The sequence below is a fragment of the Melopsittacus undulatus genome, chromosome 7, assembly GCF_012275295.1.
Source record: "Melopsittacus undulatus isolate bMelUnd1 chromosome 7, bMelUnd1.mat.Z, whole genome shotgun sequence".
NCBI classification, from domain to species: domain Eukaryota; kingdom Metazoa; phylum Chordata; class Aves; order Psittaciformes; family Psittaculidae; genus Melopsittacus; species Melopsittacus undulatus.
In genome coordinates this window covers 51030715-51319072 of record NC_047533.1, presented here as the reverse complement: position 1 = coordinate 51319072, position 288358 = coordinate 51030715, and the positions used below count along the sequence as shown (strand labels likewise).

The 288358-nt window shown below is 39.5% G+C and overlaps 4 protein-coding genes across 7 annotated transcripts in view; 2 read left to right on the top strand and 2 right to left on the bottom strand.

Annotated features, from left to right (window-relative positions):
* METAP1 (methionyl aminopeptidase 1) overlaps positions 1-15028 on the bottom strand; it is a 27031-nt gene extending 12003 nt beyond the window's left edge. The window contains 6 exon segments of the mRNA XM_034064999.1: positions 584-604; positions 606-676; positions 1168-1228; positions 2608-2720; positions 4968-5019; positions 14867-15028. Of these exon segments, the coding sequence (XP_033920890.1) occupies positions 584-604; positions 606-676; positions 1168-1228; positions 2608-2720; positions 4968-5019; positions 14867-14980 (432 nt within the window). The 5' untranslated portion in view covers positions 14981-15028.
* Positions 15029-24940: 9912 nt separating this feature from the next.
* Positions 24941-44833, top strand: EIF4E (eukaryotic translation initiation factor 4E). The gene is made up of 7 exons (XM_005148658.3): positions 24941-25084; positions 33765-33874; positions 35998-36093; positions 37015-37078; positions 39001-39114; positions 41909-42048; positions 43579-44833. Exons 1-7 carry the CDS (start codon positions 25067-25069, stop codon positions 43691-43693), a joined length of 657 nt encoding a protein of 218 aa, XP_005148715.1. The 5' UTR covers positions 24941-25066; the 3' UTR covers positions 43694-44833.
* Positions 44834-73259: 28426 nt separating this feature from the next.
* Positions 73260-161998, top strand: TSPAN5 (tetraspanin 5). The gene is made up of 8 exons (XM_005148659.3): positions 73260-73813; positions 136388-136438; positions 148468-148614; positions 150456-150626; positions 152632-152757; positions 155858-155905; positions 156015-156131; positions 156706-161998. Exons 1-8 carry the CDS (start codon positions 73733-73735, stop codon positions 156769-156771), a joined length of 807 nt encoding a protein of 268 aa, XP_005148716.1. The 5' UTR covers positions 73260-73732; the 3' UTR covers positions 156772-161998.
* A 3155-nt stretch (positions 161999-165153) lies between these two features.
* Positions 165154-260285, bottom strand: RAP1GDS1 (Rap1 GTPase-GDP dissociation stimulator 1). Of its 4 annotated transcripts, none has more exons than XM_034064560.1 (15): positions 260049-260285; positions 227327-227437; positions 212013-212135; positions 207390-207515; positions 191766-191912; positions 183459-183587; positions 180913-181038; positions 178124-178267; positions 177738-177869; positions 177167-177301; positions 175515-175640; positions 174468-174607; positions 171214-171340; positions 169370-169498; positions 165154-165814 (listed from the first exon to the last, which is right to left on the bottom strand). In XM_034064560.1, the coding sequence occupies exons 1-15, from the start codon at positions 260050-260052 to the stop codon at positions 165687-165689; spliced, it is 1827 nt and encodes a 608-aa protein (XP_033920451.1). In that variant the 5' UTR covers positions 260053-260285; the 3' UTR covers positions 165154-165686. The 4 variants fall into 4 exon arrangements, with proteins under 4 accessions (XP_033920451.1, XP_033920452.1, XP_033920453.1 ...); XM_034064561.1 differs by having other exon boundaries at positions 227327-227434; XM_034064562.1 differs by lacking the exon at positions 191766-191912 and having other exon boundaries at positions 260049-260284.
* Positions 260286-288358: the final 28073 nt, after the last annotated feature.

Here is a 288358-nt window from a genome sequence, read left to right as displayed (position 1 = left end):
GGGCACACTTGAGCTCTACAAAGACTTTCAGACATTTATGGGTTATATTACTAAGCTACCTCTGTGAGATTTGAAAATACTCTGACTAAAATTTGGACAACAATTACCTAGGATACCATATCTTAACTCAGACTACCTGAATAACATTTCAACGTTTGACTTTATGCACAAGAAAGTGATTACAATTGAACAGCTCTTCTTCAAAAATTGTTAGGGATAAGACTCTGTTTTGCCTTTTAGTTTTTACTTAGTACCAACTCTGAGGAAAAAGTTCTGTTCTCATTTATGCACGGACACAATGTATTCTTAGCAGTAACAATATTTCAGGCCGCATGTTATCTCATTAACAAAATAGCCAAAAGTTATATTTCCACTTGCAAAACAGTTTATTTTGAACTGGGAGTCACAAGGCAGAAAAAAAAAAAAAAAAGGCAAGAAAACACTTATTTTCCCCAGCTATTTTTCAGTGCTCAAAAGCGCTTTAAACATTTGTAGGGTCAAATGTGCTGTCACAAACTGGTAAAATCATATGCATTTCTGAAGAATAAAGGCACTTCACCAAGTAAACCAAAGTCCCCTTTACCCTACACACTACTCGCAATCCCTTCTATATCCTCAGATGTGAGTATTTTTATTTGAGAGGTTCCTTTTAAAGCCTGTTCTGATTCAGACATTCCTGAAAAGAAAAAAGGCGGAGGAGAAAAAGAAAAAAAATAAACCACATTATATAGAGGAGTGATTGCTACATACATCCAATCAAGGAACCTACTTGGCTTACCAATGGCATAAAAGTACATACATTTCTCACTACAGACTAAAGTAATGAACCCAGTAAGTCAGAGCATTATCATCATTATCCATATTAATTTGAATTCATAAGCCTTCCACAACATTGTAATGCCCACACGTGCTCAGGATGCAGGATGCCTGTTCACTTACTGCATAAAACCATTGTGTCTAGTTAGTCATAACCAATCTTGAAAATCAGACTTACAAGGAAATTATTTTATTCATGGAAAGGTATTTAATTTCTTAGCTACTTTGAGAAGAACAGATAAAAGGGTCCCTTTCTCCAGTGTCTACCTTCATGCGTTTAAGGCTCTTCAATTAAAAGAAAAATAGAAAGCAAACAATGATACTCCATAATTGTGATTTACTTTAAGTTACCTAGTGGGTGATCAGCATAATCCGGTCTCTGAATATAACTTGGCACAGGTCTTGTTGGCGTCTAGATAAATCATGAACAAAGCTGGTTAGGTTGCATGAATACTTCTTATAGTCACAAAACAGAGACTCAATCCAGCAAAATTAAATGCAGTGAAATACGGCTAATTACACTAAAAAAAGTTATAAAGTATGCAAAGACTCCAAAACACAGCAAATTTTCTTCTCTTAAAGATTCTCCTGTTACTCTTTACTGCTTTCATATTATACATCTTCTAATAGCCAACATCACAGCTTTGGAAAGATTAAACTTTTCTGTGTCAAGTAAATGAGAACTGGTTTTATACCATATTTACCCTGTTACACAGTGGTGGTGAATTCTGCTATTTTCCAGACAGCAAACGCACTGGTTCCAAAGGCATCATTCCTTGCTCTGGTTATTAGCGGTCTATTAGCAAAATTGCTATTCTTACTCATTGGTTCCAAAGGCATCATTCCTCTCTCTGGTTATTAGCGTCTATTAGCAAAAATTTGCTATTCCTACTCATCACCCTAGTCATTAGCACTTTATTATAGTTTCATTTCCATCAATAATCCTTACAGCAGTCAGAAGACAAAAAAGCGGGTAACACTACTAAATTACTTAGCCACCTGACAGGAGCCAAAACATCCCTTTCTTCAATGACACTAACAAACACACATGGGCTCAGGCCCTGTTAATGGCTCTCTAGAGTCTATGACAGATGGTGAAGACTAGAGAGAGGATGCCACAAGGGCAGCATTTCTACCACATGGCCAGTTAGAAAAGACAATGTAAATGAAATGCCATTATTTGGGTAAAAACTTTGGCTCATTCCATGTTAGAATGTATACCAATTTAAAAATACAGCTATACTGAGATTGTCTTCTCAGCTCAGAATGTTACTTCTCCCAGTCACTCTTCACCATTTCAGTGCTGGAGATCACCATAACCTCTGTTCCTTCAGCAAAGCTGTTCACCAGCTCACTCACATCAGATTATTTCAAATTATTTACATAAAAAATAAACCTTTTTTGATTAAAAATTAATTGATTTGAGTTTTTTCTAAAACAGACTGCTCCATTACTGGTGCAAACAGTAAAGAGCTAGGAGACATTATCTCAACTAGCAGCAGAATACATGTTGAAACATACAGCCAAAAGGCATGAGCTTAAGTCTGTTTACTGATGGAGTTACCTCACAGGCACTTCACTAATTTTAAATATACCAAGTGACAGATGAAGTTAAATCAAAATGCACCACAAAAAATATGGGCAGAGTCATAACATGTCCTTGCCATCAGGCATAGATTGTTAAGAAGTTTTCCTCTGTCATAAAAATTGTGAAGTAATAAGTCAGGACTGGTCCATTAGTCGCTACAGAACATAGCAGCAATTGGAGTACAGCGGCACCTGTTTGCTTACCAGTGGATAGTGTGGCCTGAGTTTACCAGTGTATCGATAACCAGACCAGGGATTTGTGTTAACATCACCTTCCAGTGTCCAAGAAGAAACTTCACGCTTAGCTTTTTCATCTTCTGAAAAGGACAAAAAAAAAGGCAGCAGTAAAATCAGTCCTACAAGAATAAGAACTGTGGGGTCCAGAAAGCGACTCAGAAGTACATCAGTCCAGATCTGACTCTTGCTGGTGTTTTAGATACTGATAATATAAAAGTGTAAGTAGCAGTCCTCATTTTGTATTGCCCTTAAGTTTTTTCACATTCAAAATTTACAGCCTGACAGCTCTATTCAGTAGCAAACTGGGGGAATGTCAGGACAGCAATGCTGAATGCACAAATAAAGTGTATTTATTAAAAATAATTATTTAAGGTTGCTCTTAATTTACAGTTCTAAAACCTAGTTCTGTGCATGTTTTTCATTCTTGGGGAGAAAAGTATACTTCTACAGAAAGAATAATCCCTTCAATTAACATTCTTGCACTGTAAATTTATCTTCCTTTTCTGTAATTCCTCTTAGCATTCGGTCACAAAAATGACCTGGATGAGAAGGATTAACAGTATCCAACTATTAGTTTCAGTACATGTCACCCAGTGCCCCTCCAGATCTGATGGAGAGAGTACGGGTGCTGTCACTTCTACATTTCGGGACAGGCAGTTTGTGCCCCTTCCAAAAAAGGTCCCAACCTGCTGGAAGTTCCCAGTTTTTTCAACATTGTGAAATTTATGTCTAATGTGCTTCAGTGGCTGACTTCATTCACAAATAACACCATCTAATGGTGTAGATTTCAGGATCGAAGCAAGTGGATTGTGAGCATTACCAAAAGGAAAAATATTTACTCTGAAAGAGGAGGCAAGGGTTAAGAAAGAGCACAGCAGCATTAATTGTTAACTCATCTCTGTTTATACCTCATTAAGAATGAAGAGATGGCAAAGGTCTGCCATAGCAAGCCCTAACTTGAGTTCCTTAGAGCCTCTGTGGCTGACAGCTGAGCCATCTGCTCACATGGCATTCAGTTTAGATAAACCACTGAGAAAGGATACTCTAAAAACCAAAAGTTCTAATGAAGCAGTATTTTGGATTCCCTTGAGATGCTTCAGTTTGTTGCACTGATGTCTTGCCAGCTCAGCTTGGGCTCAGCAGTTACCCAGGAAGCTAACATGATCATGGATTTAATGGAGCTGTAGAAAAAATTGCTGACAGATAAACAGCAGCAGTAGAAGACCGCACCCCAGGATTACCAGTACTAACAACAAACACTGTTTCATAGCCATGCAGGTAGGTACAAAGTAACACGATTCAGATTGCAAGTGTGAAATATGTGACCCCTTATGCTAGGAAGGCAGAAAGAAGGAAAACATTTGTAATTGTCTGTACTACTCCAACCTAATAACCATGCAACACCTAGCATGGAAAATGGAGTTTTATTGGATTTTAGGAAAGGAGGATGTAAATTACTGGAGGATTTGAATTCCTGCCATGCCACTTACTTTTTATTCCCACCTCCCTTTCAAGCAGGAATTGATGAAGATGGGCAGGGAGGAGGCAAGACTTTTTCTGTTTGATTGTTTGGTTTTAAACTTGTGAATTATTTTTACTACTCAGATAAGGGAGAGACCACCAGTTTACTAGTACTTCTGTGCCACAGCTACCAGGTGTAACTGAGGCATACAGATACTCTTACTGCCTTCAACTAAACTCAGCAAAATCCTAGCTATGATACATCCTCCCAGGAATGGCTGCATCAGTACACAAAAGCATTTTCCTTTTTTTTCCCAAAGGGGTCCATCACCCCAAATGTACCAAACAACTGCACTCTGACTGGCTTGCTTGCATCCCACCAAGTGTCTTATCACAAAGGCATCACACAAACCTTTCCCACTTTACTGCCATTTACTACATTAGATATCAAAACGCTATGATGAACAAGCCTGGCAATGCCTTATAATGGTTTATTATTCTCCTTGCCCTTTATTTCAGCATCCCTCTTTCTTTGTTCATATACCTAGCAGTGTAGCTTGAACAATACTTTACACAAAAAGAAAAGGGAACTGAAACAGAGAGATCTGTACCATTGAGTCCAAAATTTTATGTAGATCCTTCAGAGTATCAGGAACTGGACAAAATTTCAGATATGTGGAATCCAGTGCCATACATCTTGGAAACATCCATACCATTCTTAGGCATAGAATCACAGAACAGTTGAGGCTGGAAGGGACATCTGTAGGTCCTCCATGCCCCCTGCTTAGCAGGGCCATCTATAGCTGGCTGCACAGGAAAAAACAAATTCAAAGCATTATTAAAATGGATTTTAAAAATGTACTTACTTGCTTTCTTGTGTAATAACTTGTGAGTAGCCCAGCTTCCCTTAAAGCATTCCTAGAATTGCAAACCAAATATATATAGATTATGTATGCTTAAGTAGCATTACCCTAGACAGACATAACATCCCCATAAAAGAGAAGCATCTCTATTTTAAAAGAAAACTAGAAGACTGATTTTATTAACCCTTGCAGCAACATGCAGTAAATGCTACTTGTAACTGCTAGTCTCAAACAATATAAAATACTACATTCTACAGCTTATGAGCAGAACAGACAGGAAAGCAGAGCCAAAACAGATGAACGCATCATAGTAAAACACACTGATCTAATCCTATCGTACTAAATATTGTGCCTTTATCACTTTAATGAGTAACTAAACACCACAGTTTCCGTTTTGGGCTGAAACACAGAATCTATCCTCATACCAGATCTGACAACACTGCAGTGAGCAGGATGGTCCTCCTCTTGGCTCCTACAAGAAGCTATCTCCTCTTGCTAATTGCATCCTTCTGTCTTCTTCCCCAGCACAGGGAAAGCAACGGAGGCCAATCACCACAACACATAAGGGAATAAATAAAATAGACCAGGGCAGGAGGGAGGGTGGGAAGTGGTGGCTACTGAATGGAAATAGGAAATTAAACCATAATAAAGTATAAATGGAAATCAAGACACGAATGACTGTGAAGGAGGAGTTTGATTTTTTTTCTCTTCTGTCCAAGCACAAGCAGAGCAGCTTATGGGACAATCAGCAAAGGGGCAGGATGGAGATAGCTGGCAGCTTGGAGAAGACTGAAAAAAAGAGACCTAAGATGAAGACGTGAAAAAAGGAGAGATTTAAGAAGACAAGCTGCAGAATGCAGCATTAAGGTAATCCTTTAAGGTGCTAATTAGGAAATTACTTGGGTTTGTAGCAGAAAGTCTAATTCAAATGGCTACGTGCACTCAAAACAACCATTAGAAAACAGCTAATTCTAATCATTTAACAATAACAGCTGAATTTCTGAAGAAAGAAGCAGTAAGCAAACTGTTTTGCTTTATAAGGAAAGACAATACTAATGCCTGAATCATCACTGTAAACTACCATCCAGAGCCACAACTAATTCAAACTAATGTATACAACACTCAACCAGCCCAAGGACAGCAGATCTGTCAACTAAGCCTGGTGTGTAACATTCTACCCCTGCTTCTGGTTGCTACTGAGCAGTCTTGACTGTCTTACTACTGCAGACCCATCTTCCTCCCCATTTTCTTGTTAGTCTTGCAACCAGTGGCTTTCAAACTGTACCCACAAAAACATAGCGAAGTGATGCACAAGAATGCCTATATTCAGAGACAGCCTCTTGTGTGCTGTTCCACTCATTACTCAAACCAGCTGTTTGTTATCCTTTTCCTCCACCACAGAATTAGAGCCGTCACATTCTCTGGACTGGTACTCAACACGCCATGGTGCTACATAATCATCTGGGCAACAAGAGGCCTTAAAACCAACACTTTGAATTACCAGAGAGAACATCTTTTTGAACAAGCAGCGGGACATTTTACCGTCACACTTGTATAACCTGCTTCATACACAGACTTTTGTGCTGCATTATGATCTGTTTTTGTTGGAGAGCTGGGAGAAAAGGAGCAGGAGCTGAGGCCTATTTTAAGAAAAATAAAAATGCTAAAAAACCCTATTTCAAGGACATTTGAAGCACCAGGACGGTTTTAAATACCCTTTTAAACACCATGCCTCTGTTCTGAAGGAGAAGGATTATACAAACCAAGGACTTAAAGCAGCTACCAAGTTTACAAATCTAGAGTCTACTTCCTGGGATACAAAAGAGCATTTTAGGGAATGAATACATACATCAGCTGCGGCAGTTACTGGTTTTAGTTCATTCTCTCCCCTTCCCCATGCAATTTTGTTGTGTATTCTCCAAGGCCATTCTTTTCTCCGGTGCAGGCCCATAACCTGAAAACACCAGGCAAACGCTGCACCACTGGCAGTATCATAACCCAGCAGGCTCCTCTTTGGCTCTTTATTTCCTGCAGCTGTAAACAACTGAAGAGAATCCAACATAAGGCTACCATATGTCTGAGTCTTCCCAAACATGTTTCCCAGATTTTACTTGCCCTCTGTTTCCAGAGGAACAGCAGCTCTGTCAGAATTGCTACAAGCATTGCTCCAAACAAGCTGCTGTACACCAAGACATCTCAGACACGTGCACTATATGCATATCCATCAACTGCAACAAGTACACACAGCAAGTCTGAAGCATTTTTCTAAGTGCATGCAGTGTATAGCCAATGAGTATCTCTGTCTTGATCTGACACTTTTGGAAGGCACTCAAAGGATATGCTGCACATCCACCTACAACCCATATATTTTGTGTAGGATCAGTCATATGCTTCCTGTAAGCACCGGACTTACTGGGTACACACAAACTATTTATATTTAACAACTTACTGCACAAGCACTACACCGCACACGCCTGCAGAGCTCTGCCTTGGCAATTCCAGATAAAAATATGGCAGCTGTCATCTTACAGGCTCGAGAATCATAGCTCTGGCAACAAAGCACTCCCAATGTACCACTGCATATTGCATAAACCCTCACCTTCTATACAGCAGACTTCCTGACAAGCCATGGAGGAAATCCACTCTTTCTCTCCATCTGAAGCCTCTTTCTAGAGAATTTTCTGGAGAAAATTTTGCTTTTCACTGAGCCTTCTCTGCTCAGCCTTCTGCTGAGACATTTACTTTAATCTTTCCATTATCATTCCTGGCTCTAGGGATTGTTCCGTGTTCCCATGCCATATACAGATCAGGATATGAAATTTTCAATTATTAAATAAACAAAATTCAGGAAAATATATCCAGACTGATTTTAATATCAAAATGAAAATATTAAGAACTATCTTTTCTGATACGGTTTAAAAAAGGAATACATGATCTTACATGGCTGTATTTGAAAACATGAATCACCTTCAGGGGGAAAGTATACATGAATAATATGAATTTGGCTTCAAGTTTCTTGGAAGACTACATTATCCATGAGTATGTCTGATATTGACATCCCTACCCTTCTCACCTACAGCATTTTTGTTTTTATGGCAACCATTTTTTATATAGCAATCGAGACAGAAGACTTGGAAACACTGAGGAGGGCTTAACAAGAACAAAGGTCAAATGTCTGACCATAAAAAAAGGCAGGGGGAGGAGGGGTAATTTTCCATTTTTTTTAGAGCAATCTCAGGTACAACTATTCTGTCATTAAGAAAAACAACTGTGATTTTTAAACATTTAACAGTATTTCTGGCTTCAAGCCACGCTTAAGCCAACCCCACTGCTTCTGCGTTTAAAGACAAGCTTAACGCAGTAGTTCACCAGAACCTGGGCAGTTACCAAAAGGTAACCAAAGGCACAACCAGCATTATGATCTAGAAAGATTCCTCTTGGATCACCCGGTGGAATCCATGTTACTTCTGTAAATGATTTTACCTTAAGGACTTGCCCCAACACATATTTACTGGTTGAAATATTGACAGAATCCTGCAGCACAGCAGAATTTGGTTTACAGTACAGTGGATTTTCACTACCAACATACCAAATACCTTAGGCCTTTCATTTCTTTCAACCAGTCTTTGAAAGAACAAAACCAAACCCCTTAAAACAGTTATTAAGCTACTTAGCAAGGATTTTTTTTCCTATATTTACTGTCATCTCTACAGTCATAGGAGGGAGCTTCTTACTCTTTCAGTTCACATTTCTGCACAACCTGACTAAGAGACAGAAAAGCCCAGCCAACTGCAAATTCCAGAAGATAAAAGGGTGCTAAATCAACCAAGATTAAGATACAACTGCACTGCTAACCTCTGTATAGCACAGACATAGCTAGCTTTAAATAAGCTATCCAAGTACTGGAAGCTGTTCAGGCACCACAACACAGGCATACTCACTGTGCTTCTGAACTGCCTTTGCAAGATAGCAGCTCACTTTGAGATGGCTCTGCCAACTCCTCATCAGCGATTTCCAGCCTTAAGGCTGACACTCTTCTTCATGCTGCCCTTCACCTTTGGGTTGTGCTGCTTTATACAATCTGGCATTTGACACTGTAAATACAGCTATCAGCAGGTACGTAAAAAACCACCCCAAGTTACTGAGAACCCCAACTCATGTCCAGTTTCCACAAAACTACCCCTCTCCATTCATTGTGATCATCATTTAGAGCCACTGTGCTGAATTTCCAAAAGTACCCATTCTACATGGAAAAAAATATAAGAAAGGGGAAAAAAAAAGACATCTGGAATCAAGACTGTGGGACAGACTGGCTGTCCCTTTGCTTGTCATTATACCCTGAATTGTAACAGGCAAACGTCTAGGAAACAGTGCCAAGCAGTACACTGCATTTAAAATATTCTGAGCAATTATTTTAATAGAACTTTAAAATGTCCATTCTAATGTAAAATTGTCTCGAGTTTATTCTGAGATCATATAGTTTTGCTTAATGAGAACTCAATTTTAACCAAACCACCTTGAAGGTATGCAAAACAGAAGACAAAAAAAGCTGATGCTCACCATTTAGTCTAAGAAAAATATCAGGTCATCAGTGAAATATATATTTAATACAATACAGATTAACTGTACATTTTAACCATAAATACACATACGTTGAGGAATGCAATTGTTAATATATGTGATGTTTTAAATAAAAACAGTTGCCTCTTCTTCATGCTGAAACCCTATTCTTCCAGGTGTGGTACAAGCCCACAGAGACAGCCTCTAGCCTGAAAACTCAGTGCAGAATTCCCAAACCAGACAAAGTAGCACGCACGACCAGTCAGTTTTTCAGAAGAGCTAAATACACATTTTCAGATTCAAATCAAGGGAAGCACCTCCATGCAGCACCTTGGTATGAGCAAAGGTTTGCTTTCTCCTTCATCTAGTGCCTGATCTCATCCTAAGACTTCTGTGTCCCACATAACAGAGCCCTTCCTTTAAGGAATACACTGCATTTTGCAACCCTTTAGATTTATACAGATACACAAGTAATTTTTGAGACAGGCAGAGGAAAAATGGACCAGAGACATTCAAACTGGACCGTCCTTTCAGTATTCTCAACACTAGCTCAGAAAGCTGTCTGAAGTTTTACTTTCAGAAAATTACTAGAGCTCAGCATTTGTGCACCAGCAATAACCAGGCATTTACAGCAGACACAGGTATTTATGGTGATTTATAGGCAATTAAAAATGTCAGCTTCCTGGTGAAGGAAATCTGTCGAAGACCTTCTAGCAGACGGTATCTGCAGAGTGCCCAAATGAAACTCTTACGCGTTGCAGTTGGATCCAAGCAGCAGGTTTTAAGCCTATTTTAGGCACAGCAAAGAACACTGAACCAAGATGAAATATGGCACTTATGTCCTACAGTCTGACATGGGAGAGGATAAAATACAGTTTCATCTAGATCTACTGCTCCCCATTCCCCACCCCCAACACAATGAATGCAAAAGGAAACAGCAAAGTGGGGGACAGGACAACACACACTTCTCCCTCAGGTTTTTCACAAATTACTGTGACCTTGAGTATCCAAAGCTATCAAGGGCCCAGGGCTGAGTATCAGAGAAAATGTGCCTCTCGGAAAACAGTAAAACGGTATACAGACCCTCCGAGAAAACAGAGCAGCATTTCTTTGCTGTCACTGGAATTTAAAAAGCCCCACCTCAAATGGGAAGAGCCCTATTGGTGGGTAACTGTACCATTTGGAGAAATGGTTTCCCATCAAACACCTAAAACACATGTCCAACAACTGCTCACGTGCAATAGCTTCACTGTATCACAGGCCCCACTTTTGCCTCCATAACCAGATCACTTCAAACACCTAGGCCGCTCTGGAACTGACAACGCACAGGTATACAAAGCAGGAAGGGACTGACTTTATAAGAGAGTGTTTCCAGCACATGGTTAGAAATGGGTATTTCTGAATTGGGCTGGAAAAATGCCCCCACCCTAGCATACAGTCCACAGAAAACCTCAGACTACTCTGTTTCATCTGAGACACTTACACAGATACAAATAGCATGAGAGGGGAAGTTTTCACAAAAGCAACACAAAATTATTAATAAGAGATCAATTTACAAATAGAAGGCTCATATAAAATAGTAACTGGAAATCTCAAGAACAGTTAATACTTTCCCTCTGTTTATCATTCAGCAGCTTACAGAAAGCACAGAATAAACTTAAATCTTTTGTGTATTCAAACACAGTTTATGTATGCTGCATACAACTGACACAGAAGTGACACATGCATCTATAAAGGCAGATTTCACAATAGCAAATTCATCTTAGAGGAACAATACACTTGAGATGTGATGCTGCGTTTCTGTGTTATTTCCACGTTCAGAAGATAGACTGAATTACTGTACCTCAGTGTAAGATGATAAACACAAGGAACACTGTGGCAAGTTTCTACAAAACAGAAAGCAAGACAGCAAAAGAAGGTAGCTGGCAGTGACAGTACCTGATTTATTAGCCTAAGTGAAGATATTATTAAAGGTTAACAGCAGACAGAATACCTCCACAGAATATTCCCTCTTGTTACACCTTGGAGGGAAAAGAAGAAAAATAATGCTGAGGTTCAACACAAAACCTCAGCTCCTCCACTGCTAAAAGCCATTCATTACCGGTTCAAAACCTCCCTGCTCAGTCAGAACCTGGCTTCCTTGGCCCCCTTTTTACCCATAACCCACAAGCACAACCATCATTCATCAGCTATATGCAGTTTTCCAAGGTGCACAACACCCAAAGATAAACCAGTGTTGGCTCAAAGGAATTTCAGAGGATGTCAGATTACTTCAGTGTTTTTAGGGCATGCTGTTGAAGCATACTTTTTGATGCAGAAATGCAGGGGAAAATAAATGACCAGAATAATGCCCTTTCTCAAGGAAATATGATAATGATAAATTATAAACCCACTGGGGAAATCACTGTCTTGATTGTGAACCTGAAAAGTTCACTTGAATTCTCTACGTGCAGTGATGAAAAATGATGTTTAATCAAGGCCAGGTTGGATGGGGCTTTGAGCAACCTGGTCTAGTGAAAGGTGTTCCTCCTCATGGCAGGGGGGTTGGAACTAATAACCTTTAAGGTCCCTTCCAACCCAAATCACACTATGATTCTATGAATCAACTCACTACACCAAGATTCTCATTCCTATATATCCTGCATTATTTTTTCTTAGCAAACTATATGTTACTACTTATAATTCAAACACATTGCTTCATACTGGTTACCTTTCTACAGTAGTTCACACTTTTTTGCTTTATTCTTAGCATTGGAGAAAACAAACTCCTACAAATTTAGTTTTAGATCTGACTGGAGTTTTGGCTGTGTGAACAAGTCATCGTAGGCTTCTGCGTGTCCTTGGACATAACCAGGTAGCTTGTTGCTCCCATCCTGCTCTCAGCCCAGAGTCAGTGCCTACATACCCCTAGCTACCACCGCTGCAGTCAGTAAGGATGGGTTGACTTTATAGAGTGCTGGGCCACAACAGACAAGCCTGCTCTTTGGCAGCACATTCCTGGAGCACTGGTGTTTTATGACCCCACTGTGCAAAGCTTTGGGGAGCTAAACCAGCAAAATAAAAACATCAATGCAGCTGCTTTTTCTCTATTAAAAGAAAACCCTAAAGCCCACAGAAGTGGCTCACCAAGGAATCAAGGCCAGCTTAACAGGAGGGGTAGAAACATGCACCCTTGAAGTAAGGAAAAGAACCATGGCAGCTACAGCACAGGCTGTGCTGTAATGTGGAGTAACAGCTGAGGCACACTCACTGGCTTATCTAACAGTTATATCTGCAATACTACAATGGAAAGAAAACCAACAAAGAGAAAACTCTGGAAAAGTTTCACAAATGCTAAACAGTCAAATACTGTCAGCTGAAACTTGCTGGAAGTTCAGAGGAAAAATCCTGGCTTTAAAAACTCCTTAACCTGTCATGTGCTCATTTGGACAGGCAGCCAGGTTGTCAGCAGCCCCTCACCTATCCTGACCGTGTGGAGCACTGCTGTGAGTCTCCTCCATCACACATATGAGATGATGGGGAGAGCTGGAATCTTAGGGCAGCTCTGCAGGAGGTACTCAGGGAGGCTGAAGGTCCTCACTGCAGGCTGAACACGAGGACTGTTCTCTCAGTGCATGAGATTTTTTGCACATCTTAAAAACAGGCTGCTATTAATTTCTTTCTCTTCTGTAACATGTTGTTCCAAAACTTCTGAAGCACCTTTCATATCTGGGGAATCATTGTGCTTACCTACTTTACTGATGAGGACAGTGAGGCAGAGCAAGGAAAAACATTACACCCAAGGTCACTCAGGAGTAAGATGACTGGGATTCACAGTTCAGTATTTGATTTTCTAGGCAGGACAGCTTTACAAACATGCGGTTGGTTATTCAGCAGCCTATTTTAACAAGCTAATACATATTTAGGGTAATTCCCCTTACAACAGCAGCAGATATTTTAAAGTAATTAAACCAAATATATAGGTAAGAAGAATCTCTGCATCCTGTATAAGATTAGCTGAGTTAGAGGTGGGACAGAGTGGAGTGAAGATGTTAGCAGAACTCCTCACATAGAATTGTTTGGTCTGTTAACAAATGGCTTTGTCATCATCAACTAGCATTTGTATGTGCTGAAGATGCATTTATGATGAGGTTTACATCAGACATGTCAAAACGGGTAGTAAAACACAAAGTGAATCCCACAAACCAGCCATAAGCACCACACAGGAACTAGACATACAGAACTGTAAGAACACTTTGGAGTTGCAGTTGATCTAGTTAGCATTGACTACCAGCATCTGGCACCAGAGACTTCAGGAGAAAGTACCAGAAACCGTGCTGTGGGTGTGTTATGTGCACGTGGGAAGTCTTCTCCCAGCCCCATTCAAACTTAATCAGCTTACATCCTGACTCAGAAAAACCCCATCCAACTAGTAAATTAATTTTATCCTTAGCGTATGTGACTGAATGATTTTAAGTTTATCTGCAGTCAAGATTTTACCCTGAACTGTAATTCTGACAGTGAAGTTCATCATTAATGTCTGAGTTAAATACACATACCTCACCAATGTTGATAGACATTACACATACAAGTTCAAAGCACAAGATTATGCATTTTACTGTGCATTTTAATGTTGTTTAAAAAACAAACTAAAAACCCACTCAACAACCATCAGACAGTCCTTCCTATTTAAGGACCAAACTACATTACCACTGTGGTAATAAGTGAGGGTAGCTGAGGCCTACAGATTATGTTTAACAGGAGTTGATGGCTGTGTGACACCTGGCCTAACCTGAGTTTCCCTGTTCAGTACCCTTAAAGCAACATATCTAAAGGCATAAAAAGAAGGAAGAGCACGGAGTAATTTTCCCAGAAGCTCGTATTTAAAGGAAAAGGAGAATCCATTTTCAGAGCAACAAGTTTATCAAAGCCAAGCAACTCCGGAGCCAGAGCTGATGCAGACACAGAAACGCACACGCTGGAATTTGATGAGCCCGTCTCATTTTGTCCCACTAAGCCCTTATTTTCAATGGGCACACACAGCCCCACCACCCAAACCTTCAGGCCAAGGGCAAGCCGCGCACCCCTCACTACCACCCCGTCCGCTCGGCAGCAGCCAAGTCCCGCACTACCCCAGCCCCGAGGGGCAACCGCCCCACCCGTGGCCTCGGGCCCGGCACCCCCTGGGCTCCAACTTGTCTCCCACCGTGCGGAAGAACTTTCCGCAGGCACGAACGGCGGACCCAAGGCTGGCAGGGCGGTAATGCCGGGCACGCCGGGCCGCGGATCAAAACCCGGCCCGCAGCGTGAGGACAGGAAGGCACCCCCACGAGCGAGCTAGGAGCGGAGCCTAGTGGTCTTACCTGAGAACAGAAGTAGGAGCCCTGGATGCCCAGCTTGAGGCAGGTCGGGCACTGCAGCTTGGCCTCGCTGCTGCAGCCAGCCGTCTCGCAGACGCGGGTCTCCACCGCCGCCATGCTGCCGGGCTGCCACAGGCGCGGCGCGGCGAGCGGCGGGGGAGGAGCCGCCGCCCGGAGGTGCCGCCGGCTGGGGCGGGCGGGCAGCGGGAGGAGAGGAGAGGAGAGAAGGGGAGGAGCGGCCTACAGGCCGCTCAGCGCCTCTCCTCCCCTTCTCTGCCCTCCCCTCCCCGCCTGCCTGCCCTCCGCGCAGCCGCCGGGCGCGCAGGTAGCCGTCAGGGACGGGAGATTTCACATAGGGAGGGCTGTGGAGCGAGAGAATGCCGGTACGGTGACGGGAAAACCGGGCCGGCATGTGGCAGAGGTGAGAGGAGATGTTATACCCCTGATCCCCCGCTCCAAGCCATGCGGCACGGTGTTGTTCAGTTGCGTTGTAAAAGATGCCTAAGGGCTTGTTCTTCCTTCGTGTTGCCATTGTGCAGCGAGATCCTAATATGCACGTGTGGTGTGCAGGAGTTTTTGTTTGAAAGGTGCACTGGATTTAGCCGCATGGTTTTCAGTCGGCGATGAAGGGGAAAGGCCAGTGGCTTCACTTCTCATCTTTGTCATTAATGAGACCTTCTCTCAGATTTTTAAGCATGTCTATTATAGAGTTCAGTGTTGGTTTATATTGCAGTCAGTCACATAATCACAGACTGGTTTGGGTTGGAAGGGGCCTTATAGCTCATCCAGTTCCAGCTCCCTGCCACGAACAAGCACACTTTCCACTTAGAGCAGGTTGCTCAAAGCCCTGTCCAACCTGGCCTTGAACACTGCCAGGGATGGGGCAGCCACAGCTTCTTTGGGCCACCTGTCGAGTGCCTCTGTTGTAATAATTCTTCTGTAGGGCTGCCTGTGTAGTTCATAATAATTCTTTTCCTCTATTTTTAACTCTCATTTAGAGAGCGAGGAAACAAAAACCATAACAAGTTCAAAATTCAGTAAGGCAGTAACTAGAACTAGAAAGAGAGGCTGCAGAATCATGGTGGCATTGTCACAGGAAGCAAATTGATTTTCTTCCTGAAAGAGAAAAGTTAGATACCAGTGATGTGTCATAAAAACGAGTGATTAAATCATACATTATATTTCTCCCATTTACATGAGTTCATCTCAAAAAAGATACTGCCTCTGCATACAAAGCTAACTGTGCTTATGTCCTCTGAGTATCAATATCAAAGCTATTGTCAATATGTATCAGAACATCTCTAACAATATCACTGCAAGACACTTTTTGCTGGTTCATAAGTCAAGAGGAAGTTGTTTTTGAAAAGAACATGGTGAGATGCCTACTGAGTAGGAGAATAGCTGCAAAAGACTTCAGAGCACATATTTGCTAGATCCAGCCATTGGTGCTGGGATCCCACTCCTTGCTTAAATCTCAGTTGTCTTCCCACTGGCTGGCACAGTCTGTGATTTCAGTCAAAACTTTGCAGGATCAGATTCTCTCTTCCTGCTCAATGTCACTGACTTCAATAAAACTATGCCAATCTTAGTACGCAAAATATCCTCCTCATTTCCTGGCATCCAGGTAACTCCCCAGAAAGCATCATTCAAATCCAAGCTATAATCTCAGTATTTTCTGCAGTTGTGTTTTATTCCCTGTGGTCTTCTGGCCCCATTTCAATAGAAAAAAATATATATATCTCTTAGGCTTAGAGGTTAACTGAAAATTTCCACTTCCTAACTTCAGAACACGAAAGCATTGCATCCTGTTCTTTTCTCAGCACAGTGTATTCATATAAACATACTTGCTATATTATGGTAGTGCAATTGGTAAAAAGTGGTTAAGTAGCCCGACTTTTTCCTGTTTTGTTGTGTGATAAACACTTTCACCAGGATGGTAGAACAACCAAAGGTATTTGATGCCATGCTGTTACTGAAGTGTAATTGCAGGTGGACACCTGTCTTTCTGACAGCTCTTGTCTTCATTTCTCTAGTAGTCATAATACTTGCATCCACCTATTGTTTGTAGAAAGAGAATCCTGTGAGAGTGGATTAGGAAATGTTTCTCAGATGATTGTAAAATACAAAGATTCCAACTATTACTTCCTTCAGCAAGTGAAAAGAGCTACATATTGATTCATGCAATTCATGCTGTGACACCATTTAGGGCCACATTTGTCCTACCTAACAACCAATAGCTAATCAACATCATGAAATGTCTTTAAAGGATGCATTCACAGACTGTGATTTTATATACTCCAAATTCAAGTAATTAAAGGCTTGGTTTAACCTTCTTAAAGCAAAATGTTACTTAATGGGAAGAATCACTCTTAAATGATCCACATTGCTAGCAGGTCTTGTCCTTTTTCAAGCCCATGAAAAATTAGTACTTCTTTTCCAAGTAACAAACAAATCCAGATATCAAGCAATGTAGGACAGGTACCTTCATGCACTTCAGTTGCCACTGTGTGGCATTTAAAGAACCCTTTGGAGTTGTAGATATCATTTACCTAGTCAAGCAGGGTTTGCAAGTACTTGGTGTCACAGATGTAGTATAAAAACCTGAAGCATACTGGTTGATCTAGTCCAGTGTCTTCTGCTCAGATGTCATCTTCTTGATGAGATTTCAGTATAATTACCATTAACAGATTAAGATACTTTATTAAATTTTATAACTATTTAATTCACATTTGATTTACGGTGTGAATATAACTTTATAATTTATTCCTATTTGTGTCCTTCACAACAGCAGTATATGTTTGTGCTCATTCTGTAGTGGTTGACAATGATCCAGGTTAGAAAAAAAGAGGACTCCCATTCTAACTGGTAGACAGGGATCCTTCTGTTACTCAGTTTCAATTTTTGCTGCATTTCTGAAGTGCAAATAAAAACACTCTGTTTCCTTGCTTCCTTGGAGAAGCCAAGGGTTTATATATTCAACAATTTAAAAATACATGTAATTTAAAGAACAGTAAGCCCCTAATAGAAGAGTTAATAAATTTGCTTACTCCTTCTCCTCAGCGTTTGGAAAGAACACAGACTGCACTTGCAGATCAACCTAGAATAACAAACTGAAAGACTTGACCTAAGATTGTGGTGGTTGTTATTGTCATTACAAGGACAGTAAACTCCATCTTTTTACTTTTAAACAGCCCTATATTATCATTCTCATAGTAAGGATTATGTAGATTCTATTGTACTTCAGTGCTCTTGTTTTTCAGTTTGGCCTTGAATTTCTGATCTGGTAAGTGAACCCATTCAGGCCTTGTGGAGGTCCAGCCACTGCCATTTCCCATTCTCTGGTGGCACACTCATTTTCACCAGGGAAGTTCACCGACCTTTGTTGTGACCTTCCCTGAGGAGACCTCTTTTTTATCTGTCAGGCTTTTCACGTCACTTTCTAGCTGCCCGTCCCCCTGTGTCACAGACAAACACACACAGAGGAGCATGAGGCAGAAATTTTATAGCCCATTCATGATCCTTGATTTATGTCCCTGCTGTATTCCTGCTGTCCTCCCATCTACTCCGAAATGATGCAAGGCTGGGAGTGCGTGAGGTTAGCAAACAAGGGCAGAAGGAGAGGTCAGCAATGTCTCATGGGTCAGAGAGCTGCTGCAGAAAACCTAGAGCAGCTGGCAGCTCAGGCAGCTGCTGGTTGGGAAGAAAATGGCTGCCGACTTTGACATTACTTAATTAAAAGAGTGCCTTAGCTCATGTTCCCCCTCCTCACTTTGCTTCCATACATTGCAGTAGAGGGGGTTGGGTGATCACACTTTCTTGGGTATAGTAGCTGTCTTCTGTTCAGGCTCATTGAAGACACAATTAAATGCCTCTTTGTTTAGTGATAGCTGAAACAGTGCAAAAATACCACCCAGGAGCCAGACCACATGCAAATGTGTGCTATTATGGCTCAGCCAGATGGTGCAGGCTCTTACTGAGATTCTCGTACCAAATGCAACAGTTACGTAGGTTGTGTGTGTCTGTATGTGCATGTAAAAAATGCACAACTGCAAAACCATCGAAAATGCACACAAAGGCAAATGTGTCAGAGATGACCACAAAAGGAAACGTAGCATGATTGAGTGCAAAACAGCCCTTGCAGGAAACAGTACGCAGAAGAGAAGACAAATGGTGTGGTCAAAGTAAAATAGTCTTATTATAGCCAGAGAAAATAAAAAAAGATTGTATAAACATCCTTTGTAAATGAACAAAGTTGCATTAAGGAAATAACTTTCTCCATTTTTCCTCTTTAAAGAAAAACGGTATGGGCTTTCAAAGTCAGTCTAATTCTGTAAGTCAAAAGAGGTAGCAATCAATTGTAAGCCCCTGCATCACTTTTATTCCTTCCATGGGTGGAACTAAATGAAAACTACTGAAAGGCCCACTACAGCCACAGTTCAGACTGGAACAGGCTTATTCAGAGCTAATTCCAAGCGTGCTTTCTCTAGTTGTGGTGAAAAGGAAGGTCCTGCATGTTCTTTTGTTTTGCTTATCCAAGCTGCGCTGCCTCTTGAGGCATAGGTATTGATAGAGCAAATCAAAACTTCTGCTGTGCTTTAAGAATGGGTTCTCTCTGAACTCAAGAACATTCTTCCCTCACTCAAGAATCTTAACATTTTCCAATATATGAATATAAAACTGGTTTTTTCTCATGGGAGAGGAACAAAGGAAGACAAGCTGCATCTTTTTAAACAAAATGGTGGTTTATAGAAAGCGTTCCTATTTAACCAGTAAGTTGCAAACTTTAAAGAGAGAAACTCCACTGCTTGTAATATCTGAAAGAATCTATGTATGTGTCTTGAGGTGATAAAAATTTTTGTTCTTTACTATGGAAACACAATGAAAGTCATGTAGTAAAGTTCTGGGTAAATGAATTCCATGGGAAAACTACTGATACCAACAACGATTTCACCCAGGTTTTGTTAGCAAAGTCAAGGCCGTAGGAAAATAGACTTAATAACAGGTTTGGGTTTTTTGGTTTGTTTGTTTTTGGTTTTTTGTTTTTTTTTTTTTTCACTTCAGATATCGTGGACAATGCTATGAGACATTAAAATTGTTTTTAAGGTTTCAAAATCAAATGAAGTTGATCAGATTTTTCATCACATATAACAAGGTGATTCTAAAGGTGCTGTATCATGGACGAGAGTGATGTGCTCCATTTCTACTCAAATCAGTGAGATACAGGTGCGCAGATCAATTAGAGCTTTTACTTGCATACTGCTGATGACACACTTTGCAGAATGAAACAGATGTTCCTAACTACTGAAATGCACACTGAAAATTAATAGAGCCCTAAAGTGTATGAGGATTACAGAAAAAGGGATACTCAACATTCCTTTACTTCAGATCCTTCTTTTTTTCCACTATAACTTCAAAAGGTGTGATTTCTGGATGTATCTATGAAAACTCTTTGCCTTCTATCTTAATTTTCCTTTCCGTTTGAAGATGCTATCACTTGCAAGGCAGCCACATCAATCTGAGGATCGTGTTTATGTGTATTAGTGATTTAAGTAAAAGATTACAGCTGCTCATAATCCTCTTATTGCTATTATAGGTTGTTGGATAACTTCTGATGTCATTTTTGGAGGCTTTGTGCCTCAGTAACTCAACAAATTAAAGAAAAACATGTACCAAATCAAAACACCTGCTTACTTCCTATTTCTGTGGTAATAAGGTAGGCCATGTTCTGAACTCAGATGTACTATATTCATCTGTCTTATTAAACTTTGTTGGTAAACATACATGTCTTATAGGGGGTGTTATGCTGTCATCCATCTTGCATAAGAAAAATGAAATAGCCAAGTGCTATATGACATTCAGTAACACTCATTTACAGTTCTCAATAAAATGACATTCAAATCTATAAAATGTAGGTCTCTACTCTCTCTTCATTGAGAATGAAAACACAAAGATAAACTCAGAAGAAGCTGGAGATAAAATGGTCAGAGAGGAAGAGGATTCTGGATGGGTTATCTTTATTTATATTAAGGGACTTAAAGGCAGGATTAAAACAGGCAGTCAAAGAATGTGCATGATTGCCAAACAAGTAAAATGGGTTATCAGATCCATGTGGCAGCATATTAGGCAAATAAATGGGAAGTCTGGATTCACATTAAACAGTCTGTAAATAATTACTAGGAACCAAATGTTCTAAAACAGGTAAAATGAAGAGTATATCACTGGAGAAATAAAACTGCTTCTGCATGTACTGATGTACTTTCTGAATGTACACATTTAACAGATTATGTTCCCAGTACTTTTTCTGCTGGCACATTGTATCTGTGGATGTGAATATATTTGCACATCCATAAACATTCTTTCCAGTAGCAATATCACAGTACCACAGCCCACATAGGAGTTACAGCGCCAGGCAACATTTTAGTCAGTGTGACAGGAAGTTCATGTCCCCTTAAAACCATCTTAGTTTTGGAAAAACTATACTTTAAAGCAAATCCAATTAAGAAACTTATTAGAAATCATATAATAACTGCACAGGTTAAATGTTGAGCCTAAAGAGGGAGGGTTTAGAGGAATACAAATAATTACTAACTTGTTCCATAGTTAACCAACCCAATACTGGGTCTGGTTTACTAATAGCGAAATGCCAAGGAGGATAAAGTTGATCAGCAAGGGCAGAAAATACAGCAGGAACAGGAGACTTAGTTGCTTGTATGCAGATTGTACAAATGTTACACCTAGATGTAACACAGAGACTTTTTAGAGATTTTCAGTGTCTCTTCCATGGAACAGCTTGTTAGAAAGCCCACAAGGAGACAGGCAGCTTTTGACTTCACCCTGAGTTACATTTCAGGATTGAAATCCCATGTTTGAAGAGCCATTCTGTGACAACTGCCTTAACATACTTGGATGCAGTACGATGACAGGAGCACCAGCAGCCAAAACATGCAGCAAATTTGCCCTCAGTTTCAAAAAGAGGAACTACATAAAAATTTGAGAGTTTGTTAAAAAGTAACTTTAAAAGTGCAGCTAATTTGAATTCTTAGAGGCATGTAGGAAGCTATTTTAAGATGCACATTTTAGAAACTTAAAGTCTACATGCACTTTTAAGGAAGGCTTGAGAATGGGCAAAAGGGAAACAGCACCAGTAAACAACAGGCTAAAGGAGGGTATTAGAAACAAGAAGCAATACTGAAATTAAAACAAACAAGCAAACAAAAAATAGAAAAAAACACATATATTCCTGCAGATTAAATGTAAGAAAAGTTATATTGGGCTTCCCATCCCTCCCTCCCCTCAAGGGAATCAAAGATAGTAATACGTTTTTCTTCAGTCCTTAGGGACAGGAAGCCTGGGCTAATTGATAACCATGGTATTAGCAAGAATGCTCAAAGAAAACCAGACTGTTGCAGAGAAGTCTATAAACTATTTGAGTCAGTGTTCACCAGTGGCTATGCTAAAAATTGAAGAGATTTTGAAGAGAGAATGGCTGAAACTGATAAAATGAACAGTAAGAGGCCACTAGGACCAGATGGAAATTAGTAACCAGTGTGTGTAGTTACAGTTTTAAAGGTGTACTGATACCCGGTGTCTGCAGGATGGCAAATGGGATGTCAGTTTTTATAACAAGTTCCATAGGAGATGGGGTGCCTGACAGGCTGGGATGGGAATTCTGGTCTATCCACCTTGCAAGTCAGTAGAAACAATGTTAGGTGATAGAACTAGTAGACGCCTGAATAAATGTAATCTTCTTGGAAGAGTCAACATGACTTTTGTAGAGGGATATTCTGCCTTAGGAATGTATTGAATTCCCTGAAAAGTCAATCTCCATGTGGAGAAAAGTGACTTATATAGTCTTAGTCGCATTTCCAAGGGATGACTCATCTGCTTTGGGGAGATAAGGGGATGCATACCTATCGGAAGCTTCTGGAATATTTATCTCCAATCACATGTTTCTCCCCTAAAAAGCTGTTCCTCTAACCTATTCCCAAACCCTTCGTTAGATACCTGGTTCCCTTAAAACTTAGTACTGAATAAGGTACATCTCAATCACTGTCACCTCCCTTAACTTTTTCTGGTCTCAGGAATGTAACTTCTTATTGCCTTTCTGTCATGAGATGAGCAATTCTGTCCTGAGTTGGGGAAATCAGGATTTCAGGGGTGAGAGCTTTAAAGGGTAGATTTCTATGGGGGATTGAAAGCATCTTAAGCACTATAATTGCAAACAGCGTTCCTCATGCTGTGTCTCCATTTCTAGGTCACCCTGAAGAGGGGATACTACATTAATGTGCAGGAACAAACCTGATCTCAAAGCCTGAAAACCCCCTGCTTGCTAATGAAGTCTTTAGCAGGTAAAGCAGAATGGATGTGTGCAGATCTCCTACCAGACCTTCTGTGACAGGAACATTTCAGATGGAAAATGAAACGCCTCTCTCTGGAGTCTCACAGGAATTCTGTACTGCCACAGTCTTTTCTCACAGAACTAACTTCCTGTTACCCCTCTTGCACTGCTGTATCTCTACCATTCATCTGATCAGGTGTCTGCTCATGAATATGAGCTAAAAAGCTAAAATGTCAGCTCTGCTACACTGCTTAAAGATCTTATTTCTTAAAATAGCTCCATTTAAATTTTAGACCCTTTTTATGAATTAGGAGTGCTGTGGCAATTCAGATATCTTTTACAGCCTTCCAGTCTTCTGTGGAACCATCAGAAATGTCATCTGTGGTAGGTCTCATTTGTGATTGATTTCTGCGAGGCTTTACTCTGCTGGTTGCACAGTAAAATGATGTGGAGGGAATAAATTCCTCAGAACTTCTAATTAGTTAATTAATTGAGGGCCAAGGGCTGGGGGAAATGTAGCTGCTGCAACCACTGTAGTTACTGTGGTCAGAAACACAGTTCTAACTGGTGGTGGAAAGAGACTGAGTCAGCTAAAAACAGTGGACCAAAACATCAGCAGTGTCAAGTGTTAAGTTTTGGTTTCAAAATAACAGCCCTTCTATCTTTGTCTTTTCCTCTCTTTGTGAGGGCTCCACCTTTCAGGATTCTTATATTGTCCAAGTCCCTGATGTAGGTGATCAAACCAGGTGTCCAGGGCTTGGCAATTTGGTCATAACATTCAGAGCTTTAGCACCCTTTATCGTCAAACCTTTCTAATCCTTTGGCTGGAGAGCACCTCTCCCTTCCTTTCTCCCACACACCTCACATGGGCTCTACTTACACTCCCGAGAAGTCGGATGTGGTAGTGTGGGATTCTGTGTCTGCATCCTTTCACAAGAAAAAGGAGGTCTTACATGGGCTGGGTCAGCCTACCTCTGTTGACTGATGCTTTCCTGCATAGCCAGGAAAGAAAAAGATGGGAAGTGCCTCTCACTTCTTATCCTATGAACTCCTATTTCCCTGTGCAGGGGAAACATCCCACCTTTTGGCTTGATTCATTGCCATCTCACACCTCCCTGCAAGTAGTCAAACTGTACCCAGGCACAGTCAGCCTCACACTTCTGGCATACTGGCATCCTGATGCCAAACCACAGCAGCCATCATGTTGGGGAAGCAGCAGCTTTCTGTTGGCCACTTTTTTTTTGCCTGAGATGGCCAGCCATGTCGCCGTCCAACTGAGAGCCATGTCCGTTGGATGTGGAGTCTGCGAAAGATAGAGTTGAATGGAACAAATAAAGAGTGTGATGTGAAACGCAGGGCTGGTCTGCAGCAAGCATTGGCTGCCATGCCTTCACATCGGTGCCCAGCCGCACCAGCTTGCGCGGATAAACTACACAGGCGTCGGGCCCGATGCTGGGGACGGGAAACGGGCTATAAACCAGTCCTTACAGTGCCGGGTGCCTCCGGTACGGTTACACACGTACCGGCATGGCTACACACGTGTATGCCCCACACGCACCCCGGGGGGCGGTACCGCCCGCCGCAGCCGCCAGGGGTCGCCACCCCCGCGGCTCTGCCCGCCTCTTCCTCCCGTGACGGCGCCTCGCCGGGAGTCCCCTTCTCCCAGCATCCCCCGCGCTCAACGACTACAGCTCCCGGCAGACTCCTAGAGCAGCTTAGTACTCCACGGCCGATACCTCCCCTCCCCCTTCCCAAACGGCCGCCGGGCTCACGTGACTTCCGCATAGCCAATCGCGTTTGAACTTTGGTTGTTCGTCCTCCCGTTCCCCCGCCCCGCGGCGCTCCTACGATCAGACCGATCTAAGATGGCGGCGGTGGAACCGGTGAGTGTTTCATTCCCTTCTCCCGCCCGCCTTTTTTCCTCCTTCTTCCCACTCTCGCCGCCGCCGCCTCCTTCTCGAGTCGCGGCTGCCACTGGCCGCGGCGGGTACCCGGCCGGTGATGGGGCGGGAGGCGGATGGGCGGCGAGGAGCGCACGCACGCAGGGGGACGGAGCGGGGGGAGGGGGAGCGGGAGGCGCCGGCCTGCGCGGGGGAAGGGGACTCAGGGCTGTGCCGGCTCCGCCACGCGAGGCGGGGGGCGCTGGGCCGCGCCGGCAGCCACCCTGGGTGGGCAGCAGACAGGCAGAGGGAGGCCCCGCCGCGGCTTGCGGGCTGGCGGCGCCGGTTGCTGCCGCCGCGGCGCCCATTGTGCCGCACCCCGCCGCCTGGCTCGGCTGCCCTGGCGGCGCTGCGGCATTGGGGGACGCTGGGGCCGGAAGGCGCGGCGAGGGGGAACAGCCGTGGGCGGCCGCGGCCCGGGCTGGCGGCCCGGGCGGACGGCTCTGCGCCGCTCTCGGCGCATGTGGCGAGGTGGGGGTAGCCATGTTGCTTTTCCCCCGGAGGGTTCAGGTTGCCGGTCACCGAGGGGCGGCTCTTCCTCACCGGCTGGCGAGCGCCCTTCCGGCAGGCAGTGGAGCAAGGTCTCGCTGCAAGGTAGGCACGATGCCCGAGGGCTTGCGGTGAGAGAGGCATCGCGGATGTGGGGTGAGTATCTGTGAGTTGGCAGATGCGTTGCTGGGCAGTTGGGCAGCTGAAACGAGAGAACAGCGTGGGGCTTCTTAAGGATCAAGGCGTGTCACAAGCGAAATTGGGTTTTTCCGGTCACGTCGTCTGGCTGGAACAAGATACTTTTTTTTTTGTTGTGTTTTAAGATCTTGATTGTAATTAAATGCTTTTTGTTTAGGTAGTAAGCTGTGTTTATGATTTAATGCTCTGTTTTCTAAAGATTTTCCCAATCTGTACTACCATAGAAAGCTGAATTAGCTGGAAGGGCCCAAGTATAGTTGTTCCATGGTTGTTTATCACGAGTGGACAGCAGAAGACTGTATATTAGAGTTTCAAGAAAAGAAGAAACTTAAGGAAGTGTACTGCTTGCCAGTGTGTGTTTTGGGCAGGCTTTGCACCGTTTAGACAGAAAATGTTTAAATTTGAAAATAACTGGTTTAAAATAAAGTGTACAGTTTTGCATGGAGGACATTGATCCTCCTCTTATGATTTTCCTCCATGAACAAAAACAACACCCCAAAACAAAACCTAAACAAAACCAAAACAAACCAAAACCCAGCAGCATTAGTTACAAGGAAGAGACTGAAATTGGTCAGTGTTTATAAATTGCTTGATGAGCAATTCTAACCAGGAAGTGTCAGTTGTTTAAGATACTGGCCTGGATTGCCAGCAGCAGCTTTCACATGTTCTCCCATCACAGTGCTAAACACTTGTTTTGACAGCTGTAGCCCAGGTACCTGAAAAAGAGAGCTTTCTGTTAGCTCAGTGCTTTGTGTTGGCTGTGGGGCTTAGCAGGGGCTGTGATAAATAGTTTTTAATACCATCAACAATCAGAATAACTCTGAAGGTATGGGGACAGGTTTTTTTTGGCTTTGGTGCTTGTATAAGTCTGTCTCTGTGCCATTCTCTCTGTCGCTGTTGCATAAATGTGAGGTTGCATGTTAAGCTACTGGGCATAATGTAGCAAAAAATAAACAGTTTTTTTGCTGTGCTGCTTCCCTGGAAGGTTGGTTTCCCAGATCCAGTTCACCATGCAGTGACAAACAGGTGTGCTGAGTCAGTAAAGGTGGAATGTAAGGTACAATCACAATAGTTTAAGTAATGCTGTTCAATGTTCTGCCCTAGTTGAAGTAGATTTGAATTCAAGAAACAAATGTCAGCTATGCTTCCTTATTTTTAAATGTAAATAATAATTTATTGCCCTCTTAGATGGCTCACGTTTTTCCTACCTAAGCTTAAATTTAGACTTGTGTAGTGGCTGAGGTCATAGATGCCTAATGTTGCAGAAATATACATGCTTTTCAATTGAACAATTTAATTGCATGTGTGGTTAGACATTGAATTACCCTTTGATCATTGGGAAGTATTTCTGTTGCTGCCCTTCAAAAGCTGGAGCTATGTTTTTAGAGATGTCATCTGTGATGCTTTCCGAGTGTGAAAATGTGCCTGTTTTTTTAAAATGTAGGGTCCTGTTGTGATGTTTCTAGTACTTCCATGCTCTCAAATGTAACACACCAGGACTTAAAATGTAACAGGCTGGAAAAAAGTGTTGAAACTCTTCAGGAGTATTGAAACTTGTTTAGAGTATTGAAAAGAGTCCAGAGGAAATTGCTAAGAAAAGCAAGATTAAAACTCTTTTTTTTTTCTTGTGCTGTCCAGACTTTATCTTTTAAGGCTATTTTGTTTAATTTGTGAGAATATGCAGAAATGTGTCCTATTAGTATGAACTTGTGTCATAGCCTTTAAGGATTAAATGTGGTTGGATAACACTGTGCAAAAGTCCACGAAGTTGTCGACAAAACCAGCAGTGATGCTTTAGTAAACACTAGTTTACCAAAGGTGACTTTAAAATGTAGCCACTTCTAAGTGGATATAAATCGTGTGGAATCTGATCCGTCATTGTTGAAGATTGGAAGTAGGAATCATGATTCCTTTTTTTGCTTTGTGACAGTTATTATTACACTTGCACAAATGTAATTCCTGTGAATTTAACGCTAGATTGTAAGATACATGAGTGAAACTTCAGGCATGTATGATTTGAAAAATGCTTATTGCAGCAGCTACTTGCCAGCAGGTAGGAATCAGAACTTTAAATGAAATGGGGACTACAAACTTGGTGTAGGGCCTTGAAATCCTGGAAAGTTCAAAATAGCTCCTAAAACTCAAAGTATACTGGAAGGTATATTTTTTTGTATTATTGACAGTTAACATGTAAATTAAGTGCAGGCCATGTCAACTTCGGACTTACTGTTAATTGCTGTTGTAATGAAGTCAGTGACCTGTTAGGGTTGAAACCAGTATAGTATTTAGCTGTAGCATTGTGAACGCAGTTGCTTGCTCATTGCATTTTCCTGAAATTATAAAGGATAGATGTATCTTCCATGCTGTTTAATAACTGGGGATGTGTATCCTAAACTTTCAAGTTATAAATTGTATTCCTGACTGAACAGAAGCTTTCTCAAAGGGGGGAATATATTGGACAGCTCTTAAATTTTGAGATAAACATATTTTTCTGAAAGCAGTTTCTTAAAAACATTTCACACAGCATATAAAATGTCAAGCTCACTTCAAGGTAGTGCATAGAAATAGGATGTGAGACTGAGCTGTATTTCACTTACTAATACTGCCTTGCAGGTGTTGGAGGTACATGTGGAATTTTGATCAGAAAATGTGACCCTTCTGGCAGCTTTGTGAAGATCAGTGTGAATTTTGAGAGGGTAGAGGGAAGGACCAGATAAAAGGTGTTGGTAGAGAGCCTGCACTGTGAAAGAGAAATGCACACTTTAAAAATGAATTAGTGTAACTTTTCCCTGAAACAATTCTTTTATCCCTTTTGAAATATTCTGAAGTCAAGGCTAAACAGAAGTTGAAACAATTTTTAACCTAGAAACTTCAAGCTTATTTCTTAAAACCCTAAAACGTATTCCTCTACATGTTCGCCTTATAAAGGTACTAGGTATGTGATCTACAGATTTAAGTGTGCTGTGTAATACAAGTTTGTTTTGTTAGCTGCCTGAAATTGGCACTTGTCCTTGATTCTTGTATAGTGGATGCAAGGCAGAAAAATTTTAACTGTTTAAAGGTATTTTTTTTTCCTAAATGTGCAGAGCAGTTGCTGAAATGTATAAGCTCCTAAACAGTGGTCAGTTTTTGTCATGTTCAGTGCTGCTTATCAAAGTAGCTTATGTACATTAAATGCCGTAATCAGGAATATTGGTAGTATGTCCAGTACTTTATCCCTCTAACCCTGGAGGAAGTGTGTGACTCTTCTACTCCAGTCTTACGTTCCTATACTTCTGTACATGTGTTTTACTTCTAATTTGGTGGGATATCACTCAGTTAAAATCATGTCCACTTTTGTTTTCCAAGTAGTGAATATCTTTCTAAAAAATCTATGGTGTTCTAAGTAGTAATGTATGCAGTTAGGGTAGTTGCTCTGTATGAGGCCCTGCTATGTTACACCTAAAAAAAATTTAGCTGTCATGATGTCTGGAAATCTATTAAATGCTGTTTAATCAGTGACAGGTGCATATTGGTACCTCTCTTCCAGTTAGTACTGCACATAGGATTTCTAGCTCTGTGTATTCATTCCTTAGAGTTGTGTATCAGATAATACTTGGTTTGTTTCTTTACAGCACATAATAATTGCTTGTAGGTGGGCTTAAATCACTTTTTGTCCAGAGTATTTTGAAATAAATAGCTCTTTCTTTGTGTCATGTGAATTGCTATCCTAACTGTAGTGAAATAGCAGTTATCTACAAAAAGCACTAGGACCAGCAGATAGTTGTTGTGCTTTTTCCCTTGACATTTGGTAACAGGGACATGTAGTTTTCTCATTCTCTTGAAAACCATAAACAAGGAGGTACGAACTTTCAAATGTAACTTACATTGATTTAATGCATGAAAACTTTGGATGCCTCTTCTACTAATAAATTTTCTCAACTTTCAGAAGGAATGAACAGCAGTGCTAGGCTGTGTTATGTCCTTTTGGGCCATAAATGTTGTGCTGTCTCAGCTGGACTTCCTAACCAGCTTCTCTAGGCAATTGGATGACATGAATGTGGTCTGGGCAGTACCTGACAACACTCAGTGAAATCTAGTCAAGCTTGTTGTTTTCTTCAACAGACAAACCTGATTAAGCAGTTTTTAGTGTAAGTGCTGTTTGTTTCCTGTCCTGGTATCATGCACACCTTCCTTTGATATGTTGGTCACTATGTGCTGTGGAGAAAGAATAAATAAAATTAAATTCTATTAACTAATTAAATCTGCAAGTGTCAGAAACCAAGTAACGTGCAGATATGCACAGTCATTAAAAGCTGAGTAGGCAAATGTTTCATGGTCTTCTGCAAGCTGATTCCTACATCAAACCCCATGTGGTTAGTAAATAAATGTCACTTTTAATTATATGCTGTCTTGTGTATGAGAAGTAGGATTGGCCAAATGAAGCTTTCCAGTTTATCTGGTAATACTACCCTATATTACATCTATTTTAAAAGCAGCAAACCAGGTGGTGGCTTAGCTTAATAGGAGATGCAAAGTCAATTTTAGGTTAAAGAATGCTTTAGTTAAACGCAGTAGTAAAGTATTACAAAGGATTTTAAATTTTGTAGTCCAGAAACTGCTGGTGGAGGAAGTCTGATTTACTAGTAAGTTAATAGTGTAGCAATTGGAAGATTTCAAGGTATGGATTGGTAAACTGTGGACAATATAACTTTAACTTACTTTGTGTTTCTCGACTCTTTTAAAACCTGCATGCTAGTGGTTTGGGGGTAGAATTTCACTGGAAGGAGATTGGATAGAAGAAATGGACTTTGAATACCAATTAGTGAACTTACTTTGTATTCGACTTAATAATGAAGAGTGCTTTGGTATCCAAACACTTTACCCTGGTGGTCAGAGTAGTGAGATAAAAGTAAGATGAAAGGAAATAGGAGGTGATATGATTAACCAGCCAAAAGTGAAAGTGGTCCTTTTCCAGTTTTCCATGGCGGGAAATAAAAGGTAATGGAAAAAAAGGTGCTTTAGGCTGCTGCTTGAGACCAGCCAGAAAACTTTTGTGGTAATTAGCTTTGCTTCCAACTTTACACCTTCTTCCAGGTTTATTCTCGTGTGTACAGCTGCCCTATCCATCATGAGCAGCCTGACACTGGAAAAAACATCTCTTCTGGCTGGCTTAGGTTTTGAGGGGAGCGGCATAATCCTAGGTCAAGATCATAGTTAGCTTAGAGGCAAGTTGTCATGTACTGTTTTCGACAGGAGCTTGAATTAATGGTTTGTCTTGAGTTTCCTTAATGCTAGGTAGCTTTCAGGATATTTTAAGGGACTTGTTATTGTGGTGACTTAACTAAAATGTTTGTGCTGAGTCAGATGCCTTCCATTTCTCCAGGAAGAGGCTTTCATGTGGTAATGTGAAGGGCAACCTGCAGTATACTGAGCAGGTATTGAGGTTGACTGTATTTTTATTTCATCCTAATTGACTGGATGTACTACCTTAATCCTTTTTTGATGTTGTCTTGTATTAGAAGTTAAGAAATGGCGTAGCCCTGCTTGTGCTCAATAGGCTTGTATGTGTCTGGAATAGTGACTAGGGAGCCTTCAGGATTAGCTCTTTGTACATTGGAAGTTGTTTGTTGAACAAACATGAATGGGATTGTCAAATGAAATTATGTGTGAAAGATGCTCTGCATTGATCAAGGGTAAGTTTATTTGATGTGAGAATCTTTAGTGTAATAGCATTTGTAAAACATTTTAAATATTAGATGTCACAACTGCAAAATATTGTGAATGAAAGCAAGCTTCATTACAAAACCTAATGCTTAGTTTACTTCCAAAATAGCAACAAGATTTTTCTTGTATGCTCACTATATTTGCACATATAATATTTCTAACTCTTCTAGTTAGAACCTCCTACAGAGGCAGCATTTGTAGTTGTTTGTACTTGGCTTTTTGTAGTATAATACAAGCAGTTAACTTGGAGGAGGAAATACTGAAGTGCTGCTTTGGTGTATTTATAGCCTTTGCCTTGACCACCTTGATTTGTTCTGTGGGGTTCTTGTATGTGGTTAAAGGGAAAGATGTGTATTTGATACCATCAACTTAAAAATGGGCAACCCTAGAAGTCTTAAGCTAGATAGAATTGGAAGCACTTACTGAGTTTGTTTTTAAAATCCGTTTTCCTTTTTATAGCATTACACTGGAGGAGATTTGGCAGATAGTTCAACACTGCTTCTGTGGGTTTGGCAGTGATGGATCCATTAGAGGATCTTTGGAAAGCATTTAGCTTTATTAAGAGGCAGGAAATTGTGCTACCTGCCCCTTCTAGGGTGAAAATCAAAGCACTAGCCCCTTTTAGGCCTTTGCTTTTCAATCTTTTCACTGTAAACATAGGAGCATATGAAGCATTCTTAAATATGATGTACATTAGCTTTTGAACTGACGTAGTTGGTTTGGGGTTTTTTTGTTGTTGTTGTTTTGTTTTATTTTGTTTTGTTTTTCCCCAGGTGAGCTGTTAAACTAAAGTGCACTTAAGTATTTTCAAGCATAAAGGTGTAACTTCCCTGAAGGAAAATGTAGTATCCTGCCTAATGTTGCTAAATATGTTGATAATTAAAAGAAAATCCTTATTAAGACCTTTAGGTGTAATCAGAAGAGTTTGCCAGCTGGGACTGAAGGTTAAACAGTGTTTATTCATGTTATCATTTCACATTCATTCTACTTTTTGGCAGCTTTGGTGGTGAGAAGCTGAGTAGCCTGGGATAAACTGAGTGACATGGAAGTCTGGAGTAAAGTGTTCCATTAATTAGATGACTTGCCATTACATAGTCCACCCCTACATTGCTTTGTTCTCTTAAGGCCACAGACTTTAACTTTGAAGTACTACTTTTGTACTGCTGTGTTTAGGAATGTCTAGGGTCTTTGGGTCTGTTGTAGTTAGTAGTTGTTTATATTGCCAAAGTGGTTTTTCTTTTGCAGGGTCAGCTGCAAGGTACAGGGGTCTTTGTCTTGGCTGTAGGGAATGAGCTATAGTCCTCATTCCTTGTCTCTGATATTCTAGCATGTATACCACATCAGAGAGAGAGAGAGAGATGGTGGTAACTGGTGGGGACACTTGGCCTCACAATAAAGCTTTGTGTTCCTTGGTTTGAAGGAAGGGCATTAGAATTTCAAACACGAGAAAATGGCTTCTCAGACTGAATGGCAAGCTTCAGGGGGGATGCAGAGGGATTATATATTGCTTCACTTCTCTGTTTATTTGTGTATATTTGACATCTCTGCCACTATCTCCAGATGTTGGCCAACATCATACCTGGGACTTGTCTAATCTGTGGTAGATGTGTGATTACGTTTATTTCAGTTTAAAATTTGAAAAGTGATACATGTATAGCTTCTGCTGTTTGGTGCCTGAAGCTTTGGTGGTAGAGGTGCTGCATATACAAAGATAACCACTTACCAGTTGGAGTTCTAGCTGCTTGTAACAGCTGATTTCAGACCTGAGAATTGTAGGCATGTCTCCTACTTGTAATAACAGATCTTGTTAAATAAAAGGGCCTGTACATCTGTTTCCAGTGGTGCTTTCTCAGAAACTAATAATATTTTCCCCTTCTGAAATTATTATTGTGGAAATTAATTTTTATATATGTGTATTGTAGATAACAGTGTGTTGTGTATTTCCGAGATAAATCTCAATTGTTCTGGAGTAAGACAAGTATGTTAAGTAAACCATTTTGGAAACAAATTCCATGGGGAACCAAATCACTGAACAGCAGAATGTGAATTCCTGCAGTTAGAATTTGTTGTAGGTCCTGTTTAGATGCTGAAAGGAAAAAGGGATGCTGATTGTGAATGTGGAATGAATTGGAGGAACCCTTAGCTTCAACCTTCTTAGTTACTTCAAAGAACTAAATTACCTCAATAAAAACTAAGAAGGAACATACTAATAACTCTTTTCTTCAAACAGGAAACCACTCCCAACCCTCAGCCTTCAGAAGAGGAGAAAACTGAGCCAGCAGCACCTAGTCAGGAGGTTGCCAGCCCTGAACAGTATATTAAGCATCCACTACAAAACAGGTAAATACTACAAAAGCATGATTGTAATTTTGCTCAAGATAGAATAGCACCTGTAGCTGTACAGCTGTCTTGTTTGCCTTATGCTTTCTAGGAGAGTTCTTAGAGTTCTCAATTTTTTGAAGTTTTTTGCAGTGAGGTTGCAGAGGAAATAGGATCTGATCCTGTTGTAATTTAGAACCTTTTCATGTAGTATTGTTACACAAGTTGAAAATCTTCACAGGTTTTCAGAATGAAGTTAGGTAATTGGAAAGAACGTGACCTAGCTTTAAGTTAGAGTCAATCAAAGTTTTTGTTGCTTTTGTCTTGTGACTTTTAAGAGACAGACACTGAGAGAAAGTTGCTGCCAAACAGAACTGCAAAAACTTTCATTCTGCCTTGTACTTCTGGTAGTTAAGGTGCCAGTGGTCAAGAGCTGTCATTCTTTTTTCTTACTAGAGTCTTACCCTTTTGTATCTCTACCATTTTTTTTTCTCCTGTTTGGAACTGAAAGTAGTAGAAGCTGTGTTAACCAGCCAAAGAGCTTTTTAGACTTGATAATATGAATGGTTGATGTTTGCAGTAATACTGTTTTCATTATCTGTAGAAGGAACAGAAGAAACACTGTTAAATGCAGATGTTCACGTTTGTACCAGTGTGTTACTAAGTAAAAACTGTAGGGCACTTAAATTTTCTTGTTTATAAAGAAAAAATGTGAAGCAGTAAAGTATAGCTAAAAAAAGTTACTGCAAAATCAAAGCCCACTTACTAAATTGTGTTCGAAGTGCAAAACCAGATGTTGTAAAAGCTACTATTCAACTTTTTACTGACCTGTAGAAATAATGAGGACTTTACCAAAAAGCTTTGTATTCAGAAATCTCAACTTGAACTACCTTTCTGCCGTAAGGATATTACAAGCCTGCAGGTTGAGTTTCTTCTAATGTGGACAAAACTTTCTCCAGCAGCATACATATACTTAAAACATCGCCGCTAGGAAGTTTTCTCCAGTTAGGCTGAAGAGCTGATGCAGTGCTCAGTACTTGATGTTGGTAGTTAGGTGCTGCCCCAAAATAAACTTTTTATTAAGTGGCACCTTACTCTTTTTCTAAGACATTGAGCAAGTGTGGAAGACCACAACACATGTTCCCTTGTTGTCTTTCTTTCGACTTCGATCCCTCCTTTTTTCCTCTAAACACTTTTATTAAGTTGATGCTGATACTCCTTTACAAGTGGTAGTAGGGCTGTTAACCAAAAACCACAAACTTATGAGGGTTTGAAATATCAGGAAAGGTGTCAATAATAGATTGACACTTGGTGCTCTGCCTTGAGAAGACAAGCCTCTAGTGCAAACCTGAGTGATTTCAACACTACTGAAATGATCTGAGTGAAAAATTAGCTTGTTTTTGTTAAATGCCTTATTAGGTATCCTGTTCCAGCATTTTGAATGATGCTTTTTAGGTCCAGAAAAAAACAGCTTTGTGTGAAAATGCATTGTGATTTGTACTCATCAGAGATGATGAAGAAAACTAGATGGAAAATTTTTCATTTTAGGTTAAAAATGTGCATAACTAATATGCAGACTTAAAAAGATTGAAACAGGTAAAGTTGGTGTGTTTGGTTTTTGATTGTTGCTTTTACTAAGATTAACACAGCTTTCCTTTTAAAATTTATGCTCTCCTATTATGTGAGTGCTTGGGAAACTCCCATGTCATGTATAGCTTTGGAGCGATATAATTAGCTTTTGTAACCTTTACAAGGAAATTACTGGAAAGGGAGCTTTGCTCCTAGGTTGAATAGTTGATGGTGGTGTAGACCACAATCAGTTATTTGTGGTCAGGGATTGCAGTTTAGCAGTGGCAGCAAAGAGAAACCTCTGAGGCTTAGAGGTTTAGAGTCTTAGAAAAGCCCAAAATTTTTTTTAAATATTTTCCTAAAGAGATTGATGAAATCTTCCATGATACTTCTAATGGGAACACGAATATTGTTAAGCGAAGAGTTGTATTTGAGAACTGACTTTCTAAGTTTTCTTACTGATAAAAACTTCTGTGCTGATATCTTAAGATTAACAATTAGTTTGGATATAACATTGCAAATAACTATATATTTAACGTATTTTAATTTATAGATGCTATTTTATTTTCTTTTAGATGGGCACTCTGGTTTTTTAAAAATGACAAGAGCAAAACTTGGCAAGCAAATCTTCGTCTTATCTCAAAGTTTGATACTGTTGAAGACTTTTGGGCGTAAGTAAAGATACTTCAGTCCATGTAATAATCCAGGCATATGCTGGCAAAGTTTATGTGAAAGTGAAAACACAAAGTACTCAATTAACTGCAATTATATGGGTGTAATCTGAAATGCTTGCAAAATGGAAAGTGATATCTAGCACATTTCTCAGAATGTGGTAGAATGTAACCCTTGAAGAAAATGTGATTGAAGTTCTTCATACTTTAAATGCATATTGGTTTGCTGTTAACACTGCAGCATTGCTTGTATTCATGTGTACCTGTAGGCCTTCTTCTGAAGTCTTAACAGTGCAGGCAAAAAAAACCCAAACATTTGTCCTCTCGCTAGAGGAGGAAACAGTATGTACTGCTATGGTCTTTTGCTCTGAAATGCATAGCTGTGAATTTAATTCAGAGTATATATTTTATATTTTAATGTTTGTCATCTCTTCTTACCTTTTAAGTTATTTTAATAATTTGAATCAGGCTGACAGCCTTTATCCCTAGAAGATTGTATTAAATGGTGAAGTTGAACATTCAAAGATTTCTTTGCAGAGATAGTAGCCTTAGAAATACAATTATCCTTACTCCATGTACATGTATGCACAGAATGCACATGCATGCAGAACTTGCTGCCATGAAAGTTCAGTGGGTTATGTTTCTAATAACTTTATTAAAACTTTGGTTAAAAGAAACATTGGTGTAGGAACCCAGCAAGTGTTCATAAACCAGTTTCTGTTCTGCTTCTTTAAGCCCAGAACATCCTAAAGCTCATGCTTTTATACTGCTGAAAAATACTTCAGAAATATGGTAGCTTCTGAAATTACTTTAATGCTTTTTAATTTTTGTATTTTGTTCAATCTTATGTCTTAAATTCTTAGAAGAATTTTGTACCTTAAGATAATACTTAGTTTTAATATGCTTTTTTCCTTCCAATAGTTTATACAACCATATCCAGCTCTCTAGTAATTTAATGCCTGGTTGTGACTACTCGCTCTTTAAGGTATGCTTGCTAACCTTTTTTCTTCAGTTATGGATATTCAGTGATGGATGGTTTCCTGACTAAGGAAGACACTGTCCAATATTTCACTTCAGATACTTGGGAGTGTCCTAAAGGTATTACTCTCTTAAGAAACTCCCAAGTACATGCCCTCTGAAAATCAGGCTGTCACTAGTTCTGAAAATACAAGTACTTGCTTTATAGCACACTTCACTTTTTATAACACACAATTCGCTTTTAAGTTTGACTATGTTTGTCTTCATTTTATGCTTGAGGAAATAATTGTTAATAACTTTTATAACATTAAAGATTTTTTGGCTCTGTCATTTGGTGTGACAAGAAATGAGTTAAAATGTGCAAGTTCTCTGGGAGGCTGCAGTGTTCTCCAGTGTTCAAAGAACAGATGCACAATGCACATACTAGGCAGATGCACAATGCTCTTTTAATTTTTACACCATAAGTTAAATGCTGTATCACTTATGTATAAAATAGAAAATTGTACCCAACACTGACACGTAAAACATGCTGAGGAAGTGTTCAAACCAGCGAATAGGAAATGCTGATGTGGTGTACGTGAAATCCTGCTTTAGCTGGAGCAGAGTACTGAACTGGAGCTCTGAATTAAATCCTGACCTCTCTGAAATGTTTCTAACATACAGCTTCCTTTCTGAATATCTAAATAATCACTTAAGTCATGGTGGCTGGTTAAACCACTCCTTTGCTGATAAAACATAGGTCCTGGCTGGGCCTCCTCAGAGGACTATGTCCTCAGAGGGCTGTGTACATAGTTTGTGAAGCCCAGCTGCTGTAAGTTTAGTGATGCTTGGGTTCGAGAAGGTAATGGTATTTTAGGTGACTGGAAAACCTTACTAGTAAATTTTAAGAAGCTGTGAGCTCTTCAGAGTTTGGGATATCTATGGATCATACTTTTTTTTTTTTTTGCAAGGATCCTAAATCTGTTATAATTGTGTTTGCTTAGCAATAATTTAATTATTTAAATGCATGAAACAGGAACAGAATTGGCAAGTGCTGCAGGCTTCTGAGCAATCTCTTGCTCTTGTCCTTCAATTATGACCTCGTAAGAGTACCTCTTAAATTTAAATGCCCTCAGTGGCAGCTGCAGGGCTCAAACTATGTCATCACCTTTAAAAGTGAGCTGACACCACTTCATCCTGCATGTTGAACACTTAATTAGCTTTCAGCCAAAGTTATGTAGTGCGACTCTCTTCATAGACAGTTTTTCACTAAATTTCTCTGTCTAGACAGTTACCTGCTTTTGTAATGACTGGCTGTTCTGAAGTGCAGCGTAGCTTGTTGGATGTGGGAGAGGCAGCTGGCTGCTTTGCTGGATAAGTGTATACAGAATCACTTAATTCAGTGCAGGGCCACTGGTAATGAATTAATCAAAATGAAACTTGCTTCTATATGGTGTGTTGATTATTATTTTTTTTTTTTATTGTGGCCCAGACAGTTAAAACCCTTTTATTCTCACTGTGTGTGTACAGGAAGTTGCTGAGATAGACTGCCAGGGGTGTCTGTTTCAGTGCAGCAATCTTTATGCATAAGCAAAGCACTTGGCCAGTGTTGTACTGAGTCCAAGACTTAAAATAAGGACTTCAGAATGTAGCTGCTAATTTTGTCTGGTTTTATACAGGCCTATTCCCTCGGGGTTTTTTATGTGATCTTGTGTAGCCAAAACTTGCCTGGGTTGCGATTCTTTGGTAGAAATAATTAATTGGAGAAAGTGCACTTGCAAATCTGTTTTGAAACTTGGTACTGGTGCAAGACAGTATTTCTGGACACATATTTATCTCAAACAATGCATTTTTTTCTGAAGTTGCTGATTCAGTTATTACTGGCCTTTTGGTTATTCTTTAGGAAAAATACAGATCAGATCTGATTTAACTTCTAGCTGTTCTTTGCAGGATGGGATTGAACCCATGTGGGAAGATGAAAAGAACAAGCGAGGAGGACGATGGCTAATTACACTAAACAAACAGCAGAGGCGAAGTGACCTCGATCGCTTCTGGCTAGAGACAGTAAGCACTATGGCCTTACAAGTTGCAACGGAAGAATCTTGCATTTGTATTTAATACTTTAACTGGTTTGTTCTTTCTGTGTGCCACACACAGACTTCTGGCTTCCTGGCAGCATAGTGTCCTGTAAGTTTTTATTGACAGGTTTTCAGTAGTGATGTTTAATGTAGTTCTGTTCTGTTGGATACTTACTATATAGTGGGCAGCAGAAGAGAGAATTCTACAGAATAGATTAACCTTTTCCTGTGGAATGTACAGAACAGCTGTTGAGCTGCTGGGAAAATAATACAGTCCTGAATGTCAAGACTCACAGATTTGTCTGCTTAAGTGTAACAATTTGTTTACAAGTATTTGTAAATAAGAATGGTTTATTTGTAAATAAGAATAGTTTTCAGGTTTTGGTCCTCCTTAAGCGAGGGAGTTTCAGTTTTTTGTTCTTTCTGTACTTATCTTAACACTAGTATAGACAAGTAGTAGCAGAGTCTTCCTGTATGTACACCATAACAATAATATTGTCCAGTGCTGTTATCTCTGGATTAGATTTTTCTGAATGATAAATATACTTCTAGACATTGTGGGTTGCAGTACGTGTCTTATAGAAAAGAATTGTACTGTCTAGGAGCTGACTCAGCTTAGCCTAAAACAGTCTAGTCTGTTCCGGGTCTTAGGGCATGAATTGCAGACATTACAAGGGAAAGCAATCTTACCACGTCTCTTGATCTTTTTTCCTCTGCTTGCATGAGGTACAAGAAGTACCGCACCCCTTTGAAAGGGAGGAATGGCATTCACAATCAAAGCAAGAAGTGTCTAAAATACCAGAGCTATTAGGATCTTTCTAGATCTGTAATAGTGATTTGAAGAAAGGATTGTGACCAGTATACTACTAGGCAATATGACTGCACATGAGAAAATTAGTGTCTTGCTGTGAGCATTTGGCCTCTCCTTAAATGCCTGTATGAGTCCTTCTGATTTGTAACAGCCATTACATGCAGATTGGAAACATGACTTAAGGCTAGAGGGCTCTGCTTTTTGTTCAGCAGCAAGCAACAGAAGAGAGCCCGAATACCAGGTGACTGGGATGTCTGCTCTAAAACAACCCTGTCACTTGTAATTATTAGTGACCAACTTCCTTCAATAAAAATCAAAGCCGTTTATCAGTCCCCTGTGCAGCAAACTTTTATTGTAATGTATAGACATTGGTGGTGTTAACTCTAAACTAAACCTTATTTGAGAAGACTTTTCCTCCTTTTGCGTAGCATTCATTAAGAATGTACTTGACTGTAGTGTTCATTGAGCATGATAGTCATCTTTGCTTGTATATGTACTAAGGCTGATCAGTATTTTGAATAGTCATGTGTAGTTTAAACTTAGAATCATAGAATAGTTAGGACTGGAAAGGACCTCAAGATCATCTAGTTCCAACCCCCCTGCCATGGGCAGGAACACCTCACACTAAACCATATCATCCAAGGCTTCATCCAGCCTGGCCTTGAACACTGCCAGGGATGGAGCATTCACAACCTCCCTGGGCAACCCATTCCGGTACCTCACCACCCTAACAGTAAAGAATTTCTTCCTTATATCCAATCTAAACCTCTACTGTTTGAGTTTCAACCCGTTACCCCTTGTTCTATCAGTGAATATGTGCAGCCTGCAATTGGGTGTAATGTTTAAAGTATGTGTAGTTATACCTGATTTATTCAGCAGCACACTTTGTCCTGTCCTTTTTTATTGCCATGATAAAGTCAGACCTTGCAGCTTTCACAGGTGTGGAAAGACCTGCTTTGTTGAAAAAGCTGCAAATGTATTGAATTTCCAAATGTTAAATAAGTGAGTCTGGAAAGGAAAGTTACTATAATGCATCATATTTAATGTACTGTGCAGGTGAAGTAAACAAGTGTCCATTTGGAGATTAATACTTCAGTGTGTAGAAGGGTTTTTAATTCAGCATGGCCTAGATGAATCTCTTAACCACGAGAAATTCTCATCTTTGAATACCTAAATTTGCTTGTTTTACAAGTAGCAAGTTGAAGAATTTAAATATCACTTCCACAGTTAGCACACTTACCAGAATGAGTCCTAAACTCAGTCTGATGTTCCTGATGTTCCACGTTTGCCAACTCTTAGCTTTACCGCTAGAAATTGATAGAGGAAGAATCTTGTGTTACTTGTACAGTTGTATTGTTGCAGTTGGGTTACACTCTTCAAGATGATTGATTTCCACTTTGGAGTCTGTGGGAATTCTTGTGTGTTGACAGGAAGTAACACTTCATTAGACAGCACTTTTCATCTAAGTTGCAGTCTGATCTGCCTCGAATTGATACACTTTAGAATTGAAATTGGACCTTACATAGATGACATATTGCCCAAGTTGTTCTTCACAGGTTCTTTCTAGGTAGTGAATGTAAATGCATAAATGTTCAGGGTTTTCTATCTGTGTTAAACATACTGTAGAAGGAAAAATACATTTCTTGAATTCTGTCATGATTTTGGATTGGAAGGATGGGTGGGAGGCAGCACTACATTAAGTGGTCAGCTGTGTCAGAACTTGCAGGTGCTGGGCCAGGAGATGAAAAAGTCAACATAGGAATTCCACATCTGATTTTAAGTTCTCTTGTAACACTTGAAATTTCAATAAGATACTGCAATAAACAGAAAATTATTGCTGCATGGCAAGTTCGTTATAAGAAGTATTGTAATATGTAGTATTCTTCAGTCCTTTGTGTACGGTGTTTGCCTGTGGAGCAGGATTCTGACTTGTAATGCCCCTTCTAATGGTTAATCTTTTGTTTTGTAGCTGCTGTGCCTTATTGGGGAGTCATTTGATGACTACAGTGATGATGTATGTGGTGCTGTTGTTAATGTTAGAACTAAGGGTGATAAAATAGCAATATGGACAACTGAATGTGAAAACAAGGATGCTGTTACACATATAGGGTAAGTAAAGTGCTTGGTGTCTTGAACATATGAAATACAACAGTGCATTTAAAGCCAGCTAACTTGATAGAGAATGCACTTCAGGCAAACGTAGCCTTTAATAGCATGGTGTAGTCTTCATTCCTGTAAGCAACAGTAATCATCTCAGATTATCTGGAGACTGTACTATGGAAAATGTATTTCATGGTCTGTTATTTAGCAAGTATTGTTAAACTAATGTATTTTTTATGCTGTAGTATTGATATTTCAAAATTACTTGCTGTTAAAGTCAATCACTGTAGGCCACTTAACCTATGCAAATTGGTGGAAATATTTCTCTTCCCAGCTTAGCGCATTTGTCTTAGGTCAAACTTTAACTGACAGGCATAGTAACTTGTTAACATTTTTGCTGATTGGGTGGCTCCCTTGATGCATTCCTCATTTGGGCCCTTAAAAATCCTTTGGGGTCTGCATTAACAGTTTTATTATATGATCAGATTCAGATTTGAAAGGTGTCTAACAACAGACAAACAGGACTGTGGAACATATCTGTTATTAGAGAATAACCTTGCATCAAGCCTAATAGGCATCGGAAGATTTTTAGAATGGTACTAACCATTAACCTAAAGAGCTAACATGGCTCCATTAGAGAACTGTAAAGAAATTAAGATTTTTTGCAAACTTGACTGACACATTGACTAAGGTAGGTTGTGTTGTCTACCTGCTGTACCTTGTGTTACTTCACAGACAATATATCAAGGTTTTTTAAACAGTTAAAGTTGGAGTAAGCTGTGGTTCTGTGAACTGCTCCATAGAGAAAACCCCCAAATTTATGTAGTTTTGTTAATCTGCAGTTGAACAGGCTTGTCCTGTGGTTTAGTCAGAGCTTGCAGCATACTGTCATTAGTGGCTTGCATCTCACTTGCTGCTAAGGAATGCTCTGTTTGTAAGGTGTGTGCTGCTGCTTCTTTTTCTTACAGCATGAGATCCAGGTGATTTTTCTTAAAAGCCCCTGTTGGGTAGCTGCCCATGACCAGCTACCAAGAGAGCAGACCACAGGAGTCTGATCTCTACCAGTAGGTAAAGAAAACATGCAATGGAGACATGTGTGGTGATAAATCTTGACTGTTCCATGGAATTGCTGTTTTATTAGGTTCAAGTGGCTTCATCATTTCCAGTAGCTGGAATTGTGGGACTGTGACTACTTCATAGCTGTTTTCTGTATGTGGGAATATGGCTTGCTGATCCTGATGATATTCACATGAATGCAGTGGAATCCCTGTGTTTTACATTTATGTAGGCCTGTTAAGTTTTTTTGCAAGACCTTGTCCTATTTTATATTGTAAGTCATTGTTCGTACAGAACTATAAGCTGATTTTAGTTGCAATAACCTAAAAAAATCATGGTTTGAGGCCTTTATTCATACCTGAGAAATTGCTTCTAAATAGACAACTCTTTTTTAATGAAGGTGTCAGCAGATCTTAAAAGTAGGTGTCTTGGTACTAATGCCTTCCTAAGGGTTTAAACTATTTTTCTGTTTCTTTTTTCCAGGAGAGTATACAAAGAAAGATTAGGACTTCCTCCAAAGATAGTGATTGGTTATCAGTCCCATGCAGACACAGCTACTAAGAGCGGCTCCACCACTAAAAATAGGTTTGTTGTTTAAGACGACACCTTCTGAGTATTCTTTCATAGGAGACTGCGTCAAGCAATCGAGATTTGGGAGCTGAACCAAAGCCTCTTCAAAATCGGAGTGGACTACATTTAAATTTGATTTCCATCTAAGTGTTGCTAAGATTTGTGAGAAGTCTCATTCGCCTTTGTCTTGTACTTCTGTGTTCCATCTTTTTTTTTTCTTTTTTTTTTCTCTCCTCTATTTTGGCTGAAGTAACCATTTCCAATCAGAACTTGAGTACACTTCACCCCTCAATTCATTAATGTTTTCCTGGCCCACTCTGTAATAGCTTGATAGAACCATTACTATTACAAGGAAAAAATAATTGTTTATCCACAGTATTGAGAAAAGAAGTTGCATTTCTGTACCTGCAGGAAATTACTCTGTTTTACATTTGCATTGTATGCAGTAACATTTTGCTGGTTTGGAAAAAGTATGGTGCATACAGTTTTCTAGCAATTTTTTTTATACAGCATCACCTTTGCTGTAATGTATGCTGATGGCTGCTAGATTAATTTATTTGTTTTCCCTATTTGATAACATTAGTGATATTTTGATTTCAGTTGTTTTTGCTCATGTAACATTTGGTGAAGAATCTGGGAATATGACAAAGGTGGAATAAACATTAATTTTGTGCATTCTTTGGTAATTTTTGGGCTTTTTTGTAACATCAGAGCTTTGCTACAAATTTATGCATTTCAGTCCAATTGGTGATCTGTTTGTGTGATTTCCTAAACATAATTGTGGGGGTTTTTTTAATGTAACACCATAATTTACATTCCTTACTAGAAATAGTATGTCTGGTTTTGTATCTTATGCTGTATTTTAACACTTTGTATTACTTAGGTTATTTTGCTTTGGTTAAAATGGCTCAAGTAGAAAAGCGGTCCCATTCATATTAAGACAGTGTACAAAACTGTAAATAAAATGTGTACAGTGAATTGTCTTTTAGACAACTAGATTTGTCCTTTTATTTCTCCATCTATACAGCAAGTATTTGTACCTCTTGTGACAAGGCAGTCTCTACTGTGGCTTCTATTGTAGTGTCTTCCAAGAAAGATGAATTCTGGAGCTATAGTACGTTGAAACTTCTAATAAATCTGTTAGCTAGCACCCTAAGTCACAGTGAAATTATATTGATGTGGTTACTGTTTTTTCTTAGTGGTTGGTTTAATTGACGGTTTGCATTGTTTCTCTTCTGACTTTGGTTTATGCCAACCAAGAAATCCAAGGGTACATAGAAAGCTGTCTAGTTTCAGGTAGGAACTACACTAAAAGTGCTTAAGTGAGTGATTCTACTGTATGTAATTTTTATATGAAGTACAAGTAGAGTGCGCTAGAGACATGGCTACAAGGTAAAAGTATATAAGGATCTAGATAGTCTGCTGTTACATATATCTTAGAATGAAATTTCAGCTTCCATTGGCTTGAAAGTTTCTGTGGGATCTGCAAGTTTCCTTGACTTGCAGGATTGGGGGAAGATCTTGAAGGCCCTTGAGTCAACTTCTTGGCTTGAACATGAGAGAGGCTTTTTCTTTCCACTCTTTAAAAGTGCTTTATTGCTCATCTCTTATTTTTTAGTGTGTGATATGCTTTAAGATCTTGCCAGGGCTATGTAGCCTTTCTTCAGATAAACTTAAAAGGCAGATGCTTGTTTGGGTTTTGATCTTTGTGATAATTCCTTAAAGCAAGTTTAGTCACTGTGGGCAGTGAAGGTTCAGTTAGATCAGGCTTTTAAATCCACCTGATTAATGTGCTGAAGTATTTTTGTGAACTAAGATAGACTTGAATATTTTCTTGCACATTTTTTCTGAAATGTCACGTAAATAGCATGTCAGACTATACAGAAAAGGTATTGCATTAACTTTGGATCATTACTATGTCTAATAGAAACACTTTCAGTAGGCACGTATAGCCAATGGTACTATGTCTTCAATATCGGTCACTAACTGGGATAGATGTTTGATGTGGAGAGAGCGGTTAGGCTGTTTGTATGCTGGTCTCTCTGGATTCTCGTGTAACTGGTCACCTTCCTTGATTCTGCAGGTGGGCAGAGCCAGATGGATTTAATAGGGCCATTCATGATAGAAAGCAGCAGTCCCTGCCTGTTCAGCTTACTTCTTCAGCTTATCTTTGCAATTTAAGTAAGCTCTTTGAACTAGATTTCTCTGAACTACTCTACCATCAGCTTCAAGCTGAGAAGACTCTGTGTAATTTGGGACTGCTGGGGCAAAGCTCACTATAAAGTGTGGAACAAGGTAGTGCTGCCATTCTGTGAAGTGCTGAGATTGAGTGCTGTTGTTAGCAGTACATAGTAATGGTTTTGTTTCATTTCACTACAAGACTGATTGGAATATTGTTCAGGGAGGCAGCATTTTTGTTAACCTAGAAAAGTGATTGATATTTTCTTGGTATAGTCTCAGGTTTTTGAGCCTGAGCCTATTTAAGTAGCCAACTGACTTGCACTGTAATATGAAAACTGCAAGTAGGTTGATTTGAGGCTCATCATTGCTTCAGATGACAAATGCTGTGTTTCTAGAAGACTTGAGTGAAAATTATACATACTTGCTTTATCAAATAAATACCCTATGCCTTTAATTCACTGCTAGAAGGAGCAAGTGACCATGAACGTAGTGTTCTCCAACTGGCACATCACTTTGTGCTGCATACTAATGTTCTTTTGATTATAATGGTGTGGTTTGTGTTCTAACACAATGGGAGAAAGCTGAGAGCTCTCCATTCTCGTATTAATAAAATAGTCGCAGGCTCTTAAGAGAGAAAAGCAGTAAATGTTACATTTAAGTATCTAGTTTGGGTATAAAATATCTGGCATCATTAAACTTCCAGCCATGGGTAGCCATGATGAATGTGTGGTTTAGTAAGCCTGAGAAGACTAAAGAATAAATGTCTGAAGCTTCTATTCAGAAGTGGTTCTGTATGGTACCAAACCAGCAGAGCAAGGAAAGCAGAAACTTGCTGTGTTTGAAGATGTGTCAGAATGCGCCCAAATATACCTGGGAAGTAGGGGATAGTTGTGAATTAACAGCTTCTGGGTGTACTGTAGTTTTGGCTTGTGCAATGCTTTCCATTGTCACTTTGTCGTCCTGCAGTGTCTCTGTCTTGTGTTTCAGGCTGTCTCTAGCTCAGGAAACTTAATGTTACTCAAAATCTGGGAACTTGGAATAGTGGCTTTTTGCAAAGCTTGGACTGTGCTCAAAACTTGATATTACCTAATGGAATTTTTTTTCCTATAGAAATGCTTGGAAAAACTGTTCTGGACTCCATGGGACCCGTATTAAAAGGAAAGGATCCATTGTATTTCAGCTTAGTAAAGTGACATGGATCTTCACTCTGATATGTGACCTCTCTTGTTCCAGGAAGCTTTACTTTTGAGTCTAGGACTGATGGTTTTAAACTCAGATTTTTAAGAACATCCTGCACTGAAGTGCTAAACCAAATAGTTGAACTTAAACCCATAGCCCTTTCAAACTGCCTAGCACTTAACTTGTGGATGACTGTGCCTGCTTCAGAACAGTCAGTAGTTTCTGCAAATTATTTTTTGCAAGTAGGTTTTCGTTTGGCCTTATTTAATGCAGAATTTGTGCCTTTTCATGTTGGGCAAGAAACAGACATGAAATGACAAAGTGACATCACCAGTAAGGTAATAGTTTCTGCATATTTCACATTGAGACATTTCATACCTGGCTATTCAAACTAAACTTGGAGAGCAGGGGTGTAGGGTGTATCAGCCAGCAGTGTGGAACAGTCCTGGCTGTGGAGTGCACCTGCTGGGCCTCTCTATCATTTCAAATCTCCAGAAGCTGTTAAATCTGGGAGATTTTATTATATCCTGGTCTCTTTACAGGACATTTGTTGCTGTAACTGCTTGAACAGTATGTCTGCCTTTTAGCTCTTGAAGTTTTTGTATTCCACCAGGATTGGTGGCACTGCCACAAAGGCACTGCAGCAATGCCTTTAATAAGCACTTAAATTCCTTTTGCTGTGATGAAAACCATGGTCACTTCTGCTCCTGCCTGGTGGCGGCCTGGCATTTTCCGAAAAGACTATGGGATGCCCTACTAGCCTTCCTGTCCTGAAATAAAGCAGGTGTTGATGTCCAGAGCTAAATGTGAATTGTGGCTGAGCACATGATGATTGTTATGCCCTTAGCATTAACTTGTTGTTTTGTGTGATGCCTTAAATGTAAAAACATCCTAGCTGGAGTCAGTCTGTTGGTACTAGTTTGCCTGCTAACCAAATGTAACTCAGATTTATTTTCTTTACTATTATTCCCTGCTAGTGCTGAGTGTGTGACAAGCTTAGCTGTGAATTTGTGGGGTTTGTGACTGCCTGTGCTTTCCCATCTCAATTTTTCTAAATCCTGATAACTTTTCAAGCCTTGTTAAAATATACTGAATAAAGGGAAAAATTATACTGAGTCTAGTTACTGCTTCTTTTGGTCACTGATACCATGGAGGATTACAGGTGTTGCCAAACCCAGATACAGGCTGTGTGTGACTTCTTTGGCATAATATTCTTTCTGGGATTTTCACTTTTTTTATCTCTAGCCATGTAAGTATAACAGGGAAAATGATACTTGAAAATGTGTGTGAATATATCGTACATAAAGCAAAAATGACTCATCTATTTTTTCTATTTTTTTCAAAGTAGAAAACTTGTTATTTCTAAAAGGTTTCTTTGACTTTATGTAACTAATGATTGGGTTTTGCTTTCAATAGGTAGTTTAATTTTTTCCTTATGTTGTGTCTATTAATGTTACTGAGGAATTGGAGCCAACCTCATAGGTAAGGTTTGGTGTTCTTTGAAGAAAAGCTAGTTTTTGAGCCTTCCTCTGTATGTATAGGGTAGTTCCCCTAGTGCATCTTGCCCTGAGCCATACAAATATGCAGAACGTATAATGGGAAATCGGAAGGTACGACTATTTCTGTAGCTTGAATGAAAATAAAGCTTCTGAGGAACTGAATGTCTCAGCTTCTTGACTCTGAATGGGATGTAGAGAAATGTAGATCAAGGATGAATGAGTAAGGCTCTACTTTGAAATGTCTGTTCACTCTTCAATTTGAAGTTTGTGGGTAGCTGGGGCTTCTGCAGCTCACCCACAGATCAGCCTTGTTCTAAACAAAACTTAAGTAGCACAGTTGCAGTGATACTGCTAACTGCTTTTCCCTTGTTTGCTTTTTTCCACAATAGCAAAGAGTCAAATAGGAGGTCCTGTGTTCTTGTTGTAACACCTTATTGATATTAAACAGCTGGAGGCAGTACCCTGAGCTTGCAGGAGGGATTTTAGTCTGGATTATTCATTACAGGTTTTAAATCCAGAAAGAAATTGACCCTCTAGGTACAGCTGTACACTTAATACTGGAGACTTTTTTAGGTATACACTCTCTTACACTGAAGATTTTTGTGGATACAAGAGTAGATGTTTGATTTCACTGCAGTTCATCTTGTGCGTTTGAAATGGGAGTGTTCCTGTGTAGTGGGGAAATGGTGACTGCTGGAGGTGGAGATGCTGCTTCAAAGCTTTCCTGGACCTCAAAAATTCAGCCTTGAGTTCATTCCCTAAAGGCAAAGGAGAAATACCTGTAGGCTGCCATCTGCAGGGAGATGCATTTCAGATAAGTTGGGTAAAACAGAATGATTAAAAGTTCTCTGAAGTCTCAATTCATCAGTAAAGGTGTATCTTCCCTGTACACACAAACTGAGGGTGATGCCAGTTAGTTTCAGTAAGCTCGGGCTTGACAGATGAGGTTCTCATTTCTCCCCTTCCAGGTAACCTCCTTCAACTGTACTTATACTGCAGTGTAAAAACATGCTTCTGGTTCTGGTGCAAGTGATGTTACTGCAGTAGCTCTGTCACTTGCATGGGGTTTAACACTGATGCAGTTCAGGATGAGCAGTCATGTGAAAGTCCAGGTGTTCTGACAAAACATGATTAATTCCAAATTGAACACAATCCCAGCAGCCTTTATTATGCTCTTGAGACTACATCTTAATTGCACTGAAGTGCACGGTTTAGGGTCATCTCCATTAAAATTCCCTTGAGGTAAGTCAAGCCTGCTCCTCTGTTTTTGAGAGCTTCTCTATGTTTGAACAATAGAGACTTGGCTTCTCTGAAATGCTGTTGCGTATGCACCTTCAGTATAATATAGGTGGGTTCCAGCTATAGCCTAGGTCTGCCTTCCTGTCCCTGTGAGGAAGTGGTCACTCAAATTTGCATCAGAACTGGTATGTGTCAGGAAGGGAATAAAATGCTTTGGCCATGAGAGCTGTTCACATTTGCTGGCTGTTCTGTGCCTGGCTGTTGTGCCTTGCAGTGCTGAGCCTTGAATTTGTAAGGTTTGTACAGATGCTTTACTATGCTTGAGTATGCCGCTGACTTAAAAAGCAATAGTTTCTTCCCAATGTTTTGTCTGTTTTGAGAGGAACAGCATGGACCAGTGGAACAGCTCCTGCTGGAGCTAAGAGATCAACCCAAAATACTGTTAAAATCTGTAGGTTTTCCCCTAAACGTTGTAATTGTTCCTTTCTGTACATCTGACCTAAATACTGTTAAACTTTCAAGGGAACATTGGCAAATCTGATAGTCTTCTATGATGACGTGGGAGGATGCGTCAATGAGGGGAGAGCAGTGGATGTTACCTACCTCAACTTCAAGAAGGCTTTCAACCCTGTCTCCCATAACATCCTCATAGTTAAGCTTAGGAAATGTGGGTTAGATGAAGACAGGTAGGTTGAGAGCTGGCTGAATGCCAGAGCTCAGAGGGTTGTGATCAGTGAAGTGGAATGCATTTGGAGGCCTGTAATCAGTGGTGTTCTGCAGGGATCAATACTGGGTCCAGTCTTACTTGACTTGTTTGTCAATGACCTGCATGCGTTTGTGTGTAACCTACTCTAGGTGGCCCTGTCTTGGTAGGGGGTTGGTCAGGATGATCTCCAGAGGTGGCTGTGATTTGATAGCTTGCTCTGCATGTTCCAGGGGTAGTATAAGCTGTGCCCTTTCAATTGGTATACTTTTGCCAAAGTAGCAGAAGAGCTGTTAGTGTGAGATGGGCAGTGCACAGCGCTGTCTTGGACGGGGGAGCTGCCTCTAGAGAGTGTTCGCACCAGCCCATGTTCCTCAAGCACTGGGCTTTTCCCAGCTGCCTTTGTCATGCACTTTCTCTTCAGGTAGTCTTTTCCTTAGTTAAAATACAGCTGCTGAGCTATAAGCACCGAAAAGTCTTTTACTAGACATAAAGTTTCAAAACAGCTCCAAGGCATAGTACATGTGAGCCGTTCTGTACCTTGTAATGGCATTAGGGGATGGATGACTTCCATTGAATAACCCCAATATTAATTCCAGAGAGAAAACAAGTATTAATGGTGGTGATGAAGACAAATTGAAGGCAGCTTAGCCAAAGCATTTCCCTGGACAATGCGCGGAACCTGAAATCAAACATGATAGAGAGAGAAAAGATCGAATTTCCTTTGAAAAGGATTTGATGCCACAACCTCAGTCCTTTTGATAGAGATGAGGTAGCTACTTTACCACTTGATTACCTTTGTCCCGTGCTGTTCTCTTACTAAAGCAGGCAGCAGTCAGTTAGTGAAATGGCTTTGTTGGATGGGACAGTTCATATTTTCCAGGCTGTAGTATGAGCTCTCCCTTGAGCTTGAGACAATTGACTGGAGAGGCCTTTAACTGCAGAAGACTAAATGGGGGTGGAAATAAGTTTCTGTGTAAACATCAGTACTCAACCAGAAAAGAAAAGGTTTTTGCTCCCTCAACAGAGCTTGCCCTAGCATTAAGTCCAGTGTGCTCCTCAGGTGTTAGCAGATGGCTCTGGGTGACATGAGAGTAGGAAAGGCAGAGAAAATCAAGTTTATGTGATTTCCTGATAGTCTGCCTAAGTCCAACAAGGTCTTCATACGTGTATGGGGTGAGGGGCAGCCCATGCAATCTCTGTGGGCTTCCCTACCTGTCCTCTATCTCTGCCCTTGTGAGATTATAGAGAGAGATTTCAATTGAGTTTGAGGTTATTTGTAGAAGGTGAAAGGATTCAGATATACTGTTACTTTTAAACTTTTTGTTTCAGTCATTTCTTCTCTTTCAAATATCACTAAACACTGAATTCTTGTTTTCCAGGCATTTCAGCCCTGTGGCTTCAAGTTCATTTGTTCTGTTCTGCTCTTACCACATTGCTTCCCATGCAGAAAACAGTCACTGACAGCTTAAAAAACTTCACCTGTTGGGTTATTTTTCTCCTTTCAGCAAAGCTTCTGTTGTGCCTGGCCATTGAGCGACATGGGGACAGTCTGTTGTGGTCTAGATTTTGCTGCAGAGCCTGTAAAAAAGGGGCAGGGATAGGAATGTGTGGTTGGAGAATTCTGCTCTGGATAAAGGAACTCTTCAGTGGCACAAAGCTGGCAGATATTGGGCAGATGCAGCAGGATGATGTGCTTCCTCACTTCGGGAGGGAGACATTGTGCCAGCAGCACAGGCTAGAACAGCTCCAGTCCAGCTGGGCTGCAGACTGCCTATCTCATTCCAGTGCCATCTCTGGCTTTTGGGCATCCTCCCTTCTATGCACAAAGCAGAGGGAATGCAGCCATGTATTTCCCTGCAGCAGGCTGTGGATCACACACAGAGGAGTGTTTGAGAGCCTCACCAGGTGTGTGTGTCCTTTCCAGATATGCTCTGGAAAGGCTTCGCAGCTGCGCCTGTTCCCACCTCCTTCCTGGCTGAAAGGATTGCATGCTAATTCAAGTGCTTGCAAGAGAACATATTCCAGGTGCTGGCCCCCAGCTGTCGTCTGCCTTCAAGCAGTAATAAAACACTAACAGAGGATTTCAAGTGGTTAAGCACATGTGGAGGTAGACACTGCCCTACAGCAGCAGGCAGCGTGTCCCAAACAGAACCCCACTAAAAACCACAGGCAAAACCAACCATGCCTCGTGCTTTGCCTTTTCCCAACAGTTGGAATTGTGTTTCCATGTCATGTGTTTAGGATCACATACAACCTTCCAGGTGGCTTCCTGTACAGCTGGTCCTATCTGCCCCAGCAAGAAGGACTTAATGTGTTTGGAAAAATCAATAGATCTCCGCTGCAGGGGGATGTGGCGTGAGGTGGTTTTTACAGTGAGCCCTTCTGAGAGCTTGCTCCTTTTACCTAGTGGCTGTGGATGCGCAAGGGGATAGCAACACTGTAAACTGTTCCTGTGCCTTCCCCCACTCCGGAGCAGGAAATGCCGTAGATACAGCAGTTTTCCACCCTTAAACCACAGTAGGTGTTTTTCCAAGCGTTGATAGCAGTTTTCAGCATTTAGTTTGATGTGACTGCTGTCTCCCTTCAGCTCAGGAGGACAAAACTGTGGTGGTTTTTGTTCATGTTAATTGTATCTGTTACAATGGGTTGTGGTGTAAGTAGTAAAAATGAATTAATGTGTAACTGTAACTCAGCTGGTTATGACAGGAATTTTCTCTAATTAAACTTGTGTTCCTTAGACTGAAATGCCACTGAAAGGGATACGCTTTACTTTTTGCCATGTGGTGAAATGCAGGGCCTGTTTATTCTTTGGAGACAGTTTAAAAGGCAAAAAATGCCCTAAAACACAAGGGTTTCATTACTGCTTGTACAGCAACAAAAAAAGGTACTTTATTACTTAGAGCATTCCATGCAGAAAATTGCTTTCTGGCTCACTCGGGAGCCAGGAGCTCTGCTGTTTGCCTTCCTTTGGCACGTACTTGAGTTCTTGGCCATGCTTACTTTAAACTCAGGGCTGACATCAAAGGTGTGCTCCTATCTACTGACTTGAGTAAAATACTGCCCTATTGTGTCCTGTTTCCAGCAGTGGCTGGTGACAGGTTTAAAAACAGCTTAAAAAGTGAAAGATCATTAGTGTCATCTTTCCTCTGGGCCTCCTTGTCAGCTTTTAACCAAAAGCCTTGCACCTAGACCATCGTGTTTAATAGCTACTGACTGGTCTGTCTCCATCAATATGACGAGTCCCTTTCTGAATGAATTTATAGTATTGGGTTTAGATGTTCTCATGGCAACTGAATTTCCAGCATAGCTATGCATTGTGAGAAGGCAGCTCCATCTGTTTCAGCCTCCATAGTAGCTCCCCACAAACAAACCTGTTTCAGATTGAGCCTCCCCTTCCAATTCAGTCTGGTGGCAGACATGCTAGAACTACTGCTTAGCAAAAGAAGGTGGAGACACCAATCTTTGCTTTAGATGTTTTTTCAACTATGAGCCAATCCTGTGCATAGCTCAGTTTGCATCTCCCCTTCTGCTGGGTTGTTCAGTTGCTTAGTACTGGAAATCTGGTTAACAATGTAATTCCTTCCACCTGGGGCAATGCAAACCATTCAGTTACAGGGCGTGTATATAAAAGTCTTGCCATATAGCAGACTGTGTCTTAAACAGAGTGAAACAGCAGAAGCAGAAAGTCTGACTTCTAATTAAAAGATGTAACTCTTTCTGAGTTTCTGAGATAGTACTAGCTGCCCTCCTCTGAGTCCACCATAAAGAGGTCCAGGTTTGTTTTACATACAAACCTTATTTTTTGGCCCTGGTAATAGCTGTATTATTGAGTCCAGATTTCACTTGGCAGAGCTGTCCATAGTTACTGTGTGCTTTTACTTTGCTGCTGCTGCAAGTCCTCTTTCAGTTAAACAAATTCAGATGGTGTATACTTGCAGAGGAGCCTCCTCTCCCTCAGCCCTGTTAGCTGTTTTCAAACAGCCCCATGGGTTCTTGATTACTTCAGGAGCCTTGTGACCTAATAAATGAAGCAGCCATAAACAAAACCAGTTTAATTTCTTCACATTGGGCATCTTGCCATGGAAAGTCAGTGTTGGCTGGATCAACTTTGTTGTCAAACAGAAGAGGTACCAAGAGAGATGATTCATCATGTAAACTCATCTTTCTGTCAGGATGAGGGAGCTTTATGTGTGCTCCTTCTCCAGGCTCTGCAGGGCAGGGACTGCACCAACCCAAGCAGCAGAGCCCTGGGTGCAGAGCAGGTTCATGTTGAAGCATGAGGTGCATTTCCATGTGGGTGGCTCCCTGGGTGAGCAGATGCTTGTGTCTTGATGCTGCCTCCTGCCACAGCTCCGGCTTCCTCCTCCATAAAAGAGCAATTATTCACTGGATTTTGAGGTAGCCACAGTATCTCTTTCTTTTAAAGCTGACCTTGAAGAGGAGTAAGTGCTGTCAGCAGGATCCTGTTCTATCTGCTCTGTGCTACGTGAAGAAAGGCTCAAGTGAGACACATGTTTGAGGATGTCCTGAGTTTTATTTTTTCTTTTCTGCTTGCTCTTTGCATCACCAGTTATGACCTTGTCTGTCCTGTATGACAGAACGGCAGACCTGGAAGTGCAGGGGAAGTGTGGAGTCACAAGAGTAACAATTGGATCTGCTTGAGGGGAAGGGTCTTTTCCCTTCTTTGATTGTTCTAGAATCAGTTAACTCACAGTGAAGCCTGCAAAAAGAAAGGGACTGCTGTTACTGATAAACGTGTGTGAAAACCCCTCACTTGCTCATAGAGACTAATTCTACTTTTTAGGGAATCTCACCTGTCACTGGAGCCTTTGTTTCTGGTGCAAAGAGCTTCCATGTTCGACAGAGCCTGTGTCTGCAAAGGAGTTAAAAGCCTGACCCTGCTGCAATTGCTGCAACTCTTCTATGTACAGCTGATATTTTTTCTCTGCCAAATAACTGTGTTCTCAGACTTTGATGCATCACATTGCCTCCGGAAAAAACTTGATTCTTTCCTAGACAAACCTGTTTGAAGATAGAAATACTTCCAAAACCAATTGTGCTTTATTTGTGCATGGGTTCTACCAGTAAGGGAAGTTTAATGAATATCCCTCACCTTGCCTTCTGAAATTAACTTTCTGGTCTGTAATCTATTAACAAAACTTTCCTTAAGCTTACAATAATACCAGTTATTCCACATGATGGCTTCTTTAATACACATTTTTTACATTCCAAAGGTAAGAGGATACAAATTTGTCAAGAAGTGACAGAAGACAAGCTCAAATAACAGAAAATCCTGGTGATAATCTGCTTTCCTTTGAAAAATGTAGGGAGGGAAGATTGTATAATTTATAGACACACCAAGTTTGCATTTTATTTCAGTCCTCAGATTGAACTGAAGAACTGAAGTTGTGTTATGGATGTAGATGTGATGCACAGACTGCACTTAGTGTCTTGTTTTAGATAAGTATCTTAAGAGAGACCTGTAATGTAGTGGTAAACTCTGTAGAAGATTCAGAAGCCAAATGTGAACACTGGATGTGACTGCTGCTGAGTCATGCTGACAGCTCAGCCTGGTTAGCTTTAATGAAGGCTGAAAGTGGAACAGGGCATCTTTTAGGGCAAGGCAGCAGTCCTTGGCTGAGGAAGTCCTGCAGGCACTGTCAGTGCTCAGTCGTGCTTGTGCTGGCCTCTGAGCTGACAGTAAGGGAAAGGATTTGGCTTCTGATCCTCAGGCTTCTGGTGCTAAAAGTGGGGCTTTGGCTTTTTGACTCAGTGCATAACATCTTATTAAACCATCTGAACAGTTCCTTTGCTGTCAGATATCATTGAGGGTGTAAACAAATATTCATTGACTTCAGGGATTGTGGCCAAACTACATGGCTTGTTATTGCTCTATAATTTTCCCTAACTGTGATTAGGGATTCTTGCACTGGAGGCTGCCATTGCTGCTAAGGGTCTCTGGGAACACATATAATACACTGTTCAAATGTGAGTGCACTGAGAATGAACAAGCTTATTTTCTCCTTGCAACCAGTCAGGTTAAAATTCAGTCATACCCATGGAAAGCCAACAGGAAAAGGACAAGAAATCACAAGACAGAAGTGTTTTCTCCCTCAAGCAATTGTTTGTGGGGTCTGTCAGAGGATGGCCTTCTGCAAATGTACATTTGCCATAGGAAGTGGTTCTACAAAAAAGTTACGTGGCAATGGATGTTCCGTGTCTTTAGTTAGATTTACCCAAGGGGGAAGGATGTGCTTCCTGCCCTCGGACTTTATGGACAGACATTTGGCTGGAGAAAAAGATGTTATTTGTTTGTGATAGTTCATATCCTATGAAGAAGAGCTGTTTGCACTTTTGGCATATGAGTCACACTGGACTAAGCACTGTGTGGTGCCAGTCAGTTGTTTCATACTGTTAGCTCTTGTTAAAAATACAGCTGGCTTGCTCTCTCACCTACCTTGCATTGGTTATCTTGCCTCAGATGCTATCAACAAAGATCACACCTTTTCTCTCAACCAAAGACAAGGCCGACTTATACAGTGCATGTGGGGCTGTACAGCAGGTAACAGAACTGATCTGCAGCTGCTGTCAGTATTATTTTGTGGAAACTCAGGTTTCAAACTCACCTGGCTGCCTGCTACTACCAGCTTCACTTTGGATATATTAATTGGATCTGGCTTCAGCTTTATTTACCACTAGGCTTGTTTTACTGTTCCAAGAAAGGCTTAGCCCCTTGCTAGAGCAGAACATGTGGTATTTGTCAGAAAGAGACAGCTTTAAGGCTGCCAGATAACCTGACCAGCCTGCTCCTCTGCAAACAGTTTTGTGGGCCCTGCTAATCAGGATAAAGCAACTGCACTGAAGATGATTAGAAGATGCTGATGTCTGTAGGGGAGCAAGGCTCTCAGTGGAAGACTAGTGCTGCTCTGGCATATGACTACCCTGAAAGAAAGCACTTAGAAGCTTATGAGCATTTATAACATCTTGTTACTGATGATGGCATTCATCTGCAGTTTTTCTCCTGTCCCTGTATGTCATCCAGCCCCAGATGCTCATTATTTCATGCTCATCACAATCACTGTTTTAGTTTGCAAGCCTGCAAGAAGCTCTCTGTGGCTTTTTGCAACAAACTGAATGATACCGAGCCCCTTGCCTGTACCAGAAAAGGTGTCCATCCCATAGAACGAGGCATCAGGACTGAGTGCAGCTGTTTCCATTAACTCTGTTCAATCTGTATCAGAAACTGATTTTAAGCCCTGCAGGATTAATAGAAGCAATTTCATTTGGGGATTATATAGATAGACCTTTGAAGTCATGTTGGTGCCATTCTGCTAGTAGTTGTGCTACTTAAGAATTGTATTAAAGATTAAATTTGAAAGGACTCAAGTATTTAAGATTGTCATTTAACCTTTTAGAGGTGGGCCAAGTTTAGCTGGTATGCATCTATAGTGAAAACCCTGAGCAGGAGAGCAGAGATCTGTTTTTTCATTACAAAGGCAATAGGGAAGCTCTGGCTTTAGGTTAAAACTGTCAGGTTTCACCACTGCAGGGAGGTGAAACTCCCAGCAAACCATGTGAATAGAAAAGCAAAGGCTACAAAGCAGAAGAGACTGAAGGGAAGATCTGGGTCTAAGGAAGAGAGAACTCAGAACAGGTCAAACAGAGAAGCACTGTGTGTCCTGCAAATATTTGCAGTGATGAAGCATGGGGAGGCATAAAAGCAGTCTGAAAATCTGAGTATTTGCCATCTGCAGAGAGAGAGAAGGGGAATCAGAGTGCAGGTATTGCTCTTTTCTGTCTGGCTCTATTGCCAGAGGTCCAAGACAAGGAATGGTTGCAGATGAGCCTGCTTCCTTCCCCTCTCTCCAAGGGATGTGGGCAACCTAGCAGCCTCCTTACAATGCTTTCAATTCAGCACAACTCCATTCCTCACACCAAACTGTTTTAAAAGATCTGTGGACTGTTATTGCTTGTCCTTGCCTTTCCCCATGTGATTTTTGCAAGAGGGATGGATTGGTTTTGTTTGACATGACTTTAATGTCTGCTGCCTTTAAATCAGCTTCAACTGATGTGAGACTCAAGGGGTGGCAGCTGGGAGACTGCTTAGCTTTAAGCATGGCTGGGGCTGTTCTGTGACCCGAAGAAGAAGGTGAACGTATTTTACTCTCTAGGTGGCAGAATGCCACGCATTAAGGCAGACAGAACATAGGTATGTGGGAGGAAGCCCTTACTCAAACAGCTAATGCACCTAAATGTGAAGAAAGAGGATTTGGTGTCAACATACATGTGTTGCCCACGGTTTGATGCAGTCAGCATGGCATGTACTGCCAAACCGCTATTCCAGCTGCCGCGGGCACTTAAGTTTCCATGAGTTTTCACTGCCTGCTGGTGCTTTTGAGATTTACTGCTCCTGACATGCAGGAATATTTGTTTTCAACGTGTGAGTGAGCCTGCAGGACAGGAGTGTTGATAGCTCACAGCTGACTATGCCGCGCTGAGAGCTTTACTGCAGCAGAATTTCAACTCCTGTCTGCAGAGTTAGGTTTGAAAGAAAAAGGATCAAACTGAACAACTCTCATCAAGTTCTCTGATTTATAATTCCTAAATTGATTCTCTTCCTAGTTTGCTCTGCTTTGGTATATAAAGGAAACCATACATGTTTTCCCCTTTGTATTTAGAAAGCAGGCATGGATTAGGCTTGCTAAGCAATAATCAGCTTTCACTGGTTTAAAATTAACTAAAACAGCAACACATTCATTTCTCTCATCTGGTGGCAGTAGGGCCCAGAAGGTTTGTGGAGGAGGTGGCTCAAGCTTCTGTGGAAGGGTGAAGACAGACATGACTTGCAGCAAAGTCTTCCTGTCGCCAAAGGCATGGTGTCATGTCCAACCTGGATGAGTTTTCCTCGCCTAGCCTCTTGGCTGCTAGGATAGCTGTGTGGGAGAGGTGTTATCCTGGTGGGGATGGGAAAGCATGTCCTAGAGCTGGTGAAAGGGACAGCAACAGCAGTTGTCCTGTGCTCCTGTCTGCCACCCTCCAGCTATTCCCCTAAAGAGAATGTCTTGTTGGTGCTTTCCTCATCTCTCTTCTACTGTGATGACAAGGGGGGGTATTTATTGTGAGTTGCAATTGAAACAGGTATTTTGGGGATTTTAAGCCCCTGTCCATTGCAGTGGGTGAGGACACTGAGATGCCTTCACTGCTCTCATTTCCTCAGCTTCCCCACTGACATGCCAAAAGCTTCAATGTTTCTGACAGAGGATGCTGTACCACAGCTAGACGGAGTGTTTCTTGGTCCTTCTGAAGGCTTGCATTATAAGCTCACCCTTAACCTTCAAGCGCATGGAAAGGAAACATGTTCTTGTTATATGACCTGACCCTTAGTCAGCACATCCTTTCAGCTCTGTGTAACTATGTTCATATCGCTGCCCATAGGCTCTGTGTGCGAGGAAAAGGAGGCTGGAGCTTGTGTGCACCCCAGCATAGCTGCTCTGTGAGGATGAGGATGTTTGGTCTTACTTTGTCTCCTCTAATTAAATTGTTTTATTTTGTTTTTGTGTTTGGGTGTTTATTAACACACCTCCTATCTGGAACCCTGTAGTGTGACTTCAGTGTGTATCTCCAGGCTCATGTCACACTGGGTTTGGATTTGGATTCTTTTTCTTCTTGGCAAGGCAGCAGCTAGAGTTTTCCTTTTCTCACTGTTGAGCGGTTAGACCAGCGACCTCCTGAAGTCACAACTGAGATCCATTTTCCGTGTTGAAACTTCAACTGTGCAAGAGTTTACAGCATAGCACAGAGCTGTGCCTAGTGAGCAACTCGCACATTCTCGGTTTCTTCTGCTGCCCAAGTCATGGTGGGAGATGTAACATAAAGCTAAAAACCACCACAGGGTGTGGAAGGTCCGTCTGTGTGAGAAGCATCTCTAAATCTCCTCCTAGACAGCACAGAGCAGTAGAAGGCTATTTTCGTTTTCTAGCATTAGGGGGAGCACAGCTGCTAAGAGAAAGAGACTAAGTGGTAAAAAAGCCGTAAGGTACAAACAGAAGAAGAAGCTCCAAACCTTATGAGTCAAATTTAAACCCTCTCCCTACACTATGGTCTGCGTATAATCCCCATGCCACCAGTAACAAAACTTCTGTGGACAGCCAAGACTGTAAGCCCTTTCTCTTAGGACATCACACAAAGGAGAGGAGTAGAAATGGACAGTCTGATCATTCTCCAGGCATCTAGCAAGAAGCAAATACAACTGAGTGGCATTAGCAATTGCTGAAATCTTGTTTGATATTCCAGAGGTCTTGATGCCAACAGTCATTCAGGAATGCTATTGCATCACCAGGAACGTCTCTGAGATGTTGCGTTTTATAGACTGTAATCTCTTGCTTTAGCTTCCATTGTTGTCATTGGTGATCATACACAGGGCTTTTGGCTACAGAGGAAAATATTTTCCTTTTGTTCTAAGCCCTTGGCTCTGCAGATTGGTTTTGTTTTGTACTTTGGTAGGAACATTGCTCAATAAGCTGTGTGGTAAAACCTCTCCACCCCCAGCCAAAAGCACAAAACTCCTAATGATTTACTTGGAGCTGGGGTTTCACATGTGGTATCAAAGTTCTTAGGCCTATTTAATTCTTCTGCGTCTCCCTCTCTGCTGGTTGTGCTTGCTTCCTCCATTCATGAGAAGTACCTTACTGATCAGCTCTCTTTAAACCTGTAAGGATACTTCCTGGCTACATTCTGAGCAAAGCTAGCAGAATCAGTCCCTCTGTGCATAAAAGGTACCAGATACTGACATTCAGGCCAAATATTCTATCAAACTTCATGTTTTTCTACAGCTCAGCACATACTTTAATCATTGGAATGAATAGGCTGACTGATTGCTTGGCTGATTCCCCTAGATTCAACACTTAAAATTAAATGTTCAAAAGTTACATAGTCTTTGAGCTAAGGCTGCTCTCTGCATGCTCTCTGGAAGCCAGAAGTCCAAGTCAATGCTTACTGCTTTTTGGGAGAGAAGAGGAGATCCTCTGAGACCTGGCAACCATATACCAGGCTTGGTTTCTAAAGGGAAACCAAGAAGGGAGCATGGTAGTTTGGTTCAGCACTTTACAGTGATGTGATCGGCTGGTTCTTGTTGGTGTTACTGGTTTGGTTCTGTCAGGTTCACAGGAACACGTAAGCATCTCCAGCTAGCCCATTCTGCAGACATTCAGTTTACTGGGAATATTCTGAATATCGCCAAGAGAAGTGAAGGACAAAGTGCTTAAGATGAACAATTCCTCAGAAGGGAAGAGTCTGGAATGCCCCAGAGAGGCACACTTGGGTGGCAAGTGATGGTACTATTAACTGCAGAAGACTACATGAGGAAGGCAAATTGTAACAGGTACATGTGGATCCTTCCACAGTAGTATTACTCATGAGAAAGTTTAAATGAGACTTGTGGTGTTTGCAGTGCTTAGTCAGAGAAGGAGAAGTGGGAGAAAGTTGGAAAGGGACTAAAGAGGGAAGAATCTTGGGAAGGGCAAAGAAGAAGGACAGGAAAAACAAACGTGTGTATCTCACCCTAAGAAAGGCACAAAGGCAACACATGCCCCAGAATGACAGTGCCACGAAAGCCACAACAGAAATCACTGGTGGGAAGAGATACTCTTCCCCTCCCTCTTTTTTAATTTACTTCAAAAGGATGGCAGGAGTATGAGGCAAACTGTTATTTATGTAGTGGGCAAGAGACATGTATAAGGATGTCTGTTTTAATGAGCTGCTTCAAAAAGAACCGCAAGAGTGGAGTGTGTTTGCAGAGCGTAGCAGGCAACCTGCAGAGCAGCAGAAAGCCAGACACCAGTGGTGCTCTGCGTGCAGCCAGCCACAGATGGCTACAGGATTGTGTACATTTGTACTCCTTGCCAAACCACCCCACCCTGACCCCTGTGGGTATGTTACAAATTGAACGAGGTGCTGTTTCCATATTTTCTGCCCAAGAACATCGATCCGTTCTCTGTTCCTCTCCTTCACGACTCCTTTTTCTTAAGTCAGCACCATTTAAATTCCAGCTTTGAGTCTTTTAAAAAATAATGCTGTTTCAATGAATATCCAAAACGTATGGCAGAGAAATGCAGAGTTGGATGCTACTCTATCCCAAAGATGAGGCCCTGTTCACCTGGAAAAAAAGGAAAAGCAGGCTGAGAGATTTTGAAGCAGAATACCCAAGTCTAACATTCTGCCCTAGTCTCTTACTGACTGCTGAGTACAGGAACAGGTAGCAGACCTGGACACTGATTTACTAAGATGCTGTAAGAAAGTCCATTACGGCTCACCTGTTGCCTCTGCTTCTCAGTGGATAAAAGAGAACTTTCACAGCCTTCTGCTCGTTATCCTTCTAACATCTGTAGTTTCACAGCTCAGAAAGTGTTGTGTCGGATTCACGCCAAAAATCAGATGTGATCCATCAGTGAAATGAGAAGGGCAAAGACAGATGGCATGAGGCAGCCATCCCACCAGGAACACAGTGTTGCAGGCATCAGGCAGTTAATTTCTCAGGTTAGCCAGGTGAGAAAGCATGTTTGATAAAGACCAGATGAAAAATGAGCATAATTGATCTTTGGGAGATTCAACCTCTCCTTGGCCAAACACCCCTTAGAACAGAACTCCGACAAAACTCATGATAAATTTGCATCCATATCCATTTTCCAGTTTTTGGTAGGAGAATCAATGGCAAATACCACTTCAAAGTAGTAACCAGATGTGTTAACTCTGCTTTTCTAGCTATCCACTGTAGGTAACAGAAACATTACACAACTAGAAGTGAGAGTTTGAGATGTAGTAGCTGATATCACTCTAGTAGGAAGCAGATGTATTTCTCTTCTACACTAGCGGCTGTCAGCAAGCAACACTGAGCTGACTTAGGATATCCCCTACCTCAAGGGAAGCATTATCCTCTGTACTTGCTCCAGTACTGTGTGTTCTGATAAAGAACAAATGTGTCTGCTAAAATCAGTTCATGCTGCAGTTACTACTTTGAATGAAACTTTGTTTTTAGTCACAAAAATTCTCACAGCACGAAGTAACTATCTGGAGTTTCACAGAAATTTGCTGGCTATGCCTGCTATAACCGTGACTGTACTTTTGTGTATTGTAGCTGAGTGCAACCTGCAATGCAGTTTCATGTGTATATAAGCCACAAATAGGATGTGCTTTGGACAAAATTTCATATTTCAAAAGAGTTCTGTAGCAGTCAAAATAGCTTGGAGCAACAGGGAATTTAATATCATGCTGTTACTCCACAAGTTAACAAACAGATATCATTATGTAAGAGAAGTGGTATCTTTAATTTTGGTTGATGTAACCAAAGCACATCCATGTAAGGTTGGGTAAAGAGATAATTTGCTTTATGTTTTTATTAAAATTCAATTTACATTGAAAATAATGGTCCTTTAACACCCAGACTGCATAGGCTATCCCACTGAATACCTCTTCCCTGTGCCTATGCAAGTTGCATACTGAGCCCTTCAGTACTCTCTTAAGGAGATGTACTCTCCTTCAGTACTCTCTTAAGGCTTCTAAACACTAAGATCACTTTTGGAATGGGAGCTCTGGTGTACTGGGCTGAATACCAAGTGGTATTCAGGCATACACAGTGTATGTTTTTTATTCTTTCTTTGAAGGATTTCATGGTTTACTATTTTGATGTCTTTTTAGACCTTGCCAACATTAAGCTTCTTCTGTTAGTTTGTAACCACACAGAAAATATGAAACAGTTCAGTCTCAATAAATTTGGTAGGGAGGTGTTCTATCCTAGCTTGAAAGCATATGGCTTGCTTTGTATAACTGTTTGAGTGCATCGCTCTTGTTTCAATTGTGACAATTTGGCTTACACCTCTCTTTTCCTTGTGTGAAGTGGGGCTTGAGTGCATTGCACCATTCTGTTGCGCGTATCCTCTAGACATGCTGTTCCCTGCTATGGAATTATGGAAAACTGCCCAAAATTTTCCCAGATATACTGCTATACAGTTGCAGTCATAGTGGCAAGTGCAAGCTCGCATACAGATATATTCAAGGAAAAAGACTGAATCAGTACAATATGCAGGCAACAGTAATAGGTGTACTTGTATAGTGTAGAACACCAACAAGAGGTTCTGCCTTGTCTACCTAGTGCAAGCTGGCCTTGTGTTTCCTGTGGTTACTTCTCCTGCCAACCTTAGAATCACAGAATCACCTACACTGGAAAAGACCTTCAAGATCATCAAGTCCAACCATTATCTCAGGACTGCCAAGTCCACTGCTAAGCTATGCCACTAAGGGCCACATCTACACCTTTTTTGAGTGTTTCCAGGGACAGTGACCCCACCACTTCTCCGGGCAGCCTGTTCCAATAACTGATCACCCTTTCGGTGAAGAAATTGTACCCAATATCCAATCTAAACTTTCCCTGACACAGCTATTGCTCATTAATGGGAAAAGAGACCAGCCACTACCTCTCTCCATCGCCCTTTCAGGCAGTTGTAGAGTCCTATGCATTTCAGCTGCCAGGTCTTGCACCTATCAAAATTTGGGAAATATCTCCTTCTCCCTCTAGAGCACACAGAGGCCGGTGGAAGGCAAACATAAGCAGTACATCAGCGTAATTTACCACTAGATGGCTGGACCTCCTTTTTGTCCAGCTCTTGGTTTTGTTCCTGGCTCTGAGTGACAGTGCTCAGAGCAGAACAATGGACTCATTGTAAGTTCTCTCCCCACCCCCTTTATAACGTAACATTTTTAAACAGCTGATGCTTTTAGCAGATTTACCTTTATGATGAATATTTCAGACTTTTCAAACCTACTGAAAAAGCTGTGCTGATACCTAAGAAAATGATAGATCTTTGCTGAGACAAAAATCTCCCTAACTCCTGTTATTTTTTTCCATCTCATTACATGTGTGACACAACTTTCATTGAGTGTTTCATTTCACATGTGTATGCATAAGTGCGACACACTTAATAGTTCATCACTCAGACAGGATATAACATTCTAAAGTCCTGAGAAGTCATGACATAGCAGCCACATATTTTGGTCAGGTGAATTTGGTGATATAAAATTTGTAAAACTTTAAGACACTGAGGTTTATGTCACTGTGATTAGCGGCAGAAACGTCCGTCCCCGGCAAAATTAGCTTTCCTTTGAGAAAAATTATTTTACTCACAGTCAATCTCTTCAAAAAGGTTAATACTGGACAAAAACATAATATCTCCTCTGACATAATATACAGAGCATGGAGGCCTACTTCAAAATCAAATTTCTCCTGCCTGGAAGCAGACAAGAGGAACAAAGCATGCATCTGTTTCTTGAAGATATCACTTCTTTTTTTTTCCCCTTATCAGTCTCTTCTTCATACTTTCACATCCGTTATTGTATTTACTGGGTCCACATTGTGTGTTTATAGATACGTTTGTATCCTTGAGTTCCAAACAACAGGTACAATTCTTAATTAGATTTACTTTAGTTGTTTTGCTGTTGCAACACTAGCATTTTATGCTTGCCATTTGCAGGAACAAGGAGGAGACATAATCCCTGCCTCCAAGGTAGTATAATCTCAGATGCCAAACCTGGAAATCTCAGGGCCCTTCAATAGCTGTGCAATGGTCTGAAGATATGTGAAGATGTGATGGTGGTACCTGAAATGGTAAGACCAAGGTGAATCTACAAGTAAGTCTGGGGTGGGATTTCTTTTATTTTCCAAATATTGTCTCAGATATCAGTTACCCACAGTTCAATTTTCTTAAAGCACTACAACAGCAAAAAAAGTTGATGGCATAATTAGTGTGGTAGAAGAAGAGCAGGAAATTAAAACAAATTCTATGTATCCAAACTCACAGGAAAACATGGGTGGTGAAGCATACAGCAAATGATAAGCCTCTGAAGAAACAGACTTCAAAAGTAATTGTTCAACCCAACAAGAATATTAGTGGCTACTCTGTTCTCATCTGCAGGGAAGTTTCTGGGTTTTTTTTTAATATAACAGGAGAGAGTAAGAAAAGCTTGGAAATTTCTTCTTACTGGACTTGCAAGCAAGTAAATTGTACATTTTTTCTGAAGTGCCTTCCTTTTAAAAGTGCCTGAAGGGTATATGTGCAGTTTCTTTATGAAGTGTAACACTGCACTTGGAAGAAGTCCAGAAGCAAAGTCTGGACCCAGTTTACTTGCTCTTTGAACTTTTCAAAATAGGGGAGTTCCCAAGTAAATAGCGGAATTGTGTGGCTAGCTTGAGTCTTACTTTCTACTACTTAATCCTGTTACAAACAGCATACTATTGCTGAGCAAAGGGGACTATCTGCCAAAGATGTAGCATTACCACAGGCAGGATGTATTCCTCCCACCCTACTATGGGAAGTAAAAAGCCCTGACAACACAGAATGGTTTTGTAATGACTCTAGTACTGCTATTTTATGCCTTTTTGGATTTTTTCTTTTTTAGGTATTTTATTTACCTTGCTCCTAAACAGGTCCACCAGTATAAACTACACAGAATATTGCTGTAAAATACCTGGTTCGCTGGTGTTATTGAAAGTACTGTTTGTTGTGGCAGCTGTCTGCAGAACATCTGAGAAATCAGAAGTGTCAATACCAAACGTAAAGGAAACTCTGGTATCTTTGATCCTGCTGTGTGGTAACTGTTGTCAGATATGAATGGAGGTGTGTATGAAGAACAAGACACAAAATTATGAGTAAATCAGGTTAAACATATTGAACACCTTGCTTGGGATTATCAGCTCACTTGCAGAAACTCATGTAAAGAAACTGTTAAGAGGCCCTGGATACATTCTGTCATGTAGTCCGACAGACAGGAGACACTGAAGTCATAAAGATGGCAGCCTTTTTGTCACTCCTATTGCCATAGCCCAGATGAGCAAGCATGTTTCTATGACAGGTGAGGAGGTGGCTCCTTGCAGCTGGAGTGCACTGCAGATCTGGTGCCTCCTCCAGCAGGTGCTAACTCCCTTGAATACCTCATCACTCTCCCCAGAAGGTTTTGTATCAGCTCTCTGCTGTGAAGGCAATGACACAGAGTGCCTTCAGATCACAGCATCTCTACAGCCATTTGAACTAAAAACAATGGGAAAAGTGTTGCTTAGATTGAAAATGAGAGCTTGTTGCATAGCTGGCTTTTCCCACTCTGTTCTCAATAAGATGATTTGAGGCCCCACCTGCACAGAGGTCTGGGGACTGAGCTTTCAACCAGGCTGGCCAAACATCTGCTCCAACACCTTTTAGCTCCTCTCTAGCTCATGGCTGTCAGCCAGTCCAGGCTGAAAGCTTTTCTAAAAGCTGGGCTGTGAGATGAATTGGTGTGCTAGCCTCCCGTCCCACTACTCTGACTGCAACTTGCATTTAAAGCCTACAACCACCAGATCTGCAGTCTTGTGTTCTCTCATCCTAACTCCTGTTTCCACTCACTGACCTTCTGACAGGTTTACAGATCTGCCTGGAAAGAGATGCCAGACTGATTCCTGAGGGATTGTTCATGTGGATAACTCTGATTCAGGCTCACAAGAAAAACAAAAATCTGCACAGGAGGAGGGATGGGAAGCTCAGGTGGCTTAGGGTTGAGTAAAGAAAACCCTTGGAGGGAAACATACACAAACACTACTGAAAATGGTGGATTTGAAGAAAATCTTATCACCATTAAAACACACTCAGAGGAAATCCTCACTCTCCTGAGTGCTATTACAGAGTATACACCATATGTTAAACCTCTGAGCTGTGAAGCGAGGGTGTCCTGTGTTATTTGATGAAGAATGGCTGAGAGCTTTCGAGAGGACTTCAAAAAACCTAATGGACCTTAACTTTAGAAAATCATACGGTGCTTCATTGTAGGATACACATCAGTTACCCTTTTGGATGGTGCATTGTCAAGAATTGCACCAGAACCTTTAGGTATACACAAGCAATAGCCTGTGTTTCGGAAGGGAAGTTTCCAAATTTGCAGAATTTGTCCAGTGCCTTTAGCAATACAAAGTTAGAAGGGAAATTTGATACTTATTGGAGTCTAACAACCAAAGCACCAGTAACAAAAGGGGAGGTCACTGCCCATTGTAGCAACCCCTAATTCAGGACTGCAAATCTGTGTTTCTTTTGTAGAATAATGCATATGTTTTACCTCATTAAGCCTCATCACTGCCCTGTGCATAAAATGGTTGTAACAAGTACTTTATGCACTTTGGAGCCAGTTTGGATGTAGGAGTGTATGGAACCACACCTGCAGTCACTGTGTGACTGAGCTATGGACTAGGTATGTCATACTATTTATGCTTCATCATTGTATAGACTTGTCAGGGGAATTAGTAAGAGTGAGCTCTGTAAAAAGTTCCAGAACCAGGGCTTGCTGAGGCACTGCAGTACATAAACAGAGCTGTCCTTCTGACTGTTTGCCCCAAGCAGCACCACGGTGCAGCTGCACCCCAAAAGGCTGCTCTTTCTCTTTTGACCGCACAGCGAGAGGGAGGAAGTGTACCACTGCTCACACCCTTCCTCTGACAAGCAGCAGAGGTAGCAGCTCCCTGTGCTGGGCAGAAAAATCACCTCTTCCCTCTCTCAAAGGAAAGGAACAGCAGGGTGTGTTATTCTTCCCTACAGTTTCAAAGTAGCATTTCTGGCACTAACGGTCTGTGTATCTCATTTTGCATATGTTTGCTCTAAAGGGACTTCTGAGGCTGTGTCTTCACATCTATCTGCTTAGAATGCTGCAAGACTTGTCTGGGCTCATCTTGAACAACCCAGCTGGCAGACTGCAAGCAGTAGAGCTCTGCTCAGTAGGCTTTGTGACCATTATTGTGGATGCTTGGTAGTTCTCTTCAAGTAATTTGCATCCTGTTTAGTAGCTTTCATCATCTTTGTTCCAAAATCTGCCAAATGCTGGTCGGAAGTGGAGTGAATACAACTTGTAGCTTCTTAAGATATTCTTAAGAGCACTTGAAAGAATGGATCCTTACACCAAAAGTACAGCATTCAGAGAAAGAAAATTGATGCTTAGATATATATTCTCTTGAGGAAGTAAAGCCAGACATAATGCAATTGCTTATGAGTTATTATTTGGTACACCTTAGCTTCAGATTCTGGCCCTTAACTCTGTAAATGTATAGACATGCTTCATGATCTGTGAATCATCTTAACAACATTCTTGTTATCAGATTATAATGATATTGGGTTGGTCCTGCAAAGGGATATTATTATCCAGTATTGAGAGCTAAGTTTTATATGAAAAAGCAGCTCAGCACTCACCAGAAAGCCGCTAACCAGCATTAGCCTTAACAGTAATCTATCAGTACATGCACTTGTGAACTAAATGAAAGATTTGCGTTGCTCTTGCGGGAAGCAGAAGTCCTGTTCACAGCTGGGACATGGCATGTAATTCCACCAAGGCCAATACAACTTGTATCACCACTTGAGTTTGTTTCTATGGAATTCTTACCTAAAACTGCCTCTTAAACCCAAACCCCAACCCCTCATCAGTGGCCACTCATTTGCTAAGCAGAAAACAGTGTTTTCCTGGTTGCAAAACCATCAAATGAACACAAACGGCATTACAAGCCAGTATTGTATTTAGACTGAAAAATATTCTGAGGTAGATAATACCTCCAACTCTATAAATCTGGTTGTATGTCAGAAAGCTCTATGGCTTCCCCATGGAAAAATATTGCTATCCTATGAATTTCAGCTAAAATGAAGTGTCTAGGAAATAACAAGACTTATGGACACAGACACTGAACTCCTTTTAGACCACAACCCTTTATCTCACTAAAAGTGGCATGTGGGGAGATTAGCAACGTGATAACTCATGGAACTCTGGTCTTCAATGTGCTGCTTAGCCATTTCTCATCTTGAGTCACTCAGACTTGCATTTCTTTTTCTCTGGAAAATGTCAAAGAATTCATAGATCAAAAAACAGGAGCTGACACAAAGATAGAGGTGATGGATCTAAGAAAGGATTGAATTGTGGAATTAGGTAGGAAGTAAGGATTTAGAGTTCACAACTATTCCCCCTATGCAAATTTCTCAAACTTCCTGCACTTACTAGTATTAGACTGGGCCAGTCTTTAGTCAAAAGCCCATTGATATTTACATCTCAGAGATGAAAAGTGTATTTCATCATTTGGATGGGACTTCTTCTCCAATGTCAGTAATAAAACATTACCTAGCATTAGGAAGCACTGTGCTAATAAAAACATTGCTTTGTCATTGAAATATGTCCATTAGTACTCCTGTGACTAGTCAGTTGAATTATAAACTAACAGAATTTGAATAACTGTCTTGCCATACTGCAGGGAAAGGTAATGTTGCTCCTGCTTAGTATCACCTAAGCAAAACATCACATTGGAACTCAGTATTGACTGATAACTAACGGTGAATTTAAAGTGCTATCACAGTCATCTTGCTCAGCTTCCAGACCTTGGTGGCCAAAGCATGTAAGAAGAGATCCACCAGAGATGGCACAAAGCCAAAGGATTTTTTTTAAATTTTTTTTTAATCTATCCCTGTTTGTTTAGGACAGGAGATAAATGTGTTTGTAAACCAGAGAGGTTGCTGCAGGTGCAGAAGACTCTGTACCAGCTGGCATTCAGAAAGATCAGTTACCTACATCAAAGCTGCTCTGCTGTCTTTGCTGTCTGGTTGCTCATTTCTGAGGCTGCACAGGAACTCTACACACAAAGTGAATTAAAAAGAGCAAGGTTCTGTGTTCAATACCCTCTTCAAGTGCGCAATCTAGTCATTAACACCAGACATCCTAAATTTTCTTAAAGCTGATCAGGTCACGGGGCAATGTGAAATGCTTTTGACATTAAAATGAGACTTGGCAATGCTATACTATTCTCGATTGAGAATGCAAGTGAATTCATGTAATCTGATGACATAATTTATGTAGGTTGCATTTAAGTTGTTGATTTGGAATGAAAGGATTAATAATTAATAATCTGAGATTGTTACCGAATTTATTATAATCGATATTACTCTGCAATATTTTCCTCTTGCTTGTGAAGCATTAAAATGCTAAAGGGTGCCAACACGTGGTGTTAGCAGGGTGTTATGACAGGAATATTACAAATGTTTGTACAGGTTGTCACCAATATTTGAAGCCAGTTGTAAAAACAGCACCTTAATATAACACATTATTACCATACCCTACTGTATGTGTGTACTGATGTGCTTTTACTCGTTGGTACAGAACCTAAGGATTACTAATTATTCATCCTTTTCTGCCTCTGTCCTATGGATGGTCTTGCAAAGACACAGCATTAACAATACCCTAACAATAGACATAGGGACAACATACATGTGGTAAACTATACAGTCATAGTTAAATTGTATGGATGTGTTGCATTAATTTCTCATTTACCAATAACTGCTTATTTTCATGGAATCCTTTCAGCAGATCCTTTTTCTTAACATCTACCAGACCTGACAGACAAATATTTTTCCTTCTCTTTCAAAAAGGACACATGACCAAGGTCCCATAACGAATATGAAGTGATCTTGAACCAAAGACTATTTTTTGTAGGCCTAACAATATCATACTTTTGAAGTGTGTTATGTTACAACCTTGTAGAGATGGGAAATGTAATTTATTACGAAGAAGTCTTCCAGCTTTTAAATGAAAATATTGCACTTACAGCTAGATCAGAAGATTCTAAAGACTTGAAACACTAAAATGATGACATCCTTCAGCAAAGAAATGCTATTAATTATTCTGTCAATGCCAGACCACACCGACTCTTGAATCCCAAATAGCCTATGAATACAACTAAGCCACGTAACTTTACAGTTGGCAAGTCTAGCATGAATTCAGAGTATGCTAAAATATAAACCCTAGAAAGCGTTGTAAAATGGTTCTTCATGTGTTCCTGCGCGTGCAGTGCATACAAGTTCAAGTGGGAGGTGATCTGAAGGCACCCATTCAGAATAACCTCTACAGTACAATTACGGTCTTGCTCCTCCTCATTACCACTGCCAAGCTAGAACCGTGCTGCTCTCCTGCCTTCCCTCCCCGTGCAGGCTGCAGAGCGCTGTCCCGTTCTCTCACGCTAGGCAGGCTGTGTAATTCCTCGCTGCCTCTGCTTTGGCCGCCCAGCTGTAGGAGGGAGGGAGGGAACCCCCCAGCCTGGCACCGCTGCGTTGTGTGCCACGGTTCGGGGAGCCCGACGGGTACTTTGCAGAGGGAAGCGTTGCGGAAAAAGAATGGAAGACACCTCCACTTGGACTTACAAACCCGTAACGAAGACACGGGCTCACCAGACCCCGTTACTGCTCTCGGGCACCTAACAGAAGCAACACGGCATTTACCCCAGCGCGGGCAGGTGCGGTCACTAACGCCTACCCCGCGACAGTCTGCCCCCACAGCGGCTGCCCTGCACAGCCGCTCCCACGGCCACCCCGCCGGACCCGTTACGTAACTGAGGCGGTGGCGGCGACAGCCACAGCCAGGCCGGCCCCTCAGACAAAGACCGGCCGCAGCCCCCGTGTCATCACCCCCAGAGGAGCCACCTCACGACCACCCCCTCCACTACCCCCAACCCATCGGGCCGCACACCCCACTACTGAGGCACACTGTGATGGAGCGGTAGATGAAGGGTGGTGAGATAGAGGAGGGGCCGCCCCTGCCCCGCCCTCAGCGCCGCCGCGCAGCCGGATTGGCGAGGCATGACGCCAATCACACCGCCGGGCTCCCAGTGGCCATCCTCTCTCCGCCCCACCTCCTCTTCCCGCGGGGCGGGGCGCGCGCGGCCGCCGTTACTGCTGTGGGGGCGGGGGAAGGAGCGAGCGTTGTTCGAGAGGGCTTGGGGCACCGCGCGGCTCCGGCAGTGCCGAGCCGAGCCGCACCGAGCTGAGCCGCACCGAGCCGGGCTGTGGTGGCGCCGAGCTCCCTGCTCTGCCCTTGCGGCTCCTTTCCCCGACGGCTCCTTCCCTGGCTGCCGCCCCTCTTTTTGTGTCTGCCCCCCTCCCGCTGTGAGCAGCCGGGGCCTCCTCCATGCGGGAGAAGAGGAGGAGGTGGGAGCTGCTCGCCGGCCATCCCCGGCGCCCGGCAAGTCGGAGTCGAGCCGCCGTCGCTCTGCTCTTGCCACATCTCCCCACGGCAAGCAACCGGCGCTGAGCCCTGCCCGCCGCGCCGTCCCAGCCCCCTTCCGTATAGATCCCTCCCGTCCGTCCCCCCTCTTCTTATTCCTTTCATTTTCCCCCTCCACACACACACTTTGGTTCTCAACCTGGCTGCGAGCAAAGTGTCTTCATGAGCGCAGAGGATGTCCGGGAAGCACTACAAGGGGCCTGAAGTCAGTTGTTGCATCAAGTATTTCATCTTCGGCTTCAATGTCATTTTCTGGGTAAGTGGGCCGGTTGTACGGCGCTTCGTGTCTTCCTCTGCCACCTTCTCCTCCTCCCGCTCCGCCGATCCCGAGCTGGGCACGGCCAGGAATGAAAACCGGAGGGACCGTGTAAAAGCGGAGCCCCGGGATCGTGCGTGACAGTTGGGTGCGCGGCCGGCGGTTACAGGTTTGAATGGGGCTTTCGGGGGTGCCCTCCCTTTTCTTAGCCCTCCCTTTCTCTCCTCCTGTAGTCACCTCCTGCCCGCCCGGCTCCGGGCAGCCTTTCCCCTGGCAAGTCGGCGTTCTGCGTTCCTGCACCTTGGGAGGCTGCGGGCTCCTCTTCCCTTCCGGCCCTCCTAATTGCTTTTGTTGTAGGTGCGAACAGGGTTTCTTGCCTCCTTTCCCCCCCTCTCTTTTCCTACTCCTTTCCCCCGCGTCTGCTTTGTGGTGGGGGAGGGAGCAGCTAGACACTCGGGCCTGGAGAGCGGATTGATCTGTATGTTTTCCTGCCGATATCTCTGTTAAATACAAATAATAACAAGATCACAGCTCAGGTTCTCTAAACAGCGCAGTTTAAGGCAATGATTGCACAATGGCGAGGTTGTGTACAGCACGGATTTATTATGATCAGCTATGAAGACATAGTAGCAGCAATAATAGGATGGAGGAGGGAGGAAACAGTATTCCCACCCATCCCTAAAGTGTAAACCCATGGGAGGCTTGGTTGGGCATTTGCTGGGATGCCTGGCAGTGCTGCTCGATCTCCTGACTGCACAGTATGTTGTTGCACCATTCTGGCACTGGCTGTAGAGTAAGCAGAACTGCATAGTGAAATGTAACCTGCATATAGTAGTTTTTCTAGCATCTTCTCAACATATTTGATTTGAAAGAGAAGCAGCTGTTTTTAGATTTACATGCCAAATTTCGTAACCACAGAGGGGAGGGGGTGAGCATTCTCTCACACATATAAACGATGAGGTTTTATCACTTCATAGAATGTTACAGTTGGGTAAAGGCTCTTACATGTGCATTTCCCCTCTTTTCATGAGATACTCCAGCAATGAGAAACAGGCATAAACTAAGGTAGGATGAATGTTTTTTTGAGAGGCTTTGAGGGTAGGTTGAATACATATCTCATGGAGTTGGTTCTTCGGGCTAGAAACATGAATCGGAGACACCTCCCCCCCCCCTTGAAGTTTTCTGAATGAAGGTGGGGAAGAATAGAGAAACCCCCAAACCAGTACTGAGCTTATGATTGTCACCTTGGTGAGAATAAACGAGGGTGGTTACATGGCTAGCTGGTGTTCTTAGCTAACCTTGTATCTGTGTTCCTGGAAAGTAAAGATACTTGAAGATGTTTTGGAAGAGCAGGAGTTTTGATTAATTACACTTTTATACTGAAATACCTTTCCTTAGTTGAGCAAGTAAGCTGATGGAGTGAAAAGGTGACTCTCTTTTCATGTCAGTGTTTGCTTGGCCCAAGACTGACCTGTGGAGATCAGTGGTTGCAGGCTTTGTGGTATTCTGACCCTACAGTGCCTCTTTTTATTGTTCACTCAGTTTTTAGTGGTTGAGTTTGCCATGGTTCTTTTCACATGTCTGGTTTTTCGTTTTGATTTCCCTGGGTGTATGTTGCTGTGAACACAGATATTTTTCAGCAGAGAACAGAGCAGTGTGAGCAACACTTGTGTGCCATGTCCTTGGAAGAGAAAGATTATGGTGAAATATACATGAATATGTGATCTTGCTCCTTCAGGCACCATCAGTTTATAAGAAGCTATATACCATGTAATTTCCTTCATCTTATTCTCTGAAGTTTAGTGTAGGGATGCTTCAGGTGGGGAAGCTGTATTTTTTTAGGTATTTTGTGGCTAGTTGTTTTCCTATTCCTGTGCTGTTGAGGCTGGTGCAGCATAGTTTTTGCATGGCTGCAGATGTTTCTCTGGTGTAACTGAATGGGTTAAAGGATATTTCGCAAGGCCACATGGCTTTATACTGCTGGAACACTAATCTGAAGACCTGACTATACCGCCCACTCTGCCATTTGCTTGATGTGTGGCCCTTGCTTACAGATTTCCCCTTTTGCAAAATGATAATTGTCTCATTTGTGTCCTTGGCTAAACTTCTTGAAATCCACAGAGACAAAGCACTTTATAGGAGTTCAGTCATTTCTTCAGAATACTATAATCTCTTTATGAGGGAGCCTGCAGTTATTACCGTGTGTCTCTCATGATTTGAAGTGAAAACATAGGCAGTTACTCTTGTAGAATACATTTTAATGTTGTTTTTACTGAATTAATAGCAAGCTCTTCAATATTCTATCATGAAACTGGGCCAGAAAAGCTGTAAATGCAAATTACAAGTTCGGTTGTCTGTTTACAAAAAAGTTGTAATCAAAAATAGCCACTGATGTAGTAATTCTAAATATGTTGAAATGATGAAGAAAACATTGTATTAACCCCATGATGCCCTCCAGGGATCTTGCTAACATGAAGATATGTAGAACACCTTTGTTAAAACTTCTATCTGAGCATTACTATGCTGGTTTAGCGGGTTTAGCACAACTTTTTAAGACTCTAATGTAAACAAATGGGAAAATACTCTCTAGTCTGCATCGTACACCATTGGACTATAAATAAAAAGAACCACTTGGAAAAGTAATGGTTTTGACAAGGAAATTGTCAATGCCTTGAACAGAGGAGTATTATAGACCTGCTGAAATTATGTGGGGGATGATTGTACATACTACTTAAACTGAGGATGCTACAAGAAATCAGAGGCTTTATATGCCACAGAGTATGGGCAAAATAAATAATTTTTTTTTCTCCATTGTTTTGGTTTTGTGCTGGTCTCTTATTTCTTTCTTTAAAAACCACAATTGAATTATTAGGTTAATGAATATAGGAAAGTTGCACTCAAATGCTGTGTGGGTAGTTGTAACTAAAGGTGCTTAGCAGGCTCTTTAGGAGATAGTTCTCAGTCTTGCACCACCTGAGGTAATATATCTGTGTTTCATACTGTTGTAGAAGACAGTATTGTCCACTGAGTCTGTGCTTGATTTATGTCTTAAGTGTACTTACATATATATATTTTTTTTAAATTCAGTAGTAGAGTTGATAAATATGCTGGAAGTGTTCAGAAAATATTTTTAAATGACTGTGTTCTTATGGAAAATGAAAGGTCATTTGGCAGTTGACAAAGTAAGGTTTAGGAACTGATAAAGTTAGAACTCAATACTATGTTTCGCTTTCCACTGCTCAGCTGCTGTTCTGCTGGTTGTTGACTAGAGCACACCTGTGCTTTAACTTGAGTAGCATAATGGCTGTGAAAAAGCACCATGTTATGTTGGCTGCCTTTCCAGGCTGGTGGAATAGACAGTGCTTTTTTTTCTTTTTAATGAGCCTTCATGTCTTTGTCTAGGTTAACCATAATGTAATTTGATTTAGATAACAGGCTGCAGCCCTAATATAAAGTAACAGAAAAACATTTTTCTGTTGTTAAAGTAAACAAATAATGCCTCCCCTCCCGTTCTCCCTTAGACTTCTATGTAGAATGGTGTCAAAGTTACAATGAAAAAAGTAAAAGTAGGCTGCCCTACTTCCCAAAAGGCAAGAACTATTTCCCCTTCTTACCCCTTCTACTTTTGCAAGACAGTTTAAAGCCCACTTCTGGTTCCAAGAACTGTTTTAAATTGTTCTCTGTGTTTTATTACACTTGATGGAAACTGTGGATGTATACTGGTATTTAAATCTCAGTTTCAATCCACATGTGATTGTGCTGACCTTAGCCTAATTGGACAGATGTATAAAAAGCACTGACACCTCAGAAACCTTCGTTTTATCTGATGATTCAGTTGTGAGAGATGTTGCAGTTATGGTAGATCAGCATATTACAAGTCATAATTTGTGTTTTAATTTGCTGGCATCTGCTAGTTTTGATGGCAACCATATGGGAGTCTGCATTGTCTTCTGAATTACAGGAAGATAGCAGAAAGAAAACTGAATAAGATTACAGAAATGTGCTACAGGAAAGGTGGTGGAAAAGTGCACTGACCTTTAAGGGACATCAAATAGATGGTCTATGAAATTTTGTACATTGTTGATATTTTGTTTTCGAAGGGGCACAAGATCATTTTCTGATGCCAGCTGGTTTTCAGATATCCATAAGGGAGTTCTGGCTATGTAATTCTCCCTTGCCACAGTGGTAACAGAAAAAAAAAAGATTCATTGTGGAGCTTGTTCTATGCAATTTTCAAATGTGTTCTGTGGCATTTGATCTCTAAAAAAACTGCATTGGGAAGATGCCTGTCTACTCGAAGTGGAAGCATTCTGTTCACTCCCCTTTTACAATCAAGTGATGTTTATTTACTTTTTAAAAATATCTTACAGCAGAGATAACTTAGGGTTTCACAAGTGGTCTTGCCAGAAACAGAACAATGCTTGTCTGGGGAAAATACACAACTGTTTCATAACAGTGAAAGGCAGTGATGTATATACTGATGAAATAGATCTAGTATTGTGAGCTTGGGATTCCTGAATTTCTCAGTGTCTCTTTCAGAAGATGTAGCCCCACTCTTTTAAATGCATATAAAAATATACTGACTCTGCTGTCTCCAGGGCACTTAATTCAGATTTGTAGAGGTCATTCTTGGAAGAAAGATTTTCTTTGCCCTGCCTTCCCTCTTAACTTTGTGGCAGGCTGTATGATTGGTTACACAAAGTGAAATAGGTGAGGGACATGGGTGAAGCTGTTTCCTTTCTCCTGAGTATTTGTTTTGCCAGAACTAGGTGTTTGTAAATATTATTATTTTAAGCTATTTTTAAAAGTTTATGAAACTTTAATGAAGCAGTTTATGAAAGACTGAAGAAATGTAAGGGCATAAGAAACAGAAAAAAAGTAATTGTGACTAGCTTTGCGCTGATTTCTGTTTGATATCAACATACTTCAGATGAATGTTATTGGAACTATCAAATGCAGCTTACATATTTTTTTTCTGTGTTAAGATGAATTTGGTACAAGTATTTACCAGTCTCCCATTTTGCTTATATTAGTCATAGTGAGTTTTGCTTGGTGGCACATGTATTTCATGAATCTTTAGTGTCCCAGTTAGATACATGTGAATGGCACCCAGAGTTTAGGCAACCCCAACAGAATACTTCTGCAAGTGGCTCATTTTATGAACATTTGTATGTGCAAAAAGCAAGTTATTATTGATCCTGGTCCATTCCCCTTGTTTCATGTTGATATGTTGTTTTTTTTTTTTTGTTAATAAAGGCATCAGATCCATGTCCTGTAACATTGATTTTGAAGGTGGACATGCTACATTAATTCAGTAAGACACTCTCTTCCTGATAAAACTCTTTGGCTTTTTTACAATGTATGTACATATTCAGCTACAGTAGAAGATATAGTCACACAGAAAAAGCAACCGTGAACTATGGTGGGGAGGAAGGGCTTATTATTTTCCAAATGGGAACCCAAAAATGTGTTTTTTGAAGAGAAAAAAAAACCCCAAACCCCTTCTATCAGGCATTGCAATAGATATCGAGTAATTTCAGATGGAAAATATAGGGGAGGAATGGGTGGGGGAATAGAAAAGTGTCCTGGGTTCAGCAGTAGCAGTCAATTTTTCTCCTTCTTAGTAGCTGGTGCAGTGCTTTGTTTTGATGGGGCCTACAGGGATGCTGGGGAGGGACTATTCATTAGGGACTGTAGTGATAGGACAAAGGGTAATGGGTTGAAACTTAAACAGCAGAGGTTTAGACTGGATATAAGGAAGAAATTCTTTACTGTTAGGGTGGTGAGGTACTGGAATAGGTTGCCCAGGGAGGTAGTGAATGCTCCATCCCTGGCAGTGTTCAAGACCAGGTTGGATGAAGCCTTGGGTGATATGGTTTAGTGTGAGGTGTCCCTGCCCATGGCAGGGGGGTTGGAACTAGATGATCTTGAGGTCCTTTCCAGTCCTAACTATTCTATGACTTTCAGCCTGGGAACAGAGCTGATAACACCGATGTTTTTCAGTTGTTGCTAAGTAATGTTTACTCTGACCAAGGACTTTGTGAATCTCATGCTCTGCCAGGGAGGAGGGGGGGGCGGGAGGAAGGAGAGACAGGACACCTGACCCAAACTAGCCAAAGAGGTCTTCCATACCACAGCACGTCATGCCCGGGGAGGTAACTGGGAGTTCCCCAGAAGCATTCGCTCTCTTCCGGATCGGGCTCATTTCGGGAGGTGGTATCGTATTCTCTTCCCTTGTTATTTCTCTTATCATTATTATTATTGGTGGTAGCAGTAGTGGGTTGTATTATACCTTAGTTACTGGACTGTTCTTGTATCAACCCCTGGGAGTTACATTCTTTTGATTCTCCTCCCCATCCCTCTGGGAGGGGGGGGGGGAGCGATTGTGGTTGGATTTTAAACCATGACGAAAAGAAAAACGTAAGGAACTTGTGTCTCAGTGGACAGGAGTTTGGAAGTATGCTTGGAAGCATGTATGCTATCTGTTCTTAAAGAACACTCTCTAAGACCCAGTTCCATATATTACAATAATCCTGAAGTACTTCTTAGCAAACTTTATTCTTTAAACTCTATAAGATGCAATAATTAATGATTAGCAGAGGATAAGAAACTTGAGCTTATGGTTAGTAAAGCAACACTTCCTTTTCTTTTGGGCTTCATTCCTACAAATAGAATTCTTATTGAAAATGCATTATAAACTCTTTGGCACTAGGGCTACCACAAGTTGTAAATTTGGAGCAAGAAGCTGATGTGTTGCTAAATGCTCAGTGTAGGTACTTCAAGAGTTCATACTCCATTAACCAAGGGCAGTAATCTGTGAAGATTTGCTATAAGCATTTAGCATATAATGGTTTGTTTCCAGTTGCAGCTGGAGGTGAGAGAAAATATTTTTGACCCAAAGAAATCTTCTGACCTAATTCTAGTCTTCACTATAGTGCTGTAGGATAGAATCAGTCTTCGTACTTTGCTTTGCCTAAAATATGCAGCGCGTTTTCCAAATGCATGGCTAGTAGCCTGTCAACAGGACTGTAATTGGTTTATTGATATAGGCAGGAGCAAGAAGCTGAACAGCTCGTGAAGTAACCCAGCTCTGTTAGAAATGACACAGAAGTCATAGTCAGCATTAACTATTAATGTGCCTTGCAGTATGGTAATTTTTTTAATTTCCAAATATCCGACTTTAGCGTTTCATAGTGACTTCATACTCTTGTATCATTTTCCATCTTATTTCCTTATTAAAAATTAGCAGATACTGTTGCAATGCAGTAAAGAAAGACACCAGAAAAGCTTATCCATTTTTGCCATGCACTGAATTGCATTCCGCTGCAGTTTTAGAGTGCAAAATCCAGGAAAACATAAATTCTTCTGTACTTATTTGAGGCCTAATTTGTTTCTTTCCCATTGTACTATTGTGTGAGCTTGGATAGCGTCCCAATTTTTGTGACTGCTGCTGTTTCTGCCAAAAAATATCCTCTCCTGTGGACCACTGGGAATATAGATTTCCACTGATTTCAGCAGGACCATGTGCAGGTTTAAGTGTTGGTGTGGGTGGATGCCACTGATGGCACAGGATGCTGTATAGCTGTTTCTGTAGTGTACACAGAGATCTAGAGCAGTCCAGCCTTCTCTTACACTGGTATTTAAAAATGTCACTAACACACTGAGGCTTGCAGTCAGGGGTGCTTGATTTGGTATCAAACTCTGACTCAGTGTGATCTCGTATAACCTCCAGATGGCCTGACTCGTAGAGATGCTAAAAACAGAGCCTGCTTTTTTAGCTGTATAATATAAATGAGGTAAATGGCAGTGGGATGGTATTTATTTTAATACACATCAAACTCTGTATCAGATTCTTCAGCTAATGTTTCAACTTCCCAGTCTCTTTCCTCTGGACAGCATTTAGAATATTTCAGCACACACAGAGGATCTTATGAATAAACTGTCAGTTTCCCACAGAACTGGGAAAAATCAATATGCGTCTTCTAGGCCTTGAAAATCCCCCTGCTCCTAGTGAAGGCTCCATTACATCAAATAATATTGAAAATAATTTCAAGCAAAGCTTCTGATGCATGGTGATGGAACACACACACACGTGTGTGTGTGTATAAATATATACTTTTTTTGCAATGAGGCAAATACGTATTATGAAAACAGTTCGTATACCTATTCTGTGTCTGTTGCCATTTAGTTTTCTCAACAGCAAAACTTCTTACAGAAAAATGAAAGAATTGTAGGAACTTCTGCCTAAATATGTTGTCTTTCTCATCAATAGGCAAGTGAAATTATTTCTGGAAGTATTTGGTGGTACTTCATGGTATTGTATTCAAAGAAAGAGTTAAAAGGAGGCTAGATGCCTTTAGATATATGAAATATTTTGGGTGCATAGAGGCTTCTGTTTTGTTTTCCTGATTATAGTGTTAATGAGTTAAAACCTGAGGATGTCTACTGTCATAGCTGCAGTAAGTTCCTGTTACAGGATAGCGAGTATAATATAAATGAGGCTCCAAAAATGCTTGCAGTAATTCAGCCTATTGGGTGTTTCCTAGCATTAGTATCCTACATTTAATGAGAGTCCAGCCTAATTTACTTTGATTTAGGGGCAAATCTTCTGTGATGTGGAACATTATGTCAAGACTTCCTCTGTGTCAAGAGGGTAGACTTGTCTGAGCTCTGGTGCCTCAAGCAAAGATGCGGCAGCCCTGTGAATGGGGTGTCATCCCTAGCAGATCCAGCTGGTATCTGTCATTGTCAGAGCCTGTATCACAGGTTCTCCCTGTTGGATGCCTTTCCTTTATGTACCCGTGTGCAGGACATAACTCTACCTTTGTAAGGCTGGGTTCTCTGTTCTTCCCTGTCACTAGATTTCATCTCTTCTGGTACATTCTGTTTTCCAGCCAGCAGTGATTAAAAATACTGTGAAGGGGGTTCCCTCTAGGTGCTGTAAATGATTTATATAAAAGCAGAGACATTGAAGAAAAAAGTTCGCAGGTAATGTATGGCAAAGGTTTTGCTGCTTCACGCCATGCTTCAATTAACCATGTCACCTTGTGAAGGAACTTGAGAGTTTGTCTTTGCAATGCCCTGTGGTTAGAGCATTTCAGGCTGGAAAACAGAATTTGGGAAAGGTGACAATTTAAAACATTGGGTCCTACCAGCTAATGAAGTAGAGGGCTGGCAAATATCCTGGGTCACTCGGCTGGGAGTATCCTGGGGTGTTCTACTATGCTCAAAGGAAGAGTTTCAGATATTTTAATTTTTTGCCACTGAAATATAAAACCAGAAGGGTTCCCTTTTCCATGTGGGTAAAAGATAGCATTTCGTGAAGTTGCCAGTTTATGTGGGTATATGTTTAAAGGAATGAGGGCGATTTCAGTCAGTGCAACAATAATTAAATATGTAATTAAAAAAGAAGAAAAACTTCTAAAATTAGAAGCCTTGTTTTCCAAAGAGTTATATAATTTCTAGATAAAAATTCAGCCATTTGACATGAAGGCTATTAAAAAATATATGGAATATGCATGATTGCCATTAAAAAATAACTAAGTTTTTAATCAGTATTGCTTGATTTCACAGACATCCTCTTGTTTCTCTTTCAGTGGGCATCCAGGGGATGTGAAGTCCTGCTGCTTTCCTAATAGCTATTTTTTTAATTTTTTTATTTTTTTCTATCCCCTTCTCTGAATGACTGGAGGAGCCTGTTTCTGTAGCAGGGCCACTTCCTGCCTTGGTTGTGGCAGTGGTTTCATGACTGGTTTTGGTGTGCTCCCTTGCAAATTCTGGTATCAAAATGAGAGCAGGGAGCTGCAAATGGCAGAGGCTGGCACTAGGCTGCAGATCCAAATGTATTAGTACAACTTCAGTGGACCGATAACAGTCAGTTACCCAATCTGAGAACTTGCTCATCTGGGTCAATTTCTATTGACTTGCTATTTGGCTGCAAGAATGAAGTGTGGGAAGATGGTAGGACTGTCTCCTCCTTTCTGTGTATAGATCAACTTAAAATGATTGTGCCAGCACGGCCTGTTTCAACTCCAGGCAAAGTGGTTTTGGGCTGTGGAGTACACAGAGGCGTCTGACATGACGCTGTGTTAATGATTAGTTTAGTCCAGTAAGGACTATTATGTAGACCTATGTGCTACTTAGAATGCTCCTCCAGTGCACTTTTATCATCTCTATTTTAGTGAGATTTATGGTTGCTACGTGTTTTCTCCTGATTGCTCAGTGATGTTGGAGAAGGAAAGAGCAGTGATAGTTTACCAAGTTTATTGTAATGTGAACTTAATTTGAATTTAAGCGGACATCTGTATCATTTACCTCTGGTCACCCACCAGTAGTGCTTCCAGTTCAGCTGTGCAGGGCTGAGTGTGGTTTAAAAACATTGGTTTCTTTTACATGTAAACAGTTTCCTTCCTCTTACAAGGTGTCCTGTTAGTTTGAAGATGGGTAGAACTGCTGCCTGGGTAGTCTAAAGGTTTGTGGTGGCATCTGAATCAATGTTTATTCTTTAGAATCTTTTCCATGCAAGTAGCTAGTGTGTTTGACTCAAGAACACAAGCCAATTACATTTTTATATGATCTACATCCTTTCTGGGCTTTGCTGTCCTTCATTTTTCCTAAACCACTCTCCTACCTGTGAGAGAGGAAGTAGTTCCTGAGCAGGCACAGATAATAGCTTTGCATATTAAAGAAAACCAGTATTAATCCTGATGAGACTTACAGCAAAGGGTTCTTGCCACTGAGGCAGGTGAATGAGTTGTGGCTTCTATATGGCTGTTTTTTTTTTCTTCTGTTTGACATGCTCTTCTGTGACTGTATTGGCTGTTCTGCGGAAGTGATAACTTCTGACAGAGGCAAAAGAACATCTGTGGGTAACAGTAGATTTTGCTTTCAACTTTCTCCATCACAGAACTTCGTATATGTGTGATTTTTGGTGAACTCATTATCACCTAATGTTTTGTATATTATTTTAAATGTCATGCCTAATAAATGACAGCAATGACATGTTCAGCTCCTTATGGTTTTCTTGTCAATAGCAGTTAATTACTGCCTGGATAAATTACCATGCCCCTTGTAAATACCTGATTCTTGTTGGCTTTGCTCTCCTTTCTGTTTGTGCTCTATTCCAGCTTGCAGAGGCTGTTCTCTCTGTTCTGTTCTCCAAGGAGCCCTTTTGTATCTCACTAATGTCTGTGCCTGATCTCACTCCTGCCACCTGAAATTGAAATTCAGTTGCGTTCTGTGTTTTTAGCCGACAGGACTCCCTTCATGGTCAGTGCCATGCTCTGTGAGGTACAGTTTGCTTGGCTCTGTACAGGAGTCCAGCCACCAGTCCACAGGAAAATGAGAGGAACTAAAAACAAACAAAAAAGACCCCGAAGTCAACAACAACAAACCGAAGAAGCAGAAAAACCACACCCAAAAGCTAACAAAACCAATCTAAGAAAAATCCCCAGCACTGGCTTTTTATATACCATTTTATAAGGGACTTGTTACTACTTGACAGATTTTTTTCAGTGTAACATGCAAGCATTTCTTCTTGAAACAGCAAGCTTCAGTGTTGATGCAAGACCTCCCAAATAACACCTGCAGAGATAATTCTTCCTTAGTTGATGTGTCAAACTATAAGCTGGTGAATATCAAAACCACACTCAACTCTGGCTCTGGTGTAAAGAATTTCACATTTGAGCTTCATTAACTATTACTGCAGGACTGAGGCATGTAGAATCAGGTGAGGTGGAATGGATGGGGCTATGGTGCAGACTGCATGGTCAGCAAAGATTTGAGGGATGTGGTGTCACTTGTTTGAACCACATGGAAGGCTTGCTGCTCTTGAAGCATAGGGTCTCCGTAATGTTACTTGAGGCTGGAGTACAGGACTAAACATCAAGAAGCTGGTGGTGGTTGTTGCTGTAGTATTTAGAAGCATCCTATAAAGTATTTTGAGTTAGTAGGACTCTTTTTTTTTTGTATTTTTGGAGAACTATCAGAACTTCAGTAAGTACATCCTGTTGAAATCTCTTTAGTGCACTACTGTCAGATTTTTTCATTTACTCTAACTGGCTATCCTTTTCCAGCCTACTACTGTAACATGTCTTAAAAATTACTTCAGGCAATACTTATAGAGAAAGGCAGAACAATTGGTGTAGCTGTGTTGTCAAAATTGTTCATGTGAGCAGAAATAGTCTCCTAGCTTGGGGTTTGAAGGACTGTAAGTTGGAAGGATGGACTTTGTCTGCACTATGGGGTGAGATAGGACTTCTGCATAAATGGTAGTGAGAAAAGAAACCTCTAGGATTTTCACAGAAAGAGCAGGAGTGGAATATGCCACTTGTTCATAAAGCAGAACATATTTAACTTTGAGAATGTAATCTTCTAAAAGTGAGCAGGTAGTCATATTTTGTCTGAATGAACCCTGCCTTGTCTTCTGTTCCATCTCCAGGTTGCCTTCTGGCTATTTTTCTGCAGTTGTTATCAAAGCACCACTTTGGAAGCTCTCTTGTCATTGTTTCACTCTGCTTTGTTAATTGAACTTTCCTCTAGTTTAAAAACTCTCTAGCTTGAAAAAAAACAAACGGAAAAAGGCAAACCAAAACAAACATGTGCATAAAGATGTTTCAGAATTCACAGAAGACAAACTGTGGATCAATTATTAAGTGCCTTCCCTCTCCCTTATCCGCTTCCTGATGTAGTATTAATTTTGAATGAGCCCCCTGCATATAGAGCACAAAGGCTTTCAGCACTGTAAATGCTGGGGCCGTTGTTACATGCCTCTGCATAAGAGCAGCTCCCGTTGACTTCAGTGGAAATCACTCGGTGGCAGTTGCATAATTGGTTTGCAAGCAGTGTCTTGGAAAAAAAAGGGGGGGTGGTAGCGGTCTGTGGTGGGAAAGCCCAAAGAGATCTCCTATACAAAAAACTGAAAAGACTTTCAAAAGAGCTAGAGCAATTACTTCACTTGCCTGAGTAGCTAAGAGCTGACAAAAAGGGTGATACACTTGTCTAACCAGAAAACTGGCAGAGAACAGTGGAGCCTATCAGGTAGTGTTTCTGCTGTTTTGTGTCTCAGAGTAAGCATCCTGTCTGACCATTTTGATTCTTTAAAGGAAAAATTCCTCTCAATAATAGGAGCTACTTGTAGCATTCAGAGAACTTAGCTGTTGAAACACATGGAGTTCAACCACAGCAGGCAATTGTGACTATGGTCTCTCTAGAGTAGTGATGTGCTCATACAAAATAGTTTTACATGTGCTGAAATATCACTTAACAGTGGTTTCTGCAGGCCATATGCCTTGTCACCAGTCTGGGCAGCAAGCTGGTCACCACTGTCATTTTTTATAACTAGTGATGCATAGTATTGTATTGAGTACCAAGTCTTGCTTTTGCCAGGCATATACATATAATAGCAGCAACTTAATGATAAATCTGTCTCTCATGGAGCTACTAATGCTCATCTGTTAAGTACCACTCCTTATGTGGTCTACCATTAGCCACATAAGAAATCACTACATTTTATTAATGGCTTCTGAACTTTACAACATCTTAGGCTAAAGATAATGGCTTTTGCATGAAATATGTTCCATTACTGCTAATGGTGTCTTAATCGAGTAAGCTAGTGTGACAGATAAAAGAATGTCTGTAAACAAAGCATAAAAGAAGCTATACATATAAATCAAGCCTGAAAGTTAGCTTATAGCTGAGTGGAAACCAAACATCTTGGACTAGTTTTGCTTATGCTCTGGTGATTGATAGAAGATAAGACCAGTCTGTCTAAATGCAGAAATTGATGAATATTGCATTTATTTTCTACTGTTATTTGTTTCAGTAGTTTGTGGTAATGCAACATGAGTAGATAGTTATAGTCTGTGATAATGCCAATGGTTTCAATACTATTAAAAGGATTGAAAAAAATGTGCCTTTCCTTTTGCCTTTAAGTAAGGCTTTAAAGAAATGTAAATCTGATTCTTATTGATGGTTTGTTTTGTTTTTTTGCTTTTTTTTTTTTTAAAGAAAGAGGAGGATTAACATTCCCAACACTTAGACTCATCACAGCACCAAGGGAGGTGAAGGACTCCTTTGAGCTATTGTGCTGAATCCTTAATCTGCTAGATTGTCATGCACCTTCTAATGAAACATTAACCTACAGAGCTAAAAATTGCTCTAAGGTTTTGGAGATGTGCTGGGCCTTGTCTTTTGACTAGATCCATTGCGAGGAAGCTCCCTAAGGGAAAGAATCCGGCTCCTTTTTCCTCTAGTGTGTGTAGAAATAACATATCAATGCACTTACCACACTATTAAACAAGTTGAAGATAAGTTTTAATGGCAAGGAATTGAAAAAATGTTTCTTAGAAGATTGCTGTAGTCTTGATTTCTGTTATCTTTGTGTTGGTTGAAAACTTTAATAAAACATACATTAATGGGCTATGTTTTGTAGGGTGTGAACGATGTGATAAAAAGGCATCTTTTTGAATATTACTTAGTTTCTGGTTAAGGTCCCATGCAGTTCAAAGGTAGTTTGGAGTTTTGATGGTTTTGTCTAAGAGAAGAGCATTCCAGGGTGGTATCTGCCAGCAAAACTAGCTTAAAACTGTGTGCCAGTGTGTAATTTAAGATAATGGCTTCATGAACCAACTTAGGGGTTCGTGAAGAGTGATGTGGGAGGAAAACAGCTCCATTCAGATGATGATGTGGCCAAGGGAACTTGGTAGACCATTTTGCTACTGAAATACCTAACTTTTTAACCGCCTTGAGTTAAAGCTCTGTGTTTTCATTGAGTGCCATCCGTGTCAAACACCAGCCCTGCAATTAATATTTGGCATAATTAGTCCTTTCTATACACAGATCAAATCTGAAAAATCCCACTGTAGACTGAACAATGTCCCTTTGGAAATATTTAATCTTAATTAGCTTTAAAGTTTGTGGATGTGTTATCAGTTCACTATTGCTTTCAAGCTGTAATACCTTTGAATCCCCCACCAAGTTAAGAAAGCATAAACAGTGAAAGGTGTGTTGAAATCATCAGAGCTACAATTATTACAGAAGTTATGGAAATGAAGCCATTAGTACAGATAAAGGTGTCTAGTATGGCCCAGTATGAGTTTGCCTGGAATGGTGTTTCTACTGTACTTACTGAAGGGAGGTAAAGCAATGTTCTTTTTTCTCCCCTGAGCTTTGGAGTGAATGTGTGTCTAATGAAAACTCTGATTTAACCTGAGATAATGCCAGCAGTTTGGACTTCATAGCCTCTGTAAGCTGTTATGAAATTTCAAAATGAGTTCTCTGTGTTCAGAATGAGCGTAGGGTGAGGTTATGAAATTATTGTTTGTGAAATGTTCATAACAAACTATAATCATCAGTAAGGAAACAGGGAGCAAAAGGAGTAATACTCTGAGTTTCAAAGTGAGTACTGGAAGTACTTTTGTGAGCTGTATTAAAGGTGCCCCTGAAATTTTCAAGGAATTATTTTACTTAAATAGAATATATGGAAGAATTAAAACATTCATTTAAGTCCAAATATAACTACACTAATAAATTATTGTTTAATAAAGGGCATTTTGTATTTAAAATAAAAGGGAGCATTCTTGGATTTGGATACAATGCCAGAATGAAATCTTGCAGAGGTTTGGACAGAAAGCTGTTTTGAAGCTTTTATGGGTGATGTGCTGTGAGGTGTTCCAATTCAGCTCCCTTTCTTGTCTCCTCGATATCTGATGTTATATTTGGGTTGAAGCATTTTCTGATATTAAAGGAACTAAAATAAGGTGGCATTGCCAAGGCAGTCCTCAAAGAACCTTTTTAGAAATGTGACAAAGGGAATATACCAGTTATCATACTGGACCAGACAAAAGGTCCGTTTATGGTAAGTATCCTTAAAACAGTGGCCAGAGGTAGGCATCTAGTGAAAAGTGTAAGACCAAGAATCTGAGTTCTCAGCATTTCAGAGCCAGAATTAGGAACTTTGTACTTGGTATACCTGTATGGATTTTTCTGTGTGAATTTGTATGTGTGGTCCTTGAATCTCTTAACTTTCTGAAGTACATGACATCCATTTGTGAGTCGTACCTTTTCCCTGTTAGTTCTGGCTTACTTTTTGGGGAGAGGTGGTGTTCCAACAGGCATGTAATAAAGCATTCTGCAGCTTGAAGTAAATTACCTTTCGTGTTCATCTGCTTAGCTTCTGTGAAACCACAATGAAAATCCTGCATCTGATGAATGCAGTAGAATGTAGAAACACCTTTTATCTGCTTCCCACCGTAGACTGCCCCTGACATTTCCACACTATACCATTAAGAAACAAATTTTGGAAGCCTTCTTTTTCAGTAGTTCAGATGGTTGAATTACAAATGTTGGAGGCGTGTCAAGTAAGTGTACCAGTCCAAGGCAACTACAGCTGGATGTCACAGATGAAAAAGATTGCTGCTGGGAAGAGGAGCTGTAAGTTTCCAGATGGTGACCTAGTTGGATCTTTACACAGCTCTTCCAATTATAATGAATTAACCATTTTCAGCCCAGGCCATGTTTAACAGCAATGTATGTAGTTGGTAGCTTTCATTTAGGATTGCGGTTTTCTGCAATTTTGTCCTTTTTCATTCTCTCTTTCCCTTGCCTTACAAAATCAAGAAACAAGCAGGCCTACACTGCCCAAATTCTTGTCTAATTCTGCCATTGGTTGTTGTGGCTCTTTATTCAGTAATAAAATAATGTAGGAGGGATGAGAATTCTGTGATGGGCAGGTGGATCTGAAGGGTGTTCTCAGGCAGAAACCAGGCTGATGACTGTGTTGAACACTTCAGCTTTAACATAACAGCTTAAATGTAGCACTTACCCCTTGTTTTGGGAGGAATGTGTTAAGTTCCTTGCTTGTCTGGGCCATAAGCAAATCTGGCTTTTGGGGAGTGCTGCCTGCTGCCTAGGCTTTCTCTAAAGCCGAGTCCAGTGTTTTGCTAAGAGTATGATTTGAAGATTTGCATAAGGTAAATTAGTAGCCAGACAGTATAGTGGAGGTAATCAGTGCTGTATAAGCATGATATCCTCAAGTCCCTAAGGTTGTACTGTAGCCTGAGCAAATTCTTTAATCAAGACAAATTTATATAAGTCATCTTAGGTTATACCACAGCTTTTGGCATCTGATACATAAAATGTGAGACTCATGTTGTTCACTTGCGTAACAGTCATGGGAAGGGAGGAAGAACGTAAGTGGCATGGATGACTACTACTATTTATTGGCTGACAAAGAGAAGACTAGAGGTAGGCAAGATAGCAACATAACTTAATAGTATGATTCTGGCCAAAAATAGTATCAGATCCTTTAAAGCTAGCTGACTATGCAGAGGCTGACTTCAGATTTAAGCTAATTTACTAGGCTTGGGGGAGGAGAGGAAGAATAAGCTTAGAGTTCTAAGACTTTTTGTTTTACTAAGAAATAATAAATGAGTACTTCTGAAGGCTTTTGTAAATTGTTGTTCCCAGGGCCCAGTTCTGTTATCTGATCCCATTGGGAACTGGATTTCCAGTCAAACAACTTTTTAGTCTAAATTCCTGTTGCTATAGGAAATCTTAAAAGCCTGAGAAAACAGTTTGGTAGCTGCTCATCCTGAAACCTGGTGTATTTGCTGCGTGGGTATCTATTTTAGAAGTACTTCAATGAGAACTTGGACAATGGAGCTAAACACTTCAAGACTTAGCACTTAAAGCTGTGTTTGGGTTTTTTTTTGGGGGGGGGGGATTGGTAGTTTTGATTTTCATAAGTTTTTGGGTGTGGGGTTTTTTTTTTTTGTTTTTGGGAGAGGTATTTTTGTTACATGTGAAGTAATTGTATTAATCCCCATTTTCTGAGCAGCAGCAAAGAATTGTTCCCTCTCTGCTCCCTGTCCCCCCTTGGTGCTTTCTGTATAACTATGTTCTGCATTATTTCCCAATCTTTGATATGAGTCTACTGAATGAGAAACAAACCTATCTGCAAACTGGATTTAATGCTTTAGGCTGGGTGTAATCACAAAGGTGTAACTGCTATAAAATGAGGTTCCTACAACATTAATAAAATCCAATGTGAGCAGTGTACGTTAGGATGTTCATGTATTTGTGTGTATATGTGTGTGCATATATATATATTTTCTCCCTGTCCTCCTCCCCCCCCCCCCCCCCCTTCTGTTTTTTCACTTCTCCATACCACTACTGCTGAGGCTCATTGAAAAGGACAGCTTTTACTTTTGTCAGCCAGATTCTGTTTTTGCAGTAAGGGGTCCCTGCTAGGGAAACCTTTTCCTGCTATCTTTCTTCTCTCCACAGGACAGCAGGCGTAAGAACTGCCCTGCTGTCTGCTCTGCTGACAGCCATGCGTTCTCTGTTCTTACTGGAGCAGCTGCTGCTCCTCAGCCTGATTGAGAGAGCATAAATTAAAATACAAAGGTCTCCTGTGGCCACTTTTGGCTGACAGTGCAATGGCAGATCAGAGCTTCCTACATTATCTTCACTTAACTTTCTTCTTTTTCTCAAGAACTTCCCTTGCATTTGTATCAGTCACAGTCTTTTACCACTGGGCTGAATAGGACATCAATCCAGTCACTACAAATGTTTTATGTACTTGAGTGACTGGAGCAGTTTCTGGAGAAAAGAATTAGCAATCTGAGTTTCACCAGAAGCTCAAATCTTTTTCCTTTTTATACTGCCTGGAGAAGAGGGACTAATTTTGTGCTTTTTATGGTTGCTGAAGATACAGGGCTAATTCCTGTTCTCACCTCCCCATGAAGGCAGGCAATGTGTTGGGAATGGCAGAACCATTGTGTTGCCATTGTATGTGTGTGTAACTGAGGGCACGGCAGTGAGCAGAGGATTTTCTTTGATGGGTTTTAATTTTCTTGAAACCTGGTGTCTTACAATGTTCATATGTGTGTGTGTGTGTAATTTCCAGAGGGCAGAGAGGGAGCTACTTTGTATCGGGATGGAGTGCTAGAAAATTGCCTATGTAGTTTTCCTGACTCAACTGCTTATGTATGTTTTGGGGGGGGGTTTGATTTTACATTGTGTGTCTCTGACATGAGATGTTTTTTTGGCTCAATGTACATATATGTGAGGCTGCTTCCTTGCAGGTGATATTTCAGGGTGGTAATGATTATTATTACTCTTTTATTAAAGTAGCTATGCCCACCTCCTCTGCTTTTTCCTGCTCTAGGCCCCACAGGCTGGTTTGCCTTGTGTTGGGCACCAGAATTTGGCTCATGCCATGAGGTGGAAAAAGCCTTTTTAAACTTGCATTTCCTTGTGATGGCTCCTGTCATGATGAATTTCTTTTCAGAGTATTGTCAGAACTGGAAATCAGTCCTTAGGAAAAGCATTATAGTAAATGCTTCATCTTTAGTCCCTGAAAATCATGTAAGACATTAGAAACTGTTTCTTTGTATTTTCAAGTTATGTATTTGTCAGCTAGTCCTCAGTGCAGGTTTAGTCTGGTCCTCTACTCATCTGGTCCACTGCTCTCTAGATTATGTATATGGAGGTTTACCATGATTTGTGTAGTGATTCAGTGGTTTCTCTTTAATGTAGATGTAGTTTGGCTTTAAGTGCATGCCTGCACTTTGATTTACTCAGATGGCCTCTTGGAAAATAGTTTAAAACCCATAATTTGAGTGTAAAGTATTTAATACCTCTGTATGTGATTTTTCACATCCTCTTAATTTTCAAGACAGCATGTTAAGCTATAAAGGCTTTTCCAGCTGTTCCATTTTCTTTATTCTTTTCAAGTTGACCGAACTTCTTCTGCACACCTTGAAACTCTCTGCCTCCCTCACCAGTCCTCTTCTGGTTTGTAATTGTGAGCTTTAAGCTATGACTGGGCCATTAATACAACTGTTCATCTGATTATCTGCATCTTCTGAGTGGGTTCCAGAGAGAACACTTTCAACAGTATTTTTCCAGAGCTCTTTAATGAAGCTAAGTGTGGCCATCAAATTACCTTTTCATAAAAGGTTATTTAGGCCTTAGCTGAACAAGGGTAGACTTCAAGCACTTAGAATCTTACCTAAAATTGGTGGCACTGTCTTTTTGTACTGTGAAATATTGTCTTAATTTTCAAAGATTGGGTTTAGAGGAAAGACAATTTGATAAAACTGTCGAAAGTAATGTAGGCTGTGGCCAACATGAAAAGTGATTTCAGACTCATGGAGGCTTGTAAGAATTTTTCATTGCTAATACAGCACACTGAAGTTCTTGTTGAATGCCAGTCAGAGGTTTCTAAATCATGTAAGTGCTCTTTGAACACTTGGCCTGTTTTAAAAATTTTCTTTAAAAGTATCATAGTAATTATGGAAATTGTATAAGTATATAGTAGTGTTTGGAAATACTCATGGGTCCAACTGTGGAATTGCCTCTGTCTAACAACAGGACTTAAAAGAACAAAATGTCATTACTAAGTTCATAATTAGATTTATTTTAATGTCTTTGAATGAAATACCTCTGGAATCAACTGCTGAGTGCTTTAACTGCTTCCTTACTGCTTAATGAAACAGTGGTGTTGCCAGACTGCTTACTAATGGGGTTGATGCTACCTGGGGATGGATTTCTCCTCCCTGTGTATTAGGTATCTGGAACATCTTCAGTAATCCCTAGTGCAGATGCATGCAGTAATGAGCTGAAAGATTTAACTTCCCCATATCTTTAATCACAGTTTTCACTTGTGTACCTTCTTTAGCCTTTAACTTTTAATGAGTGAATTGCTCTTACAGCAGATTTTGCTTATTGTGGTAATTGAAATTAACAATTGATCAGAAAAGAATTATCTTGCTGCTAGGTTAGGTGAGAAGGACTATAATGGGACTGGTGACTCCTTTCTCATGGGGATAATGGGAGGCCTCACTAAATGGAACTGAATAGTGTTCAGGATCCAAGTTATTAACTGTGTTTCTTTGCTTTAATTCCCCAAATCTGAAAGCAGTGAACAAATGCCAATGGTAGTTCAAGTTACTCTCCTGAATGAATACATAGGCTATCCCATTTTGTCACATTTAATATTCTGCATTGTGAAAACTTAAACCCAAAACATGCATAAACTTAAAATTTTTCTGCCCACAATTGTGTTATTTTAAAATGTATTGATTTATATAACTGACTTTGTAGATCTGGAAAGAAGTAGCAGGACTTGCTCATGCTGTTCCTTTTAATCTTTCTGTTGCCTGCTGATTAGGCAGCTGAAAGCTACACCTTGATGATGGGGCAAGAGGATGACATGCAAGTAAAGTGTTATGTGGAAGCAGACAAATGCATACATAGTGAAAAATGTGAGCTTTTTCTTCAGTAAACTTAGGGCTGTTAGCAGCTGCCAGATTAATAGTTCTGTAAGCTGGCAATCTGTATTTGTGTCGCATATAGCAGGATGAGTGGGAAAGCATGCAGCTTTGTCGCTGAAGAGCAGTGGCAGGGTGCTTCTGGGGCTGTTGGTAGCTCTTTCCTGTTAACCACACCCCAACTGGTATAAGCCATGATGGGTCTTCTGAACTTGCCAACTAGTGCTTGGCTTAAGTAAGTTAATCTTTCTTCATTAGCTGTTCTTCTGGAAAGTTGACTCTTCTTCCCCCCACCTCACTCCCTGCCCCAAACAGTAAGTGGAGTCCAGGGTGTGGTGAGATAGGAGTCCTCAGTAAGCTGTTGGGGTAAATTTAATTGCAGGAGTTGGACCCTTGTGCCAGCTGATGGTGTTCACTTTTTTTTTGTTGTTCTTAAATTGTGTCATCCTTGAATGTATTTTTTGTGAGTTACTGTTGCTTGACTTTCTTGTGGGTTCAGAAGATCAGCTTTGTATAAAGCTCCTCCCTGTCCTTCCCTGAACTTCTGGCATACCTTTGTGTTATCCTTTAAAGGTGAGGAAGAAGACTGAGCAGCAGGTTTTCATCCTCTTCCTCTTTAATACCATAACTAACAAAACAGTTGTCGAGAGTTTGTGAGGGTACCTTTCATGTTCATGCTAGTCTCTTCTCCAGGCTGGAAAATCAGCAAACAGGAACAATACCTGAAGTGCTTGGTAGACTGTAATTGCCTACTTGTCACACTGTGATTTGCAAACACTGTAGAAACAATATAAGCAGCATTGGTGTTTTGTGTATGTTTTTGGGTTTTTTTTAGTTGTTTTTGTTTTTCTACTTTTGAGTAATGTTTTTCCACCTTCAGTTATGAGCAGTGCACATTTGTTACAGCTTCCTGTCTAGTATGAGCTGAAGAGAATTTTAGCAGTAGCTCTGTGTCAGAGAGGCAGCGTGTAAATACAATGTGGAATTCATTATTCTGTAAACTGATAGTGGTATGATTCAGCTGACAGTTTTTGAGCTTGCTGGCATGGCCCTTTCACAACACAGGACACTTTGTTAATTTAATAGCATGCTAGGTGATTGCCATGCTTTCAAACAGCCTGATGATATCTTGAGTTTTGTGATGCTTGGTTTGAGTTGACTGCACTAGACTGTGTTTCCTGTGGGTACTAGGGCAGGTGCTGAAATATACATAATCGTGCTCCTCCTTCTGACCAAGTATGTTTTTGAAATGTTACTCCAAGTGTAATAATGAAGAGTGAGTTACTAACAACATTCTGCTTTGCTTCTGCAGCTTGGTTTTCCTTTCTGAAATGAGTTCTCTGGAAGCCAGTTGGAAGTGAAGGACTTCTTAAGAAAGAATGGTGCATACAACTGTTGGGTGTGATGTGGTTTTGGTGGGGCTTTTTGTGGGTGGGATTTTTTCTTTCTGTTGGTTTGTTGTTTTTTGTTTTGTAGTTGTTGGGACTGATCAGTTCACCCCTCCCTGGACCCTCTCAGTTTTTTCATGGGAGCTTGGGAAACAACTGCTGATATATTACTGGCAGGACACTGAAAAGTATTGTTCAAAAAGGTACCTTGTTCTGTTTCCTCTGCTTTCTACTGTAGTGAAGCTGGCCTGCTTTGTGTATTAAGAAGCCAACTACTCTAAGATTGGAGCTCTCTTATGGGCTATGGACAAGCACAGTGGAAACTTGCCTAGAATTTGGTCAGCTTTTGGACTAGAATAATAGGCTTTGGTTTGGTGTGACTTGCTGTTGGCAATGCTTTGCTCAGAATTTGGTAGGCTATGCAAGATAGTTGGCTAGTTAGAATACACTTACATTAAGACTATTTTTTGGGCATTGAAATAACATGTGTTTTCATGCTGTAAGTAAAGCCCTTGCTGATCCTGCATTCCTAAAAAGCAGTGTACTTCAGAGGTGCCTATGGAAAAACAGAGATTATTTAGTTTTGAGCTGTTACTGAAAAACTAATCCTATGCTCCAAAATATAATGAGTTGTGGATTCTTTGCTCCATTGAATGAAATATGACTGGTGTGACCTAGTTTATTTGCATATTTAACATACTGGATAGTTTTTGTCTTTTTATTGCTTGTTTCCTAGGAAACAAATGCCTTGGTGTAGTAAAGAACAGCTATTGTACAGAGACTGCTGTCTCTCTGAAGCATTGTTCTTTTGTAGGTGGAAAACTTTAAATGGCAAAGGGTTGGAGTTTTCAAAAATATCTTTATTAACCAAAATAACACAAGTGTGTGTTTCACACCGATGTGCAACTCCTCAATATATTTATATTTTCTTCTGTAGGAGTATCTGTGTTGTAATGGCTTATCTGGTAAAGCTACTATATGTGTTCCCATTCAAGGCATGCTAAAAGAAACTGAATGAGTAACTAATAAATATTTGTATCTCTTATCTCTGAGCAGCATGCAGATACATATTTGTAAAACTTGTTTTATTTTGAATTATCTGGAATAGAGATGATAATGCAGATTTTGAGGTTAGAGTGAACTTCAGGGAATGGTATGTGTATGAGTGAAGTCAAGAGAAGTATGAAACGTTTCATTAAATGTAAAAATTGTCTTCAGTTTGTCATGCTGCTGTTTTTTTTTGTGATTGGGATGTTTTTTAAATGTTTTGGTCTAATGTTTATTGTTGTAACAATAAAAAAAACAGGTGTAATTGTTGCAATATGAATTTTGAAGCTGTGATGGTAAGGAATGGTTTTGGGATTGTTAATGTTGATTCTGACCAAGTGGTGAAAGAAAACAGAAACTGGCTCCCTGGTTGACCTGGCTGCTTAACTGATGAGAATGGTGGGGGTAGTGATGTTGAGATTTGGAAATGTTGTTCAAATTTTCAGAGAGAGAATAAGGGGGATCTATGAGTTTTTGGTGGTGTGTGACAAATAAGAATGATTGCTTTGAAAATGCTGTGCAGTTCCCCTTTGGTCTTTCTACACTGGCTTCCAAAACTGTCAGTAGCGATCAATGGTCAACGGTACAAGTAACCTAAAAGTGTACCTCTTGTAATTTTGTGACTTTGAACTGCTTGAGCTGTGCGTGTAGCATGCGGAGTACATACATCATTGACATCCGAGTTGTGTGCTTCAAGTTGTGTGATTTGTGTGGTGCTGGGGCTGTGGCTTGCTGTGAGTGGGTGATCCTGCCCCTGTGTGCATGCAGGTGCTTAGGGAGATAAATAGCTTGTTTGCGTCTTCACAATTTGGTAGTTCATTTCTTGATGTTGTTTCAGGTTTTGGTAGCTGTTGTCATTGTATTCTCTTGGTCTAGAGTATGTTGGGAAGGGAGCAGTGACAGAATGAGAAATCCATGCAGCTCCATGATTCCCTGCCAGAGCTTATTTCACACCACTATTCAGCCTGAGGGAAGGACAGGTAGCCAACAGCAGCTGTGTATGATCATGAGGCTTCTACAAAGGTTAGCAAAGTAAGTGTATGTGCTAGGGAATAGAGCTTAGTTTGTTACTGCTTTGGGGTTTGGAATCCATCAGAGCTAATCCTTTGTCCATATTTGCCAATAATATAGATATAATGGATGCTTACAGCCTTCCCTAAGGGTTATAGCTTTCAAAAGGCTAAACACCTTTTGATAATAAACTACAGTGCAGGTTCTTGCTAAGGTGTGTGGTGGTTTGTTTTTTGGGGTTTTTTGTTTTTGGTTTTGTTTTTGGGAAAAGGGAGAGTGAAGCAGAGTGAAGACCTAATCAAGTACATTTCCAGCAGTCTACAAGCTTATCCATCTGGGAGTGGCAAGGCCTTCTAGATGATAAAGCTATGAATCTGTGATGCTGGGCTGCTGCTGGAGGCTGGAGAGAGTTCTTTTGAGCTCCATCAAGCAGAGTGGCTCTTTCGTGCCTGCTGCCTCAGCTATTACGGTTATTACAGTTGTGCAAAGTACGATGGTGTTACAGAGTTTTGGTCTAGCTTTGAGCGAGTGCAGTCACAGGTCTGTGAAAGGTCACTGTTGCAGTGGCATATGACACGCATCGGTGATCATGTGTGACCTGGTGAAGTTCAGACCACTACTGTATGTCATTTGAGACACTTTTATACGTCTAAGTATTATTCACAAATTTTTCCTCCTTAGTGTTGGGGAAGTGGCAGTATAATCTTCAATGGTACCTTCCGAAGCTAAGGTATCCAAGGTAATCATGGAATAATTTAGGCTGGAAAAGACCTTCAAGATCATTGGGTCTAACTGTAAGCCTGACACTGCCAAGTCCACCACTAAACTGTGTCCTGAAGTGCTGCGTCTACACACTCCTTTCTGGTGGATTCCTGGGACAGCATATTTTATGAAGGAAAGGAAATAATGATTTTTCTTAGGAAAAATACTAGAAAGCAACTTAAGGTTTCAACATAAAACATAAACCACTAGTTCTCACACATTTAAGGCATCTGGAATAGTTCTTTCAACAATAAGGACTGGAGAGAGGGAGAGAAAAATAGATCTGTGTCATAGTTATCTTGAAATAGTAAAATATCTAGATTACATGGCTCATGCAAGTTGACTGAACTGTCCTTTTGCATAATAAACAATTGGCATGTGAATGAACAAACCATTCTTGAGAAGCTGCTGGTTAGCTTGCTGTTCCCCTGCTGACTGTGGGGGAGAGTAGTGGGGAGAATGGTGTGCCTTGACTATTCACTTATTAGTACCTATGGATGCATAAATTCTAACACTGTATAAATGGTGAAACATCTGGCAGGAAGGATCTTCCTTGCTATTCCAGCTGGTATTAAGTTAAAGCCTGTGAACAGTGACTGTGGCACACCATGTCAATGAGTCCCTGTTCTATAGGTACATTAGTTAACACTGTTACAAATGCTCTTTTTTAATTTTTCTTTTAAATACTTAGTGCTCTCCCCTCCCCAGACCTGATGCTTGGGGAGGTCACTTTCTCCTGGTCACTTCTTGAGAGAACATTTCAGGAGGTTGTGATGAGCAAGCAATAATTGCAAATAGGGCTGTAACTTCACTCTGTACATTAAGCGTTCCTGTCTGTGGGATCTTTAACACTTTATTTCTGTCATGTACTTAGTGTGTTTTTTCTTAATAGGATGTGGTATGCACATCCATTGCTGCTCTCGGAGCATTTGTATGCAAGTATAAAACCTCTGAAGTGTAGTGTATTTGAGGTGCTTGTGTAAAGCAGCAGTTGATTGTGTGTGTGAATGCAAAGTAAAGGCATTTTGTCACTTAGGGCAAGATCTTGACTCGTGTAGAAAATGCATATGTAAAGAGTTCATTACATAACTAGAGCATCTGGTTGCTGTTATTGGAACCAACACTCATAATAAAAGCCAAAAACCTGTAGAGTTGTCCTTGTATGTTGCCATAATTCTGGGTGTTCCACACTGTGTAGTGTTAATCTCAGCAGCTCTCATGCAGCATTAGGATGCTCTGCACTTACCTAAAAGTTACAACTGGATTTAGTTTTACTATGCTTGTCATCATATATTTAATAACATAAGCATAGGAAATGGTATAAATTCTTTTTTTTTTTTTTTTAAGTTCAGCTTTGAGTATCTGGGCTACATCTCTGATTAGGAAGGGGCAGATGTGTACATAAAGAAGCAGTCACTCCAAATGTCATTCCACCTTGGTGGCTGTATTGCAGGATGATTTCCCTTTGCTTTTCTTTCTATTACCTACTGTAGCTTGATGGGGAGAACCAAAAGGAAGTCTGTTTGCATGAACTGTATTCCTAGTGTACATCCATAGTACAGACCATGGGGAAGCCAGTTGGACACTTAGAAATGTGGAAAATGGTATTGTAGCATAATCACAGTGAGTTTTTGAAATCTGTTGAGATTTTTTACCACTGCTAAAATTAACTTTTCTCTAAGGTTTTGGAAGCCAGATGCTTTGAGGAAATGAAGTGGGTGGCCAGCTAATAAAACAGTATCAAGCAGTAAGTGCTGCTGTCCCATGTTGACGTAGACAGACACTGATGCTGTGGGAATGTATTCTCACAACACCTCTAGTGTTGATGGGGTCCCATGGCATGAGTGAATTGCATGTGGCAGTGCTTACTGGAAAAGATTGCCTGCCTCACTGAGGTTCCCTCTAGGGTGCTGAAGAGCTTTGAGACATGGTGGTGGTATGATAAGCAGAAAATAAGGACTTTTCTCGAGTGTGCTGGTTTTCTGTGTATTCTTCATCACTGATTACTCTCTGGATCAAAACTTTAGTTGTGCTAAATGCTGTGTGTGTAAAATAAATGCTTAAGTGTTGCATCTGGATTACTGTCAAGTATGTTCTAGTCCTTGCAGAATGGATCCACAAGACGGCAATTAGGTGTGAATAACATGTTTGATGCTTTAATTCGCAGTACTTTTTTATTAAGAAGTTCTAAATCTTCATATAGTGATACTGTTTTTTTTTCCTGTACTTCCAGTCACATTCAGTAACTACTTGTGGAGCAAAATAGGAAAACCTGTTCCTTTTAATGATGCTTCGTTTGTTTTGAGGAGCATCTTTATTTTTTTGAAAAAATTCAGTGACTTTCAGCTGGGTGTCATATGTGTCATGCAGGGTGTGGTGTTTGTTTGTTTGTTTCTCCTTTAAAAACCTGAATAATTTATAGTTCAGTTCAGGACCAGCTAAAGAAAGAGTAGTGCTAGTGCCTTGGGGAAGAGGCAGCCTTTGTCCCCTAGTGAAACAGGAATGAGCAATGGAAGGAAGATCTGAAGCTTAAGATCTGTAGCTGATGGAAAAAAATATTTGCATAACCACAGACTGAACCCTGTCTGGGGAGGATGTCAGTATGTGCCATGTATGACTTTTGAAAGGAAAATCAGGATCAAGTGTAAGAGAATGTAGTGGAGCTGCTCTGTGCTGTCCCAGTTTTTTGCTTGCTAGCTAAATGCAGTGGTGCAGTGAATTTGAAGTAGTAGGAACTTAAAAAGGCTTCTTTTGCATGCAGATGTAATAATTGGTTTGACAAGTTCATCGAAGATTGTGGTTTTTAATGGGAGTACTAAATCCTTTTTTCTTTAGTTGCCTTTTAGCTACCTGTAGTTTCTGCTTGTCCTCAGCTGTTTTTTTTCTTCATTTAATGCAAGTTGCTTGCTGCAGGACTGCATAATCCTTTTTTCTCTCAAGTAAATTGCTGTATATGAGTGTAATTACACAACAAGCTTTCATTTTGTTGCTTGCTTCATTTCAATAAATCAGCAGTTCTTCACAACAACGCTGAAGTGCAGGCATTTACAGGATTTGCAGCCTGCTTTGAGGCTTTTTTTTTCCAAATGTGACCTGCATTTTTAGTTTATACGTTAGAGTTGAGTGATCTGCAGAGTAATGTCTGCTTTGGGTTATTTTTACCTGAAATTCCTGGGGAATTTTTTTAGCATTGCATTACTGCTTGATTTTGATTTCTCTTGCACAGCAACTAATGCATGAATGGGATAGGAGGACCTTCCTGCCCTATCTCTAGACAAGATTATTCTTAGCAATGTTGCAGGGAGGAGAGAATTGGTGTTTTGAACTTAATGCACCCATACTGTATTTATCAGAGACAGTTTTTGATAGGTAAATATAGCAAATTGGTGTTGTGGTTTAAGCCCAGCTGGTAACTCAGCACCATGCAGCAGTTCACTCACTCCCCCCTTTCTCCCTGCCCCGCCCCCTCCCCCCCCCCCCCCCCCCCGGTGGAATGGGAGAATTGAAGAATGTAAATCCGATGAGTTAAGAACAGTCCAGTAACTAAAGTATAATATACTACTACTTCTACTGATAAGGGAAATAACAAGGAGAGAATATAATACTGAAAGGGGAAAGGAAAAAAACCAATAGATACAAGGTGGTGCTCGCCACCTGCCGACCAAGAGTCTGACCCAAGCAGCGATCCGAGTCCTCCAGGTGACTCCCACCCATTTATGTACTGGGCATGACATGCTGTGGTATAAAATACCCCTTGGGCTACTTTGGATCAAGTGTCCTGTCTCTGCTTCCTCCCAGCTTTTTGTGCCTCTCGTCACTGGCAGCGCATGTGAGACTTTGAGTAGCTTGGAAGGTTAATGCTGGGTCTTGAGCAGTACCAATCTCAGTTTATCTCATTTCCTATTCTGAGGAAGTGTGTAGTACATGAATTAAATGTGTGAACATTGTGAATAGGTAGCTCATGTGCAGCCCTTTCACTTTTATTAGCTTTTTGAATGGGTATGGGGCACACAAAACTACTGTGTTCTGCCTGTACTTTGAGTTTAGGGTGGTTGATGTTTGTGCTTATATGTGAGTCACTCTCTTCCAACGCTTCCTTGATTACACTCAAAAACTGGGTTCCTACTCTGTTCATAAGGATGTGCTCTATGTCTAGAATTAAATGTTACCCTATGCTTTTGAAGAAGCAGATGGACATAATCTTGCTGCAGAGATTGTTTCATTGCTAGTTCATCCATGATCACGATGCATTTCTTTTCAGATATGGTTAGGTGTACCCTTCTTCACCCGCCAAGCTTTCCTGTCACTCTTGCTACCATTCTGAGCTGCTCATGCTTCCTGCAGACCTCAAGGAAAGAAGCAGCATTGCTGGGAAGAGTGATGTGGTGGAACTTGTTTTTCACACTGAAGAGCAGCAGAGCTCCCTGCATGTGAGAAGCCCAGTACTCTTGCTTCTAAAATGATGGGTTATTCTAATCAGTTGGAGTGAGACCTTCTTGCCTTAATATTTTCTCAAAGTTGTATTTGTGAGTCTGCTAGAAGTTAATTGTGGGAGATGTACTGGCACTGAAGCCATTGAAAGCCCATTTTACATGACAGCATAAGATTAAATTTAGGTGAATGCTTTTAAAATCTTTCACAAGAGCTGAGATTAAATGCTGTAATTTTTTTCTTGGCTTGTGTTTCAAAGAAACTGCTTTCCGCCTTCTTTGAATAATCCGTAGGGAAGCAAAGCAGTTTGAAGATCAGCAAACAAGTGCTGATCAAAATACATTTATAGCAGCTAGTCATAAAGAAATCGTCTTTTTCTAACAATAGATTTGTTGCTGAATCTAAGTATTGTTCCCTGGTATTCATTTGTTTGAGATGATTTATTCATGCATTTGGAAATATTGCTGTGCTCCAGTCCTGTGCTTATTGATCAAGTTGGAGTCTATGTATCAGCACTGAAGATTGAGCTTTTAATACAAACATCATGAGGCATCCATTTTCTTATCTCCATGAGGGGAGCTTTCTCAAGCTGGCAGTCCCTAGACTGCTCTGCTACTGCTTTGCTGTACCACAGTGACTGTGGCTGGGGAGATGTAGCAGCAGTAGCAGGCAGGGGGATAGGCTTTCCTGAAGTCCCTTTCTTACAGAATAGTTTTCTGTTTCAGAGGCTTTGCTTTATGGAAATTCAGTGTGATAGTAACAGAGAATGAAACCTACAAAGCCATGTGATTTGAAAAACTGAAGTTCATCAAGTTTATCATGATAATTTGTGAATTGAAAACCTTTTTTCAAGTGGATTTATGCTGCACATTATACCTTAAGTAGAGATAGCTGTTGCTCTGGCTAATGAGTCTACTGCTGTGGATCTTAATTCAGCTGGTAATCAAAGGGTAGGTTAACTAAAAGTGTCTTAGAAGTGATGCACCTTCAGAAAGGGATTAACATGGCAAAACTTTACACTGATACCAAAGGTGTTTGAAAAAAGTGTTGGTTTGCAGATGAGCCAGGCTCTGGGGCTTTGGGTGTGGTGGTGGTTTCTTGTTTGGTTGGAGGGTTTTTTTTTTGTCCTTGTAAGTGGGCAGCTCACTTATAAGTGGGATTATTGTAGCCCTTTGGGTTACAGTATTGTAAAGTATTGTGAATGTTTACTTTGTATATGAGTTCTTAAGATGTAGTACTGAGAAGCAGTTTGCTGGGTGCACTGGATATACAGCTGTTCCCACTGTCCCTCTCCTACAGTACTATTGACAGAACCGCAGACACTTGATATATAATCAGTTTGGATGATGAAACCCTACCCGGTTACTTTGCTGTTAGGTATTAAGAGCTCTAAACAGGGGGTGCGGAAGGTTGGAGAGGATTTTAAAAAAGTACTTCCACAACTACTGCCTTCATCTTTACTCACTCTTGGAATGATGAAATGCAAACCAATTATAAGCTAATTTAAATCTGGGAAGAAAGATGAAATTGATGGAGGTTTTCCAAAGCATCTCTTAATGGGGTATATTTCTGGATAGCAGACTGGTTCCTTCCATGCTGCCGAATGCCATAAAGGGCCTCTTGAGGCCAAGTGTCCCAGTGCCTAACTCAAACTGATTTAATTGGGCTGATGTCTGGGGATTGTCATGAAGCAATACATCTGTACAGCTGGAGATGGGAGGATAACATTGCAATTCTGTAGGCTGCTTTGTCACCCAGCTCTTTATTTGACACAGCAAGGTCTGCTGGACAAGAGGAAAGGTGAGGTGAGCACAGTCTTACGCCGCCTGATGCCAGTGACAAAAACTGTAGTGGTTTGAATTGATCAGTGTTGGATGCAAAGCACTACAGGTAGCCTGAGAGTGCCTTGCTCACCCACCCACTGCAGGCTTGACACCCAGACAGCTCCTGCTTCATCATTGGGTTGTGCACTTGTAATTTTCTTTTGTTCCTGCAGAACAAAACCAGGCTGTTGTCACACATGCTGTGTCCTTCCTTCTCAGCTAAGCGTAATACTAATAAAAAGTACTTATTAATCATGTATGTGACTACACAAAGTGATCGCTTCATAATTCTTGGGCCAGAAGCTGGTGGCTCGTGAAGATAATTTCTCTCAGTGCTAGTTAACGTGTGGCTCTGTGTAAGCCACATTTCATAACCCTTGCTGAAAGGGTCCACCCCTGGGGCAGCCAGTTCCAAGTGAACTGGACACCCCTCCAAGTAAAAGCAAACTGTGGCCTGCACTCTGCTGACAAAGGAATTGAGAAAAATGCATTGGCAATATCAATCGTGGCATACCACTTGGCTGCCTTTGACTCTAATTCATACTGAAGTTCTAGCACGCCCGGTACGACAGCACTCAGTGGTGGTGTGACTTCATTCAGGCCATGATAGTTAGTCTCCACTCTCCGTTAGACTTTCGCACTGGCCATATGGGGCTATTCAGCAAGGTGGGATCGAGTTACTGTTGTTTCTTCTCTTACATAATTTTGGTGCATTACATTGCACATTTTTGTTTAAAGGCTTATAGCCAATTTTGTATATGAGACTTAAATTTGGAGGACTTGTCATCAGTTCTGACATGTTAATGGTTCAATTGTAGTGCCCAATCAACAGTTTATTCAATATTAGTTAAGATTATTTTCTATCTGGCAGTTTTTAATTTGCCAGTCATCACTTCAGAAATGGCTATTCAGGTTTTTTTTTTTTAATGAATTCTGATTAATTTGGTTGTACAATTTCTGATGTTATTGCTCCTTCTGTAAGCACATGGAAAGAGGGACAGCCCACTTCAGCTAGTTTTGTTATAACTGTCCTAGTGGCTGTGACAAATCGTTTCAATTCTCCTGCACTTGTGGGGGGAAAAATGAAATATAAACATAGACTTGATGCAAAGGTCTGGTTTTATTTGATAAAATGTGGTTTGTTTTGAACTTTCACTTGTCAGCAGCACTGTTAGCTTGACATTTTGATGCATAGTCTTGTTTCTGAGAGCTCTTGCGTTAAAAACAGCACGGAGGTATAGCTAAGGGATTCTATTTTGTATTGTATGTGGTCTTGCTTCTGGAGTTGAGACAGCTCTTCCATGCAGTTCCTTGCTTCAACCAGTAATATTTGTGACTACTTGAAATTAGCTTTTGGTTATGTGGGTTTTGACAGCAATACTAAGTTTTTGCTGACCTGCTGGCAAGAATACAGTGGAAGTAAGTTATTCCCTCCTCCTTCCTCTCTAAAAATTCTGAAAACCATTGGTCCACATCTGCAGTATTTGTTGGGAGTTGCAATATTTACTGTGAGGAAAATGAATATATACTTTTGACTATGAGCAGTGTTGGGAGCTCTCACTAGTAACACATTGCCCAAAGGGGTGTAGTAGGAACCTGTCACAGAGGATCTTGATGTACAGACAGGGACTCTGAGCAAAGTTCTGATTTGTCCTCTTCTAGAACTTGAAAAGGGCAGGGTAGAGCTGAGAGTAACCAAAGGAAAGCTGCAGCAGAGAAATGGGCTTTAGTTAGTATGAGGTCTACTCCCTTGAGTTATTAGCTGAATATGAGAGGAAGCAGCCTGGCTTTCAAAAGAAACTGCTAGCAGAGCACTGCTTGATATTTGGCTCTGACACATTCCCAGTGATATGAATAGACTTCTTATGTTGCAGCACGTAAGAAGGATGAGAATGTGAATCTACTACAGCAGTTGGTGAAAACAACATATGTTTAATTTTATGAAGACTTAGACAGATGGTGACCCATAGGATAATTATATAACAGCCAAAATTCTTTTAACAAATCTTTTTATTATAGCTGTGATAATTACTCATAAGTAGCCAGTCATTTAAGTCTTTTTCTATTTCAAAAATAGTACAGGGATGTAATTTAGCCTCACACAAACTCTAGGGTGAATTTGTTCTTTAGGTTATTTTTTGAACTTGGTATCTTCAGTCTTCCCTTGCTCTCCACAAAAAGCCCAACTGAGGCCATGCTTCTGTCCAGTCAGGAGAAACATATGTCACCTCTCCCTTACATTTGCCTCTTTCAGGGTTATTTTCTTTGTCTACATGGACTCTGTGTTTTACTCCTCCCAATCTCTGTCCATTGGGTTTAACATTCCCTTAAGAAACTGGTTATTGCGTGTTGCCCTGTAGTTTGCCTGAGAGGAATGGAGTACAGAATGAAGATCTGTTTTCTGGGAACTGCTGGCTTTCATCCAAGATTTTATCTTCATTTCTTCAGCTGTTATCTTGGCTGTTCCTTGCATGACTCTTGAGTGGACTGGAAAGTTGTGTATATTACTGAAAGAAAGTCTTTGGGACTGGGAATGAGCTGGACATGTTACTTCTGAGGCATCTGTGAGCAGCCTTTGACCTACTAGTGGCCCCAGTTGATCTGACATCAAGACAAACTGCCTGCTAGCAAGGACAGTTGCCTTTTGTTGCAGATTTTCATGGATGGATTTAATAATCAATGTCCTTTCTTCCCTATCGAAATCTAAGCCTTTCAGTATCCAGTAACTCATAACCCAACTGCTTTCTGTGTCCAAAAGGCAGTTTGCCAGCTCTGTACAAGCCACAGGTTGCTCTTTGACCGGCATCCTTCTAGGGGGAAGGGGCAGAGAGAAGCTTTTTCTTGCATGTTATTGTATCATGTTCATGCTAATCTCTGCAATTTCTGTTGAAGGTAGTATGCAGGACAGAGATTCAGCTACAGGTGATGTTAAGTAGATTGGCCAGGATTAAGGAGGTGTTAAAAGTGAAGAGGAACAGAATTCTGCTAACACAGTATTTCAAGTGATGCTAACCAAAAATAGAAGCATATATTGAGCACTGGCCGATTTGTCTGCTAAGTGTGCTTCTTATTTAAAGGCCTCTTTGTGTGAAACTTTACTCCTTTGCTTCCCCAAAGGAAGCATTGATAGCTTCCTTGCTAGCCATGGACCTATACCAACCAAAACAGATTAGGATTTGAAAAAGTAATTATAGGAAATACAGCAGCAAAAGTACTTCAGTAAATGCCACTACAGTTTCCCAGCTGCAGAAGTACTGAGTTCCTCTGGGACACCACACTTTATTCTCAGTGGTAGATGAGTCAGTATGGCCCTTGACAATTTTTCTTAAGTTACAGGAAAGTTCCTCATAGCAAGAGCAGCTTGGGACTGCAAAGTACTTGAGGGAGCTTGTGTTAGCCAGGTCATTACTCTGAGTGTGTCTCATGTGACCCCTACACACAGAGTAACTTTCTTTCATGCTGTTTTACAACAGTGTGAGCCCTAAACAAATCCTCTTGAGCACTCAGCTGGAAGCTGATCAAAGGCTTCTGCTTGCCGGGGTTGTATCTGTCCAGGCAAGGATCCTGGAAGCTGTGCATCCACCTGTGAAAGCACAGATGGGGAATGTATTCTGGGATTTTGGGGAAGGGAGTGAGGGGAGAAGAGGCTCTTTGGTAACTTTTGTAGGTTACCATATTAAACTATTTTAATAATAGTAAATGAAGGAAAAATTCCATTTTTAAAGTTAACCAACTTACTGAGAATTTATTAGTTAAGAAATGCCAGTTTGTTAAAGTTTACAAAGAAAGCGTCTTAATTTTTACTACTTATTTGATTTTAGGAAAAAGCATTCCCCTGACTTCTTTGTTGTTCCAATATAGAATTGTTTGCTTGACTGGTAATGTGGTTAGTTTCCTTGCTCTGTCTGCAAAAGGGATTCAGATCAGATTTATCCCCTGGCTTAAGCAAATTGAGAAATTAAACAGAACAGGATCTCTAGTATCCTAAGCAAGTTTCCAAGCAACTAAGTTCTTGATTACTTTGTGATGATAACTTTCATGATTATCAATGAAAGAAATCTTTTGATTTCTTGATTTAGATGGTAAACTTTTTTTAAAGTTGCAGGGTAGTAAAATGTCTTGCCTTCCATGTCTAATATGTTGGGTTTTTTTTGCTTTAAAACTCGAAAATCCATTTGAGCTTTTAGCTCATTTCTAGACTGTCTTTCTGCATGTAAACAGTGTATGACCTGAGTCTTAACTGTAGAGTCATTCTGAATCAGCAATGTCAGCAGGCTGCTGTCTTTGCTTACCTGTGCAAGACAGTGTAGCTGCTTTTAAGGCAGTTGACCAGTGAATTATCCTTGAAGCCCTCCAAATGCTAGTTTGTATAGAGCTCATTCTTGATTCAGAGGTCCTTGCCATAAAATTAGTTTCTTGTGATGGGTCTCAGCTTCTCTGTTCATCAGCCCCTGACTATCCTTGCCCTCAGTGCTCCATGTGGTTTGTTCTCTCACTTGTTTTTATGTGCATCTACTAAAAGCAATGTGACTGATAATGTGTGTTTAATATACATTCTCAAGGATTAAAAACTGTATTATGTGGAAGGGCAGTGAGATTTCGATCTCGGGCCTAAATTATTTTGTATGCCATTTTTTTCCTATTTTTTAGTATTTTTTCTTTCCCTTCCCAATTTGTCAGGACTGGTGGGTTTTTATTGAACATGTGTTCAATAAAGTGGTATTCCAAGATGATCAGAATCAATATTTCTAAGCCAGTGGTGTAAATAACTACATTCCCTTTATAATGAAGAGCTGTTCCTGACCTTTTCTTCATGTCCTGCTTCATTTCAGCCTACTAAGATGACTCCAGTGTTCTCAGTCTTGTTGTTTTATATGGAGGTCTGGCTCATGCTTGGGCAAATGAGTACAGAAATCTTGCATAAAAATGTCATAGCTTGTTGTTGGGGGGTTCATTTTTTTTTTGGTATGTGTTTTATATGAAGTTCATGTAGGAATGAGATGTGTTTTGTTCTGTATGTGATCACTTGGTCATTCTGTAACTTGCTTAAGTGCTGTTTGTATATAAATTAAGTTGCAATGGTGCATAGTTTATATTCATGAGACCACATTACATGCGTGTTGACTTGTTTGGTTTGGGAACTGTTGGAACACTTGTTTTATTTTTTTCACTTTAAAGAATTCCTGAATTATTGTTGGATTGTTTGCCTGTTCAGTGCCTTAGTGTTATGTGTTGTATTATTTGCTTGGAGAGACCTGGCTGGGAGTAGAACACCGCTGATCAGCAGAAGTCATTGTTACTCTTCTGAGTCAGTTTACAGACCTTGCTGCAAGACCTAGTTGTGCAGTAGGATCACTAGAGATTCAGCAACCAGAAACCTCTTCTCAGAGCTTTTAGGCATGAGCTCTATTAATGTTACACTTTTTGTGCTAGTGACATTTTAATACAAAATGAAAATAGCATCTCTTCCTTTGTTGCTTAATGTTACATGTGCTAATTGTGTGCTTATTAACTAGTTATATCATACATGTCCCATAAAGAGTTTTGTGATGCTGAAACAGGCATAACTTATGCTGATAATTGTATAGTACATTTTAAGAAGGACAAATAAGTTAAAGAGAAGATTTTTCTTTTAGGTATAACAAGATTGCTTTCTTATCAGTTAATAAAAACATCAGCTCCCCAGTAAGATGGAGTGATAAAGTCACAACAAGATGATTTCTGACATTGCCAGTGCAAGCCTTGAAGAACACCAAGGCTCCAAGATATGAGACTGGATTTTTGTCATAATTGAAGCTAATATTGTGAGAATTTTGGACTAAGAATTTTTCTTTGCTTATGCAAACTAATGAGGCAAGCAAAATGGAGAATCCTGAGTGGTGAGTAACAAGGTAGCTAGAGCTAACAATAACGAGTTAGAGCTAACAATAGCGAGTAGGTAGAACTCTGTGGAAAACCATAATTATTACAAGGTCCATAAAAGACCTTCAAGCGCTGATAAATATTCATTGAGGGCGTGAGAGATGGGGTGAGAGATGGCAAAATAATTACAATGGCAGCTTGTGAGTTGGTTTATAGTCGCTTCAGTTATAACTTATTTTCACAAGATCTTTTTTTTCAGTATTTGCCTTTCTAGAATTTTAACCCCATCTTTTAACTTGTCACTTGAATCTCAGAAACATGCAAAAAAATTTTAAGCCAGATCAGCTTCACTTATTCTTCATTGACACTTGATAACAGAAAAGTGCTGATAGCTTGACTTGACAGAGGTCTTTAAAAGAAGCTTATTGAGAAGTTGGGAACAAATCATCCCACTGTGCAGGAGGAGTAAGAATTTCAGAGGAAGGAATGTTTAATTAATGAAGTTTTTATGAACTCAAATGTAAAGAGAACACATAGAAGAAAATAGAAACAAGGCTAGGCAAGACAGAAGATGCATGAAAGCATCCTTTGGGCACGAGGGATGCTATCAAAAAGACCAAAGCCTAGCTGCAGTGCAGACTAGCTAGGGACATAAGGGTTTACAAATATACTAGTAGCAAGAGAAAGTTCAGTGGAAGCACCAGGATGTTGTTAAATAGGGCGGCAACTTAGTGATGGATCATATACGGGAGGCTGAAATATTCAGTATGTTTTTGGCCAAAGAAAAGCAATAGGACAGGGACTCTTCAGAAAAGCTGAAGTGTCTTACTGTCCTCCTATTAAAAAGCATTACTTGATACCTCATCTGAATCCTCCTTTATTAAATATCAGCCTATTGATGATTTGTGTTTGTTTGGGAACAAACTGTGTTGTGAGTACAGACTACAAGTAGTTCTTTTTGCTTATACAACAGTTATGCTATTCTCAGTTTTCTGTCCTTTGTGTCTGTAAATAAGGATCCTAAGCCTGTTTATTTATTTCAAGCCAGCAATCATTTCTTTGCTTTCTTAGATACTATAAATGATCCATGTCTTTGTAGAGTTAAGTGCCTAAAACTAGATGTAACACCCAGCTAAGCTGTACAGGGACTAAATATAGCATAAGGATTACTCCCTGTGTTTTGCAGGCTATGTTGCTTCATTTTTAAGCTTCTGTATGAAGCTTGTGGTTTTCCTGTAGTAGCTTTTTATTGTTGACTCATTCAACTTCAATTTGCCATAGGTCTCTAAAACATGTTGTTATTTTTAATTTTTAATTTTTTTTTAATTATGCCCTCTCATTAAGGAAGTAGTTTGCCAGAGAATCACATGGTTACTCTGTTGAAATTGCAGTGGTGCTATGCTGTTGCTGTCTTGGACTGAGGAAAACTGTGTGAGAAACGTATAAATGCTTTTGGTGTATATATATGTGTATGGGTCATTGAAGTCTGGGCAGAATTTACTGCAATGGGAGTCCTAACAAGCATCAGCCATTTGAGTAATCCTGTATTAGATCCTTTTCAGCGAGGAATTGCCATGTGTTCAGTTGTTCTCTGCACTGCACTTCTGCACTTGACTGCATCAGCTTTGGAGCAGCTCCTTGCATGTTGTCTCCACTGAATGCATGATTTCATTCTGTCTAGATCTCTGCACTCTGTTAAAATAAGCTTGAAGTCTAAGTCTACCTGCAATAGGAAAACTTAATATTTATTCATAAGACACACACATGGAAACTCACTTGTCACATTCTTCTGTTTTGGCAGTGAGGTATTAATAACTACTCCATTAGCTTTTTCTGCTCATTCCTATTGTCATCCTAGTAGATCCCCTAAAACTACTTTCCCCAGACTTGATTATAAGAGTGTCTTCAACTTCCTGCAAAATGCTCAAGACTAGTTAGCCTTGCTGGAGGTAATGTGGCCCAGAACAGGTACAAGAGAACTTGTGGGTGGTTATTGCTGTAATAATGGAATTATTACATTGTATGTTGACACTAATCAAAATAGTTTCAACTTCACATTGAACAGCTGCACTGTCTGTGTCCTCAGGGAAACTTTTTTGATCAAAATGTGGTGGGTGTCTTGTAAGAGCGTTCAAAGTGCACAATGGAAGTGCAGTCTTGGGGTGTGAAATGAGAACAGTCTTCCTAACATCTGTCAGGTTTTATTTTATAAGGAATACTCAGGCAGATGTCAGATTTATTGTTTTTTTCCTAGTTATTTTTATCCTCTTCTGAAAAGAGGGAAAGAAGCTACTATTCATTGTTTGATTTGCTTCAGAGCTCTTATTGTTGACTTTGGAAATTTGATACATATCTGAGTTAATGGTTACTCTACTGCTTTTTCAAGTGGAGCAGGACTTTGCAGAGATTTTCCTTGGTACATGGCAAACATGATACAGCTGGTTGTCAGTTACCTGTGTTTTGGTTCTGGTCTATTCTATATGCTCAACAACAGCAACAGTAGCTTAGAACCCCTTTCTTTTTGAAATTTTCTTACTGATTCCCAAAAATGTTTTAATGGACTGTAAACTAAAAATCTGTGAAAATATTTAAGGAGACACTACCTTCTGATGAAGCTTCCAAGCTTTTAAAAATTGGGTGTTATTTGGTGTGTCATATATGCTTTAACTACTCTGCCAATTTTGATGTAAAATTTACTTTGATGTCTTGTGATGACTGACAGTTTATGGGAAGCAGAGTCAATGTTTCGGAAGGAAAAATAAAACTTCTAAAAATCCTCCTATTTGTAAGTGTAACTTTTTTCCTAATAAGTAAAACAAAGACTTCCAAAATAAAAAAACCAGCCCTCAACATAAAGGCACAAGAACATTCTAATTTGAAATGATCTTTTAAATACAGTAACCATTGGGACTCAACAGTAAACACTCAGAATGATAGGAAATTACTAGTAGCTGCTTAAGGTTGGTAATTCAGATGGAAAACTCTAGGTAGATCTGTTTTGCAGTCTTCATTGCTAATAACATTGTCAGAGAACTTTAAAGAATTACCATTTTGTCAATGACCAGTAACTTCATAGGATGTCATATTGCAGGGCATGGAATGGTCATTAAGTATTGAGGAGGGTAAGTGGGGTGTGTGTGTTTCTCTGGAGGAGCTGATTAAAGCTAGTGGCTGCCTAAGGCACATTGGAACAAGCTCCTGTTCTTGTTTGTTGGATTTCTTTCTTTGTTTTTAAAACAATCTGATGCACTGAATACAGTATGCAGTGGAAATGAAACAGAAGAAAACTGCCTCTCAGAACAAAGATGTTCCAAGCCTCATTTAATTGTGGAATTTCTCCTCTTCTGAGAACTGGGTGGATATGCAAAATAGTTGAGGAATTCTGGAACAGGCAAGATACTGGATAGCTAATACTGCCACAGAGAGAAATATGAACAGGAACTTTTGAACAGTTCCAGGGGTTCCTTTTGTTTTCACTCTGCTAGTATCTTTTTATTGTCTTGTCTGGGTTCAATGTAGTCAGCACTTCAGATTACTTGGGCAGGGGCATGCAGCTTGTAGCAAACAAGATTAGTGCTCTTGCTCTCTTAGCATCCTCTGTGGCATTATTAGACTTACTTGTGTTGATCCCAAATGCACTCTAATTAGGACAGGCAGGGAGAAAAGGAAAAAGACAGTATGAGTCACATGAACCCCCTCTATCCTGCTTTTTATGTTCTTTGCTTTGTTTTTTTTATTCTCTGTCCTTTGACTTTCAGGCTTTTATTGAGGGAAGAAAACCATGTCTGGCTTTGTCAGACAAGGTAATTGCATCTTTTAGAGTATAGCTGCCTGCTGTGACTAAAAGGTATCAAAACAGCCTTTAATGTCCTGATGCTAGTGAAAGTTTGTCAGGTGTGAATGGTTGATAGGGCTGCTGTTAGGTTTATTTTCTAGTGGTATTTAAGAGAGGACACTAGAAAAGATGAGCCCCTGCATTTCTCTTGCTTCTCTTCTGGATTTTTCTTAGATGTTTTTGTCATATGGCAACAGTGTCACTCCATTACAGCTGCATTTATCTCCCTTTTCCCTCCTTCAGAATTGTCTTTTAGACTTCCTAAAATCTGTCAAACAGTGGATTTGTAACCTGTTGTAATAGTGTATAGCTAAAGCCAAATGAGTTTTAGCAGTATTGCTAAAATAAAACCTTTGCTAAATGCGTTTTCATATGCTGTTTTCTTTCTTATATGTTCAGTGTGTTAAAGTAGAAGTGAACCATCAATAATGCGTTGTAAAACTCCAAATCCAGTTTTATTTAATTGAACAATAAGAAACCAGTGTTTCATCAACACTTTTACCCTGCTGAGCCTGAGAAACTACTCTTTTCCCCTGTACAATAGCAATGGTATTGTACTCAACCATCAGCTTTGAGACAGGCCTTGTCCTGAAGAATTTAGTCGATTTAGACAAGACAAAAGATGATAGGAAAAACTGAGGCACAGAAGGGACATAATCTGTGCGGGGTCTTGCTGCAGGTCAGTGGCAAAACCATGGAGAGAGCTTGTATGTTGTAGTTCCTATCTCACTGTTCTGTCAATCAGTGCCCACCATGGGTTGCTAATTCCCAGGCACTCTGGATAATCAACTTGCAACCTTTACTGAAGGTTGTGTTTCTTGTTGACTTTGTGGTGCTGATGCTATCATCTCTGTTCTTTCAGTTCTTCATGTAGTATATAGCTTCAGGTCTTTCAGTCTTGTTTCTAATCTTCATAAATTTGAAGACTAATTTGAAATGAGAAAATGTTAATTTACAGAAGTGTTTTACACCAGATTATATTAAGCAGGTCATTAAGCTGTCATGGTCTATTGTGTCTGTGGGACTTGAGAGACCTTTAATCAGCAGATTGACACTACATGGGAAACAGTCTAGTATGTAAATGAAAGTTTGTGGCCTTAAGAAATGCTAATAAGTTCCTGATTTGGGTTACTGCAGCTAAAAAATAAGAAAGGTTTATATATGGTTGTGCAGTTGTTTTTATTGTAAGGTCAGTGAAAGGTGAAGAAAACAGTGCCTCATAGTTCATGCCCAAGGCTTTTTATCAGCATTGCACTGCTGCCAATATTCAATTTTGCTAAGCATACAACAGTTTCCATATGTTGTAATCATGTTTTTGGTGATTTCATCTTACAAAGTTATTTCAAGTTCCTTTTTAACATAACAAGGATTTAAACTGTATGAATGTACTTTCAAGTATTTGTTTGTTTAATGGTAGTAAACTCTTCCACTCTTTTTTACTTACAGTATAAACACTATGCAGAAGTTGCAGTTTAACCAAATGCATCTTTGCATGTGTAAAACTGTGTAGCTCTCACTTTGTCGTGTGTTAGATGGTCTTAGATAAAAATAAAGAATCCTCATCTATACATTAAAACAGAGTGCATTTTGCTCAATAGCCCTCTTCCAGTTAAGGGCATGAGAGCATCTAAATTGCAGAAACTTCAGATCCTTTCTCTGCAAACAGCTGTTCCCCCCCCCTGAGGCTCACTGCTTTCAGACCAGGTAGGTTGTGATACACAGCCCAGAACTGAAAGGAGATGTTGGATTGTGTGTGAAGTTTAGTAGCTTGGGTGCAGAAACAAATACAGATGGTCGCAGTTACTATAGCTCCCCTGGAATTTCAACAGTGGTGTCTTGTCTTTATGCAGTTGCTGTCTTCTGTGTTTTATACAGCAATGAAAATTAAAACAAATGTTTGGAAAGAACTCTCAAGGAGTAGCTATAGCCTTGGTCCTGGGTGTCTGTAACTGACCGTAAAAAGAAAATAAACCTTAGAGAACTGTGCTCTTTCTGTTAAATTCTCTACTTAGGATTTACAGAAGAAATAATAATAGCTGGAAGCGTGGATTTTTTCCTCTTGTAGCTTAAACTTCCTGCTGATTTACTTGTGCTACTCTTAATTTGAAGGGAAATATGCTTAAAATTTAGTGGCCTAAACCACAGTTAGCTGAATTTGCTAGGCAGATACAATTTTAATAACGAAAAAAATTACAAATTAATACTAAAAGATAATGCTTTTGAATATTGTGTAAAGCATTCTGAATGTTAAACAGAATGTGGGAATATGAAATAAGCTTATTTTTAGATCTGTTCTTCATTCAGCCAAACATAAATTGATTAGATGCTGTACTCCTTGTTTTACAGTGGTTTTGTCTTTCATGTCAGTTTTACCAAAACCTTAGCTGCAATTTTATAACACATGTTAGTGTTTTTCTATGACTTCTAAAATACAGTAAAAGATCTCATTACCATAAGCTCCCCCTCACCCCCCTTAGTGGCACCAATCTATTGCTCCTAATCCCTCCTTGTGAAAAATCTATGGGATTAAATTACCATACTATAAGTGTGTCCTATTTTTTGTAATTTAATGTAATAATGTGCTCTTACTCAATAATAACTTGGTAAAGGGTTCCCCTTGCTAATTCAATAAACAGTTCTTGAGCCTTATTAATTATTGTCCAAGTTGCAGCCTTCCTCGAGTGGAATGGAATTGAACAATAGCTAGGCAATGTTAATGGAAAGGAGTATTTGTGCTGTGAGACACACAGCTTGTTCAAGGAGTAGCCACTGAAAAGTGGATTAGGGATATGTCTTGTGTAAAAACATTGGTGACTTGAGCTTCTGAACTTACTTAGAATCATAGAACAGTTAGGATTGGAAAGGACCTTAAAATCATCTAGTTCCAACCCCCCTGCCATGGGCAGGGACACCTCACACTAACCCATGCCACCAAGGCTTTGTCCAACCTGGCCTTGAACACCACCAGGGATGGAGTATTCATAAATTATTTGGACAACCCATTCCAGTGCCTCACCACCCTTACAGTAAATAACTTATTCCTTATATCCAGTCTAAACTTCCCTGTTAAGTTTTAATCCATTACCCCTTGTCCTGTCATTACAGTCCCTAATGAAGAGTCTCTCCCCAGCATCTCTACCGGCCCACTTCAGATACTGGAAGGCTGCTATGAGGTCTCCACGCAGCCTTCTCTTCTCCAGGCTGAACAGCCCCAACTGTCTTTCTCAGCCTGTCTTCATACAGGAGGTGCTCCAGTTCCCTGATCATCCTCGTGGCCCTCCTCTGGACTTGTTCTAACAGTTCCATGCCCTTTCTATGTTGAAGACACCAGAACTGCACACAATACTCCAAGTGAGGTCTCATGAGAGCAGAGTAGAGGGTCAGGATCACCTCCTTTGACCTGCTGGTCACACTCCTTTTGATGCAGCCCAGGATACGGTTGGCTTTCTGGGCTGTAAGTACACACTGAAGCTGGCTCATGTTCATTTTCTCATCGACCAACACCTCCACAGGGCTGCTCTGAATCTCTTCTCTGCCCAACCTGTAGCTGTGCCTGGGATTGCTCTGACCCAGGTGTAGGACCTTGCACTTGGCATGGTTAAACTTCATGAGGTTGGCATCAGCCCACCTCACAAGTGTGTCAAGGTCCCTCTGAATGGCATTCCTTCCCTCCAGCGTATCAACCAAACCACACAGCTTGGTGTCATTGGCAAACTTGCTGAGGGTGCACTCAATCCCATTGTCCATGTCAGTGACAAAGATGTTGAACAAGACCAGTCCCAACACTGATCCCTGAGGGACACCACTCGTTACTGGTCTCCAGCTGGACCTTGAGCCATTGACCACAACTCTTTGCATGCGGCCATCCAGCCAGTTCTTTATCCACCGAGTGGTCCACCTATCAAACTGATGTCTCTCCAACTTAGAGACAAGGATGTCACGTGGGACAGTGTCAGATGCTTTGCACAATTCCAGGTAGATGACATCAACTGCTCCACCCCTGTCCATCAGTTCCATAGCCCCATCATAGAAGGCCACCAAATTGGTCAGGCAGGATTTCCCCTTAGTGAAGCCATGCTGGCTGTCACCAAGCACCTTGTTGTTTTTCATGTGCTCTAGCATGCCAAGAGAATCTGCTCCCAGATTTTGCCAGGCACAGAGGTGAGACTGACTGGTCTGTAATTCCCCGGGTCATCCATTTCCCCCTTTTTGAAAATGGGGGTGATATTTCCCTTTTTCCAGTCATTGGGAACTTCACCTGACTGCCATGATTTTTCAGATACGATGGCCAGTGGCTTAGCAACTTCATTCGCCAGCTCTTTCAGGACCCGTGGATGGATTTCATCAGGTCCCATGGACTTGTGCACATTCAGGTTCTTAAGATGGTCTTGAACCATATCCTCTCCTGTAGTGGTCCCAAGGTCTTCATTCTCACAGTCCCTGTGTCCGCCTTCCAAGACTTGGGTGGTGTGGTCAGAGCATTTGCCAGTGAAGACTGAGGCAAAGAAGTCATTAAGAACCTCAGCATTCTCCAAATCCAGGGTAGCCAGTTCTCCTGATAGCTTCCGAAGAGGGCCCATGTTGTCCGTAGTCTGTCTTCTATTCGCAGTGTACCGATAATATCCCTTCCTATTATCTTTCACATCCCTAGCCAAGTTTAATTCTAACTGGGCCTTAGCTTTCCTAACCTGGTCCCTAGCTTCCCAGACAAAAACCTTGTGTTCTACCCAGGTTGCCTGTCCTTGCTTCCACCTTTTATAAGCCTCTTTTTTCCCTTTGAAGCTTCCTCAGCAGCTCCTTATCCATCTAAAGAGGTCTCCTGGCTCTCCTACTGCCCTTCCTTTTAGTTGGGATGCAACACTCCTGAGCTTGTAGCAGGTGATCCTTGAATATCAACCAACAGTCTTTGCTTCTGGCAAAACTCTTGCTCTTGTGTAAACAGAATGGAGAGGTGATGGGGACATGAGGTTGCTTCTGTATAAACATTCTCTTGCACTTTGTCAGTGAAACCACCTAGTTGATGTTCGCTCATGGAGTGGGACAAAAACCAAAATCTTACTTAAGGAATTTTTTTTTAATGCAAAATGAATAGCTCTGGCCTTATTCAAAAGTAATAAACCCAGCTGTCTTTCTACAGTTTGCATGGTAACAATTTATACACTTTGGTTATAAGGTGTTCCTCCAGTGCCCCTTCTTAAAGACATGAAAGAGATAGATGAGGTACAACTGGTTAAGCTGTGTCAGGGTTGATAACATGACAATGTTACTGGATTTTTCTTCTTTCAATGATGAATGAAAGAAGTTTTAAATGTGTATGTTTGGGGTAAAAACCTAAAAGTGAAAACTGTCATTTCAAGAAGGATGCATTAAAAGTACCCCAACTATTTCTAAATCATGAGCTGGACTGTATTGCAGGAAGTCAGGGAGGCATTGATTGCTTATGCGGAGTACCAAAATGTATCATCTCAGAAAATGCAGGGCATCCAAGATACTGCTTTGGGACTCACGGATGTCATGCGAGACTTGTGGTAGATCGTGCTGGTCTTGAGAAGCAACACATGTGCCTAAACATTGCCAGTTTTTACTATAGGTTTGGAAAAATGGAAGCACATAATTTCTTGAGGAACAGGGCCAAGGTCAGAGTCTTGCTCAGTGTAAAGTCACTCCCTGAGTGCAACCCACCACTTCAAATTTTCCCAACAGATTCTGTACTTTTCAGTGGTATTTTTAATTTCATTTTGCAAGTTATGACAGGGTGGCATGTTAACTTGAATTCTGAAGTGAGGCATCTTAATGAGAACTTAACTGGATGCTTACAGTGCAGCTTACCATGCCGTATGTTGTACATGCTAAGAATAGCAGTAGTTTACTGTAATTCCAAGGGACTTCTTCAGATGGGCAATTTTCAAGGTCATTGAACAAAGGAAGAAAAATCCCAGTTTGTGAGTTTAACTGCAGTGTAAATATTAGGAAGGTCTCAGAGCTACACACTCTAAGGAAGGGAAAAGAGAAGGGAGGGTAGAAGAGTCTGATGTCCAGGAGGTGTTCTTTTTGTTAGTGTCTGATTATATTTTTGTCTCTGAGGCAGAGAAATATTCTAATCAATATGAAAAATCTTATTCCTACAAAAGTGTACCAACATTCTGATTTTTCATTTGTTAGTATCTCTGTGTATTGGGGAGGAGAACTTTAGTACAGTTCTATGATCATGTGTGTGGTCAGTATATACATATATATATATACATGGTGATTTTTTAAATCAGTATTATTGTCATGTATATATATGCATGATGATCTTTATAATCTGTATTATTGCCTTTCTTGTATATATCTGGAATAATGGGATGGCTGGATTACTTGGAAAGCCCTTGATGATGGGATTTGGAAGAGTGAATTAAGTAGAAAGTATATGCCAAAGCTTAGGCTGAGCTCTTAATTGTATTGCTTCTGTTGGTTGAGATTGACCCATATATTAGCTGTATTCTTACTTTGGTGCAAACTTAGTGTTTTCAGCCCTGACTTCTGGAAAGGCTGCATAGAAATATAGTGAAGTAGCAAAAAGCCCTGTTGTCTTAAGTGTGTAGGACATGCTCCTGTGTACCTTCTAGGGTCTTTGGTTTTGCTGATTCATATGACAGATGTAGGAAGAGCACTAGAGTCTCTGTGTTACATTGAACAGTGAACTTGTAGAAAAATAAATCAATGTATGAGTATTTTTCGTATGATTCAGACTGGATCAAATGATTTCATGTTTGTTGGGAGCAAAGAACTGAGGGAATCCTTTAAAAGTGATGAAAAGATGGGAAAACTGATCTGTAAGATGCCTTAATTTTGCAAGGGCAGTAACCATTTGAAAAAGGCAACTGGTCTGGTACACTCCATGAGAGAATATAGCTATATTCTCTCAGATGGAGTGGTGAAACAATTCCAGTTGCAAAACTGGGTGCTTGCATTTAAAACTGACAAAGCAGAAGATCTGTTAAGGCAGGTAGGTATTCTCATTCAAATTTGGCTTTCTAAAATAAGAATTATTTTTACAGAGGAGGTGCAGCAAGTAGCTTCAAGCACAGTGTTACTGTTTTTAGCCTCCTGATTCAATGGTATGAATGGATGGCGTCTGAATTAGGGAAAGGTTACCAGCTTACCATCATAGTGATTTTGCTTTCCACTTGTCAGTTTGACTACATATATGATAATAAATTGGCTCTTGAAAGTCTGGTACTGTGGACATTAGCAATAATTATGGGGCAAATTTAAAAAAGCTTCCAGTAGTTCTCAGCTACTGTTAAAGTCAGAAGGGAAATCGGAGAATTGTGCCACAGTTCAATACGTTCGTATCTATCAGCTGTTGTTCATCCTTTGCCTGGAGAACTAATGATTCCTGATCTTTTCTAACATTAAAAAAATGAAATTTTCAAACATTTTTCAGTTCTATTTTATATCTCTAGGTTGATAATAGATGCAACATCTTCTAGGGACAGACAGCTCAGCCAGCAGCCAAACTCAATCTCTTAGTCACTGGAAACATTGTGGAGTGTGGGCTTTCTCCTTCTGCTGCTTCTTTCACAGCTCCAGCCTCCATACGGCCTCATGGCTGATCAGAAGCTCTTTGTTTGTGCATATATATGATTATGTTGGTTGAGAGTGCAGGGGCTTATTTTACAAAATGGGGCTTGTAAGTTCCTGTAGCACATCCTCAGACATCCACATCTTGTCAGGAGTTGTGTAGGAGAGGCAAGAGTAGGAGCGTTGAATAAGTTGGTGATAGACTACACTGACAATGAAGAAAGCTATGGGATAGATTTGTTGTCCTGCACTGTTATATAAACATCATATATATTGACTGTAATGCAGGGCAGCAACCCCTTTCCTTAATTTGGGGCATATCACTTCAACATGCACATGGTTTTTCCTTCTGCTGTGCCTAAGGCAAGAGCGGGTAGTGCCAATTACTGTATGAACTGAAGGAGAGACAAAAAGCTATTGGTGATGTGTCTCTGTCTTCACACACACTGTTCCCCTTTCTCCCTCTTTTTAATGCCCTGAGGGTGACTGCTGTATAATTGCTCAATTCGGTGCATCGAGAGAGGATCTGACACGCCACCCTGCACTTGTTTGTTCTCTGCCTACTTGGCAGTGACAGAAACCAAGCAGAGGTCATGCGAGTGCAGCCAGAGGAGCGTGGTAGTGCCGGGAACGCGGTTACACTACACTGGGCTCCTTTCATACCATCTGTGTGAACGGGGGTTAGCACTGTACCCAAATGTCATGGAATTAATTTGTGACTTTTATGGAAATGCATCTACATGGTGCACACTGAGGAACCCCAAGTGAAGCTGGAAACAGCATGTTGCTCTTCCAGGGCGTGTGGGAAGGTCCGACCACAGGTAGTTGAATAAAGGTTCAAATGCAAGGATATTGGTGAGAGTGACTTTGTCTGGGGCAAAGAATTATGGGCCTGATCCTAGAAAGCCCTATACCTGCTGTTTGGCACAAGCTACCTACCAGGGAGACCTAAGTTTAGCGGTGACACAAGGGGCTTTATTAGGGAAGACATGTTCGCTAATACAAAACCCTGACATCCTAAAGAGTTAGAAGTGTCATCTTGTATACTTATATTTGTGTGTTTGCATTTGAGGCATTCCAGTGAGTATGCACTTGTCTTGCTAGCATTATTTAGGCTGAAGTGTAGCTAAAGAATCTGGAGTTTTATGCTAACGGGCCCAGCTACGTACTAAGTGTTTTGTGTCCATGTACAACAATCCTGAGAACGCAGTGTCCAGTTTCTTCGCTGAGTATTGATGGGTCACAGTGGGGTCTCATACAGGAGTTGTAATGTGTATCATAACTTGTACAGCTGGACACTGCCAGGATTAATGTGACATTTGACAGAAGAACCTGAATCGTTTAGTAGCCAACAGCCATGCTAGTGGTGCTGGCCATTTTAGACCTTTGTAAGGATAATGGAATTAAGAGAAACTTCTAGAAAGCAGTTACATTCTTTCGCAGAATGTTTTATTAAATGTCACAAAATCTTATTTTGCCTTTCTGCATATTCCATCAACTTGCTAGCTCACAGACTGAGGCAGTTCCAAGGCTCTGTAGTGTTTTCAGTGAATAAATTTTCAGCTTATAACAGATATTTTCTTAGTCCTTAAGTATATGATACTGTGTTTGGATTGTTAAATTCCATTCCATCTGTATGTCCCATATGTTCAGCCCTCCTACTGTTCTGGTTTGTTTGTGGTCACTGTTCTTCACTATGTGAAGGAAAGGGCATGAGGTACTAGTGATGGATTCTTGCTGATAGCTCTGCAGTTGTGGTGACAGTTCACACAGCTGTGTGTTGCTGAAAATGTCTCATTCCTTTCCCGGGTAGCCCAGTGCAGGGTTAATGGCAGCATCTGTGCAGCAGGGGAGGACTAAATTCAAAGGTCTTTCCCTGTCTCCCAGTGTTTCAGATCAAATGAAAAAATATGCAGGTACAACTGATAGAAAATCATGCTTTTAAAAGTTTATGTCCTTGCAGTGGATGAACTACAATACAGGTTGATGGGGAAATTTCCCAGGTGAAAGTGTTCAGAAATGGAGAAGGCAAACAGCATTCTGGATTTTCCTGGGCATCTTAGTGGGGATGCAGGTAGTTTCAGAAAGAGATCATTAGATTCTATTATTGAGAAACAGGAAAAATGTTTGATATTGCTTTTCCTTGCTTAATTAATGTTTTGTGTTTTTTTGTTTGCACTTATGTTTTGAGAGTCTACAAGGGAATTCCAAATATACTTACTGTTAAACAAAAGCAGGGCTGAAGCAGGAGAAGCTATGTTAAGAGTGGCTTCCTTTTCAAAGCCTTCTCTGGGGAAGCATGCCATTGTCTTTCAAAATCTCTCCTCTCCTGTTGTCTGTGTGTTTGTCGTGGTTGATGGCTGGAAAGTGAAACTTTGACACTTCGGGTAAACGTTGCTAAACACTTTGGCCTTCGGGTAAAACTCTGGCAGTGTTTTCCAGATAAGGGGAAAAACTTGAGTAATGTTTTTCGGGTAAGCTGTGTTTTTGCACAGTGTTTTGCTTGCACTTTTTTACTGCAAAGTGTTTATTTTCTCTGCTAGCTTGGATTCAATTTGCAGTGCGGGCAGGGAGGTGTTGAACTTAGTTTAGCAGTTTGGTGCTGCACATATTTTCTTTTACACTTACACTCTAGCTTTTACCACTGCTCTACTCGGGTATCTTCTTTATATTGGTGTGTTTTAGCAGGAATTGTCTGGTTAGCAGGTGAGATGCACCTTCTTGGCTGTAATAAATGCATCATTAGAGTAAACTGTTGTGTAGCATAGTTACTCCTTTAAAAGATGAAAGCCTTTCCAGCAATGCTGAAAAAAAAATCTTTTTTTTTTGAGCATTTTCTTTGTTTCTATCAGAGGTTTGTTAGAACACACATTTCTTGATCTCCTGTTCTTGACTTTAGTGTTGGTGATGAGAAGTTTGCTATTGGTGTGGTCAGGAGGCTTTCTGAGCCTCTCAGCCTGACAAGGGTGTGCTTTGTTCAGTTTGTGCCCCAATTGCTGTTGTGTAACAACATGCCCAAAGCAGCACTTTTCAAACAAGATCTTGTGGGACTATAAAGGCAGAATTCCCTATAGTCATGTTATCCTTCAATTGATCAAGCCAGATGTAGTAGGTTTTGCCTGGAAGGCTTGAGTTGAGAGTCTGTGGATTGCAAAGGTGCCTTTTGAGATTCTAGGGTGACTGTTCTGTGGGAAGCAGCTAAAGTTGTTTAAATCAGTTTTAGTGCTGGCACTAGATAGTAAAAACGAAGTGCTTTTTTTATTTTATAAGAATGTCCAGTTGGGCATGGAAACTTACCCAGTATTCATATTTTTGTGATTAAATAGCTGCTTTGTGCTGCTTTTGTACCTCGTGCCTTGAAACCCTTCTGGGGTTGAGCAGAAAGTAAGAAAATGTTTTTTGTATGTAAGGAGGAGTTGCTGGACCAAGTTAAAATGATGGGTGAATGCAAAAAGTCAAACTAAATCCAGTTCTATATGCATGGCTTTTGTTTTGTTTGGTATGGTTGTTGTTGGTTTGTGTTCTTTTTTTAAATGAGACCCTGTTTAAAACCTGAGGTTTGACATGACTTTATTTTTAAAATCATTCTGATGTTTCCAGGGCTTTCTTAAAATGGTTGAGGTACTGTCCTCCTCGGTAATGACTATCTCTTAAGTAAATAAGGTGAGATCTTAAAAGCAGCTGCTCTGCTTTTACGGATAAGGGAGAAAATGAGGTTATCAGGTTGGCACGTGCACTCTCTTCTGCAAATCATCTTTGCAATACCAGAATGCCTCCTTCATCCTTGAAGAGTGATAAGCAAAGGCTTGACTGCAAGAGCACAGCTATGCAGCAGAAGGACCTTAGTGAGGCAGCAACATTTGAAATTAGAATTAGAACATTAGAAATTTTCTAATTATTGTTTTCCTGGTAGGTGTTGACAAGAGGGATCAGCTATTTGTGCAAACCAGAGAAGTGTAACAGTAGGTAAAGGTAATGGATTCATTCAGAAGTACAGTTTATAGAAATAATGTACTTCAAAGTGGCAGTAAAATTTGGGAATACAAGTTTGTACTTAGCAAATGAGCGTTTATTATGTTCTAGCTGATGTTGCTTATGCTGTGTCAAGCTGAAATTACATGAGAAGCACAGGCTCTGTCGTAGTGAGCTGGGCATCCTGCAATATAGTTCTGTTTTTTCAATACATTTATTCCTAAAAGAAGCTTAACACCCTCAAATTAAATTTCAGTGACAGCATTATATATATCTCTAGCAGAAGTCCAGCAAAGGTGTTGACAGCAAAACCTCCCCAGGCTGCCATATCACATAAAGCAACTGTGATTTAAAGGGGCACCTTTACAGAAGTGAAGAGCATTTTGCCTACATGTTTAGTCAAGCCCCCGATGATGCCTTTTTAGAGAATGACAAATAATAGAAGTGCTTTTGATGCTGTTTAGGAGCTAGACAAAAGATCAGCAGTCTTTTTCATTTAGACAAGCAGCTGGTTTATTGCTGCATTTCCCTGCCCCCCACTGCCAAACTGTGGAACTTTTGCTTAGGCATAAAGCTTTCAGGTAAATAACATCGTGACCATTTGTTGCCTCTGGTTTGTTCTGTGTTACTTTTGTTTGAAAAGAAATCGAAATCACAGGTTTGTTTGGTTTGCCCCATGCCAAATGGTGTTACTGCAGAAATGACAGACTTTTACTGCAACTAGAAAGATATCTCGTAGTATAAAAATAGCTAATAAATCATTGGTTAATGTTGACATAAATAAAAATGGGGCTTAATTTTGTAGCAGTGCACTGCAAGACAAAATGCAGGGCTGAATGACCTTATTGTCTGTCACAGGATTTTTCAAAGCTCTGGTCGACAGATTTTCTGGTGCCCCTGGAAGCTGCACTAAGAGTTCAACAGAACTATTCTTAGTGCATATTCTTAATGTTTTAGTTCTGGGCAGTTACAGGGTAGCACACAGGAAATGTTGAGGGTTGACCATGGCTAAAAACATTACTGTGTTTGGAGACATTTCCCTCTATTGCAATAACTACAATGAGCAAAACAATAGGGAATTTTGTTCCCTGTTTACAGAACAGGTGCCTTGTAATTTGGCTTTGTACATCTGAATTGCTGACAGTAATTGTGCGTGGGTATTGAAAAATAACTGATACCTGTCTAATTAGTGTTCTGGCTTTGTTTCTTTTCCCCACATCTCTCTCAAAAACCAAGTTGTGCACTGGTAGGTTTACACACAGCTGGTATGACTTCTGAGGTTGTGTTGACAAAGTAGTACTGGTCTCTGTAAAGTGAAGAGTTACTAGGTTGACAGTTAAACTCTTCATAATCCTACTACAGCCTCTCTTAACACCTGGTGCTGTAGCTACTAGAAGTTGATTTATTTCATATATTAACATATACCATATATATGTGTATTTGCCAGTACAGAGTTTATAGTTCTGAGTTGGGTTTGATCTGGGGAAAAATGTGATAGGCTATACAATTGCATCATATCAGGATTTTGGATACCTGAGTTTGGCTTCTGGCAGTGAATCACTTCCTGTCTTTTCAGCCTGTGGTTTCTTTGTGTATGTGGTACCAGTTTCTTTGTAAATGACATTTTAAACATGTAAACCTACATTTTTAATATAAATAAATGTAAACCGCATTTTACTCTGAGGAGCCTCTAAAACCAGGAATGAGCATTTGGTGAAGAGGTAATAAATCTATGGTAGATTTTGCCAAAAAAGTTCTGTCTGGATTTGCAGGTTGGGTGTGTGTTCACCATTTGCTTGGTGTTCATTCTTTCTGCTGTGCTGAGCAAGAGTAAACTGTTTGGCCCAAGTTTGTCTGTACAGCTGGTGGTGTTCACTTAGTGTGCTTCTCCGTCCAGACTGATTCAGTCTTTTTATGCCTCCCTCATCTTCCAGTTGCATTCACTTCTCTGCAAATTTAAGAGTGGATCTCTGAGTATAGTTCATGAAAGAGCCTGGAATGCAGCAGCTTGTGTAGCTGGGATAGAAGATTTTGGGACTCACTCTCCATGGGTTCCAAGCACAGCTAGGAGCTGAGACTCCAAATGAAATACTGAGCATTCAGAGTATGGTGCTGTGTTGACAAGCCTACCTGTTTGTGTTTCCTGACTTTGCAGTCTTTGTTCTCAGCTACCTAAATCAATAATGTAGATAATGTAGTTGTCCATTTGTTACCAAGGAAAAAGACTAGCTTAGATCTTTTGTTGTATCAAATACCTGAATTAGATCTTACAAGTTCACTGCTTGTAGCTGAAATGAGTGTTTGTGTCTGTTTTATAATGAGAATTAAATATGTGCTCTGTTTTGTGTTGTGTGGGGTGTTTTGTGTTCTTGTGGGTTTTGTTTGTTTGGAGGATTTTTGTTGGGTTTTGTTTGTTTGGTGTTTTAAACTTCTGCTTTTACTGGAACAGGAGCATCAGAAAAAGTATATGAAAAATAGTCATGGTGGGGCGACACCTAAATAGCCTGAAGCTCAGGGAGGGTGATTTGAGGTGAATGGGATTAGCACAGTAGCAGGAAGAGGACGGCTGGAAGAGGTCTTTCTGTCCTTTGGTATAGGAAGCTGCTACCCCGAAGGACCGCTCTTGAAAATGTATTTGCAATAATGCTTCCAGACACTTTGCTTCACTTCAGCTTGAAGCAGAATGGGATTCATTTGCCTCCATGTTTTTTCTTCTTTGCAGGCCAGAATGAGAAGATGTACGTTGTTGCATTTTCAAATTGGCTGGGAAAAATGATCAGTGTCCTAATATAGGATATGAAATTCAGGGTGTTTTTTCACAGTTCTCTCATTTTCACTTTGCACTTTTCTGCCGCTTGTGGTTGTGTTTTCAGCCCATACTGTTTTCATACACTGCTACAGCACCACTTACATAATTTTGGATGGTTTTAAAAATAGAAACTGACTTCAGGCAGAGAAGCTGCAGTGGAGAGGGCTGAGCCAGAGATGGAATGGTATTGATGAGGAGAACAAGGCTGGATAGGGAAGAGTAGAGGGACATGGAGGACTTCAAGTAGTTCAGAAGTGAGGGCAGGGAAGAGGCCCACAGAAAGGTGTGTGTAGCAGAATTTCTCAGCCTTCCTGCATAGTGTTTTGGGCTCAGGGAGAGCAGAGAAATAGAGGACAATGGGTGAAATGAAGACCAGTAGGGCGTATATAGAAGAGTAGAAGAGAAGGGAAAGGATCTGTGCAAGCTGAGTGTACCAAAGGGACAGTTGAATGTTTTGAGTTCAGTGAGTTGAATGCAGAAGTTGAATCTTGTTATCCAACTCTGTAGGCTTTTCAAATGTTTCTGGATGGTAATGGTGGGATAATTACCTTAAAGGTCTTTAATTTTTATATGGGGAAGAGGTATTGGTTTTAGGAAATCAGCTAGATCTCATACAAACAAAAACTTTAAACTCCCCGAAGTTTTTATTGAAGACATTTACAAAGTGGTTATGTATGCTTTTTTGGCTTTGTGTGCTTTAAAAAAAAAATCTGCTCCAAATAAAGTATTTTTCTTTGGACAGCAGGACCTGAGTTCGGAGAATCTCATTGTGAACTTAGAAAGAGTTAAATTTATTTTATCTTGGCTTGAGGGGAGTTGTTAAAAAGTTAAAGCAGGGGAAACAGGGTTTAATCCATCCTTCTTTTTCTGGTCTCCAGTATATCAATTTTTATGGATAAGAAGAGAAAGGATTTCATTCTTTAGGGGCTGTTGCTCCAAGCTGATTGGCAATTCTTTCAACTGCACCACCAGAAAGCAATAAAATAAATACGTAAGGAAACAGTAACCAAAAGCAGATGTCTTGCTTTTGGAATTAAAGAACTGGAGAAGGCAATAAGAAAATAATGGTAACTGACTTGTACATTTGAGGAGGGGGAAGGGAGTATATATATTTTGCTTGTCAGAGAAAATAGAAAACCCATGAAAATGAGAGATACACTAACAGCCACAGTACCTTGCTTTGAAAATACAGGTCATGCATGCTGAATTTTTCATCAGAAAGCATCATGCTAAGAGTTGTGCAAGATGGAGCTTTTCTTGTTGTGTTTTCAGGTCTGTTTTTGTACTTTGGATGATGCTATAAAATCAGTCATGTCTCTGATTCAGCTGAGCAAAATGTGTGGAAACTGGAACATTTTTTTCCTTCCAACTGTATATATTTTGTATTAGGAGGGAACAGGTATTACTGAGGCATTTATCTGTGAAATATAGTTTGTTTTTTTAAAAGCAGCACATAAAATGGAAATGAAGTTTTGATGTCTTAGCCTAAATTCAGTCTGTATGTGAATGTCCCTGTGAACCAAAATGGTAATTAGTTACCTACATAGCATCTTCATTCACTGACTGTAGTACCTGGAGTTTTTCTGCTGGCAGTGTCTCAGGGCAAACAAGAATTGGGCTTTAAGAGAATGCATTCTTATATAAGCACCAGCATAAATGTGTAGATGCATATGTACACTTTGAGCAGTTTGCCTTTCCCATGGTCATCACATATGTTTATCCACATGAAAGTAAAATACTGTAGTAGTTTACGTTGAGAAAGGAAAACTTATCAGTTCTGAGGTGAATGGAAGAAGGAACAGGGCAGACTTGTGGTACCTTGATTTCCCTGTGATGCTGGTCCAGGTGAAAGCTGTAGAGTTTAGAGGATGTCCTATTTGTTTTATCTGAAAGAATGCTGTCATATTTAAAGCAGAATACACATCAATGGCATGAAGGGAAGAAGAAAACTACATGAAACTTCATTTTAATTTCTGTTTTGGTGCCCTTTCTCTGTCAGGGCTACTGAAAAATAAGCAACCTTATTCTTAGTGCTCTGACACAGACATTAAATTCGTCTTCGCCCTGGCTTAAAAAGCAAAAAGACTGATTTGGCATAAGATACTTTAAAGATAGTAGTGAGTGTTCTGACTGAAATATGTCTGAGTGAGTCTGAGGGCAGAATGCTGCAGAGGAAGTGCTTGGGGAAATATTGTTCACCTGAGGTTTTCGTCATTTAGGAACTTGTCAGTGCTGTTTTATGTATGTACAAAGGTCAGGACTCCTGTGTTTTCCTGATTGTGTTTCAGGATATGAAATATTATACTTCATGTTGTCCTGATCACTGCTGTGCTTGTCAGTAAAATACTGTACCTTGTGTTCCTGTGCTGTGCTGGCTTGAATCACACGGAAGGGTAGGTTTCTCATCCTGTGAATAACTCACAGCGTATTGCTACGGAATAAACACTGCAGTGCCCATAGGAATCCTGATAGTCTCCTTGCTAACACCATGCACAGAGTTCTTGTGGCAGCTCAAAGCAAAGGCAGGTGGGAGGTTTTCAAGCTGTCTAAATACGGGGCTCAAAAAAATAAAAGCTCTTGTGAGAAAATGCTGGTTCTGAACTCTGACAATTCTGACGTGCTTCTGCTAGAGTGTATTGTTGTGGTGAAGGTGAAATTAGGTGGCTGTACTACAGTTCCATCTCACAGAAGTCTTTAATGTATCAACTCAGGGCCATATGCTGGTTTATGCACATGGCACATTAACCAACCTTGTACTGCTTGGTTGAAAACTGGTACCAGTTATTTAAGAATGTCAACTGAAATGAAAAATTCAGTATGTGCAGTAATGTCTGATCACTCTACAATTAAGCTCTTCTCTCTCTCTCATATTTTTTCTAGTATTTGCATTAATATTTACCGCAGCATCCCTCAAATGAAATGCTGTGCTCTGAGATGCTATATCCCTAGCAACAAAGAATAAAAAAATCAAAGACAATACAGGGAATAAGAGATGTGCAGCTCAAAACACCTTTGCAAGTAAGGCCAAGGGTACAAGTACTGCTATACATTCTACTTTTAAATACGTTTAATCTTCATAGAAGAGAAATTTGAATATATCTGTCTGATGTTTGTGAGTAGAAAACCTATAGCTGAGAAAGTACTACTGTGCAAGTTCTTCTGTAAGGCTGAAATACACCAGGGGAATGTTTTCTCCTGCAGATTATTGTTTAAAAGAGAAAAGTCTCAGGATTTTACAAGCTCTGCCCTAGTTCCAGTGACCATTTATAGTCACGTTAACTGATCTTGCTTAGATCTCTGTGGAGAACTGAGACTTTTTGCCTGTAGAGTGTTTTGTAGATAATGAGGCAAACTTCCACTTTTTTATTACTTGTTGGAATAATTTAATGGATGTAAATGAAACTTTCCAGAGTTAACAGAGATCTCATCATCTCCCCATGTGCTACAGATGTGAAGAGATTTTCTTTTTGGTTACAAGCAAGCAGAACAAGAATGTCTAGGAGACATCTGCATGAGGACTGCAAGATAAGCAGAATATGCATCCTGGCTTACTTCTGGTTGTAACAGCAAAAATCTAGAGGTTTTTGCTAAGCACTTTCAACTTTTTTTTAGGCTCTGCAGGAGTTTATTTCATAATTGTCAAGAGTAACCAAAGTTAATCCTGGTGAGAGGTTTAAGTCTCCTCATGAACAAATCTGCGTTCTGACAGTGAGGATGACTGAGAGCTTCATTCTCACAGCAGTGTTTGTGCAAGGGTGAGCCTTTCTAAGGCACAATTGTAGAGGGTTAGGTTGGTAGTCTGCTTGGCTCAGTGTTTTGTCTCAAACCATACAAGTAGAATTTGTCCAAGCCATGAAGCATTTAAGCAAGAAAGCATGTATACAGTGATCTTTTCCTGATTATAATCTCCTAACGAGTGAAAGTGTGAAAACATCCTAAGCCAAGCACTGTATCAAAATCACTTTGCAATAGCTACGGATCTTCCATTAATATATCTAAATTCATTTGGGTTTGGTGTGTTGTTGTTGGTTTGTTTCATTTTGTTTTGCTTGTGGGATTTTTTGTTTGTTTTGGGGTTCTTTTTCCCTTTCTGAATGCCACTAAGCTTTTGATTTCCACAGGATCCTGTGATAAATAGTTCATGATTCTATTCTAAGCCTTTTTCTCCTAATGGATCTTGTCCATTGTTTGTGTTTTTTCAGCTGCTCAAAAGGCAACTGGACAAACTTCTGCTTTGGGATATGGAGAGGACTGAGCAGCATGAAATTCTTTGATCCTCTTGAAAACTCAAGAGAACTCAGTTTCCTGGTTTTGTTCTTGACAAGTTTTCCAGAAGCTTGACAATATTTTTTTGTTGTTTTTTTTTTTTTTTTTTTTTTTTTTAAGGTTCTTCAGTTTAGCATAGCATAGTCTTACTAGCCATTAAGTAAATTGAGATGAGCTTGGTCAGGCTTGAGACCTGTATAGTCTACTATATGTCACCTTTTATAACCCATCAGGTAATCTTACTCTTAAGTCTCAAATGCTGGTGAAGGATCAGGACATTTGACTGGATTAAGTTTAATAACGCTACTGGACCTGAGCCAGACTTGCAGCTGATGTGTATGGCTGTTAAGTTACATTTGTATGCACTGATTAAATTATTTAATTCTAGTTTTCCATGCTTGTTCTGTTCAAATGTATATTAAGCTATTTGTAAAACATAATGATTTGTACCTTTTCACTTTGAAAGTTTGCCACTTCCAGACGATGTTTATGGATTTTCCCTCACTTCTGTTCCTTTTACCCTGGTGCTTTTGGCTGTTTAAGAAATAAGGAAAGGAGCCTGTTACTGCAAAAAAGAACTTAAATGCATGTCTGAAAGTGATTAGAAACTTGTATAGTTTTGTCTCAAGTTTCAAATAATCACTGCAGCCAGGAGGAATGCACATACTCTTCTGGCAAGCTTATAACCATAGGAAAAAACTGGTTTTGATACAGGTACAATGACCTTTTCTGGCTCATGTGGTGTATCACAGGGAGGCTGTACTGACATTCCCATGTTCATCTCTTGTACTTTATAGACAATTAAGGCTGCTGAAATAACAGACATTCTTGACCAGCACTTCTGTTTTTCCACCTAGAGATAATTTCCATTTATCTTGTATTAAAATACAGCCAGGGTTGTGACAGTTCCCTTTGAAGAATACTGGCTTGTAGTATTTGTAATCTTGACGAGTCATGACTTTTCAAGTCAAAAAGGAGAGTTTTATTCTCAGTTAGTATGAATGAATTTCTGGGTGAGCTGACTGGGTGTAGTATGCATGACCCCTCGGTCAGCTGACAAAGAGCACTTGGAAGAGAAAAGTTACAGATGCTGGCGTGTTGGGGAACTTCAGCATATTGTAGTGAGCGTATTCCACTTGATGTTTAACTATGCTTTACAGCAGTAGTAAAAAGCAGCATAAAGCTAAAACTACATTTTAAAGTGTGCATAACGAAGAAGGAATCTTGCTTTGAAGCTGTTGAAGTAACTTCTGGGAAAGATTTTAAAGTTGATATTCCTACCTCTTCCCGCTTCTCAACAGAAAAACACTTTTGTCCTGTTTTGCAAATGAAAAATCATTAGGATACTTCCATTTACACAAACTTCAAGAGAAGGCCTACTGTGTGCCAAAATAAATCTGTACACTGCAGAGTGGAGAAACCACAACGAGTTTGATGTTTGAGCATTATGTGCCCCAAAACTAGGGTGAATATAGTGGTGGGGTTTTTGTTTCGTTTTGGGTTTTTTTTTGGGCCAGCACTTATGCTTTAAAAAGGGGAGATGTAAGCTGCACAGATGGACAGAGAGAGATGTGTTTGGACTCTTAGTATGTATTTTTTAATCAATCTACACGATTGGTACTGTATGATGCCAAATATGGGGTTATGCTGGGAGGCAGAGTGTTTATACTACCTGTTTTGCTTGTTTCATTGATCCTTTGTGTGCATTTTGTATGGAAACCCTGCAGTATCAGGAGGGAAACAGTGCACTCTAAATCATTCAGATGATTCAGATTGAATGGAGAATACAGGGTGTAACAGTCATAGGTGCTGTTCCCTTTTCCATCATATGGGAAAGATACTGTCTTTTCAGTTGGGTACCTTTGAGTCAGTCAAGGTCACTCAGGAGAAAGGGACTGCAACTTCCATTGCAGACTTCTGTACTTTGCAAAGTACAGAAACATGCAGTACCAGAAAGGTTATAAAATGTTGGCTTCAAGGTTTTTAAAAGATCTTAGTCTTTTAAACCAGTATTTTTGTTATTCTTCGTACCCACACCCCCAAAAATCATGGGTTGTATTATATTTAAAAAGCTTTCTGTGTTTCTGTGGACAACATTGCTAAAAGCGATGGTACGTATGTATTTAGGACTTTTAATCATTTCTCTCACTAGAAGATTTGTGTGAGGACAGTTGTATTGTACAACAGTAAAATAATGTGTTGCTTGACTGTGGAGTTTGCTTTGGATCTGACAAACTCATAAAGAACCTTACTTGCTTGATGCTGAGAAAGTGACATTTATCACACCTACTGTTCCTATGTGGAATGCCCCTGAATGAACTGTGCAAGTTTTAAATCCTTATAGTTACAGTGATTGAGTTTTAAAATAAACAACTGCATATGTATTTTAAAACTCTGTAAGCCCCCACAGTCCCTGTAAAGCTGTTATCTAGCAAAGATAATGAGTCAATATGCGTGTTTAAAGAAGAATCTATAGATTTATAATTCCTGCTCTGATATATATCTATATATATTTTTTCCCCTTTAGTTCCTTGGCATAGCATTCCTTGGGATTGGATTGTGGGCATGGAATGAAAAGGTAAGCTGAATACAACGCCAAACTCCGTGTTTTCACTCTTTCTCTGTTTTTGTGGTTTTGGCTTGTTGTTTTATTTTTTAATGAAATATTGGAATAGTAATATGCCAAACATTTTATGTGTCCACACACAGTTTCTACTGATACAAAATCAAGTCTGTCAAATAAAACCTTAGCTCAGTTCACCTAGAGGAAGCTCGTCGGCATCTTTGCCAGGAATGCCTTGGCAAAAAATTATGGCTGACACTTGCACATGAAATAATCGTTCCAATATGTGCATGCTCAAACTGCAGCTCAGATACTAAAACCCTTTACTGGAGGCAGTATTGGCAGTGTGTCTCTGGTGCGTGTGTCCCCAGGAATGGACAGGGAGCCTATATGTCTCAGAGGGCAGCTTCCTGAAAATAAGCTTCCTTGGCTTTGCCTTAACACAGCAGCATGCTAATTGCTGTTCCTCTTAAAAACAAACAGAAAAGAAAAAAAACCCACCCTAAAATCCAAGCCAAGCCTGAGACAGAATAACTTGTTTTTTCTTGTTCAAATAAAGCTGTCCACTGGAACACTGTTGCAAGACTGTAAAATCAATTTTGAAATGGAAATAAAGGGGGCAGGGAAAGAGAAAGCATTTGTGAACCAGAGCCTGATTTTTAGTTTGCTTACTGCAAATATTGTTAAGAAGATAAAATGTTAAGACATTGCATACTGACTTGTTTTGTATATTTTTGGGTCACTGGATGAAGAGTTTGCTTGCTAAAAGTCAACAAGTAAAATCAAAGCCATAGTTTCCTTCTCTTCTTTGTTTAAAAGATTGAAAATAATAAAGGCTGATAAGTGGTGCTATGAAATTCAGTTGTTTTTTTTTTTTTCTTGTAATGGGAAACATCAGTAAATTACAAATTGATGTTCACTTAAGACATACTAAGCAGCACTTGCAGCAGAACAAATAACACATTGGAAGCTCTGGAGTTTTGCCACTCTAAAAATTCAGGACAAATTTTGCTGGTTCAGAAGTGAGTTGCTAACTTAGATTCTAATTGTTCTGTGCATGTGCCTTGGATGTCGATAATTGCAACTAGTAATGGGATGTTAACTCACATATTACACACCTATATGTATGTGTATTTGCATGCCATATGATACTCGTGTTGGATTGAATAGGCTTGGAAGGAGGTGCTGTGATTTTTGTTCATTCACAAAAGATGTAAAAGCATATTTAATATTGTGAACATACTCACAGAATTTATACCTATGTCTAAGTTCCAGAGAACTTTAGTTCAGAGCGGCTTTTTAGAAGATATTTTAACACTTTTATATCATTTCAGTAGGTAACAGAAATGATTCCTCTAGAATGAATGAGCTGGTAAAGGGAAAACTGCTATAGTCTAGTCTTCTAAAGTATGCTAGTCCTACAGCTTGAGGGTGTTCTGGCAGAATAATGGTTTGTTAAGTTTTATGTATTTTCTATATGGGAACGCTTCCCCCCCCCCCCATCTGTTAGCAAGTCTGTTATCGACTAATTTTAAAACATTTTTAATCAGATCATGAAAGCAGGAGAAATGCTATGTTGTTCTTAAGCAAATAAAGACACTGAGAGCAGTTTAATATGCCTTAGCTCAGGCTCCATGTGTAGTAGGTTTTTCTGTAGAAATTAATAAAAGTTTATTGTTTTCAAGCACAGGTCCTTCATTGAAAATTAGTATCTCTTCTCCTGCTCTGCTCAGTGTGGACTATTAGAGTTCATGGTTGTATAAACCAGAATGTCTAACTGAACTGCAGGGCTCTTGAACATAGACTTGATTTTTGTAGCAAGAGTTATTGAAAAATGGACTTGCGTCAAGCCAATTTGAGGCCTTTCCTTCACTCGGCTCTCTGGGGGAGAGGCAATGGCTAGAAGCTGCAGTCATCAAGATCAAGTTCCAGAGACTCATAGGCCCCATGCAGCTTAGTGGGGGACAGATCAGTTACATCCCAGACAGAGCTGTTCTTCCTGCAGCTGGGGAGTTGGAGGTGAAAGCCAAGTAGGTGAAGCTTAAGACTTGAGAGATCTGTAATTTAACTGAAAAGTACTTGCTGAGCTAGACTGCTTTTTGCCTAAGGCTAGCCTGGATATCCTTGGGCATTATGGGCTGTTGTAGTGGTATACTGTAAGACAGCAAGGCAGCTTTGCAGAGTGAACCTGCAGAGTAGTGTCCTGCTGTATGCCAGGTCAAATATGAGCAAGTGCTGTGCTCTTGTAACAAAGAAGGCTAACAGTGCCTTGGGCTGTATTATGAGTGTTGCCAGCAGATTGAGGGAGGGGATTCTTCCCCTCTACTTAGCACTGGTGAAGGGCACACCTGGGCCAGTTCTGGGCTCCCAAGTACAAGAGAGACATTGACATACTGGAGAGTTCAGCAAAGGGCTGCTATGTGATTAAGGGACTGGAGCCTTTATCTTACAAGGAAGGACTGAGAGAGATAACACTGTTCAGCATGGAGAAGAGCAGGCTTGAGGGATCTTCAGGTATATAAATACCCGAAGGATGGAGCCAGGCTGTTTTTAGTGGTGCCCAGTGATAGAGGCAATGGGCACATTCCTGAACATCAGTAAACACGCAGTTTGCCTAGAGATGATGTGGAGTCTCCCTCTGGAAATACTCAAAAGCAGTCTAGACATGGTCATAGGAGCTAGGTTTAGGTGACCAGATGACTTTGAGAGGTGCCCTCCAAGCTCAACTGTTCTGTGAATACTACTGCTGTCCCAATGAAGTAAGTCTTTTATCAAAGTTGAGCTTGGTGCTGCTACTGCATAATCTATTAAGTAGAAATTGAAAAGGTTTTTTTCAGGATTGGATTTTCACAAAGACTACTGTAAAGTGATTTTAGTGGTGGGGAGGAATTTGATATCTTGTCATGAATCATGTGGCTTTATATCCAGCTATGTTTTATAACATGGCCATCAACTTATATATACTTTTGCTACTTCACAGAACCCTTTTAAGATAACAAGATAGTGTGCCAGGCCACATTAAAAGTGCAGGCTGTAAAGAAATAATCCACATTTAACAGGAGCCCCATTTGCTGCCTGCTAAAACCAGTTTGGGGTAGATTTGTGGCTTTGGTGGCTAGTTTCTGTGTTTTACAAAGTTGGCTTGAATTCTGTCCTTTAAACTTTGTTGTAAAGAATTAAAAAAGCATGCTGTACAGTCTCATGACCTTCCTTACAGCCTTTGCAGGGAGGCAAAAGAGCTCATTTGTCAAATAGGAAATAGAATTGGCTTGACAGCCAGTCAGCCAGCTTGAAACAAAAACTAGGCAATTAGCATTCTGAGTCATGAACCTGAAAGAGATCTGGGGGGTGGAATGGGGCAATAAACTCAGAGGATGAATAAAGCTATCTATACATGGATGCCCTATATATTTCACAATCTCACAGTGTTTTCAAGCACATTAGACTTGGGCTTGTACCATAAAAAAGTTCATCTGTGGCAGCTGATTTTCACCTCACAACCCCCAACAGTGACATGAACATTGTTAATGTACAATGAGTCTGTTCTAAGCTCAAGCAACTTATACTACCTTTGTTCAGCAGCAGGGGAAAGATGTTTTTCACTGTCTGTTTTTAACAGCTTCAAGTAATTTCTTCCACTGACTTTTTAAAAGTAAACTAGGCTTGGACAAAATATCTATTTCCTTCCTTTATTGTATGTATTACATAGTGTGGTCATAAGGCTTATTGGGAGTGTTTGTAGTATGATGCCAGTAGGTACTTCAGAAAATAAGCTTCCTGTTTTTCTCATTACCTGCAGGAGATTTATATTAAAGAGTCATGAGACAAAGAGGTAAATTGCTGTTATGTCTTCTGAGACTTTATAAGACTGTCCATGGAGAGGAAATTTTTAGAAGAAGAGCACTGTGCTTTTGGGGCATACTTAAAGTAGGAGGTGGCAAAGGCAGAGCTACTAAAGTGGGGAAGAAAAGTCTTCAGGTCCTTGCAACATTTGTTTATTAGTCTTAGTTACTGTATACAATTAAGTGAAATGAAGAGGGAGAAGTGAAAGACATTGATTATGTGCATAAGTTCAGTTTCTAGGCTTTTGTTGTGTCAGTGTGACTAGAATACACTCATAGCATCAGAGAATAGTTAGGGTTGGAAAAGACCTTAAGATAATCAGTTCCAACCCCCCTGCCATGGGCAGGGACATCTCACACTAAACCATGTCACCCAAGGCTCTGTCCAACCTGGCCTTAAACACTCCCAGGGATGGAGCATTCACAACCTCCCTGGGCAACCCATTCCAGTGCATCACCAACCTAACAAAGGTAAAAAAAGTAAAGAATTTCTTCCTTATATCCAATCTAAACTTCCCCTGTTTAAGTTTTAACCCATTACCCCTTTTACCCCTTGTCCTGTCACTACAGGCCCTAATGAAGAGTCTCTCCCCAGCATCTCTACCGGCCCCCTTCAGACACTGGAAGGCTACTATGAGGTCTCCACGCAGCCTTCTCTTCTCCAGGCTGAACAGCCCCAACTTTCTCAGCCTGTCTTCATACAGGAGGTGCTCTAGTCCCCTGATCATCCTCGTGGCCTCCTCCGGACTTGTTCCAACAGTTCCATGTCCTTTTTATGTTGAGGACACCAGAACTGCACACAATGCTCCAGGTGAGGTCTCACGAGAGCAGAGTAGAGGGGCAGGATCACCTCCTTCGAGCTGCTGGTCACGCTCCTTTTGATGCAGCCCAGGGTATGGTTGGCTTTCTGGGCTGTAAGCGCACACTGAAGCTGGCTCATGTTCATTTTCTCCTCAACCAACACCCCCAAGTCCTTCTCCACAGGGCTGCTCTGAATCTCTTCTCTGCCCAACCTGTAGCTGTGCCTGGGATTGCTTTGACCCAGGTGTAGGACCTTGCACTTGGCATGGTTAAACTTCATGAGGTTGGCATCAGCCCACCTCACAAGCATGTCAAGGTCCCTCTGAATGACATTCCTTCCCTCCAGCGTATCAACCAAACCACACAGCTTGGTGTCATCAGTAAACTTGCTGAGGGCACACTCAATCTTGCTGTCCATGTCAGCGACAAAGATATTAAACAAGGCCGGTCCCAACACTGATCCTTGAGGGACACCACTCGTTACTGGTCTCCAGCCAGACACTGAACCGTTGACCACAACTCTTTGAGTGCGACCATCCAGCCAGTTCTTTATCCACCGAGTGGTCCACCTATCAAATTGATGTCTCTCCAATTTAGAGTCAAGGATGTCATGTGGGACAGTGTCAGACACTTTGCACATTTCCAGGTAGATGACATCAACTGCTCCACCCCTGTCCATCAGTTCTGTAGCCCTATCATAGAAGGCCACCAAATTGGTCAGGCAGGATTTCCCCTTAGTGAAGCAGCCCCCTTGCAGCTCAGAAGTCAAGTTGTGTGCAGTTTAGAACACCACTATGGCACCTTGTGTGCCAGCACAGTACTCTTACCAAGCAGGAGCTCTAAATATGGATCTTACATTTTAAGCTAGAGTTTTAGATGTTGATCCAAGTTGATTTAGGCCTGCTTGGGTGTTCTGGGACAGGCTAGACTCCCTGCATGGAAACAGTTACAATTTGTCAGACCAAGTCTCTCTCTCCTTGCCCTGCAATGAAAACTACATTTGTTCTGGGAGAAAAATTTTTCACTTCTTCAACTGTCCCAGTGAGTGGCAGACATCAAGAGGAAATTATATTCCATAATTGTTGTGCATACATGTCTATCATATAGTTCTTTTAAAACCAAGTGTTGACAAGAAAATGGTGTGCATATCCTGTAGATCCTTATGGGCTGAAGGATACTAAAGCATGTGCCTTGCTTCTAAGCCAGGACTCAGTGTGTGTATTTTACAGGTCTGGAGAGGAGGAGGATACTAATATTCACTATTACATTTAATTTAAATTTCAGCACATAAGGGTGCATTATCTAAAGAGGCTCTTAGATGATTTTACTAATATTCCAACACCTTTTAACCATTAATCCTGAAAAGTAAAAATCTTTATCTTGTGTGTATCCATGCTAGTTATTCATCTATTGAACTTTGCTTTGTCATGGCAAGAAAACAAGACTAGGTCTTCTCCTTAACTAAACACTTGAAAAATAAAGTTATGCTGCTATTGATGTTTGCTGTGGGAAATAGAAACCCAACAAAAATCAAGGAAATAAGATTTATAAACAACCCCCACCTAGTTTCTTGCTTGCAGAGACAAAACTCTGGAATGGAATTAATTTGGCATGTTTCAATGACTATTGTTCTGTTCCTCATGCTCATTCAGATACACAGCATGGAGAAACTGCATGGATTTTATGACTAACAAAGTAGAGAGACATTTTTCTGTTTCAGAATCATGCATTTGGAAATACTTTTATTTCCCATCACTGCCATGTGTTTCTGTTTGCCAGTGATTTTTAGTGCTGCAGATTAGTTTGTGGAAAGGCTAATCCTCTGTTTGCAGAGAATGTTTCAGAAGGTCCTATATTGCTGAACCTTTTTCTGGCCATCTGCTTTTTTTGTTGTCCATCCACCCATCCTCCCCCTCCTTCTCCCATATCCCCTCTGTAATGGGATTGTGCAGCAGAGAAGTTTTTTTCCCATCTTGGAAGAAAAAAAAAAAGGCTGATTTCTCCTATTTTACTGGTGTTGGTTTCTTCTTTTTATTTTTTCTAAAGGCCCTCTGGGATGTTGTTTGTTATGGGAACTGTTGTATTGAGTCCTATTCTTTTACATGCACTTCCTTTGGCCAAATTCTGTATACTGTCACAGTGCATCACCTCCTTATTCCCTAGGATGGTGATTTTTCCGAAGTTGTCTCTGACTCAAGACGCCTTAAATTTTCATTACTGGCTTAGCCTTTAAAAACTGCAGTTGCCCAGAGTCTTTTCACTTGGAGCCGTTCTCTCTTGCCCTGCAGTATGTTGCTGTGCCTGTGAGATCAGCTGTTGAAAAAGAATCAGTCTAGCAAACTTCAGGGAACATCTCTGAGACCTGAACATGGCAGTGAGTTCTCTACACTAACTACAGTCAGCCTGGATGGAAGCCTTACTAGCTTGCTAATGCACTTGTGACTCCCTTCTGTTTGGTCTCATTAGGAACCAGGAACGCAATTAAATTGTATAGGTGTACCAACACCAAGGCACTGCTCCAAGATGGCTGTGTTATCATCCATACATTCTAGGGGAATAAAAGTAACTTTCTGGGTTCAGCACCCAAAGGCTATGTTTGCTAAATGCAAATAGTCTGGACCAGAAATGGTGTTGAAAACCCGGCCTGCACACTACAGATTTTTGAAAGGTTTGAGTTTTCTTCAGCCTAGTTCTGGTGTGATCTCATGGACTAAGTGCCCATGAATGGAGCATGAATTATGTTCCAGGGGCACATTTTCATTTGTAAGTAATCTAGTCTGTGTGCTCTGACACTTCCCTGGTGTGAACTGAAGCATAGCTAATGTGTGACTCCTGGATCTGGCCTGAAATGCTAATGTGGATGTGCATCAAAGGTGGGAGCTAGAGTCAGAGTCTCTCTCTGGAAAGCAGTACAAATTGTCCGATGATTTTAATGAGTACAAGATGGAGAAAGGGTGAGGGGTGTACCCCTTTTTAAAAAAGGGGTGCTTTTCTAAGTGACTGCTTCCTTCTTTACTGATGAGATAATGGCAATAATTGTGCAGCTGTAATATCGGGAGGGGCCTTCTTGAGTTACAGCCTTCAAGACCAGCTTTTTTTCCTTTATTGCCTACTCCCTTGTGCCATGTAGGGTGGAGGGCCCTTGCCACAGGGAAAAAAGAGGCATGACAGCAGAGAATCAGGCATCTCTTAGAGAGTGCATTTCTGCTCACATAGCATAAGGGGAAGACTCTAGCTCTGCAGGAGTTTCTGGCAGGCCTCGCTTGATTGTCTCCTGTTTCTTGGTGTGGCAGAAGTCATCACCAATGCCTTTTCCCCACTCTTTTGTTGAAGAATAGAGCAGGTTATACTGTTTCACTTCCTCTCTTGAATTTGAGATGGGGTAGGAATATGAGGTCTGTCTTTCCTCTTCCATGCCTACATCATTATATACTTGTCACTGAAGTGAAGTCTGTTTTACAAATAAAGGAACTGTTTTCATAACTTCACCAGTATTGATTTTTGTCTGATTATAGCTGATTCTTTTGTTGCTTCACTACCTCAAACAAGTTTTGATTTGTGGTCAATTAAAAGGTTAAATGACCCAGGCATTGTAATGTACAGCAGGCAAATGGAGGTGGGGGAAAAAGAGCAAACAGATGATTTTGGAGATCAGCCAGGGAACACATCCTGCTGACTCTCCTTGTGGCTAGAGCAGAGCCCCTGGGTTGACACCATCATGAGAAGTATTTGGAGTATGTAGCTTTGCATAAAATGTTTACTGCCAAATAAAGATTACACACTGCCTAAACTACCAAGAAAGTGATGTGTGTATAACCTAGAAAAACAACCATGCTTCCAAAGTGAGAATGTGGGTTTAGGAAACATAAATTTCCTCCTTTTGGAGGCTAAAACAGTGATAGTACTTGCAACTACTTAACAGTAAAGGTTGAAATGTACTACTGCCGTAGTGTTTCTAGGAAAAATGTTTTTGTGCTTGTAGAAAGTCTGACTCGAAAGGATTTACAGGTGGTTTGTCAAGGTGCTGCATTGATGCAAGAGGTCAGTTGACAGTCACTGTATATTCTGTGACTGACTGGTCAGCATGAAGATTCAGAGTGTGTCACTGGAGGGATATGTTAGAATATGAGAATACTGATCTTCTGCTCAAGCACCTCTGGAAACGTTCCCTTCTGCTTTTGGTTAAAAATGGGATGAAGACAGAATTGGTTACTACCAGGCATTTGTACACCTCTGCCAAACTCTCCCAGAAGTAGGCATTACAGGCAAAAAATACTGAATACTGTAGTAGCATATGTTATAGAAACTTGTGGTGGATAGGAAAAGCATGTGCCTAAAGTACAATGTGTTTAGTTCTTCTTAACAATGTAAAGTGAGATAATATTCCCTGGTCATTGCCTTGCTGCTTGAAGCAAAATACTTTTAAAACTTTAAACACTCTTTAAAATATTGCTTCACTATCTCTTCAGAGAGTTTATTTGTAAGTGTCCAGGAAAAAAACCCCAAGACTGGAAAACTGCATTTCAGCAGTAAGAAGTAAACTTCTGTTGGGCTACCTTTGTGTATCTTTATGTGTAACCACAGAGCATTGTCTATGTTTGTCATTCCTGCTGCTAGCTACTGTTTCATTGCCAAAGCCTCTCTGAAGATTGTATACTCTTGAGAAGTCTCTCCAGAATACTGATCACTTGAGATTCATATGCAGAGAACACAGAGTACAAATGAGAATTATGCAGTATGCTGTTTTGCTATCAGGATGTATTATTTGGGATTTATCCAAACTAGGCTTATGATTGCCAGATGTGGACTACGAAAAGATGCACACAGAGGTGCTTTTCAAGGGCAGCAAATAATGGCAAATGAGGCTTGTGGTGTTCTATTTCAGTACATCAGTTCATAGCTACCCTGAGGAGTTGGAGTCTGGAGCAGACCAGAGATTAGGTAACTGACTTTTGCTGACTGACCAGCAAACATGTAGCACACCAGGATGCAAAGAGCCTGGCAGTGCTAGGAAATCAAGTAAGGTCGGAAAAGACAATATACAACTGGTTCATTGAATTTTATTGTCATCAACTCTAATGGGAGTGTGATAAAATCCAAAGTATATTGTTCACTAATGTGTCTTTATATTATGACTGTCTTCTCTAAGAGCACTGTCTGCAAATGTGAGCTGAATTGCACTTGGATTTCTGCTTTCATTTGAGTTTTATTATTTTCATATGGAAGAAACATGATTAAATTAGTAAATTGCTGTGGGGCTTGTTATGTGTGGGTTTTGTTGTTTATTTGTTTTCTTTTTTTTTAAAGAAAGACAAAGTGTTATGAAGAGAGACATAAATGAATGACTGAATGCTATTTTTCCTAAAAAATAAAATAATTATCATACAAAAACAACATCCTTTCTTTGGTGACACAGGAGAAACAGAAAGGACTTAAAAACTTTGTGAAGAAGTTATTTTACCATTCTTTCCCTTGGGAAGGTCTCATGTTTCCTGACTTGTGTATGGCCAAGGCCATGAATTTTTCAAAGGTTTGTGTGTTACTGCATTATACTGTTTATTTTGTGTCATTCTTAGCCAGCAAGTTATGCCTTTGATTTCTTTTCTATGACAAATGTAATGAAGCAAAAGTAGCAGAAAACCTTTGCACAAGTTGATTTAAGTGTTAATGACAGATAAGCTTGCTTCAGCCTGGCTGAAACATCTCATCACTAGTCTAGAAAAAGACATGCCAACTGGTCTGCTTTGATAGCACTACTAGCTCTGAGCAGCATTCTATTTTTCTCTTTTTAATGAATGACAGTAAGACTAGTACTGTATGTAATGTAGGAGGAAAGTGATGAATGTGGAAGTGGTGGCAGACTATGAGGAATACTGTATTAGGAATATTGGTTGCATGACATGTTTATCTTCTGAGTGGTCTAGACTGAGTACACTAAAAAGAAATAAAAAAATCACAGATGTAAAGCCATAGTTGTGAACAGTCATCTGTTAACAATGTTACTATCAACTTTTGGAAATAAGGTTATAACGTCTTCCTTCAAAATGATTGCTGGTTTGGGACAATTTCAAAGAAACAAATGGGATATGAACAGGGAAATGGGAGAAAATGAAGAACTTCAGAATTCTGTAAATAAGGAGCTGTAGAGGTGAAGGTCTTTATTGTTTTCCAAGCCACAGCTTCATTGAGGAGCTGCTAGGTAAAGCAGTAGTCCAGAGCACTCAGCCTGGGTTCAGGCTTCTTTGAGGAAAGATGCAGAGAAATGTCCGCTACAGCAGTGTGCTTTGCAGTGACCTGCAGCACGGGGGAGATGAATGAAGAAATAGTGATACTTCAGCTTTTTGCTGCCAAAAGGCTTTAGGAAACTGTAACTATTCCTGTATAAACTCAGTGTAAGATGGAAGACTTTGAACTTGCTTCTTGATATGACCAATCTGTTGAACGTCAGCCAAACTCTGGTTAAAATGTGTGTGATTGGGTTTTTGTGGGTTTTTTGGTTTGGTTTGTTTTTTTTGGTGTTTTGTTTTGTTTTGGTACTTTGGTTATTTTTTGTTTTGTTTGTTTGTCTTAAAGAAGTTCCTCAGGATTACTGACAGCACAACCTAAACTCTGTTTCTAAGGGAGCAATGGCATTACAAGCAGACTATGCTGTCATATAGAAAACAACATATGTGGTCTAACCTAAATCAATGCAAACCATCTCTCAAGGCAAGTCCTTCAACTGCCTGATGTCCTACTAAGATTTTCTTCCTGCTGATTACTCAGTACCCATGCTTTATTTTTTTTTTAACGAGTTTTTGGCACTGTAGATTCCCGAAGTTAAATTGGCCAGGTATCTAGTTCATCAAAATTTGGTAGTAAAAACTATTATTGCAAGATGCTGCAGCCTAGGAGCTCACTTCTAATTTCTGTCAGTTGTTGTGAATACTGAGTGTAAATGCTGAATTCAAGCTGGTATTTTTGCTGTTGACTGCTTTTTCTAGTATAACGTGTAACCACGTGATTACGTGAACAATGTGTATGACACCTAAAATGCATCTCAGCATGGGAAATGAGTTAAGTTTTCATTAAATGTCTATTCTCACTTTCTAGCAGACTAATTCTCATAGCCTCAGAAGCAGCAAAATGCCCTGTGGGTTTCTCAGAATGCCCTGTGGGTTTCTCATAAAAGACTTTTGAAGCACATTTTACTGTTCATTCCACATGTTCATTGAGAAATATTGTACATAATCACCCTTTTTATCTCTTTAACTGCAAAGATTTTCTTCATTGTGTTTGCTTGATGTACCGCAGAACATTTATTTGCCATACACTTCTACCTTTTTAAGAAGAAAAATGCTGGCAGAATTTGAACAACTGAAAGCTGAACATACTTATCCCTTGGCATTGTTTCTTTCCCAGGGAGTGCTGTCCAATATCTCCTCCATCACTGACCTGGGAGGCTTTGATCCAGTTTGGCTCTTCCTAGTGGTAGGAGGAGTTATGTTCATTTTGGGATTTGCAGGATGCATTGGAGCTTTACGAGAAAATACCTTTCTTCTCAAATTTGTAAGTAGCCTTTGCAACTTCGGCATTCATTAATTACATAGCCTAAGTCATGGTCTCTGTTCCTGCTTAACTGTGTAAAGATTTTAAAATGTCTTTTGGGGAATGGAAGGTGTTATCTTATGTGAAGGTACTGTTCTGTGAATAGTTTTTGCTTAGCTGTTAACACTTTACAGCACTTCAGTCTCTAGTGCTTACTGGTTTGTCTTTAAAGTTGTGAACTGTTAATGGTAAGAATGGTAACATGGAACTACTGCTTTTCATATGCATATAGCCTAACATTTTGCTTTCCTGTCGTGGAAAGAGAAGTTTCTGCAAGGAACCTGCATGTTGAACTTGAGTCCACAACAAGCTGCCTGTGAAATATGAGGCATGCAGATGCACCACTGAATGTGACCTATGTGGTTTCTGCTGTGCAGTTGCCCCTCGTGGTACAGAGAAGATAGGACTGTTGCGAGGCTTTGCTTGCTGATATCCTCAATTCTGTACTGTTTACCCAATTCGAAAAGGCTTCTTTGCTTCCTGTCAGTGCTGAGGCCTGAGAGGAAGAAAAGGAGGAGAATGTGCCCAGGATTAGTAAATAAAATAGATGTTGTCTTTTTGAACTCTGGACTGGACTTGTTAGTTGGGGACAAGCTGCTGATACACAAAGGTAGCTCAGTATTCAGAATGCCTTTAGCTAAATAGGCTGGTTTAGTTTTTTTTTTGAAAGGCTGAAGATGAAGATAATAGTATCATGTTCCATTTTGAATAAATTTTAGATTCTTTCTGCCACCACTCCAGCTTGCAGATGTGGGCACAAGCCTGGGTAGTAGTTGTGTCTAAGAACCATTAACTGTTAATACATACATGAAAAGGCTTCCAGTGAAATAACTGCCTTCAAACGACATTTTTGGCTCCCAAAGACATGTTTGATAAGGGGAGGAGGCTTCTTGAGGCATTTATAAAACAGCTTGGAAGAGTTCTAACTTGCTTTTCTCTTGCTTGAAAAAAGGGGAGTGGGGGAAGCTATTGTAACACCTTTTTTCACTTCACTTCTCTTTGCTTTCCTAAAACGAACCCATCTGTTGTACCAGAAACAGCTTCCTATACGGCAGCTGCAGAATAAATTAAAAATGCATCTGAACAAACACAGCACATATTAAAATGAAACCCAAAGGCGCAGTTGCAAAAGGGATGGACTTCCAGTATATGAGGACCCCTCTGTATTTTAAACAGTGTAGACTCAGTGGAGATCCTTAGAGAAAGTGGCAGATCATTAGTAATGCCTTTGGCATCCATTGCATTTGCATTAATCATAGAACCTCATTTGGTTTTAATGTGGATGTGAGTCATTCCATAGACATTCCGCTTCAATTTAGTCATTAATTAATTTCTGCTGTTACCAATTTTTGCTTTGTCTGCTTAGGCAAAACTTCAGCAATGAGGGTGTCAAAAGAAAAAGTCACTTAGAAAGTATTCCACTGGCACTATTGGTTGTTTATGCCTTTGAAAATGTAAGTGCCTACCTAGAAATTTAAGATGAGTTTTCAGAGGGCCCTACAGGTGGTGAGTAGCCATGTGTGTTGAATTTACAGTGAATTCTCTTGGATCTCTTTGAAAATCCCAGGGAAATGCCCAAAGTTTAAATTTCTTGGCATTTTTAAGAATAGAATTAGGATTCCTGTACTACAACCCTAATTAAAAAAATGTGTATTTTTAATTTAAGATTTGGTGTGTGCTGGAATAGCTTGAACTTGCACTGAAACAGATAAAGCCCTGAACTGGACATAATTGTGAGCCTTGAAGAACACATTTTTGGTCATAAAGCAAACTAATTTTAACCTTTCCATTTTTCTTCATAGTTTTCTGTGTTTCTTGGGATTATTTTCTTCTTGGAGCTCACTGCTGGTGTTTTAGCATTTGTTTTCAAAGACTGGATAAAGGATCAGCTTTATTTCTTTATAAACAACAACATCAGAGCATACAGAGATGACATTGATTTGCAAAACCTCATAGACTTCACACAGGAATATGTAAGTTGGACTATGTTTATTTGTAAAGCTTACTTTGAAAAAAATACCTACTCTATTTTTTACTTTCCATCTGCTTGGTTTCTTCAAGGAACAACAGAAATACTCTAGCATATAATACTTTTGAATGTGTGTCCATATATGTATATTTCTCTTTACAGAACTTCTACAAATGTCCAGCACCTGTGCCAGGTGGTTTATTTGTTGATGAATGACTGAGAAAGACAAGGCAGAGAGAGAGTTGGGGTGACTTATTCTTGAAGATGATAGTATGTCAAATCTAAAAGTCATATAAATCACTCTTGTGTTCAGATTTTTTGACCATATTCCATATGTGTATGGAGATATTTTGGGCTTCTTGGGGAGAGGGGTGTTAAAAATATTTTATTGTAGGAGCTGTCACATCTGTTTAAAAAAAAATATATAATTTTCTAAGCTTAATTTGGTTCCAGGATGAATGTTGGTGTAGTTCTAGCAATGTTAGAGATGCTACACCACACTGCAAAGTGGCAGATATTTAGCTGGTCTGGGTGAAGCTACAGTGTTATTTCTTTTTAACTAGGCTTAATGCAATTAGCCTAATGAAGCGGACAACTCATAGTTCTCATAGGAAATCTTTAAATGATGCTACATTTGCTCTTGGAAGACAAGGATAAATCCAGAGTTGCACAAGTGTGTGTAGATAAAGCTCTGTAATTTATCAGTGTGTGTAAAGGAGTCTTGTACTGACTTTTGCACACAAGTTATTTTGTCAGTGCCTTCTTACTTCAGTACTCAGTTCTGGCCTGTGTTGGTTTGAATTTGGCCCTGTGTAGCTAACATGGTTGAATGTTGGATAATGTCATGTTTATTGGGTTTTGTACATTCTGCAGTTAATGTATTTTTTTTCAGTGTTTGATTTTCTTCTATAAGCCTTGGGGGGAAAAAATGACGAGTAAGTAACAAGATGTGGATCCTTGCACTGGTTTCATCTTGTCCAGCTCAGAGAACCTCAGAGGTCACTGCAGTCTGAAAGCAGTGGTCTACTTGTATGCAACCAAAAGGCTACAGTCCGGTTTTGCAGACACTACATAAAACTTGCTTTCCTGAGTGGATTAGCCATCTTAGCAGATAAGTCAGGGACAGCATGAGTCTGGAGAGCAAGCTAATTTTTCAGCTAGTAGAGAAAATGCTTGAAGACAACGTACTCAGGTATTGCAGAGGGAACTGTGCTACATTTAGAGAGAGTTGTAATTCCAGTGTGTTTTAAAATGTGATTTGTGATTTTTTTGTTTTGCTTTTATATATATATATATATACATGTATATATATATTTGTTTTAAAGTTGAGGTGGTTCATTGAGGTAGCTTTTTAAATGCTGTAAATCATCAGTGTGCCACTGATCTCCAATCCATTCTTTGTATGTTCAGCAAGTCTTACCAATTCCCTGTGTGTTGGCATGTTTTGCCAGAGTCTAGGCATACTATTGGGCACTATTTGCTTTTTGAAGGATTCTGATTGTCTTCAGTAATTATGTGCAGTCTGTGATGCTCAGGGTAAATGTGTTCATATTGTCTGATGTACAGTCAGGAAAGATTCCCCCACACTGGGAAAAGGAGTACATATACCAGTGTAACCTTTGGAGCTGATTAGTTATGTTGAGAACCCAGGACATGTTAGACTGGATAGAATATTGTACTTTTGGCTCTACTGTCCCTGGGGCCTGAGCTTGTAGGCTGGTACAAATCTGTGGTGTTTTTGTAGGCATATGAGCTCACTTCTGTGTGTTTCACTCCAGACAGTCATGTTGCAGGGTGTGAACATAACTTTAATCACATTATAATTTTAATAACTTACAGGTATGGCATAGTATTGACTTTTTAAAATGCAAACCCAAGTCAGCTTCAATGAAACCAGAGGGGATCTCAGATTTTGAAAGCTAGGGGGAAACTGGCAGCAGTGATGCATCTTACTAATGCTGAGATTTGTGTGTTTTGAAAGTCAAGAAGTTCTCCTTTCTTTGTTCTAGTGGCAGTGCTGTGGGGCTTTTGGAGCTGATGACTGGAACCTGAATATTTACTTCAATTGCACAGATTCCAACGCAAGTAGAGAGCGCTGTGGTGTTCCCTTCTCTTGCTGTACTAAAGACCCTGCCGTAAGTGACAGTCAGGAGAGCAGGATGTTTCTGCTGGTCCAGTTTTAAATCCCTTTAAGACTTTTTTTTCCTAGAAGTCATGTGTGATCGTTACCTTTGCATCAACTTGTATTTTTTTGTTCTTGCAGATCAGCTTAACCACTAACTTCTTTGCAGTCAGCAGCAATCTTAAGCTAGCTTCAGTCTTCATGCTGTTTGTATGCTTTTTGCTGCTTTTCATTAGAATGAGAGAACCATGGCGTTGGCTGAGCATCCCTATTAATTTTAGCAAGTATGAAAAACAGAAATGCTTAATGAGTTGAAGGATATGAACTTTCAATTAAATATCATCAGAGTATTTCTTTCGCTGCCTTAAAGAACGACAACTCTAAGACCAGACACTCTAAAGCAGCACTCGTTATTTAGTGCAGTATCCAGAGGCTGCAGCTAGTTTGATCCAGTTTGTGCTATGTATGGTAGTGAGTGACAGTCTGTACCCTGAAGAACTGACATATGTTTGCATTAGAATCTTGAATCAGGTATGGACATCTTTACACACTCTTTTTAAAATTACTGCTTGTTCAACAGTCACCTGAGATCAGACTTGAGTGTCAGAAATTATTTGAGAGAACAGCTTTCTGGTAAATTTCCATGTTTTTTAAAATAGTTATAGTTCTGGATCATCAAGCAGAAAATGTTGGAGCCATACATTACTAGTACGGATATGATGAAGAATGAAGGGTAAAGTGTAATAATGAAAGCAGTTCACTGACAGTGAAAGGCTTGGAATAGGGACGGGTGTGTGCATGGAAACTTACATGGCTAACACTGCAGTTTTACATTTGACTTTTATATATCTTAAAAGAGCAGCCTGTAGTGCTTGTATTACCTAGTTGTTCAGCTATGGCTTTTTCTTCACCTGGGATGACTTACTTTTCCTTCAGTGTGTGAGTCTCCAGTACTGACTAAAGTGAGGCAAACAGCTCAGGTGCTTCCTGCCTTGCTAATGCAACACAGTTGCTGCTCTTGGCATCTGGTCACTACTGCTGCTCTTTCCCTCTACTCATAAGGCACTGCCAGTCCCACAAGCTGTGTTCTGGTTCTTCTGCAGTGAACATGTCTTCACAGTAGTTTGAATCTTTCTCACAAATATAATTGAAACATTTTCAGTGACATATTAAAACAAAATAGAGGTTAGGCTCAAGCATTACATTATGCTTTGGGATCCCCCTTTTGGATTCCAGTCTGCCCACTCAGCGACACAGAAAGGTCATTGCAACCCAGTTTTAAAAATATAGTTGTTATAAAACCAAACTAGTGACAGCAGTACGAGGTAATCCTATAAATACATAATCCACTAATGTTCTCTCTCTATCTGTGTGTATGGTTCTGCAGTTTCTTAATGGGTGATGCAGCAACCAGAAAATTAAAGATAAATCTCATTCTTATTCATTGTGGGGAAGCAGCACACCTTTTTTTTTTTTGTCTTTATTTTTAAAGTCAATTAATATTTCTAAAAATACTTGAAGTCATGCATATAATTAATGTAACCAAGCTGTGCCTGGTTCAATTTCAGTGATAATCATGGATTTATTATGTAGGAAAGCAAATTTGTTCCTTTTGGGATTAGTTGCAGTGTTAGAGTGATGCAGAAAGTTGTATGGATGCTTTATTGCACAGACCTTACTTTTAGTTTAGCTTGAATTAGGAAGTAGCAAATTTAAGGTAGGCCAAAATAAGTCTCATCTAAAGCGAATTATAGTTCACTTTGCTGTAGTTTAGCAGGTTGAAATTTTCCAAATTCCTCTACAGGCAAGGCCTAGAAAAGTTGATATATTTCCATTTCATTCATCATGCTCTCCTTAGGTTAACAAATTCTAAGTCTAAAGGCAGAAGACACCGATGATAAAGCAAGGAGAAATTCATTACAAAGAAGAAAGCTTAAAATTCTTCTGTTGGAATCTTATCTACTTTTACAGCCTGGAAGAGCATGGCATTTGTATTTTAGATCCTAGAACAGAAGTATTCATCTCATTAAAAGATAAGAATTGCCAAAATCTTGAACGTCCTTTGAGGGCGTCCAGCTTGGGCAACTGACAGGATGCAACCTATTGATGTACTTTCTAAAAAGAGGAAGCACTTAGAGGAGCTTTAACTGCTGATAGGAGATACCTTTTTCCTAACATCTGCTTTTTAAAATCTCTTTGCTGTCTGCCTTTCTCACTCCCCACAATTTGATTAAATTGTGATGTTCAGTACACCTAGCTAATACTGGCTGACTTTTATAACTTCGTTGAGTAGTTCCTTCTTCTGCTCACTATATGAGACAGTAACTTAATATTTTGCTGCTATTGTGGCTGGCGCAAGTAATTGCTTCATTTTGTTGCCCTGAAATCTGTATAAAGAATAAATGCAGCTTCAGCTTCTAATGGGTAGCGCTTGTTCACTAGGAAAAGCCTGCCATAGCCTATTTTATTACCTGTGCTTTGGGAGTACTTAAGCAGAGGCAGCAGGAGAAAAAAAATCTTGCCTCCTTTCTTATGGCCGTCAAGCTCCTGTAAGAAAGAGCAGGCAGTAAGAATACATTACCCCACCTCTTCCTTTTCATCCCTGGTTTTTGGAAAGGAATTAGTTACTGTATATATTTTTGCAGACATCCTCAGTAGGAATTTGCAGGTTCTGCAGCAGAACTGCCCCTTCTCACCTCTTCACACTGTACAGACTGTATCCTGAAAATGTTAACAGTAGTCTTGGCATGTTTTTTAGTATAGACAAAACCTTTTCAGGCGAAGGTTCTTGCATTTGAAATAGATGTCCCCAAATCCCTTTACTTTGACTTCTGAATGCTTGCATCTGAAACATGGAGTTCACCCTGGTGGAGGGCCAGTTGTCCAAGCTTGCTGCCTTAAGAGCTGAAAATATTTTTCGACCACATGCTTTTGTTTATTGTAAATAATTAATGGCACTGAATGGAAGAGGGAAGGGGCTTTTAAACAGCAGTATGGTGACCAAAGTTAGGGTCTTTGTCTTATTACATACAGGAATAACTTTAGGAGCTAGGAGATGGTGTTTAGGATATACTTCACTGATTGCTTCTCTTCTGTTTGTCTCTGTCTTCTAGGAAGATGTTATTAATACTCAGTGTGGCTACGATGCAAGGCAAAAACCAGTAAGTTTTGGTACCTTAAGGAGCTGAATCATTCTTGCAAGAGCAGGTTTTTCTGCTGATGGGATAGTAGAATGTAATTATCTGTTTCCCTTGCTCCTCTTCTTGACAGGAAGTTGATCAGCAGATTGTTATCTACACTAAAGGCTGCGTCCCTCAATTTGAGAAATGGTTGCAAGACAATCTTACCATAGTTGCTGGTATATTCATTGGAATAGCATTACTGCAGGTAAACATTATGTTCTATGTAATGAGTTACACAGAAGAATAACAAATAAATAGAACATAGAAGGGGGGAACTGTATAAAAGAACTAGAAATAGTCACACTTAGATGTATAATGTCCATAGGTTTTATAGAGGGGGAGCTAAATGCATGAGGCTTTCTTTGTGTTAATGAGTATTTAATTTTTTTGTTTGTCGGGATGCATTCTTTTTCTGTTTCAACTGTCTGCAGGTCAAAACTAATGCTCTGTGTTAGATAAAGTTCATGTAGGGACTTTTAAGTCTGTACAGGCCTGGTATTTCCACTGGTGCTTAAGTAAGCAGCAAAAAGCCTTTACAGTTGCTTTTGTGAAGCAAGTCTAGAACTGTTTAATTTCCCAGAACCCAGTAGCAGTATAAAAATAATGGAGTTACAGGATTTTTTTCCAATTCTCTTCCTTCTTCCAATACTTACCATTAACTTGATTTCTAACTTTCTGTTGCTTGTTTTCATATCAAAGTTCTGTAAAACCTAAGGAGTTCTACCTGTGTGAAAAGAGTTGCATGATGCTCCAAATGAATAAACTGTTGTCTTTTCCAGATATTTGGGATATGCTTAGCCCAGAATTTGGTTAGTGACATTGAGGCTGTCAGAGCCAGCTGGTAAAACTGCTGAAGTAACCACAAGAAGACACTGGACAACCGAAACCCTCTGAAACCTCCAGTGTGTCGCTCCGACACCAAGCTGTATGGACATGGGTGACAGGGAAGTCTTCTCTCCCAAGTAGTCTCAAGTATAAGTTCCTGATATTGCAGTGAACTCGCATTTCTTTGGGGTGTGGGGGGGAGAAGAGTGGGCTATTTAAAATCTGCTGCTCACTGACAGTTCTTTTTTGTTTAAAAAAGCTTTTGAAAGCTTTTGAAGACCAGTTTGAAAGCTCTTGAGCCGTGAATCTCTACTGTATTCCTTATCCCGAGTAACAAGTGGACACTTTTTTAAAGTTGATGTATTCAGTGGGACGGATTTGCATCGTTGTAGTCTGTGGATATGCTGTTTATTCTTCGTGTCATGAGCTCTTCGATAGCTGCCAAATATTCCTGAGATGGTCTCTCTCCTCACCACTCTGTAAAGGAACAAGCTTCTTGTTTCCACAGCTAAACATAGCTACAGGCCTAAGCCCATCCAGCAGGAAGCAACTTTCTATGCATCTATTGTACAGTAAAAGAGATTGTTTTTAAAACAAGGGATTTTTTTTTTTTTTTACACAAGCTTCCAACCATCTCCCTGCAGTACTTTGAGGTTGGAATCAGCAAGCTCACAGGGAGAATTGCCTAATTTTATCGACATCTTTCTTCCTTCTCCACCCTTGTATGAAGGGAAAGGAGTTTTATATTTGACAAACAAGGGCTGAAGAGCCTTTGGTTGCTGCCATACCTTAGGACATCAGTCTCTTAAGGCAAGGATGGAATATAATTGTATAAATGTATGAAAGAAGCGTGGATGTTGGGTCCAAGTGAATAATATTATTCAAAGAATGAATGATATATTAACTTAAAAAATGAAAACATATGTATTTGAGATGGCTTAATCTTTTGTTTCTCTGGAATTTAGTGTAACCTAATGTATTTAGGGAATCTCACTAATATTAGTGCTTTGATATACTTGTGCAAAACTTCTTTTTGGTCTGTTCCTAGCTGAGGCTTTGGTCTTTCATTTTTCATTTTTCTTTAACTGTTTTTACTTGCATGAGCTGTGGAGTAAGAATCTGTGACACTCCAGTGCTTTAAATATGTGCATATGTTTTAATACAGTCTATTCCAAACTTACTGGTAAATGCATGTGATTATGGAAAGATCATATCCCATTCCCTTGGAAGCTGGAGAGAACACCTTTTGCCAGAGTCAATGCTTACCTCCTGTGAATAAATCCTTGCTGTGGAGATGATTCTCCCTTTGTTGCTCTAAATGCAGCAAAAAGCTTTCTTGAAGCAATGGAATAAAAGTTTTAAAGTAGAAGTGTGTATTGGGATCAGCCAGGACACACTCTTTGAATTAGACAGAAGAGAGCAGAATTTGGAATAAAGCACAAATAGCGGAAGAAGAATTACATCAGACTCCATCCATCTTAAAATTTTTGATTTGTTCTTCTGCACTTATAGTGAACTTACAAACCTGACCATGGCTTGGGTAGTTTAATTGCACTTTGTATAAATATATCGTGTTGTACAACCTTTCTCAGTATCTGCAGAACCAGTCCTGAAAGCTGTCAGCTCTTGTCTCCTGCTTTGGTCAGGCAATGGCCAAGAGTGTGTCACACCTCTTTGTCAGAGCTTAACGTAGTTCTGAGATGAGTTTCCTAACATGAAGTGTGTGGAGTAGAAGAGATGAATGCATTGCTTTCAAAACTTCCTGTTCTGGGGGGTGGATAGAAGGCTGGTCTGATGACCTATTAAGGACCTCTCAGGTCCTATGACTCTTGAACCATGATAGTATATGTACCCTTGCACATTTTACCTTTCTGTGCTTTAGTCGGCCATAGGTTTTTTCCCTTCTGAATGCTGGTGGTAGGCACACTGGTGCTCCACAGATGCCTCAGACAGTCCTGTTGTCCTCCTGTCTTTGAGCATTACCTCATCTTCTTCTGGTTAACCCCCACTGACTGGCTCTGAATCAGACAGCCTCCATATCCTTTGGTATCTGCTGTTAAAGGCCAGTTATGACTCATAAAATATTTTTTATTTTATTTTATTTTATTATTTTTAAGCCTTTGAAAGCAATTATAAATCACTGTCCTTAATAAAGTTGGTTCCACTTCGCCACAGTGTTATGTTTTTTTTAGCCACTCCTAACTTGAGGAGTTGCTGGTGTTTGTTTCCCCCCAAAGGGACAGACCATTTTGCCTGACAGCAGCAGGGCAGAGAGATCATCAGCACCAGTATCGATGCGCTGAGACGAAATGGTGTGGGTAGAAACCAGGGAAGTGTGGTTGAGGAGCTAACCCATCCACCTCAGAGCCTTGATTGTGACCCAGTGCTTTGGTTTGGAGAAAAAGGAAAAAATGAAGCCTACAATACAGAAACATTCCTTGTTGCTACTGGTCTTGAGCGCTGCTGTGGGCTTCTGAAGACAACTTGATTTTTCTACTTGAATTTCTGCAGTTGTTCTGTACCGTCCTTCTGTGTTGTCACACTGTTCTCTGAGTTCCAGTCTGCTGGACGTGCTGTTGGCAGTGTCAGACTAATAGGAAGGTAAATGCTCTGAGGTGAGAAAATCTTGTTCTCACACACAAATGTGCAACACTTCTGCTGAGTCCCAGAATGACTGATTGTTCTCATAAAAACCACTAAATAACTTATTTTTCTAGAGCTTGATTTATTGCTGCAGATGCTGATACTCCCCTCTTCCCCACTCCCAGGAGTTGCTCTTATTTCCCTCATTTTTGCAGTTGTTTGATGGTTGCATACTGAATGTTCAGGACTAGCTGTCTATATTGCACATTTTAATCCCGTGGTTTTTGTCTACAGATTGGGTAAGATGTCCTAGAAATGCACCATCAGCAGCTACTCAGCAGCTTAGGTGTCCAGTTTGGGAAGTTTGTGGGAGGCCTTGGAAATCAGTTTATTAATGTCAGAGCCTGCCAAATGCAAGCAAGCTTTCTTCCAGAAACTTTGTGAAAACTTCAGGTGAGCTGCAACTAAAGCACAACTGCTGGCTATGTGCGCTCACGTTCTAAAGCAATAAGATACGATAGGCAGTATGACCTCTTGGCAGTTCCTCCCTGGTGTGATGGTAAGGGTCCACTTGAGTTGGGAGGTCAGTCTAATTACCTTCAATGCACAGTAGTTGTTCAGAAATTTGTTGTTAGGCCTTTGTGGAGTGTGAAATAGCTCTGTTTGCAGGGTGATGTGTATGGGATGGTGGCATTACTAACGAGAGGTCTGGCAGCTTCAGCAGTAGCCTTGGCTTTGAAGCCATTTCCAAACTGCCCACTGAGCCCTACCAAAGGGCATCACAGTCCTTGCTCCTCTGTTTTCTAAATACTCTCCATATTCACAGGCCTTTGTTTGATTTTTTTTTAATCAATACTTTAACGGGCAAATGTTTTATTTGTCTCAGTGTGTCTGTTTTAGTAGCAGTAGGATCTCTTTGCTTCAAAACCCATAATTTTGATTGTGCCCCTTTGAGTCTGAAGCTGCGGAGATGCTTGCTCAAGGGTACTCTGTGCTGAAAGCCGCCTTCTCTCCCCTTTGAGAGAGATGCTAATTGTAGTTCTGGCGTGTAAATAGTGTTTGAAATGTAAATAGTAGCATGCAGATTAAGTGATCCTTGCACATGACTGCTTTTCACCCTAAAAGTGTTTATTATAGATACGAAACGTGTCCACCGTGAGAGTTTGAAGAAAAGCGAGCGGTATCTGAGGCTATACCTGGCCCTGGACGTGGGGGAGGCAGTGCTTTCATCGCCTGCCCTCTAGTGTCCGCCCAGCCGGCGTGCAGCGGGCCCCTGAGGGTGGTGAAGCCCTGGCCAGCCTCCCGGGCTCTGGTTTAGCAGCAGGACCTCCCTTGCCTTTTTCCGTTGCTGCTTGGCACTAGAACAGCATTAGACTGTAAAATGGAGGGTCAGAGTCAGCTACCCCTACGACTTAGAGGAGGTTGCTGTCACTTGTGGCAGGACTAAATATGGTGCTATAAGACCTGTCCTGATGTTAATCTGTGATTTTACTACTTTAAAGAGGCCCTTGGTAAAATTGATTCTGATTAACAATGTTGGTTACAAGAGAAACTGTCATGTGAATTTCTGTTTCCGTTCTTGTGATGTGTGCCTTTTGGGTACATTGAAATTGCAGTTCTGCAAATACCTTAGAAAGGAGACTGGGTCTAAACAGGTGTCAGGCACCACTGAAGGTTACAGTTCTCCCTCCCATTTTTGTCTTCTCCCTGAAGCTTTTTCAGATGCCTATAATCAATCATGAAACTGTCTAAAGCGAACAAAACTGCCCTGTTGTGTCCGTTAGATACCAAATTTTGCCACTTGAAAAGAAGAAATGAAATTTTCAGTCTCTCTTAACATGCAGTATAAGTGTTGTGACTCCTAGCGTGCACCAGGTAGCACTGCTAGCTGTCTTTTGTGTTTTGACAATAGAGATGTGTTAATAAAAAGATCCATCTGTATGTACATGTTCACGCTGTGTACAGAGTAGAGATGGACCTGGAACTACCTTGAGTAATGGGGAGACTGGGACTTGGGTTTTGTGACTCAGCCCTGTTTGTGAAATGTGTATTCCAGATCAGTTCCAACTGAGTCTCTCTCTCTCTGGTTCATCCTGAGGTGTACAGCAAGGTGTCGATATTTACCCTTTGTGTATCATTCCTTTTTATACGAATGTATTCTCTTATGTTCCTTTTTTATCAGTTGTAAAATGGATTGTAAAAGCCAACTACACTTACCGATTGAAAGTATTGCTATAACAGAACTGCATGCCCGGTAGAGTTTGACTTGAGCTTTAGTTTTCTGATTTTTGGACTGGTTACCTTCAGTCTAGGAGAAAAGCATAGATCAGGTGCATAATATATTACTTGTCATCTTTAGCATTAGGCTGTGGTGTTGTATCACATGCTGATCTCAGTGGATGTAACTGGAGTCTACTTAGGAAGTTAATGCAACTTCCTGGTAATTCATTTTAAGCTATTGAAAGTGGTCTTGATCATGCTACTTGTGTTCTTTGGGTTTTGTTTTTTAATAGAGGCATTTTTTAGGAATGTTTTAATACACTTATGATGGACAATACAATAGTTTTAATAGTTGTGCAGTATTCTGTATTTACTTGAAGTAAATCATTTTTTATGCAATTTGTTAGATAATTACAATTTTATAAATAAAATTGCGTGAAATCTGATGTTGTGAATGTGTACTCTTGGTGGTAGCACTTTTAACATTAATGGTGCAAAGATATGTTCATGCAAAATTCCTCCAGGAGAGGATCCCCTGCCTCCTCTCCCCCATACTAATAGGGGAAATAAATCCCCAAGTCTCTCATCCACAGCATAAAATACTGCTTCTGATTAAGCCACAAAACACGTTATCATGGTGCCAGTGGCTGCCCTTAAATGAATAATAAGCTAATACGTGAAGAGCACATCCCCAGGTGAGGTGATCCCTTGCCTGCTGTCAGCTGTTGTTGAAGTGTCTGGCTGATGAACATGCTCTGCTTTTCTCCGACATGGTGGTGTTCCTGAGTGCTGCAGCTGCCGGTTCGTACAACTCTTGGAGCTTTCCCATTATCATTTTGGTGACCCTGAAGTGTTCAGAAGTTGCTGCTTTGCAGTGGGCAGCACCAAGGGGATTTCATGACTTAATTAAGCTTTTGTAAAGGAAGGTGGGCATTTCCCTTTTCTAAGCAGAAGTACTGAGAGCTGACTTTATTGTGCAGGTAAAAATAGGTAATGATGGTCCTGTGCTTGTTTAGAGAGGAGGAGGAAGAAAACCTTGTTGTAGTATTTCAAAAACTATAGAGCAAGTTAATCCAGTATCTCAAAATTAGTTTTGTTCACAAAATGCCACTGTGATTTAAAAGCACATCTCTGTATCCAAACTGAAGTCCAATGCCTTTTGCATGTTTCAGGCATGTACATTTCTCTGAACATACAGAAATGACTTGGCAAAATAAGAATGCAAATGTGGAGGCCTTGGGGGGAGGTGAGGGGAAAACAAAAATCAACCAAAAAGAAGCAAAGTCAAGGGCATTGCCTAAAACTTTGTAATGTGCAAGAGATGTGACACATCAATAGCCATTTTCATGATGGAGGGGGAGACTGGAGTGGCTTCTCTGTCAAACTCTTAACAGACTTTGTGTACTGTTTCTTGAAGCTGTGGCAGGTTTCCATTTCTAGGGCTCCTGAAACAAATGACCTTTCTGGGTCTCATGATCTCATTTGACCAATGGGTCCTCTGGATCCAAGGCCCATGTTGTTGGGGTTTGTGCCTTACCCAAAGTGAAACTTTGCCTTGTATTTCCACACTGTGAAATGTAAAAACGTGTATGCTGTTTATTTTCCTGACCGGTGTGCTGTTAGGTCTTGCAGAAGCCATTATAGGTGCAGACAAGTGTAACACACCAGGGAGGTGCTCTCTGCCCTGTGCAGTACTGCAGCAGTGATCACTTTAGCTTGGTTTGCTGTGGCAGTAGATTAATGACAAGGCCCGACATCTGGCATCACTGTCATAAAAATAGTCTGAGCAGGCAATGTTGAGCTTTGCTTAGATGTAATCCGTCTACTAAGCATCTAATCAGAACTGTTGTTGGCAATGTTGATTCAGTTGACTTCAGTCAAGTAGTGAAATGCATATGATCCTAATGAGCTTAGATCCTGTTCCTCTTACTGAGTCTTGGAGGATAAATTATTTACTTGCTATGTAAAGTAACCTGCAGACAGCACCATGTCCCACAACAGCATTTGTGTGGATAGACATAGTCTCTTCAGTTACCTCCTCTTACTGCAACAAATGCCATCTTTGCCCTTGTTCAGGCTTTCCTTCTGTGTATAGGCATAGCACAGCTTTTATCTAGAAATGTAATCTTCATTTGATAGTTCATCCAGGGAAAGCATCTGAAAGTGGGATATCAGTGTTGGCTTTTGTGCTTTTTGTGACAGTGGTATCCCTAATAAAAAATTGATAATAAGGATATGGCTAATGCTTAACCTGACTCCAGACAACCAGGTGAATGGGGAATTTTGTTGGTGTCACAACTTTGTTGGTTATCAGCTTGTGTGGGCAATTTATCCTGATTTCAAAACGAGCAGTCTCTTTATAGAACTAGGTAAGTCACTGATAACTGGTCGTTCAGTGTTTTGGGGTTTGCTTAAATCAATGCAAGTTATGTCCACACCTGACAGAACCTGGGCTTGCGTGGGTTCACTGTGAACTGTGATTGTAAACATGCTGGTTACGCTCATTGGTGCAGAGGTACTGCGTTATTTGGAGTCTGATGTCGTGGGGTCTGATCTGTGTGCACAGCTCCATGCTCTATCAGTGGCTTTATTGCACTATTACAAGCAAATAGCTTTTGAATTTATTTATTTATTTATAAGAGGCTTTAGTATGGTTTAATGTTAGCACCTTTTCCATATGTTTCTGGCACTGGATTAAATGGATATGGAATCTCTGCTGTGTAAAATATTTACACAGCGTCAACTATGTTTTGATAGTGTCTCAGCTTAAACTGACTATCTGAAGCAAGTTTCTTTTGATACCCAGCTTGTGTAATCCCTTTCCCATCATGACTGGCATCTTCCCATCACTGCATTGGTGGGATAGCCCGTGGTTTCATGGATTTGAGAAGGTTGAAAGCAGCGTTTTTGCAACCACATGGCATGGGATCACATGGGTGCTTGGACTCTGGATGCTAACCTCTGGTGATAAACAAGGAGCTTGGAACTTCTGAGGCTGGCACTTCAGTCCTGGAAATGCTGAATTCACCTTCAAGTGTTACAGATCTTATGATCTGTTTGCACTGTAGGCTTGATCAAACTAGACAATGGCACCACACAGTCAAAAATAACATGCACAGGCTTGCTGGAAACTGCTGTCCCATCTGCTCCTTGTGTTGCAAGAGTTTTCTGTTGGTTTGCCTGCTGGCATGGTAAAAACCTGAAAAGAGCAGCTATGAGGTAAGATGCTTAAACTGGCTATTTCCCAAGGACAGGAAAAAAGGATCACTTGATGGAGTTCTGTTGAAAAGCAGCTGCAAGATGCACCTTTAAAAATCCATATATGAAATTCCCCAACAGACAAAACCCCAATGCCAAGCAAGCTCAGGAGCACTCAGATTGTACAGAGTATTCCTGTTAAAACGCACTATTGTTAAAGCACACAGTGCTGCTGTGCAAGCATACACAGTGAAAGAGGTTGGAATAGTTTCCTTTGTGTTCACCCAGCTGAAAGGCAGTGATTGTGTCAGGGCCAGAGGCAGGAATGACAAGGGCTCCTCGCCAGTGCGAGGTCAGTCACAGCTTCCACATGTGATTACAAAAAGGGACAAACCACAGGATAAAGTGAGGGCACTGAAATTTTTATTTGTTACCTCTGGGTACCACGAGTTTGACATTAATAGGCAAGACCAGTGAATGAGCAGTACATTGCATTCAACCCTGAACCTCCAAAGCACCAAAAATTGAGCTAGGCTTACTGCTTAATCCTACAGTCAGCACACTAGTCTGGACTTGCTGCATCTTGTATCATCCCTAATTTAGTAGTACATTGTTATGCAGTTAGGGGGCGTGAGGAAAGTCATTGTGTAGTACCACTTCTACATCATCATAGGACTACAACATGCACATTCTATTATGTGGCCCAAGCAACAAGAATACAAGTAGAACAGTTACAGGTGGAGACAGGTTCATGTTAACACCACCTATGAATTTGTAGAAACCTTTTCGGACGGGTACCTACAGCAGTTCATCAATTTGTGTGGGAACATTACACGCATGCACAGTGATACAGTGGAAAACACAGCAGGAGCGGCAGCAGGATGGAGGACAAAGGTGAAATCTGTGATGGGATGCACTGGAAACAAGACCTTCCTCAGCTTTCTACAGCAAGTCTCTGCTCTGTTAGTGAGGCCTGCTGGGCAACAGTTTTGTTCTCATGGCTGCGGAGTTTTGATATGACTTCTAGAAACGCCATGCTCTGCACTTCCTTTTGAAGAGGCTCTGGAAAAAGAAATAGTAAAAGAAACAGCGCTTTGTATGAGGTGGGCAAGAGAACAGAAAAGCGTGGTCAGCGTGAGGGACTGTTCTACTGAACCCCATACACACACAGGCACACAAGGGTGTGTGTACCCATAACCTTTGCATTTACTTTGGATTGCTTTTGAGGATGGAGAGAAAACTGCATGGCCAGGGGCATGCACAGACTCCCTGGATTTCAGGTAGAGATGAATGATGAAGCTGCTGCACAGCAGTTAAGAAAATCCGCCTGGATTGCCTCCCAAAGCAGATGCTGAGGAAGTATTCCTAGTGAAAATGCTTTTTGATTTATTCCTTTAAAGTAGCCTGGCCAAGTGAGCTTGCCTGGAAAGGTTCACTGTTGTTTGTATCAAACAGCTCTGCTTGCTTGTGTTGGGGTGTGAAGTGGGTGGCACCACTTAGTCACTGTTAGCTGTCCACTTACAGTTTGGCTCTGAAACATCATGTGGTACATAGCCCAACGTTGTGCATAGGTATACTGTACTTACAGTTTTCTTCAAAACTATGTGACACTGTTTCATGCTTCTGATCCTGATTGCTCTATGCTTTGTATTAATAAGGAGAGGTCGGAAACAACCCGTAAAATTGAGCAATTTTTAAGAAGTAATGGCTTTTCACAGAGCTCTGGACTCCAGACATCTCACAGTTAAGATCCAAAGCAGCTGGGTTTGTTTCATGCCCTGTTCATGTCACTCTAGTGAACTCTCACTCAGCAACAAATACCTACATACATTTTTGCTTTACAGGTGCTGCTGGGGCCCTAATCTGTGAGCTGCCCAGGAGAAATCCCAACCATCTGTTTCAGAGAGCTATGCACATTTGCTACATTTTTTAAATAGTAAATGTTGACATTTGTTTTCCTTCCTACCTACTTTCTTGTTTGTATGTTTTCAGTTTTCTTGCAGTTTAAGCCCTACCATACAGAGCTGGGAACCCTGACGCTGCTGTGCCCTGGGAACCCACAGGTACAGAGCAGTATCAGCAAAGCTGTTGAGGTGGCTGTGCTGTGTAAGCACTTTCTGCTCTCTATCTCCTGAGATATCATGTTTAAGCAGATGTCACTGAACTGAATTTCAGGAATTTGCTGTCCTTTGCAGTAGCTGAATAGTTCTGCTTAATGCCTAGCTTCCTGTGAGCCTGGAGACCCTCGCACACAGAAGTGACTGTGCTAGCTTTTGCTGATTCTTTACATTATGATTTAAATGTTTCTATTTTCCATTGTCTCCTTTTTTCCCTCTTTCCATCCATTCACTCAGCTGCAAGAGCAACTTCCAGATGGCAAAAATCACATGTAAACAGATATCCATTTACTGCTTAACACACAGCTGTTGGTGCTATCAAGTTAAAAGTGATGCCAGATACCCTGTAAGAAAGTCTAGTAACAGCAGCAGTCACTGGAGAATTAAACTTAGCAATAATTAAGCCAGTGCAACCATTTCTAGTCTTTATTGAACTGTACTGGGGTCAGTTACTTTAAAATCACTATGCATTTGTGTCTATACTACAACATGGAAATATGTAAATGTGGAGTGGAGACAGTGGTGAACATAAGTTAGAGGCAAAACTGGGAGAGGTGTATTTATTTTCACATGTAAAGCGCAGATGTGGCTTTTTTAGCCCTGCTCCTTGGTTAAAATAGTAAAATAGTTAATACCAGGGTTGCTCAGTTGCTCCTCTCACGTAGTCACCAGTTTTACACAGGTCTGTCCATCAGGAAGTGGGGCTGAAGACTGGGTCAGCTAGTGCTGGACCTTAACTGTACAGCTGCATACTGTGATGATGTGCTGTCTGCTCCCCGTGAGCCTGGGAGCAGGCTAAGATGCCTTATGGTCTAGGCTTATAGTGCGGTGGCAGACTGAACTCTGCCAGTTGGATAATGTTAAAAGAACCTCCTAAGAGTGTTCCTTACTGAGGTGGAATAGACACAAGGGTATTTGACTTCAAATAACTGTCAGTTGTGCAGGTGACAGAGACCTGCAAGACTGACTGGCCTCATTTTCAAAGAGGGGAAAACACAAGTGTCAAGTAGGATTTCTGAGGATTATTATTTTAGTTGGAAGCAGTGTGAATACACACAAGAGCATCATGGTGAGGCTGAGAGGGAACCTCTGCAGCAAGGCTTCTGCTCTAAAATGGACAGGTGATCCCAGGCACAAAATGGCTCAAGAAAGTTGTGAGTACCAACTCAATTACATATCATAACATTAAACTGAATGCCTTCCGAGAGCTGAGGCAATTTCTGAGCACAATCTTTGTACATTGAGATGCATACACTGCTCTGAAAACAAATACTTGTTCCTTTAGGAAGGCTGTAATACAGCATTCACTTGCATGGGTGTACAGGTCAACGGTTACACTTAGTAGGCATGGTGAACTCTGTTTAAGGAGAAAAAAACCCCAACAGCTTTGTTTACAGAGACAGCACACACTTGGCCATAACTTTTCATTAATTCAATTGAATTGCTGTAAACTCAGCTCTAGAGAACCTTCAGACGCTTCACACTTGGCAAGTCATGTGCAGACAGGCCCCGAGTTTCCACCTTTCTGACTTAATCCAGTTCTTTATCTCAGTTGTCTGTAAATTCCTGAAGCCTTTATGGAATTAAACTGCTCTCCTTTCACAGAGTAAATACTTCTCAAAGAACCGAATGAAAGAAACACAGCCACCACTGGAAACCCCAGCTGGAAATCAAGATTCCCCATGGTACCTTTCTCTTCTGTGTTTTGCAGTGGGTTTGGTGGCGTTTTGTTTGTTAGGGATTTTGCTTGCATGTTTCTTTGCCCACACAAAGGTAAGAAGTTGGAATATCAAACTGTGGCCCACTTACACCATCCTCAAAACAGTCTGACCTTTAGCAGAGTGTTAGCTCAGAAAGATTAGAGTTCACAGTGTCCAGCATTGATGTGTGTTAGAGCGTGGCCTGCTCGTCTTTCAAAGCACCCATGAACAGTTGAGCGTGGTGGGCTGAGCCTGTGAGTGCTGCTGAGGGGAGGGACTCTGCTAGTGAGAGTAAGTGTGAGGATCCCTCCATTTGTGTGCACGTGTGTCCCTGCGTTAAATATTACCTGTATCTTTGTTTCCTACTAGTCTCATAGGAATTTAAAACTCTGAGGAGGAGGCTCCCTGCAAGATTCAACTGAATTTTTACTTGACCATCAATTACGGAAACTTGCAGCTGAAGGTGAAAATAAAGCTCTCGCTAGCTGCATATCTGCAGAGAGCCTGATACGGTAAGGTTTTAAATGCCTTTAATTTCTCTTCTGTCAGTTGAAGTTTGAGCAGAAGCCAGAGTCCAATTTCTGCAGTTGGTATCCAAAACCAAGTTAACAGTCTCTTTCTTGACACTAAACACTATAAATGAAGTGTCATAGTAAATTGAATCCTTCTGTGTACATTTATTGTGAACAGAGAACCAGCCTCTGAGTGTGGCTGTACATTCTCTATGTTCAGGCAAAAAGGGAGAGCTATGTTGAAATACATAAATCTCTTAAGAAAGCAGCCTCTGCAGAAATACTCACCAGATCCTATAAGGGCACAGATCAACACCATGGAGTTGTATTTTATTTCTGGAGCGCTCCTGTCGTCTGAGAGCAGTCTGTGTAGAATCTGAACAAGCTGAGCATTTTCGAGATCCTTTTCAGCGGTGACTGAAATACAAGTGAAGATTTGTGAACCTGGAAGTGCTGCTTGCTTTGATGCTTCTGTGCATTAGCCGTTTATTGAAGTATAGATCTCTCACTGTAGTGAAAGTGGTTCTGTGGTACATGACTCACTGGCAGAAAACTGAAGCATGTATTACACAGTATGATGACAGGAATCACAGCTCTTGCTATAAAAATGTAAAATGGCCTAACCACTTGAAAGGACAATCACAAGAGTTTAATGATAAAATCCAATCTTAAGTGCGCAGTGAGCTGATGGAAAAGCCATCAGGCTTTCCAGCTATTTAGGCCAACACCTACAACATTCCAGCTTTCAAGACTTCCACTGCCTGAACTTGTTTTTGGAAATTCTGCCGGAGTAAATACAGGTGGTTTAATTCTTAACTCCATGGCAGAGGGAGCTCAGGGTTCATTATAAAAGATGTGAAAAATTTCTCAAGATCAAAGTGCAAGTTATTTCCTCTGTAGGGTTAAGAAACATTATATACTGAATTCAGGCTCAAAACCTTTAAATGTCTGAAGACAAGACAAAGAGAGGTTAGACAGCTGACCTGAATGGGAACATTTTTCCTTTTTAATTAAACAATTTCTTGACGTATTGTCAGTGATTTGGAAGCTGAACATAGCACTCCTGCAGTATGCGATACTAAGAGATGAAATCAAGAGCAAAAGTACATAATATTGCTTGCTTAGTTCCTTACATTAGTTAATAAGCAAGCAAATAGGATTAAAAAAACCTCTGGTGGGCATTTGCCTTTTTGTTTGTTAAGCTGAGGTATGACAAAAGCCTTCATATGGCAACTCTTGCACCCATTTCTGTGGAACATCATAAAGACATTTTGAGGGCATTATCCACCTCTGTGTGTATTCTCTAGCTCTCAATTAGGTAGGTGAAAGTTTTGCTTTGATAAGCTCTCTCAAAAGGGATTAACCACTCCCACTGTAGGAATGTGAAGGTCAGGTCATGTAGTCTCCGTTCTTAACATATGATTTTCTTCCCTGTTAGACTTCTGGGTTTTAGCCAAAATTTGAAAGTTATGTTGAAGGCCTGGAGAGCCAAGCAGTGATCAGCAGGACCCACTCACCCTTTTATAGCCCCATATGGCCAATGCAAAAGTCTAATTGAGAGTGGAGACTAACAGTAGACTATCGTGGCCTGAATGAAGTCACACCACCATTGAGTGCTGTCGTACCAGACATGCTAGACTGCTGCTCAGGTTGGGCTGGGTATCGGTCAGCAGATGGTGAGCAGTTGTATTCTCTTCCCTTGTTATTTCCATTATCATTATTATTATTGGTGGTAGCAGTAGTGGTTTCTAGATCATGTGGTCAACTCCCAGAATGATCATAGAATAGGTTAGAGGTTAGCTCTGTCCAATTTGGCCTTGAACACTGCTAGGGATGGAGCATTCACAACTTCCCTGGGCAACTCGTTCCAATGCCTCACCACCCTTATAGTAAAGAACTTCTTCCTTATATCCAATCTAAACTTCCATGATGGAATAGACATTGTATTGTCAGCAAACTCCAGTTTTCTGCATGACTGCCTATGTCTACATGAACTATATATCTGTGCTACTGAAAGCCAAGGGGAATGAGGAGGCTGTTCTACATTGCAAAGCAAACTCACACAGCTTTCCTGCTGCAACCTCTCTTGGGCACAGACTGGAAAGAAAACAGTTCACCGCTGGGATACTCACCTAACTCTAAAGCCGCTATTAATGCCAGTGCAACGAGAGCTTCGTTTTGCATTATTACGTGTTCACTGGTTGCCATGGTTACTAAATGCTTTATGCCTCCACTCTGTACAATGGTCCTAATTACATCCTAAAATAAATAGAAATGGAAAAAATCCATGTTGCATACAAATTGCATTAAACACTGAAATTGTCGTGGATGCTGTGCTATCTTTGGGTAAGGATACTCCTTAGCTTTATGCACATAAAAACACTTTATATATGAACATACATTCATTTGGGCCTACAAATGATCTGCCATTGCTCTGCAACTGTAACATACAACCTGTTAAAGCAAGGCAGTTAACCACATAACTAAGACACACATAACTAATTCTTTTCCAAGTTATATTGTTTAACTCAAATATTCAAGTTGTACCATCAATTACCTAATGAATGCTTTTTGTTATGTTTGAACTCAGCTGGGTACAAAAGTGATTAGTTTTCCCTTATGTTCTGATGTTCAGAGCAGTTTATCAAAAGCACCCAATAAACAACATATGTGGGATAAAGAGATGCAAGAACGTAGTTTTAACAAAGTTATAAAATCCTTAATCTCTCTCCATGAGTTTTCACTTTCTTTAAAAGGTTCAGATGTGTGAGATCACAAGTGTTACCCCTTACTCTGCTGCAGAAACAGTGTACTTCAAAACCAGGTTTTTGGAAGTGGGCAGGAAAAAGAAGAGCATTCTTTTGAAGTATTGTGGAATTTTCCTTCAAAGCAGGTTAGGGATGGATAGTTATGGAATAACAATGTGTTGGTTTCTGTTCTAAAGCCAGCAATTAAAATGAACTCTTGCCCAGTATGTAAGAAATGAAAATGCTGACTGGTTAAATGGGTTTAAAGCAGTTTAAAAACACAGTCCAAATTTGATCCAGCTTACGTATATGATAAAGGATGAATAAAGATTTCTGGTGTTAGCAGGCCTTTGATTACCTGTAAATTATCATTAAAAAGTGAGTTTGCACCTAATACTTTCACAATTATATGTTCCCAAAATGCTTGCAGAAATGTCGGACTGAAAATCAAGTACTGGCATGCCAAAGGGAAACTGTTCAAGGAAATGTGGTTTGGCTTTTATTATTTTTTTGTTCCGTGGGTGCACAAAGTTTTTCAATAGTAGCTATTTCTTGAAATAAAAATCTGATTTAAATTTTTAATCAATGTGTTGAATTCCCATTTAAGGCACACATCCCTTTCTAACTCCAGCCAAAAGCCAGAACTCATGAAGTGATGCATGTGCTTAGGATGATTTCTGCTTCAGTGCTTGCACAGACTACGCAGTGATGTCCTTCATGCAAGGAAGCAGACACAGTATGATCATCATCCTTGAAAATGCAAATATTTTTAGATAATCATACTGAAGGTGCCAGTGGCACAGGTTACAGCCTAATGACTCAAGAATTTCACATTTAAAACCTTTTTTTGTCTCAATGACATAATGTGTGCAAGCATGTAACTATTTTTATACTCTTCCTTATTTGCAGTGATGTGTTTTATTGTTTGTGATTTTCTGGTCAGACTCCAAAGTAGTTTTGAGACTTCACTGTGTAATATGGGAACTGCTAATTTCTGTTAGGATTGGTGTACAATTTTAGCTATGTAACCTTTGGGAACTGATCAGCACCTTTGACATAGTATCTTTTATTTTGTAGGTAAACATTACCCTCTAAAAGGCAGCACCCAGTAGACAGAAGACGTGACAACAGTAAGGTTTGGTGTTAAGTGTGACACAACTCACAAGTACCCATTTAATTTTTTAGAATAAGACATAAGTTTTCTAAACTGCTGTTACCTCTGTAAATATTACCCCAAGTCCTTTAAAATTAAAGACTGAATTCAAATCCGGTGTGCTGCAAGAACAGTAGCTGTACTCATATTCAAGCCTAGAGGGCAGTAAAAGCATTAAAACCCCCACCATCTCAGCTCTTTCCCTCTTCCAGTCAAGTTTCCTCTGTGACTACATAAACCACGCAAAAGTTCATATGTGATAATTCTGTTAACTTATGCATTTATACCTATTTGATGCCATCAATAATATCTCTCTCTTTAGAGTTGAATTCTGCTTTCCTGTAGAGAGTATTGATAGACAACTTGCATCTGTGGCAGCATTTGCCATCTATGCATGCATCTTGGTGTCCTGTTTTCAGCACTTAAACCATGACACCTGGGGCCTGTGTGGGGGGTGTATAGAAAATGAGAACTTGGAAAAAATTAAACCCAATAAGTTCTGGAGGCTGAATATAAAATGGAGAATGAGCACTGGAAAGAGACAGTGATATTAGAAATGAGCAGACTTCCATCTCTGTAAGACCTGTTGATTTGTTTTGGGACAGGCTCAGTATAGATCAAGTCAACGATACATTTTTCACTTCACAAATGCCATGCATGAATGAAGAGGTCACTGTTAAAGGCTGAGTTCTCAACATCCCACTTGCTATTTAAGTTCAGTCTTGCAGCCTGCATTCATATGGGTGAATGTGAGAAATTAAGTCGGAGCCTGAAATAGCTTGTTTCCAGAAGAGATGCTTTTGTCCTTTCTCAGGCTATGTTTGTCTAATACTCTCCTGAGCAAGAACAATGGACTTGGACTGCTTACGTAAAGGTGTTTGGTTGATGCAAATGTGATGGGAGGGTCAGAACTCATCTGTCCTAGAGTTTCTTTTAATATCGTACCTTTTACTATGTGCAAGCTAACTTTTGTTAGAATTTGGAATAAGTGATAATTTCTAATCTGTTAGAATTTTAAAACTCTGAAATGTTCTCAGTGAACAAAGGGGGATGGACTTTATCTGGAACTCAGTTTTATATCAATATATAAGAGGATCATAACAATTGAGTGCAACGATTCTTCATATATAGCATCATTAAAATGTAGAAAACGTCACGCTGAATTTCTACAGGATACAATGCAAATAAAAATGAATCAGGACATAGCCATGTGAACCCTGACAGCATTGCTTCAGCTGGCCTGCTGTCACTCTGAAATTGTTCTGCTTCATTTCATTATTTTTTCTTTAACTACATAGTTCCAGCAAGCACTTAAACCTGTCACTTATGTCTGACTGGCAGGTCCCAGAGGCAGAGGAGATGTAACACATGAATTAACCAGCCTGGCTCTCCAGAAGGATTACATACTGGAAGGCTCAGATACCGATGCCGAGTACCAAGGTAACTCTTCATTCTTACAAGCTGACCTTTTTCACCACTAACTTACTTTTGATTTGCTGTGTCGTATAAGTGCAGAAAGTAGTCTGTTGGATTCCCCCATCACACCTGCGTGATCCTTGGCTTCACACCATTCCACCAATCGTTCCACCAGTTTGACATTTTTGCCCAGCTGTTCGGCTGCTTCTGCTGTATGATACCAGAGCCAACAACACAACAAAAAAGTTGTCACTTTTTAAAGCAAGTGCTAGAAAAATAAACTAAAAGTTACTAATCAGAAGCAATTAGTGGAACTCTACTAATTTGCACTAACAGTGGGAGAAGTCTAGGTTGAATGGAAGCAAGTGCAGCCAGTCAGAATGGACACAAAATACAGAAAATCAGTCATAATCCAGTTTTTGGAAACAACTTATCAGCCCAGTTACTGAGGCTTGTGCATTGATTAGGGAAGACAGAGGTGATGTCACTCCCAGGTGAGCTAGCTCAAAAATGTAAAACCAGGAGGGAGCACTGTGGTTGGTCATATTTGGTGTTTTGGGCTATGTCACATTAGATTCTTGGGTGAATTTCTATTTCACATCTAATCCTTTGCTAGATCTAAAATTGATCTTTCAAGAAAATCTGCAGGGCTGGGTCAAAAATGAATACTTCTGATTTTATAAATCCTCATCCTGGAACAAGCTGTTCAAGGTGCTTGTTCATTTTGAAATCACAGTTTATCAATTAAGTAGTGCTTTAGTCTGTTCCAGGGAGGTAGGTACAGCCAGGAAATGCAGAAAGTGAACAGCGAAACAGGAGTGGTAGCTTGAAACACGCCTCAATACACCGTTGTGAAGTGACAGTGTAGGAGAGTTCTGATGTACAGAAGTAAATAAGCATTTGACACCTATTCCGAGGGTCCCTGGTAGTCAATTCAGGAGTTCTGGAAAAAAATCAACCCACATTCCTCTCCCTTTCCATATGTATTTGAGTTATTCCAAGACTTCAGGAGTAAAATTTTAAAAACCCCTCTGCTTCTCCCTTTTAAGAATCTTGGCAGCATATCACAGACTGAACCAAAGAGAATCACTTAACATAGAGAACAGTTTATTTTTACCTTGTGCATCTATTAACATTCTTAATGTTCCCAGCAGCTTGAACTGAACAGGGGGCATCTCCGATCTGAGAAATTTCAATACAGCTTCTGCAACACCGGCTGATAGCATCTTAGCCTTATTTACAACTGCATGAATAAAGAACAGGGGTGATCTCAAGAGCATTTCTGGAAGATGCAATTTATTTCCGAGGTGGTCTTGAAGCAAGTTTTCAGGCACGGTTTGAAACATAGCTTTGGAACACAGACCTCAGGAACGTGAGTGAGCGCTGACAGTACTGTATTGTGGAAAGATGTCACAGTTGCTAAGACACAGGTGCGAAGTTAAGTGCTTTCTCCTACCATGTGCATCTGATTTTCAGTGTTCAGCCTGAACATAAACTGAAGTTTGGACTTTTCCCTTTTGGCCTAGGAAAGGGGTCTTCCAGAGCAGACTTCAAGTAGAAGCCCAGGCTAGTACTTGCACCCCAAAATGTCCTAACAACACTTTTCTATTTCACATAGGCAAAGGAACTAAAGCATCCAATCAGCAAAATAACCTCTCTCCCAGTTCCAACACTGTAGCCTGACATGTCTGGAGCCTGTAGTCCTTGCACTGCTCCCTTCCTCCCCTGACTCCTTCATCTACATTCTCCAGTTTCATAGAGCTCTCTGAAATGTATTTAAGGTGCAAACTTGGCCCAATACTGTACTTAGATAAAAGTACTTATTTCATGGTCAGTTGTGTTTAACAAGCTGTTACTCACTGAGGCCTGTTCCTACTTGCTCATTCTTCTGTAATAATATGCATGAAATTTTATGTAGGTCTCTGGCAGACATCCCTGAGCATAGGCTACAGGAAGGCTTGTGGACTGATGGAAGTTAATAGAATTACTCACCCGAGTAAGGTAAGCAAGTGACATACCACTTCAGCTGTATGGGTTTAGGTATGAATGAATGATTGTTTTTAGAAGCTTATGATTTGTCAAAACTGAAAATAGTAAAATAAGGTAAAATGGATGAAAGACTTATTTTTTGGCTTGGCATGAGACAGCATACACAAGTATTAGACTTGCTTTGTTCTTGTGTGCATGTGCTCTGCCTTTTATGCTTGGGTAATCAAAATTTATACAAATTAAGTTATTAAAAATGACAGAATTAGCATTCAGTTCATTGCCTACAAATAGTAACTAATTGCAGTGGTCTGGCTGTACTAACAGTGTACGTCCTGCTCTAATTTAGGAATTGCCAAAGCCTCAGGAAGTGTTTCAGCAAAATGGGCACTGCTTTTTGGTGGGACCCTCAGCTGTGAGAGACATCCCAAATGAAACAACCACAACCAAAAAAATGCAGTGCTTTGGACAGGAAGGACTGAGATATCATATCTAAGGCCTCCTCAGCTCTCTGCCTATTACAAAGCTGCCCTTTCCTTGGTGGGGATAATACTGTGGGATTCCAGTGGCAAATGACAGTCAGTAGGCCTGTGATGTATTTAAAACTGCTTGTCACCACTGCTGTGCAAAAGACATGACAGCAGCCATAGGCCTGAATGAAAAGCAGCAGCCTGACCTGCCTCTAGACTGCCAGTCAGCTCTCCCACCCTCATCCCATAGACGGATGCAGTGCGAGAACAGAATTTCACCTTCAGGTAAGCAGTAATGCAAAGTGAGGCTTACCAGGAATAGCCAGGTTTCTGAGAGCACTCAGTGCGGCATGCTGCACAGTTACATTTCCGTCCTCCACATGTCTGTCTAGCAGATCCATCAGCTTTTGAACTATGCCATTATCCACCATATGGATGCAGTTTCCATCTGCACAAGAGAAGGCAAGTTACTTGGGAGTGGAAGATTATTAATAAGATTTTCACACAGTCTTTTTAAAAATAGGAGGATTATTTCCTTGCTCCTTTTAAGATTTTATTTTTGAGAATCTGACCATCATCATCAATGGCAGCTGCAGTGCTCATGACAAATTTAGATGAGTGATGTAAGGAATGCTGGAGAAGGCAAAAATCCCCTGTACCTCTCTGCAAATGTAAAACAATTTACATTTGTACATTGTAGAAACAGTATTTCTAATGTAGGCTTGGTGCTTTTCAGGATTGTAAAATCTAAAACTACCGATGTTGCTGTATAGCTCAGTACCATCTTTTTACCATGACACCCAGTTTTTGTTTGTAGCTGTACAAACAGAGAATGATAGAAGGGCACAGATAAATTTACATAAGCTATTATGGTATATTCTTACCATTTCTGGCAAAATTTGCAATAGCCAATGCTCCTGCAAGTTGTAGCTGATGGCTGTTGGAAGGAATCCACAAAAGTACTCTTTGGAATACGCTGCCTTTTCCTCCTTCAAATAACTTTTGCATGGATTCATCTGGGGTAAAAAGCAGACAGTCAGCAAGCCAAACTGTTTGTTAGGGAAAATGATTTTCTTTATTTTTGTGAAGCTCTGCTGGCTTTGCTACAATTGATTCAGTCCTGCAGTGGGATAGGAGACAAAATCTGACCTATTAAATGTTAACTGGCAGGGAGCAGGTAGAAAATTAATAAATAGTCAAATTCAGCAGCCAAATGGCATTCCAAGTATCCGCTGTTGCTTTGTAGAAGATAGCCACACAGTGGACTCACCTCCAAGCAATAATAAAACCATAAGATCAGAAGCTGTTTTAAGCTCTGCAACGTCATCCTCTTTGTCACTGTCCACAGTCTTCTGGACAATCTCAAGTAGGCATTCCACCAAGCCAGCTTCAACCAGCTGCAGTTTAATGACATCTGAAGAACAGCATGGATAATGGGCTCAGAATCATGGTTTTAAATACATCTACTGCACATATACACAGGACAGACCTTGAAACGAAGTAGTGATGTCAATAGTGGCACTGACAGATTGTGTAGATAAAACTGTGACTCATTTAAGTTCTCAGGGCCAACTTCTGCCATTATTCATCTACCAGGCATGCCCCAGCTCTGGACCACCTTTAGAGCACCACTGTACACTGTATAGAGCCGCTCTTCCCCTCTCAAAAATGAGGATATTTCTCTACAGCAAACTTAGGTCATCTCAGTCATCATGCAGCAGACTCATAAGGACTGTGCTGTGTTTGGCCTTTCCAAAGACTTTGGACTGTGTGGCAGAACAAATTTAGGGTTTCTTACTCTTTTTCACATACAGAAGAGGTACTGACTTCACTGAGACATGCATGTATCAAATACAAGAACTTCTGGATGAAATCTAAGCAAGTAATCACCCATTTTGTTTAGCTGAGCCAAGATTTCTGCCATTTGTTGGAAAGGCTGAGGAAGGAGTACTGTACGGCCAAATCCAAAAGGCTGGGTTGTGAGAGAAGCTAATTTCTTAGTTGTTATTTGCACCAAGGCTCAACAAATAAGGTGGTAAACATGTTTTTTAGGTGGTGGCACAGGACCTTTTTTGTTATATCTGCAACACAATCTTTAACAGACATTTTGCTGTGAACTTGAAGCTAGCAATCTCCTTTACATGCCTAACCTCCCTTTCTGTTAAGTGAGAATGGCAGGTTGTTTGATGCTGCATGATCTCTTTTAGATATGTGGAAGTGATTCTGGTGGGTTTTGCATGCAGATTTTTAGAAAGAGGGTCACAAATCTCTGCAGAAATATGCAAACAAATGGGTTTCTCTTAGCTTTCTGCTTGGAATGGTGTTTTAACAATGAGGAGTTTAACTAACTTCAAATATTTTCAAAGGCCAAAACTTGTTGGATGTGTGTAAGTGTTTAATCTCTGGTAAAGGATGTATCTAACTCTCAATTATCACAAGGCTTTTTGCCTGAGTGAAATTCATTGTTCCTCTAAGAGTGCCTGACCTTCCCATGAACTTTGTTAGGGAATGCAAAATATCCAGCTGAGATTTTTTAAATAGGCACTTTTGCACTGAGGTGCTTTAAAACAAAATTCCCTTAGTTACAGAACACCAGGTTGCAGATGTTCTGTGATTTAAAATAGAAATTGCTACAGCAGTGTGCTTCAACAACAACAAAACCCAACCCTCAAAAAACCCCAACCACCAAAATCCAGATTCTGTAAGTACTTCATTTGGATGGTTTTGCTTCTTGACCTATTGCCTATTATCTACAATCAAAAGCCACCTAGACAGTACCCGCACAGTGAGCTCATTTAAGTATGCCTTGAATCTAGGGTGGAAAAGTTTGGCTGACTTCCTCTGACATTGAAGCTCCTGAGTTATGTACAGCAGCGGTAAACTTATCAAATTGTGTAGCAATCATAAAACACAGTCTAAGAAAAATTAAGCATTTGAACTGAAATATGTCAAACTTGCAAAAGGTTCAACTCAATTCAGTGTCAGTCTCCAAGGATGGAACTATTTCTGAGCAACTTGATAGTTATGATATAAAAAAAGAGTATGTTTTGGCAAAATGCGCATTTTTAGAACTGAAAAAATGAAACCTGTTTTCTTATACCAATTTAAATAAATTTTAGACTGAAGTAAAAATTTGTCTTGATTTATACTATGTAAACCAGACCCAGACAGAGTGTATGTGCACAACAGAGTAGGATGAAACCTAAATCTTTAGCATTTACAATTCTGATAATTTATTATATTCAAACACACTTTAATGCTGAGGTGATTAAAACAAGATTATAGAGCCATCAAATACTGTGATGTCTTCCATATCCAAACTGCTTCCCACTTCAGTCCAGCTCCACCTATTAACTCATTTCTATGTTTCCATTAAGGGCAGAGGGAAGATAATGCAAACCACCCAGAACTCCTTGGGGAGATACATCCTGGAGGGGTGACTGGGCACATACCACTTTCCGCTCCAGCTTGAGCAATGAATGAAACTCAAGCCTCCTGGGGCTACTGTAATTTATGCCACCAAACACCCATATTAAATTCATATGATCTCTCAATGAACAGGGAGGGAAGAGTGCTGAGCCTCTTAGCTCTGCAATTAATGTGCCCCCTGCAAAAATAATGTCCATGAGTAATGGAACTGCCAGTGGCTCAATGATCCCAGGAAATGACGCAATGACTGATGTCCTGGTGCTATAACAGACTATGAACACTTGAGCCAGTGTTTTGCAAACAAGTTTTGTAAAGCCCTCTAAAAGTGGCTTTTGATATTCCCACTGCAGGTTCAGGGAAATAAAATATAATCTACAGAGTGAATCAGAGGTGGCTGATTGTTACTGACAGGAGCCAAGAACAATTTGCTGGCTCCTGTCATATGCTCAGACAATTAAAACCTATTCATTTTATATAAAAATATCATCAAAAGGATCAGCTGTGGTGGCTTCTGGACAAGGCAGCCAGTTACTCTGCATTTAGTCCCTGAAAAAGACACCACTATACCAAATTATATATAAGGGAATGAATAAAAAATAGTGCAAGGAAAAAGAAAAATCCAATTCTCACCATTTTCTGCCAGGGGAGCCAAAACTTCAAAAATCATCTCTCTTTTATCATGCTCTATTTGCTTCTTGAACAGCTTAACAAGCTCTTCAGCAATGTTTGTGTAGGCAAACTGTTCTTTACTTGACTCTGTGAAGCAAAAGGAAAAAATCAGTATCAAGTAAACAAACCACATCAAAAGGAAGGACTCATTTTATTCTCTTTTTTATCAGGTTTATTCAATAAGATGACTAACAGTGCTCTTCACAGACAAGAACAATAGACTTGGGCTTGTCATTAAATGAAAAGAAAAATGTCTAGCACTTCAGTTAAATGCACTGACCTGAACTGATGATAATCAAGGCTTTTAGAAGTATATAAATACATGGTCAATGCTGTTGGGGCTGTTTCTGCCCAACAGCATGTAAAGGTAGCTATAGAAACAGAAACATTACAAAAATACATATATAGTCCTTCATTGCCCTCAGTTTAACAGGAAAACTAGCAGATTCTGTACTGCATTTTTTGGGGAGAGAGGAAGAGTCATGCTGAATGCTTTAACATTTACATGGTTTCACGATGGTGACACTTCCTTTGAAATCTGTGCATAGCTGTTGCAGGGTCATTCTATGCTAAACAGATAAGCATAAAGCAGCTTTACAAATGGGCTAGCTTAATACTAGGAGGTCAGTCAGTAGATAACAATTCTTCATATGCAGATTCAACAAAAGCATCTCTTGTTCCATTGCCTGTATCTTATTCCTCCTCATTGGCAGTATTACAGGGGATGCAGGTGGTAGGGCTGGTGTTCTGCATTCTTCAGTTGCCACCTCCTGAGAGCCATCTGTAGTTAGAAAACCTTCCAGCACCTTTGCTACTGCTCTAATGAGTGGCTTGGGATTATTTTAATGTAGAAGTGACCCAAAAGACTGTGGAAAAGCATAAAGTGCAGACCCAGACCCTTTTGTGCGCATCCCATTATTGTTTTCTCTCAATATGAAGACTGCATAGCATATTATAAGTGGATTTTTGACCTTTCCAGTATATTTAAAAGCAGAACCATCACTCTATTTATTGGGCTCTTGCCTTGCTTTGACACAGAATAAGTTTCATATAATGCTTCTCAAGGGATCTGTGCAAGGCAGTTGTCTCTTAAGTGATGAAAAATTACAACCTCAGAATAAAATTCCCTGAAGTTATAAGGCAAAAATAAAATATGACAGTTACGATGTGATTGACTAAGCTATTGCTTAAGGGAGATTAAAGTATTACAAGCTAAATTAATTTTGTGCCAATCTTAAAGAACAAGCATCTTTATCTGTGTATGGGAACAGGAAGGCAAGCAGCTGCCACTAAGCTTCTTTCCCATGGTTCTTATTACTCAACTGGACAGGGCTGGATCTTTCTAAACAGCAAAGGAAACACAGTTCTCAGAAAAGACTGCATTAATTATATTTAATATCATTATGGCTTTAGTTGCATTTAAGCACTAGAATTTCCAGTATACAACTCACTGTATTTTCTGCTGTGCAAACACCATACATAGTGCCCATCTTGAAGATCTTCCATCTATTAATTTCTTTAGTGCTTTTTTGATGGCTATTCCTATTGTAGATTTATTAAAAAGACTTGCCTGCTATAAGCAAAGGTACTATGCATGTGATAAGACTGCACTGGAGAACGTTATATTCTCTTTGGCCTCGAAATCTATTAATTTAGGACAACTTCAATTGTGAGTAACTTGGCTACCAAATAGTCCAAACTCAGATAAATTTTTCATGTTTTGAACTGCTGAAGTGTCTTAGAAATACAAGATGCTATCATAACTGCCTTATTATTGTACTCCAGTGCAAAAAAAACCCAACCCTCATATAACTAAAATTTAATAGAATAGTTTAGCAAAAGAACAGCAATGTACAATACAAGTCATGATAAAACACAGGCCCTAACAACCTGTTGGTTTACACTTGGTGGAATTCCAATGAACACTAATCCACTTGTAAAGACATTGGATCAAAGCAAGACCACAGACTTCAATCTAAATGAAGCTATAACTAAACTTGTTAAAAATAACATCTACAGCTTAGTAGTAGTATTCATGGCTTATACACTCAAATATTTAGACTGGAACATGCTAAAACTCTACATCTAAAACAATATTGTGTACAGGCAGATTTATGAGCTGTGCCTGTCTCAGTTTCATTCAGTGATTTCCATGAGCCAAATTTAATCTTAGTATAACTTTGTGGAGCTACACTGGGATACATTATTTATATTATTAATAAATAATTCACAGTAAGTAGCAGTGCTCAGGAAATACTGTTTAGATGATTTAAAGTGTGCTTAGTTGCATTGAAGAATGTTAACGTAAAACATAAGGTCGCTCTAAGTACCTAAATAAATTTCAGTTAGTGGGGGGGAGACAACTATAGATTTTAGAGACAATAAGCAGAAACTGTTTGCTTTACATTTTGAATTCACAAAAAGCATCAGTGCAAGGCTTTTATTAGTCTTAATATATAACTTTATGAAAACTGGATATAAATTTGAGATTAATATTATGGACTTACCAAGTTCTGCTAAATTGCCAAATGCAACAAGGCACATCTCTGTCAGAGCTGCATTTTGGCAATGAATACCCAACAATTTCACTAATGTAGGAATAACACCCATATTGATAAGCTGTGACTGCAGGGTATCTAAATAAAAAGAACATACAACAGTGAGTTAGCATTTCTGTTCGTAGTACTATTCTTTAAACCAAAAAAGCATTTTTCACACAATGCAACTTCTAGGCTAAGCAGCATTACAATGTCTGTCTCCTCCACTATTCTACACTAGAATTTGGTCCAGACTTGAGCTATGGACTCATAATTTCCCCTGCCCCTGGCAATGGATGTGTTCCCAGAAATATTCTCTCCTCATCTGTTCATAGGGTATAGTGAATTATGCAGCTACCAATAATTTTTTGGTTATCAGATTGGGTTTCATTCTGAGTTCACTGAGACTAGCTGACTGAAATCAAACAAAACTATGTCAGTGAAATAATTATTTGAGAGCTTGTTCCTATATACTGTTTTCCCTTAAAGATCAAAACTGGAAAATTAAAATTAGAATGAGTATAAACTTGCACTGAAATAAACATGAAAAGTTTTATAAACACAGGAAGTCACAATGTAGATTATGAGGAGCTTGAGAAAAAAGAAAGTTTAATAAGGACAAAAAATGGAAGGTTTAAGAAAAGTCTTTAGAAGCCATTCTGATAATTTCTTGCATAGGATGAAAGTTTATAGCATTTACAAGTAAGAAAGTTATTGCTCCTAGATGTCTGCAAATAGAAAGATGCTTTGATGGTTAGGCAGAGACATGATTGTTTTAAGATTACTTATAACGATATTTTCTCTTACACATTTTACCTATAACATATCAAAGAAGAAAAACATTGTTTCACAATTGAATAGAATGAAGCAGACATGAACACACCAGATGTTGTTTAGTAATTTCCCTAAGCATCTTTTTTCCTTTGTTTCTAAGCACTTTAACTATGTTTAAATGTTACAGACTTCAATGAAGGATCCAAAGCCCAGTGAATTCAAGAGAACTGAATTACTTCATTTAGCTTTGGGTCAAGGCCTACAGGGGAATTTAGTATTACTTTTAAAGGAATTCATTCTGAGCAGCTGAAATCGGGTGGAGTTTTTGTATTTTTGGAATCAGAGCCATAAAAGTTGCAAATTTTACAGGGAGATAAAAACATTTTACATCTTAAGCCTAGCAAATTTAGTATCATCTCATGCTCTCGGAAAACTCTTTGCCTTCAAGATTCTGCCAAGTGTGTTTTGAAATTTTCATATAATAAAAATTCTGAAAAGATTCTGGAATGTTTAGTTCATTTATATTCAGTGTTAAATACTTTAGTAATGATGATCAGTTTGGTACACTAAGTAAGTAAATGGCATGGTTACTACAGGTTACTGGAGACAAGCAGGAATCCTTATAGCTTTGCATTGTTAATAAAACTGTATTACTTACCAGTAACTGAATTTCCTTTTTTTTGGGGGGGGAAGGGTTACCTCTTCCACAGATTCGTGGTCTTTAGAGAAATTTATGAGAACGCCATGTCAGACATCAAAGAGCTGTTGAAGTTGTCAAATTTCAGGTAAGTACAAATTGCACTAGCGCATGCATTGAATGCCATTTTACCTCCAGCAGATGTGTGAGTCACTACTACACCCTCCTACTTCGTTCCCAACTGACTGTAAAAAGCTGTCTCTGAATAGGAAAATCAGGGAGGGGGTAGATGGAACGGTTCTGTGGAGAAAATGATCATGTAGGAGAACTCGAGTTACTGGTAAATAATCTGTTTTTGTCCTCGGTTTGTGATTGTCCCCTGCAGACACTTACAAATTTTGAAGGAAAAATGGTAGTCATGGAGAGTAGGAGAACAAAGACACAAACCACAAATGCCATAGAAAATGATGTGGAAAGAAATTGCTTTGTTACTAGATTATGCCTTTAGTCACTCTAAAATCACTTTATCCAACTGTAATGGACAAAGAAACAATTTCTATGGGCTTCGTTTGGCAAAACGTTCTGACATCAGAAGCATAAACTCTATTTTGAGCAGGTTTTATTTTTTTCTGCTGTCTCTTTCTGAGTACAAAATATGTGAAAAGCGCAGAGGGAGAAGACAAGTAGAAAAAGGAAAACCATATCCATCTTTGAAAGATAATAGGAATTTTCAGAGGCAAGTAGAAGGATATATTGCTGCTCAAGAGAGCATGAGCGCACTGATTAAAGGGCCTCTAGAATTCCCAAGTAGGAAAAAAGGAAAAGCAGACCAAGAAAGATAAATTGTATTGGGCCAAAAGTCAGGTATTATACCTGACTCTGTACCTCTCATTCGCCTGGAGTGTAAAAAGATGGCACCTGAGCACATGAATGGTCTACAGTGGTAAGAACGGGATTACAGGAACTGTCAATAAGGTAAATATTGATGCTTTAACAGCAGCAAGTGAAAGGATAACTTTTCTCTTTTGCCAAGGTCAGGACCATTCTCCTAGTCACAAAGCTGCACAAGAGGCAAAACCTTTGAAAATAAAAGGCTGCCAGGGGCTACTTGTGATGTTTATTCTTAAGCATGGGCTTGGCCATATGAATTCTCGGCTTGTCATTTTCATCTGTTATTACCACCAGTAAGAGGCTCTTTCTCTAGTAAATACAAAATCAAAGTCTAATATGAAGAAAGTGTTAGGCTTCTCACTGGTATCAAGACCTACAGAACTTTCTAGTTCAGAGAAATTAAAACCATCTAAGTGGTTCAGCCTTAGCTGAAAGGACTGCCAGTGGTTCTCTGGTTGTTCTATGAAGGACCGCAGACTGGGTAACTTGGAATAACTGCATGTCACAGTCTTTCACTGCAGGAAATGTTAAGGCCCTACTAGAGCATGAGACAAATTCAGGGGCCACATGCATCCATCCTACAAGCAGTTGCCTGACACAGGACTAAAGTGAGCCATGAAGCCAGGCAACATCATGTCTTGGGATGAAACAAGCATTTCTATGAGCTTCCTAAGCAGAACTTTATGTATACTGAGCAGGAAGCATGAAAACCAAATGCCTCTTCTGAATTTATGACTGAAAGCTACAAAAGAAACTCTCACAAATTTTACATTGCTATCTCATGTTGCACTAGTAAGATGCCTCTGTGTTCTCTTGGGGTGAAAAGCACTGACAGTGATGCTGTACAGATGCATATACAGGTAGATAAAAGGCAATCAATACATGCGCCAGCACAAAGAATTACCTACCGAAAACTTGAATTTCAATGGCTCCATGTCCTTCGGTGACACACATGGAAGCTCCAAAGAGTAAGATCTGGGGAGAATATCCCAAATTGAGAACTTTATTGGGGGCATTTGAGTTTATAATGCTGATTTAGGCTAGTTCATGATTTTGGACAGAATTTCAGAAAACAAAAGTCATTTCGTGTTTCATCAGTAACCATGATTATAATGCTAAAAGAAAATCTGTTTTGTACAAATTGGTGGCATAATTTCATACCCTAGAGAAACCTGCTTGTGATCCCCACATCTATGTTAGATCATCGTATAGTATAAGTAATTGTTTTGATTATCTTACTGTCATAAAAACCATACTTTTTATTTGGTCTTACATGCTTTAGGTTCCTTTGCATTTAAGTATATTTAGGTCTTGAAAGCATGCTAGACATCTTTAGCTGTGATATAAATGAAACAAAAACCATGGCAAGCATGAAAATCAGCAAAGAGAAGTCTTGGAAAGAGGCATTACTGAAATATTGCTGTTAGACCATAATAATGGTGCCATAAATCTCCCTTTCATTTCTTGTGCATTTACATAGCTTCTGCAGATACTGAACAGTGCAAATCAGTCCCCAACATTCATTCCAGTCACTAAGAGCTCTGTGAGAATAAGAAGGGCTTGGCAGTTGTATTTGACATCAGAATGTTACATCTTACAAAGGCACCGAACGAAAAACAATCTTGACAGACTGAAGTTCAATATGACATGAGATGAGGAAGCAATTATAAACATAATTATTTTTATCTACATATATGCACCCATAGATAAACATATGCATACTTTCACACATGCATGCTGTATCCAGTTAACTTCTGATCTCCAATTTGACTACCTAATAAGCCAACTGGCCCAGCTCTTCCATTATTTCTGCATCTCTTTAAAAATGCCTTTGTGGTTTCTTTTATAAATCTCAAGAGACAATTAGTTACCTTATAGACTGATACCATTAATCTGTAAAGAGTCTTGGCTCACAGGATTATGAGATCTGCAGAATCCCAGAATAGTTAGGGTTGGAAAGGACCTTAAGATCATCTAGTTCCAACCTCCCTGCCATGGGCAGGGACACCTCACACTAAAATAACTACTCATGTTGCTCTTTCACATGAGTGTTTGCATATGATAGTTCTATTAGATTAATTTTTCATTCTTTTATCCATGTCTGCTTTGCCTCTTGCTCTTAAGCAGATTCATAGCTACACACAGACTACACATAACAGTCTTCAGAATGGGAGAAGCACAGCAATGTACTGAACCCCCTGAAAGGTGTTGAAACAGCAGCTTTAAGCCAAATAAAGTTTGCATAGCTTGTCAAAGAAGAAATTATTCTAGGGTTTTGTCAAAACCTTCTTTGGTTTTGCTTTAGTTTGCTTCTTTTGGGATTAAGCTATGAGCAAAACCATGCATAAATGCATGTGACATGTTTGTTTCATTCCTACCCATACCTGCAACTTTGAATTCTAAGAACTACTAATGGACAGCAGAAATGAGCTATTTGTGCCAGACTGAATTTGGATAGTAAAATGTGATTATTACAGAGAGGGTAAAGATAATCTGGGCTGAAGACAAAGGGATGCGTCCCATCCAATAAAACCCTCTGATTTTTAGCAATGCAATTAAAAATTGACACTTTCTTTTTATAGGCTTAAAAGAACTGCAAGAGATGCCAAAGCCAAGTTTGTTCTGTTCACATTGTGTAGCCACTAATGAAATAAGATACCAAGGAGGCAAAGGAAGAATGGTGAGACAGCAGGCAAAAATAATTCCTGAACACAGCAGATGGCATAAGAACCTTGTCAAGAGAATCTTAGTTTTAAAGCTCAGATAATAGCATCACAAATGCAGTTACAATTCAAGCTGAGTGTCCAGAATAGGGACGAGATACAAGAATGCTCCATTACCTTGCTCTGTTTAGGAAAAGAAAATATTACTTAGAGCTGCTCTTTAGTTGCTGTTTTTTAAAATAACTTGTGTGATAAATCCCTATGAAAATTGAAAAACTTAATAGTGCTCAAAACCGATTGTCTCATGTTAAAAAAATAAGGTAGTTGATAGCTATTATAAAGTATTAGCTATTGGGAAAAGTGAGCAATTAGTAGACTGGGAATGACGAACTCTTTAGAATGAAATAAAACAACTTAGATACTTCTTGCTTGTAAAATGCTAAGGACTTGAAAATATTATGGTGTTCACAGATAATTAGATGCCACTAAGAACCCAATGTGCTTTAATTGTCCTTATCTGGATAGCTAGTGCAACTTAAGAGTTCGAGTCATTAAAAGTGGTAAAGAAATCTTCAAAGTCCCCACTTGTAATTTTGTAACATAGCATGCTAAGTGGGAAAGAAACACGAAAAGAAAGTAGAAGTGCTATTTCAAAGGCTAAAACTTCCACCTTACATTTCTAATACTTTTTCTTTTGTCTAATTTGTTTCTGTAACTACAGACAAAGCAATCTGGAACACTAGGCTGCCATCCCATACTCCTCATCCTTCAACAAAACCAAGGCAGTGTCTACCTTCTTTGTAAGTAACATGGGATGACGTCTTTTAAGTGAATCTGCTAACCCAGAGCACAAGTAACTGTCGGGGTAATCTGAGTTTAAGTCAGTAATGAATTGCATTTACTCAAGAGTATTATCTATCTGATGCTGCCATGCATGGAAGCAAGTGGTTGTCTTGGGCTCACATGTGACACTGACTGTTGTCTTGAAAGTTTACAATGGTCCACAGGTGACATTTTTAGAGCAGTTCACAACTATGATCCAATTGTACTTGCAGCTCTTAAGACAAAGCTGGCAAGACAGGTCACCTGCCCGTGTTGCCATTCACGTGCTGCAGGTATGGCCACTGAGAGCTCTTCTAAAAATTTAACCCTCTGACTCACAATTTATTTTTTCTTATTGATTTGGCAGATTATTTAGGGTTTAATTCAGTGGTTGTCCAGTCAGTGACCCAGTTTACAATGAAACTAGAGAACACAAGTCTTACACAGCATACCCATGGGTGCTGGGCCAAAGAAGAGCTGAGCCCCCACCAAAAGGCCCTTTTTGATGGATGGAGAACAACAAATATGCGGTTTGGTAAGCCCCCAGCATTCCTCCCTGACATGGTGGTAGGACAGGGTAGTGTCCTGTGTCCTTCCAGGTCCAGGAGCTGGGAATATTTCATCATTTCTCACTTCTGACACTTATTCAGTGGCTCCTGTGAATTCTGCATCAGTTCATTAGTTTGTGTGAGATGAAAGATGTTGTTTAGCAGAGCAGAGAGCAGCTAGTGAATCCTCCTAGTTGTCACTGAACTACACAACTGCTTTATTGATTGCATCAGAATAAGCTGTCTTGCTGGATGGAATAAGTCATTTATTCAATGTTCGTAACACTTAAACTGTTCAGAAACTGCTTGTTTGGGAGATTTATCTCATAATTGTTTTCCTAGGGAAGATCTGTGGGGAGTTTGGTCACCAAAGCAAAACTGATACACTACCTCTACATAGCATTTTTGGACTCTCTGTCTTGAGCTACCAAATATACTGAATGCTTACTAGTTCTAATTAATCCAGATGATTCTGATAGCGTAAAGGTGAGAATATCTATCTGCTCCAAATATTTTAATGCATAAAGAAAATAGGGAGTTAACACTATGAAATATGATAAAATGTGACACTCATGCAAACATCAAGCAAAACAGCTCCCGAAAACCATATGAAATAAAGGCACTAGAAAGCTGCTATTTGGAGGAGAAGGAAGAAGTGCTGTAAAGAAGTATTCTTATATAATACCAGTGAAAAAGGAGGAAAAAAGCAATGTAGGAACAAGAGATGAAATATGTACAACAGTGGTATTTGGAGGTGAATAGGTAACACTAAAAGCTGAGAGCTCCAGAGAATTGCCACAGAAAACACAGAAGGAAGCTATGCTAGAAGAGATGATAAAGCAGATAAAAATGTATACAGTAAAGGTAAAACCAACAAAAAGTTAAGCCTACAGACCATCCTGAAAAGTAGAAGAGTTTGGGGGACACAGGTTTGGAAAGTGAATTACAGAAAGTGGTAACTTTAAGGAAATGGTGAGCAGCTAATAAAGAAGCTATTTCTTCCTAATATAACACTACAATTCAGGAAATGGGCATGATTGAAGAATGTAATTAGCTAACTACATTTGCAATCTGTGCCATTACAAGTCAGGAGAACAGCCTCTATTTAGCTTTCCTCATTTATCCCAATTTTCTCAGAGATTCAGATTTTGAAAAACTTGGAAATGTGTGAACACTGTAAAATATGCCTTGGCATATTACAACACTTGTGTACAGAAGCCAACTCTATACTAAAATATCAATATGTTTGTACAACTGGTGTAGAACTCCCTTTTTTTACCCTCAGTGGTCAAGGACTTCTCATTTAAAATACTATCTTGTGTTTTTGTCCCAGTCTAAACATCTCCATTTTATGGGATAAAGAACATAAACTTATAATTTGTAGACACAGAACACTGTTGAACATACACAGACATTATTCCTCATTTGTCTTAGAAAAAGTAACATAGTTTTATATACATTTCACATGGAGAAAAATGACTAAGGAAAACTGCTTGGCATACATACCCCCAAATCATCAACAAGACAACGCTGCATGCCTGCAGCAAATTAATCTTGTGGTTGTGCTTGATACTAAATGAAAAAGAGAGGACTTAATGCAGCCTTCTAGTTTACTTCTGTAAATCTGTTTCTTCCTAAGGCGTGTGATACATCTCCATGTATTGTTTTTAGACAAAGCAATAAATTTCACAAGTTGACTTTAGAACTTTATACAATACGCTACATGGAATTCCATCAGGAAGATATCTAGTATTTAGGGGAATATAATTTTAATGGAACAGAAAATTGCATACATGAATTGAGGTACTTGATCTTTTCAAAATAACCGAAGTGTTAGTATCCACAGTGTAAACCTACAGTTGACTTTAACTTTTATTTTATCTCTTTCTTTGATGGGGTTGTTCTCCTGGTAGACATAAAGCAAATTTTTGGTGTTGTTTACCATTCTCATTGCTATAGTTCATCAGCATGCCACAAAAGACAGTCAAGAGCTTCTCACTGGCTGGATCTGTTTTACTGCACAGTGACCTTATATGGTCTACTACAATATGTGCACCACCTGCATGGTCAACTGCGTTCCTGCCCTCATCTGTAAAACAAAGAGTTACATTAAAAAAAATGAAACCAAAACCCATTGTAGAGTCCCGAACATAACAGTAATCATACAAAACAAAGGTTTTAAACAGAGTGAAGTCATTCTCCAATGTTGTCAAATTCACCTTGAGAGATGCTTGAGGTCCAGTTTTTAGTGCAACAGAGCTAGGAAAGTGAAAACACCTACAAGAAAAGGGATTAACCACCTGGCACTAACACCTTTGGAAGGAAGTTCTGTGTTTGAGGCAGAGCTGCTGGAGCTTATAAACAATATTCTGAGGATATACTGGGTTTTGCCAGAGGGAGGTTCTCAGCACTTTCCAAAGCTTGGTCCATACACCCCTGTGGACCAGGTAAAGTGCCGTTATGCAGGTTGAGAAATTAAAATATAAAAAAATCAATTGCTTAGGTTACTTAAAAACAAAATGGGTGACAAAGCACACAGAGTAAACAGAGGTACTAATTTTCAGTCACAGACTCTGTTCAAGCACTTGTTTTGCCATACTGCATGGTCCTTGTACTTCTATACCTGAAATTTAATACCTCTATCAGCTTATTCTGTATAGCTAAAAGAAAAATTTGCTTTGCATCTCTAAAAGACTACAATGTTCTGAGATGTCATAAATAACACACCATAATCTTTATGTGGAACTCTTTCTGTATAACAAATCAGATTTAATGTATTGGTAGAGGAACAAAGGAAAAATTGGTCTTCTATTACAATAATCGACAATACTGCTTCTTTTCTCAGCAGGTGATCAGCGGCAACAGTCAATAACATAACTTCCAGGGCTTGCAAAAGGAGATATTTCCAAGTGAGTTACAGTTGGAATCAACTAGAAAATCTGGATGAAAACAAAACCTTGGGGAAAAAATATGATTAAAGCAAAAGTTTAGCAAAATAAGAAGAAAAAACCCCACCTCCTCTCGTCAATTTCTTAATGACCCCAAAGCAAATCTCATCTTTCCTTTGTTATTCACTACTCTGTCATCACTCCTCTCTCTCTCCATCATCTACAGGTCAAATTATCAAGTTTTCGGCAATGTCTTCAGTATGAAAACCAAGGTTTCCCAGATTTATAAATGATCTTTCACTTAAAAGTGTTCAAGAGCTCTCCACAAAGAAGTTTCTAAATCTTCCCATTCTTGTTAATACTATTTATGAGGCATATATACCCCTTTCCTACCATATATATACAAAATGATGACATATACTGTATAAAAACCTACATTGTATATATTCATAAATAGAAAAATACATATATATATATAAGGGGTTTATATAGGGACTTCAGATAATTTGCTGAGTGGAGCTGAAGGAGGAACAGTAATTCTTGGTGGATCTTACTATTTTGATAAAAAATTTAATAGTTAAGTGTTTTGCAGAATAACTGAGATGTATGTAGCAGAGGGAAACCATCTCTGCCATGACTGCCTCTGCCTTGGGCATGACTGTGACATCAGGGGACCATGTTTCACTGCAGGTATATATATTCCATTCTGAAAAAGGAGAAACTGAAATCTGTTTACAGTCAAAAAAAAAAAATCAAGCCAAGATTCTGTGTTAAGGAGGAACTACTAAAAAAGGAGAAATATAAAAGAAATAAATCTCTCACAGTCTTGATTCAGTGACAAATGTAGGTATAATGCTGACATGAAAGTAAGTCCTACACCAAAATATAGTGAGATAATATAGTCAGGTGTTCAGATTCAGTACTTATGTTTACTAAATCAGCAGAAAAAACAATAAAATTGGCTGTAATATTCCAGTATCCTGTTTTATGCAGCCTTCTCTTGCATTTTTTTAAATGCAAAAGTTATGCAAATAATGGTTTTGTATTTGACTCACCTGTTTTGTGAGTCAAAACAGGTGTGCAAAACAAGTGAGTCACCGATTCTGGATCTGATGGACAGAATCTGGTCTGTCAAATTACAATAATGCAATTCAAATCAACAAACTAAAACCATGATAAAATTAAGCTTGAGATAAGAATTCAGGTGTTGAGCTTGATATGGAACTACATATAAAATAAGTAAGAAAAGGATAGTACAATGGTAGAGTTGGGTGAGGGTTTGGGAGCAAGGGTTAAAAAAAAGGAAAAGCCAACTACAAGCCAGCTTCCTTACCTGCATTGAATTTGGCACAACTCCACTGAAAATAATTATGTGATAGATTTTCATTTGTTGTAAGATATTAACTTGTACATCCTTTTACTTCTTTTCTCTGGTTTGTCAAAGAAGTTACATATCAAAACCTGCTGTATCTTTAGGTACAGAATAGTCTCTCACTTCAAATACATGACAAAATTCTTATCCACACAGTATTTTTGTTAGATTGATAATCAGCTTCCGCTGTACAGACAGCAAAAGTAAGGCAGAAAGATTCAGAAACAAATCTCATTTCAAGATATGTCTGTCTCTGTAGTATGCTCAAAAAGTTAGAGTAAAATGAACTTCGGCATCCCTCCCAAGTAAGTGGCAGGCTGTAAGTGCGAGACTTTGATGTAAATTCATAAAATTGAGTTTGTTGCTCTACCTCTTTCCCATGCTAGAGCTCACCCTGTGTAGTTGTTTCTCTGCCCTAGGATGCTGGGTGAAAAACAGACCTGGGCTAGAGCTGTAATTAGGATCTCCAGTTGCTGCCTTCTTATGCCCAAGAGGATTAACTCAGCTTGTTAGCGCAGGGCTACAAAGAATCCAGATGTAGGAGGAAAATTCTGAAGGGCTTGACTACCTGCTCCAAGCTGAGGCTATGACACCCTGTTGCATCCCCAAGCAAGAAGTGTACTTCTGACTCAGAATGCTCCATATTACTGACTCGCTTCTCCCTGCCCTGTCACTAAGAAACAGATTTTGCATACAAGAATACTCACCAAATTCCAAATCATTTACAGTCAAAACTAGACCACAGCATGTTGCTGTTTCTTGTACTCAATCCAAGTGTTACCTTCCAGTTCAGCAGCTCTGTGAACTCCCACACTTAACGTGCTGCCAGCCTCCCAGAAGCCATGTTGAATTTTTTCCTGTGACCTTTTTAAATAAACATTTGCTATTCCTAAGAGATCAATGATTGAATGGTTTAATGAGAGCATTCACATTTCTATTAAAAATGCTTCACAGCAGCTCACAAAGGGCAATGCCGTTGTATAGCTTTTTTTGTTTTTTTCAGAACACATAATAGTGTTTAAAGATGCCAGAATGACAACCCAAGACTGCAGGGACTGGTTTTTTTCCCCCTACAAAATGTACGGTAAGATGATATAGTACAGAATGAGTTATTACTTCCACAATGTTCTTTCTTTAGCCGGGATACAATGCAACCATCTCTAAGAAACAGTACATTCTCTTTTTCCATCCTGAGTTGCTCACAGGAGTTTTATGCAAAACTGTATTTTAATGTGGATCATCAAATTTCTTTCACTGCTCATATTCTCCCTATGAACAGTCTCATCATATTTCCCTGTGGCTCAGCCATGCCTGCTCCAATGGAAGCCCAAGTCAAAGATCAATTTTTTTTTAGTGTATATGACTGGCAGGTCTTCAAAATGCAGCACTTCAAGTAGTTTCAATCTGCTTTTCCCAAGATGTGTTTGCATAATTTTCCCTTGAGTTTTCTTCCCAGTTTACTAATTCCTTAACCAAACCATTCTGTCATAAAAGGTTATCAAGAAAAAAGGATTAAAGCAACAACTTTAAGTATGAAAAGGAAGCGTAACCTATATACAGCCAATGAGTTATTTCTAAACCATATGTACCAATACTTTGATTTTTTGCCACTACTGTAAGCTTATTATTTCTGGAAATATAGCTATATCAGGCAGAGAGCCGTGCCATAACAGAGGCAGATAACAGAAAACATTTTTGCAAACAGCTCACCTGGGGATCTTTAATCCAAACCTTACATTAGCTTTGTTGTTTTCATACTGGGTCCTTTTTTTAATATAAATTTGAACTCTGTCAGTCCAAGTGACATTTAAGAAGCATATGCATCTCATGAAGACAAGTACAAAAATGTTTCTTATTCATGTTCTGTTAGGATACCGAGCTGTGTCTTCACAAGAAAAAAAGAACAAACTACAATTTTAGACAGTTCGAAGCACTCATGTTTTACCCAATTTTAGTGAACTTCTAGAATATAGCAGTCTGGTTCCGCTATTATTCTGAACTTTAATATTTAAACTACAGTTCAGAAGTCATTTCAGAAATGTCCCTCGGCCTGCAAAGATGCACACTGTTATTTAAATGTGTATATGGTGAGTAAAACCACCAGCTAGTAAAAATTAGATAGGTGTCTCCAATTTTGATGATGACAATAACATAGCTATTTAAATAATGACTAAGTAAAAGCATTGAAAATTATATTTGGGATAGCCATGTACTGAATGGTTGTTTGAAAGCTTGTTCAGTTTAGTTTTGTTTTTTCACCAGAAAAGGTAAGGTATGAACACTTCGTATTAACTTTGCCTATCATATATTACATCATGATGGCCATAGGGCCTCTGCGTCCCCAACAGTTCTTTACTAAATCTTTGTTACTGAATCTTCATTTTAAAATACGAATTTTGTTTTTCACAATAAAATGTCATATGTCACATTTCTCAGTAGGGGCACTCAAATTGGTCTAATTCATTCTGTATTCTTTTGCCAGTTCATGTTCTACAAAGGTTTATTGGTGTGAATAGTTGCACTGATATAAATGGTGCAAGTTAGTGAGGGAAAGGATGATTTATATGATCAAGGTTCCTGATTTGCACAAACAGAGCTGCCAAGACAGCAGCTTCCGGTGACATGAAAAAAAAATGTAGTATTCGTTTTAGCATTCTTTTACTCTGCAATTGGGTCAAACAATGAAATGATTTAAATTATACATTGCTGGTTTACTTTTAAGCTCTTCATCTTTATTTCATTTGGGTACAAACTTGCATGCTTTTTCACCTATGTGCTCTGTAGGTAACTTGATTAACTGATTTACAGTAGCCCAAGTTGGGGTGGGAAAAGTTCTTTCTATATGTTCTATTTTTATTTTCTGCTGTTTTTTAATTAGGTCCTCTTTGCATGGTTTTGTACTGAGGCATTCATCTGCTTCTGTTGCTTACTCCTTCACCTCGAGTCATAACCACCTGTGATATCAAGCAGAGGAAATTATGAGGTGACAATGTGACATACAGGAAATTATGACTGTGCACAGGGAAAAACCAGCAGGAGTAGAACCCCAAAGGAAGAAAGGTCCTGCTTACATGTTTTCCTCTCTTCTTACTAGGAAAATAGAGAAAATATTAAAAAAACACTGTTAGGGGCAAACCTTAGCTAGTGTAAACCATGTTATCCATGAATATGTTAGGAAAAGCATTGCCAATTGGAGAAGAGAAGGCTGCGTGGAGACCTCATAGCAGCCTTCCAGTATCTGAAGGGGGCCTACAGGGATGCTGGGGAGGGACTGTTCATTAGGGACTGTAGTGATAGGACAAGGGGTAACGGGTTGAAACTTAAACAGCAGAGGTTTAGACTGGATATAAGGAAGAAATTCTTTACTGTTAGGGTGGTGAGGTACTGGAATGGGTTGCCCAGGGAGGTGGTGAATGCTCCATCCCTGGCAGTGTTCAAGACCAGGTTGGATGAAGCCTTGGGTGATATGGTTTAGTGTGGGGTGTCCCTGCCCATGGCAGGGGGGTTGGAACTAGATGATCTTGAGGTCCTTTCCAATCCTAACTATTCTATGATTCTATGAATTACATAAACTGGGAGTTTACCTTTCCCCATATGAACACTGTAAAGATAAAACTTTTAATACAATGCTGTCATTCAGTTTTAGTACTTTACCGTACTTTTTATGTGCAATCTCTGCATGCTTTTAAATCACTGGATTCTGGATCCTGTCAATTCTTTGACTGCAAGACTCCAGACTACAACCATGTTACTGGACACACAGAAGTACTGCATTAATTTTTTGTTTTAAAGGAAAGTAAGCTTCATGTAATTCCCTTTATTTAAATTCTTCAGGAATTATAAGAATCTGATTACCAGAAGTAGTTTTGTTTGTTTTATTTGCTTATTGATTAAAATTAATGAACATAGCCTTAAAGTTTTTGCTTAATGAAAAAAAAATCTTGAATTAGTCCTGCTTGTTTCAGAAATAAAAAGAACAGTCTTTTAATCAGCTCATCTTAAATTGCTGGCAACTATTTTTCGCCCTAACTCCAGCTGCATTGAGGGGATTGGCTCCTAAGTTATTATTTTAGAAATTATTGTTAAAATAATGAATATGTAAACAGTAAACTAGAAATGCAAACAGAATGCTGTCTTTTAATACAGTGCTTTCAAGAACTGAAAATATGTAGCATTGATCTTTTCGGTTAAAACTGTTGCCTGCTTATTTGCTGGCTAATGACACATGATGCTTATTTTTATATTCCTCTTATGTCAGGTACATATGAGAAAAATCAAATGTTTCTGATTTCAGACAAAAGATAAGTGAAGAATAGAGACGAGTTTACTGTTCAAGACTTCTTAATACTTCACTTCCAGTCAAATTCTACTAATGGACCTGAGATTTCAATATAACAACAGAAACATTTTTATCAGCAACAAGATACACAATACTACTAGTCTCAGCACCGTCACGTGATTTGTTATGGATTCTAAGATTTTACTTTTCATGTGTAATTTCCACTACTGAATTCTATTTGAAAATAAGCCAACTGGTACGAGGAAGTTCTAGATATATGAAAGTCTGATAAAGGCCCTCAGAGTTGAATGTAGCACTTCCCTCTGCCTTCCTTTTCATGAACAATATGCTTACAGCAGATTCTTCGGTTGGTTTTATAACTCTATGCAACTCCTTAGTAATTCCATTGCAGTCACACAAATTACTCTAGGTTTATGAGAGCATAAGTCAGAGCTGAAGCCAGCCTATGCTTATTATTTTATACAGCATGAAATAAATCATGGAATCCAATTACAGAGTAAAACACCAGGCAGTTTTTCTACACTGGTAAGTAGGCATTTATAGCATCTCATGCTATTAACAGAATAAACCTGCACACAGCAATTCATTTACAATTTTTACTCCCAGGTCTTGAGTGCAATATTGTCTCTTCGCTTCAAACTCATCAAGAACAAGACTGTGAACCAAGTATAGCATAGTTACAGTCTGTGGCAGAACAGGGACATTCTGCTGGGTGCTGCTGAAGGCAGCTTGGCAAAAAGCTTTGCCTGGTATTATGTGAGAGTGGTACAGGTAGCTGCAGCTGTGAGGCCCACCAAAGCAGCCAGAGGAACAGCCTCAGAGAGTGTGTAACTCATGGGGATTTGGAGGCTGGGAAAAGCCCGAGAAACAGAAAATGAAACAAACAAAATCCTCCATAAAGCCCATCTGCAGATCCTACTTGACCCTGGGAGCAAACAAAACTATTCATGGAAGTGAAAAAGTACCAAGTGGCCCTGGGATCTGGAAGCTGCGGTGACTCTTGCATTTGAGGTCAGTGCTATCCTTGTGCCAAATCATGAAGCCTAGGGGGAGTAAGAGGACATGGCCTTCTAAAGCCACTTCAAGTAGCAGTGTGCAGTCTGCACGGAGGTGCTAACCTGCAGAAGATTCTTGTATCTGAAATACTGTAGAATACAGCCTGATAAAGACCAGCAAAAAGTGTTTTGTTTTAGGAAATCTTTTACCTCCTTAGCAGAAGGCAACCCACTGATTCACCAAAGGACAACTAGCAATGCAACATGACTGCAGAACTGCCTATGCTCAAGAAGCCAGGAGGTGGCAAGATGCAGTTGATAAACTGGACACTGTTTCAGGTAAGTGATTCTTTTCTTAGAGAAATGTGAATGCTGTTGTAGATCGGGTATTCACCCCATCCACCCTGACCTGACAGCTAACCAGACACACAGCAGTCTCAGGATCAAGAAGACTTAGGGACTTTCTTCATACACACTGACACTTTATGTAACAAGAACACAACTTTGCTATTGCTAATGCTAACTATCTTGCTATTATCTGTAGTTTTATCTAACTTGCTCACCATTTTTATCAAGTCCTTAGGCTGCAGCTTCCTCTGGTAGGTACTATCTCTTGATTATATTAGTCTGCAAACAGTATTATAGAATCCCTCTAACTAAACAGAGTCCTGGTCCCTTTGCTGAGACATTCAAGAACTTCACTGCATTAAGGGATACATTTTACTAATATAGTCCTTTGCCAATAATGTCCAGTTTCTGTTTCTGAGAGTTGCACAGTATTTCTTAGATATGAACACAACAGATGTAACCGAATTTAGGTGATTTGCATGTTAACTTCTCACTGTTACTACACAGTATGAAATGCTGCGTAAAACCAGATGCCTATATATCATGTGAACAACTAAAGGCTTGGCCTGTGCAGGATACGCATGGTGCAGTGTTGCAAAGATCTGCAGAAGTGGATCTGAAAATACAAGAGTATATTGTAGGTTATTATTTAAGAAGCTGTCATCATATAATTAGAATGCATTAAAGCCACAGATTTTAAAAAAGAAGAATAATGGCTGTGAGCTTATAAAAAAATGTTAATAAACGCTTACTTCCCAGTTATACATAAGCAATGCTTAGCAAGGCACTAGCAGACTCCTTCTTCAGTTTTCCAAGGTAATTCAGTTGGTGTTTTCCACCACTGTTGATTTCATGACAATTGATATTTCTATTCACATCATGTCTATTTTTCTAAATAAAGTGGACTAAGCTACTAGATACACTGGCCATGTCTAACAAGCTGTTTTCTGTGGGGCTTAAAAGCGAAACCATGTGACTGTTCAGTTATCTATAAAATATAAAGGCTGTCAAGTATCTTAAATGGCAAAGTGAAAAGACATGAAAAGGGGGCTTGAACTGAAAGAATAAGAGTGAGTTACAAATCTTCTGTTGTTCATTATTGTTACTGAAATCCTAAAAGGTTTTCTTCCTGATAAGGATTTTATTTTTTTTCCCCCAAGTCTTCATAAATACACGGGGAATTCCAAGTTTTTGCCTTTTCTGTTTTATTTAGCTTTGAAGGATGAAGAAATAGATCGGTCCTAAACAAAAGTTTGAGCCTTAACTTGCTGTTATGGTGGCAGCAAGATCTAGTGAATAATGCAGGGTTTCTTTCCAAGTCTGCTCATGACCTTCTTTAAGACCCTGGAAACACTTTCCATATCTTACCCTTTTTCTTTTTTCTTTCCTGATTTCCTTGTTGCCTGTGGCTTCTATTCTGACTGTAAATTAAGCTGTCTCTGAGGCTGTTGGAATATGAGCTATACACAGATTTTACAGACTGTGAATGAAATGCTGGAGGGGCTGAAAGTGTGAGGCATCAGAAAAAAAATCTGCTTTGTTTCTTAGATTTTCTTTGTATGTGTATAGAATTGTGATATATTTATTCTGATTATTCAAATAATCTTCCTGGAAAAACAAGGAAGAGGAAAAATATTTGTACTGCATAAAATTAGTAATTTGGTTTTGTTTTTTTCACCCCTATGTGGGCTTTTTTAAAGTTTTGGCTTAAGTCAAGAGAGTTTTGCAACTTGTGTTAGTAGAGATAATATATGGAATGAAACTTTTTAAAAGAGTAATAGCCTGAGATTGAGAATTCATGTTTTTTGTATCATGTCTCAAATGGCTCTTTCTGATGCTCTAGGAAGATTTTCTCATCATTTTGATTTCATTTAGGTCAGCTATTAAATCAGTAAATTAGAATAATATTGTTGAACAGCTTCCTTAGAACATTCATGATTAATTGCTTATAAGTACTAAATATTACTGTGAAAGTATGTGCTAGCATGCATATGGTATGCTCAGTTTCTACTGATGTAATACTTCTGCTGCAGAGGCTTGGGAAAATTACTGCATTATCAGGGACTTCTAACTTAAAAATGCAATAGTTTAAGACTCTGACATGCCTTGGAGAGGAAAGATCTAAGGGTAAAACATTATTACTATACAATTAAAACTAGACTTTTCATTGTCTGCAAGCTGTTCCAAGCAGCGTTAAAGCAACAAGTTAAAGCGTCTGGTCTCAGTTTCATTATATTGCTAGGGAAACAGCTTAGTAGGTGGCATTTGCATTTGGTAGCACCTAGTACCAAGAAAAGTGAAAGACTGTAGTAAGATGCTGCTTGAGTCAGGGTGACCTTCATAACAATGATTAGCCAACAGCGTGCCATTAACAACACCAGCTGTGTTCTAGGATTCTGATGTTTTTCTATACAGTACTGATAAAGGTTATGCTATTTTTTTTTAAGAAAACTGAATTTGAATTCTTTCCAGTCTGTTTAATTCTTAAGCATCTGGTTTTCTGGTTTAGATTCTGAAATTCATCTCATCTCCTTAGAGGAGATGTATATAACTGTACAATTGAGTTGTTTCTTATCTTTGTACTTAGCCTTTCTTAGCAGACCTCTGTAAGAGATCTGTACATTGTTATAGGATGGGCAGCTGAATATACAAAAGTGCTACAATGTTCATGGTATGGTGTTAAGGCTGGGAACAAGAGGGATCTGGGTTTACATGAAAGGCCATATTGCTGAAATTCAGCAAGGAGGTCTTACCATCAATACAAGACTGGGTAGATGAGAAAGAAATATAGTTTGGGAAATCATAAAAGGATCCAGTGAATTTCCTGCAGAAAAAGGTAGATAAGCAGCTGTCAGAGGAGAGCTTTTACAGAATGAATTGGCAGTTTAAGTTTCTTTCCAATTCTATAGCTGTTTATTTCATCACGTATAATTGGCAAGAACATGTACCTGGGCTGGTGGTTTCATGAAGAAACAAGGTTGTGGATCGGTACAAAAAGCAATAGCTTTGAGATTCCCAAGGAGGTCTCTAAGATCTACCATTAATATGAATATTATGGAAGGGCAGAATGGGAAATTTTCATTTGATGGCTTTCAGAATATGTGGATGCTCTCAACAACAAGAAGGAATTATTATCTAATAGGTAAGAGTGTAACCTAATCTCAGCTGAAATCAACGAGAATTACTCCCTGTAATCCGAATGGCTACTGAATCAGGCTCTAAATGTCCTAGTCTTTCGCTTCCTCTTACAAGTATCTGTTTTACAGCATAACTATGTCAGCTTCTGTAGTGTGCCTGAAGCTATGTAAAACTACAGGAAAACAGTTGTAAGATCAAAACTGAAGCATGTAAAAAACTACCTGTGGAAAGATCACTGAGATTAAGATAGGATGCACACCACAAACTTAATGATAAAAAATACTGTGGCACTATTATCTGTTAAGAAAATACTACTATTTTAGTACAGCATCATCTTCCATTCATTTTTTTGACTGAAATTTATCTGGTTGGCCCGATCTTTCATCTCTACAAACCATATTAGTGTGTGAGGTGTCAGAGCAGGACAGAGACCTAGATACAGACAGGTTTTGTCTTTCTCCTTCATTCTCATGTTGCTCTTGCAAGAGGGCAGGCCTGATTTGAAAACTGTGGTCTGAGTTTCCCTGTCCCCCAAGCACTCAATCTGCCACATGATTCAAGTCACCACCGTCTTCTCAGTCTACTGGGAAAGAAGCCAGCAGAGAGAGCTGAGGCATGTACTAACTGTCAGGTTGTTCATGAAGTGATTGCAAGGTGCAATCTGTATAATGCTGTTCTTTAACTTAATATCCCAACTACCTGAGCTGATGGTAGCAAATAATTTTTAGGCTTTATCTACAGCAGAATTAACCAGTCTGGTCTGGTTTAATACATTGTTTTTTTGTAGCAAGAGCCACGGTATATTAAACATAACCTTTCCTGAACAATAGAAATTTGCATGTGGAACCAAGATGCAGGGGAAACTTAGAACAGTTTTGGAGGTATGTCCTATTAGTCTGTAATATCTGTATGTCTGTAACAGCCCTAAATGAACAAACTTACTAAAGAAACAGCACTTATGAGAATGGCCAGGAGGGGGGCAAGGGGAGAGGAGGGAACATGACTGGGAAGAAAGTAGAAGAGTAGCCATAGTTTAGTTTCTGGATAATGAGTCGTGGAGCAGCCAGAAGGATAGTTCTTATGCTCTGACTGGACAATGCCTAAGAATTTAGCTTTGATTATAAGAACATAACTGGTGGTTAAAAGGAATGAGTGGGCTAGGAGCTTTGTATCTAGTAACACAGTTCAGGCAAAATTCTGTCCCTTAGTGAAGCTGAGGAATCCGTTGTCTGGGGATACGGAAGTGCAAGCAGCTGTATTTGGTACAGGCTGTAGATACAGTGGGGGAGAATGCAAGAGGAAGAGCAGGAGAGATCATGTCTCCATTTCCTTGCTTTGCACTTTCTGCTTTGACGAAGATTTGGGGGCCGAGGTGTACGTGGCATTTACTAGATAAAGTGTGTAGAACAATTACAGGCTGTACAGGAACATGCAGTAATGTATCTGTTCTCAAATTGTAGGGCAGCACTGAGAAGTCTACGTACTGTTGGTTAGTTAAATTCATTGCTTCTGACTTAAAATCTTTCTGGCTGCCTCAATTGTTTCTTTCACCTTTGCATACAAGGATGGGGGACTAAAAGCCCCATCAGTACTACCAAAGGTTGCTTATACTCTGCTTTGCAATTGTATTTGCCTGTATTCTTGATGTTCAGAGACTCCTAAAGCAGATCTCTTCATAACATAAATGCTTCAAAAAGGATGCTCTCAAGGCTGCTTGGGACAAATTTGACCTATTTTTTCCTCTTTAACTCCTTATGAAATGCATTTAATTCTCTCTATTTTCTTCTATGCTCAAACAGGCAATCCAGTATTACTTCAGGGGGCCAACACTGATGAGGACCCAGACAGTAAGACTGTGCATATGTACCTCAAACTTCATAGAGAATTGAAAATCTATCAGTAACTCAAGAGGTTTTCATTTCCTGTTTTCTGTAAGGAGATAAATCTGTTCAGTAAAGTCTCTGGCTGGCAGGTGCGTAATTGCCCTTTTACCTCATGGAAGGCACTAATCCTCTTCCAGCACTATGATTTAGCCAGGAATTATCTTTCCATAGCAGCTGTGTTCCAGGAGTATGCCCTCCTGAACTTATGTGGCAATAGTCTTGCCTTCATACAGCAGATCTGGAAACTGTGAATACCAAGAAACCACTGCCATTTTCATGAAGAAAAAATTTCAGACCATCCCTTTCCTCTGCCATAGCACTTTTAAGGCACCTTCCCTGCAGGAAAAGCCATTTGTCCCACAGCTTTCATCCTGAACCATGCAGACTTCTCTCAGAAATAGAGACCTGATTAACAGCTTTTCACACAAACTCTCGCTAAACGAGGTGATGCACGCTTGCTGGGATGAAATATAGGATAATTAGGGCTTTCAATAAATAGAAATGTTGCTATGAGGCATTCAGTATGGTCTTGATTTCAGAGTTTCAGCCTAACATCAATTTAGAACTTAAAGACCTTTTTCTTTACAGCATGTTATATTTACATGGGCAGTAGGAGTGAAAAAACACTCATATATATGGTAAAATATAGTTACTGATGTATTTCAAGTTCCTATATGAGTCCCAATTATCAGAAGAGGTATACTTTTGTCTCAATTGAAAAGAAAAAGACTATCAATACATAACATTTTTTTTACTAGAACTATTGGCTTCCATACTTGCCTTTGTTTTACTTGAAAGCTTTTTGTTATGAAAAAATAATAGTCATAAATGAAAATGTATTAAATTTCATAGTAATAAGCATTTTGTAAGTATTTGTCCTAAATAGGAATTTAGAATAGGGTAGATAACTACATAATCATTGCACGTTAAGACAATATAAAGTCAGATAGGGTGGATGTGATAAAAAAGGCACTGTAAATGGCCTCTTCTACTCAAATCCAAGATGCTAATCTTGATTTTTGTGACATTTTATCACACTTTGCATTAATCTTATTCAAATACACAGGGAAGCTAGTGACTGTCCTCCCACAGGAGCACAGCAACACGTAGCATATAGAACACTCCACTGCCTGCTGTAGATTTTATCAGTGCCAGCTTTGCTCCACAGAAGGGCAATACTGGGCATGTAATACAGATCTTCTGTACTGGATAAATCCTGAACTATAAAAGCCACCAGCAGTCTATAATGCCTGATACTACAAAAATAATTTTTGTGTTTCCTTATTTTATTTCATGAAAAAATGTGGGTTGAACAACAATGACACGAATAGTTATGTAGATTTTGCTTATATAAAATAAAAACCTTTATATCATGTATGATCCTGAAATAAAATACACTAAATAAATTATGTTATATAAAGCTCAACAGCTTCTACTTGAAGTTTCCATGGGGAAGCAGCTGTTCAGTTGATTAGTCACCTTAAAGAAAATCCTAAATGAAAGAATTCTACATTAACATCCTCAAGCAGTAGTTGTCTGTAAATAGAAATGCCAGCATGGAAAATCTGATTAACTTCCCTGAGGTCAAAGGCAAGGTGATTTAAAACAATATAAAATGTAAACTTACAAATTAGGATTAAAAAAGTAGCAAAGAGAATAGCTACCAATAATTATTTTTTTTCAACAGTTTTCTTAACACCAGAACTTTAGTAAATGCAACACATAGTACAAAGAAAATTTCTTGCCATATGAAATAAGGCACTAAATCTGAAGATAACAAAATGCTTTTACAATGCATCTCACTTCCCATCTGCAGAAACCCGTAGGCTTCTAATTCTTTCATGTGCATAGAAAGATGTTGCTGGTGTCTCTGCTTTTGTACTGTATTTATTGTGCCCTGGCTTTTATAAAAATAAAGTAATGGATAATGAGGCTGCATTTTCAAATCACTGCAGCCACTGCTTTGGTTTTGCAAATGACAAATCCATGCATGTAATCAGCCCATGGAGTCACAATTGCATTTCAAAACTCAGTTGGTTGGCAGTACATAATTTATTGTGCCCACAAAAAGCTAAAAAAACCTTACCAACCTCCTCCCTGCCCCATAACCCTTGACAACCAAAATACCAATATGTAATATTGGAGCAATTGGCTGGCCACACAAGTATTTGAGAATCAGCAACACAGCTCAGGCATCATTTCAGCCACATGTGTAGCTCTGCACAGCTTTGAGACTGGTGGAATATGAATATTTGCTTCTGACTCTGTTCCCTTCTGAGATATTCTCTTTGAGGAAGAATTAAGTATTCAGCCCTCCATGTATGTAGCACCTGCTTTCTGAAAACCTTACTCATTATTGTTTAATTAAAAACAAACCCATGATCACAAGTCTTTTCTGTTTTACATTCAGTTGTATCACCATATCCAAACAGGTTTTTTTAGTCTTTCTGTCAGAAAAGCACAATGCAAGTGTGACATCCAATTGTTCCATACACTCAGAAAGTTACATGGTAGATAAAAATCAAGAAAAGGCAAAAATTACCCCTCCAGTACATAATGTGCAGAACACTAAAACATTCTCCCCCCTCCCCCGCCCCTCCCCCCAAGAGCAGCTACAAGATATGGCATATTTTAACACTCACGGCTATCGTAGCATATATTGCCCAGGGCACGTCCTGTTTGAAGCAGTACTTCCTGGTCTTTGCAGTTTAACAGCTGCACCAAAGGAGGGATCAACCCAGCATCCACACACGGGTTTCGCATAAATTCTGCAAATAGTGCAAAGCCTGTTAAAGCAAGCTGGCTATTTTCAGTTCCATCCATTCTAGTTACACTGGCATTGCAAATGGGACTTTTGTTAGAATAAACATATGCATAGACAAACGGTGTAAGTTCTTCTGCAAATTTCTAGAGAATAAGCCCAAGTCAGGATTTGGGCTTATGTTCTTTCCCCTAGTTTTTCATTTAGAAGGAATTAAGAGTATTTAATTGACCTCCATGGAAATTAATTTAACATAGCTCAGATTGAGCATATTTTTAGCATCATAAAGAACAGCTGAAAAGAACAACAAATTCACAACCTTTTTCTCGACCCCAAAAAGTTCAACATAAATTAAAATTACTAAATAACACAAGATTACTTAAAACTAGTAATCATACTCCAAAATGAGCAGCATTTTTTTACCCTCTATTCCTTTAATTAGAACTTTTGAAAAGCTTTTGCTCTAAAAAAAAAAATGTATTAAAGCTAAGTAACAGGCTCCTTATTTGGAAGGTAAGGAATGGAAAAGTAAATGAAAGAATGAGAAATACAAGAGAGATTAAGTGAGCCCAAAGGCCTGTACCTTTCCACATTCTAACTGATGCCCTCCATGGGAGGAAAGATAGAGGACCCATCCACTGGAAAGCTTTCTGCCTTTCTTTCTTTCTGCTATGTCCCCCAGCCAGAGAACCAAAGTACTATTTAACATCTGTGCAATAGTCATGGATAGATAATTATTATGGTGTCAGGGAGATAAAGAACTGGTCTCCAAATGTTCTATAGTTAGGCAAACACTGTGCTGCACATTTTACAAGGGATGTTTACAGAAGCAGCCACCTGAAACACCCATAGTGTTAATATTTTACTACAGAGCACCCTTCAGAGAGGTAGCATTGTAACAGGCCAATGGTCAATACATTTTTGATTTGTTAATTGCAAATTATCTCTTCCTTATTCTAGGCAATGCTGGATCTTCCAAAATCAGTTTACCTTTCTGTTACTTAGTTATGAGACAGAATGAACCAGGATGTATGACCCCTGTAAAGATATGATATAGTTTTTCTGATTCTGGAATAACAGAAACCCTCATGCCAATACTCAAACATTTCATATAATGCTTGAAGTACAAATACATCTTCTTAAATACTCCCTTTGGTGCACCTATTACTACATTCTTTGACATTTCTGTAGACAGAAAATCTCGTATCTTTTGTAATTAACCTTGCACTTTTATTTTAGCTAAAGAATTAATTGTCATACAGGTAAGCAGTCCTCACATGATGATTAACTTTGGTATATAAACAAGCAGATGAAGTAGAATCAGCAATATCTATACACTTGCACAGGTTCAACAGAAGATAGCACATTTTAAAACTGTAGACAGATGCTATATTGTGATAAATGGTGATGGTACCCATATTAACGAACAGAACAAATATCAGATACATCTGTTCTTTAAACTTGGCCTTGCCTTGTCCTTGTAACTTTTTGTCTATTTTTTTCTTTATGACCTACTTTCATATTCATCTCAGTGTTTATTTACTAAATGTATTATGTTCCTCTTTCTATCTTCTCTGTCCCCTCAGTCTCTTCCTTTCTTAATTGCCTGCAAAAACTGCTCTGTACCTCAGCTTCTCCCTGCATCTCTTTATTTTACACCCACAAGTTTACCTGAGTCTCTACATCATCCTAGCCTGTCACAGGAAATGGAACTTGATCTCTCCTAACTGACTGAGAGGTCTCAGTCTGTTCTTTTGTCTTTTCAGGTTCTTGGTCATGTGTTAAAAAGGAGTGAGAACCCCTTTCTTCACCCTACCTCCATCTAGAGTGAGCAGAAGCTTTCAGTCTTCCATTCAGCAACAAAATAATTAGGCCATATGCTGAGCACACTTTTATTTGTCAAGGTCATGTAAGGGCAAGAAGTAAAAGAAATGATGCCATATATAGGAAGATAAATCTGTGAGATACCAACAAAAATGTGGTAACTATAACTATATTTGCAGGTGATAACCACACAGAAGTAATAGAAGAAAGAGAAGATAATCAAGTATGGAGGCATTTAGAAGGTTTTCACTAACCTGGCAGGGAAATGAAGCAGATCCTTGAAGGAAACAGTGAAGTAAGAAGTTAGGAGGAGAACCACTGAGGACAGAGTAACTTAAACCAAAGGAGAACAAGATTTCGAAAGAGAAATGCAATTGTGTTGTAGTATTACAGATTGTGAAGATGATGTTCTCATTCCTATACCTGGCAAAGAAGAGGAGACTAAAGACCTTGGAAAAGGGTTTAAAAGGTCCACAGTGGGGAGAGAAACTCCACGTAGCAAATGCATCTGAGCCTTCAATATGCTCACATTTGCAAGGGAAATAGCTGTAGCTGGAGAGACAAGAGTGACCGAAAGGAGTTTTGTGTATTTGTATATTTAAAATGGGAGAGACTAACATGAGCTCATGTTGTGAAGAGGAAGAGCTGGAGAGGTGAAACAGAGCTGGAGAGGTGAAACAGAGCAAGAGCAGAAAGAGGTGAAAAGGAGATGAAATATGAAAAAACCACTGAAGCACGTAAAGGAATTTGATGTGACCAGAGTGGGGGTGTGTGGGTGTGTGTGTAGGAGCAGATGAGGAGAATGGGAAAGAAAAACAAGAAGCAGTGAAGAAAAAGATGCTCTTTTATCAGTAAAGCCCAGATTCAGAGTCAGAGGCACTACTCCCAGCTCTGCCAGTGCTGCATGGTATGACCACAGGGAAATCAGTTCAGTTGCCTGGGTTTAAAGCCTATCTGTAGGATGTTGATAACACAACATTTCAAAAAGTGCCCTGAAGCTTCTTGAAAAGAGATGCAATATAAGCATTATTAACTTGTATTGTTATGGAAGGGGACAAGTAAAACAACAAAACTCAGATGAGGTGTTCCCTGCTCATCTCAGTCTTGAAAGCACTGGGCACCTTAAATAACTTCTGAATAACTTCACTTTAACCTTGGCTGCCAGAGGTCCAGTTACACCCGCTAATAACTCTAAGAAAAAGACAAAAGCTGTTGTGTATGATGAATCAGGTAAAACGCCAGCTCTTCTGAAGAATGTACTTATGACAGCAATTTAAAGGCAGGCAGGGAAAAGGATACTATTCAGAGATTTCATATATTAGTTCAGGTTTGAAAGATACTGGCTAAAATGCTCTGTAAGAGAATCTTGCAGGAAACAATGCATAGTAATCAGTTAATCTATTGTGAACATTGTTTTTATTCTTTACCTTCCCCTTTCTGAGATAGGAGCTAAAAGGACTTACTGTGGGGATACACTGTTCACTGCAACATTCTAAATATACTTACGAATTTATTAAGTGCATGAAAAGCATATGGTCCTGTTGCATGAATCTCATTCTGAAACATTTCTAAGTTCAAATTTCTATGTTTAAATTTTTAACTGGTTATCTACCTAAATAATTTTAAAACTTAAAAACTAACCATGTATATCTTCTTTTCTTGTTAATGTTGTTTCTGAATATCTGTATATAACATTGTCTCAAAATCAGTGAATTGGGTAGAGGAAGGAACACAGGAACTATCAGTAAGAAGCTGTAGCATTGTGATTCCAAAGAAAATATGGAGAAGGAATGTGGAAATAGGCAGCAATAATTTAGCACCTTCTCTGAAGAGGCATCAGCATGAGATTTTATAGAGGGAGAGAAGTATGGCTGCCAGGCATGCATGTGGACAGCAGTTAAGCAGCATCCTGCTGTTCTCTGCCTGGCCTCTGGGAAAGTGCAAAATGCAATTTGTGCCTCTTTTGCTGGGACAGCAGCAAGTCAAGAACCGAGGACAGTCAGCCACAAACTTACTCAGCTCTCATCATTTGAGCTCAAGATATATAGGATATTGGGTTTTAAGAGCTTCAAGATTATTCTTTCTAAAGTAAAAAAAAAAAAAAGTTTTAGATTATCTCTTACATTATATGACTGTATGTGTATAATATACACCTAAATGTACCAGATTCTCATTTGGGCTCTTGGGCTCTTATTCTATGCATATAATGCTCCTTAGGTAGGAGATTTTGTTATGGTATCAAATGCCTCATAATGATAATAATTTTGTTACAAATCTCAGACTGAAGAAACATCTACTACCCCTTAACTACCTGTATACTCACTAGTGTTGTAACTATGTGCACTATATGTAACTGGATGCACAAATGATGCACATGCTGTTTTTCTATATGCTTTTCAAAAAGCCAGTGGTGTGTTACTTCTGCCCAATAAATTCTACTGTTAATTGTCTTGATAACTGAATAGCATGAAAAGATTAAAAAAAAATTATCAGCCAAATGCTGTTTAGATTTTATTTAAAAATAGAGAAATAAAATTTGACAAAACAAAAAGAGTGAAAGGGAAGGATATGAAAGGTGTCTAATCTACAAAATGAAAACATAAATGAAGTAAAACATACTGACAAGTGAGGTGAAAAACTGAAGATGTTCCAGCAGAAAAGTTCTTGTAGAAAACCTCACCATTTCTGGCTACTTCTGCTATGATGTTAGCTACTTTTGCTGTGCAGGAAGATTGTGGCGTCAACAGACTCCCGAACACCTGAAGAACTCCACTTTTCTGGATTTTTTCACTTGCCTCCATATCTGAAAAACACATCACACAAAAATGACTTGTGCATCAGCTTGTGTTGAGGAAGAAAGAAAAGAAGGGAGGGTAAGTCTTCTCAAAGGTAATTATTAAGTAATTATTTTCACATATAAGAAGCCACCTGCTATTTCAGTGATGGTATTTATTTTATATGATGTGCTCACAGAACTTAATACCTTGCCATTCTTAATTGATCTTTATAAGGTAACTCTGTTATATAGTTGCATAACTCATGCATACACAGGGAAACTACTGGAGAGACTGGTAGAAACACTAAAGGTATTGATGTGTAACAGCCTAAAGCATTATGTAAAAATCAGGGAACAGTACTCTGAAGTGATGAATTATTTGAAATGTTCAAGGAATGATGAGGGAAGTCCTTACAGCTGAGGGCACAGCTTAATGCAGCACAGGAGTCAGAAACTGGTCTAGGCTCCTCTTATACTCAGGTTGAGTATCTTCTGTGCTAAGCCACAGTAGCTTTAGTATAGTCTCAGTAGAAGGTAAAAGCATAAATAACACTGAGTTTCTTGTAGTAGAGATCAGAGATTTAGGACCAAATCTTCCATTTCTGCATGTAATAGCGAGGAATTGTGCTCTGTAAGAGAGCCCCACCTCTCATGTCTGGCTAACAGCTCTGTAACAAAGTGAAAACTAACATTAATGAATATTAAATATGAGGTAATAGACACTAAAACATTTTGCTAATGTTTTCAAATAATGGCATATTTGAGACAATTATTAGTGTGATGTACAATATGATTAGATGGCAGCTACCACTTTATAAAGCAGCATGACTCCTTAAGCCATTCATAAAGGAAGTCACCTGCATTCTCCAAGGACGGCTGTGAGATGCTCTAATTGATGACTTTTGCAAAGAAGACAAATCCATCAGAATGCAAGTCCATTTTTTGACAACCTTGTCTTCCAGGGGCATTTTTAAGCACTACAACATGCACAAACCCCCTCACATCATTTAAAAGCTTTACAGTAAGTGCATGTTAACATTTAAAAAATCAACACAGCTTGCCAGTAATGGTGAGAAACAGATGTAGATACTTCAGATTTGAAAAGACAAGCCTCTGAGCATCACTTTCTGCAATTTCTTAGAATCACCCTCACGATGGTATAAGAGCTATCAAGACAGTCAGACTGGGCAGCAATAGTAGTAATCAGTAGATTTGAGGTTTATACAGTGTCTTTTGCACTTGGGAGAAAAGAGAGGGACATTATATACTCTTGAACAGCAAATGAGGAGCCTTAAACTAATCCAAGTTTCATTTTTTTCAATACAACATTCTCTGTTTTCTCCCTAAGCAAGTAAATGCACATTTTGTACACCACAACTAGCTAGTCTTCTAGAGCATCAGTTTGCATTCTCTCTTCAGCTGTGCTCCACCTGTGAATTGGTCATGACATGTCACAGGGCTCACCTCCTCCTCCCTTTCCCCATTCTCAGGGCTTTAACTGATTTTTTTATATGTGGCAGCTTCAGGAGAACCCCTGCTGCCTCTGAGAGCAGAAGAGAGCCACTTGAGCTGACCCTGAACAGAAGCCGGCACAAACTTGGCAGAGGTAACTCACATGGATTTTGTGGCTCACATACAGCATGTGTGTTTCAGTGGCTGGGAGCCATTTTCTGTCTAGGTGATAGAAAATGGACTAAAGGGGGAGAACTTCAAGTCTGTATTGCAGACTCTCTATTTCTGTATTTAATTCCATCTTGGGATGTTGGTCTTTGGCTAGGAATACTCATCAACAGTATGTCAGTGATTACAATCATCTGATTACAAACATTAGGCATAAATGAAGGTTGATTAATTTCAACACATTGTGCATAATCACAGAATGGTTGAGGCCGGAAGTGACCACCAGAGGTCATCTAGTCCAACCTGCCTGCTCAAGCAGGTTCACCTAGAGCACATTACTCAGAGTTGTGTCCAGACAGCTCTTGAGAAGCTCTAGGGAAGGAGACTCCACAATCTCTTACATCCCCTCTGATCCTTGTCTTCCTTAGGCTGAACAGGCACAGCTCTTTCAGTCTTTCCTTAGCCCTAAGCTTGCCTATGATGATGTCATGGGAGACAGTGTCAAAAGGCTTGCTGAAGTCCTGGCAGACAAAATCTACTGCTTTCTCCTCATTAATCCAGCCAGCTGTCCCATCATAGAAGGCAAAGAGGTTGGTTAAGCATGATTTTCCTTTGGAGAATCCATACTTACTACTTCTGATCACCACCTTGTGCCTAGAGATGGCATCCAGGATGGTTCCACCACCTTTTCAGGGATGGAGATGACTCTTACTGGCCTGTAGTTCCCACGATCCTCCTTCTTGCCCTTTTTGAAGACTGGGATGATTGATACTTGGTTTCTTCCAGTCCACTCCTGATTGCCATGACTTTTCAAGGAGGACTGAGAGTGGCCTAGCAATGATGTCTGCCAGCTCCCTCAGCATTTGTGGGTGCATCCTATTAGGGCCTCCCAAATATTAGTGCTAATTATCATTAACCTGTTTGCAATCTAGTGAAATGCAATTTTTGAAATGCACTGAAATATAAAGGATCTTATGGATTACCTGGAAACTTTCATAAGTTCTGACATATAGCAAATACTTAATAGATATATTTTCCTATGGATTTTTACAGATGAAAGAAAAGTTTGAATTCAGAGAAAATCATATCAGGACTAATGACTGGTCCAGATAGCTGTCTAGTAAAGAAGATACCCTCCTTTTCCTCTAAATTCAAAACTGAAAGTACAGAATTCAAAATGTACTCATCTGTGAACCTGTATTAGTAGGCAGGAGACATTAATACATTTTCTCCTGCCACACTGCCAAGATATACAGTATCCAGTCTCAGTTTTATGATCTGTAGTTTGATGGACTCATTACTGTGCAAAGCATAAATTACATAAATAGAACAAAATATATCCTGCAAGAAGTGAGAAAATAAAATTAAATGCTTCTCCAGGCCAGTTGTGTATAGCAGATATGCACTGATTTATATTATTAAGATAAGCAAGTGAGCACCGATAAAAGCACAGGGCTTAACAGACCTGTGGGAAATAGGGAAAATGCCTAGCTGGGATCACATAGATGAAAATGGACCACTGACTTTTCTTGCTCTTGAGCAGTACAGGAGGCACAGCTACATATACTCTCTCCTTCAAACCAAATTCCCACCTATTCTTGTTACCCAGGCTCAGCACCAATATCAAAATTTTGGTAGTCACAAAAGAGGGAAGACTGATTAATTTGACCAGCAGCAAGTATACCTCTGCTGTGCTGGGCAGGGACATCTCTGCCCTGAGTGAGTGCTCATGCACAATTGTTTGTGGTGAGAAACCACACTGCTCTGGCACCAGGCAGATGAATAGCTACTAACTACGCATCCCAGGTGTTTTTGCCAGTAATTGCTTTGGGTGTAAAAAATGCCATGGGGCACTTCAGCTTGTCTACTGCAAGTCTACCTTAGCCCTGTTCTTCCTCTGCAAAATATTTATAATTCACACTTGGTGCAATATACAAATTAATCCCGTGTCAAAACAGAGATATGACAGTATGACATTAAATACTTGCAGGTAGTTTATAGTACATGCTCCATATAAGGCATCCTAAGGGAATATGTCAATAAAACTACTGTTACATCCTCAAACACATTACTCTAAATTTCCTGGTTTGTATCTGCAGAATAAATCCTTCCCCATCCTCCCTCCCTCCCCCCTTCAGGATTCTGTGCTCACTGCATTAAAGTTCCAATAAAGAAGGGGGGGCGGGGGGGAGAATAATGTGTTGCAATATACAAATTAATTTCTTAAGCCATATGTAATTGGCAGACATTTTAGTTATAGAAAATCAATCTTTAGTGGGCTTTTGAAATGCTTACACCAGGAAGCACATTTTAATTGGAACAAGATGTCTTATATATAAACCTAAAATTGCCTTGTTAAATCTAGGATTTCTGCTTTGCTTTGGATGGCTTAGCAGGTAAATGATGCACAGGGTTGCCCTGTGAAAACTGGGAAGTCCAAATGAAGATCTTCATCCAGCCTTCACTTGTCTGAGGAGTCAAGTGTACATTCAGTGCAGGCAGTAAGCACTGAAATACATGGCTGTAGAAGAAAACACAAGAGCTGGAGGTTTTGAAGATGATTTCAGCACAGCTGTAGGTATATAAGCAGTTTGGCTGTTTCTCAGAAGTGCCCAAATTGGACAATTACTTCATTGCTACTTGCAAAACCTGAGCTAAGAGTTGTGTGTCTTGTGCATATGTGTATGTGCAGTTCTAGACCCATTCTGCAGGATGCACTGAAGGTATTCTGTGGTAGGAGGGGACTGCAGCTGCAGACAGCACTGGAAAGCAAATAACTGCCCTAAACCAAGCCAAGCTTTTCTTCTTCAATTTTTTCACTTGCAACTAGAGTGCCATGGTTTTTAGGGAAGGGGCTTTAGGAAGCAAGGATTTAGACTGCCCACCCATTAAGACCCATGCACTTCTATCTTTATTTTTTACTCAGATTCATATAATGTGAGTCCTCTACAGATGCATAAAAGGCAAAGGGACATAGGGACAGAAATTAATTTGGTGTTAACTCTTTTGGAGAGGGCAGTGAAGGGTCTCATTTATGCAGTAGTATTTTCACTGTGATTGTAAAAACCAGGATTTGATTTTCCTTCTGCAAAACTTAAGACTGGAAGATCACACCCCAGTGTCACCAAAGGACTGGTACCCATACCACTTGCTAGGCCTAGGAAAAAGTTTGGGGTTTGCTGAGAATTAGGAATTGCTAATGCCTTTGGCATAGGCAACCCTCAATTCTTGACTTCATTTGTTCCCTTCAGAGGTTGGAGAAAGCCTTACTGGCTTCCTGTCTGTGTTATATGCACTAAAGAGGCATTATTTGTTAAGGGTATGAATCTGCTGCATGCTAGTTTCATTCTGGGCTTCCTAGTAAATTTTTAAAGGCTAAATTAATTTTATAACTTATTTCAGTTGTCATTTTTTTAATTGCTATTTCAATGTATTGTCAATTGTAGCTGGAGGAAGTAAAACTTAGTTTCTCTAGGAGCAAGAAAGACTTAGGCAAGATCTCCACCACATCTCCACCACATAATCAATCTTCCATGCTTTCTATAATGGAGAAAATTGCAGCCAATTTTAATCGCATGCTTAAAAGTTGGTTTATACTTACCATTTTAACTCCTTTAGCAGAATTGCAACCCCTTTCAGATCTGTTCAATTTGTCTTTTAAGCAAACCTAATAATATAGGTAGCCTGATGTTAAGGTGCCACACCTCAAAATCCTTTTGCAGTAAGTGATGTTTAGATTTCACATGCTTTCTTTTAAAGCCTGATTTTGAGTCTGCATGCACCAACCCCCCATAAAGCACCTGCTGCCCCTATCCAAGAGCAAAGAATCTCTAAGACTGTAATAATGCTGCTTTAGAAACAGCTCTTTTGCACACAAAATAATACAGTGATGTGCCACGACAGCATAAATGGGAGAAAAAACCTCTAAGGTTAAACCTACAGCTTTAGATGTCTCTTTATATCACTAGATATCAAGACAAAGGATATGTTAGATCACATAGTGCCAAAATCTTATTGATGTCATAGCTGGCTGATTAAACTGTCAATATTCTTGCTTTTCATGTTATTTTGCAGTGCCTAAAGTTAGAATAATAAAGGGTTTGGGCAGGAAATTCTTTAATGCCATAGATCAGAGCTGGAGAGCTGAAGCACGGTGGCTATCAGACTGCTTTAAGTAGCAGAAATCACTATAGGAATAGAAAAAATCTAATGAGTGTCTCAAATTAAATTCTACACTCGCCTCTCAGGTCTATTTCCTGTGAAATTTCACTCCTCTCTGCTCACTCTCTCTGCATCATTTCATCCACCTCCAAGTAAAGAAAAGGCAGGGAGGGGAAAGGGAAGGGAACAGAAAGGCTATCTGTCAAAGTGCTACTACTTTACCCTTGCTAGCAGAAGAAAACTATAGGTTCACCAATCCCATGCTCTCTAAACAATGAGTTTAAGTTACACTACTAGATGTAACCCAACAGTAGCGAAGGCTAGCACTGCAATAATTCCCACGTTGTGGAGCTTTACATGAGAAATGAGGCACACCACAGAATTGTAAATAAGCAGCTTCCTGAGTGTCCTCTTTATTAAGCCAACCGTGTTTGCAATGCACTCTTTTGAAAAATGTATGTATTTCAAGCTGCAAAGATGTTTTATAAACCTCCTCAAACTACTGCAGAAAATTACCTTGGCTTTTTAATGTCCCTCCTACATGTACTCTCATCAGAAAGAGAAAGATGAACATATGAATAAATAATGATGAGCCATGTATATCATGAAAGGAACCTTCCATCTGCTCTTTCAGAAGGCAGAAGGGAGGAGAATGAAGGAAGCAAGTGATATGATTCTAACTGGCACATCCTCCTAACCACCACAGTAAAAAAGGTTCACATAACTGAGAGTAAGTATTGATGTTTTCTCTATATACGGCCTCCCTCAAGAAGCACTCTCTCTCCATAGCCTCCTACTGTATTTTCCAAACCACAAACTGGAGATTTCAGTTTGACTACAAGAGCACAAAAAGTGGGTTGTAAAGAACAGTGAAACAAACTATGTGTTCTCATGCAACAAAGAATGCACCACTGATAAGGAGGCTTTTGTTTAACATACTTTAGCCGAAAAGACTGTTGCCATTATCAAGAGTTGTTTTCACAGTAAAAAAAAAAAGAAAATAAATCCTCTAATAATAATTTATATCCAGAAATAAATATGTAAATATAATTTTCTTTAGGCTTGCTCCTCCTCACATAGAGAAATCCCCACAAATGCAATCTGCTTGCTCACCTATTCTTCAAACTAGACCCCTAGGAGTCAGGGAGGGAGGATTCTCCCTTAGCTGTGCAAATATTTCTATCATGGTATTTGTTCTGTTCTGTTTCTGTCAGCAACAACAGGGCAACCTCAATTCCTATTTTTAATGAAGAAACAGAGATAGTTCACAGATGTTTGTAATTAAAATCAGCTCTAACAAGGAAGGAAGGACAGATGGAGAGACAGATTCATCAACCAACTAGCTGCATGATTGCCTCTGATTAAATTCTCCAAAAGCTATACCCAAAGAATAAAAGTGAATTTCAGGATGAGACCCACCCCTGGAATAGCCTGCTGCAGGTATGCAATGAAGTAATGCAATAAAAATACATGTCAGCTTTGCCTTCAATAAAGAAACATGCACATCAGTACTGCGTGTCACAGCACAAAGCAGAATATGAAAGTTATGCCGCCTGGAACCTCTGAGTTCCTGAACTGGGTCTAGTTCAGAGCCCTGACGCATAGTTTGGCAGATTTATCTGAGCTGTTAGTTCCCCCACTCTCCCTTTCTGACTCACCCTCTGCAGGAGGTAACCACTTTGGTAGCACAGTTGCTGAAGGAGGTTGATATTAGTGCCTCAACTGCCAAGTTTGTTCTCTGGCATCTTAATACAAATGCCATTCACTAGCATCTTCACGTTTTATATTCAGCCTGTGCACACACTTGAATCTGCCCTCTCTGTTACCTGTACTAATTAGACTTACTACAGGACCCTGGGTAAAGCCTCAAGTATCCTCATGCTTTAGTTTTTCAATCAGCATTACAGAAATACTATGCCTATAGTGTAAAATCCCTTCTCCAAAATCAATTTAGTTTAAAAATCCAATCAGATTTGAAAGCTGAGCATTATATATGCAGGAAATGTTTAATATTCCTCTTAATCCATCTCTTAAGAGTGCTCTCAAGCAATCTGAAATGCCTGCTGTAAAATCCTGCCCAGTGTTTATTGGAAGAGTACAACTACATACAAAGGAATGTTTTAGCTACTGACATTTTTAAAAAGCTTTGCTGTCAGAGTAGCTTAATGAAAAGCTAATCTAAAAAGGATCACATCCGTAAGTTATAATGGACTAGGACAACATTTCAGATCTGAAATTGTGAATTACATTATCTCTAAATACAGTTCTTATGTAAAAATCAGGCCTTTTCCTTTGCTTCTGTATTGCATTTTAAAAAGGCAGGCCTTTTCCTTTGTTTCAGTACTGCATTTTTGAAATGCAATCTATAACGAAATTTGTCAATTCCATTATCTGGAACTGCTATTCACTGATGCCTTCTGTGAAGAAAAAATACATAATATTTAATCTTTATTTGGCACATTGTGTATTCAATGAATAGCACTTGGAATTTAACACTTGGATAAACATCATTTAACTATCTGGCACTAACTAAATACATCACTATTAAGAGGAATTTATGTAAAATATAATCCCACTAAGCAATGGTGATTACCATTCAATATCATTAGGGTATGCCAGGTTACTGGGAAATAGTCCAATAAAAAGCAGTCACCTTGATTTAGTATATTCCAGTTAAATAGGTATACTGTAATAATATATTATATACAACACTTAGGATGAAACATTTCTGGATTATGTGCATACAATGCCATGAAAAGGCATCAGTTTCATGAGCTAAAATGCAACAAACAGCAAAAAGAATGAATGCTTTATAACACAGCATCTGATCCAAAACTCCCTCTTACAAAGCATTCATCAGGATCCCCAACTTTCAGAAAGGCATTTGACTAGAAATCTACTCAAGTAAACTCAATGGACTACAATGAGCCTAACTGTCTGAGCTGGCCCAGTTCAATCTGAACTTCTGTTCCTGCTACAAGAAATTTTCTGCATTGGAGGCAAACTATAAATTCTTGCTTGTGTGAGTAAGCTGGTCTAAGATGCAAGTTTTTGGTTTGATAGCTTCCTACCAGCAAACCCTTACTGCTGATGCAGCTATACTGCCAAAAGTTACAAAAACACTAAGTCTGTTAGTTACTCTCTGAGGGATGTAGTTTATGGTGTTGTAGCAAAGGAATGTTTTAGCCAATAGAAACTGCATCTGTATTAAGATGGTTTCCATCCTTGCTCATGCAAAAACAGGCTTGAGCCTTCCCTAGCAGCAGATATAAAAACCTTCCTCAAGTTTTTTGTACTATCTTCTTTTCTTACCGAATTACCTCTGTGAAAATACTCCTGTAAAAAAAGTATTCCCTTGTAATTCATTATCACCACAAGTCTCTGTGTATACACACCACTCAAAATGGTCTTTGTTCATGCAAAATATTCCCAATTATGTTAAATGTTATATTAATTTCTAATAATATAGGTGGTATAGAACATAATTCAATGGCAAAAGCTAAATGTTCACATTATACTTTTTCCTTTAATTTTATAGTTATACTCTTCATCAAGAAAACAAGGCTTATATGAAGCTCAGCAGAGAGAATCTACTAAGAAATAAACTGAAAATACACCTATGAAGAACACTTTCCTTGACATCTACTGTCATAGAATAATCAAGACTGATGGTGACCCAAAACAAAAGAATTGCTAGAAGAAGCTGTACATATTTTGGCTCTGAACATGCAGATGCTTTGTCATGTATATATCTTTATACATACAAATATATCTCTTGAGCTTGGTGGGACTACCAGAACATAAAGACCTATGTCCTTCAAGGTAAGAAGGAATAAGAGAGCTGGGAGATGCTATCTGTCATTGGACTTAATGCGTCTACTTATCACTTGGTTTAACAGGCCTCTGATCCAACTGGTGCCATTGTACGTCCACTTGCTTGGGCTATGCTACCTTGATGTGCTTGTTCGCAGGCTTGTGTTGTTACAGCTTATTTGTTAGCAATGTGTATTTAATCTGTGGGGATGCCGAGTGATCTTTTTTATTGACAGGAAACAACAGTAGCCAAAAGCTAATGCCATGTGTGAGGATCACAATAGGGACTTAGAGATGGTTATTGTTTTGTTTTATGCTATAATGCTGTGCAAGCATTCACAATCATGAAAGTATCATTACTTGGTCACAATCCACATGAAATGATTGTCACCTCATTTTACTCTTATTCTGCCCAAACAGTCTTCAAACAGGTAATGGTTAGTTTGGTGATTTTCGAAAGACAGGCTTGCTGGAGCAAGCTGTGAAATGTGAAGGTTTTTTTTTTCTCTATGCTTCAGAAAGAAAAAGGAGTAAGCTTAAAATGTCTAGCCAATGGGAAAAAATGAAAGTGATTTCAGATAATGTTTATATTTTAGAATAACTCTGCTAGGACAAAATGTCCTACAGCTTATTTTTTTCTGTTTGGGTGGGAGAGTAGCACATCTTTTATTTTCATACCAATGTGTGAGAAGATCACAGGAGAAAAAAGTTTAAGTGATTATTGCTTAATCAGGTGTATACTAAACAGGTACAAGATTTCACTGAAATCAGATGGCACTTTCATGTGCTAGAAGTTAAGCAGATAGCTGCTTACCTAACTCTGAAATGAATAAATTGGAGTATGTACACTGAACCATCAAAAATGTCTAAGGGAATAGACAGAAGTAGGTAAAGCTCTCATATTTTTCACAAATCAAAGGCATTAATAACAACAAAACATTAAAAAGATTTATTTATATTTTTAGTTGAGCCCTGAAATTAACAATTACAAAACGGTATCTCGAAATTCTCCATTAAATTTCTGCTCCAGTGAAGGAATTGTTCCCTCTTCTGTGGCCAGCAAAGATCAGAAAAAGGAACATCAAGTATAGGAAGAGCATGAGTACTAACTAAATTCAACAACATATGGAAGTCACAGCTACAAAGAGCAGAATAAAACTCAGAATTTCCAACTCAAATATAACCTCTGTGTTAACATATGGTTGTGAGAACTGGAAATCCACCAAAACATTAAAGACAGGAAACTACATGCCTTTGAAAGCAAGTGCCTGCAGAAGATTCAGGGCACTGGATGGAAAGTTTCAGGAATGTGACAGATCTGCAATCTCTGCAGAAATCCAACATTTCTGTAAGCACTCCAGATGCTAACACATCCTCCTCTGTGATGCCATCAAATAGGAACCAACGCATTTCAGAAAACCCACTGGTGACTTTCAAAAGAAAACCTGAACAGAAGCTTTAGGTAGGAGGGCTGAGCTCATGATCTCAACACCATAAAGCTGAAACAGCAGGAAGCGATGGCAAAGGCTGGCTATCAGTTGCTCAGAAAGCTTGAAACAATGTTATTTTCTCTGATAAAACACAGTGAGTTATATTAAAAAAGCAGCATGAAGAAGCTATGCCCATTTTGGGGAGAAAAATGGCATGCCAAAGAAGCCTTAGAATAATGCTGAAATTTCCAGTTTCAAACATGAATTTAAAATTTTTATGTGTCATTTGATAGTTCCTTGACTTACTGGTATCAGCATAGCTCAATAAACAGTAAATTGGTCATCTTAGCCAACCACATCTTCAAGTTCAAGTGCATTATTTTTAACCTTACTTGCACTGTAAAAGCTTTCCAAGATTTTAAAATCCTTTTCAAAATCGGAGCCCTGCCCTCTCACTTACTTTTATTGGTATGACTTTGCTAAACCATTTTTACACACAAACTTATAAAAGCATACTCAGCCTCCCCAAAAGTATATGTAAAAAAAAAGTTTCAGATACATATTCTAACTTTTGCACTTCAATTACATGTTAAGACATTTTCCAGAGCCAGGTGCTGAAGGCTGGGATTAGTGGGCATTTTCAGCCTCTTAGACTGAGTATATCAGAACCAAAAATAATATTCTCAGCAGATTTTCAGGTTTCTCATTTATCAAAGCCGGGTTATTTATGTCTGCTGTAACCTCTGGTATCTGAAACACAGCATGTCTGGACTAGCAATAACACTGAGGGGGAAGTTGTTACTGCAAAAATTAGGCCCCAGAAGGCCTGTGGTTTAAAAGAAAACCTTTATTTTATTTTTGTTTTCTTTTTCTCAGGTAGTCCTTTTTTGTGGAATTCTGTTCAAAGATCTCTGGATAACTACACTTCTTTGACAGGCACAATGTTTATGAGACAGCTCTTAATAGGTAGAAATTTGTATATGTTGACATAAAATGATGGCAAATATTTTCTGTTGTATTTCCCTATTGTTCCCCAAATCCTATAGAACATGCCTGTATTTTTCTTTGGGTGTAAGATGAGAAATCAAGCATTTACTACTTCTTTCCAGAAATGTATGTGCACAATCTTTTCTCCAGTGCATATGTGCTTTACTCATTCTTTTGACAAAGTCTTTTTGAAAAAGAGATTCCAAGCTGCAAAGCATATGTTAAGCTATCACATTTTTATCTGTTAGTTTAGCCTGCTATTGATTAAGGCTTACGTTGAAAATATCTGAGCCAGTAAAATCATAAATGGATGAATATGTATCCATTGTCTCAGATCTTTTTCTACATATAATTAGTTCAATTCTAACTACTATGTTCTTTGAATTATGATAGTAAAACATGCAACATTGTGCTTTTAGAACAGAACTCTTGAAACCACTATTTTTTCTTTCTCATAAGATAGGTTTTGCTTCCAAAATAGAAAGTAACTTGAGCTTGTAACATTCACCTGCTTTCTATTATTCAAAATATAGCAGAATTCATTCATATGCCAAGTATAATGATGCCACTGGCACTGGAGTTTAATGCCGTCAATTTTCTACAGTATTTGCACTGAGAACTTTGATTGGTCAGGAAAGCAAATATGCCTCCCTTCCATCTTTAGTGTAACTTTCATTACCACTTGTACTTAGAAGAGCAACGATATTTTAGAGAATGTTCCTCTATAAGTGTCATTAAAAGAATCCAGTGAAACACACAACAAAATACCCTTAAATTCCAAAGCTGCTAAATATGACAGAAACTTGGCAAAAATATCACGGCAAATGTACAGCTTTCATAACTGTGCCTAAGACCTTGAGTGAAATGGCTGTGGGCTGCAGACAAGTATGCAACATCTGTGTGTTGGTCAGAGGGCAGCCTGAAGCCCAGGGGGCCAGAACTTGCCCAGACTTCTCCAGTGAGCACAGGGAGGTGACACAACTGCATTTCTCTGAGAAAAATGCATCCAGGTTCACCTATCATAGCTCTATTTCCCCTCCCATTTCCTCCTATGGATTTTTCCGCAGACTTCAATTCTTTTCTTCTTTATGGATGTTATTATATGTGTAAAGCTAGACAAGTTGTTTATTACTCTAGCCCATTAAGGGTGGGGAGAAAATGACCCCTGTTTGTAAAAAGCCTCAAGTTGCATTTTGCAATGAACAGTTAGTCTGAGAGGTTTAGGCTCGGGGTTTTTTTATGCTGAATCTCATTCTCTGACAAAGTAATTAATTGGTTTTTTGTTTTCTGAATATGATCATTCTATGCTCCATATTACTGTCGAAGTCTGCTTCCAGATCAGCAAAATTCTTTCTTGACCATAACATATTAAACCATAACTCTATAGAAAGTATTCTACAGAGCAGACAATGGAGTAATTTTTTAATGTATAGTTTTAAAAAGAAAATACACATGATATATGAATTTCACTTCCTTATTCAGTAGAAGCAAGTCCTGTTGTCCAAAGAGACTCAGCAAAACTCAGGTATTGAAGCATCTAATTCACTTGAAAGGGAATTGATATACAGGTTCCTAAATCACCAGCAAGCTGTTAAAGGAGCTGTCTTATCTAACCCATCTAAATTTCAGCAAGTTATTTTAGTTGCCCCCAATCTATGGCAACTGAAAATACATGGAGATGTATATCACATGGCAGCTCAGCAGGCGTATATTCATGTTTTTAACTTACATGCAAAGAGCATGGTAAATGATGTAAGGATTCTAGCTAAATTTTGCAAAACTACCCAAAAGAGAGAGGTCAAAATAGTAACAAACTGTTTATCTGATCTGGCAGATAAGAGACTAGAAGAGAAAAGATTTCGGAAGGAAGAGCAAATCCCTAGACTGAAATGGGAAGAGTCATCTGGCTGCAAGTAAACTTTGGTAAGTTTGATGTACATCAGTCAAAATCTTAGTCAAAATTAGTCAAAAACAGTTTGCATCTGCCAAACTTGTTCTGTGACACAGCTACATGACCTTCACAGGCAAAATGATAAACTGTTATTTAAACTAAGTATTTTGACACTTTTCATACCATCTTCTTTTTAGCATTTATCATTCAAGCATTTCTTTGACTTAATAGTACCGGAGATACCAAATCCAACTGGAAGTTGGATTAAAGTATCAGATACACCTTTTAAATAAATCTATAAGAAAAATGTTTCAGTATCTTCAAAAAATAAAAAAAAATTATTGATCTAATAAGCAAATATTTATTATGTCCTGTCTGACATCTCCTTGCAAAGTAACCAGAATTAAAACCCCACTACCATTAAATACACAGACTCTTATAATTCACATTTGATTTGATGTGGATGGTGCTTATATTCTGTTGTGCAAAAATCTCATGACGTATTTTACACCAACTAAGCCAAAAGGCTGTGAGTTATAGAATATCATCATGGGAAAGACACAAGTTTTATTAACAGTATGTACTTTTGTGTGTATTGATATTTACAAAGGACTAACATTTTTTTAAAATCAAGAATTTCTAATCATAGCTTGTATCTATCCTGACAAGTTTTTCAACCTGAAATGGTACACAGATTTTTCTTCTGCCACCAACTGAAGCGCTAAGAAAGTTAAACTCAGAAAAGTCTTATAAATTGCTATCTTCATTTACCATACCTTTCTGCATACTGTGAGTGGGGACATACATTCCAGTGTTTGGTGAAAAGGACATCTCGTTCCATTCTTAAGTTATTTTTGTTATTATAACACATGTCAAATTTGGATAGGCAGCCTACTTCTGCTAATTGAAACTACTAGTAAGCAAGAAATATGTAATCAGAAGTATGAGGAAGGAAATAGGAAGCTATGCTCTTCTAACCAGAATTCGCCAGCAGCTTTCACATTCTGTCCCCATCATATCAAGCTTTTTTCTTCATCCCTCTTCTTTGTTTCTTGAGTGATTAACTGGAAAAGTAATTATGCTACTTTGTCATATTACAAAAAGGACTGGACTACAGCTGTTCCATATACCTGCCACTGTCTTCATTGTTACTTGAATGTTACAGATACATGGATTAAAAAAATCCCACAATAAAATCCAGAACAGCCAATCCAGCAGCCTATTGCTTGCATGTCAGTCTTTCTGCCACATTTTATTACCTCCACTTTAATTCACTGATTATATGATTTAAAAATTGAAAGGTCCATACAACTTACTATTTTGTGCCAGAGCTTGAAGCAGACAATCCAAGCATCCCTCCAAGCTATCTGCTGTGCTGTCAGTGGTTGTTATCTTCAGCTTTTTCAGGGCATCACTTAGATTATCTGCTTGGTAAACACAAAGAAAAGAGAAATCAGTCTTCTCAATGTGGTAAGAGCATTATAGCCTTGAATGTAAATAGTTACTGTGAAGTAAACAAGATGCTTTATCAATGAAGAAGGCATTTATGGTCTCTATCCTGAGGATACAAAAAGCCAGGAGTCGAAGGTTATAGATGAAATTAAACTTGTCAAATTTAAATATACATTTATCATTCTGTATCTGAGAACAGGATGCCAGCAGGCACTTTACGAAATGCCACTGAACAGCAATTTAGCCATCAATATTTTCTCAGCCTAGTTCATGCAGAAAACCGGCAGCCGTTTCTGTGCTTCTGTCCTTGTGTGTGTGTATGTGGGAAATAGGATGGAAACAAACACATCTTGATTTTTTTCATCAATAAAGTCAAAGTAATTGAAAATGCCATTTTCTGCACGGTGTGTAGGCTTCCATCTAGGCTATACATTCACAGATGCATAGTGTTAAGCTTTTAGTCTTACAAGTATTATGCCATTTTCCACCACAATGTTACAAGCAGCACCGTTTGTATGAACTGTGTTAACTCTTTAAATTCAACTCATCCATAAAAACATAAGGCATCTTCTAGAAATATGAAAGTTCTGTTGTGGATTTTAGATTATTAAATAATTCTTCCCACTTGAAAATATGAACACCCAAATGCAAATCACAAAATACAGTTCTCAACAGATGCACATTTTTTCTCATAAAAGTTAGGGTAATATGACTGCTACCATTTTGAATATTCTGCCTATTCATCAGCAAGGTATAAGTGTTAGCAGCTGCAGCCTGAGTCTCTTTGATTTGCCTGCTGATGACTAACCTCACTCTGAATGGACTACCCTTTAAAAAATGAGAGCTGATTCAGTTTCCATGCCAACTCTGTCAGTAAGCAAAAAGTGTTACTCAAAACAAATAATGTTAAATAGTGTCTAGCTGTCTCTTGTTTCTCAAGAACCAAAAAGCCTTGATCCAAGTCCTTCAGAACCATAGGTACAGTCTCTTTTCAATGCATCATTGGTATCTTCTGAGTGTGAACAGCAGCTTAGTGCTTCACACTGATGTAGGAAGCCCTTCAGAGGCGAGTTGGTAGCTGCTGTGCCTTGCCTCCTCTTCACTTGCCCACATATGGGATGGTGCAAAGGAAAGGAGGCATAGCAAGAACTTCCCGTGGTCTTTGAGGCACTGCCTGCTCAGTGGAAACACAGCAGGAATCCCACAAAGGGTAGAATCTCATTCCTCCTGGAGGTGCTCTGCTTCTCAGACAAATCTGTGGCTTTGTCCTAGCTCCATTTTTTATTAGCATATGCTTTTGTAGCTCGATATCCTGTATGCTCATTATTAGGTATGAAATTTATAATAAAATTGTTTATCAGGCAGTTTGTCTATTCAGTAACAAACACATTCTTAACTACACTATAGCCAGGAACCCCTTTTTTCCTAAATACAGAAAGCCAGCTGTGTGCAGGAAACTCTGTAAAAGTCTCTGGGGCAGCTGCACTTGGTTGTGCTCTTTGGGATCTTAAATCTGCCCATTACCATCTCCCCTTGCTACGCTGAACTGACATCTCCTGGAAGAAAAAGATTTATAATTTTCCCTTGTACTGACTTATATTGCTCTCTAGTAGGCTTACAGCAGCACATTTACTGAATGATGCTTAACTAACAGCAGAGCTGAACAGGCACTGCAAAGTCTCATTGCTTAAATAAATTATTCAGGAAATATCGCTGGAATTTGTCAGAAGACACCAGTACAGGGTACCCAATGACTAGAGCCAGTTCTACAATTTAACATTGTGTACTCAACCTCTTCTACTTTCCTCACCCACAACTCTCTCATATCCTTCTCTTTAGTTTTCCACTAATATAGCACTAATTCTCTTCCATTCTACAGGCATCTCATCTCCGTGTAAACACACACACTTAGCTTTGAAACTGTAGCAACCATTTATAGTAGGAAGACTGAAAAAACAGGGGTTCCCACAATCTAGGGAAGAAGAAAATGCACAGGTAAGAAATTCACCTTCACACCAGACTTTGCAGACAATGGAGGGAGAGGCTATTGCTATCAGAGAGCATATCCGGACCTTATTTCTCTCTTACAGCCTCTTCTACCTTACATGTGCCAAATAAATCACAAGTTCTTACTTATTATTTTACTGTGAAAAGGACAAGTGCTTTATCTGAAATATTTGTCATTTCTTCCACTCCATGTCACATCAGACCTGCAATAGAATTAGGAAGGTCTCCCCAGTCTGTTTTTCTACTGCCCCTTTCTGCTCAATGCTATGTTAAGCTTTTCTGGGGAAAGCCCACTATTTAAATACTCTACAGTTACATATGATATGCAGAATTGTGAATTCTGGGCAAATTTTTCAAATGCAACTACCCAAATATTTCATTCCCTAGGACAACCAACTCAGTTTTTTATGGTATCAAGCATGTGTACATCCTACTGACATACAAGGACGTTTAACATCGACTTTACACAGCCTTCAAGAAACAATGGACACCTGTGGCAATGTTATGCCATGTTACTTTTAAACTGCCTTATGAAACTATGTTGCAATATGTGTCAAATTGCTATTTCATTAGATATGATTGGATACTATAACTGCTTTGCAAACAATAAAACTTAAATTAGAAATCATATGTATGAACTGTTTCTAAAATAAATTCCAGCTATCCTTGGCTTTCTAACAAGCCTACAACTCTAAACTTATTGCAGCCTGAAACCTACTCTGTCTTTTGTGTATAAGAAAACATAAGTAGGAATAAACCATTTGATAGACGATATACTGTTGTTATTACAGGAACTATTACGTTATAAACAGATAAGGAATTAAAAATTAAAAGATACTGAAGTGAGAAATACTGAAATAGACTGATCAGATAAGAAGTTCAAGCAGTTCTGCTATTACAGGGATAGTGGCTGTATTAGCCTCAGAGCTGTTTTATGAACCTCTTTGTGTTATAATGCATAAATGTCTTAAAAATTTAAGTCTACGTGAACTTGTATGGACTTCCTAGAATTTCAGTACAAACTAACCTATATGGATCCTGAAGCTGACTGCCTGAAGAGTAGACATATTTGGTCTGAATTACTTTTTGCAGTAGGAAGTTCAGCAACTGGTGAGATCTGTAGCATGCCTTCGGTCTTTAATGATCTCAGACACCCCTTACCCAAAGAAAGCATAGAAGCCTGGCCTAAAATTACCACAGCCCATTACTTTGTAGGACATTGAATAAGCTGTCAGGTATGCACAGTATGAGTCCTTAAATGCATATTAGGAAAAGCCAAGACACTTCCCATTGGATACCTTGTCAGAAGATGCCTAGTCCCATACAACAGTTTATCTAGCTAGACATGCAAAATACCCTGAACACACAGTTTATCGGGACAAAAGAACTTTGTTCTTGTCTTTAGGCCACTGCCAAAATGTACTCCCCCACTTTCTTCACAGTAGCTGCCCTCAAACACTCCCAAGTGTACAGTGTGTTCTGTCAAACCACCCAAATCCATTGTTAGAAACAACTTGCTGTTCTTATCCCATCTGGGAAAGTTTTTAATTTGGCATCTAATCAGGAGGTAGATATATGCTGTCAGAGGCCAGTGGTAAAGAATTAGTTTTTGATAGGTAATTCCAGGAGAAACTTAGCTGGCTATTTCCTCCTAAAAATAATAGAAGTGACAGTGCTTCTCAGAAAGCAAAGTCCAGTGTGACTCAATGGATTCCCACTGCATTTTATTCCTAAGAATGGCGAACAGATGAAAGAAGATCCTTGCGAATGGCAGTGTTTTTACATGCTGCCAGAACACAGCTGGGTCAACCCATCAGACATACAACCTGGATTAGTAACTGCCTGACACAGACAGAAAATGGATCTGTGTGTGCTATGTAAACCTCAGCTTCACCTTGCTTCTCTGCTACATAATGGTGTACCAGGTCAGAGCTTGGAGATGGAGGTGCTGGCCATCAAAGCAGCCAATTGCCTATTTTCCTTACCAGGCCCTCTTACACCTGGTTGCTGTGGAAATTTAGGCTGCCAAAGAATTACTGACTCTGTTCTGCAGGCACTGTTCAGTCAGCAATGTCAAAGAAGCATCTCCAGGCACAGAGAAACACATCTCAGAAAGCTGACAAACAAGCACAGGTGCTGTGACCATGCTGGTTTTATCTGCAGGTGGCTCTTCTCACTTAGCATCATTTGAATAAGATGCTTTTGGCTGCACCAGTGCTCTTGTATGCTCCCTTGACTCTCTGGAGAGACACAACATGTCTTCATGGTGAATGGGTGTAGCATGAGCCACAGGGTGTTGGTTCTGCAGAGGAGAAACTATATTTTCACACCACATATAATTTAACTGTGGAACTGTTAAGAGGCTGGAACTATAAACAGAGTCTTTTCATATATTTAATTAGAAAAAAAATGAGGAAACTAAAGTCCATGCATGGCTATTAATATTATGATATGCGTAAAACTTCTTAATTAGGAAATTACTAAACATCAAATTGCTGAAAACTGGGAGATGACCACCCTGTACTTGCCCACCTCCTTTTTCTGCCCTACCAGCTGTTTTCCCACACATCAGCTATTGGTTTTTCACTGTCAGAAATCAGCTAATTTGGTACAGTCTTTTGGCTGCAAGTGGACCATATAGTATTTGCACTGTCACACTGCACCTTGACCAAGAAAAGAAGATGGACAAATAAATTTCCCTGTATATGTTTGGCCATCTGTTTGGAACCAGCAAGCTGGAAAAGATTTGGGTTCTGTGATCTCTCCCCAGCCATTAAGGTAATTCCTGTGTTATCAGCTGCATCTTTGGTGCTGAACCAGTCCTCAAGCTGACAACTGGCTCTAACCCGATTAACACTTAAATCCATGAATCCGGACATCTTAATCAGGGATTTTTAACAGCAATCCTGCTTGGTTTCTGCCCTACCATGTTCATTCAGGTGGGTTTTTTTTTTGTTTGTTTTTTCCAACTAATCTTACTAGTTCTAGGGAAATACTGGTCCTTAACTGCAGGGCTCCTGATGAAACCTGTTTTTAACTTAGGTACATTTGCTCTACTTTTCTAGCATAGTAACTAATTTTAATGAGAGTGCCTATTTTTGTCAACAGTTCAGCTGCTTCATTCTTAAACACTTTCTAAATCTTAGATATATACCATCTGGTCTTAGAGACTTGTTACTCTTTCATTTATCCATTTGCTTCCACATCTGTTCTTCTGACACCTCAATCTCTCATGGAGTTTCTTCTTTATTACCTGAAAATACTGACACACTATGACTCACTGCCACCTGAGCAGTAAGCTACCTAATTATTTTTGTTAATTATCAAGTTGGACAATACATGCTAACAACTACTTAGTTTGTATTCAAAATCAGGACAGAAACTTAAACAAAGCAGCATCAGCCAGCATTCAGTTCACTTGGAATCTCTTGCCAATGCAAAATTTTCAGTTAGTTATAAAATTCATGTTAATTTTAAGCAAAAAACAGTGGTGTAGTACTGGGGCTTCTACTTCTGAACTCCCTCAATAATATGCCCATAAATAGAATTAAACAGATCAATCCTAAAGATAAACAGAAACAGAGACTAGCTAAAATTACTTTTTTTTTTCTTGTTTTCTGTTTTGTTGGGGTTTTGCCTTGGGGGAAATTTGAGATATTTGAAAATAATTTTGTTTATTATTTACTGTAGTTATAGCTAAATAATGTATATTAATACAAACATGTTTACGCTATTGTAAGGTATTTTGATCTGCAGCTGCTGTAATTGGTTTCTGTGTGCTAATGATCCTTTCCCCAGAATTTAAATCTTGATCTGCAAAGGCTGAGGTGTAAGAACGACATTTCAGACTATTTTGCAGAATCTTGGAAGATTTGTATCACTTCCCTAGGAAAATTTTGTACAGATTTGGGTATCTTTATATTTCATAATTAAACACTGAAGATCTGGAATTATCTTATGGTCCAAACTGATTAAAATTCAGTGAAACCAATGTAACAACTTTTACTGATTCATAACAAGCCCCTAAAAATCTTGCTTAAAACAGGTCCTAAGAGAAGGATTAAATAGATTTTCTTCATAATCAAAAAAAGAAATGTTTTTTTTGATAAAGAGAATCTGTACTGGATTAATTTCATTTAAAAATCACATAATGATAGAAAAAGCAATTATTTTGACTAAACAAGACATATAGTTCTCAGTTTATGGAAAGATCTTTTCTGGTCCAGGAGACATGCAGAGTGTAATAGAAAATACTAATCTGGACTTCTAATAGACAAAAGCCTTTAAAATTCTTGTTTGGTCCTTAGTGAGCAGTAAAGATACACATCTTCAGCAACAGAAATTGAATCCACTTCAGTAGCTTTATTCAGTGTTCTATTATAAAACTGATAACGAATAAAGTAAGATGCCTGTTTAACCTAACTTACGTGAAGTGTATCAAGATTTCAGAGTAAAATTTCACAGAAAAATTGTTTGGGTGCTAAATGGAAGAAGGTCTTACTGTTTCAACCCCAGGTGATACATAATTTTTCTTTGTGTCCTCTGCTTTAATTCTCACATGCTTATATGACTTTTAATAAACATATTAATTTCATAAATTCATACATATCACAGTTAATTTCTTCAGAGTCACCCTACTGAATAGTTCTTATCCTTTTCCCTTACTTTCTAGAAAATGTTTTAGAGACAAAGAAGGTGCAAGATAGTCAAAAGCCTAACTTTTTAGCACCTTGGGAGCTTGCATAGTTCTTATCCATCCACTTAGGTTATGTGGAGTCTCTAAACCTCTTCCAAGGAAATCTATGCAGGTATTGTAGCACACCAGTAGCAATCTTCCTACCTTTCCTACTGTGTTTACATGATGAAATTACCAACTCTTCTCCCTGGTCAAGAGATCACACCCTCATTAGAAACAATATCTTAGGCATAGATGTATATCAAAACCAAAAGAAAATTATAAAAAGACAAACATCTGTGGATCATACTGTATATGGATTTTTCTTACTCTGTTTAACTGGCTAACAAAAACATAGTATTATTTAATCGATAAAATATTCTCACACTGACAGACTGTGTCTAAACCTATGCTACTGGCCACACTGTGTGAGTGAATGGCAGAACTGAAACTTGTAAAATTTAAGATAAAAAATATTTGTGTGGGAATCTGAGGGTTCCAACATGAGATAGCTTCTGTTTTTCAGGTTCCAGTGATACTGCACAGTCTGGATTCCTCTGGAGTCTTCAGACGCAGATACGAATCATCGCCAGAACTTTCATAAAGCAGACTCAACATATCATGGGTAGGTATCAAGAAAGCATGAGATATGATAAGAGACTGCCAGGGATATATTTGTTTAAAAAAAATGCCTACCATATTTTCCTACAGGAACCATGTGTCAGTTCTTTGTGGGAACATTCAACTATTAACTGTCAGACCAGTTATTCCCTATGTATGCCCACTCCTTCTTAATTTATGACAATGCTTACAAGTACTGCAACATAAGAGGGTTTAAAGCAACACAGAATCATAGAATCAGAAAATAGTTAGGGTTGGAAAGGAACTTAAGAGCATCAAGTTCCAACCCAGCATAGGATCTTTGAAGCAACAGAAGGTCTCTGTCACTAATTACCCGGGATAACTGACTACTCTATGCATAGAATGAAAAAAATGATTACTCAAGTTCCTGTGTGATGTACTCCAGGTTACCCTGCTCTTGCAGGGGGGTTGGACTAGATGATCTTTTGAAGTCCTTTCTAACCCTTGGGATTCTGTGATCCTGTGATGCTTCAGACAACAGTTCAGACCTGTTTCTTGCGGCTATGAAAACAAAACACCCACCAACCAAATGAAAATGGACAGCCTAAGCAGATACCTGGCATAGAATATAGCTCTTCCTGAAGTCAGTAAATGAGTGAAACAGGATCTTGTAAATAAAAAGGTAGCCTTAATAGTAAATCAATGGTATAATTCCCTACAATGCTATATTACTTATAAATAGACAACCATAAAGAGCAAAAGAAAAGCTTATATGTGCATGCACACACATGTAACTAGTAGGACTTGCATTTCTTTACTGTCTCTTTTCTTCATTCGTGTTAACTGTTTTATTATGTTTGTTTGTCTTCTTTCTTTCCCCTTCCTCTTCTGCCCCTCCAGATAATTTCTGCCTGAAGCACTTTTAATCCAGCAAGCAAGAGACACTTTGTCAAGTCAAGACAGCAAGAACAGAGAACAGGTGATAGAAAACAAACACAAGAAAATTAATGTACAGAAATAGGACAGTCTAGAAACAGCACACGTAAAAACTGTGAGCTCTCAGACTGATCTTTTCTTTGGGATGATCTTTGCCTATGCTACTGCATGCAACCTTTTCTGACCACACCTACTCTAAAAGTCTTGATCCTAATGTGATTCAAGTTAACTGACTACAGATGGCAAATGCTAATGTAGACCTTACACAAATAAGGAGGAAAACACTTCCCTAAAATATTTTTTAATTTTCCTTTAAATTATTTCCTTACTATATTAGAATGAACTGATTTAATTGATACATATTATAATATTAGAACAAAACCTGATTTTTTTCTCCCTTGCATAATTTATTAGGGCTCCCATTTCTCCATACTTTTTCCAAGTTTTGTACAAAATATGGCTTGTTAAGCAACTAAATAACACAAATGTAATGCCAAAGTTAGTCTGAATAGACATTTGCAGGACACTACAATGTGGGACAATGATTTAGATTTGATATATACATTCTTAATCTATATAACACAGTTAATCTACTGTTGGCTTTTTCAATACACAAGTTAGTAATAAAATATTTTAAATAAAATAATAATTTATATGTTAATAAAATAAATAGAATTTTAATACATAAATAAATAGGGCTTTAATAAAAATAAAATAAATAGATAAATTTAATTCAAATAATGCAACATAAGGTTAAGGATAAAAAGTTCCTGATCTGGCAACAGTACTGAAGAAGCAGCTGACAAAAACTCTCCATGACTTCAACAACCTCTGAATCTGGTCTTTTGCCTACACTATGCAAGTGAGTACCTATAAATTACACAGTGTAAGTACACGGTCCAACATCTGTCTAACTATACTCACACTACCAGGATCTACTTCTGTGCAAAGTCCTTAGGCTCATATTCTACCAGCAACAGTGAGAATTTTGCCTGAATAAGACACTCAGGCTCAAAATTAGTACTAATAACTCTTAATTGTATGTCACATCAGTATTTTTCCATCAGATGTTATGAAATACATTTCTAGCTATCTTAAGTTTCCTGAAAAACTTGAATATAGAAAGGAAGCACTTTAAAGGCAAAAGGCAAATGATGAATCCAGTGTTACAGATTTTGTTTCTTTGCTGCTACAGCTCTCTGGTTTGAAGGTCATCCTGCCATTTACCAGAGACAATGGAGATTCTCAGTTTTCAAGTATTTCTTCCTGACAATCAATCCATGACGAAACCAGAAAAGGAGGATTCACATAAATTCACATTGTTTTATGTTTGCCAGAGTCCTTAAATTGAAATCTGACATCACTACTGTCAGTGGTTATTGATGACAGAAATCAAGGCTATTTTAATATTAGATATTTTTGTTCTCTCTCATAAAAATACGTTGAGTTTGTTTATTAAAAAGCCTTTTGATAAATTCTGCTTTTAATATGACCATAATTGTGTATTTAAACCACTTTTTAAAAATCCACTAAAAAGTTGTGATATTTAAATTACCATATATCTCATATCACTTTTCTTACCCACCTTGCAGAAATGACAACTTCTGAAGCAGCCAACATCTCTGCATTAAGGGACGGTGTATGTGTAATTTTGCGTAGTAGGAGAAAATATCAAGCTTCCTGACACATTCTCTACAAGCATTTCAAATATAGTAAGTTAAGAAATAAAACCTCAGCCCTTGTCCTGTTGAGTGTTAATAAAATTCCATCTGGTCACTTTGGAGCTGTGCCAAAATTACCACACAAAGAGCCTTTGGGCTGCTTGAATGTTCAGGAGTCATTTGACAGCTTTTTTTATTTACCTTTTTTTGTTGTTGTTGTCAAATATGTACCTAATAGTGTACAGATGGCTAGGTTCTAACAAGTTTACTTGCATGTAAACTTGAAGCTAACCTTGAAAGTAAACTGCTGAGGTTTTGCTTTGGGTTGTTGCTTGGGTTTATATATCTTTTCTAACATTTAGGATTGTTCAGTCTGCTGCTGCTTCAAGTTCCTTATTAGGCAAATATAAAGTGAAAGTGAAAACCCAGTAGTTCTAAACCTGCAAATATAGCAAGAATCTGTTCAACTTGATCAGAGCCAACAGAATAGGAGTAGGTACTGGGAGTTAAAGCCTTAGTAGACAGCAAGTTAGAGGAACGTTCAGTGACAAAAATCTTCACAGGGGAAACAAATCTCAAGAACTGCTCTGAGCAGTGAGAGAGATTTCAGGAACAGATGGGTACTACACTCAGTATACATGCAGTATATATTTTTTTACTGCCAAAATCAGTCATAGATTTATTCTCTAGACACTGTGCTAAAAAAATCTGTATGTAATAGAAAAGAAATTAATTTCACACTGTAATTTATATTCAAATTTGCCTAGGAAAACCAAAATTGGTTTGAAAAAAGCAAAATCCACCCCCAGTTAAAAAAAAAAAATCTGAGTGACCCAATCTAGCTTCAAAGTTAGCCTAGCTTGGAAGAGAGGGCTGTATTAGGTAACCTCTGATGTCCCCAGTGACTTAATTTTTCGTGTGATGCTATGAGTCTGTCTTGTAAGGCTGTATACACCATAATCTTGGCTTGGTCTATAGCCTTCAATGGAAAACAACTACTAAAATAATCACAGCAATAACGAAATTATCAGGGAGGATTCAAGACTGGCAAAGGTAATCTTGATGATCCACTTCTGTTGAATCAAGAGAGGTAAAACTATACTGAATGCTCCACCAGACTCACAGCTAGAAGATCAATGGTCTGGGATGTGAGAAATACAGTGAGACAAAAATGCCATTTCAGTTATAAAAAGTGGTTTAGTAACACTCCTTCCTCATTCCTATCCCTCAAGACCTTTTAACTGAATCGAGTGTAAAACCTGTAAATTAATAGGATTCATTTACACCTTAATTCTCTATAGGATAAGCACTCAGAAGACAGGTAAGTGCCTGATTCTGTCACCACTTATCTGTGAGCAACTTTTTCGTTCTTACTGGATTATTTTTTAAGTACTCTTCCCATATGTGCATAAACAGTTGAAGGCCCTGACATGTAGTGAGCTACTAAAGGGAATAAAACTGCAAAAATATAGACTTTTTTATTTGTTGTTGTTTTAATTAATTTGTGGGCAATTCAACAAAATGGAGCTTTGGAAAAGATTGGAATAGAAAGATCTTTGCTTTGATATCCTCTTTCAACTCTTGGCTGTGGACTTAATTAAAACTATTTACTCCAATTTTCAAAGCCGTAACATATATTATTATTAGGACCCACAATGCAATCTACTACAGAAAATAAAATAGGTCTCAGTTGTGGAAAATAGAGACTAATCTAGGAAAAGCTGCGAAGCTTTAAGGAAAGGCTATAAAAGACCTAATAATAGAACATAATGTTTCTACACATTACTTAATGCTACATTTTTAAAGGTATCTTCACACCTTAAGTAAAGTTTTAATTGAAAATTAACAATTTATGCAATCTGCTCCTGGTCTGAGATCTTACATTTTTGTCAGTTAATAACTTTTCTTTGTTTTGCTACTGTCTTTTTGCATGTGAATATGGGATATAAATAGTTGCACCTGCCTGCAAGTACATGCCATTCTAGAAGGAAGTCTGGACCTTAAGCATCTTTCTGAATGGTAAGCCCTTTAAAAACTGTTAAAATACAGAGGCTTGAATTTCCCACTCCTTTTCTAAGCTAAGAAATTGTTTATTTTGCTGGATCTTGAAGCAATTAGTTCTAAACTCAAGGCTGATCAGAGCATTCTAGCAAGTCATTTTCTCCTGGTCCAGCTACTGACTTGAGTTTCTCCAAGGCAGTCACTACCATGGTGTCCTGTGTTGATACAGTTCCTTTAGCGTGTTAGCTCTGTAAGAAACCTGACACCGGACACAAATCCTAACACTAGACATCAAAAGACTGAGGGCTCACACAGCACACTTCAATGGAACCTCTGCAAGGAGAGTAAATATTTATCCTGTTATAATTATAAAGGTCACTTTATATTCTGTTCCTTTACATAAAAACATGAAATGGTTTGGGCTGGAACGGACCCTAATGATCATCTAGTTCCAAGCCCCCTACCACAGGCTGGGACACCTTCCACTAGACCAGGTTGCTCAAAGCCCATTCAACCTGGCCTTGAACACTGCCAGGGATGGGGTATCCACAACTTCTCTGGGCACATTTCATATAGAGATCTGAATATAAAATTATAAATCTACGACTGGTAAAATAAAGTTAAAAAACAAATGAAATAAAAGATCATAAATGAAAACAACTTAGCTGATCCTCACTAAAAAGAAGTAAAACATTTTGTTATGCAACACTCATGAAAGTTCCATTTTCCTTCTTGACAACACAACACACATATCCAAAACCAGCAGATCTACTACAGTTGTCCCCACAGTCATCTTTTATGTAAACAGGCAGTTTTCTAGTAATTTTCTATACCAGCAGAAGACTGAGAGTTGTAGCCTCTGCACCTTGTCAGGCTGTGGGTCTTCCCAATGATGTCCTGAAGAGCACATTTCCTTAGATTTGAAGTTTTAATGGTGGTTTATGTTGCTTTCAAGAGAACTTTTAAAATTTGCTTTTAATTTGCTTTCATTTTTCCCAAAATTACAAGAAAAAAAAATCACAACTTCTAATTACAAGCTACATGATAATTACAAACTATGCATGAAAGCTTTCAGCCCTGCAAATACACTGTTTGATTTTGATGAGTGTGTGCAAACAAGTTCATAATGGAAGTGACCTACCATTTGTGCTATTGTTTGGTTTTCAGTGCAAGTTTGTTTGAAAGAGATCGATTGCATATCTAATACATGATTCTGAACTCCTTTATTTACAAATGTCTTAAAATTAAAAATTCATATGGTGGTAAGCACTTGTTTGCCTGTATTCTCCTACTAAAGTTACTCTGGGCAAAACATTTTCATCCCAAGGAAGGGATGGAAAGGCTATCACATAGCAATGTGCCCTTCCTCATGAAAATGTGTTAAAACCTGTAATTCAAAAATCTCCTTTAATCATAGAAGGACTGATAGAAGTTTGACAGTCTCCTCATGCCTTGGAGAAAAAGGCTTTTAATATTCTCTAATGGATACGAAAGAAATTGAGTCAATCCTGGAAAGCACTGCTTGGCTGGTGAGACTGCCTGATGCCACTAGTCCTTCAATATAGCAGTTTAACACAAATTACTAAAATGGTCCCAAATCAACAATATGCACTTTGGAGGCAGATTGTGGTGCCTACATGCAGTAAATTGAAGACTGGTTTGTCAGTATCAGTCATCTGTAAGCTTTTAGGGCCAAAATGTACTCTAGAGTTTGTTTTTACAGATATCATGTACTGCCTTAAACCTGGTATTACTAAGATTAGTAGGCATTAATCCCTCTAGTAATATTTACCTATTAATACAGTTATTTGCTCTCATTTAGGAATGAATAAGATGTAGAGCATCAGTAAAAACTGCAGTGACAGGATCAGCTCAGATACTCTCTAAAGGATTCAACTGAGTTGCCATTTAAAACTAACATAAAACTGCATAATCAGATGGCAAAATCAAAATAGTGCAGAAAATGCTGAATATAACCCTATTTTAAAGAAAGATTTCCACTAGTATTCTGCATGACTGCTGCAGTTACAAGTTATCATTTACCTCTGCACACCATTTAAAAGCTTTATTAAGTAAAAATTATACAACAGTGACAATGCAGTAAACATGATACTGACGTACTGAGGCAGCACATTACAGTGTGTATGTACAGCTGGGTAAATCACAATCCAAATGTTATAGGCCTCAAGTATTACCTCAGACAACTACAATGAACATTTGAACGAGTGAGAAGATGTAATATGTATCCACTGAAAATCAGTGCAAATCAGGGCAGGGGAATCTTCAAGAGAAAAGGCTTTGTATGTCTTGTAACTCATGACTTTAAATTAAACTCTTAATCCCTCATTCTGCAACCAGATGTGTTTGGACAACATCACAAAAACAAATAAAATGCTCCCAAAACACATGTATTTGTAGGAAACTGAATTAAAAAAAGGCAACCTAGAGTACTTTTTTCCAAAAAGAAATATATATTTTAAAGGCAAAATATTACTGCAAAATGCCACTTGCTACATTAAATTGCAAGTAATTTGTTTCCCCCGCAAGCAGGATCTGAGTGTGTTGCAAAGTGGAGGAGTGCTTTGCTTTCACTGCTTAATAACCATCTCTCAGACTAAGTAAAGAGTCATATTGACAGAAGCTGAAAGAGGTCAGGCTCTGCATACAATCTGCAGGTCTCAAGGATGAAGGGCAGAGCTAACAGCAGAGGAAGAAGACAAACAAGTACTTGGGATGTGTTTCACAAGGAATGTAAGGTTCTGTCACAACTGGATACAGGTGCAAATGTTATGGCCCCGAAATCAAGAATGGCCACTGTACTTTAAGACACATACCTCTGATGACTAAGCAGATCTTGACTGATCCTTGAATCACAGGGAGAGAATTAAAACAACTCAGGTTTGTACAGCCTACCTCTCATGGTCCCATTTACCTGCCACCAAATTTGGAGAAATTTAATTTAAAGTTCCACATGCATTCAGCTTAAGCCCAAATCCAAAACTCCCTTAGTCCTCTCAGGTAGCTTAATAACTAAATTCATGTATCAGCCTTATCAGGATTTCTGAAAGAAATACTTCTTGGCCCTTTATCAAATGTGCCCCATACATGCAGACAACACAGGAATTCTTGGAGACAGGCACTAGCATCCAGCAGAAAGCAGATGGTAAAAATGTGAAAATGTCTTTTTCATGTTAGCCTAAATATAAAAATTAACGAAATGCTATCCTCTACCTGAAAGGATTTAAACACATTTTCCCAGAAACATACATCAGATTATGTTTTCCATGTGATGACTGAAACATCTCCTTCCTCTTCTGTTGAGATATATTTTATGTTAAAGTCATTGTATAAAACAAATGAGCAGTCACAGGCAAAAGTGCTGGAACTAACACCTTTTAAAAAACATGCTTTGACTAACAGGCTACGAATGCATACAACTATTAGGCCTGGTTTTCTGGTCTGTTTGAGTGCACAGCTTCAATTTCAGGCAGAGAAAAAGCCTGGATTATTCACTTTACTGCATAAACGTATGCCTATCCCAAGGAGGATGAAGATAGTAACCTAGATGTGCCTCTTCCTCCTTTCATGTTTGAAAAGAATGAATTAAGTTTCAAACTTTTATAGAAAAGGTGCAGGCATCCACCCTTAAGAAATAATTCCAGGCCCTGGGCTTAAGCCAGAAACTGTGCTGAACAGAAAACTGCATGCATATTAATTATAGGTAGTTTCCTGCTGAGCTCTGTAGCTGATCCTACTCTGAACTCTCCAGGCACTATTTAGACAGCCAAAACTCCTGGCTAAGGGTTGTGAATGCCACACTGGGAAGCAGCACCTAAAACCCAGAGCATATGTGTAATGTAGTCTGTCACAACCACGCATCTACAGAGAAACTTCCACTGCAGTAAGTCAGTAAGTATTTCGGGATATTCATGTTATTTATTTCATGCCACTTTCAATCATTGTCTCAGAGAACTGTATCACTGTTAACTGCAGTTGTGCTGTTACTCTGGTCTATAATGTCAGTGAACTACGACAACACAGACAGATTCTTAGAAGGACTGAGCTACTGATCGACTGCCAGTACTTTCGCCATTAGAGCTGAAAAATGCAGTGATATTTCAGAAGGCACAGAAGTCAAAACCTAGCATGATTTTCTGAGAGGTGATTTCCTGACCAACTCCTGCATGTAAGGAGGATGCTGCAGCCTTTAGCACACTAAGAATCCTTCCAACAGTGTCAATAGTCTGAAAAAACAGCGTGCCCTAGCCCATCCTCCAGTAGGTATCTTTCACCGACATCAAGGAACAGCAGTCTTCTCTATATTGCATGTTTATAGTGTTTGCTCCAAGGAAAATTCCTCTCAAGGAATTTATAACTACCACAAATGCCAGCCACAAAGGGGCCACAACTAAGGAAAGAATCTCTCCTATTAAGTTTTCCAATTCTGTTTTACTTCTGACACTTTATTTTCTCAATTATAATTGGTCCCTTAAAAGTGGAAGGAAGGGGAAGTGGAGAAAAGAATACTTCAGAATTCGTCACACATTATGGGGGGAAAGAGCTGCTGTCAATTTTAACTGCTGTTGATATACTGAGGTTTTAATGAGATGAGGAAAAGACCAGCATCCTTCTGTATCAGTAGGCACAGATCAGTGTAGCTTTGTTGCTGGCCATACTCCATTTACCTCCAGAAGCTGCATATAGGAATAAAAACCTCCTTTAAAAGCACTATCAGGTTTAATAGCCTTCCTCCCCATTTTATTGACACACAAAAGCCTTGTGGAATTTTACTGAGGTAATATTAATTAATACAGTCAGCAACTGATCCTTAAAGCAATGTTTATCAGGAAAATTGCTAATGTTCGGCTATAACACAAGATAAAAATATGTATTTCTCCTTTCTCATGTCCCATTGAAACAGGCAGCTAGGCACAATGAGTAGCAGTTTGGCAATTGCTGGTGATTTTAAATCCCCTATAAATCCAGCAGATGACAGGACATGCAGAGCTTCTGTATCTCATCTAGACATTAGGCCTTCTCAGACTAAGCACTCCCCTGTTCTATGTCAGCACTTGCCATATGTAATCAGAGCTGGACTCCTCTAAGAAAAAGATTACAGGAAGGCCAAGAGGGAGAGAACTAAAAATTCTGTTAGCAATGAAGAATCTAAAACATCCCAGGAAATGCATGTCTCTTCATTGCCCAGATTTTATCCTGAAGTTTGATGTCCCCATGATCCTGTGAGTAGGATCCACTGTGATAATCCCTTGAAAAACAGTGCAGTTATGTCCCATTAGAGAAGTACTCAATGCTTCTGTCAAAAGAAATTATTCTTTGATCTAGCTGAGGAGATGTTTTGATTGTCCTATTTCAGGTCTACACCATAGCTGCTGTAAAGGGATAAAAATAATGGCAGATGCGACAAAAAACTCTACTAGTGTAAACTCATCTATCTTGGAAAAGCTTCCTTTTGCTCCAGATTGATAAAAAATTATTGCTGAAGAAAAAAAAAAATAAAATGCACAAATAAAAGCACACTGTTAGGATAAATGAACTTAACTTACATACGGGCTTTTGCCTTTATAGTTAAGTCAGATATGGGCCATAGCAGACAGACTGTGGCTATGACTAAACTGGGGGACTCGGGAGAGCTTCTAAATATGTATCCTGGCTCATTTTATTCCATATCAGAGAAAGCTCAACGTATGCACTGTCCCTCGCTTAGCTAGAAAGGGGCTCAGTATGGCTCTCACGAGAATGATTGGGAGATCTGGACCCAATGGTTTCCCATTAATTGGTCCTGCATGTCAATCTCAATGCATTCCTCATCAGCTAAGTAATGTTGCACAGATAAAGCTGAAATCCTGTTTATGCTAGACCTGAGAATTCATGTTTCATCGTAAGTGTGATTCTGCAGAATTAAGTCTGTTGGATGTCTACAGATTAAGGTTTGCCATCCTCTATTTACTTCTATTGCAGTTACTGTCATTAAATGATTGCCAGTAACTCATGTTCAATTGAAACTGCAAATGCTAGTCTAAAAAATACTCCTAGACATTTTTTTCAAGTATACAGACTTTTCCAGTTTTCCTACAGTCACACATACTAAGTGTTTATCACTGCTTTACTTAGTATCACAGAGTCAAATGTGAGTGTACACAGCCATGGATGGACTGGTTAAATAGCACATTTTGAGTATGCAGTTTGTGTTTGAAACCACTGTAGCCTGAAGGCAGATACACATTTGTAATCTTTTGCAGACAACACTGAATTTGGGGGAATGTCTGGCACAACAAACAGGAATCCAGAGGCACCTTTCAGAAGAAACCTGTGAACTCGATCAACATAAGTCTCCTGAAGTTCATCAAGAATAAACACCAAGTTCTGCAGCTAAGGAAAATAACCCCAAGCATCCATGCAGGCTGGAAATAAACTGTTGAAAAGACCCAGGGGTTACAGTGGATGCCAAGTAAAACATGAGGCAGCAGCATGCTCTCAAGGTAAATAAAGCAAACAGTATATTGGTTATATTGGGAGCGCAGCCAGCAGATCAAGGCTCTGCTTGATGCCTGGCAAGGATTTGTGTGTCTCAAAATTCTTTGTCTGGTTCTGGGTGTCCCAGATCACAAGGATACTGAAAAACTGGGGAAAGTCTGGGACAGTGTTACCTAGATGACAACACACGACATGAAAGGGGAGGCTGGGGGCTTCTTTAGTCTGTCAAAGAGGAGGCTAAGGGGAGCTTGCAGCTACCTAAAGGGACATTACAAAGACTACAGAGGCTTCAAGTAGTAGCTAAAGTCATAGTTGACCTGGTTCTAGTGTTGGCAACAGTCCTGCTTCAAAATCTTTCTAAATGACAGCTCTATATTTTTTCTATGAGTCCATGAATCTGTTCAAAATTCAGCTCAAGACACCTTCACTTTTTTCCACCACAGGGCTTATTACATTGCTTACAGGCAGGACATGCTTCTTACAGGTACATCTTAGTCCTGCTGTGTGACAGAAAAGCAACTGCTTGGCCTTACCAAAAATAAGTGGAACACAGATAGGAAAAATCCTGATCTGACTATTCCTACTGTCTAACTCTTACGTAACAAATCTTTCCCTTTTCTTTCCAAACAGGTAAATACCCTTCTGTTCGACAAAACATTTAGGGCTCAAGAAAAACCCTCAAACACTGGTAAGAGAGCACTCCTTTGCATGAATAAAATTATTTCTTTTCTCTTGCTAAATACTGTTAAGTTTTATTGTGAGAGTCTTGTCTTGCATTTACTCAATGCTGTATTTATTTTTGTTACTGCTTGAATTCCCACATCTAAGACAGACTGATTGTAAAATGTGATGGAGGCTAAGTCTTACTATCAGGTAAAGGCAACTTGTTGAGTATGATGCAAAATTATCTTGATTTGATAAGTCCTTCATATTATTCCAGGAAGACCTCAGCAAAACTGTCAAGACCAGTGAAGGCAGACTCCTTTTCACTGTAGTCTTCAGTTGTAAAGGCAAACAAAAAGAGCTTGAATGAGGCTCATTTTCTGTAGCAGTATTTTAATATCAAGAAAAGATTATTACTTCTATCTGAAAAGCACTAAAAAAGTTAATTCAGTTCAAAAATCTCAACATTTGTGAGATGACAGTGTACATGATGCAAATAGAGTGTAAGTACCATAAGCATGATTTTGTGAACTGTTTACTTGTAAAACTACAAAAGTATATTAACTCTCCATGTTCCTATTAAAACAAGTGATTAGGAACTTCCCAGCCTATCAGTTGTTAAAAGTTGATATGTATAAAACGAAATAATTATAAAAATACCCAGAAACTTTACATTTTGAGGTAAGGAGTTGTGGTCTAAACATGGGCCTTTGAAAATGCTGGTTGCCATTAGGACACATTTTCTACCTTGGTATCTCTTTTTATGATGAAATGTCACACTAGAAAACTAGATCTTAGTAGCAAATGTTTTCACATGTATTGAACCAATAGCTGTTTTGCACAGTGTGTTTTTCATTCATTAGGCTACTTGTTTACTTTCACATTTCAGAGTTCAAGGTAAAAGTCTAGTTTTCATTTATTTCCTATTATAGGTCAATAGCAGCATTCTCCAATATATTAACTTTAAATCCTGCATGAAAACAGTAAAGATGAAGACACCTTCTTACAATCTACTGTCTTGGTTTTGTTTTTGCTTTTTTAAAGAAACAGATTGGAGGAGCTAAATGTGGGTTTATTTTCCTGATTCACTTTTCATATAGTTAAACATAGTATTATCTTCACTCACTTAAAAGGCTATTTAGATGAATTAATGTTTATAGACCCCCTCTGAAGGGGACTTTTTTAAATTATAGAGGTCAGTGCTCTTACCTTTTCAGTAACAAGTCAGTTTGTCACCCATGGCTAGCACATCTACCTTTTCTCTCTAATGCACAAGTCTGATTTCCTTATCTGTGTCTGACAATACGATAAACTGATCCGACTAGTCGTTTGAGAATACAGCTCCTAATTCCGTTGTATGACAAATTCTCCAGTGTACCAAACACCTGCAGCTGTTTTCTGGTTTCCACAGCTGTGAGTCACTGCTGCCTCAAAACTGTACACCAATCTCATAACCATTAATTCTACTAAACCATGATGAGTATTTAAAAACAAGACTTCTACAAGTCATCTCAAATATGAAGGCACCCTGGGCATCACTTTATTACCCATCACTTTACAACCCATTATCCTATGGTCATTTATGCACAGGTAGAATATAAAAGCTACAATTTGGGCCCAATTACCATCTTAAATCAAATTTGCAGTCACTTTATGCATATACAGGGCAATGGGGACTGAGGCTATAATCTGACTTCACAGGGGCTTCAGCAGCAAAGCTGGTTTCAACAGATTACCTTTTCTAAATGCTCTGCAACCAGGTCACTTACAGCACTGCAATACAGCAGTATTTAAAACTACAATACATGCTTAAACCTGTCATTCAATAGAGTTTGCTGTATTCAATTTAAAGAAGTCACGTCTTAGGACGGAATAAAAAAAATTTTACTTTCATTAAATTAATAACTCTTTATAAGCTGTGTTGAGCATGCAGACCTTCCATGTCAAATCAACCAGACTTTCTTGTCTGACAGTTTTATGTTACCTTTAGATTGCAGTAGATGAAGCAGCAGAAAACTCTAGAATGAAATGATTAAATGATATGCTGAATTCTCAAGACAAGTTAGTTCCACACATAAAGAGCAGAATAGTATGCTCGTGTAAACAAGCAGAATTTGGCTTCTAAACTTGCACTGAGCCTCTGAAGGTGTTAAAAATTAACACTGAAGTCCAACACAGGCTACATGATTAAAACTTAAGTAATACAGAACCTTTCACTGCTACATAAATACAATAACCGTAGTGGCCATCAAAAATCTGTTTTGATTGTTCTCCGACAGGCCAACAATTAAGTGTTAAAACAAACACTGATAAGCAAAAATATCTGAATTTTCAAAATGTGACAAAAACCAGAAGAGGCCTGTTTTGTTACAATGGCTGCTTTTGCAAGGAGTACATGACTCTGGGGAAAAGAAAGAAGGAAAAAACCCATGAGCTTGCAAGGACTCCTGAATTTTCAAGTTTGATATCTAATCCTTGATCTCAGAGCTACATCTCTGCCGAAACAGGGTCTAATCTTAATCTGCAGGCAGACTCCTCAGCATATTCCTGATTGCAAGAAATAAATTTATGGTAACGGGGAATAAAAAACTAACAGGCTTATCTATTTACTTTTTGAGACATGAAAAGGGTCAAGCAGAAAGGCCTGTGCTCCAAAAAAACTGCCAAAGATTAAGTAATTTTGTAAAATGTGCCTATTAACCAGCTTTCAAAAAAATGCAGCAAGTTCATTATGTACAGCCAAAAATGCTATTTGGTTGATGACCATTTCTGACTTTAGAAAAGAAAGCAGTTTAATTTCAGTAGCTGCTAAGTGTGCTGGCTTCCAAGTGACACCTTGCTGTTGTAATCACTGAAGTGCAGAAAACTGTTCAGAACTGGAAGAGCTAAGTAGGGTAACAATCCAGTAGTCCACAGCTGCTGCTTTTTATCAGAAATCCTATTTAATATCAACTTAACAAAAAACCCCCAAAACAAAAGTAAAACAGACCCCCCCCGCTAACATGAAGTGCTGTATTGTGCAGGACATTTCTGTCTCCAGCCATCTATTTCAAACCGGGTACATACACTTAACTCAAATTTTACGTTCATGAGAGAACTCATCCAGAGACTGTGTAAGAAGTCTTAAATTCTACCTTGTTCTCAGCAGCCAAAAAAAGAATTCTGATGTCTTCACCCTCCTCATAAAGGGAGAAGTTATGGCCTTCCTAAAGACAAACAAGCACTTCAGATCATTTCTGGGATGAAGATGCATTCTGAAAAAGTGTATTAAATTGCTTTCTGTTTCTCTCCAGCAATCTTGCCTTTGGAGCATTAAGTGTCCACACTCTAATGCATGTGTCATTAGAAGCACAATATGTTGCAGTTTTGCAAAGAGGGATTCCTAACGTTTTTGGAGACTATCAGAAAGCACTGAAAGCCATCTTCTAATGGGTACAAAATGAGTTTCTGAAATGGATTTCTGAAAACATTTTTCTTTTTCACTATGTTGCTACAAGAGAGAACAAAGGTCACTGCATGTATATTAATAGCTTATAACACTGTGCTTATTATTCCTTTTACAGGAGTGTGTTCCAATATGATGATGTCCATGTTAAATTGGTTCCTTCTTTGATAAAAAAAAAATACATGAACTATATATTTCCATAAATTTTTTAATAAAAGTCAAGTTCACCAAATCATTTTCTTTATCATAAGGTATGGCACTTTCTTAATTTGGCAAGTACTCTCAGATGCTATGTAAGCACAGCACCATACCTATGAATAAATAAGCCAGTACTGTTGAATATCTCAATCAGCGACCAGCGACATAGTGGGATGGAGCATGTCTGCAGATGAGTGGTACAGCTGAGACACCTGAGGGATAGGATGCCATCCAGAGGAACTTGGACAAGCTCTGTAAGTATGCTTATGCAAACCTCACAAGATTCAGCGCAAGGTCCTGTACCTAGCTTGGGCCACCCCTGCTATCAATACCACCTGGAGGGTGAAAGGATTGAGAGTACCCTTGAAGAGAAGGACTTGGGGGTACTGGTGGATGAAAGACTGGACATGAGCGGGCAATGTGCACTTGCAGCCCAGAAGGCCAGTCATATCTTGGGCTGCATTCAAAGGAGCGTGGCCAACAGGACAAGGGAGGTGATTCCACCCCTCTGCTCTGGTGAGACCCCACCTGGAGTACTAGGTCCAGCCCTGGAGTCCTCAGTATAGGAAAGATACGAACCTGTTGGAGAAGGTCCAGAGGAGGGTCACAAAAATTATCAGAGGAATGGAACACTTCTGAGGAAAGGCTGAGAGACTTGGGGTTGTTCAGCCTGGAGAAGACAAGACTCCAGGGAGATCTTATTGCAGCCTTTTAGTTCTTAAAAGGGACTCATAAGAAAGATGGGGAGAGGCAGGGCCTGTTGCCATTGGAGGGGTAAGGGTTTTAAACCAAAAGAGGGGAGATTCAGGCTAGACATGGGAAAGAAAGTTTTTTACATTGAGGATGGTAAAATACTGGCACAGGCTGGCCAGAGAGGTAACGGACCCGCCACTCCTGGAGACATCCAAGGGCAGGCTGGATGCAGTTCTGGGCAGACTGGTCTAGTTGAAGATGCACCTGCTCATTGCAGGGATTTTGGACTAGATGACTTTGAAGGTCCCTTCCAACCCAAACCATTTTATGATTCTATTCTATGTTCTATGGTCAAAAATCAATCCAATGTCTGCCATTTTTCCCCTGACTGTATAAACTGGAGAGCCAATATTATTACTTCTTGAGAGAATGGAGTGATGCATGCCATTTTACATAGTTTCACCAAAACAGTTTAAGCTCTACTACAGCTGAGTTAGAAAATCAGGATCCCAGTGACTTCAGTGGTACTCAGTGTGGGCTTTGTGTGGGTACAAGAATGCTGTATAAATAGCATTTACATGAATAGGGCCCAATTCTGTACATTTCTTTCCTAACAGATACATTCTTTCATGTATTCTCACTTATTGTACACATATACTAGGCAAAACTGAAGCATGATTTTGAACTGGTTGTAAACAACCAATATGTAACTGAAGAGAAGAAAAAAAAACACTTAGCCTCTTGAAATTAGAAAGTAGAGTACCAGGTTTTTTAATTCTTTTCCTAAAAAGGATAGTAGAAAGTGCAGGCAATGGAAGAAGCTGTCAGATACTTAATTAATACAGACCAGAGGAGAAGACAGAGGGCAAGATGGATAAAAACCAGAAAAGAACCGGTAGCCGGATGCAATAGCGACAAGGAAGACATTACAGAAAACTGGGCAATGAAATAGAGAAGCGTAAGTTTTAGATGGCTGTGGAAGAGAATGCAAAGAGTAAGAAAGGATTCTTTTGTAAAATAGAAAAAAAAACTTTAAAGACAGTAAGTACATTGTAATATTAGATACAGAAGTCTGTTTTTTTGCCTGGAAAGCGCACACTGTATTTTGGGCACTGCTGCACAGAAGGGTATTGATTAGTATCTTTGACTGGACTGAAGCACTATCTTGCTGTGAATGGGTGATGGAATTTTTATTGCAAAAATCTAAAAAAGAAAAAAAAAAAACCACCAAAGCCAACCAAACCTGAACCTGCTTGGTTTCTGTCAGCAGTCCCTTATGTACATGTTCCATCTCTTTCCCTTGACTTTTCCCTGCTTTTCCCCTAATTCCACAGGGCAGGAGCCAGCATGTCTATATATTCTCCCTGAGCTTTGTGGAGAACCAGGTAAGAAAGGGGACTGTCCAAATGGTTTTGCAGGATGAGAGCAAATGTATTTGTATAAAGCATATTAATGGATTTCTAAATTCATTTAATCATACCAGACATTTTTACAGAGTGTATTCACAAACCAGTGTTCTGTTGTGGTTGGCTTTCTTTTTTTTCCCTTCATAAAACAACATTCTGATTCTAGAATCATTTCAATACATAAACACAGGAGAAGAAGGGGAAAAATAATGGCTACTAGTTACTTAAGGAAGAGTGAAAAAAGAGAGAGAAAAGTAAGTGTGGAAACACCTCACAACTGTTCATTGCTGCTGCCACTTCTCTTGATGGTCACGTTCACTCACTGCATTGTCTCTTAAATTGCACGCTGAAGTTCAGAAGGGGTGTCTTAAATATTTATACAAATGGGTCCTAACATACCAGCAATCCAGCAGCTTCTACTGGAAGATTGCTGTGCACGTTGGAAGATTGCTGAAGGAAGCAGTCAAGAGATATGAAGATGCTATTAACAAGCACACTGGACTCAGAAGACTAACTTCAGTCGGTTCCTCCAGAGGCCCAGGAGAGGTAAGTTAAACATTCTGTAGACACAGAAGATTTAGATAAGAGAGATGTGCACAATCCTGCTTTGGTTTTAAAACCCTTTTTTTTCCTACTGTCAAAATAAAACAGCATTTTGATTTAAGGAAATTGTTCCAAAGCCTTCATGTAGCACGAGTAACTATTTGGCAGTACTGAACTCAAGTTTTGCCTGCAGGGTACTGGGTGCTGTTGACTGAGAGCATGATGGGATTTCTCCCATAAAGAAGGCATACAGGAACAAACTTAGCAAGGCTAGCGAAGGGAAAGGTGTGCTACTGCCCCTTTAAGTAATAACATGTGCTTGTAAGGTTTCAGGCTAGAAATGTTAAAATAGTCCCATTAATCTAAGTCACTGGACTGTCACATCCAACATCAAAGACAAGAGGTGTTTTTAAATATGCTCCCAAAAGGAGTTCCTGGTTGCCAGACAGCAGGCCAACCTCAGCAACATGCAGATCTCCCCAGGCAAACACATCACTCACTCTAGAGACCATGAAGGCTTGCAGGTGGTCACACTTTACATTTTTCTGATATTTACATTAAATAGCTTGGCTAGCAGAATTTTTCAGCTTCCATCCACAAAATGTTGTCACAGAATTAACCTAATATAGTACAATGCAATTTTAGTTTCCAGCCTGGGTATAAATTAAGGGCAAAAGGGTTAGAACAGAGTTTGTCAAGTGCTGGGTATGACAGAGCTCTCTTACAAGAGACTTCCAATCTACTATAAATCTCTACTGTACAGAAGATAGGATGAGAGAAGCACAAGTATTCTGTTATATCTGGGGTTGGGGTGTTTTTGGACCAGTGTATTCTAGAGATAGGCACTTACTGAAAGGCGAAGACTGCCATAAGGATAGGGTTTTCAACTGCAGCTTTTGTGCCTCGATGCTCCCATATTAGTATAGCAAGAAGGCCATAAAAAACACACAGACACTGATCATGAACATACAATTCTAGACTGCCAAGAGATGCTGAGCTGTCATCTCTCCAGATCTCCTGAACATAGGCCTGTTCCCCACAGGCTCATTAGTAGCCCTGACAAATTTCTCCCAGGTTTTGTTCAATCCTCATCATGTCATCCATCCTATACTGCTTAGCTGCTCTCCTCCATAAATCTGTCTTCTCACAGTCTCCATCTCTCTGTCCAGTCTTGCTCCCAAGTCAAATACATTTGCAGAGCACAGGCAATAAGCCTGAAAGAAAGGCTGCTACTCAGCAGATGAATTTAAGCACCTGCTTAACTGGATTTAATCAGCTACAGAAATGATTTCTCAAATCTGAGCCAACTGATAGGAAGGGTCAACAAAAATTTATGATTATACACAGATTTTGCCTATTTCTTCAAAATTATTGTGTCCATCAGGCTGGCAAGTATCAGTGGATAGAACCAACACATGAATTTAAATAACACGGATTAACTTTCACAAATTTCCCTGGGCTATCACTAACACAAATGAACAGTTCAGTGTTTTAATAAAAGCTCAGAATTTACTTATGCCTCAGATGTTCCTATAATACATGACTAGGAAGCAGTAAGCTTGCAGGAGCTGTGAAATCTGAGGAAAATGGGACCCAATATTGAAACAGACCACTTAAAATATCTCCTTTGCAAAAGTGCGGGTTCTTTTTTATATATTTTCTCCAATTTTAAATGTATAAATGTGATTTTTATAAGAGGTTTGTGTCTAACCTAGAAATGGAAAGCATGAAATGATAGCACTTCATTAAACTGCAAATTTTAATACAATTTTGTTGAGGCATCTACATTGTCTCTATTTATGCATATGTTGAATTCCAGCCACTTCAGACACACACACATTTATTCCCAGACATTTCTTACCAGAATTTGTGAAGATGTATTTGAAAGTGCTTCAAATCTGAGAAATTTCTAAGACACATGCCTTGCCAGCACACACTTGTACAGGTAAGGAAGGCATGCTGTATTTATTTGCAGGTTCCAAAGCATTCTGCACTCAATTCTGTCCTCTATCTGGAGTAAAATGAACAGCAGTTATCTGGTTTATCGATTTGACAAATTCTTCTGAATACCTGCTGACTTCGTAAACCACTTGGTTTACAGCTGAAGAACAGTATTAAGGTCACCAGTGTTTCCGCATAACTTCAAAGCTTCCTAAACTAGAATCACACAACTCTCAGGCCAAACAAATCTCACCAGGCTGTGTGCACAGTTTTAAGACTCTTTGAAACACAAACATTTGTTCCAGAGTGTTTACAAATTTTATTAGGCATATCTGGAGTGCAGATAAATTCTAACATACCACAATTATTTTTTTGTACTAAAAGGAACTTTAACATTCCAAAGTCTGCAGCTTCTACCTAACATTTTACCAAAAAAAAAATGTTGTTTAGTTGTGATTATATTCAAATTTGTAAACAGAAATAATTTTCTAGACCATGTTTAACAAAAAGAGGCCCTGGGAGATTGTCCTTGCAGTGAAATCTGCTACTTATACAATCCCTTACTAGGAAAAACTCCTTGTCTAATTAAAATTTAAACTGTCATTAAAAAAAAAAAATTCTCTATTAGCTGGAGAACAGGTATCCACATTTTACAACTCATAATATACAGAAGTTTAGATACAGTTCCTAATCTATTTTAACCTGGAAACAAGTAAGAATATGAAATGTAATGCCTCCAACAGTATCAAGACAGCAGGGATGCTTGTTTTTCTTGAACACGCAGCATGTGAGCAGACCCAGGTAGACTAGTCAACAGTGGAAAGTGGGTTTTCTCTTATGTAAGTAACTGGGTCACTATCTAATGTCCCTTTGTTATCCTAAAACATGAACTACATCCTGAGAGGGAGTTAAAAAGGGACAACCAACCTCCTTGACAGATGCCATAGATGAATCTCCATAGCTTTCTCTCCTGTCAAATGGTGATGACATTTTCCCCTTCACTGAACAAATGTTAGTTTATGTTAATCTCGGGGGTGGTAGGTGGTTACAAATTTATAAATAATTAAATTCTCAGAACTTTCATAAATAAATCAGCTTTACTTGAGGAAAATTATAACGAGCCTTCTCAAGGACTGTCAGCAGCAACCAAATGATATTACAAAAACAGAAGGTAAAAATTACTTCATTTTATTTACATTTATACCCCAATGGCCTGCAGAATAGAACTCCTTCCTCATTTCTGTCTCCCATTTCTGTCCTCTGTTGTTCCATTCATCCATCTATTGTCCCTGTTTTTCCTCTGCTTCTAGTATTTCTCTCCCTTGATACATTTTCCTTAGGGGATTTTTGTTGCCTTCTATTCTTGTCTCGGTACCTTTCTCATTTCCATTATTACCGCTTTGTTTCCTTCAGGTTTCAACTGTTCTTTTGCCCTTTCTCTTTCCACTTCTAGTTTGACGCTGTAGAAAGCCAGATGTTCCTCACAGACTTCTGAAACCACCTCTGAATATTCTGTTTTCATGAAACATACTTGTGAATGAAGCCTTTAACCTAAAACTAAAGACAAAATCGGTTTATTTCAGTCTCACATAATAACAAAACACAAATATTGGCCTGAACATGGGAACAGATATTCATTACCTGAAGGAACATTACTGAAGCAAGAGAGATGCATTCTAAAAGCAGCTTCCTATGTGTTTGTGTTTGAAGACAAGACTTTTGCCAAAATGAGTTGTGTTTTTGGGAAAGGCTAATACAACATTTTATACTGGTTTAAATTGGTGTATTCTGGGTGGCTAGAATTTACTGGTGGTGTTAGAAGTCTCACTGTTTCAATTTAAAAAACCAAACAAAAAAAACACCAAATAATTAAAAGTTACCTTTTTGTACAATTGATCTACCTCTTTGCCAAGCAGTTTATTAGTCTGACTTGCATTGCTTGTAATAAAACTAGTAAAAGAGATTTAAAGATGGACGAAATTTTTTCATTAGCTTTCATTTTTCCTTGTGTCTGAGGCTACTGATTACATTTTTTAATAAAAAGCAGGTTTATCCCTATCTTCCCAAAAGCAATATTGCACACAGCCATGCCTGAAGATTCACATCCTCCTGCCTCCTTTATTTCCTGAACCAATGTCCTGAAGACAGGCAGTGTCTTGTTACACCCTGATCTGTGGTTAGGTTTGGATTTGGTGTTCCACAACCACCAGGCTGACCCCAAAACTTGATACATAGTTGCATGTGGTAATTTTTCAGGAAAATCAGGAGAGAAAATAGAGCATAGTGGGAGGAGAGAGACAATATAAATCTTCATTCTGACAACAGTGTAGCTAAAGTGGACACTACTTAAATAAATCCACCTACATTACAGCCTATGTACCTTATACATCTTGTCTTTGTGCTATCACTGCTAGGTATTGTACAAAGAGTCTAGCAGGTTGCTTTCACAGTTTGTTGCCCAACTAAGCACCTAAATATGTATTAAGCTTCATCAGAGCAGAGGCTGCCATCCATTTCCTGCTAACAAAACCAGTACTGTCAAAATGGAAGAATATTTTTATGAGCTTTCACTATTACAGACCATAATGTCAACACCTGAAACAAACTGACATGTGCCATTAAAAAAAAAAAAAAAACAAAAAAAAACAGGTCTGGTTTTGTATTTTGCATAGAAACTCTCATACATGGTGTTTCTCCATCTTTCCAGGCTAACAGATTACTGTCGAGTGGTCAACACGTAACTAAGTTCCTGATTTTTATTTTATTAATTTATGTAAGTAGAATAACTGCAGACTGCTTACAATAACTTCCATGGGCCACTGCTCTAAAATAGATTTTCTTGGAAACAGTGTATTTGCACAAGTATACCAGTTGTGTTTTTTGAAGTTAAAAACAAGAATTGACTGGGGAAGGGGCTATTTATTGTGAAACTGTAGCATTACATTAGCTTTTATAAATTGTTCTTTACAAAACCAGAAGTAAAGTACTGGTGGTACACATGTCATCTCAAGTATTCAAAGCGCTCTACTGCCAGGAGTGCTTCAGACAACTTGCCTCTCAAAGCCAAAAGTTGAATATTGTTTAAACTATACTCAGGCACAACTTTAAAAACTATAAATGCAAACAACAAAAATTATAATTTTGGAAATAACTTATATTAATGAGGGAAAATCACTATCTCTAGGAGGAAACAACTGCCATAAGGTCTTCAGAGGAATACACACTTGGAAACAGTGGCAGCGAAGATACTTCTGTACAGTAAAGATAATGCAGATCCAGGCATACAAAACAAGTATTTTTAACATCATAAACCTTATGACTGGAGCTACATTATACATGTTTGGGCTTCTGTTTTATATCACTGGTATAGAAACCAGCTAATACTGTACCAAACTTCATAAATACAGAATAGACCATATGGTTAACCTTAAGAGATTACTGCACTCTGCCACAAATACGCGCTTGTTGAACAGGATTTATGGAATGATACAAAAGTGATATGAAGAACACATTCATCCTTGATTCAATTCTAAGGATTTTCAGCTTTTATGCATTACCCAAAAGAATACTATAAACTGAATGAGGGAAGCTAGTGCATTGACTATATGAGCTTAAACATAGATCTCCAACATGGAAAGTTGTTATGAGTTACCGGCTGAGGTGAAACTGCTTTCAGTCTTTGCCACTCACAAGATCTGCTGCAGAGGCTACTTGGAGTTTGCCTTGATTTTAAAGGCAGTGGAATCCGGCCCTGATATGTGAAGTGTGTGTGTGGAGGTTCCTCTGTATTTTCACAACCTGAAAATAATTGTAACTACTCTGACTTATGCAGCAAGATGTAGCAGATTCTCAAGCTGTTTACAAACTTGCCTGCAACTGAAGCTAGTCTCATTTAAAAAGGAGTGCTGTGCTCACCCTGCACAAGCTTTTCTGAACAGGTTTTAGCTGGTGTCCTTAAGTTTTTATTTTTGGAAGCTAAAATAGAGTTGGTTGCAACTAGACTTTGACCAGAATGACAAGATTAATAGTCCTACTTTGTGAATAGAGACAGGAAACATATGAACTAAATCCTGGTGTCTTGTCTTTTCAACCCACATGAAAAGAGAGACCTTCACTACACCATGATAGTTTTACCTAATTCTGATGAAACCTGACAGTTATTCCTCATACCTGACCCTGGCAGCTTCTAATTTGAACTATTCTCCAAAAGTTCTCCATTTCTTCAAGAGAGTTAAGTATTTATTGCCATTTCACAACCAGCAAAACTGAGGCACTGAAACTCCTTCTTTCCATGGAAACTTCCAGTTAAAAGTGAAGGATATGTGTGATCTGCAAAGAAACTACTGATTTAACTAAGACCACAGGAAGTGCTGATGTCAAACCCCTGAGCCGAATGCAGGAACTGCCACCTCCTTACCCTGGTTGCAAACCATAGCTCCCTGCTCTCGGGATCTGCAGCTTTGCTCCCATTAAATCTGCCAGACTGGATGGGTCTTTGGCAGCTCAGAGTGGACACTCCCTACCCATCCCTGGGATCTACATTACAACCGGATAATCTGTGTTACAGTGACTGTTTTAATAGCCGGAGAGCTGTAGTTTGTGCAAGAAGGTGAAGAAAGCAAGAGAAATTCACTGAGTGCGCTGTAGAAAAAAAAAATCAAATGCTGTACTTCCTAGATTCACACGGCATCTGTTGGAAGCCCCATACAAGTGGTGACCAGTGGGAAACTACTTAATTTACAACCTTAAGAGAAAAAAAAGCAGAGGTAATATGGCTGCATTTGTAAGCATGAGTAATGCTCAGTCTAAAAGCCGGAGAAATGCGAGGATCCTTGTGTCTTCCACAGACAATTAACGGAGATTATAAAATAATCTTCTAAACGTATTGCCCCAACTGTCTCCATTATGCAAACAGTCACTAGGAAAGCGTCCTGGGGGTACCTTATATAACTCCTTGCTCGGAAGCCCCCTTCGCACTAGGGGAATTTATCTTTCCTGTACCCCATTTGAATTCGCACCCAGGACCGCGAGTGCCGTGCGGGGCGCACGGCGGGACTGACCAGCCGGGAGCAGGGCTGGGGCAGAGCCGGCAGCAGCAGCACAGGAGCCGCGGAAACTTTGTGCTGCAGGGGCAGGGGCCGGGCAGTGGCCACGGCAGCGCCGGTGGGGAGCTCGGCGGAGCCCCTCTGCCGCCCCAGTCCTCTGCCCGGGCTGAAGGGAGGAAGGCAGCGGACGAGGAAGTTGCACCAGTCACCCGCCACGGGAGACGAGCGTGCGGCGGCCTCTGGGGGCAAAGGGGCGGCGGCAGGGGCTACACAGTGCAGAGCTGGGGCGACTTACCCATGGTGCCGCCGCGGCCTCCTCCTCCTTCCCCTCCTGCCGCTGCTGCAGCCACCGCCTCTCCGCTGGCGCGGAGGGAGGTGCGGGAGGCGTGTGCGCGGAGCGGGGCGGGCGAGCACGGCAGCGGAGCGGAGCCTGCGTGAGGCGCGACTATGAGTCAGGGTAGCACATCCGGGCAAGGCCGCCTGGGAGACACCGCCCGCCCAGCAGCACCCTACTGCTGCTAGTGCTGCTGCCGCCGGGGAAGGGCGGGCAGCCACGGAGGGAGGAGGCTGTGCGGGGCGGCAGCAGCACCCCCTCAACTGGGAAGGAGGGCGCTGAGAGGGCGGATCCCCGTGGAGAATGATGATTCCCACCCCTCTCCGCAGCCACGGGCCTCCTTTGTTAGAGGGGCTGGGGTGGGGCTGCCAGCGGGGCCATGAGGGTGGCATGACGCTGAGGGACTAAGGGGCGCCGGTGAGGCTGTTAAATAATGGCTGCGAGCGGAGGGGTAAAGCTTAGACACGTTTCTAGCTGTGGGTGTCTGAGCCCATATTCTTTTTCTCCCGCCGCCTCACACCTGCTCAGGTCTGGGGAGAAGGGGCTGAGGTTGTACCGATGGGAGGGATTTTTCTGCAGTGTTGGCCACCCCTGAGCGTTCTGTAGAAGATGGGCTGCCGCAGCTTGCTGTTGGGGCTGCTGAGGGGAAGGAGTGGGACTGGGTTAGGTGGTGGGGCAACGGGAGCCTCGCTGGGCAGGCTGGGCAAGCCTGGAAATACCAGGAGGAGGTGGGGTGGTTTAAAATGGGTGTTTGGATTTATTTTTAAGAATATGGACTCAAGGATGAGCATTTTCCTGGAGGGGGAGTGTTAAGCTAGATGGAAAAGCTTAGGTGGGCTGTATGAGGAAAAGAATCAATGGAGAAAACTTTCAGGTGAATCCCAATTGTTGAACCAACATGACTTTACACTCAAAACTGAAAGGCTTATGCACAAGGCAGTTGTGGGGAAGGCATTTTAAACAAGAAAATTACTGTTCAGCATTTCCCTGCCTTTCAGCTGTGGGCTAGTCAGTCCTAATAATGCAGGGAACAAAGAAGAACTGTTTGCTATTGCAGCCCTCCCTATAGTGCTTTCACTGGGAATCATTTTGAGTGGGTGACATTGAGTAGTTTTTGTAGTATTTTCACTTTTTTCCAAATCTTTCCATGTATACCTCTTCACAGGTTTACCAGAGTCACTCCTAAAGTGTGGTTAAATGGAGTAGGATCAAACAGTATGATAGAAGGTTTTGCTTGCTCTGTAGAGATGGATAGGCCAGGGACAATTCAGATGGGCAGTGCAAAAAGGAAGTTGCAGAGGAGCCAGTCTCCGCAGTGGCTTCACAAGTGACACCAGCACTCAGCAGCTGCTGGGACGTTCTCTGGAAGAAGCCCCAGGAGCTTTCATGTCTGTAAAAGGGCAGTGTGATATGACAAGCAAAGAATAATTCATCAGTTCTCCTGTGAAGTACAGACTGAACATGTTTGGGTCTGTCCATTTATTTTATCTGATTCACCAGCAGTTTCCTTAGGACATCAGCAGAATTTTGCAGTTCACCTCAGCAGGGTAATCACTGTCCCAGTATGCAGAGCTTGACACTGGAGATATGTGATTTTATGATCAGCTTGTACTGAAAATTAGTATGTTTTTACAGTTGCTAGACACTTTTGTTGAAGTTTCCATTGCACTACAACTGCAGAAAATTCAAGCCGGAACATGTTAGGACTTTTAATCGCAGGGCTCGTCTAATTCAGTACTTGATAAAATATAGGGGTTCTTAAATAAATCTAAGTGGTGAAAATTTCTATTTGTCTGCTTTCAACTATTTAAAAATCTTGCCTTAAATTCATCTTTGTCCTGTGTTTTTGCCTCCTTATTTATTTTGCTCAGCAATAGATTTTGTTTTGGTTCTGTAACTGTCCCAAATGTTTCTTCTACTTGTCTGGGGAAAAAGGCAGTGAAATTCTGTTCTTACTAATCCATTTCTGAGGGGTCATAGAGGAGATATTTCACATGTTATTCCATATTATTTCCCACTTGGATATCTGCGATAAATCAGAGCATTCTGTAAAATGCATGGGTTTCACAAGTTTACTCACATGTCCTAATCGAAGTGCACATGTATATCTTTGCAGGACCCAGAAAGATAAGACTCTTACATGCTCCGAGAGGATTTTGAGGACAGTGACTTCAAAAGGCTTCTGCTTTCAAAAAAGAAATTTGCCAGGAAGAGGCCTTACAGAGTGTCTTTGGTTATAATTGGTTTTAGTGGATCCAAAAAACCTGTGAAAAAGTAGGGAGACTTTTTGATCTTTGGAATGAATACTTATTAATTCTAGGAGAGAAAGAGAAACTCCAGAGGAGCTGAGGACTTCATTTTTTGTCAATCTCTCAATTGGGTACAAATCTACAACAGAACAAAAAGGATGTTATAAAAAAAATCCTAATAAAGCCCTACCGTTCTTGCAGTTGAGTGCAAGATACTGCATATATAGCTACTCATGGTATAGTGCAAAAGGAAGAGAAGTCTTGAGGGTGTTTTCATCTCCAAGAGACAATACAGAAGAGCTTTGGGCCATTAGGCTTAGATACCATATCTACAGAAGATGGTGTGCAAAATCAATGTGCTGATGAGAGTCTGTGAAGTGTGGTGCAGTGATGCCTATGAGAATATCTCATTAAAAACAAATAATTATTTTTTGATTTATTCATCAAGATCAGTTTGATAGGTGGACCACTCAGTGGATAAAAACTGGCTGGATGGTCGCACTCAAAGAGTTGTGGTCAACGGTTCAATGTCCGGCTGGAGATCAGTAACGAGTGGTGTCCCTCAGGGATCGGTGTTGGGACCAGTCTTGTTTAATATCTTTGTCACTGACATGGACAATGGAATTAAGTGTGCCCTCAGCAAGTTTGCCGATGACATCAAGCTGTGTGGTTCTGTTGATACGCTAGAGGGAAGGAATGCCATTCAGAGGGACCTTGACACACTTGTAAGGTGGGCTGATGCCAACCTCATGAAGTTTAACCATGACAAGTGCAGGTCCTACACCTGGGTGGGAGCAATCCCAGGCACAGCTACAGGTTGGGCAAAAAGGAAATTCATGGTAGTCCTGTGGAGAAGGACTTGGGGGTGTTAGTCAATGAGAAAATGAACATGAGCCAGCTTCAGTGTGCGCTCACAGCCCAGAAAGCCAACCGTATCCTGGGCTGCATCAAGAGGAGTGTGACCAGCAGGTCAAAGGAGGTGATCCTGCCCCTCTACTCTGCTCACGTGAGACCTCACTTGGAGTATTGTGTGCAGTTCTGGTGTCCTCAGCATAAAAAGGACATGGTAATGTTAGAACAAGTCCAGAGGAGGCCACGAGGATGATCAGGACACTGGAGCACCTCCCATATGAAGACAGGCTGAGAAAGTTGGGGCTGTTCAGCCTGGAGAAGAGAAGGCTGCGTGGAGACCTCATAGCAGCCTTCCAGTATTTGAAGGGGGCCTACAGGGATGCTGGGGAGGGACTCTTCATTAGGGACTGTAGTGATAGGACAAGGGGTAACGGGTTCAAACTTAAAGAGCAGAGGTTTAGGTTGGATATAAGGAAGAAATTCTTTACTGTTACGGTGGTGAGGTACTGGAATGGGTTGCCCAGGGAGGTAGTGAATGCTCCATCCCTGGCAGTGTTCAAGACCAGGTTGGATGAAGCCTTGTGTGACATGGTTTAGTGTGAGGTGTCCCTGCCCATGGCAGGGGGGTTGGAACTAGATGATCTTGAGGTCCTTTCCAATCCTAACTATTCTATGATTCTATAAAAAATAATGAAAAAGCAAGTTTTTGAGGAAAACTGGGAACTAGAATCAATGTATTAAGTTACTGGTGAGGTTTGCAATAGAAATTGGGAAGAAACCTGTACAAGCCCATTCTGAGGATTTCAGGGGATATTTAATTTCAGCAGCATGGAAGAGAATGAAAGATTCTTCCATAAAAATAAGCTTTAGAACAGCTTATCAGATCACTGCTTGTTTCTGCACTTGTAATGCAGCTGTGACTACAGAAATTATGAAGTTATTAACAAATGCTATCTCTGCACTCCCAAACACTATGCCTGATGTCCCACAAGAAAATGGAAAATCAGGTCAGAGTGACCTTCCAGTGCTTACTACTTCATGAATTTTCTGTTTCCTGTCTTGCATCAGTTTCATATTCTCAGCACATCTCCTCACCCCTGACATAGCAATTCCATGAAAATCTTCTCGCATACATTATGTTATTTAATCTGGCACAAAATTGCATTAAAGAATATATTTTTAATTGCCTCTGTACTGATGTTATAAACCTACATGAGCAACAGGAGGATGTTGGGATGCTAGAATACATAGGGAGATATGATATGGTACTTTAACTGACTGGAATTTGGGTCCTGATGGGAATAGCTTATCATAACTTGTTCCTTAAGTAATGAAGGGCAGAGAAAGCAGAAGTGTGGGCAGCACTTTACCCCTTGTTTCCTTATTAGTGGCACAGACAAACCTCCAAGCCCTGGTGCCTTGAGAAACCCAAGTTCTTGTAAAACTAGAGGTGGAAATAGCGCAGGGCTGTCTTGCACATGCAAAACAGGACAAGCTACCTCTGGAGATCATCTTGTCATATGTGAATGGGAAGGCAACAAAGCGTGTACAGGGATAGTTTTGCCAGGGATGACTTGATGTCCTTCTCTCTGAGAATAACCTGCCTCACATTTTCCATGGCATAAGAGCAGTTCTTAATACAGAGTTAACATCCAGCCTTGTTCTATGATAACTCATTCCCATATCTGGTGTGTTAAGTATTCATGATAAAGCCTTGCTGGGAAGTGCTGGGAAGTTGCAATTAGAAAACTGCACTCTTGACATAAAGTAGAAGTTTCTAGCTGTGAGTGCAATTTAAATATCAGAATGGCTGACCTGGGAAAGTGAATTCTGAGAAACTCGTGTTTGTTTTGTATCTCTCAGTCCCAAGCTTGCAAAAGCAAAGTTTTAATCTGGCTTGAAGGAGAAATCTCTGTCTCTTATGTTTAAGTGTGTATGCATTGTGTGTCATGCTATGAGATTGCAGTAACTTTCTGGCCTGAAAATTTGGGGCTTTCTGAATTATTACTCAGTATTACTCTCCTGCTTTTTTCTTATATATTAGGGGGAGTGAAAATGGGATATCATGCTTGGTATGTTAACAACACATGAAGACAGTAGCTATAGGACAGTCTTTCATTTTAGAACCGAAGGAGATTTCCTGTATAGTTGGGAAGGAATTGCTTCCCTCTTCCACTCAAATGTAAGTGGGCAGTTGTATTGTATTTTGTTACTTGCTAGGGTTTTGCATTTGTCTTTCCTACAGCTGTCAAGAAGAGATAGGAGACCGACTGGAGGGAAAGAATTGCTCCAAGATTATTTAGTGTCTATAAAATCTCCTTGGATGATCTAGTCAGAAGATCTGGGCTTGGGAAAGATTTTGCTTCCAGGTGAGACTGGTAGAGCCCTTACCTCTTTTTTTAAACCAAGTCCCCCAACTCCCTGAGAGTTAGGAAGGAGAATCCAAAGAATGTAGCCCCCACGGATTGAGATAAGAACGGTTTAATTGCTAAGGCATAACACAAAACCCCTACTGCCATTACTACTACAAATAATAATGATACAGCAAACAGCAAGTGAAGAGAATACAACACCCCACCAGCCACCGACCCATAACTCACTCCACCCTGCCTGGCCGAGCACCATGTGCTCCCTCCTCCATTTTCCTCCAGAGCTCTCTCCTCCTGCCTTCTCTTTCCCAGTATGCATCCTGGGCATCACGTGCTATGGTATGGAATACCTCATTGCCTAGCCTGGGTCAGGTGTCCTGTCTCTCCTTCCTCCCGGACTCCCCTCCTCCACCTGGCTGGAAAAAACCTTGAACAAAAACACCCTCAAAACATGCTCAAACCATGACACCTCTATTTGCCTTTCCCTTCACTGTGGGAGGTGGTTTGCCAGCTGGGCTGTTTTTGTAAATCTCACCTAGCTAGCACCTAGACATGCAGCTGTCTTTGGTATGAGAGCTTGGTGGTTCCTATTCCTCAGTGGTGGCACACAGTCAAATTTGATTAAATTCCATTAGGGTTCAGGTGACTAAAGTCAGACTCATCTACGGAACATCCGGGTTAAATTTATTTGCCTCTGATACCCAGATGACTTAATAGTCCCTGCTGGCATTTTATGCCTAAGGAAGTGATTCAAGACAGCTGGGAGGGCTGGGAGAAAAAAGTAGAAAAGGATTAGCTAGCATTCTGCTTTATATCCTTCAAAGGCAAGTAGGAACTCAGCTTTCCTCAGTTAACTCAAATGCTATAAAACAAGAGGTTAAAATATTCACCACAGTGGGGTTTTGTTTGTAGACATCTCTAAGCTGTTCTGTAAGTATATTCTTCCCTGTATTGACTCGCTTTCATCATGTAATTTTAATTATTTTCCTACTTAACTTGGGGGAATGTGAAATAAGTTGGGAAAAACCCTTTTTATAGATTCACACTGCTATTTCTAATACACAGTCATGTTCTTGGGTTAAGGTTTATTTTGTAGTTGCTACATGTAAAAAGCAATTTTACCATGCTCTTTATTGTATACCTTTAGTATATTTTCATTTGTGTAAATCACATGTTTTGGACTCAATGAGGTGAAATGCATACAACTTTGGCAGAGTTTGCTACAGTGTTTTATTTAAGTGTTATGAAGCATTTAATATTTAAATCCTATAATTTATTATTACATAATTAATGTTACATTTCTAGTGGGACAGTTATGTCCTGTCCTACTTATTTTTCTGCTTCCAACAGTTTCTCTGCTCTGGTGCAAATAAAAATAAGGCCCATAAAAATCTTCTAATTGTAAAAATAGCTTATGACTTGATAATACTAATGAAGATAATTTGAATTCTACCTAGGCAGTAATAATTGCAGGAGTGAAATTATAGCTAAGTAAGGCCACAGTATTCAACTGTTAGTGATGCATAAACTAAAACACTGCAATATAAAGAAAATGATATTTTGAAGTAAAGTTACAAAAATGACTTGGTTTGAAATCCCTTCCTTTTACACTTTCTAGGTGATATAGACAAGTCACTTTGGTCTGTGATCATATGTCCATGAGGACAGTCTTTCAACAATTGATTGATAAGAACTGATCTATTGTTCATTGTATGTATTCTAATAAAATCAAATAACAAAAATAAAAGTCCAAGGAAAAACTCCACTATGCTGTAGCACACAGTGCATCCCTCAGTATCAGGTTTAACACTGCAGTGCTTTAATAACATCAGTAAGCTCTCAGAATTTAAATAAGAGATATGTACACCATGCTTTCTTTAAATCTTCCTTCCCTTTTTCAACCTTGCAAATCCAGTGAGCTTGGGCTTCCCCAGTACTTTAACTCTTTCTTAATTTTGACTCCATTTGCTTTGTCCCTGTCAGGAAACAATTTTGCCGTATTTGACAACTGAACTAATTCTGGTTGAAGTTAGCAAGCTACTAGCTATGCCTTCAGAGGAATTTGCAACTCTGAGGCAGTGTCTTGCTGTGTTATTGCCCACAGTGTGCTAGTGTTAAATTTATTTGGAGAAGGGAATATCCAGCTGTCGGAACTGCGTCCTTTTTAAACCTCTCTTTAGTTTAAGCATATGAAATATGAGCTGTGTGGATTATTTAATTTTTTGTTTATCCAGCCTATATCTTAAAGTATCAGAAATTGAGTGTTTAACTATGCAGGACCCTGTATGTTTTATAGTTCCTTGACTGTAAAACTGGCTCCAGGTTTCACTGAATTTCAGAAACAGGACTTTCACCAATATGTGTTTGCATATATATATATCTTAATGTATATTTAATGTGTATATGTACATGCAAATACGTATACATGCATAGACATTTTTGGGATGCCTTAAATATAAACTGGATATGAACTAAAAAGTCTTTCTGCATTTGTGGAAGTCTGAAATAATAACTCTGAATATGACAGACAAAATCCTTAGACATTAATTTTCCAATGTTACAGAATTTGGCTTTTTCTTAAATATGTTACATTCTTCACATTCCTGTTGAAATTACTATTTTGGTGGTGCTCTCTTCCCTCCCTCTCTTTTCTCCCACCTCTTTTTCTTTCTAGCCCTTCAGCAACTGCAACCCGTATTTCTCTGATTGAATTCTACAACATAAATAATTAATTGTACCCCGTTGTCCTGGGTCTCAGAAGTAGAGCTCACTTTGCAATCAAGCAGTTACAGATATAACAGATATATTTTGGATTGTCATTTTTTTCCAAACAAGCTCTCAAAACTCATACTGTATTAGAGATGCTGTAAGAAACTTAGCCTGTAATAACATCTATGTTTTCTATAGCTGAAAGCATGCAGGTGGACAAATTTGAGAAGAAAACAGAATTTTCAGATAGATGTAGAGCTCTGGTCTGCTCTGTTCACCCTCAAGCTTCTTTTCCTTGTATTTCCTTCTACCAGTGCAGCTCAGGTTGGGGTGGAATAGCAATTTATGCTGTTAAAGTGTTTAATGCCTAACAGCAAAGGCAGAGGGTGTGTCTGTGTATAAAAGGTACATGATGGAGCAATTAACTGTAAGTGCTGCTTCAGGCAATGAAGGTGTTGGTGGTGTTCATGAAGGGATCAGCAAGTGTCTTGGTTTTATTAGTGTGAATTTCATATTTTTAAAAATATTTTTTTTATGTTGAAATATTGGTACCCCTAATTTTATCAGTAAAATTACATCTATGGTAGCATCAAAAATAAACTGTAGACATTTTTTGGTAAGATTGTGTCTTCCAAAACTAGAATTAGGGAAGATCTGCGCCTAAGTACCAGCAGTGGGGCTGTTACTGTAGCGAGCTCTTGGCAAGCTTGCCTGTTCACAGAGGTTGGGAATTTCAGAGAGGAATCCTGAGACATTCAAATGCCCACAACAGTTACTTTCAGGTTGTCAAATCAGTTAATTATCTGTAACTACTTAAGTTAAATCTGGATGTTTGATTCTTCAGATTTTTTGGGATTTGCATCCGCAGAAGTCTTAATACCTCAAAATGTTTGTGTCGGTTTCTCCCTCCTTAATGCCCTTTTCCCCAAAAAGGGCACTAGTCTGCATACTGTAACAGGAGAGCTCAGAAGTTCTGAAATGTGCTAATTTTGTCTCCCACAAAATATTACTGAAACAACTTCACTGATGCAGGTTCCCCAATTCTTACTGTTTACATTTGTAAGTTTGGTCTGTGTAAAAACCAAACATGATGATGTTCCAGGCCCAAACAAATTTATTTATGTTCCCCAATGGAAATGCAAATTAGTATTTAAAAGAACTAATCATGACTTTGAGGACAGGTTCAGTTGCCTCTAAGCTCCTCAGGCTGTGTGCAAGACTTGTGCCTCCCTTGCAAATTATTTAAATTTTAGACAACTGAGTAGTACAGGGCATGAGTGCTGTTGATTAACATGAAAAAGATCTTCCTTAGTCTAGAATCTTTAAGATGATACTTCAAAAGGCTAGGAGGTGTTCGGGCTTGGTGGATGAAGATTCCAAGTATAGGACAGGCAGCTTGATGGCCGATGCAGCAGTTGCACCAGGAAAGGACTAAGGAGTATGAGAGGATTGTGAGGAGTTTACACTTGTATTGTTAAATTACTCTTGTGATACAGAAATAATATCATTATCTGTTATACTCCAAGCACTAAGGGAAGGCTGATCTGATGCATCAGGAGAAAAGAAGGCAATAGAAAGATTTAAAAAATCTGATGCTTGTATTGCATGATGGAAAAATTTGTGGTCAGCAGCAGTGTTCTGACAGGTAGGGAGAGCTGCCAAGCCAGAAGACATCCAGGCTATACCAGCACCAAGAAAGGATCAGATCATAGGCAGAATTGAATGCCAATGCAATTAGAAATGCAGAGATCCCTTACTATTTCCATGTTTTCATTATCTACTGAACAGGCTACTGTCACAAAAAAAAATATGGACTGTTGAATTATTTAAGGATTATTTTCATCAGCATTTTAGGCTGCAGTCTGGGTTATTCCCAATTGTGTGGAAGTCTCTGGCATAACACAAAAAGGTGCAAGAGTGGAAAGTTTCACTGTTCTTTTCCTTACTGAGACAAATACTGTGGGACAGACATGAGTCTGTGACAGGCTCACGTTCTAAGTCCACGTAGTGAAGTTCAGACCTTATTTTCCTGCTACTGTACAGGTGTGCCCCAGATGTTTGAGGACGCTCTTGAGTGTACTGAGCACGACCATTTAGCAGCATAGATGTGGCTTATTTATTGTACAAGTACTGCACGCACCTGTGTTCACAGTCACAGCTCTTCCTAAAAGCTGACAGATCCACACTTTTCCTAATAATGGGTATTAATATACTGGTTTTACTTATCAGGCTTTCTAATTTTGAAGCTTAGAGCAGATTTGGATTCGCCCTATTTTAGTACTGCATATGAATGTTGGTGTATTTTTCCCACCACAGCTGTTAATTTAGCCTGTCAGGCATTGTGACAAACTGCAAGCCCTTGCAGGTACTTGTCATGTCTGAAAACTTTATCCATAGCACTGCAAGTGGGGGTGGAAATTGAAACAAGGGTAATTACCATGTATCTTGATCTTCAGGCAATGGAGATTGCTCTTAGGAGTGATTTCCCGGGGGGGGGGGGGAGAGTGGGGAAGGAAGGAGTTGGAGCCTGCAGTGCTGACTTGGTGCACTCTGAATGGTTTTTGGCATGGTAAGGAGGGCTGCTGCAGAGGCATAGGACCTGCAATTTGTAAGAGGAAATACAGTCCATCAGCAACATATGGGGCACAAGCTGAAGCTTGGGGAGAGATGATGGGGGGAGAACATATAAAGAAGGAGGTTTTAAAATAGAAATTTTATAAGAGGTTTGTTATGATTTAGCCTTATAAAGGTATTACTGATTTAAATGGCTGTTTTCCAGTACTCCCTACCATTGCTATTCCTAGCTCTATGATATGGCCCTGATCTCCCCATCACACCAAATTGTGTTGTGGTGTGCATGTTGATAATTTTTATATAAAAATGTCTCCCACTTCATGTTAGTCTGCATTCAAGGACACCCACGTATGTGCTCTTATCAGTATTTTTAGTTATAAGGACCTCTGGAATTGAAATCAAAACACTGTTGTCAACAAGAAACTGTGGGGCCTTTGAAAAATTAGCTTTGAAGTCTTAAACATCTTCCTGCAGGGCTGACCACAGCTGCACTTTCCAAACTTCCTGATGGCAAGGGCTCCAGGGGTATTAGAGGAAGAAGAGTTTTCAAGTAAACTCGGTGCTGCTTCATATTGCTGAATTTAGATTTTTTTCTTTTTTTGATGTTGCATTTGAGGTTAGGTCCTTTTTCTTTTGGCATAAAATTGTCCAAGTTTTTAAAACATTTTAAATAAGCTAAAAATCTCTGGCATCCTCAAATTACAGTCACCCAGACAGTTTTATTTTCAAAAACCTAATTAATAAACAACTAGCAGAAAACAGAAATGGAAAAAGAATAAAAAATCATGAGCCAGTATAGTTAAAATGTTTGCTTCCCTGTTTGATACGTTTGTCCTGCATGAATTTTTTACTGACTGTTGTATTCTAGGAAGTTTTCTAAGCTTCTGTTACCCTAAATTGAGGCCCCAGTGAGAATGCTGCTTAGTGAAAGTATATTTCCCTTCTTTCTTGGGTTTGCATCAGTGATGATGAGTTTCTTGAAGGGAAAGATAAGGCTATAATTTCTTTGCTATTGTCATTCAGTATAGTCATTGGTGCTTGGTGATGTGCCAGGAATAGTTCAGGGATTAGCTGGGGTTGGGCCTATGGATGCATCTGTATAGTAATGCTAATTCTGTGAAAATAGTGGACTTGAAAGTGTAATTCACGGGTACAATGAAGTATATACAAATTGTATGTTTTGTACCTGCAAATTAGACAGAGATGTAGGTCTGAAAAGTCTGGAAACTGTTCTAACGTAAAACACTTGCTTAAAATTGGTCAGAGAGCGATGCCTGCCTCATTGCATAGAGAGAAAACCTCATCTTGTTTGTTTCTCATACTATCCCCATATATTGTATTTTTCCTCGTTCATCTGCTGCAGACAGATTCTGTACAGCTATACATGTATTTTGTAGGGAAGCCTCTTTCCTTTTCTCTTTGTGGTTGTCTAAATCCAGGTGACCTCTGCTTCTCTCCTTGGACTAACAATAAGATCTGTCGCTTAATCAAAGCAGCTATGCTTTTCTGACAACATTAATGCACACCAAAGTCTAAGACAAGCCTCCTAGACTCCATATGGGCTCACACGCAGATGCCTGTGTGATTCAATGCTACAGCATTTTGTTCAGCATTACAAATGGCTTCTCTACGTAAAATATCTGGAAGTGAGAGCAAACAATAACTACTGAATGGCATAGTGATAGCATATTACCTTGATAAATTGAAAGGCTTGAAAATAAAAAGTCCATGAGTAATTTTACTGGAGGGAACAAACATAAATAACTGGAGCCTTCAACAACTGTAATTCCTGCCTCAGAGTTTCACTGCAATATTTGAGCCACTTTCCCCTGATATGTTACTCTACCAAATTAGAAGCATTATTAAGATGGATGATATCTACTTGTCAGAGAGAGAGCCTAAAATAAGGGACTGCTGCACTAGTAGTTCCTTGTAGTCTTTTGGACCCAGCTTTTTATACTCTTGGACTGAAAAATTCTACTGTTCCTTAGGGTACTTACTTTAATGGAAATACTGTGTTGTGCAGGGCAGGTAGGAATTAACAACTTCAAAATGAACAACAACAAAAAGCCAGTTATAATATCTAGCAGAAATGGAATATTTACCAATCTTCAAACTCTGGGGAACGGAGACTGCCTCTCCAACAGCAGAGATACATAAGGGTCTGGCTTCTGTTACCAAAAAGATGAGTCAAACCCTGCTAACTGGCTATATAAAACTCTGAGCTCTAGGAATTCTGCTGTTGTGGACATTTTTGCAGAGCTTTTTATTTCCCAAGCAAAACCTAATTTGCATTGTGGAATTGTTATGTGTTTTCCTTTGATCTCCTGCTTTGGATTTCTAAGACTGAGTGCTGTATTTTTTTCTTGCAAATTTGCATTGCCCCAGGATATGAGAAGTTTGTTTGAACTCATTTAATTGGCCAGTGATGTGAAAAAATGATCGTTTTCAATATTGGAAATGAGTTTAAGTAACCCCTTTGTGGAGTCCTTATAACCTACTGTAACTTTCCATGCATTTCTACTGACTCAGGATTAACTTGTCTGGAAGAAGAATTAATGCTTCTAATCATTTCCAGGTTTGCATACATTGATTTTGGGTTTACAAGACATCATTATAAAACACAGAGAAGCAAAATATAATTAGTCGTGCTCTTCAGTGTTCTTTTTTTTTCCAGTGAAAATGATACTATTCCAGTTAAATCAAAGGAGATAATCCCAACAGATAGGATGTGCCAAAGACTAAAATGGAGCTTGGTTTTTTTTTTTTGCATTTGCTTTCATGCTGGTTTCTACTGTAAAGCTGGCAAGGTTATCTTTTGTTTACATAGAGGCTGAAAAAAGCCTGGATGCAAGAATCTAACCTGAAATGTACAAAATCAATATGCTATGTTAAAATATTTCTATTAGCAGTTATGACATGTTACATTTATGAAATGCTACAAAAGGTATACGTTAAATTCTAAATACATTAAATTATAAACTGTTTCTTCTATCAACCTGATCAACACTCCTACATTTTCAGTCATCTCTTTTGTGCTGCCCCGCTGCAGTCCTCCCCTGTAACATTTTACTCTGTCACAGTTGCCAAGGCCTGCAACCAGAGGTTGCGTATCTCGTTTTAGTCCTATTTAAAAGGATTTTCTCTGTACCTTGACGGTGGGACTTGTTATCTCATGATTATGAAGAAAAGATGATAATTTACTTAGCTTCCATGCTGTTCAGAATCATCAGCTCTTGTTTTCCCCCTTTTTTCCCCTCCCCTTTCTCAGCTACTGATTTAAGCCATATAAAAGAAATGTCTTCTGGTTATTTTTTTAAATCTTCTGGTACAGCTGGTCTGTATGATCCTAAGTGGTTTAACTAATGTGCTCAGGGAAGAGTGGACTCCTAGATTTGTTTTTGTATCTCATGTAGCAGTGATTTAAAGTCATTACTGAAGATTGAAACTTGTAATTGCCTAGTGATGGCATTTATGAAGGTGCATGTGGGTACATGCAATGTGGTACAGTCACTGTCTCATTACTTGTGATTACTATGCCTTTGAGCAGATATATTTTTATAAAAACCCATAATTTTACCTCCATTTCTTCATTGCAGATGTTGAATTATGGTTGTTTCATCTGCATAAATTGTTTAGTAAGAAATGTGACCATCTTTCATTTTAAGTTTCTGTAAATTATGTTAGCCATAGAAAAACTGTAACTTATCAAAGCAGTGTCTGTTCTATTTGGTCAGTTCTAGTGCCTGTGGTGGTCTTGAATGTAATCCCCTTGCAAGGGGTGGCTATTGCCTGGTTGTCATGCTAAGGAAAACATCAAAGATGCTATTTTGAGCAGTTAGCATAGTTCTGCAAACTGTTCAGCAGACGTTCTGTATAATAGAATTAACATGTCATGCTTTGGCTTTCCAAAGTGAAATTCCAGATTGAAACTGAGACTGTCAGTTGCATCATATCACAGACAGTGCAAGGAAATAATCACAATGAAAAAAAAGAACAGACGGACTGTGTTTCAGGCGTATTAAGCTGTCTGCTTCTATTTTGGAATGAATGTGCACCACAGGTAGAAGTACCCAGACTGGGAGGGATGAAACCAATACTCTATTTTCATGTAATTTTATTCAGAGGAGGAAAATCCAGACCTATAGGTTCAGGTTATCAAATTGAGAAATGGAACGTGAAAGGTAATAGAGTTTAACTAATAAGAAATATTCTAGGAAACAAATACAAGATTTTGCTTTTGTAAATTATCTGTTTTTTTCAACTACCTAAAAAACCCCAAACCCAGATGGTTGCAAAAGCTGTATAGGAGGGGCTAGTCTGTAAACTGTCTCAAGGATGACCTCTTTTCAAATATTAGTAGCTTGCAAGCTCTCCAACATTTCTAGCAACAGATTTAGTAAACCTTTTGTATGTAATCCCTAGTAAAATCTCCAAATTTTTTATTTTAGTAACTGCTTTATAGGTTTCTGTACTTCTGCAACTTTTGTTTTTAAGTTAATACCACAGGTAATATGTGTTTGCAATTAAACATATGTTTGTGTTCTCAATTCTTCCATTAGGGTTCTAAATCTATTGTCTTTTAATCAGAACGTGTGATTTTTATTTTTTTTTTATTTTTTACTTTTTATATAAGTAATGTGCTTTCCTGATGTCCCATACACAGTATCTTTTCAAAATTGACAGTTGGACATAAATGAAACATGAAATATAACTACAAGTTCACAAAACTCAGTAAAGTGCTAGTTGTTTTCATATTTGTTCTTGGCTAAAGGGGAAATAGGGTAAAACAGCTGCCACAGGATACCAGTTCAATGCAAGCTCCTGGTGTGGACAGGTTACATTCACACTCTTGTGTATTCCAGAATAGCTTCCCTCTGCAGACAAGCCCTCTAATCAGTTGACAGGACTGATGTTTCATCAATGTATAAATGCATATCCCAATTAAGGGTACACATTACTGGAGCTGACAGGAATGCCAGGCTCTTTAGATTCCCAGAAATATCCTAAGTCTGACAGATATGAAGCTGGTATTGGCTGAGTGCATTCAGATAATTTTTCACAAAAGTTGAGTCATGCCTCTCCCTCTATGAATTAGAATCATTCCCATAATCAGCATCTGAATTTTCCTTTCCTCTGTGAGTTCTTTTTGTAATGCTTTACAATTCAGAGGTGGATATATATATATATATATATTGTGCTACTTAACAAACTCTTAAATGTAAGAGCATGGCGTGATTTTGAGAAATACATAGAATTTTATCTCATTTAAGAAAACTCACCAAAAGCTGAAGTGTAATCAAGGATATAGATGTACTGAGATGCAAGTGTATTTTTTAGAAGAAATTGACATTTTTCTGGGTGGAGGCACAATAGCTATCAAAGTATATAAATAGGAAGTGTTCTATAGCTGAGGGAGAAGGGGTTTGTCCTGTTCCTTCTAGGTGCTTCACAGAATCCCGAGGGTTGGAAGGGACCTCAAAAGATCTAGTCCAACCCCCCTGCAAGAGCAGGGTAACCTAGAGTACATCACACAGGAACTTGCCCAGGCGGGCCTTGAATATCTCCAACATAGGAGACTCCACAACCTCCCTGGGCAACATGTTCCAGTGCTCTGTCACTCTTACAGTAAAGAAGTTCTTCCTGATGTTAACGTGGAACCTCCTATGCTCCAGTTTACACCCATTGCCCCTTGTCCTAATTGCCTTCATTTAAGTTATATCTTGCCCCAAAACATGAAAGAGTGGATTCTAGCATAATGTGGCGCTATGAGTAGTTACTCTGGTCTAGTAGATAAAGGTATGATTTTTATTTTTTGGGGGGGGGGGGGGGAAGGGAGGGGCGGGGGGGGAAGGCAGGGAGGAGGAGCTAGTGTAAAACTTGAGTACTGATAAAATCCCTAGGGTGGACGCAATTTTATGTGAAAGATATATTTTAAACATATGAGCTAGCAGTAGAAATCACCTTTACATAGACTATTACTGTGTTAGTAATATAGGTAACTATATCAATTAAATCCTAGTATGTAACCCCATTTTTCTTTCTGGAATTTGGTTCAAGTAGTCATTTATGTCAGATCTGCACTACAAAGGTATGCTGGCATAGCTGTTGTTACTTTTATTTAGCAGTTGATAGCCACTGATTTCCTTTAACCTTTTATTTATAATAATCCTTTTCTCTTTATATAGTTGCCAATAAAATAGACTTTAAAGTAAATGAGCCTGGAAGTCTGAGATCTACCTGCTGAAGTAGGAATAGATACTAATGAGTTCAATGAGGGAATTACGCTTGTGTCTCATGGGAGATTGTCAGAGAAATTAAATGGACTGGGCATGAGGGTTTAGGCACAGGTGAAGGGTAATTGCACTCAGCACTGAGGAGATGCATCGGATGCTACAGCTAGGACTGAGAAGGAAAATTATCTAAAAGATACCAGGCACTCTCATACTAATGATAATGAAGACAATTTTCAGAATACTTTGACGGTAATTGGTGAAAGCAAGTTTTTGTTATGGTATAAACAACGGTTGCAAGTTAAAGAATTGTGTAACACTTTAGTTGTGTCAATACTATGTGCAGTTTATTATTTACTATTTCGGTGTAAGTTTTCTGCCAATATTAATTTTGAGGGCATTAGAGCTGGATGTTGCCTTGGCATAAGTATAAAAACATACACATAGGAGGATTTTAATCTCTTTAGCTGCAGCTGGTCCTTAGTTAAAACAACACAAAATTTGTGTGGACAAACCAAAAATGAAAAACAAGTATAAAAAAAACCTTGCACTTCTTTCATTCTAGGCTGTAATCAAGGATCTGCTTCCTTTTGCAAGAAATAGCTTGGCGTTTAAGAGACTTCAAGTAAGAGGGCATGTGCTTTAATCCAGGGCTTCACCTCCTGGTAGGTGGTCAAATATACACATCCTTAATAATGCCTCCTTTTTAGCATCTCATGGGTCTCTTGAGCTGTTTTCAACATGAAACTTCAAGCTGTAAGGTGTCTCTTAGTGGTTAGATCTTGATTAGGATCTCTATATAATTACGATTCCTCTTGTTCAGGAGAGGCAAATTCAAATTAGCTTTACAGGAAAATGGAGTACGTAAAAGTGGAGTATGATCTGCTGCATGTCCTGAAAGTGTAAGCTGAAAGACCATGTTTGTTCTCTATGATCATACTGAGGTGAGATAAAAATCAGAGAAGAAAAGCAGGACTAGGGATGTCATAGGGACATAGGAGCTTAGCTTGTTCATTAATTAATTTAGGTAGGACAGAAGAAAAAGAAGCTATTTAATTAAAAAAAAAAAAAGATGCTGGAGCAGCCTTCTGTATAGCTGAAGTACCTGCCTGGTTTTAAGATGGAGGTCGGTGTGCTTGTAAGCATGACTGTGCTACAAAATCACGTGGAAGTTTATAGCTTTCCTCAATTTTCAATCAGTCCCTAAGCCTTAAAGCTTCATTAGCCAATTTGGTAATATCTAAATTATATCTCTCCACACCATTGTGTATAGATGCCAGTTAGCAAACACATAATTTAATTTGAAACTGTGGTCATTGAATCCATGACTATCTTAGAAGCAACTATTTCTCAACATCAGAAAGGTGAGATATTCAGGTTTTGAGTGCTTTGAAGTTTGTAGGTTTATAATACTAATAAGCAACTAGAATTCAGTTGTCTGTTTCAACATTTAATAATATTTTGTGACACTGATTCAGATTCATCTGGACAAGAGCTAGTCCTTGCACTAGTGCTATTTTCATTCCTGTCTGGGCATACTGTCAGTTCAGTGTTGCATGGTTGTGATGTGTGGGGTCTTCTTGTGGTTTTTTGTTTGTTTTGTTTTTTTCTGTGTGTCTGACACACAACAGAAAAGCTGCTCTGCAGAAGAGCAGCCACTGCTTTGTGCCAGACAGGGGTACAAAGCAGCCCTACAGGTGTCTTAACAGTAGCATCACAGCATAGGCATGATGCAGAGCTCATGTAATGACTTACATTCCTCAGCAATCAGAAAAGAGGGTATTGGCAGGTGAAAAAAGGCATGGATTTAGCATAGTAACTTTGGGCTATTAGCTCAGCCTACTGAGGCCCTCCATACCTAGCCTGCTGCTCGGATGCCAGGCATTTAACACTTGGACAGTGGTGGATCTTGCTAACCTTGTTCTTTGTTAAGGGCTGCAATATGTGAAACAATAACAGTGCTACTGAAGGCACTGAACCTACTTAGCGACCTTATGATTTTTTCCATTAGAAGTAGACTAAGTGCTGGTGCCAAAGTGAGAGTTTCCAGGAAGAAAATTTGTAAAGTGATATGCCCAGTAAGCCCAAACAGGACTGTTACAGAGATGCTGGCATCACTGGGAAGGAACCGAGAGGTGATAAAAGAAGCCCAAGAAATGAGACATAAGAATTAGAGTTTTTTGCAAACTGAATTAAGATATCATCTCCCAGTCAGTTCTGGGAGATCTCCAGTGCTTTTTCAGAGGAGATAAAAACTGTTAGCCATGCAGTTGAAAGTGTGTGAGTGACTGTAGACACCAAATCAGAGCTCTCAGTCTGAAAGCAAGACAGATTGATGAGGTGCTCAGTGACCTGGCACAGTTTTCCAGGAAATGGAAGAGACGCGGAATTAACTGGCCAACCTGGAAAATGCAGAGATAAGATGCTGAAAGTAGTGATGGAACTAAATAACTAGATCACAAAGAAAGAAAAAGATTTTGGGCTATATTAGGGAGGTAGCTTTCTGAGTAAGATATTTTGAACATCCAAAGGGCTTAGGTAAGAAAGGATGTTTTGGCACCCTGCTTCTATTTTGCACCCTATTCATAATCTGCAGAAGGCAGAGACAAGAAATGGGATTGCATCAGTTTAAATGGTGCTATTGTTGAAAAGAGATGATTATTTGACTGTAATGGACAAAAAGAGGGATATCAGTAGACAGCTTAAGTGACCTACCTCTGAGTGTTGCTGCGGCATTTACCTGCAGGAAAAGAAATCTTATCTTCCAAAGCTTAAGTGAATCTGTAACATGCACCTTAGAACTACCCATCCATCTTGGTTGTCCAAGAGACACTTGAGCACTGGAAGAAAAGAAAAAAGAAATTTTATCTGAACTATTAAAAGTACAAAGTGATATTTGTTCCTTGCGTATCCAAAAGCACTTGAGGCACTAGAGTAGACTGGTAGCAGGCCAATTTCTTGTTCATTGGAATTTAAGGCTAAAGATGAAAAGCCTCAGCAGAAGGCAAAACAACTCCTAGTGAGAATACTAAAGGAGAGTGCTCTGTCTGTATGAATACTGATGCAATGTGGCCTTGCTTGAGAGAGTCTGGCAGTCAGTGTTCTGTAACACCTGGGCTAGTAATTTATACAATACTTTGTGGTCTAGCCAAAAGGAATCCAAAATGTTATAACAGTACCTAAGGTGTTCTGTTGACTAAATTCTTCATTGCCCTGGGGGTTTTGAATTACAAATACTTATTTTTTATTTTAAATAGAATTAAATATCAGCCATTCTGACACTTTCATGAGAGAAATAAAAAGGATATGAAACTTTTAACTACTGTTTCTTTTGATGACATGCTCAACTGTCAACAGCATGCCAGAATATATTCTCTTACACAGTCTGGTCTCAACTTCTGAGAGCAGTAAAGAGCTAATATGGCTTTATGAATGAAAAAACTTGGCAAATTCAGGTGTTGAGAGTTACAACACAGAGATCTAAGTATGTTGCAGAATTGGCAAAGAGCCAAAGCTTGAAGCCTTGCCTAGGTCTCATTTTGTCTGTTATCAGATGACTCAGGTGCATTAATACCAGACTTCCCTATTAAATAGATTATTAAAAAGAGCTTATTAGCCTGGTTGCAGCACTGTGTCTAAGGTGACAGCCTGCATTCGCACTGCACTACATCTGATGTGTAGAGCATTTTATACAGCAGGAAGCCCTTAGGAGCATGCCACCTAGGTATGCAACAAGAAATTAACGGGCAAAGACAGACTTAAAAGCTCTTATTCCATGATTATTCTGCTAAGTTCATGCCAACCCAGAGAGCCACACTTTCTAGAGCTCAGTTTTTATCTGGGAGCAGGCTGAAGACTGCTTTCACTTCACTGGTGAGATGATAATGTTGGATTATATAAGGAGGTGCTGGAAGCTTGGATCTAGTCTGGTAATTAGGAGAAGAGCCTTATGGGGGAGGAAGCTGGAAGGTGTTGCAGAGTCTCAGGGCTCCCTGATTCACTGTGTCTAAGGTCAAAGTGTACAATTGTTTTGTTTGAACACAGGTATTGTACACAGTCAATTGGATGCCAGTCAAATGGTTTCTAAGGGTTTAGGGCAAGCAGTAAGTAACATTTAATGGATTGTGATACAATACAATGGTTAATACAATAACCTTTTGGTTTCCAGGGGTTTTGCAGAAGGCCAAATGGATTGCAATAGCATGTACTTCACTAACTGATTTGGTAGCTATGGGCTAGAATTGCAAGGCAGAGGAGGAAACAGCATTATGTGGGAACAGACATTCAGAAGCAATTGTGGACTTCATTCAAGATAGTGCATGGTCTAGTCATCCTTCCTAAAAGCTAAATGGAAGATAGAGTCAAATTACTTTATTGAATAAGATAGCTAAAAGCTCAAAAGTCTTTGCCTGGTATCCTGTGCCATGAATGCATGTGTGGGAGGAAGTGAAATTAATTCAAGAAGAAAACAGACTCTGGGAAAGGTTAATTGTAGCTGTGGTTGTCCATGGTAAGTTAGACCCAGAAGGTAATCAGAAATCAGAAGATGGAAATAAGAAGTAGAGAAGAACTCATGAGTGTAAATGCATATTTCATTGCTCTGCTATTCCAGAATTAATGTGACCTTTCCTTTTTACGCAATGTTTAAAATTGCACTTTTTATGCCTAAACCCACCCCCACAAAAAAACGCAAACAACCCACCAAACCAGCAACAACAAAAAAACCCCAACAACTTTTTAACAATATAATGAAGTAGAATTAATTTGGATATGTTTGTGAAGGTGTCTGTAGAAATCCATACACTTTACTGAAAACTAAATAAGTGAAACAAATCCAATATCTATAGATATGATTTAAGATCAAAATTAGAAGAATCCATAAAAGCTTTTATCATATAAAGTCAGAAACTTTGCAAAACAAATACATGTTTTAGAAAGCATTTGTAATTCAGAACATATTTGTAGATGTCGGATTCTCTTATGTCGGAGAAAATATTTACATATTATATTTTTCAAAGTATAACAACAGAAGTGCACAATGCTGCTTAGCATTTTGGGAATAACCTGACCTCCAGTCAGCACTTTCCAGAAGTAATCAGTCATTCCTCAGACTTGAACTGTCTGCATAAGTGTGCTTAGAGCAAAAGAAATGCTCATTACCTTTTCACCAGCAGCCTTCAGGCATGTAGGTTAGGTATTATGTTCTGTGTTACTAGTGTGTCTTTATCTTTGTTTACGAATCAGGTGTTTTAGCAGCATATATAGACCTTAGCTAAGATCAAGATGGTAGACACTGCACAGATATGTTGTAATATTCCACTCCCTGATGAATTTACGTTTCTAGAGGTGGAAGAGAGGATATAACACATTTACATGTATTTTATGTGTGTATATATGTTAGTGGGATAGAAAAGCATATTATTCAGCAAGTGTTTCATTAAACCCACAATGTATTTTTCAGTGTTGAAATTTTGAGTTTGTTTGGGAGAGAGCTGAGCTAAACTGAAGGACAAAAGGAGGATTTACACTTTCCAGGGGAATGGGAGGGATGGAAGTAAGTGTGGGCAGCACAACACCTGGAAGCTGAAAGGAATGATGGCAGCCTTTTGCCCTTCCACTAAATTCACCCCAGTGTATTTCCACTTTCCTGTCATCTCTAATAGAGACTTTTACCATTACATGTGCATGTGGCTGTTAGCTGGAATGCTTCAAAAGCTTTCATAGCCTCACAAGTCCTTATCCACAGTGAACAGGCAAGTTGTGCTGGCTTGCTTTTTATTTCCTGTTACTTTTCCTGAAAAATAATTTCTAATGTAACTTGTGCCTGCATTTAGGGGCTGAATTACCAAATGTTGTTATACATTAACAAATGGGATTAAGAAACTCAGCATTTACAAATGAAGGGTAGGGGGGCCCATCAACAGGAAAAGGAGTCTCCTAAAGTGCTGTTTGTTTGGCGGGGTGGGTGGGGGGTGGAAAGTCAGAGGATGCTGCTCTGGAGCCTATAGAGCCTGCTATTTAAAATGCCTACATTGCTTGCCTCTGAGGTCACAATACAGCTGGCATGCTATCAAGTATCCCCAAGGGTATTAGCAGAGGGATTTTAGTAAAAGCCTCTGCATTTAATAACCAGTGCTTAAAAAAAAACCCACAAACAACAAAAACCCAAAAAAACAACCCGATTTATCCAGCAGTAAGTGGAAAGGAAGAACTTAACAAATACTCAGTTGTGCAAGTATTTCTCTTATTTCAGTGTGGATGCATCTTTGCAGAGCAAAGCATAAATAGTAGGCTTTACTGATGCAAATATTTTTTCCTAGAGATAGTTCAAATCTTCCCACCTTACTACTCCAATTAGTTTTTCAATTTTGTGGTCTGAGTTTTCCAGCATTTCTGTCTTCTTTGTCTTCTTTTAATCACTTTGTGTTTAACTATTGACCCTTCTTTCCCCCTTCACCCTCAAAGCACTGATCTAACTTCTAAAAGCTGAGAAATATATATCCATTAAGTCCTTACACCTTGACCCATTCCTGACTGCTTCTGGAAGTGCAGTCCTGCATGACATCTGTATGTTTCCACCTGTCCTTATAGTTACCATAGAAACTGGCCGCAGGCTGCATAAAGCCACTGATGAGACAAGGAGGAAGGGATAAGCTTTTTAGTTCCTAAAATAGCATAATAAGTCTAGGGCTGAGAACAAATCTTTAACTGTTCAGGATGCATATGCAGCAAAGTGTGAATTCTGGAGGTGCTGTAGAGTAGCATTCAAATAATACCTATTTTTCAAAGAAACATATAAACATATGCATTGCTTCAGCCCAGCTGTTCTCACACTGCCATGGTGGGGGGTGGAGGTAGTCATGCTCCCAAGCTTATCCGTGTCTGGGCAAGCTGCTATGGAAGCTGATAAGCTCCTATGTCAGAAAACACCTCAGAGTCACAACAATTTAAATGGAAAGGGTGTAGGATGCTTTGATTTTGCTTTAATAGGGGAAATTCTTGCTCTCCTTTGCATTTGCACAGGCGTATGCAAGAGAAATTTTTGGACTGGTGAGCTAGCTTGAATTCAGTTTGCTTCAATTCTGAGACAAAATCCATATTTTTTCCTCTGAAAAGAGGTGATACTAATTTTTCTGCCTCTTTGGAGTCTGGGTTATTGTTTTCAGCTGGTGAATGTGAACATTGAGCACAGGTATGCTGCTCTAATAGCAATCTATAGAGATGATGTGACTGATCACATACTGTGAGAGTCAAAAGACAGAATGGTGAAAGCTGCAGCCTGGCAAACCTGGTGAATATAGCAGAATGTAGCTGGTGAATGTTGCAGAAACTCAGCTGACATCCAAGCTCAGCCTTAGCAATCGTTTTCTTCTGAACGTGGGTGGGATTTTGGGTGGCATTGGAGTGATACCACTGCGTGCCCAGAACACTGAGGAGCTGGAAGCTTGCATCTTTTTCCTTCTGTCTCCTGTCTTGCTCTCAGGTTTATGTTTCTGCGGTGGTAAGAATTTACTAGAAAAAGGCCTATTTTGCTGGATGTATTGAAGACTCGGTTTGGTAACTTCAAGGTTTAACAGGAGATAGACTTAGTTATCCAGGACTTTGGGGATGCCCAAGTAGCAGAAGGGTTAATGAACAAAATGGTCTGTATGCTTCACTGTTTTCTTGATGGAAGGTGATGAAAGGCAAGAATGGCCTATACATACAATGTATGTTGCAGGCCGACATGGGCAAGCACAACTTCCTCTTAAAGCCAGCTATAAGTTGTGTGACTGTACCACTATGGTCCTGAGCTGAGGCTAACACTGGAATTTCAGGAGGGTTTATTACCTCAGGGCTGGTGGCTTTGACCAGTGTAGAACAGGGACAAAGCTGTTGAATCTGCTGATTTGTCTCTTGCCAGTTTGTGAAGCTGCTTTAAATTGAGCCAGGCAGCTGTTCACTGGCAACTGGAGTAAGAACACTGCTCTCTCAGTTCCCACAACCTGCTGAACAGTTGTCAAGGGGAAGCTAGCTTCTATTAATTACTTTTCCTGACTGCATTTGAATACGGAACAACTTTGTATCCAGTTACCAGTCCTTTGCAACTGCTGATGCTAGATCCTGGTCTCATTTATAGCAATTAATTTGGATTTATGCACTGATTTCATCACACTTGCTTTTCACTTAATTGCATTATAAATGAGACAACTGACTTCCTAATCTACCTTACTGAATTAAATTTTGTGTAACCTCCATCATACACTTCAGTGGTCTTATTCAACCTCTTTGTTCCTAATAAAACTTAGTGCTAGTTGTATTTGCCAGAATAGATTTATTTTCTTTTGGGATTACTGTTTTTAACATAACAAAGAAAAAAAAAATTAATGTACTAAATGCAGTGATATTTTTAAAAGCACTTTAAAAGTGTATTTTAGCTGGTTCGTAAGACTGAGGAACTTAACTTGAAAAAGAAGCTTCCCAGCTGCCGAGTGAAAAAAATACCACCAGCTTATTAACAAAGGAAGATATGTTACAGATGAGATAACTCTGGTTCTGTATTTATATTGGCAGCATGTGTTCACTTATCCAGTACCTAATGAAAGCAACAGAACACAGTAAATTCAGGTGGCTGTGTAGATTATACTGTTTAAGCAGTTTTATTTGAGAAGTGTCTGCTTGCCACAGTCTTGGACACCACTAAACACAAATAAATAAATAAATATGTATTTCCCTACTAAATACAACTCCAGGTCCAGTACTTTTTATCAGAGACACCATGGTTTATAGTCACAGATTGTTATTTCCTAATAATGCTCATGTGATGACATAATAGCAAAAAGCCCTGCAATTCTTTGTTTCATGTACATGGTTGAATACAGAGAACTAGAAACTTTGAACTGCTACGGATGTATCAGTGGCCCTTAGTGTTCACTGTTCTGCTACTTAAGATAGCTGATGGAATTTGTTTCCAAAGGACCAAGCTTGCTACAGTTACGTTCTGTAGCAGGTGGTGACTGTTCTTCATGAAACCAGCTTTTAACTAGTTCCTGTCAAGAGACATTTTGATTGATTATTAAACACACATTAAACACGCATTAGTAAACACACACTACAGGTGTTGACAGAAAATCTGAAGTGGTTGGAGTAAAGGCAACTTTATGTGTTCCAATGCGTTTAATTTGTAATAATCACCCCTGTGGAGAGGAGAATTACGATATATAATGTGTTTATATTACATGATATGAAAGCTCAGAACTTCTGAATCACAGCTGTAATAGTAATACAGTGCTTTTATTTATAATATTTTCTCCTTAAAACAAGCAAACAAAGCTACCCCAAAACCCACATTTGGCTTTTTTTTTTTTCACTGTTTAGAAAACCAGTATTCAGTTTCAGTATGTAATGCAACATGCTGCCTTTCTCAATCTACAGCAAGTCTTGGATGTTGTGCAATTGTTTCTAACACACTGTAGGAGTATGAAGTGCAAATGTGGGACCATGATTATCAATGCAACTTCTAAAGTTATGCTGGTGATGGCACTGGTGTTTCTGTATCTGCAGAAGTCTTAGTATTCATGTGTATGAACTGTACCTAATGCATTGAGAACTCAGTCCTGGATTTGGAATTTTGGATGCAACTGAAATAGATATAAATAGTGATAAATAGAAAACATGCATGAAGAATTAGAGGTTGGTATTGGAACTAGGGAAAACAACTGGAACAAGTCTGTCTCTGTCAGAGCTGTCCTCATCCAGACCAGAGTCTCCTTTTCTCCAGAAAAAACTGTACATGCAATTTATCAAGGTTGTAATCCAAATGGTAGTAGTAGTTTCAGCTTCAACTTGCTGCCTTTATAGATATCTGGAAATGGGAAATGGAAACAAATCTACAATCTCACATCAGATTGGAAGACAATAACGCAAGCAGTGTGAAGTTTGAGCTGCAGAAAGAACCCTGGTGGAAAACTATGTTTAGATATTTTCACATGACAGGCTTGAAAAATGAAACAGATGCAAATTTGTAGCAGGATATAGAAAGAAATGCTAGAGTAAGGAGAATAATCTCCTGTGAATAATCCCAGCAGAAAGACATCTGGGCTAGGATTATAAATCTGAACTATTTAAACTGAGTTAGTATAGAATAGTTAGGATTGGAAAGGACCTTAAGATCATCTAGTTTGAACTCCCCTGCCATTTAAACACATGTAATTTATCCTCTTGGTCATCTTCAGCTTCCCCTTTCACTATTTCTTTTGTAATAAGTCAATTTTTCCTGTTTCCCTGTCCCCCTCCTTTTTTTTTTTTTTTTTTTTTTTTTTTTTTTTTTTTCTAAAATGTAGTCCTCCCTCACTGCTACATTGTCTTTTATGAGCATCTTTGTATAGAGTAATTCCCAGAGGCTAAATTTCAGACTCTGATCTCTGGTAAGACACAAATAGGAGCACAGCATTGTTTAAACACTGTGTCACCTCTTATATATTTAATTTATTTTTAGTGCTTACATTTTTATTTTAAAAATATCTATTTACATTGTTTAATTTCTACAAGTGTCATGAAATAGTCTTTACTAGGAAGCTTTCCTTCACGTCTAATGGCTCTGTCTCTCATACTGCATTTTAAGCCTGGGACTTCTCGTGTGAACCATCCCAAAATACTTTTTAAAATTATGGTATTTTGACAAACTGCTTATCTGCTTATTCCATGTTGTGAAACTGGTGTATTCTTTTTTAATGGCGATGCCTGTGAGTCTTCTAAATATTCTTTGGAGATGCAATTTATTTTTACTGGCTGTCTCTCCTTACAAGATTTTGTACTACAGCAATTTCTTTCCAACCTCAGATACAAATATATGACTACATCCAGTACAAATAGGGATGATATCAGGAAGAGAGAAGAGCAGAAGCCTTGAAGTTTCTGCTGCATGAAGCTTGTTCCAGAAATTATCAGAGAAGCAGAGATTTCTGACTTCAGTTATTGGCACAGGGGTCACTGTCTGTCCTGGACCAGAGGCCCATACTCAGACTCAACTATGATCTTCAGCGTGCATATTTAAAGTCTTTGCTTATGTGAGATCTCTGTTAGCATTTCACATGTATAACTTGAATAAAGATAATGAATACTTTACATAAAATGGAAGAATATCACTTATGATAGAAGAATTCTATTATTGATTTCTACTTGTGGCTTTTTAAAGTGATAATAATTGCATGTAATTCTGGAATGGATATTGATGAAGCATGATTTCTTCATGTGGGTAGATAGTACAGTATGGATGTGTTTAATCTCAGAGCTGTTAGTAGCCT

Coding starts and splice junctions, on each gene's coding strand:
- TSPAN5 (XM_005148659.3), top strand. CDS start 73,733: ATGTCCGGGAAGCACTACAAGGGGCCTGAAGTCAGTTGTTGCATCAAG. Junction 73,814..136,387: donor GCTTCAATGTCATTTTCTGG/GTAAGTGGGCCG, acceptor TTTCCCCTTTAG/TTCCTTGGCATAGCATTCCT. Junction 148,615..150,455: donor ATACCTTTCTTCTCAAATTT/GTAAGTAGCCTT, acceptor TTTTCTTCATAG/TTTTCTGTGTTTCTTGGGAT.
- RAP1GDS1 (XM_034064560.1), bottom strand. Junction 171,341..174,467: donor TACGACACAGCAAATCAAAA/GTAAGTTAGTGG, acceptor TATTTATTTTAG/GATGTAATTAGGACCATTGT. Junction 169,499..171,213: donor AATAGCGGCTTTAGAGTTAG/GTGAGTATCCCA, acceptor CTTGTATTTCAG/TCACCGCTGAAAAGGATCTC.
- EIF4E (XM_005148658.3), top strand. Junction 33,875..35,997: donor AAGCATCCACTACAAAACAG/GTAAATACTACA, acceptor ATTTTCTTTTAG/ATGGGCACTCTGGTTTTTTA. Junction 42,049..43,578: donor GATGCTGTTACACATATAGG/GTAAGTAAAGTG, acceptor TCTTTTTTCCAG/GAGAGTATACAAAGAAAGAT.